Genomic DNA, 288,358 nt, shown 5'->3' with positions numbered 1-288,358 from the left:
TTCAAGAGCCAACAAAAGCGCACTGTAGTGACTAAATTAATTTAATTTTTATTTAAGGTATTTCTTAAACAATTTTTTAAATGTTAATAACAATATCAGAAATATAACACACATTGTTTTAAAATAATAATTATAATAATTTAAAATTACACAAAAAATTATCAGAAAAAGTTTGCATACAGGTACAAATTAAAGAGATATTAGCAAACTAATCATTTTTCAGCCTCCATGAACTTGTATGAAATGAAATATCGTCTGCGTTTATTTTTTGCTATTCATTCATTTTAACTCTGGTGGCAATACAACAAATAGAAGAAAAATACATAGTTTTGTTGATATGATATACACTTGAAAACAAGTATTTAGTTTTGTTAAGTAAATTTAAAATTGCATTTTGAAAATTTTTGAAAAATAGTATGTATTGTGCTTGTTTTAAAATGGATTCTAAAGGAAAAGAGATTACTCCGACGAAAGGAAAATCATCTTAAGACTAAGGAATGAAGATAAAGCTCTTCAAGCAATTGGCAAGATAGTTGGAAGAACTCATTCTTCTATCCAAAGAGTAATCAATAACTATAAGTCACGAAATCTGCTATCTCAAAACCACGTAGTGGCAGTCCATCTAAGCTGACTTTACGAGAAAAGAGACACAACTCGAAATCCTTAAGTTTAAATCCAAAGATTTCTGTATCTCAAATAGTAATTGATATTAGAAAAATATTTAAAAAAATCTCTTCATGAAGACACTATACAGAAAATACTGAAAAAGTATATATTTTTAAAATTTCATCCTTAAATACCGAAGAAGTAACTTGAAGAGTTTCGCTGGATACCGTTAAACTATTGTTTGAAATTTCGTCCTGCAAGTATAAGAGCACTGATGTGAACACGAACCGCTAGAAGAATTTAATAGGATTAAAATGAAAAAAAAAATAACGAAAACTTTCAAGAAGAAAATACTAACGTAAAAATTCCAATCTCAGACGAAAGAAAACAAGCTTTAATGTTTCGAATTCATCTGAATCTAGTCAATATACTAGCCACATCTTCATCCATGCGCATTATGGTGATTGCAAGAAAACAAAGTAAAATTTCTATGGTGGATCCTTTAAAAAGTTGTCAACTGATATAAGGAAGAGATTTATAAAGTTTAATATCTGTTGGGTAACATTAAAACCTGCATCATCATCCCTAAAGTATTAAGAAACAGCTATTTGCTGGCGTCCTGGCATTCGGGTAGCGCAATTTCACCGTGATCTGGGCGTCCCGGGTTCGAGTCCCGGTTTGGGCACGGTTGTTCTTCCTGCTCTATCTGTGAGATGTGTGAATGCGCCCTTCTTTCAAAAGGGGTTTGTGCAAGCGAATGAATGATGCGTGAGTAGTCAAGTCGTACTCTTGGCCCAAGTTGGCTCTACGATAAAAACAAGAGGCGCTCCCCCTCAGGCTTAAATCGGCTGTCTTTGAACAGCGGGCTTGTCCGTGGCAAGTGCCATAAGAAACAACAAACAGCTATTTTCTTCAAATAACTTGGGATTTTCTGCTAAAAAATTTGAAAGGATTTTCAGAGGAACGTGTTTTTATTTTAGTTTTGTAAAGACTGCTTCTAGCTTTAATTTTTCATTTCTACAACTTATATGACAAACGTACAAATCGGAAATTATGCAGGTTTTTTTTTTTTTTTCTTTTTCTTTTTGTGAACTGGACATGCAAACACCAACATCATAGTCCCTCCTCCCCATTGAAAATTTTTTTTAACTTTCCGTACCACTTTTCATTTATTTAGCATTAAATAGATGTAAGATGCTTTTTAACCAATAAATTTTAAATAACTAGGTGAAAAGTGGGATAGATGGACCTGAGAAAAAAAGTACTGACTTGCGAATACCTTATTTATTCAAATCGAATTTCGCACACTCAACTCAATGAATAATCAAAACAGAAATAAAAAGTACTAATATTCTAAGAGATTTCCAATTCAATAGGTCGATCGAATGGGTCAGATGGGCCCAATAGAATCAAGAAAGTGGGAAAAGATTCCTCAATTGTGCTTATTATTAATTAGTGGTTCACTTCATTTCCATTGGCAGGAAAACTTGGCGAACAGTTAGTGGGAATATCTATTTCTCGTTCTGATAAGAGATGGACGAGGAATCTTTTTTTAACCATTGTTTGTCCCACAGCAATAAATAACCAATTTTAACGCCTACACTTTCTTTTCTGAAAATGCATTACAACTTTTTGAATTATTTAAAGAAATTTCAGATTCCTTCTATGAAGTAAATAAGTTTTTAAATGGATTTTTTATTAATATATTTTCATCAAAAATGTGAGAAATTTTTGATATAATTTAACACTCCGATAATGAAAATAGAATTTTCCCTTCAGTTCAGTTATATATATATAAATGACAAACATCTAGAATATATATTTTAAGTTGCAGAAAATATAATGAAAAATAAACAATAGAATCTCCATTCACGAATATTGATGTACAAAGGAATTTCTCTAAAAATTTATTATATTTGTAAGAATAAATGGTTTAGTTTCAAAAAAGTTTATCTCTGTTTTTTAAACTTTTTATATATTGATTCATTATTTCTATCTCTGAACAAAACACAACATTAATACTTTTTTGGAATTTTTTTTAATGAATGACAAATAATTAAAGCATGGAAATTGTCACTGGATAGATCCGTCACTAAAATGTCATTGTCACTTTTATGAATAAAATTAAAATGGACGTTAGCCTACGAAATTAATTGTGCGTTTTAATTATGTGCATATTAAAAGAACGTGTTTACACCGTTTTGTTTTTCTAATTTGCCTTGATTCTTTAATGATTTACATTAAGTGCAGCAAAACATAATTACTTAATGCTGCTCCATGTATGATTTATAAATTAAAATCATGGATCCATTTTTTTAAAAAATCGCTGAAAAAGAAGTCTTGTGTCTAACATTTTTGTGTTATTTTTATATATATATATATATATATATATATATATATATATATATATATATATATATATATATATATATATATATATATATATATATATATATATATATATATATATATATATATATATATATATATATATTTCAATACCACATTGTGAAATTAAAAAAAAATATTTGCTATGAACCAAAAGCTAAGACAGCTGTTGAATAGATCAGAGATCACTTTTTGATTTGATCATTGTTCAACAGATCAGAGATCATTTTTTGATTTGATCATTATATGGAACTGATAAATGCAGAAATGCATTCTAAAAAAAATATTTTTTAAATAATAAACACCGAAAAATAGTTTTTAAGATTATAATCAGCTGTTTGCAATGTAAAAATTTAACCGATTATTGATTTCGATCTTTTTTTTTTTTTAACTTTGAAATTCTGTTGTAGGTTGTATGTGGCGTATATTTACAAGAAACTTTTGGTACATTGTTTATCAAAGGAAATATACTTTACGAATTCAGTAATTTATTTTAATCGGAATTACTGAAATTTTTCAAAAAGAAAGAAAAAAAAAACAGTGAAAATAATTTAGTATCTGAATATCATAATTATTTCTAAGATTTTTAAAAAAAGTGAGAATACAACGAACACTCATTTTTTACTTTTTATGTTAAGTAGTAATTATAAAGAATTTTATTGAAAAGGCCTTAAAGAATGAACATTTTTTTAATTAAATGTATACAGCGAAATTTTCAAGCTACCTTTTATTTAATGACATTATATATGTCGGTTTTAAATTTTTATATATTTGAAAATATTAGGAACTCTTCGGAAATGTGCATGATTTTTTTTCCTTCGAGTTTATTGAGTTTATGTAATTTTAGCGAAGTAACTCCATCAAGTATTTACTGTCAAATATTGCCCAGCATTATAATGATGCATTAAATAAAATTTTTATCTTATTGTCTTTATTACTCCACGGAAGTAGATTTTTAAAAAAAATTAAATAAAGAAAGCGTTACACTTTTTTTTTATGTAATCAGACCAAAAAAAAAAAAAAAAAAAAAATCAGTCAAGACTTTTCTCTTTACTTTCTGCAGTTTGACGAGTCTCGAAAAGATTGTCTTCCCAAATATATTGGGCCACAGTGGCCTGGCGCAGTATAGCCAAACCTGGCTCTTGCGCCATAAACATCAAACTCAAACTGAGCCACAGTGGCCTGGTGGTAAGGTTTCGGCGTCGCAACCGGAGGGCTTCAGGCTCGAGACCCGATTTCACCGAAGAAACCTCGTGTAAGTGGGTCTGCTGCACGTTAAATCCGTCGGTGCCAAACGTTCTTCCGCTGGTGTGGTGTAGAAGTTCGGAGAGGGGGTGCCGGCTCAGGTGTCGTCCTCGTCATCTGACCACGATTCAAAAATGCGAAGCCCGTCCCAAAATAGCCCTGGTGTTGCTTTAAAACGGGACGTTAATATAACTAAACTAAACCCAGATATAAGAATTCAGCTTCATAAATTAAAGCGAGCTAGAAGCGTTTCAGTCTTTAAGGTGATTTTTTTTTCTCTTCAAACTTCAAAATGATTTTTTCGCTTGATTCCATATGGACATAGAAATAGAATAATAACGAATACGTCACTGATAAGGAAAAATAAATGGAGTTTTGTATTCTTCATTTGAAACATTTTAATAATCCAGTAAGGGTTGTCTGTTTAAATTAAAAGCTGTTTTTTGGAGTTCCAAAATACATTTTAGGTCGGATCTAATTGTTTAAGAAGTCACGTTTTGCAGATTCTCCACCTTTGTTTAGACCCTGTACCGTTATACAGTATGCATTACATACACACGCCACTGTGATAAGAAATAATTCATTTATACATTAATGCTTAATATCATCAACATTTCTATATGTAGATAGTATAAAAAAAACAGACCAAAATGTTAAGTGACTTTTGAACTTCTACGTCCCAATGTTTTGGTATCTGGAGAATCATTGCAAGGGATTTCATAATGACAATAATAAGCTTATGAAACTGTTGTTATTTAATTCGACATAATATTTAGAGCATTCATACCTGTATCGTCTCCTCTCATCGGGAACCAGGCATAATATAACACGAAATTGAACCAACAATTCCATGCTATAACTCCAGCAACGACTGGTTGTCTTGGGAAAAGGAATCTGTTTAAAAATAAATCAATCTTTAAAACATTTGTAATCAAAAAGACCATTGTGTAAAACAAAATCTATTTCTGATCAATTACCTGATTAAGTAAAAAAACATCAAGGAGTAAAGACACGCACACAAGGTGAGCCCAACTCTCGTATACAGCATGGCAACCCAGAATTTATCATCTAATGAAGAAAGAATGGAGGTTACATTTTTTTTTTCTATTGAGCTGTATTATGATTTAAACATGGATATTTATGAAATGAAAAGTGTAATAAAAAACTGTGTTGATTAGGGCATTGGATTAAAGAAGGTACGTGAAACACTGGTAATGTTTTGGCTCTATATTGAGTGTAATCTTTACCAGCAAACACGATAAGCAGATTTGTTTTCATTGCTGTCAGGTTGGTTGTTGGAAATTTTCCTCAAACATGGACCAGTTTTCTTTGAAAAGCAGCCAAAGTCACACTTAGGTACTTCAAGATCATTTTGGTCATTGGTTTATGGGCTTGTTACTTTGGAACGATTTAGAATATGTTCTGTGTATGGGCTTTTTAACTGCGAGTCGCATGAGTGTGCCTAGAGCAGCACAAGGTCGAGCGAGCTTTTCAACACATGTAAAGAAAAATCATTTTAAAATATAACATGTAAAGGAGTAAAATTAAATTTCCTCCTTTTATAAATAATTAATTCTTTAATAGTCTTATGAAATTTTATAAATAGAATTTTATATTATTAATTATGCAAATCGTTGCATTACGTAAACATAATTTAAGGGTACATATCGAGTTTATTTAGTTGCCTCCTTTTGAAACTTCACAATGGCGATATTTTGTTTTCAGATGACTTCCAAATTGTCTCCCGGCCAGTGACTTCTCTTAAATATTGAAATTTTTGAAAGTAGAGTTGAATCAAAGATATAATAAAAAAGGTTTTAATTCAAAGAGCATTATTATTTATCATTCAATATCATATTATCACATATATATAAATTATATAATATATGTAATGGCATTTCTTAATTTAATTACATCCTACTTTATTTTTATCTTAATTTAGCCCATATTAACTTCATTCTAAAATTTATTTCCTGATCCAAGTCCCACTTTTTATTTAATTAATTCTACACGTGCTCTATAAAAATGCTAGTCTCAGCATTTTTTTACGCTCCAAGTGAAGAAATAAAAAGTCTTAATGCTTACAACATTCTTTTAAAGATACCTAAAATTCCCTATCCTAAATCTATACATAGCAAAGAAATTCCTATTAAAATTTCATAATAAAAGCACTGAAGGGAAAAATTTTGGTATCTTCTGCTCTTGTGTCGCGATGCAGACTGACGTATTTCGTACCACTTATTCTTTGTTCATAAATTATGCCACTCGTGATAAAATAAATGGAAGTTTTAAAATTTCAGAAGTTTCCTCTATTCGGCCAAGCTATTGCTAAAATATGTTTAACATATATATTACATACATATACAGTCGCTCCAAGTCAAACTCGATCATCAAAGAAAAGGCACTAATACAATCAAAATTTGTAAACTAAAAATGATAAGAAACACAGTTAAATGAATTTCCAATTGTATATTTATTGGAATTATAAAGATAAATAACTAAAAATTATAAATAAATTCATTTTAACCAGAAACTGTAACAAAAAAAAAAAAAAAAAAACAAAAAAAAAAAAATGCGCAATCCAAATTCGGACGGATAAGAAGATTTTACAAACTAGTCATTATTTCAAATGAATTATTATTTTGTATGTAATCTCTTGTTTTATATAACCATTTTAAGACGTTAAAGATAGATTGCACCAATTTTTCACAAAAATTAAATTTTATATTTTCTCTTTTTTGCAGCAATACTCTTTTCAATTCATCTTTACTGGAAATGACGGATTTCTGGATTTCCCGGATTTCCAATAAATCTTCAATGGGATTCATATAGGGGCTTTGGGATGGAGAATGTGAATGTGATGACAATTATATAGAATTCAGGAAGACACTCGATAAACTTTATGTTTCGGATCATCATCCTGATAAAATTAGTAGTTGTTGCCAAGAGAAAGTTTCTGCACACATTGTGGCAAATTTTTCTTTAAAATATCGAGGTCTGATCTTCTATCAATAAAATGGAAGGTTTCTGGGCCAGTAGCTGAAAACAAGTCCCAGACTAGCACTAATCCAATACCATGCTTCAAGTTGCTTTGAAATGTTTTGTGCGCAATTCTTCGTCCAATTTTCTTCAGACGTAAAGCTTGGCATCGGATCTAAAATGTCAAATTTTCTCTCATCAGTAAACAAAACATTTTTTTCAAGGAAAAAAAAAATGTTTTCATGCTTCTTGGAAATTTATGTCCTTATTTTCCGGATTTAAGTCTAATGGTCAGATTTCGCTTACTTATGAAAGGCTTTTGTCCAACTTTCATCCATTGAGATCTATCTGCCTTATAAAGCACGTTTCTTATTGTTGACGGGATAATTTTTTTCCCATAATTCTTATTCAGCGATGATAGCTAACTTTGGTGCACTAAGGAACAGATTTGCTTTTACTTTTCTTTTTAAATATCACTCATCTGCTCCATCGAAAATCTTATTGTGGGTTGTCTTAGGCTCTTATTTTGCACCTGATTATTGGTTTTGAAGCGTTTTATGGTGTCATGAACCATTGAATGACTTCTTTGGACAATCTTCGATATTTCTAGCACATTATTTCCATCTTCAGCATGCGTAATAATCAATTTCTTAACTCAATGTTCGTTTGGCTCCTTTGCCTTGACATTTTAATTAAATTAATATTTACTTCCACAGCAAATGAAAATAACATAATTGGGAATTCCCCCTCAGCAAATGTAAAGTTACTCATAAAAATATCAGTAATTTTGACCTAGGGTTGCAATTATTTGGTGCTTAATTGTGAGATGTCTGAGTTTGGCGCAAGGACTCTTTTTCACTGATTTTAATTTTATGCCAAAAATTTTAATTAGGATTCATGAACTGGCGATGTTTGGTTTTGTTTTTAGCTCCACAATACATTCACTGTTTAAAAAAACTTTTCGCGTTTTTTTCTAATCAATTTCAGTTAAAATATTTTGGCACAGCAAACTTTTTTTCCTATGGTATCCGAGTTTGATTTGTAGCGACTGTATATTAAGTATTTATTTTATCATTGATTGACAAACATTTATTACAGCTAACATTAATTTTTATTTTATTTCAAAATAGCTACTTACCTGGAGCCATCTGGGGCAAAATTTTTTCAGTGTCATATAACGTGAAACCTGCTGGATGTACAAGGACCTGGGTTTGTTTATAAATAGGAAACTTCCCTAAGAAATGAATAAATAAGTAGAGCTAATTCTGCACATTAGTTTCAAGTGAGTAATACATTTTTTTTTAATTGAAGTGCGCTAAAGCTTAAGAGTGCTAATAAAGAATGTATACTGTGAAATTATGAGTGTTTCATTTAAAAATAAATTTAATAATGGAATCAAAAAATGTTAATTATTGAAAATTTGAATTAAATAATTATTGAATGAAAATTAGATTAATAATTAAGAATCTTCGGTATATTTCTAATAACTCTTTTCTTATTTCTAATAACTCTACTCTCTTATTTCTAATAATCTTCAGAAGTAGAAACTTCTTCTGTGAGGATAAAATCTGAAAAATTTTCGTTACGCACCTCATTAATTAAAAATTAATAACTTCATTAATTAAAAATTGAAGTTACTTCAAATAAAAATAACTTAATTGGAAATGGTTTTTTTTTCCGAATCTTTTTCTTATCGACATAACCGAATTAATTAAACACCACTTCAAACGAGGGATTGAAAAAAAAAAGAATGTACCACCGATTATAATAATGTTGACAATTGATTCAAAATAAAATAGCACGATCAGGATTCTCTTAAACAACACGCTTTATAATTTGCAAATATATATGAATAAGTATAAAGACTCTATGGAAATATTTTTAGAAACTGAATTTTAGTCTTAATATGGTGTTCTTAATTTTCTAATAATTTTTATTAAGGGAATTTAAGTGAAAAATATAAAAAAGAAGAAAAAACGTGATAAAAGATAAAAATGGCAGTGAAGCAAATATAAAACAACAGCTAAAATAAATATCAAAAATCAATATTTTCTTCATCATCATGAAGCTAATAATTACTAAAAAATATTCATACTTTGCAAGAAATTCTTTTATTTTTCACTCATTGTTCAGTAACGTTTGGTAATTTAATTAAATTACAAATTTAATTAATTTCTTCTTTATTCATATGAAATGGTTTTCTTTTATTATGATTCTTTCTTATCAGAATGACACCTGTCGCCCTAAATCGTGCGATGTTCTTGTTCTTTAACGGATTTTTTTTCGGATGCTTTAACGGTTTTGATTCCTTATTCTTATTCGTTCTGAATTCGTACGCATCTGTTATTGTTTTCTCATTGTAAAATAGTTTGTATTCATTAAATTATCTGCCTTATAGCTTCCTAAATGTCGGATGACTAATTCCGCCAAACGCTCTGAATAATTATAAGCTAGAAAAAATTTATTTAAAAAAATATACACATAAATTAAAATTTTTTCGATATCTTCAAATTAATTTATAAAAATTACATTTTAATTTTTAGAAATCAAAAAAAAAATCTCCTAATGCGTGGTGTTCTTGCGTTTAGTGACATTAAAAAAGTAGTAATATTAAATAAATAAAATTAATAATTTAAAGTATGCATTTATATAAAATTCACAACTTTTGCTTCTTACTTGGACATGTTTTAGTGGAATCATTTTGAATGGAATATTTTGAAATGGAAATTTCTTGAACATTATCTTCTTCCAAAAAACTTTCAGTAGAAAGATCCTCTTCAAATATGTATTCTTGATTCGGATCTTCAAAACTATTATTACCTATGTCTTCATACCAAACTTTAATGCCCCCCAAATGACCTGTAAAAATTGGTTAATTAGTTGAAAAACTGTGTAATGCATTTTTTATGGAACAGAGAAATAAACAAAGCAATTTTTCAGCTAAATTTTAAACTCAATCTAATACAAATAACACATTAGATTAGCTACTTAAATAGATGCCGATTCAAATGAATTTTGAAAGGAAAGATTTGCTGAAAGCTAAGATTGCTGGGAGCAGAGCGAAGACCTAATATCCACTGAATAAATGTGCCTGGGTTACATAATTTGCTGTATGCTATATTGATAAATTAGTTGAAAGACATCTTGTATTTAATCATGAGAGCTTCATCTTCATTGGTCCTCAAAAAGATAAAACTTCCAAATTATCCTGGCAAATGGCTGCTTCAATATTTGTTTTTTTCAGAATTTTGTTTCTTTAGACATTCTCCAAACCATAACAGTGTAAAAGCAACTATCTCAAAGTCAATTAATTTTAAAATATTCAAGTAAAGTTGTGAATATGATACATTGTTTCTGGTCCTTTTTCAATTGGTCTGAAAATGTGCCAGATATATTAAAACGTTAGGAAAAATCTACCATGCTGTCTTACATTTCACACTGCCTCGCCGCAATTTTGATTGATAAAAGCAATAATGAGAGATATATGGCCTTCTGGGATAGCGACAGAAATTTAAACCTGGCGTTATTCAAGCATTCTAACTTTCTGCTCGATTTTAAAATCAAACGCATTTTTACACATTACTTTCCGTCAATGCTTTAAATTATATACTGTACATTATGTACAAGACTTCGCGCTTTTGACATCATTTCTTTCAAGCTAATATCTTAAAATTTCGTTTCATAAATAATTCTTCCAGAATTTTGTATTATTTTTCTGTCATATGTTGATTTTCATTTATTTAGTTTCTTAATGTTATTCTTAAAGTTTCTAAAATATAAGAATAAATATGTAATAGTCCACTATTATCCTTTGATATAGAATTTTACAACTTTTTACGTATGTATGCATTTTTAAATATTACTATTATCTCTCCCCCCCCCCCCATACTCATGAATCTATTTTTGTTTCTTGGACCCTGCTAAGAAGTGCCGCGTTTTTAAATAATTTACTCTTTTTTTATGTTTATTAACCTATATTTTTTATTCTGAATTTTGATTTCCATTTCTTTTAAGTCACTTTATCTAGAAAATATATTTAACTAGGGAGTGAAACTTCTATATTTGTCTATACTCCCCCCTCCCCTTATAATGTACTTAAAACTTTGTGTATAAGATTACATCTGAAAATTCAGTGATTTCCATCTATTAAATAGGGGGGAAAAAGATATGGCGTGAATTGCTAACCCAGCAAAAAATTTTCGGTTAAAAATTTCTCTCTTTCAAATTTTACTTCATACAATGTTAAATATTTCTTCTTTCATTTTGTACTCATAAATATTAAAAAACAAACAATAACCACTTGAGACTTTTTCTTGTCATCTATATCCATTCCAAGCTGATTACAATGCAGCGGAATAGCAAATTCCAATTAGTTTTTACATTTCTGCATAACATATCAGCGAATTCAGTCTGCTTATAAGCTTTTATTATTTTTTTTCTATGTGAACCATTTGCATTTAAAAAAAAACAATTTTTTATATATATAAATCTTTTATATATATATATAAAAACAATTTAGAATTTCTTACTTCCTCGGGCAGTTACTAATGAGCCATGAAATTGATCATCTGTAAAGAATAATTGCATTGTTAGAAATTTCCTTTAATTTAAAATTAAATAAGAAATGAATAATATAAAATAATAATAATAAAAAATAATAATATAAAATAATAATGCAATAATAAAATAAATAATATAAAATTAAATAAAAATAAATTTCTAAAATAAAATTAAATAAGATTTTAAAATTAAATAAGAAAGCTAGGGAAGTCTTTTCTAAGGAAAATGAGCAATCTATGCTAATGCTCTCGTCTTCACACCATTTCAATAATAATAATTAAGAAAAAAATCTCAAACGTTGTGATGTTTGATCAACCATTGAGTATTCATTTAAAATCATTTTTTATGCAATTTGCAAGAATCAAATACTGAACATCTTTACATTTCATCCTCGTACCCTAATCTGCCTAATCTAATCCCCTAAAAACAGCGCGGATATTCGGAAGATATAAAGCATTTTTTTTAATCACAAATTTTCCCACGTATTGTAGATGTAGATTTTTTTTAACTAAATGACATGAAATTTATAGAGTACATAACAATGTGCTTCTGAAGTATTGAATAAAAGCTCGAAATAAATATTTGGCATATTCAAAGAAATAAGAGTATTTATAGTAAAATAATAATAATAATAATAAACTGCACATGTATGAAACATAACACACATGCACATGCATTTTTTTGTAATTTTAAAACCAGATATATATATTAGTTTACATAAAAATTCGTTGAATATTGTTAAGATTCAAAAAGATATCGGCAATGCAATGAGCAGAATTTCAGTTGTTCTCGAAGAAAAATTAAATAATAAGAATTCCTGCACAAAAAAATATATATTATTAGTTTGACTCTAAGAATAGTATATTGAATTGTATAAATATGCTAAATACCCTTATAAGTTATACAAATAGCTTAAATTGCAGTCAGACAGGCATTATAATTACTAATAAATTTTGTTATATATTCACATTATTTGTGTATATAATACTATGAAATTTGATTTCACCAAATAATTAAAAGCTTCCGGATGCCTTTATATTTTGCTTATTACGACATCCTAAATCAAGTGCGCTATCCGTTTACAGCAGCTACTCAGTAAAGGTAGCTAGCTATACACTGAATTTCTGCTGGAATGCATTCATTTTTGTAAAAGAAAAATGGCAAAGCTCTCACTAGTTTTCAGATCTAGTACGAATTCCACCTTTAAGGACTTAGATTTACACTCCGAACAGTCAATTCATCAATATCCATGTCAGTAAACCATTTTGCAAAGATCATGCTTTGTGCACAGAAGCCGTTGAGCATGTTTGCTAAGCATGTAAACTGTTCTCAACATTCCGGTAAAAGTTTGTGGAAAATGCATTTTTATTTGTAGCTGACTGAATTTAATACAGGTTCAAGTTTCAAAATTATCAATTTGTAGAAAACTTCGTCATTCAATTTCTTTTTGAAAGCTGCTGAGACTCAAATCACTGCAATGCCGATGTATTTCTGAATTTGAACGATACTCAACTGAAATTCATAAAATCTGCTTTATATACTTGGATTAAAATCACACAAAAGAAAATTTACGATATGTTTACACATGATTGGGTAGAAATAATTTATTAAAAATGCTCATTTGCTAAAATATTCAAAGTATTTATCTCGAATTTTATTGTTATTATTCGTTGGCATATAGTGACGTATTTTACTATGAAATGTCAGTTTAACCGTAAATTTACATGCTAGTACTCAACCTTTAAAAAAAAAAAAAAAAAAAAAAAAAACTTGTGTAAATCTAAAAATCTGGAAAAGACTTTCACGCTACCTAATTTAAAAGGTGAAAGTTCAACTGTAAATGAAAATTATATTGCATTGCCTAAGTATTTTTTTATTGTTTGACTTCTATGGAAGAAAGAACATTCTTCTCACAATTTAAATAAAAGAATCCAATGTAACAAGAAAAACGTTTTTATGCTATCTAAGAAGTTCCACAATTTTTCTAAAATCTCATATTTAGGAAACAATAAAATGTCAATTCAAGCATTTTGATGTACATTTTTATACAATATTTATATTTTTCAATTTTAAGGAAAGAAAATATTTAACATGTTTGATAAAATAATTGCTGGCAATCCAAGAAAAAATCTGGCGCACAAATGTCCAAAATAGAATGCGGTGGAACAGAATTCACAGGAAGGCACTGGCCCACCCTGGGCTGTCTAGCTAAATATAATGATGATGATAAAATAACATTTCCATAAAATAGTTTACACTTAAATATGTCAAATAAATGGCACCTCTTGAATAGATCCTAAATGTTTTACGTTTTGTTTTTGATAATTTAAAACTGGAAATGATATTCTTAAACTATCAGATTGAGATTTATTACATAATTTAGTTTATTTGCATACAAGGGGAAAAAAGTTTTTCACAACATGACCTGAATTATAAAAATTTTTGTTTAAAAATATCCACAGATTAAAATATTATCAACTTATGATTCAAGTGGCGTAAAATTCTACAATATATAAATGAATTAATAATTTTATTTATTTCATTTCATAAATTATATAATTCATATGCAAAACTAAATTTATGAATAAAAAAAATTTAAACAGAAGAGGCACCAACATTTAAGAACCAAAATAATGGGGAAAAAAAAACTTTTTGTATTCCAAATAATTGAGCTGTTAACAAAAATATTCCACTGAAACAGAAGTCAAAATATTATCAATTTATGATTCAAGTGGCTTAAAATTCTATAATAAATGACTTATATAATTTATGAAATGAAATATATAAATTATTAATTCATATGCAAAACTTAATTTATGAACAAAATAAACATTTAAACAGAAGATGCACCATCATTTGAGAACCAAAAAAATGAGAAAAAACTTTTTGTATTCTTATTAATTGAGCTATTAACAATAATATTCCACTGAAACACAAGTCAAAATATTATCAATTTATGATTCAAGTGGCTTAAAATTCTATAATATATTAAATGAATTAATAATTTTATATATTTCATTTCATAAATTATATAATTCATATACAAAATTTAATTTATGAATAAAATAAACATTGAAATAGAAGATGCACCATCATTTGAGAACCAAAATTATTATATATATATATATATATATATATATATATATATATAAGAACCTTTTGTATTCTTAGTAATTGAGCTATTTGTTAAAAATTCATATAATTGTTCTCATTTTGTTGTTAAATTTTTAAGTAAATAAAAATGCAATGCTTGGCTCAATTCCTATAACATTCAGATTTAAAAATAAAATTCTAAAAATAATAAGAACTAATGCACTTCAGACATATAAAAACATTAAAAATTCTATAATATATTAAATGAATGAATAATTTTATATATTTCATTTCATAATTAATATAATTCATATGAAAAACTTAATTTATGAATAAAATAAACACTGAAATAGAAGATGCACCATCATTTGAGAACCAAAATTATGAAGAAAAAAAAAAAACTTGTATTCCATTTAATTAAGCTATTAACAATAACATTGCACTGAAACACAAGTCAAAATATAATCAATTTTTGATTCAAGTGGCTTAAAATTCAATAATATATTAAATGAATTAATAATTTTATATATTTCATATTATAAATTATATAATTCATATGCAAAATTTAATTTATGAATAAAATAAACATTGAAATAGAAAATGCAAGATCATTTGAGAACCAAAATTATATATATATAAAACCTTTTAGTATTCCAATTAATTGAGCTATTAACAATAATATTCCACTGAAACCAAAATTCATTTTGAGAGTTTGTTAAAAATTATAATTGTTCTGATTTTGTTGCTAAGTAATAAAAGTAATTGCTTTAAGTAAATAAAAATGCAATGTTTGGTCCAATTATTATAACATTCAGATTTAAAAATGAAATTCTAAAATTAAAAAAAAACTAATGCATTTCAAACATATAAAAACACTGAACTTTCTATAATATTAAATTAATTAATAATTTCATGTATTTCATTTCATAAATTATATAATTCATATGAAAAACTTAATTTATGAATAAAATAAACACTGAAATAGAAGATGCACCATCATTTGAGAACCAAAATTATGAAGAAAAAAAACTTGTATTCCATTTAATTAAGCTATTAACAATAACATTGCACTGAAACACAAGTCAAAATATAATCAATTTTTGATCCAAGTGGCTTAAAATTCAATAATATATTAAATGAATTAATATTTTTATATATTTCACTTCAGACATACAAAAACATTGAATTATGGAAAACTATTTTTTCTTTTGAATATTATGACTCATTTCCGTTGGTGTTCAGTAGAATATCACCAAAATAAAATTATTGTCTTCTGCATAAATAACACTCTTAAAAATAGCACTCTACCTTTATTTACATAACTGAACATAATGAAATAACACTGAGCAAAACGAGAAGGCAACATATTTATTGGAAATTGTAAACAAAAAGAAATAGAGATTTTATTTTCTTATGGGGAAAATATAAAACATTACAATATAAAAACAAAAGTAACGTAAAAAGTATTTCCTTCATTGCATGAAAACATGTTTAACATTTAATAAGAAGTATTTACCAAAACTGATTCCTGTCATATTATAAATAAGTCATACATCATACTCAATATGACATCGGATGATAATTTTCGCGAAAATTCATTTTGATAATTTGTTAATAATATGCATAATTTTGATTAATTTTAATTCTTAACTTTGGCTAAAAACAAAATTTAAGGTTTTATTCTGGAAAATTACAAAAATATTCAATATATTTTGAGAATCAAGAATTAAGGTGAGAAGCAAAAATTAAGGCTATGTGAGTTAACGCTCTTTATACGCCATAGTTATCAGATGATCATTCCTTTCAAATTAATATATTTAACTAAAATATTCTGCATTAAAAGAATTGCTTGAAAAATCTACTTACTCTCATTAACATAAGGCAGCGAAATTAAACAAATTAATATCTTAAGAGGCCGCAACTGAAGAGACATGTTGATGGGAACAAGCCAATCGCTACTTCAACAACTCTCAGTACCGTTATGATTGAAATGGGTAGCTTTCTCAAAACGAATCAGAATGTCTTTTTGTGTTCTGATCAAATTCTATAGAAAAAAAATTAAGCAGCTGGTGAAAGAACATTATTCTTACAAAGAAAAATACATTACGAACAAAATCTGAATAGCTTGATATTGCTTTTCTTTTAATTAATTGTTATTTATAATATTCTTATAAGAAATTTGTAACGAATTTTAATTTAAATTAAAAAGTTAAGGATATTCTTAGTCTGAAAGATTTTTTTTTAATTTTCCTCCAGAGGGGAAAAAAATCTTCATATTAAGACAATATTCTGGAATTTTTGACAGTTGAATAAAAAGGAATTCGCTCTAAGCTTCTGCGAATCTATTATTGTTATTTAAAGTTAGTATTAAAGTATTTTAATTCTTATTGCTATTTTAAAATGTCATATTATTATCGTAATTGTTACAGATATATCCTCTAAATATAAAATTGTTAAGATTATTATGAATTGTTAAAATTAGGAAATGACAACAAAGCTGGAGTCTTTAAAAGGATCTTTTTTAGATTATAGAAGTTGTTCACCACGCAGTTTTCGCTATTAGATTTGGAGCGAATATTTGCTATGTAAGTGAAATCAGTTAATAATGAAATACTATTAAAACATATTTCGAGAATTTTCTGTATTAATATATCATAAATTAAATTGATGTCAATCCAATTAAATAAGTAAATTGATTACTAAATAGATATTACGCTGTTTTGTTTGTAATTTGAATAAATATTACAGTCTCTAATACTAAGATTAAAGTCTGCCTGCTTATTGGTAATCTACTGAACAGGTCTTAGACTCAAGGGCCCAAATTTGAAACAGATATATTTTGCAGGATGGAAATGTAAATCTTGGAGTTATTTTTTTTATTTTAAAATTTATTCAAATTTTAAATATTTAGAAATTCAGTCAAATTTCAACTTTATCGTCCTTTGTCTTTCGCCAATAGCTTCCGAAAAAATTACTGCCAAAAAAGGCGATATATATATATATGTATGTATATATATATATATATATATATATATATATATATATATATATATATATATATATATATATATATATATATATATATATATATATATATATATATATATATATATATATATATATATATATATATATGTGTGTGTGTGTGTGTGTGTGTGTGTGTATGCATATATATATATATGAATGTAGAATGCAATATAGATTCCTCACTGATAACTTCATAATTCATTCTTTCTGCTGCGTATTTTGATATGTAGGATCTTAGAGACCCTGTATCATATAGACATCGAATTAACTTAGTTTCACCGTTCCCACGAATTTTAACTACTATTGTTTGCAAATAAATTTGACTTAATGATGTTTTATTAATTAAAGAGCTGTCTGTAACAATTTTTTCTTCCGAACTTTTTTCTTTATTTTTATTACTTGTGCATTCATCATTAGCATTACACATGATAGGAAAATGTTTCCCATTGCATTTAGAACAATTAATTGTTTGTTTACAGAAACGAGCAATATGTCTGGGTTTAGAATTTAAGCATCGAAAACAAATTCCGCGATTTAAAAGAATTTCCTTCTTTTTTTCGTTATGTAAACTCTTCGCAAATCCGCAATCTTGTCATATGTGATTTATCGCAAAAAGCGCATTCTGCTGTAATTAATTCAGTTTGATTTCGTTCGTAAGCTCGCAATAAATCGCTTGGTAAACATGACTCAACAAGAGGATATAGCAATATACTCGAAAAGATATCTTCTGCAACACCTAATGATTTTAATGCTCTGAGCTGCCCTTCTAAAGTATCGTACAGTTTAACTAGAGAATACTTTTGACCTTGCGGATTCACGTTATTTATTACCACCAAAAGAAGCTCTCTAATGTAAAATTCGATCAGCAAAACATCTCTTCCGAAGTTCTGCTTTAAACATTTGACAGCTTCCTCATAATTTTTTCCTGTTGGCGAGAAAGATTCTACTAATTGCTTAGCTGGCGAACCCTTTTGTGTTGATTGCAACAAATATTGAAATTTGTCATTCTTCTTCTTACAGTAACTTTCATTACAGTAACATCTTGTTTAGGTTTTTCTAAAACATTTAATCTTCTCTGTAGTTTCGTTTTCGTTTCTAAAAACTTGTCTTCATAAGTAGTAATAGCTTCATACTCCAAATTAAAATTATCTTGAGTGCACGTTGTATCGCTTTGCAAAATAGCTAAAATCTTTGTATCTAAATCATTTACTCTTTAAATTTCTGTTCCAACAGAACTATCTGTGCCGCCAAGATATCTGTGTCCTCTGCTTTGTTTTCTAAAATTTCACAAGCTTTATTTAATGATCTCGCAAAATTACTCCTTGTAGGCGTTCTTAACTTTTTAATACTTTCGGCATACTTCTTAACTTTTTAATACTTTTAAACAATAGTGGTTTTTATGTGAAATAAAAATCCAGCCGTGATAAAAAATAAATAAATAAAAAACTCGAACTGTCACACCTTAACAAAATTTCGAGAAAACTTTTCGATTAAACAAGCATTTAAAAAACTGACTGAAATGGTATTTTTTTTTTTTTTTTTTCTCTTTCGTGTGGATTTAAAGTACTGAAATTGCTTTAAAAATTCCTAACCAATTCATATTGGACTGCCGCAGTGGACTGATGGTAAGGTTTCAGTTTCCAAAACAGGAGGATCTTAGGTTCGAGACCCGTTTCCACCGAATAACCGTTAACATTAGTGTAAACTTCAACTGACAAAATAAAGTGGGGCCGAATCGAAAATTTTCAAAAGCACAATTACACTGATATCCTCGAAACTGAACATTGGGGCCATGTAATAAATATTTTGAATTGAATCATTCGCTTGTCTCATTTCTTCCTCTAAAGTAGGGTATTCACCTTTTGCAGATTTCCGCGGTTTCCTGGTGGTAAAGTTTCACTTCGGAACTGGAGAGTTTCAAATCCGATATTCGATTCCACCGAAGAACCGTCGTGTGAACGGGACTGGTGCACGTTAAATCCGCCGGGGCCAAACGCTCTCCCGCTAGTGTGGTGCTGAAGTTTGGAGAGGGGGTTGCCAGCTAAGATGTCGTTCTCGTCATCTGACCGTAGTTCAAAATTACGAGTTCCGTCCCAAAATAGCCCCATTGTTGCTTTATAAACGGGACGTTAATATAACTAAAACTAAAAACTAATCACTTTTGGAGAAAGCAGGAATCTCAGTCTTGTTTGCGATTTAAAACCTTTTAGATGAAGGAAGTCCTTAAGTCATCATGAATTCCCCTCCCTTCTCTTTGTTGTTTCCTTTGACAGAAAGTAAATCAATGATGTCTGAAAGGTTGGAAAAATAAAGGAAAATAAATCCTTAGAGATAAAAAAAAAAAAAAAAGATTATTTCTTAATATATTTTGAGCTGAATTCTTTTTTTAAGTAGCAATATATTCTTTTAAATTTATTTCATTCGTCAAAGATTTAAAGATTTGAATAAATTACTTGAAATGGATTTTTCAAACCTGGTATATTGTTCGTAATTGCGGTAGCCTTGTGGCAAAATTTCGGAATCATAGGGTTCTCAACTATATCTTACTTAAGTTCAAACGTGCATTTGTGCCACATTAAATTTGAAAGTGAGAGTCATGTGCATTCCCAATGGCGAGGTACGAAGGGGTGATGCCGATTAAAGTATTCTCCTCGTCATCTGACCATAGTCCATAATTAGAAGGTCCGACTCAAAACAGTCCTCCTGTCACGTCAAAATGGGAGGTTAATGTAATTAAGCTAACCTATAACACGTCTGAAAATATTATTATTAAATTATTTCATTTTTTGAAATTCATTGAAAAATTCATTCATTCTGAAGATATTACTTCATTTTTTGAAAGAAAGAAATTGCATTCTAGTCTTTTCCTTTTAATAAAGTAATTTCTTTTTTAACAGATTTTAAATCGTTAAAAATAATTAATGGTTAAAAGTAATTTAAATAATATTTTTCGAAAAGCATTTTTTTAAAACTTTTTTATTTACAAGGTATAGCATGTTAGAAAAGCTATTAAGCTTTTCCGGTAATGGCTATTATGATTTGCGGATACAAAAACTTAGTAATTTATTTGAAAAATTTTAATAAAACAAAAATTATTTCAGATGCTTTCTTGTTAGTTTGAGATTGGGAAAGAGGTAGACTGTTTTGATGCTTCTGTTATATTGAGACATGACTTTTTTTAGTGATTATGTTTGGATAAAGGAGAATTTCTTTAGAACATTAGCTGGAAATGAGCGTTGACAATCTTTTAAACATTTTCAAAGTTTTCACATCTCGTGTGAATGAATATCACATCCCTGAAATTATGAAACATAGTAAGATTGGACTACCTATTTTAAAGCATCATAAATGGATTTTGAGCGACAATTTTCCTCAGATACTGTTTGCCGTTCAACTGTATTCGAAACTTTGTGAAATAATTCATCAACTGATAACATCTGAATTACTGTTTGACAACAGATTGTAAAACCCTCCGCGCTTTTACGCATGCGTTAGGATGGATTTAATTCGACAAAATAAGGGTGAAAGGAAAGATGAAAGGAGGAGATGTTTACATTTAACAATGAAGACTCACAGTTTTATGAGACCTAAACATTACAGATAATTAATAATACAGAAGAAGAAAAAAATGATACTAATGTACAGTAAAATATTTCAGAGCAATTTTTATTTAACCCTTTCTAGGGCCGGGAGAAGTATGCTTCCTACCAAATTTATCAATCTTTGTATGAAATTATGTAGGTTGGTATAAGTTCTGACCAATTTTTTTAGTAGGTCAGAAACTTAGATGCTTCAGTTCTTTATCTCAGACAAAATGATGTGTCTTGATTTGTGACTTAATTATTAATTAACCAAATTAATTAATGAATCAAATTAAATTTATCTAATAAGCTAAATGAATCCCTTTTCTTATTCTAATTTCAAGCCTAAAAATATTTTTACATAATATGACTAGAAAAAAATGGTCCTTTAAAGGGTTAATGTAAGGGGCATAAACATTAAATTATGAAGAATAAATAAAAAATTTCCGTTCTTAAAATTTGGTAATTACATTTTAACAAAATAATAATGATCTTTTTTATAATAAAATGCTTCATTTTTATATGTTATTAAATTTTTTCGGCAATATTTCAATTCCAATTTTCTGCTTCTTAGACACAATAATTAATGATATTATGTAAAATTTTCTTCGTACCACTCTTGAAAACTTTTTTATCACTTGAACTAGCCATATCGATACGAAATTTTGCGTTAAAATAAAATGTGATCAGAAATAACAAAACACTCACATACGCGTGAAAAAAAAATTGAGCTAAAAAGTATCTAATGGGGAAATCCGAGGTCAAAGGTGAATACCGGAAATGCGCTCATCGTTCCGCTCTCACCCCTTAATGAGATGGAATCGTCGAAATATTTTTTTTTTGTATACCTTCTGAAACTTGGAAAGAGAGAGAGAAAAAAATCAAGTGTTTATTCATTTTTGAAATACTAGTGCCGAGGTAAAATAAAATCAATTGCAATTGAGTTAAACATCTCTGCTGTAGATTCAGATGGAGAGATTTTTTTAATTTTTATTTTTATTGCCCCTTTTTATTTAATTTGCGCACATCTTGAAACAAAGGGAAGTAAATAATTTTTGAATGGGATTTTAGTAAAAACTAAATTTGTAGTAAACTTGAAACAAATCTCATCATTTTGAAAAACGAAGCGTAAATGGATAGGAATTTAAGATACACTTTGTTAAAAAAATTAAATTTTTCAGTTTTTTTTTGTGATTACTTCTCATATTACATTAAAAAGCAAAATATTTAAAATAAATTATTATTGCTTTACAATATAAGATGCTCTAAAGTGATGTATTGTAATAAAATCATAATACTTCCTGTTTGAAGATTAAACAATGTTACACAGGGTTAACTTATACTAAACAAATTAACTGATCTAGACTGATTCTAGATCAGAATTCTCAGATCCTAATTCTACTGGAAATGCTTCCAGTAGAATTCGGATTCTCATATAAGATATCAATACATAGACCATTTATAACTGTTTTCAGCTTAGCGATTTTGATTTTGAGGCTATAAAATAAATATGGTATGGGGGTTAACAGTAAACAAAAAAGGGGAATTAGTAAATAGAATCATTAATTTTTAATTCAGGAACGGAACAGCATTTATTTATATCCAAATGGTAATACTTAAATTTTAATACATTAATACTGTTGGGATTCCTGGCATAACCCTAATTACATGTAACCCTTTAGCTCATGCGCGCTGGTGACGTCAGGGAAAAACTTCCCATTATCCCACCGAGTAACAGTTGTAAGTTAAGATTTAAGTTTGGGGTTGATGAAGTGTATGATGGGACCAAAGATGGTTTTGTGCTGTGTAAAGAATTCGTGCATGTAAAATGAAATATATGTAAATATTCTGTATATAATTATCTGTGCATGTGTCCTCATCCTGCAAATAAAAAAGATGACAAAAATGAGAACACTTGGATTAATGATTTCGATGTTTGTGATCTAATTCACCTTGGAATACCTCGTTTCTATTTCTTTTAGAAGATCCCGGAATGACAAGGTAAGAGAGAAATTTTTCTTACATTCGGATAAAATTGAATTTGGGGCCTAGAAATCCCAAAAAATACAATTATAGAGAAAAAGTAACTGACACACTTCGAAAAACCCTTTCTTTCTTTTATTTTTTAACATTTATCCAATCACATACTCCCCTTTCATTTACAAACAGAACTACCGGAAAATTTTTATTACATGGCCCCAATGTTCAGTTTCGAGGATATCAGTGTAATTGTGCTTTTGAAAATTTTCGATTCGGCCCCACTTTATTTTGTCAGTTGAAGTTTACACTACTTTTAATGGTTATTCGGTGGAATCGGGTCTCGAACCTAAGATCCTCCTGTTTTGGAAACTGAAACCTTACCATCAGGCCACTGCGACACGCAAATATGAAGGGGTTAGGAATTTTTAAAGCAATTTCAGTACTTTAAATCCACACGAAAGAGAAAAAAAAAAAAAATACCATTTCAGTCAGTTTTTTAAATGCTTGTTTAATCGAAAAGTTTTCTCGAAATTTTGTTAAGGGATGACAGTTCGGGTTTTTTATTTATTTATGTTTTATCACGGCTGGATTTTTATTTTACATAAAAACCACTATTATTTAAAAGTTATTTCATTGATTCGGAGTAAATAAGCAATGAGTTGATGTATTACAAATGATTGCTTTAAATACTGCTTATACAGGGATATACTGAAACGCAGAATGAACACAAATCTCTTGCAGTCATGGTTGAATTTTTCACAAATATTATTCACTTTATACAGAGTTTATTGAAAAAATATATTTTGTACATATTTTTAATGTGAAAGTTCGTAACTTAATAAGTGTATGAGAAGGGAAAAACGTTAATTAATTTTGAAATAATTAACTATGTTATATTTTTTATATTTTCAAAAATTAAATACAATTACGTTGGAGAATAAGTCCATCTTTTTTTATCATATTTCCTTTAGCAGTATATATATTATATCGTACTCCAATGCAGATTATATGGTGGCCAAGATTAAATTGTGAAATGCATATTATACAAAAAAAAAAAAAAAAAAAAAATTTAAAAAATTTAAAAAAAAAAACCTTTTAAGGGGGGGGGGAATGTAAATAATTTAGAAAATATTGAAAAACCGTATGTGATAATATCAAGATTTAAAATATCGCTTCCGCTTTCGTACACTGGCTGTACAGATAGGGAAAAAAGGTAAAAGATACCTTTATTATAGAATTTTGATGGAAATAATTAAAATTGATTTGAAAATATTATTTTGATTGTTAGAAATAGAGATAGACATAGAAATTGATATTGTTGATGTGATGAAACCGTTGAGACTGATTGAATTGATTATAGAATTTCTAGAGAATTTAGATTACTACTTTTTGATAAAAATTTCTTTGATTTGAAATATTGCTTTTGTTTTGAAATTACTTTTGATATTGTACTGTTATATTTAGTTATTTAGTTACTTAAACATTATAAGAATGGATGAAAAAAAGAAATTGAAAAAGTCTAGAACTCTCATTCGTACAGCAGTAACTAAACTTATAAATAAATTAGAAAACGAATTTGATGAGCAATCTTTTGATAACTTACGAGGGCATTTAGAATATTTAAATGAGATATTTAGATAATTATGAGAATTAGATACTAAAATTCAAGAAATTATTTAAGAAAACAATTTCGATACGGATTGGATTTGGATTTCTGGCGCAAGATCCTGATACAAAATATGCTGCGGCGAAACAGTTTAAAATTTTCCCAGCAAGATAAAAAAAAAGGTAATTTAACATTGCAGAAAGTATACCTGACTGTGTTCAAACTAGTCAAAAGTTGAAAAGGAAGGAAAGTATTAAAACTAGAAGTTCAATTTCACGGATGATACCTACACCTTTAATATACAAGAAAAAGTTTGGATGATCGTCTCACCCAATAAAAAATCTAAGGTAGAATTGTTGGAATTAAAGTGCTTACAACGACGATCAGTAAAACTTGCAAATTCTATTAAAATGTGACGAACTGTTAAAATAACTCCACAATTACCACATACTGGAGAAGAATCGGCAAAAAGTAAAAACCAACTCAAGTGTTGTCCCCGTCATCTGACCGCGGTTCAAAATTAGAGGTCCGTCCTAAAATATCCCTAGTGTTGCTTTAAAAAGGGATATTAATTTAACTAAAACTAAACCAGTCTATAAAAGAGGCGAACGTTTACCATTTTTTCGCAAACCTTACACAAACAGCTGGTCAGGGCTATTGGTCTATAGTTAGATGGCACCACCCACCAGGGAGGAACCCAACAAGGAATGGCGGCCACCGGCTCTGGATTTTTCCAGACTCGGCGGAGCTAATCGAAACCATGGTGCTAGTCGAAACTATATGCTCGGAATCACCCCCGAGGACAGTGAACACCTTTAACGCCAAGTCCAAGAAGTGGCCCCTTCGTTTGATCCCCTTGAGCAGCCCAGTCAAGTGCATAGGATATCAGCGGATTGATACACCGGAGACCGAAATGTACCACCCATCTTATGTGTCTCCACGCACGGCCAACACGTGGAGTTTTTGGCTGTCCATGAGAAGCAAGAAGCAAACAGAGCGGCGACAGCTTCTCAAGGAAACTCCCTCGCTTACCGTCGGGGGAAGGAAGGAAAAAAAAAAGTCAAAAGCAGAAGATTGAGGGGAGGGTAAATTGAAAGGAGGCCAGAGCACTGGGGTACCTCGGGTGCATGAAGCCCGTCACACCTGAAGAAGATGTGCCCCCGAGGGGAATTCGATGCCGAAATAGAACTTACTTTTCAATAGAATGAAAAGATTACTTTATTAAGTTCTAGAATTTCCATAAAAATTAACAAACTGTCAAAAATTGATTCTAGTATTTCATCACAGTTGAACCCATTTGGCGTTGATTACTCAGAGTGGTTCGCTAAATAATTCGGTTATTGAATTCTGCAGTTAATTCTAACAGAACTGTTAATTTTGTACGTCTGCCTATCGACAAATATTTCGGTGATCCATGCTTATGGTTAGAATTTTGGAAGAAATTCCAAAAATCGATTGACGAAAATGAAACTTTAACAAAAATAGATAAATTTGCGCATCTAAAATCCTTGCTAGGAGGATCTTCAGGTAATGCAGTGAATGGTTTCGCATTTCCGACGAAAATTATGATGAAGTTTTAATGTTATTAAAAGAAAGACTTGGTAGAGATGAGCTTGTTATAAATGCTCATATGAAACGATTGAATCTTTATCCTATAAAGGATTCAAATAATATAGTTGGACTGAGGAAGTTATTTGTCATTCGTAGAATTGAAAACGGAAGCTTAGAGTCACTTAACGTTACATCTGGAATGTATGGTCACTTGCTACAGCCGATTCTCCTTAATACCAGAATATCTCGTTTTAGATTTTAATAGAAAACACTTGGAAAGAACGGAAGAAAGTAAATTCAATGTTATGGAATTGTTACATTTTTGGAAAATTGAAATCGAATGTCGAGAATCATTTAATTTGCTAAATGGCTCGAAAGGTGAAGGAAAAAAATCTGTCGCTCAAAATGTTGATTTTAAATATTCTAGATATAGTCAAAATAATTCATACGATAAACAAAACTTTACAAATGACAGACAATATAAAAAAAAATCGGATTCCGTGGAATAATAATTCGTCAAAAATTCATGAATATTTAACACCTGTTGTTGAGACAAAATGTATGTATTGTAATGGTAAACATATTTCAGAACTTTGTGAGGTTTTAGCAATAAATGAAAAAAAGGATATTTAAAAAAAAACAGCGTCGCTGTTTCTTATGTCTAGAACAAAATCATCGAATTAAAGACTGTAAAAAGAGGGATATGTGTGAAAATTGTAACAAGAAGCACAACCAATCACTCTGTTATCAAGTAGAAAACAAAATTAATAACAGTAACGCAGAGAATAATATTGTATCCACAGTTTCCCAATGTAACTATAATATAAAGAATAAAGAACCGGAAGTATGAGTAAACACTCAGTGTTCCGTACTATTACAAACATATACTGCTATATTCGCTCTCCATTTGATGATGACAGACTTGAAAAACTTCGCATTTTGCTAAACAATGGTAGCATCAGAAGTTTCATTTCTCGAGAAATTTCTCAACAACTTAAATTTCCTATTGTTAGAAGGGAAAACTCTATCAGAGTAGGGTTTCGATGCTAAAGCAGCAACTGAACGAACGTACAATGTTATCAAGATTAAACTAGAGAATCGTAACGAACCGACTTTAAACATTGAAATTGCAGCATTAGAAAATGAACAAATAACTGCAACTAATTTACTTGCTCCTCATGGCAATACTTCGAAGTTAAATAAGCAGTTACTGATTGCTATGAATTTATAAATAACAAAATTGTGATTTTAGGGGTGCTGATTACTATTATGATATAGTAATTAGTTTTAATGATAAACTTGTAGCTATTGAAACTTTATTTTGTTGGTGCCTCCAAGGGAAAATTGAGATGACAAATCAAATATTGGAAATGAAAATTGTAGTAAAGGAAAAAGTGATATCGGATCAATTAACAAAATTTTGGGAATTAGAGAACTTACGCGTTAGAGGCTGATACTGTAGAAAATATTTTTGACGATGCAGTAATGAAGGAATTTGAATCAGGAATTACTTTCCCCAATAACAGATACAGTGTTAAACTCCCATGGAAACCTGGTATGAAAGAACAGTTACAAGATAATCGTGAAGTAGCTCTAAAAAGGTTTTTAGGTTTAAAAACAAAATTGCTGAATGACCCCTTGCTTTTCACTGAATACAAAGCTGCTTAAGATGAGTATGTAAAGGAGAACATTATTGAACAAGTTACGTGTGCCCTGAATAAAAAGACGAACGAACCAACATTTTATTTGCCTCATAGAGAAGTGATTCGTAAGGATAAGACGACAAATAGATTACGTATCGTCTTCCCATGATAAAGGAGAGCTATCCTTAAATGATTGTTTACATATTGGATTAAATTTAAAACATGATATTTTTATTCTTTTGATTAGATTTAGAGAAAATCCTATAGCATTCACAGCTGACATAAAGCAGGCATTCCTCCAAAGAGAAATTAATGAAGAGGATCGAGATGCGACCAGATTTATTTTTTGGAAGCAGGAACCAGATGGCTCTGAAGAAGGACGCAATTTTATGATATATAGAATAACCCGTGTTTTATTCGGGGTAAGTTCAAGTCCATTCCTTCCTTTTTTTATCTGTTAAAGCCCCTTATTTAATTATTCAATATAATTGAGGTGCTCACACTCAATTTTTGAAGTAACGAAAAGAAAATGTAATTTTCAACAATTTAAAAATAATTATTCAGCAGAATCCTATTTTTAAAACTTATTTGCAAACTTTTTCCCAATTTATTACAGTTAATTTCTTTTTAATTGTAAATTTTTATTTAATTAAATGTTAAAACAGTTTTATTCCTGTTAAGATGATGCAGTAGAAGCATTGCGATTAATATCTTTATTAGTAGTTATTATAGATATTTTTTATTTTGGAATTTGAAATATCAATGTCTTTTAGTGCTTAATTTTCAAAGACTATTTCATATTATCTCTAACAGCATTTCAATCAGTAAAGAAATCAAGTGATTTTTTTTAATTATTTAATATAAATTACATTTCCAAATGGATAGACGGACGTGGTGGACAATATCCAGGCAGGCTTCAAGGCTAATTGTTGTAGAAGCGAGTTATAACACACTTTACGTAAGAAATTTCTAAATTTTTAATCTGAAATAAATTTTTTCTCTAAATATTTTTGTTATGACAGGTACTATTACATCAGCACAGTCTGGGCGCAATTGAAACTAGTAGAGAGAGGTTGTGAACATGTAAATAAATGGGAGAAAAATATTTCCTAAACATTGATTTAAAATAACTGATTTTTTTCAAAAATATTTTTATTTATTTATTTTGCCTATCTATTAAGTTTTAAAAAACTGCCTTCATTTTTTTTTCTAATTGCAATACTTTTTTTTATTTATCAACTATACCTAAAACTATGCGATGGGATATGTTGTAACAAATCCTCGGGGAGAACTGTAAAATATTACAGCCAGCAAAATTTATTTGATTTGTGTTGATTCATGCAGTTAGACTTTCTACTTTAAATATTTACATACACGATCAAAGATCATATCCCTTCATAAGGATTTACCTTGGGAAAAATATTGAAGACCCATATAATAAATAAATAAAAACGCTTTTTCAATGAATCCACCAAAAAAAGATGAGCATGGATCCATGGAAAAAGAAAACGGTGGCATAATTAAGAAGAAATGAAAAAAAAAAAAAAAAGAATAAGAGAAAATGAAGGTTTATGAAAAAAAATCAAATGAGAAAACAAAGGATGAATAAGAGATTTTGATCTAATATAAAAATTTTGGAAAAGGAAACAATGTTACCCTAGTTTGTGTGGAGATACTTGCAGCAACACGTGCAATATACATTATGTCGTAGTATGCTACCCAAACACCTCATTTTAAAGCAACGTTTGGGGACAGATCACATAATTTTGAACAGCGTTCTGATAGCGAGGATGATACCTGAGCTGGAAGCACCTTTTTAAACTAGCTCGTCACACGAGCGGGAAAATTTCTATTTTCCTCATCAAAGCATTAATTATATCAAAATTTCTGAGCATTCTTGAGGGAAATATATTGATAAAAAATAAATGTTAAAAAGTATTTGCTTCAAACGCAGATTTGAATTTTTTTAATATGTTAACTAACTAAAAAAAGGTGCAATCATTTTCAGAAAAGGAAGTTTAAACATTAAAATTTCGTATTTATTATAGCTTTTTTACCATGGGAAAAGGGATGATTATTCCATAAAAAATAATCCTCATTCAACAATCATTATCTTATCAGAATGAAAAATGTGCATTCTCTGTGACCCATCTAGTTCTTTAACAAGTTTTCATGTAAAAATAACTAATCTCCAGTAAATCTAGAAGAAAGTAAATTTTAGCGCAAATGACACTAATTAATGCTGAGAGCAAATGCCATGCAACTAAGGAGCCAGCGTACTTACTTCATGACACTCTAGCCGTTAGGTGCCCAATGTTTATGACATGCATTTCGCTATTACATGATTATTGACTTTTTAGAAACAAGAACCTCAAACCTACTTTTGTCCAAGACACACTCTTATTACCACAGATTCTTTTTAAAGCGACACATGATTATAAAGATTACAGAACACTAAAATACATGGTGGTTATAATTAAACTTTTCCTATCGTACAACGCAAACGGGTGAGCGAATTGCAACGAAATTTGGTATATTGACTACACATGGAATACGCTCGCGGAATTTCGAAAAAAATTTTTTAGCTCCAAAATGTTCACTAGAAGGCGCCTTTTCCGGGAAAACATTAAATTTAACACAATAAACGCCCAAAACGGAATACAAAAACAATAATAACATTTATTGACTAGTTTCTGATCACCTTGTCATCGAACCATATTAAGTAAAGGTAAGGACAAAATAACAGTACGCTGTTTGAGGAAAACAGTTCAGTTTGCAGAAACAAGAACAGATGAGGATGAAATTGCACAAGAGAAGCAATTGTTAATCATGTCCAGGATGATGTAGGAAAGGGTACTCCATGTGACTATCCTCATTCACCTGCAAAATTTCAAGTCGATGGACAGTGTTTTCAACACCAGATCGTAATTGATCAGTTGTGATACTGCGCACATGAGCGTTATGGAGTTCTTTAAGTCATTCAATGTCGCAATACCGTCGCAACAAGACACTATCATCATTACAGCCGGAAACATCGGCATAAAATATGACAATGACTGCAAACGTTTCTTATCCTAACCTGTTTTGCATAAAGCTTCCTCTTCTTCCCAAGCATGCAAATCTCGACATTTTTTATTTCTAGAATTAACAGCTTTTCCCGGTTTTACATTTTATTACTCATAATTCTTGTTCTGTATTGTTAATATTGCTTCTGTCTTCCGTTTTGGGCGTTTGTTGCGTTAAATTTAATGTTTTTCCGGAAAAAGGGCCCTTTGGTGGATATTTTGGATTTTTTTTCCGAAATTTCATTAGCGCATTTCGTGTATAGCCTATATACCAAATTTCGCTCATCTGTTCGTGTTGTAGGATGCTGTTTATAGGGGAAGTTTATTTATAACCACCCTGCATATATGTATCAAACAAGACTGATAATAAAAGAAAACAGCTGAAAATTCCTTACCTTTCTGGAATCAAATTCATATAAAGGCCGATATCTTTTTCTGAATTCTTTAGAAGCAAATTTTCTTAAATTTAAACCATGGAGTGTCGTCAGCTTCAGGAATAAAAAAAAGAATTCTGTTTAATTGCTGGCATTATATTAAAGCATTCAATGTTTCTTCAAAATTGGAAAACAAAGATATTTTTGTTCATGAAAATTTAATTTAATTTCAGTTTTTTTTTATGTATATGCATTCGCTATTTGTACGTTTTTAAATAGAACAGCTTTTATTTGATCTGAAATGCATTAAAGAAAAACAAAGGGTATTATTTATGGCAGTAACAAATTGTCAGGTATAAAGTAATGAGAATAACAGTTATTTTCTGAACGATATATTTTTTAAAAATTGATTCCATGTACAATTTAGCAAACTAAGATGAAAGGAAGATTGGAAACATAGTTCTGTGATATATATTATCAGGCAGATACCAAGTAAACCCAGAGTGGGTGAAACTAATAATAATAAAAAAAGGATTCGACAGTGATAGTTTAATCAGGCGGCTGAAAAAAAAATTGCATCACGAATGAACAAAGGTATTTTGTCCTTGCAATTAAATTCCCATACTGATTTTCGCCTGTTAAAAAAAGTCCATACGTGTTTAGAAAAAATGGCATCAAATGTTTCGATAAACTTTTCAAAATTGTATTCACAAATTTTCTTCATTTGTTAAATTTTTTAGGAACACCAAATATCAGGAAGGAATGTAAGAATATCTTTAAAAAGGATATCTGAAAATCTCCTCATATATTCTTTTTAAGAAATCAAACATTTCTTGTCAATCTTATAGAATTATTTAAATTTTTAATGACGGTATTTATTCAGGGTATCATTGTTTGTAGGGATTGACTCGATTTAATAGCTTACAGTTTCTATTCTCTTGCATTGTTGAAGTAAAGTGCCATGCCGTCATAAATTGTATGTTGTACTGTAAATAAATTCTATTATTTACTAAATATCATGATGGAAAGGAGATTAACCCTTTTGAATAAAGTAAAAGCTACTTGTGTCTGGATTGCAATGGGAATGGTGCACAATAATTTTGATTTTACAATTTGCTTCACTTTCTTTAAGAGGGGGGGGGGTGCAATTTGTTTTAACAGGTCATAAAAACAAACTTTACTTGTATATTTCACATTGCCAATATTTTCTATAAAAAGCAGTTATACTTTGGAATTTATTTGTAGACTACCTATGAATTGTAAAGAAGGCTGGAAAATTGTTTTGTTCAAATGCAGCTGAAATACTTTGTTGCCTGCTAAAAGAGACGGTTTTCTTTTGCTCAAATGAATGTGATTCAGGCCTGAAGACACCACCCATCATCAAGGAGCCAAACAGAGTAAGGCAGTCACCAGGACATGTCTAGTCTCAGCATTTCCTATTGGAGACAGAAGATACGCTCAGATCACGGGGAGAAGTAACCATCTATAACGCCAAGTCCCTAGTTTGATCATTTGTAAACCATATAAGTAGCTAACTATCAATGTAATTGGATCACAATGTAGTCGCCATTCCGGGTCTCCTAATTTGCCATTAAAAAAAAGACAAAGGCAAGAACTACAGTATATATTAAGATTGAAGAAAAAGAAGAGATTCTTGTAGATCGGGAAAGTTTCATAATGATAATGAGTCCTTGATAAGTTGAATCGGACAGCAGATAAGATCTGTGGGTATCAAAGTATCATTACCCACTATGCAATCTGGTCGGCAAGAACTTAATATTTCTTTCTCAACTCGGGCGCGAGCTACTTCAACTTCTTCTGTTAATCTTTTTTTTTTTTGTATAAATAAATATACTCTTTGATTTTGATAATCCATCACAAGCTAAGAATTCGTTTAGTTCGCCGGAAAACAAACCGCTATTCTTTCCTTCCTTTACTCTTGTTCCTTGTTAAAAATGCGTTGCGTCGTTTCTTGAAGCTTTTAATATTTTAAGTGGAGAAATTATCCCATACCCCCACAGACGTATAGTGAAAGAGTAGAACTGTATGACAGCAGATGTGTTCTGGGTTTGTTTATTTCACATTGATGAATCATATGATTTGGTAATAAAATTGTCAGTTTCTTAAATTCTGAGGAAGAAAGAAAGTGCTTTCTTAATGAATTTGTATTATTTCCAAATATAAATGCAGATTTTTTTTTATTTTCGATCAAGAGTAAATACTGTACATACGAAATAACTTTGTAACTGGAAAGTAAGCTTCTGGAAAAACTACTTGCATTCCTTTTTGCGTTTAACAAATCTGATGTATCTGGTCAATTTTATTGATTAAATATTGAGGGTTAGATGTAACAGAATACCTTTTAATATATACTTGTGATTAATTTACAGATGCTGGGAAAAGTCCCTGCACATTTAACAAGAAAAGCCACAATACCCCTTCCCGAAAACTATTGCACTCTAGTCATATGTCCATCGAAATGTCAAATAATAAATACTTTCATTCATAGTAAAAATTACAATCTTTTTTTATTTTAATAAAGATTAGAAAAAACAGAAAAAGTCAACTCCTTTAAAATTTTCATCATAGGCAAGATAACAGAACATATAATACAGATATAAACAGAAGGAGGACCAAAACATTAGATCATCACATATGCCTTTTGCCCTGAATGCAATAATCTCTGAAACAAAGAAAAACTGAATTTTATCTACTGAAATTTATTTTCAAATGACGAACATCCACTTTTTGTTGTCCTCTTGCTGCACTTCCTAGAAAAAAAGAAAAAAGAATTACTAATTGTATCTAGAGCATTGAACCTGCTTTAAACGTTGCACAATGTTAAATTGTCACCAAGAATAACTTTGTTTCAGAATTTGCTATAACCAAGAATTGTAAAATTTAGAACTCTTCAAGCACCAACAGGAATTATTGACTTCTCATCCATTTGACACACTAATTACTTTCAAGACGGATTTTTGTCAGAAATGTTAAAAGGCAGAAAAAAGAGTCTCACTGTATTTCTTTTCTTAAAATTAATTAGCGTTTATGTCTCGTTTTTCATATTGGAGTTTTATATAAACATTAATCAAAAGGATTTTTAACTGGAAAATGTTCATTTATGGAATCATTATTCTGGAATAACTTTATACAAAAACAAGAAATCATCTGCTCTTGAATTCAAATTGAATTAAATTCATCTTTCAAATGTGCATGTGTGTACGAGGAGAGGGGGGAGTTAATTTTAAAAACTTTTTTCTTAGAACTATCGTGAGCTTGAATGCTCTAAAAAAAAATATTTTTTTGCTCAATTTAAATTTTTTTTTCAGTGTGGTAGATATGAATCTTCTATTAATATATATATATTATTAATCAGCATTTTAACAAGACACATTTATCTGTAAATCATTAAAAGAAACATTTGGAATAATATAGTTTTTGCTATAAAGTAGTTTTTCAGAAGGAAAAAAAAAATCACATTCTTATTTTTTAAAATAATGAATCTTCAAATAAACTCATTCAACCTATTGTGTTCTTGTGTAAATTCGTTAATTATGAATAATAGCCTATATCATATATTCTTACTTTTTATCAACAAATTACAAGTGATAATATTTTATTAGTAAAATTATTGTAATATAGCAAATTAAATCATAAAAAGCAGATATTTTATAACTAAGCAAATCTAATTTCCATTTATACATTTTACATATACCACTGGTTTATATTGAATCCATATTAGAAGCTGCCTAAAAGCGGATTTTTGAAATTTTAATTTGGAAGTTTACTAAAAGAATAAAAACCAAATTTTAACCTGTTTTCACCATAACATCAAAGCATGTTATTGCACAAAAATTATCTTAATACCATTTTAAAAGTTAAAAAAAAAAAAAACTTTTGTTTTTAAGAAGCCTTTTGAAGGCTCTTCTTCAAAATCTCCTCTTTTTTTTTTTTTTTTTTTTTTTTTAATGATAAAAATTTGTTTGAATGAATGCATTGTTTCTTTTGTTTTAGGAATTTTCGAAAAATTAGTTTTCAGACACAATTTTTAACAATTATTTATATTATAATGAAATTCAAAACAATATCATTGCTTCTTCGAATCGTCACGTTGCATTATTTTGCCGCTGTTAGTCACGATAAAAGGAATATATATATATATATTGCCGCTGTTAGTCACGATAAAAGAAATATATATATGTATATTCTCCATTTTTATTTAAAATTGAAAATTTTTTAATCAGTTCATTTAATAGGATTCGTTATTTGATGAGTTTTGTTAAATTTTGAAGCAATGTGATGTAGTAACTGGCAGTAGTTTAAAAAAGATATATATTTTTTTAAAATGCTACAACTAGTATTTTTTTATTTTCATCTTGCTTCTATCAACAAAGCTGACTTTTTTTTTTTTAATTACAGGAGTTTGTTTCCATTATTTTTGAAAACAAAGACTTTTTAATAAGAATTTTTCATTTTAGATTAAAAAGCAGATTTTTATTAAATTTTCGAAATGTTAACTTTAAAAAAAAGAGAGACTTTACTAAGCTTCAGAAGTAAGAATTGATGAAACAATTTTTTTTATAGCCATTTCTGAATGCTGCCATCCTTTAATATTATAAAAATGACCTAAAAAATTCTTGCCAGTTTTATGATGATAGCTATTTCAGAATGCTTTTGTTCTTAATTGTATACAAATAAAATTACTATATAGAGTTAGTTGAGGAAATTTACTCATTCTATCCCAGCGATGTAGAATTTTTATTTTTTGATGTGTATATAAAAATTAAGTACAAAATTTTTGGTCATGCTATGCTTCTACATCTTATCAACATTTTCAGAAATGATGTACTCATCCAAATAAACTGCTAATTTGTCAATTTTGAGAAAAATTGAAAAAGATCACAGGTCTTATTATTAAACTTATAAAAGTTGACCTAACTTTTTGGTATTGATAGTTTGATCATTTTTATGTTTTGACAAAACAAAAAGACAAGCTGTTTTACATTAAAAAATGTTGTTCAAATACAGAAACATTAAAATTTAAAGAATATATATTTAAAATTAATTTTTTTAATAATTTTTAAAAAAACTGTACATTATTATAAAACAGAAAACATTCTATGCTCAGAAAATAGGCAATTTATGTATGCATACATATACAAAGGTGTTTAATTTTTTTGACTAAGAAAGTTCTTTATTTTTGCACCAATTTCTCACTATGCATCCTGATAGAACTTTTTACTGCCTTCTTTAAAACTAAATTAAATATATTTTAAACACAATATTTGATTAAATTTTTTTAATTAAATTCAAATTTTATACAGAGAGATGTAATTGTGGTAGCTTTAATAAACTTCTAAACACTTCAAACAAGTTTACCATTTAAAGACAAGGGAATACAAATTCACTAACCTTTCAAAAACCAGAAACTTCTGGATTGGCATAAATCAGTATTCAAAGAAGAAAATAGAAATGTTAATGTCCTAAAAGACTAGAGCTCAAGTAAAAGCCAGATATACCTGGTCTATCACTTAAGCTAGACCATTGGGACAACATTCCTTAGAACAGCATATAACATATGCAAAGCAGAATATGTAACTGCAACTATCTTCAGCATAAAAAAAAAAAAAAATTACACATAAGCTGCACTGTAATGACTTACTTGATAGCCTTGTCTTCTGCTTATGAAATGCAGTATGCGTCAAGAGTTCACAGTCATGAGATTGTTATGCCAGGAATTCTAAAAAGTTTTACTTAAAAGAAAGCCATTGAAACTATGGACAGTTTCCTATACCATTGAGAATTAAAATTCCCTTACTGTGATTTTAAAACTAAATTCTAAAATTTAGCATTACTATTAAGCTAAGCAAATCAAACTGAAATTCCTTTTATATTACAATTCTTAATAATTTAATAGATAAAAATTATTTTAGAGTTTGAAGTTCACAGTTTGTTTCCTAGGTTGATTTTTTCCCTTACAATAATTATTAAAAAATATATTTGTGGATGACCATAATAATATTTTAAGATTTTTTTTCATCTCTATGTTTATTATCACAATATTCAAATAAGTTTTCAGATGGTTTCCAGGCAATTTCACTTGGATTTTCAGATGCAATAAAATTATCCTCAAAATCAAAACAAAATTTAATAATATAACAGGGTGGTAACAGAAGCTATGATAAAAATTTTCCTGACATATAGCTACTAATCATATTAATTTTCTAACTTTCTCCCAACTGTAAATCATTATATGTATACAGCATATTTTATAAAACATACTTACAGCATACTTAAAAAACATTTTATGAGTTAATAAATATAAAAAATACATATTCAAGAAATTTAATTTTTAAAAAATGAAAGGAGCATCCCCAAAAAAACTAATAAAACAGAACATTACATTTCTATATATAAAAAATACTTTACTTCTAAAAATTCATTAGAATTCTAGGAAACATAAGTACTCCTTATAGCACAAATTGTATCAACAATAAAGTTCACTATAATTTTTGCTCAAACAAATCAATAATTAATTAGTGCTCTTTGCCAGAATTGTATGTTGTAGTATAAATTAAATTAAGATAGTATGATTATACACACCTTGATCTTACACACTAATAATATACCTTGCTAATAACTTTTAACAAAGATTTAAATAAAAGAAACTGCCAAAATATTACTTTGTATCTTTTTTTATTTAATAATTCATAAGTAATTACTTTTTCAAACCAAAAACTTATGTTTTTATAATGAGCAAAAGATGTTTTAATTCCATGCATTATTACAAATAATGCTAGATATAAGTTACTAATTTAATTATAATAACTCAAGTAAAAAAAATAATTACTCAACTATTACAATTAAAATGCTAAAAATTAAAAATAATAATCAATTTCAAAATTGAAAGATCAATTATTAGAGTAATAATAAAAAAAAATAGTTGGTTTAAAACAACCAGTCCTGCTTTAGATGAATTAAAAAAAGGTTATTTTTTATTTATTTATTTTGCAAAATTTTAAGCTTTGTAGTTTCTTTCTCAACTCTTAAATTCTCTCTTTGAGCTGCCTCAAGAATTTATTTTTTATTCCTTTTAATTCTTTGAGCTAATATTCTGCTTGCTTTTTTTCCTTTCCAAATTTTTATTTAATTCCTTTTCTTCTTCTATTTCTTTTCTTTATATTTGATTCATGAATTCCTTACACTTGAATCTAGTCAATACTTTTAGGAATTTCTTTGACTTTTCCAGATTGATACAATTCTTCGATTTCCCAGTTTTGTCACTACCCTGTATAATTATACACAATAGCATTAATTGCATTTGAAGGAGGGTAAAAAAGCTTCTCCTGTCGAATTAAAAATAGGTCTATAACATTCATTAATTTCATTTGTCTTTTCTACTGTTAAAAATTATTTTTGCAGACATGACATATTAATTCCTTAACAGCAATAAACACAATATTCTTTACAAATGTTAATAAACCCCAAAACTTTCTAACTTCTATATCTTTATCATCAACTTGAATATTTGACCAAAATGAAAGAAACACATTATCTTCATCCACATCAATAAAATCTTATAAATCATTATTTGTAATTAAAACCTGCCAAAAAGTCTTGGTAGATGTACCCAATTTTAATAAAGAATGTAAATCCAATTTTCTTCACGGTTTCAGAGAGCTGCTTTATGGATATATAATAATTGCTGTCTGAAATTTGTCGATACATACCAAACTTATTTTCTAAGTTGTACATTTGGAATTTTTATGATAAAATTTAATCCAAACTCCTCTTTACAGTACATGGCTGTTACTGTAACAGCATTGATGGTCATTTTCAAGGCAGTAAGTTTTAGCTTCTATAATCTACCAACCTATTTATTCAAATCTGTTAAACCAACTTAAGAATTTTTTAAAAATTTGAGCATTTTCATCATTACCCACATATGATAGAGACTGCTTAAACTTATCATTTTTCCTTAAACTTACTCTAGATGATTTTACATTCAAAATTTCCTTCCAAATTGTGGTGGTAACATTATAAGCCAGATAACAACTTCCGGAGAAGAGAGTACTCTTTTGTCTAGTGGTTATGTTACTCGGCTATGAACTCTAACGTTGCGAGTTCGAACCTCAACCCGCACAAAATCAATATTATTTCAATAAACTCAACTGCATTTGTAAAATATTGAGTTTTATATCCATTAACAATTTTTTTCTATGTCCCAGTTGTATTATCATTAAAAACCTGTAAAGCAAGATTGATATTTTACCTCTCAGTAGTAGAAGGAGATAAAGCTTTTGATGTTAACTGACAGCTATGTTTTATTAAATGTCAACATCACAACTAAGCAATGCAAATGAAGCTCGATGAAAATTTTTTCTTCAGAGATTGGTGAAAAAAGAGTGACCATTATTTTTTTGGTTCATTGGTTTGGTTTTCCAATCACATAATACAAAAGTCTTTTTTATCACATGTATGAAGACAAATCAGTTTTTTTTCAATCTACCTGAATATTGAATTGGGACATCACATTTCTGTTAACTGAATTGTTATCACTAACAGCAGCAAAGGCAAAAAGAAAAAAAAAAGAGAGAGAAATCACACTTGAAATCAATATCATTGCTAAATACCAATCAATAATTCCAACTCACCATTATTTTTTTTATAAGAACAACAATGTAGAGCAATTTATAATCAGCATACAGTTTTATGTTAATCTCAAACTATAATACAAACTTGTTTTGTTTTTCAAAAAAAAAAAAATTAAATCAGAAAAATAAGTAATCTTCTGATTTAAATCATTTAAAAATATTTTCATTTCGCTTCAACAAAGGATTAATGCATAATGATGAGAATAAATTTTGAATTGTTGTGGGATGGGACAAAGTAAGTTTACCACTTTTTCTCATGAACTAATAAGCATTCAGAGACAACCATACACAAGTGTGCAAAACGCCAACAACTCTGGGGAAAAAACCACATTCTGCATTTTTTATTTTAAAAATAAATGCTCACATATGAACTGGAAAAAAGAATCATCAATGTGCATCAAGCTATGAAGCACATTATTAATAGATTTTCATTCATTATCTTTTGGCTGTTTTTCAAAGACTTTACAACAAGTAGAAAGAATATTGAAAAGTAAATTAATACTACAGCACTGCAGAGGAAAAGAATATGATCCAATTTTTAATTGTTTGATATTCATAAAAATCATATTTACCTCTATTACTTTGTTTATTTCTACAGGATACTTTATTTAAGAGCAGGGAGAATCAATCAAATTTTCAAAAAGTAATAAGAATTCTTTTGAATAATAGTTCACAAGCTATATAATTCCATGTTACTTATGTTCAAATCCAAAGAGTCAAACAACCTGAACATTACAACAATGGTTGCAGGTATGCAAGCTGCATTCAGAACCAAATGCAGCTCAAATACCTGTAACGTAAAACTTTTTATTTTAGTTACAATTTATAATTTCATTAAATGCAAAATTAGTCTTTTAACTGTAATAAAACATTTTACAACAACTACAAATTCAAAACACTGATTAAATGTTTACTTTTGTTTTACTTTACAAACAAAATAAACAGAAATCAGGCAAAATGGTGTTTAGTAAATAAAATATATTGTAATTGCTAAGAAATGAATTTCTTATTATCCTCATCCTAATATCATAACTGAAGTAAATGAGGATTCTTACACTAATTACAAAATTTACAGAAATTATGCAAAATGAATTGTAGTAAATAAAATTGTAATAATAGAGAAATAAATTTCCTACTATCCTTATAAAGAGAAATGAAATATGAATATTATTGTTCTGGTGCAAAGAAAAAGGGACTATTTCGATTAATAATGTGCTCGAACACTTTATTTGTAAAACATAAAAGTAACCTTAATTCCGTATTATTACTATTTCAAACTTATATCACTAACTTCAATAGAAAATTCACTGTGATGTTTAGGTTTCGCTTCACCCCCCCCCCCCCGAACAAAGCATGAATTATAGTTTCCCCTCTGAGTGGAGTGGCCTTCAAAATACTCGTAGCACTTTCGCTGATATGGCTATTTTCACACGCGGAATCAATGAGAATCCCCTTTTCTCAACCTTTGATCCGAATGAAAACGCAGAGTTAGAAAGTAAATAATTTCGTTTCTGTTGCAATTAGATAGAGAATTCTCCATTTTATGGAACACTTTTTATCATAATTTTTATCCAATTTCTGGCACATAATTTCAGAATGAGAATAATTACATTTAGAACAATTAATATTATTTTTAACATCACAGTTTTTACTTAAATGACCTTTTTATTTAAACATATAAAACATACATCTTTTCTTAATTATAACTGTGGCTTTGCAATTAGACATTTATTTGGCAGTATAACATTTTTTTTTCACAACATACACCCCCCCCCCTTTGAGATTTGGGGAGAGTCTCAAACCTATAACAATTATAATTCAAAAGTTCTAGTCTCTTTGGTTCCTTAACTAATCTTCCTGAAGAAGTATATTTTTTAAAATTACATCATTAGTATTCAAGACATTTTCAGGTTTCGTACATTTAACAAAAATCGATTTATCTTTCAACTTCCTATCGTTATTTGCAATCGCTTGTATTCTCAAAGGGAAGATACGTTGTACATGCATATTACTGTTTCTCGTTGAGTTTTAGTCCGAACTGTGCACATCTCCCCATCTCGATCAGGAATTAATTCTATAATTAAGCTATAGGCCAAAACAAATGCTTCTTATTGTCGTCACCAATTAAAACCGTTTCCCCAAAGCTGGGTCACGCACCCAATTGTCATTCTGTTTTTGTATTAACTCATCTAGACGTTCTTTTCTGAAACGTTACCTTAAATTACTTAAAAGTTTAACCCTCTGAGCGTTTTCATTCTACGTCTGAAACCTGTAAAAAGGGAAGGAAACTTGACTAGTATTCTCTCTCACAATCGTTTCGGTTTTACTAAAGAAATGTACAGAAAGCGCGAGCAGGATTTTTCTTTCCCCTCTCTTCTTCACGGGTGGTCGACACACCCTAGGGTATGCGCAAATTACGCTCATTCATGTCAAATCTTATTGCTTTCGTTTATTTTGTATGGCTAGAAAAGTCGGATGGTTTCTGGAATAGTGTATGGGGAGACAGTTTTGTTGCTTTTTAACCCCGATAGTAGATAATACCGCTTTGTAAAAAGTTGTACAGAGCAAATATAAACAGAAAGGTTTTCTCTTAATTTTTACAAGGTATTTTAAGCACAGAAACTTTCATCGGTCTCACTATATATATATATATATATATATATATATATATATATATATATATATATATATATATATATATATATATATATATATATATATATATATATATATATATATTAAATAACTAATTAATGAGGATTCAAATTCCATTCATATTCCTTTATTATTCTTTCAAATAAATCATTGTAATATTTTTGTACTGAATAATCAATATTTGAATAGCATTTGTCTAAAATTAGGACTAATCACAAATAGTTCTGTCAATCAGATGTGTATAAATAACAATATATAACCGATTTATCATTAAAATAGCATTATCTTCTATTATAATAAAATATGCAAATCATCAAATTGATTGAGTAGCTTAAAAAATATTCAAATCTAGAGCCATATGATTTGCTACTTATGTATTAATGACCCAGGCTCTAAAATATATCACAGCAATTTTTTAAAGTTCAATACTTTTTTTAATCATTTTTTTATTGAAAAATAATGGCATATTCGTTTTTAAATGTTTCAAAATAATGAAAATTTCAAGTTAAAATCTCATCAAATATATCAGGGTAAATGCAGATTAAATGACCTTATTTAAATTTATTTTTGAAATTATAGACTGTTCTATTGATTTTAAAAATTTTTAGAAATTTATTAAAATTATCGACTTTTTTGCTTTTTTTTTCTCCACCTTTTTTCACTATTTTGTGTGCATATTCAAAGAAATTGCTATCTTCAAAAATATTCAAAGGAACAAACAAATGATTCTTTTAAAATATTATACAGGAGTATTTCATTCCTCGTAAATTTCGATACATTTATGATATTCTTTAAAAAAATACAATGTACGTAATAATTTTCTAATTTTCGTTCATTCTAAAAAAGAAAACACTATTTATTTATTGCTATTTCTGCTAGTTTTATCAAAAAAAAAAAAAAAAAAAAAGCAATTGACAAAAGTTTCAATTGTGCTTACATATTTTTATAAAATTTACTGTGGAAAAGTAATTGATGATTTAAATATGTAAAATTAAACTTGTAAAGCATATGTTGCATTAACGTATCTTTGCAACATTCCATTTTCTTTCTTTTTCTAATGATCGCTAGGAGTGAAGATAACAATCACCGAAAACATTTTATTTTTAACAATAATTCATGGCGATGGATTCAATAAAAGAATAAGCGTCTTGCTTTGGTAGGAACCGCAACAATTCCACAAATGAATTAAGAAATTTTATGTCTAAGAACTGTGTTTGAAACAAAGTTTGGAAGTTTCAATTGCTTACTCGAAAAGTTTCACTTTTGTTGATTACCTCCATAGACATAGTAAAAATATCAAACTATATAAGTAAATGGATTTAGCGAAGAAATAGTGATATTCGTATTTCAGTGTAATTGGGATGTATAAATTGTACAAATATTTGGCAGCATAGTTTGAAAACTCTCGAAAACAAGCGTAAGAGGTAACTGGCTCCTTATTTAGAAGTAATTACCTGTGTAAACAATTACTTTCATTTATGAAAGTAGCCCTGTTGTATCCAGAATCATTGACATTAGTCTTGAATCGGTTTTGAAATACACAAAAATAAAGTTTTTTTCTTTTCTTTTTTTTTTAATTAGTGAAAAAAGGTTTAGTAGTTGCGCGTAGGACGTAAACACTTCTTATTTTGATTATAACTTAATAAACTGTATTCTAAATTATATTACGACAATTAACATATCTGAAAATCATAAATAACATTTATATCTCCTGTTCTTTTCTCTAAATAAATCAATTTTATGATATTTGTTTTGAAATCTGTTTTATGATGATTTATGTCACGAGTGCTATGGTGATTTATGATATGATTATTCAGAGCAATTCAAAATAAATCTGAAGATCGCATTTAGTAAATAAACACATTCAATCTTAGAAGGAATATATTAATCGCATACCTTAGTTCATTAAGTATGAAGTTATCTTTTACCATAACTAAATAATCACTCTTTGTATTTCGTAATTGAAAAGAATAATTCACAGATTCTCGAAATTTGATACTTACATAATATGTCCAGTCTTAGAACATCACGTCATATTATTATCAAAGTTGATAGAAAGTAAAGGAGTAAGGATGGATGTAAAGGAGTAAGGAAAGAAAGTAAGGATGCTGATGCTACCATTGATCTTTACCTTGATTGTAAACCTTCGATTGCTTTTAATAATAATAATAATAATTGTTTTCCTGTTTGGGCCCAACAACCTTTAAGGTGAATCCTGCATTAGTGTGCAGTTTATGAAGTTTTCTTCCATAAGTAACACCAGCATCAGTAACAAAATCTGAATAAAGTAATGCAAAGTCATTTATTTGGTACGAATAAATAGCAGGTTGTGATTTCAAGGCATAACTATGAATGCTACGCTTTTGAATATTCAAAAATAATTTATTATCCATGCACCATTCAGGAATTTATCTGCACTATTTTGTATTAGAACGTCCTAAAAACGTATAGTTAAAACTCATTCTGTACTTCGCACAAGATTCAACAAAATTTATCTCATTTATCCACTCAGATTTTATTCTATATTGAAGAATGCTCATTAACTTATCTACATATATATATATATATATATATATATATATATATATATATATATATATATATATATATATATATATATATATATATATATATATATATATATATATATATATATATATATATATATATATATATATATATACTGCTTCAAAGAACTGTAAAATAAGAACAGAATTTTTGAACTACCTACTTATTTTTTTAGTTAGAGCTACCTACTTAGTGTTTTAGAGAACTATAATTTTATCTAAGAAATATATCTTCTTTGATAAACTATTGAAAAAATATCTTCAGATAGTTTACGATGTTAAGACTTTTACAATGTGATTCGTTTCTTAATATTCCTAACAAAATAAATCAAACCCTGAATTAAATTTATTTTACTATTTGCTTTCATCTACATCAAGGTATATTAAGACTAAATATTAATAATTTTCTGAATCGACACAATTCTTTAAAAATGTTTTTATTGTTTCTTTTATGAATTTGAAAGAAATTATTCTATTCAGTTCTTTAAAAAAACTTTGAAAAGGAGTCGCATTATAAAAAACGACACATTATTCCAAATTTTTACAAGATAAGAGAAACAATGTAATAATATATTTTATTATATTCTTTGAAATTTAGACTGCTTTAAAACGCAAAATTCATTTGCATCTGTTTACTTTGTGAAAAATAATTGGAGGTATAGATTAGCATAAAAATATAAATTTGAATCATAATAATAGTTGAACTAAGAATGAAAAATATATTTAATATTTTAACTATATATTGATGGCAATTTTTCAAATATATCCCTTTCGAGTTGCTAGTACTTCAATGTGATGCTTAATCACAAATAAGCATAAAACTGCATTAAGAAAAAATAACTCAATGGAACTTTGAGGCAACGCTTAGATCAAAGAAATCCTATCCCTATCGATATCAAACAAAAACTATTGAAACAAAATTTAATTTAAATTTAAGTCCACATAGAGCCATTATGGGAGACATAATTGGGGGAAAATTCCTTTTCCTCTTTTCTTGGGCGAGCCCTTTCCTTTCTCACCCCTCATTCCTCCATAACGCCGGCACCATCACAATGCCCTATGCCTAAAGGAATCTTCGGGCTCTCAGATCCTGTGACATCCTTAAATGGCCGTAAAACTTCATTGTGTTGTCTCCCCTCCAATTCACCAAGATGTCGAAACTTGTAGGGGGAAAGAAATACGTTAAAATACGTCGACACCATCTGCGGTGCAGTAAAACCCCTACTTGATTTTCAGTGCAAACCGAATTTGCATCGTTCGTTACCCTACGTTAAAATGTGTGCAGTGCACTTTAAAGACATCTATGGGGCATACTTCGAAATGCGTGTGGAACCCTTAGAGGGTTAATTTATATTTCATTTTTTTTTAAGTCTCGCGAATTTAATTCGTCAATATCGGTAGTATTGGAACAGCGATTCTCTATTCAAAATATTGCGGGAGTAAGAGGATCATTTCACGTGGATTTTTTAAAATATGTTGAAGGTCTACTATAATTAAAAATTCACAATCACAAATTGCCGGAGACAATTCTTCATAGGTCAATATTGATTTTCCAAGAGTGCGATATACAGAGAAAGAAATCCGATGTCGACGAAAGCGCCCCCTAGTGATGGGAGTCTAAGACGTTGACCAAATTACCGAAAGAAGAGGCTTAAAAGTTTTGATTGACAAGCCGAATAACACCTAATAAAAAAAGAATTCCTAGTCCCCAGGAGATATTCCTGTGAGGGAGAATGACATTGGGCGGGCAACCGACCCACTAAACAGCCCATGATAAAACTTCCCTTATTCTTTGAAGAGGTCTTTCCCAAAACCGACAATGTCTTTGTACATCAAGAGAGGGGTGGGGCACGACCTTCGTAATGCAAGGCCTCACAACTCCCAACACTTTCAGCCCGTGACGTCATGAGGTTGGATGAATTCTCTAGAAATTCTGAATCCAAGTGGTGTAAAAGACTGCGGTTAGTCGTTGGCGAGTGAAGAACGGGAAATGTGTTTTTGGCTTTGTTTGAAAGTTTTCTGATCTTTTTTGCATATTAATTTTAATTTATCGTAATAAAGATGCCTAGCGCGTGCTGTGTTCCCAATTGTAAAAGTAATTATACAAAAAATAGATCCAATGTTTCTGTAGTTTCGTTTCCAAGCGATGAAAACACTAGAAGAACATGGATCTCTGCAATAGAGCGGGACAATTTCCTGCCAACTAAATGTAGTAAGGTAAGTTTGATTTTTTTTGTACAATTTTTAGTTAATTAATTCTTTTGAATTGCGAAACATTTAAAACTATGTATAACTTCTATTTATCTTCTGTCATTTTTGTTATCTCTACATTTAGTTGCTTATGCTTCTAATTACTTTGGTATTGTTTGCTTGAGCTAAATACAAAATTTCTTTGTTTTATTGTTACTTCTCATAGTATTTTTTAAATTTGTTCCTAATATTTTAAATGTTTCGTTTCTGTATCTTTTTAATTATACTTCATATATATTTTTTAAAATCAGATTTAGGCCTAATGTTTGTTTCATATTTGAAGGTCTGTGCTAAACATTTTCAAGAAAATCAATTTTTAACAATTAGAGAAGCGTTTAATACTAGTACAGGAGAACTTATTCAAGTACCACTGGAGTGTAAAAGCCAATTTTTTTAGAAATTTTTAATAATTATCACCAAAATCTTACAAAGTACTTAAGTGATTTATTGTTATGCTCTTATAAAAAAAAGTTTAAAATCACCTAATGAATAATAAAACTTAATTTTTAATTATATACATCATGTGTATAGATTGTAGCAGATTAAATTTATATTTTATTCTAAAATATTATGTAAAAAAGCTATAGTTGTAAGGACAGTATGAATTGCATGCTCATATAGGTTTAGAAAATGTAGTTTTTATTTTTTTTATCTATAAATCATCAGATTATATATAAAACAATTAATATTTATTATTATTTTTAAATATCATTAGTTATACACAATTAGTTATATACAATATGAATACAATTTTTACAACATATCTGAAACTTTTTTTTAAAAAAAAAGTAATGAAATGTTACTGTTCTTAAATCAATTTTTCATACTGTATAAAATGAATTGATTAATTCATGTAGAATATTATATTACTTGAATGGTAGTATAAATAATTACTTTAGATATTCCAACATAATATTGAACTAGGTATTTATTTTGGATGAATGAATGTTTCTGTTGATTTTAAATTTTATTATTTAATACTGTCCAACATATGTTAGCTTTTAGTTTATGTATTAAGAAAATATCTAATATGTTTTTAATTTTAAGTTTTAATAAATTACTAATTTTTTTATCTAAAGAATTGCACTTTTTTTCTAGGCTTGTACCAGGTGCTGTACCTTCAATTTTCCTTAATTTACTGTCACACTTTTCCTCAGAATCAAAAACAAGAAGAGAAACTCCAATGGATAGGACAACACGTAAAGAAATTGGAAAATTTAAAAGCAGCTTTAAACAGCAGTCTCCAGGGCATAGCAAAAAGAGAGGAGATAGAAAAAATCAACACTTTTTCTGATTTAATTTTAAAATTTAAAAACTTTAAATCAAATACATGGAGTATAATTCAAAAAGCAAACAAAATCATTTTTATTTGTCTAGGCACTTCTCAAGCTCCTAAGGAAAGTCATTCTTCATTAATTTCTTCCAAATTAGAAGTAATTTGTAAGTTTGTATTTTAACTTCATTTAATATTACAATTATTTTCCTTTATCCGTGTGAAATTTATATTAAAGTTGGAAAACAAAATGTATTTTGTTATTGTCTCTCTGAAAATAAAATGTTACAATTCAAATAGTGTGATTTTTTTTACTGTTTCTACAGATTGAATTGAAATTAATTATAAATGCATTGAAATGTAAAATCAGATATAATAAAAACTAGTTTATTAAATTGTATGAATTACTAATATATTAAATGAAAACAATTCTTAATGTGAAAAAACAAGCTGTGAAAGTAATTCTTTTTTATCAACAGAATTAGTTGGTGTAAAATTTAAATTTTATATTAAATACATTAATATTTTTTTTTAAGTTCATAATAATTTGAGAAGAAAACAATTATATGTTAACTTATGAAATACTTGTATTACCTGTCACTATAATAAAAAAATTCATCAAAAACTTTAAAAAGTATTAGATTAATTTAATTTTAAGCTTTTAAAAATATTTTCAGGGAAAAAACCAAAACGATTTTTAACAATTTTTAATAAAATAAAAAAAATCTCCATTAAAACACGAAAAACTAACAATAATACCCTAATGTATATATCTAATAAATTTACATTGTGATTTAAATCTTAGAAAGTTTGAATGTTATTAAATGGTCAATAAGCTACAGAAGACCTTAAGATTTTCTACCATGCCGTTTCTTTTATTCACAGGGGAAAAATAAATAATTTTGAATTTTATGCAAGATTAATGTCTTAATATTAGTAAGTTATTTTTAAACTAGCCGCCTTTGGCGACCAGCCGGTTCACCAATATTATGTTCGTTTAAATTTTAATAATTAAATAGGTTGAACCGGAATACTCCGGTCGTACCATTAAATATTTTACGCAATTCCAACTTTAATAGATTCTTCAGCAAAATATTTTAAAACTTCAAATTTTGATAGTCATATAATTCACTCATAATATTATAAAGGCCTTCAGTAATAGCGTGGTATGTATCTCTCTAATTTTCTGTTAGTTCTCGTAGAAATTATGCTTTAAATTAAAGTGTAAATGATTAATCTGCAATTAATATAATAATATTTTTTACTGAAACAAAGCATTTTTTTTAATAATATGATTACTGATAATAGAGTCACTGAGCGTTTAAACTTTATGTGCACTAAAGAATATCTTTCTTAATTTATATAATATCTCAAGAATTTGTCAACAAAAATTTCTCAGATTCATCATGAACAGATCGATTCATTAACAATGTTTCATTTTAAATGTATCAAACACTAAGAAAATAAAATGAATCGTTTAAAATAATCGGTCAAAAACAGGTTTAAAAAAAAAACGATGTACTGAAAGCTATAAGCATATACAAAAAAATATATAACCAACATAAATACAATTTACTTACAAAAGCATGCAACTAACCTAAAAATAATTTAAATCATCCGTTGGTTGTCATGTCAACAGTCAGAACAAACTGCGCATGCGTGAATTTTCTTCGCCAGTTACGTTAACGCAAATGCGTGAATTTTTCTACGCCAGTTGGGGTAACGCTATGCTGATTATACATTTTTAATTTCCTTTATTCTGTGTTATTTTAATTCAAAAGTACTTCAGAATGAATCTGAAACATGGATTAATTAACAATGTTTAATTTTAAATGCATAAAACATTAAGAAAATAAACAGAATCGTTTAAAATAATCCGCCGAAAAATGTTAAACCTAGTCTCAGTACTGTTGGGAGAAAAAAAGCCTTACTCATTTGGCGGTGGAGAAAATGGAAGATTTTTTTGGCGGAAAAGTTGGCGGTGGGGAAAATGGAAGATTTTTTTGGCGGGAAAGTTAGTTTTTAATTAATAATTAAAATCTCAAAAAAAGGGACCCCAGGTGCACATTCCCGACCTCTAAGGTATACATGTACCAAGTTTGATAGCTGTATGTCAAATGACCTGGCCTGTAGAGCACCAACACACACACACACACACATTGAGCTTTATAATAAGTATAGATATAGATGAATTTAAAATATACCTAAACATAAAGGCAGAAAGCGGGATACTGCTTACGGCAGCCAGTCATCCTACTCGTGTGACGTCACAAACAAGTTGTGAGGCCTTGTTTTACGGAGGTCGTGGGTGGGGTGGGAGTAATGAGCCAACCAAACTTGTTTAGAAAAGATACTCTTTCACTTAGTTATTTTAGATTTTCTCTGCTTGCACAGAAAAGCATACTGGGCGTCGCGTGAACATTAGGACTCTTAGAATATAGAACTTATCAGTGATTAATTATTGAAGCACTTTGATTTTTGAACATTTAATTGCTCCTCATAATTCTGTTAATTTATATTAGAGAATCCTGTAATTTAGAGGGAGTAATTGAATAATTCAGTATTTATAATATTTCGTTTGACAAACTTTAATTTTTAACAATAATTGCGCTTACTAATATTTTATTCCAAGAGGATTGGGTAAGGTCTATGTGTCTTTGAAATTGTAAGAACTCGGATTCATCCCCAAAGAATGGGCTCAATCCTTTATCTCAATAGTTTTAGTACTAACAACAATTGTAATAAAATTCTCTGATTTTTTGGACTTTTATAAGTAAATCATTTATTTCAAAAATATTAAATAGGTTTAAATGAGAAGAAAATGAACAAAATTAAGTAGAATTTTTCAACTTTTGCTATGTATTTGATATGTGTAAAATGACCTAATGTTTCTGCATAGCTGGGATGTTCCTAATTTCTGCCGATTTTGGGGGGAAAAAAAGAGAATATCTTAAATTTTAATTAAATGACTCATCTGTACCATATTAAAAAGAAAAGAAAAATATAGTTATTTTGAAAATAATGTTAAAACAAATTCTACTCCTCGGTTTTTCTAAACGTGGAATATAGCCAACTTAATACGATAATGTGCATAAATTGGAAGAAAAAATAATGAATTAATTGTAAAATGTACGCATTGGATTAAATGTCTCCTGGTTTTTGAAAATTTTAAACCATTAATTGATTGATTAGTTCTAAATTTATTTTGTTTTATTAATTTATTGAATTTTGCCAGTACTATCATTCGTCTGCTTAGCCAGGATTTCGTATCTGAGTTCTGGAATGTTTCAAACTGAAAAGTCATCTTAGATTTGTAATAATTTTTACTTATATATAGAAAAAATAATAAAAAGGAGTTACAATTTTTTAAAAAAAATTCAATCTAATTTCTATAGAATTCTTTTTCAATATTTCATAATATGTAAAATATAGTCATCTGTATTTAACAAAGAAAAGTGTAAACTGACTCACACCTTTTCTCTCTGACATGCAGGATAAGTCAAAACTGTTCCGCATTTCTGCAGAATTATCAGCTATTTTTGCTTATTTGTATGTAACTAAAATTCAAAAAAAAAAAAAAATGCTTAGCGAGATTTAATTAAATAACTTGGTAGGAATGTTGCTTCGTTTAAAATAGAAATTATGATTACTCATATATAACCATGAATTAAGAAAAAAATAGTTGTAAAATATATTGTAACACAAATGCTAATACACATTTAAAAACATTATTTTTTAGTCATACAAGAAAAAGTTTTTATGAAAGCGGTAACCAACTTAGTTTTAGTTAATTTTTATAATCAATATTTATGGTTGCTAAAATTTACTTATGTTGCTCTTGATCGCTTACTCACAAGAGAATATTTAACTTCAAATTCGATAGACATGTAACATTTACTATTATTTGAAAAACCTTATACCATTCCGCATTTTATACCATTCACACCCTTCAGTGTATATATGTGCGAAATTTGGTGGCTCTAGATTAAACGGTCTGGTCTGTACCTTGACGGCTTGCAAGAAATCAAAAAATAAATGAAGAAACAGAAACTTTAAATTGCAGCAACATGTAAAAATTGATCAGAAAATTCCTGAAGTTGCACGTGCTTTAGTACTTTTAACATATTTATTTATTTTTAAATCCTGGAAACGCCATTGTGAGTAAATCTTTTTGTTTTTCTTCTTTTCACTAAAAATAAATAAAATGTGTAAAATGTTTTATTTAACATATTTATTACTCATGTATCTACATTGGTAATATTTGGGTAATTGTTTTCTGATTACCCAAATATTACCAATGTAGATACATGAATAGAAGGAAAGATCATTAGTAAAATTTATTGGTACAGAAATGATAATATAGATTTTTAAAAAACGCATTACTTCGTTGTTATGTTGTTGCTGAAATTTTAATTTAATAATAGCAATGAGTGAAAATCTCTCTGAAAGCGTTCTTTAAGATTTCTAAAATAGCTTCCAAACCACTAATATAGGTTACTATTAGCAGTACTTGTACGGAATTATCCGTAACTTGATGAATATTAGCAAATTCAGAACCATAAACGTAAAATAACGTGTTCTGCTCCTTCACCGTCCACACTGAAAATAAACAAAAGCATTTTTGTGTTATATGCAGCAGATGTAGCTAAATATGCACAATTTGAGTTTACGAATAAACAGCAACATTAGACTTTCAAATTTTTTTTTTTTTTTTTTTTTTTTTTTTTTTTTTACAAAAGTTTATTATATTTGTTTCCATGGATGCGGTAGCATTCTCAGAAACAAGTGCGGATGTGAAGGCACAGATGACCACAGCTGTGATAGTAAACTAACTTAAAAAAAAAAAAAAAAAAAAAAAAGGGCAGCTGCGGGGGAGTTTTTAGGACGTAAAGACTAGATAATTAAAGTCATGATCAATCAAAGGATAAAGGGAGGGTTTATAGTGTATTCCTCCGTGAATGGGAGGAGTTAAAAGGAGCCTTTGGGGGGGGGTGCAAATCATTTTTCCAATTATAGGTCTAAAATACTGTTTTTACACATTTTAAAAAAAATTAAAATATGCATCGGAAAGAAGATACCAAAACGAATGTTTCTAATTTGCTACTTTTATTTTATTAATGATAATTTTTTTCTAAAATTGTTTAAATGGTGAAGTTGAAATTTTGTGAACTTTTAATAAATATTTAAAAATACTTTGAGAAGTCCAAAAAAACTCTTGCTTTCACAGAAACCTGTGTTTTTATTTCTTCTATCGATTGCTGTTGATTTCATAAGAAAGAAACCGCAATAGCAAACGAAACAAGACCCCAATTTTTCTCCATAGGATAGCATTACGTTTGAAAATTGTAGGTGGCATGTATACGGCACCAGCCTTCCCACCATGTGGCGGTGGGTGGTATAAATTTCCAAACAATTTTTTGAGTTGATGTTTCTCTCGATATTTTATATCATTCCAATTTTGAAAGGTCGTTAAATCAGTTCCGTTGTCACAGTATATTATTCTGGGCATCTCACGCCTGGCAATGAAACGCCTATGGGCAAGCAAAAAGGCATCAGAAGACAGAGAGTTTACAGATTCAAGATGGAGAACGAGCTAGACTGCGCAAGTCAATAATGTGACCCATACCTTTTAATCAATTTTTAAAAATAGAGGTCCAGGAAGATCAATTCCTACAACTTCAAATATCGCACAATCAGTTACTCGGTTAGGTAGTCAAGGTGATGGTCCACTTGACAATGATTTAACTTTAAACCGAGCAGATATAACAAATTTATTTAAAATGCTCTTTTTTTCTAGCTCTGATAATCCAGAACCTTTCTCTAATTAATGATTGCATTATTTGAATTCCAGTATCAGTTCTTTTTGTGTATAGATCTGATCAAAAGTTTTGTAAATTCATATTTATCAGATAACAATATAGGATACAAAAAAGAATTACTTTCAGTTATTATTACAATTAGATAGCGAATTCTCCGTTTTTATGCAACACTTTTGATCATAATTTTAACCAATTTCGGGTACATAATTTTAAAATGAGAATAATTACATTTAGAACAATTAATAATATTTTTAACATCACAATTTTTACTTAAATGACCTATTTTATTTAAACATATAAAACAAGCACCTTTTCTTAATAATAACTGTCGCTCTGCAATAATAGACATTTTTTCTAGCAGTATCACATTTTTCACTTGAATGAAATTTATCACAAAAAATACATTGTTGCTTTACTTACCTGCAGAATTTTCGGAGCTAACTAGGGGTGATACAGTCATTAATTCATTAGGTTTAATCCTCTCAGTTGGGGGATATCTCTTTCGAATATTAATTCCGAAACCGGATATAACCAGTTGCACCATCTCATCCCCTAGGACTTCTAGGCGAAGGAAAGTCATTAGACGTTCTAATGAACGTGATCCTTTGGCGTCCGTCTCATTACTATGTTTTCTCTCCCAGGCAATCAGGACTTCCTCGGGTAAACAGGATTCCAACAAAGGTGTCAAAAAGTCTCCATACTTTTCTTGAGTTCATCCAAGGCTCCCCAGTGACAGCAATTTACCTTCAAGTCCGTCGCACAAGGAAGGCAAACCGTTTTCATTTTTCCAGAAACAGCATTCTTCATGACTAAATTTAAAAGTTCTCGTACATAAATCTGTACAAGCAAGTCTTTACAGCCGTATCTCTCCTTTAGCTGTTGAATGACCTTAGGATAGTTATCTGCCGTTGCAGGAAAACTTAAAACTAATCGTTCAACTTTCGATTTAGGTTCTACGGACTGCAATAAGTATTGCATCTTATCTACATCAGTAATATTTCTATCATTATGAATTTTCTGGAATTGACTCCAGAAGGTCAGATAGTCTTTAGCTTCGCCGCTGAATTTCTTTAATTTGATTTTCGGCAATTTAAAACTTATCCTTTCAGTTTCGATCGGGATAGCAGCTTTTTGTAATTTCAAATTCAATTGGGAACAAATTTCACGGTAGTTTTCTGTTTCTTCCATATCATCCAAATACAGTTGCTTGGCTTTTATCATTTCCAAGAATTGTTCAGAAACTTGATTCTGACATGTGTCGAGTCTCTGAAATTTATCCGTAATTTGTATTTTTAAAATCGAAAGTAGGTTCAAATCCATCTGTTATTTCATAAGTCCGATTTAAATCTTTTTTAGGCTAAGCGAAAATGCTGTTCTCAGCCGTTTTCTTTGAGCTTTCAACGCACACATCCATTATACTGTTCAAAGAATTCAGAATCTAGTAGATCAGAGTTGAACAGTTTCGGTTTTAGTTTCACCTCCAACTAAACAACCCGATCCTGCCGAGGGTACCACAATTATGTAAAGAACAAAAGCAAATCTAAATTTTGGGAGCTGCATCTATCAGATCCCAGGCGCTGTTGAAAATGATTGTCTTCAACCAGCAAATTAAAGCATATTTAGTCAGAACATATACAAGGAAGAAGGTTTGTGGTGCCAGCGCCATCCGCGATCGACAGGATTTTGAAACCAGATTGGAATGGTTCAACCTTTAGTCGCTTTCTCTGAACTAGTCAGAACACGACTGCTTCACTAGTTATATCTAGAACATAATGATGTCACATATCAACGTCACAGTTCCAGTTACACAAACGAGGCGTATGCAGCGCCACTCATTTACAAAAAACATTTTTCTTCACAACTTGGGTAAATATATGTGGTTATAAAACATACATATTCACCAATGAACCGTATCAAAGTGTCAATAAACAAACAGGCAAAAAATTATTTGTAAAAATATAACTTATTTGCACTAGATTCTGTAAAGTCCTTATCAGAGGAACACTTTCGTAGACAGTTTTCCGTTTATGCCAGCAGTATAGGCAACCGGACAAGCAAGTGAAATTCAACCAATCGTGTATGGCTTTGGTAGTGACGTAATTGCCAAGAATCACGCGAGTGACCTAATTTGTAAACATTTTTCCGAATCACTCTTTCTCTGTAAAAAGACGGCAAAAAAGTTGTATGGTTGTGTGATAAAAAGTCGGTTTAGATTAGCTTTATTCATGAAAAGTCCGCTGTTTGGAATCCACTGAATATTCATTATTTTAAAAAAATGTTATACGAAGAAATTCGTACAAAAATTATCAGAAGATGAAGAGTACCCATATTTAGTCATCAAAACCAAGAAAATATATTTTCAGAATTAAAAAAGCATATTAATGTTTATGTGAACTGTCTTCATTTTGTGAAATGTATTTAATCAGATTAAATCTTTAATTTTTAAAAATAATGATAGAATTTTCGATTATATACTTTGAATTTCTAAAATATGTAATTAACATCTTCCCACAATTAAAAAATTATTTAATTCCTATGCTGATGTGAAAGTTAATAATGATCAATTCATCTTGTTACCACTGAAATATTGCTCAGAAAATTATATAGTCACATTTGAGGGAATTCTAAAATATGAAAGATTCTGTTATTGTTTAATGCTTTAATGAAAAAAATATTAGTGGTTTTTATTTCTAAAATTAATTGCACATCCAACCACAAAATCGCTTTTTAGCATATTTCTGTGTTAAATTTGATATTCACAATTTAATCTATAAAATATCTTTGCTTTTTACCCTATTTTTTATAATATAAATTCCTAAGATTCCGCTAACCACCCAGCTGATCATACAGAATTTCAACGAATCCTAACTTCCACTTGTTTCCTTACAAGATCCAGAAGTCTGACTATTTAAAATATCTGAGGAAATAAAATTTTGAATCGATTATAAAATAATTTTTTACGGTTCTGAAACATTAGATCTTATTCAACCCAACTTTTATAGCAGCCTTACAAGTATTGTATAATTGAATAGAAATTAACACTAAAATGGAGAGTTTTATATAAAAAGACTCATCCTATCCAATTAAGATTGAAAAATAATATCCACCTTTATTAATATATCAAGCAGGGCTAAACTGTTTAGTTAGCCTGTAATTCAAATATTAAGGAGTCTATTGAACTATTTCGTTACCGCAGGCGCTAAGAGTTGTGTCGCATTGTTTGGGAGTATCATTCATATGACACAAGAAAGTTATTGGGGCTAGAATTAACTCTTGGGGACCACCAGCATTAATTTTCTTTGAGGAGGAGCCTGTGTGTTGTATATAATTGAATAGGAACTGCCACTATAATAAAATGAAAGTACTATTTAAATTTACCGACTCAAGCATTCATAAGCATTGCTTGTACAAATATATAATATTTTCAGGACCGCTGTTTCATTAAACAGCGAGTATAATAATAATAATAACAATAAAAAGTTGCTGGGGTGTGTTAGTTGAAAGAGAGGTGGTACCATCGTATTTTCAGAACATTGCAGTCGGGTTCTAATAATATTAATAGGATGTTGCTCGGTGATAAATAATAATTTGGAATCTATATAATAAATGTTATATATACTATCATATATTGCGGAAACACAAGCGTGGGTTCTTGTTTAAATGTATGTTCATTAATGAAAACTGCTCCAATCTAACAAACATCTGTTATGATGGTATTTGCTAACTGATAAAAATTTCAGTAAAGTTCAGTTGAAAGTTGCAGTTATGTTAAACTCTAAGCATTCCTTTCCTCAATTTGTGAAATATATGCTAAGAATGTTTTTTTGTTATCGTAGTTTGAGTTGAGCAAGATTTTTTTTTGTTTTTGTTTATTAACATCCAAAGCTATATAACTCAAATGAAAAAAACAGAAGTTCTACCATAAAATTTGGTAAGTGATCGCAGCGCCGCATGACGGGAAATATGTGTAACACTACAATTTTTGTGCAATAGGAAAATATCAGATATACTATTTATATAATTTATATATAAATATATATTTATAAGATATAGATAAATATCAGATATCAGCTCTAGTATTATAATTAATGCAAGCAAATTATTCAAAATTGTTTCAAATTAGGAAAAAGTAGTTCCGTTTATAAAATATCGCTTGTTCAAGTATATTAAATGTTTTTGTTTTACAATTCAATTATTCTTTTGAAAACTATCATTATATGGTGTGGTGTGTGTGTGTGTGGGGGGGGGGAATCTGCCATCTCACATTATCTCAAACAATTTTTTTTTTTGTAGATTTTCCTCTCAATAAGCATTTTGAAGCAGTTTGATTCAGATGTAAAATCATTTCAAACGGTTACACTTTTAGCTATTGATATGCTTTTTTGAATGCAATATATATATATATATATATTTACTTTAATACGAATTATTATTTGCCTATTTCTTAACAATGCAAAATTTCTTATTTCAAATAATGTGAGCTTTTATGGATCTGTGTTTAATTAACAAATTAAATGAAATTTAGAGTTAAAGTTGGTTTGACGTTAAATATCCGTTAATTAATTCGCAAGTTTCTTATGAGAAAGTAATGGTACAGAAGACAGGCATCTGAACTTTATATTTCTAAACCCCATTTATTTTAAAAAAGAATTCCTATGGGTATCTACAGCTTTTTCAAATACATTAGTGAAATTTTTTCTACAATACTAATCAAAAAAATAATTGGGGAGCTTTTACTTAATGGTTGTAGATATATTGATGATTTACTTTTGTTAAACACAAATAACTCTACTATTATAATTAATTCTTATCCAAAAGATTTTAATTTAACTGAAATAACGAAAATCAATGAAAAGCTACTTATTTGGATTTAAAAACAGAAATTTTGAATGGAAAAGTTTTGTTAGGTATTTATGATAAAAGTGATGAGTTTGACTTCTATGCTATTGCAATATAAAAGTTTTAATAAGGAGGATTTATCTATATCCTACTATTTTCAAAATTGAGGATACAGTTTCTGGTTTATTCTCTTTAGATTTTATTTGTCTAGTTCTGAGACAGTTCAGTTTAATTCATATGATGAAGAAGTATTTTAACCAAACGTTGTGAGCAAGTTTAGCCTTAAGCGCCGGTAAGTTTAATTTAATAGCTCTACATGTCTTCAGGAATAAGTTTAGTTTTTTTCTTTGTAATTTAGTGCAAATCCTATTGTAGGATGTCTTCATTCACCTGCTATGTTTCCATTGCATTTTTTCTCGATTTTCAAACTTATTGATGTTTATGATTTGATGCTAATGTCGGGTCTTTTTTTTTTTCTTATAGTATTTTGCTGTGGTTATATTCAACTTTGAATGTTCAGATTTGGATTTAAATTTTTGAAATAATTTGTTTATTAGATTAGTATTCTTATGCGATCCATGTTACTATGATTAAAAACTAGCAAAAACAATTTATACGATGTTGCTTCGTTTATATAGGTTTAGGACAATCTATTATAAAGTAACGATTTAAATTGCCGAATTATTACTGTTTACTAAAAATTAATAAGAACAATTTATAAGATGCCATTCCATTCCATAGGTTTAGTAAAGTCGATAAAGTAACGATTTAATTTATAGGCGGCGCTGTGATAGATTAAAAAATGGGGCGCTGTGATCGCTTAAGAAATTCCAACTAGCCTCTCAATCGCAATAGGAATCACCGTATGGAAAGGACAAATCCGTCGCAAACACAACATGAATTCACTTATTAAAAATTCTGTTCAATCTTGTAATAATTGTCACCGTTCTAAAATTCAAAAACATACAAAATTTACTATAGGCACTCGTTTTGCCAGATGCTCGATTTGCCCATATAAATATCAATTTCATAGGAACACTCCCACTATCTGATGGTTATACATATTGTAGTTCATACAATAGTTCACCGTTTTACCAGGTGGCCAGAAGCTATTACTACTTCAGATATAACTGCTGAAACAACATGTAAAGCCCTAATTCATAATTGGATATCTCGTTTCGGTTGTCCAGTAACTATAACAACAGATCAAGTTAAAAATTTTGATTCACATCTATTTAGTCATTTGAATAATATTTTGGTTACAAATCGAATCTTTACAACGTCCTACCGTCTCCAATCCAATGGACTCGTAGAACATTTCCAAGGGAATCTTAAGAATTCTATTATAGCCCATTGTCAACCAAACTGAACTGAAACTATTCCCATAGTTTTACTCGGAATTCGATCCGCCATTAAACCGGACATAAATGCACCATGTACTGAATTAGTCTATGGTACAACCCTCAGATTGCCTTCTGACATTTTAACCTCAAAAGTAGATCTATCAATGCCAACAGATACTTATGTATCAAAATTCAAAGCACTAATGCAATCTATAAATCTTATCTCTACATCTAGACACTCGGTTAAGCCTATTTATATCCATCCATCTTTAAGTACTTGCTCTCATGTATTTTTGCGAGTGGACAATGTTAAACCTCCTCTTTCACCTCCTTACACTGGTCCATACCTTGTAATCAGCAGGAAAGATAAAACCTTTGTATTAAAAATTAATAATAAAAATGTCACAGTTTCCATATATCGTGTCAAACTTGCATATGTATTGACAGGATCTAATAACTCGTTACCTTCTATACCTGCATCTATTCATAAAACTCAATGAACTTTCTTCTAAAAATCTTGTAATTACCGATAAAACCAACTATCACTCGTAGTGAACGTCATGTCCATTTTCCAATGAGATTAAGTACTGAGATATATATATATATATATAGTAACTGTAAATTTTTGTACGTCATATATTATTGCATCTATTTACATCAATTTCTATTTTTCATTTGATGCCATTATCCTATATTATACTTATTGTATTATGTGGTTTTATTTTTATGTGCGTATATTTATCGCGAGTTCGCAAATTGTACAGACTAACTCTATGGCAAAGGATACCGACGTGCTCTGATTGGTCGATTTCTTTCGCACAGACTTTCTATGCTGTAGCTGTTGCAACCCTGTTGCATTGTTTGGTTTCTACGTATTTTTTTGCCTGCCGTTTTCAAAATGGAGGAATTAAATCTTCCAGAGAAATACAATTATAAAATAATTGAGATTGATGAGAATAGAGCTATTTTTCGTATTTCAGATCTTGTAAATAAAGAATTTGCACAGGTAGCAATTTTTTTGTGCAGTATTATTAAAATAAGACTTGAAAATTAAGCTTTCATTTTACGGGAAATGATCGGCCAATTTTTTTGTTAAATTTTCACGTTAAAATCATTACCATAAAATATTTATCTGCATATATACTATATTTATTAAGATATTTAGACGACATTAAACGGAATAGAAATCATTGTAATTCTTATTTAATATTCATGCAAAATAAAATAAGGAGATATTTATTTATTAATTTCGTATTCAAATGATTACCATTAGATGTATCTGCAAATGTGCTATATTTACAGTTATTAACAATCTAATTATTAATCTTGATATTTGTTATTAACTTAATATTAAGATTTATAAATATATAAATAGTTTATACATTTCTTTTGAATACTTATATCTTGCATTTCTGTAACACATATTTTAGGAATGGATTCAAGAATATCAATCAAGAATATCAATATCGGAAATAGTTTGGCACAGTTTTGCAAGGTTTGAGCCAAATAAGCGATAACTATACTATAATGAGTGCAAAACATTGCCAAAAAGATGCCAAGGTTTAAACCAATCAGAGCACGTCGGTATCCTTTGCCATAGAGTTAGTCTGTACAATTTGCGAACTCGCATATTTATCTTGTATTATCACTTTTTGTCGTTCTCCTTGTTCACTAGGGGGATACTCATGAAATGATCGTAGTGCCATCTTTCATTCATGTCATTCTAAAGTGCCACCTATCTACTTTCCCTAATACAATCCTTTTGTATGTATGCGTGCGCTAAGTAGGGAAGTTCCGATGGTTGTTAGTGAAACAAAGAGTATTTTTCTATTAGCGATGAAATGCACAACACTCTACATGAACATCACCACAAGTCGAAATATTTGTTGATTGGCTTTCCATAATCAGAAGAAAAAATTCTAACAGACACATTCATGATAAAGTGAGGTTGCGATTTGTCAGAGCTCTTTAATATTTTGAACAAAACATTGCAACTGACATTTTTTTAGTAACCGAAATACTACAAATTAAAGTACTTAGCTTTGTTTTACTGTGAAGCTTAGAAAGTAAGAAGTACTCAGATTATTCTTGCTTGAAAAAAGAAGATTGCATTCAATCAATATTCTCAAACATGATAACATAGCTGTAACAACAAACAAACAAACAAAAAAAAGCAATGAAAATATAAAAATTAATAGCTAAGTATAATTTAACAACATATTTCAGCAAAATAGTCTTGGAAAAATTTGTGGTTTTTGGATAATTTAAAGAGAGACAAAATGATTACTGCTGGGCTTTCTAGGTATAAAGATTATACTGCCTTTCTAGTGTTGAATTTTGTTTTATTCCTTGTTTTTATATTTATCTAAAATAATTTTTTTCTGGAGCTTTAAAATGAGACATCTTGCTATTTCTGTTTATTGTAGAATCATCCTTAAAAATGTTAACTTCTTCCATACTCTTAAATAATTCCTCTGTACAATGCTGACAAATTGCAGGTACTCTGTTCTAACCATACATCAATCTCTTACAAATGTGTAATCCATTATGCATGTTTATTGTCAAAAGTTTCTGACAGCTGAAATTTCTTTTGCAGGTCTATATGGTGAAAATCTGATTTTGAGATTTGTTTCCTTCCTTTTAAACTAAGAAGAATTTCCTTTTATCTCTTGGCATTGTGTGTTGTGGCTCGATTAAATTGCAATATAAAGTTACTGAATAATGCTCACAAAATCATATACAGCCCCTTGCGTTACTACAAGTACTACAGCCGTTACCATACTGTTTGTTTCTAATCTATGAATTTGGTTTTTGACTCAGTATTTTTAAACAAATGGTACTGTTTAAACTCTACAAAACACAGGTTTTAACTGGACTTTAAGTTTGAATTTTATTCCAAAATTAGTTATTTCACAACTTTATCACGACAATATCTTTATATTCCTCTAAAAGTTCATTTAAGCTTCTCTTGATTTTGGTTCTAACTGCCTTAATTGTATACCATTCGAAATTGGTTTTTATAGAGCCTTGAATTATATCCTGATTTTTCCTTAAAATTGTACAGATTCAAATTAAAAATTTATTCTTACATTCAGTACGGACACCTACTCTACAGACTTTTATGAGTCTTCCTTAAAATTCTTAAAAATTATATTGGTAGGTGGAATATTTTATTTAAAATTTTTCTGTAAGAAGTAGGATGCTAAGTGGTTATAGTACTATGCAGTAGTAGTATTTTAAGTGTTTTCCTTGTGTTCTAATTTCACATAGTATGTTCGAATAAAAAAAATAAAAGGCTGGAGTTACTCTCTTTCCTTGCTTAGGACCTCCCCACCCCCTTTTAGAGCATAATAATTCCATGAATCTGAAATTTTGGTTCTTTTTTTTTCCGCTAATGAAATGTGATATTTTAATGCTCTTTTTCCTACTAAACAGTGATTGAGGAAAGAAAATTGTGTCTACTTATCATCTGCTATTCTTTTTGATTTCTGAGAATTTATTCATATTTAAATAATGGTCACAGAAAGGCAATGTTGTAATGTAAACTGTTGAATTTGCTGAAATTTTCATTCCTGTTATTGGTTTCCTGTGTATTATTTTAAAGTAGCATACTTTATATTTTGTATTAACTTTCTCTTCTTATTTGATCTGATATTTGTTTTTCACCTTCATACAATGTTTGTATTCAACAATTTTAAATTTTTGTTAAATGTATTATGATGTATCTGAAATTTGTTGATAGAATTTTCTCTATTGAATAATGTAAAATTTTTAAATCCAGTTTTATGTTTTGTTTTCATAATTCTATATTTCTTTTACCCTAAAATTTTTTTCACATTAACTTTATTTTCATGAATATATGGCAAAAAAATTTCATTTTCTTCCATTCTTTTTTTTTAGACTGAAATCAAAATTCTAAAGTTGATCCGAGAATGAAAAATCTACCAGTAGTAAGATTTTTGAAATTATCTTATACATGTTGTATTTTTTGGTTTCCATTTAACTTCTGGTATTAGTAACAGTAAAATAAATTAATTCTATTGCTTACTTTCTGAAATATTTTCATATTTTACTATTATTTAGTTCTTTCTTTCATTGGTTGTAAAAATAACTACTGTTTCTAATCTTGCTATTGTTTTAATTTTGTCATTGATCTTGACTAAAATTGTTATAAAAAAACCCTCTATTTTCCTCTCTTCTTATAATGAAAGTAAATAAATGGTTTTCTAATTTATGAAAATAAAAGCTATCTATGCTATCTATAGTAACCTTTTAAATTTTAAGGTATATGAAGAACAATGATTAATTTATTATACAGTAATATTATTTAAAGTATTTCCTTTTATGCTCTAATTTTTTCATTTTTGTTGTTTTTGAATAAGAGGCTTGAAATTAATAGAAAATGAGCCACAGAAGTTGCTTTGTTAGCCCACTTGGAAATTATTTTTTAAAATGATAGTTGTCGAAATGTGAAAATTTTATAAACTTTTTTAATGTTTTTTGAATATTTTTCTATTCAGTTATCCATTAAAAATGTAATTATTAAAAGATATGGATTTTATGTTGTTACCTTATTCATACTAAGTTGCTCACAGGAAAATACTAAATTTCATTCAATAGTTAAATTTAGAATTTTCTTAAAATTTAAATAATACCACTAATTTTCCACATCATTTTTTAAATGCAGTATATTTTATATTCTGCAAAAGCTTTATCTTCTTACTTAGTCAACTTGTGATTAACTTTAGCTATTCAAGTAATGTTCATATTCAATGTCAATAAAAGTTATTAAGTTTATTACTATAAAACTCAACTTTATTTATTGATTTTGATATGAGTATTGTTAATTTTTATCCTATTGGTTTGGATACCTATATTTGTCTTTATTGAAAGCATTTTATGCTGTGATTTTCTAAAAATAACCGTAGGAAAACAAATAATATTTCAAGACGGTAAGTTTTTATTGCTTGTTATATAATAGTTTATGTGATTTCAGCAAATTCACAATATGGCAGACTGAAGCTATTTGCATACATGTATTAAATCAAACTAGAATGGGCTGATCTAGATCTCAGATTTATAATGCATTATAGCAAACATTTTTGTGACATCCTAAGACATAATTTTATCCAACAAATGTCCATTCATTCATAGGATTCATTTTTATGTTACATTTCATAAAGAATTTTAATATTTTTAATCTTGCTGATTATATTACTTTACTAAGGACTTTGAAATCATGCATAGAATTAGGCATTAACAAGAAACTTTTACGTGTGCTTAAAACATATCAGCAGGGTCTTGAATTCCAAATCTGTTTTTCCCTATCTTTCTACTTATATAACTATTAAATATATCATACAAGCTACCATGCCTAATTTGATGCGAAGTCAAATACTGCACTAAATATCATTTTCGCATTTTCCTGAAACAATAGATTCAAACACACATCTATAACATAATAAACATATAAACTATCAAATTATTTACCTTTCCAAATTTTTATATATTACATAATAATTTATAATGCAGCTAATAGTTAAAAAACACTACTATTGTGGAATGGCTTTTTCTAGTCTTATGTTCTAAAATCACACTTTAAATATTTACAGCAGGCAATTTTGACTGGAGATTTAGAATATACCATTGCTGCTTAGTTTATTTGCTTTAACTTTCATTTTGAGGGGATGCTTCAGTTAGAAAGCCGATGCTTTAAAAATCCTATTAAAGTCCTTTAATTTCACAAGATGATTTTTATAATTTTTGTAAAAATTTGAAACCTTGTAGACTTGTTTTTCTTTTCTTTTAGGGAATAAATAACTTGCAGAATTGTCCTTATAAAGATGTAAAGAAAGATTATAAGCCTTCTTTTGCCACTTCCTTGAGAGTCTTAGTATCTTATTTATTTATTTTGGAAGTTGAGAATTGTGTACTCTTTAGCAAAGTCTTCATGTGGAGAAAAATTTTATGAGATTAGATAAAGGGAATGAATAAATTGGGGAAGTACTGGAATATGGCATTTTAACTGTTAATTTTTTTTTATCAGGAGGGGCCTGTGAACTGGAGTGTTATTGTTATGGAGAAATCATGACCTTTTTGCTTCTGCTACAGGAATTGTAAGGTATATGCATAAGCTATATATATTTTAACTAAGTGAGACCTTCCCTAAGTAGCCAATTCACCATACTATTTACTTTCTCTGTCAGGTATGTCTTAATTACAATTGGGAAGCAATTTTAATATTCTAGATCTTTTTCAATGTGGAATGATGGCTTTCATTATGCTTCCTTTTTTTATTCTTGCATTTTAGCATACATTCTATAACTCATTACTAATTTTTGAAATTCATATTACAATATATTTTCTTAACCTGAAAAAACCATAGCATCAGAGTTTTATTCCACTCTGTCTAGAAGTGTCACAATGTCCTTTATTTAATAGCTGCTGAGGTGGCTGTTGATATTTATCAGTATAATTTTAACCTTTATGTTTATGAACCTAAATATATTATAAAATGTTTCTATTTCAGATTGTTCTTTTGGATGTGACTTGAGAAATTTTTAATGTATTTTTAATATTGGAACAGAGGTAGGTAATAAAATTTTGCTTGAAAGACTAGATGGTAGCTTGCATTAAATGTGCTGTTTCTCTATAATTTGTTAAAACCCAAAGAATGTATGTAAATTCTTGCTGTCTTAATTCTTAAATATCTTCCTTCATTCTGTCATATTTTATAGGCTACACATAAATTATTTCTTTTATACTCACTTTGAATGGAATTAGTGAATTATATTTTAAAATATATCAAAATAGCTATCTTCAGAAATGTCCAATATCTTTTGTTTCTTATTTGATACATACTTAATTTTTTGTACTTTAATAATAATAGTGTCTAATAAATATATTTTTATGAAGGTCAAATTAAAATATTGCACTTTTAATGGATTCCCTTTATGATGATATAAAAATTCTGGTATTTATTTTATGGTGAGATATTGAGTGCAAATTGAACTTTTTTGTTGATAATCTCTCAAATTAAATAAATGCCTTCTTTATAGAGATGCAAATGAGGATTGCAAGCCAACATAGAAGCTTTCAGTGTAGTTTTTATTGATTATATTCTTCTTCCATGTTCTTTTAAAACCAAAATATTGTATATAAATTCTTAATGGGCAATAAGTTTAGAATGCTCTGTATGGTATTTCATAATTTTGTGTATATTTGCATTAAGTATTCACAATGAGAAAATTAAGAAAGAAATTGTTAGATTTCAATTTCTTGAAATCTGTGCATTTTTTTAATTATCTCACACATGCACTTATTAAAATCATTATGAGATTGAAATGATTTTTTCTATGTTGATGTATATGTATAATCTGTTTTCAATATTTGATAAATATTTTTACATTAATAAGTTCTTCTAGGATGTGTTTTAATATCACTTTTAATGACATGCTTGGGACACTAAGCAACTAATCTAAATACTTAATGCTGTAAAGTTTTTGCGATTCTTGTTGGCAGTATTGATTTCAAACAAATATCTGGTTAAATCCTAGTTGTTGATTTTAATAATACTGTATTTTAACTGTTTCAGATTTATCTCGTATTCAGACTTTGCAGATATTATTGGCATTTTTAAGTTGAGGAGAAATGTCATTTATTAAACATTTATTATCTTTCATAAAAAGTAGCTAAGCATTGAGAAAATTGGTTTCATAATTTATTGTTCTATTTGTTTCAGTATTATTTTTCTTTATTGAGAAACTCATGTATGCTTGAATATTTGCAAATGAGGTTTGCATTCTTGAGATTTTGCAGAATTCATCTTTTTTACTATTAATCATATTATTTGCTTTTTCAGACACTCGAATTTGGTGGACTAAACATGTAATGTTTGATTGCAAGTTTGTATGAAGAATTGTTTACATAGTTCCATTTTTTCCTTTCTCAAAATATGAAATTTTGTAGTCATGCCTTTGATTATTAATTTGTGATTATTTTGATGAATTATAAATCAGATAGAATAAAATAAAAAAAACTGTAAATGTATTTTTTAAATTTCAACATGTTTATGCATATCAAGACATTATTACAAGAATAATTATTCATTTAGAAATGAAGATACTTTACAAAATTGTTCATCGTCCATTGCTTATCCAAGATGAAACAAAAATATGAAATAATATTAACTGTTGAGTAGCTTTATATTTTTGATCTAATGGCATTGTGGAGAAATGATTAAAAATTAAATTATTGTTAGAAGGTGCCTGTATAAATTGAAGTCCTTGTGTGATTGGTATTATTGTTCCATATTGTCTATTACTTTTTCTTATTTTTAGCATTATGAAGCTTAATAAAAAAGAAATAATGTATTGAGGATTAGTTTCCTTCATAAAACGTGTATGAAATTAAAAAAAATATTTTCTGTGCTTTGCATATAAATAATATCATTGCACTTCTCTTTCTATGATGGAATAAAAATTAGTTTTCATTGAAAAATTTTCCTGACATTAAGAATTTGTGTTATTTTTAAAAATCTACATGATGATAAATTTGATAGCACTTTTGATAAATACAGAGAAAAAAATTCATTTCACATGAATTGTGAACAATTTAATATTTTTTACATATAGGCTTAATAAATCTGCTTTCCAACTTTTAAAATTAGTAATGCAAAATAACGTTGTTAACATGTAAAACATTTCTCAATGGTGTATCAGAAAGGAACTTTTCATGTATTTATATTACTTCTGTTTTTTAATTTAACCCTTTGCATTCCTATATCAAGTGTAACTTACCATATACTGAAAAATACATCGTTTACATATTCTTGTTAGTTAATCATTAATATACAAGTTTTTTAATGGCAAAAAACTCTTACATTACTTTTTTGGAATCATAACAAAGATATAACTGTATTTTTCAATAAAAGGAATTCTTACATTCTTATGCGCATAATTATGCACCTAGTTACTTTTTGGCCTGAGAAGGCTCTTTTCTGACAACATTTGGTGCATCAGAATTTTCATTTCACATTAAAAAGCTAGTCACATGCTAGTGAAAACTGATATTTAATTTTTATCAATATTTTTATTTTTAAATATTAGTCAAATGTTATTTGTGATGCATTCTTAATCATTGTGATCATATTTGAATTGAGAGGTCTATTATTTTGATGAATGTTGGTTAACTTGCATTGAAATTTAAATATTTAATTTGTGTTTATTATCAGAGTGAGTGCATGTCATTTTATTAATGCATCAAAATTTAGACCAAATAAAGGAAGATGTTATACTTTGGGATAGTTTATTTATTAACTTGGCTATGCTTTAAAGTTTTGCCTTTGAAACTATATTAAACTTAATCATTTAAGAAAAGCAATTTATTATTCAGGGGCATAATGAAGTTTTTTAATTTACATTTTTGGAAGTGTAACCCAGCACAATACTATGTACCTTGCTGCTAAGGAGGGATATTAAATTAAACACTTTAAAAAGAAAAATTAGGAGAAAATATTTATTTTACAACTTTGTTAACAACTAAATATCATAATTATTATTATCTGCAGTTTGGTCATTTTTGACAATCTGAAGAATATATTACCTTTTTTTTTTAATTTTAAACAAAATTATTTCAGAATATATGTATGTGCCTGCATGTAATAAAGTGGATCAACTTATCTACTTTATATTTTATTTTATATTTATTTATTTTTTTTTTTATTTATTATTATATTATATATTTTTATATTATTATGCTCATCCATCAGGACTTCAAAATCCCTTGAAATGAAAACTATTTTAAAATCTTTATTGTTTTTTAAACCTATTTGATTCGTTTTTTCTCATTGAAAGTTTGGTGAATTATGCAAAAAGTTAATAATAAATTCTTGATACCGGTTTGACATTTCAAAAATTATTTTTGTAATGATACCAATTTATTTAGTGTGTGTATGTGTGTATGTTTTCATTTCAAAAATACTTTAGAACGTTTTTTTTTTTCTTTTGTATCTTTTCAATGACATATTTCTTTGTTGCAGTTAAATTCAAACCGTTTCATTGCTTCATCAAATATTTAATCATGAAATTTGTTCATTTTTGCAAAGCGAAGAAAGATGCTGTTGAATATCTTTATTTATAATTTACCTAATTAACAAGAAAGTGAAGCTACGATATCGCAAAAGTTAGAAGACTGGTGCACTGAGCCAGGCAATTAAAATAGCGCATTTCTAATGTATATCTTAACCTAATGCTTAAAAATACTTTTTTGAGGAAATCATGAACAACAGATAAACATAAGAGATTTAATGGAATTTAAACATAACGAATATTTCAGTCGAACCAGTTGATTGCCAATGAGGTTAGTAATATTGATAATGATAGAGAGACAAAAAGAGTCTATAGATGAGAGATGTGCTTGCTCAGAAGACATCAAAATTCGCTCTATTCACACCAGCATAAGGCGTAAACCAAAGGTTCCTCCTTTTGAGTTGGCGATGACTGAGCCTTCTCTGTGGGCTGGGCTACAATGGTTGCTAATTTGTATCTAAGTAAAGGTAAAGAAGGCAAGTAGATGCAGAAGAGTAAATGTCACTTAATACTAATTTTTAATCCTGTATTCAACAACAAAAAAGAAAGATAAAAAATGAATCAATAGAAGAGACAGAAAACGAGCTGATAATTCTTGAAAGAATCAAAATTCGCTCAATCGACCTGGCTGAGCAATGCATCACTAAAAGAAAAATTCGACCAGCCAGCTGATTTTCTGATTCTCCCACGCACATTCAAAGAAAACATTCGCCATCACTCTCTCAATTTCTCATTTGACTCTTTTTGGGTTTCATTTTCGCTTTCTTGTTGCCCTGGAGGAACGTAATTTAGATTAAATATATACTAATAGTTTTGTTCGCTTTCTTGCTGTCCTGGAGGAACGTAATTTAGATTAAATATATACTAATAGTTTTGTTTTGTTAGAAATCATTCATAAAAAAAGATACATCAGTAAATTTTAAAAATATAATACAGTTAATTATCGTATATTTGTTAAAGAAACTAAATCGTTTTTTAAGAGTTCTTAAACAGAATTCATTGATAGGAAACTGTAGACAGAATAACAAATAACCGCAAAAAAAATAATCACTGAAAAGAAAATTTTCGAAGCTTGGAATATAAAAAATCAAGACAGAAATAATTAGTCCTTTTTGACTTATCATTTCTGTCTTGATTTTTTATACAACTTAAAATTTGCAGAAAATTTATTATTAAAAAAATCTTTTATAAACAAACTAAGTGAAAAAAATATTCAAATGTAACCAAATTATACAAGGTGCAAAAAAAAAAAAAAAAAAAAAAAAAAAAAAAACGTGGAACAAGTTTTAACTTCGAAAAATATTTCACCTAAATATATACTTAAGATTATATAGTGTTTTTCAATAAGGTGGGCAACTTTATAAAAACATTTTGGTTTCGATGGAGGTTGATAGTAAAACGGTTAAAAAAGTAAAATAAAAAATATATCAATTTTTATACGTATTGATAGTGTAAAAGAGTCAATTAGTAAAACATTTTTCTCGCATTCATCTATGCATGCATAACGTTTCACAATTCTGTCTACAAAATTTGCAGAGATATGCTGATTGTTAAATTTTGAAGGGGCAATTAAAAATTTAGATGAAAAGCTTTATTTCAGAAATGCAAATTTATTCAATACAAAAGCAATGTTATACGTAAATACACATATTGGATGGTGCAATAATGTACAATTGCGGGAAAAAAAAAAAAAAAAAGGAGCTATCCAGTATTATTCTGGCATCGTTCATCATATAATCATAGAAAAGTTATCAATCGAAAGGAGTCAATAAACTTTTAATATTTTCGAATAAAAAAATTTCCTAAACTGCCATCTTTATGTTGACATATGAAAAAACTTCAGAATTCCGCACCTACCTGTACTCTCTATATATATGCGATATAGGGATGAGATCCTAGGTGTTGTTGTGGTCTTTTACGCTGTCCCAAACGGGAATGAATTCATTCTCGTGAATAATAACGCCAGGCCACATCGTGATTAACTGGTGGACAATTTCCTTTGCGACGAAGTTCTTCGAATGGATTGGCCAGCGTATGGACCCGACAGAACACATTTGGGACATTCTGGAGAGAAGGGTTGCTTGTCGTTCATCACTTCCAGAAACAATACAACAGCTGGAAAACTCTCTTCTACAGGAGTGAAAGAGAATACCCCAGTCCCTTATTAATAACCTCATTGAATCGATGCTTCGTAGGTGTGCGACATTGTTTTTGGTCAGGGGAAACCGTACCCTTTATTAAAACTCATTTCTATCCAAGAAATCACTTGTTTGCATATTATGCATTTTTTTTTTTTTTAATTTTTACGCTAAATATCATCAATAAAATTGAATTATTCCTTGTTGGTGGATCCTTTCCCTTTTGTCATACTTTACAACATCTACACATAATAAATTAGTCACAAAAACTTTTCCTAATCCGCAGTTTGTCCAAAATCATAAAATGCCCTAATTGTTTTGAGCAGTGTATTTCTCGTATGAAATATTATTTTCTGTCTTGTTGTAATATAAGGGCATATAAAAAATTTCAGCGGTTGCCAAAATTATAAAATAAAAGTAAAAGATGTTTTCCAGTGCCATAATATTTTATTAATAATCGTTACTTTAAAATCTGGTGGTGAGTCTCTGTTCTTGTGGCAAGCTAGATTTTTATTCGTTGGCTTATTGAATGTCACTTACAGAATATGAAATGTCATTGAAACAAGGGATTTTTTTTTTTCCTAACAAATTACATGTAAGATTGTAACTGTTTAATTTTACAAACATACTGATTAAGTTATTTTTGTTTGTAATTATTGTAGAACGAACTATACATTTTGTGAGAAGAAAAAAAAAAGCAATTTTATTAATTTAATATTTATTGTTTGCTTCTTGCATTCAGTATTTCTTACAAAAAATTCAAATTTCATAAAATCAAATGTGAATTGGAACCTTTCATTTTGATGTTTTCAGCGCAATGACAATTCAACCTCAGATGTGATTTTAAAAAAATTTCAAGACTTTTGAAGGTTTTTTATGGAAAAGAATCAAATTCCTACAACAGATTTTCATTGTAAATACTTTATCATACATCAAGTAGCAATCGATTGTAACTTTAAAGATGCTTTTAAAATATTACAAAAATAAAAATGCTATTATTGATGTCAAGAGAATATCTAAATCTAATACATCAAAGTATGGAAATGGCCCCTTAAAAAATGTCAAATATTTCCCGATGTAGTTGTGATATATTAACTAACATCTGAACTCCGGGTAATTTTTCTATGAAAAATCTATTCGTTACATCAAAAAAGGTGTTGCCATTGGAAATTTCAAAGTTCACACAATTTTAAATATGCAAATAATTCCTTTTTGAACATTTTAGGCACAGCTTCTTTTAGTATACTTTGCTACACTTGAAATGGTATTTTTACAGTGAACGACTGCAGAATAAAGCTGAGAGTTACTTTTTTCCCCCCGCGATTGTATACCATTCAATTTTCATAACTTCAAAGGAATTTGCCAATCCTACATAATGGTATTCATTTTGATTGGTCAACAGTGGCAACATGGAATTAATAAAGAAGGTACGAGAAGCTTGAGAAATTGAAAATTTAAGTTAGAGAAATACAGGAATGCTGAGTGAGAAAATAAAATTCTTTGCTCACACTTTTATGATTTCTAAACGAATGGCATATTTCAGTAATAAGGAACGCTTGGATATACTAATTGTATATGCTTCATCTAATCGTAATGACGTCCTAGATGTAAAAGAATACAAACGTCGTTTTTCGAATTCCCGCACAATTCTAAAAAATGTATTTACAAGATAGTTTAGTGATTAAAAACTTCAGGATCCTTTCTTTTCAGATGAGGAACAGGGAGGATGGGGCGTTATACATGTGACTCAGAAATTGACATTTTGAATTATTTTACACAATTTACTCTCATGCAAGTATAATTACAGTAAGTTCAGAACTCAACATTACAAAGCTGACAGTATAGAAAATATTTCAATTTAATAACTGGCATCCACATGATATTCGGGGAGTCCTTGGTTGATACTTGGACAGCAACACAATAGACGTTTTGAATTTTACAATTGTGTCCTCGTTAGTTAAAATCAAATCCGCCTTATCTGAATATAAATTTGGACAGACGAATGTTTCTTTAATCGATACAGAAACATTACTCTGCAAAGCTGTTAATTTCGGAAAGGTAAAAATCTATTCTTCGTACAAGAAGCTCATCATAAGTGGCGATTTTCTATTAATGTGTAGTGTGGCATTTTTAAAAATTATTTGGTAGATTCAACTTTGTACAATAGCAGTGGCGGAATTCCCAAAAGGCAGATCAGGGGACTAACTGCCTAGAACCACTAGCCTGAGAGAGGGCCGCAAGCAGGTCGATTAAAAAACTTTTATTTTTATAGTTGTCATATAAACAAATATGTAAAAAGTACAAATTCTATGAATGATAAGATATTAGGATAGTGCTAACAGTTTATCAAGAATAATTGATTGGGTTACTATATATTCCTATTATGTTTCATTATTAAAATATTTATAAAACAGAACATTTGTTTTAATAATATTGTGCACAGAAGTGGATGTCGGGCATTCTGAAGTCACAGTAAATAAAAACAAATATATATCACAAAGTTAACTTAAAAAATCATTAAAATGTTTTAAAAATGTGCTGAAATGGGCAATTAAATTCACCATCTTATTAAAAGAGCGTCTTCACAATTTGAACTGTCTAAGGCCCCAAAATACCTATATCCGCCACTGTACAACATAATGCTGAATGGTGACCGATTATTCAGTCAGTTTTGAGAGGTATTATGTCTAGACGAAGGGATGAATTAGTTTTGGCGACGAATTCAAAAGAGTTGTCTCTAAATCATAAACGATGAACTTGAACGCATATGCGATTTTTTTTATTTATATTATTTTTAAAAGAATAAAGAAAATACCTTTAAATACTTTGAAAAAGTATTTTTTTTTTAAATGAAATTTTGTAGAGGTATCAAAGGCATTCATTTTGAACAAGTTTTTAAGCACTTTATTACCTGTTTCTTGAAATTTAATAAAAGTTAATTAATGCACTATTATTTTTGATTCCGCCATTTTAATAACATTATTAGAAAAAAATTACAAAGAAAGTCTCGCTCAAACATCAGTCAGATGCATGGAAAAATTGTCGAAGTAAGTAAATTTGCCTTTTAATACTTCAACAAAATTTACAGATAGAATCATAAAGCTTTGTATCCTAATAGATGAGTGCGAGAAAAACATTTTACACGCTATTTTTTTCGCTATTAGAAACTACATAAAAATGTAATTAAATTTTTTTTTATTATTTCCCTTTACAGAAATCAAACTATTTTCATATATTTGGGTATCTTATTTGATGAAAGTTTGCTATTGGAAGTATATGTCAAGCTAATCTAAGCTATGGAAATAAATGCTAGTTCCACTTTCCTGTGATAAACTGTTACAAAAATTTTCTACAAATATCACCAATCAATCGTTATAACGCAGCGCATTTAATCGCTAGTTCAGCAGCTTACTTGCTGTCTAATCCTCTAATATCTGTTACTTGTCGGCGACTCCGACTACTTTCACATACCACTTCTGACAATACACGCGACTTCTTTGCAGCTATAATGATATGTTTGACGGAGCGCCTAGCCCCGAGGGTTGGGGCATAATCTCCGGTAGATGGAAAAACTTTTATGAGACTTGGCTTTCAGTATTTAACGTGATCATCTTCGCAAAAAAGTCCGATGAACTGGGTTACAGGAACAGACAGGAGATGAGGAGTGAGGTGCATGACGAAGCAAAGGTAACAAATGTCTGACAGGATGTGATAAGAAGTGCAACATGGATTGGGTAAACGCTGCCGAGCAATTTATTAAGTTTATGAAAAATAAAGTTATGTAAAATTAATAAGTAATTATAATGGAAAAAACAAAAGATTAGGGAGGGCTAAATCAAAATATTACGAGGTCTTTTAATACGGAGATTAGGAACATATTTAGGAATATCAAGAACTGCTTTGTTATCATGATTGTCAAAATTTTTGAAGAATTTTTCAGCAAGTTTTTTAATAAATTTTTTAAGTGGAGGGTAATCAAGTGCTTTATACATATTGGTGTTTGGCATATACCAGTAGCAATTACAAAATCTTCTGATAAGGTTGTTTTGTTGAATTTCTATTATTCTTAGATTAGATTTAGCAGCGTATCCCCAAACCGGACATGCATATGTTAAAACTGGACGCAAATAGGCAGTGTAAATAAGCATTTTGTTGGCCCTGCTCATTTTGGAGTTTCGAGAAATTAAGGGAAAGAATTTACGAGTTAGGTCTCGAAACTTCTTTTTAACATAAATAAAATGGTGTTTCCATGTTAGTTTATTGTCAAGAATGACACCTAAATATTTGCATTCCTTAGACCACGGGATGTTTTGATTTTTAATTTTAATTGGGCGGAATTCTTTAAATACATGATTTTTTGTGAACATGATAGCTTCAGTTTTGCTAGGATTAATTTCGATTTTCCATTTATTGAACCAGTCTTCAAGAGTTTTGAAATGCCTAGTGAGTGCTATTGAGATGAAGTTTGGATTTTTATTTCTGGCTAGTATTGCAGTGTCGTCGGCATACATGCAGAGCATGGTATTAAATTGTCTTGGTATATCGTTAATGTAGAGTGAAAAAAGAATAGGACCAATTTTGGAGCCTTGGGCAACACCTGCTTTTATAGGTTTAATGTCTGAGAGAATATTATTAACGCGAACACAAAAGAATCTGTTGTGTAAATATGATATGACAATTTTTATAATATAATGTGGTAACTTGTAGGTAATGAGCTTGTAAATAAGGCCATCTTGCCAAACTCTGTCAAAGGCTTTCTGAATGTCAAGGAAAACAGCAGCATATTTTTGATTATTTGCGAAACCCTCTTCAACATATTCGACTACCCTAACAAGTTGATGAGTTGTTGAGAGGTTATTTCTGAAACCAAATTGTTCAGGGCTAAGGATGTTATTTTCATCAAGGAATTTGTTTAACCTATTTAAAATTATATGTTCAGCAATTTTGCTAATGGAGGGAAGTAGTGAAATGGGTCTATAACTGGACGGTTCAGTGGGATCTTTGCCCGGTTTAAGAATAGGCGCTACAACAGCTGTTTTCCATTTTGTAGGAAAGTGACCAATGGCCATAATTTTAAATATGATAATTTGAAGCAATGTAATTAGGTTTGGGGGGAGATTACGTAGGACTTTGTTATTGATACCATCTAAGCCAGGGGCTTTATTGATTTTGAGATTTTTGATGCAATCAGTAATTTCAGTTGTAGATGGTGGAGTAACATCATGGAAGTATTTGGGGAGTGAGTTCTGAAAGTCTTTGACTGTATTATTTACAAGCAGCTCTGTTTCAACATGATTAAGGTTATTTAATTGAAATTGAGTCTCAAGGCTATTTGCCAAGCAGTTTGCTTTATCGATGTCAGTATTGACAATACTAGCCGGGCCTTTAAGGGCGGAAATTTTTTGAGTTTTCTTTTTAAATGATGAAACAAAATTCCAAAAGGTGCCATCTTCAGTATTTGCATTAACCAATTTATTGATGAATTCATTTTGTTCAGTTTTTTCATTTAAAGTTTGTATGGTTTTATTAAGTTTATTCATAATTTTCTTGAAGACTGGATTACGAGTATTTTGAAAGATCTTTCTGGCATAATTTCTTTCTTTACGAAGAAACCTGATTTTTGGATCAATGTAGTTTTATACTCTGTTTCACCCTAACTTGGCAGTATTGTAAAAGGTAGAAAATGTGACGCTCCGAGTTGGGAAAGAGTTCCCCATCAATTCCGACTTTAAAATAGTTAAAATGCGCAGAAATTTATCAAATAATATCATAAATTACAGAAATCCTTTTTCTATCAATATGTATTTAAAATTATTCTCAAGTTGGAAGTGCTTATATGTTAAGTATTTTGTAAATAAAGCGAACGAATAAAAGATTGTCATAATGAATTCCACTTTGGCTAGAACCGGTCTTCAAGGTCAAATATTTGGCGCGCTTTTTTTTATGTTTCCGACAACTTAACTTCATTCAGTTCGCAACCATTATCATCTTTCGTACTTTTTTATTCTCGCTTTTTTAGCAGCTGATATTCTTGATACTATTAATCGCATTAGTAGTTATTAGTTTTGTTTGGTGAATATTTATTCGATTCGTCATTTCTATTAACTTCTAAAATGTTTGAAAAAGAGAAAGTGTTATCACCGACTATGCTGTGCACACCTTCAAGATGAGTGAAACCAACAAAAAGTGTAGCACGCAGAAACATATTAAATGTTTATTCTCGACTCCGAGAAAACCCTTAAGATTCTATCAATCAAATCGTCGATAAAGTTTCGCAATGAACAGTTTTCCTTTTGAAAAAAGAAATAAAGGCATCCTTTAAGTACCCCTGGAAAGAAGCGACCAGGCTCAGTAGATAAACATTAAGGTCTTGTAAAATACGATGACATTCTGTTTTTGACGAAAAAATCCATGCATTTTTTTGCAGAAATGAGATCCCAACATTAGATAAAGTTTTATAAGATGTGAACGATAATACAGATATCTTTTCGAAAAACATTAGCCGAACTACGCTTTACAGAATATTAAAAGATATATTGTTTTCTTTTGAGAAACGGTGAAATGAAATGAAATAACTTTAATGATTTATTAAAATAATGTGTCAATAATATTGAAAAAATAATGAAAATAAGGAAACAATTAATTCTTCGATAAAGTGATAATATGATCACTAATATGATATATTGATGACCTACTTTTGATTAACTTCGACAATACTAATATTATTACTAATTGCTATCCAAAAGATTTAATTCTAAAAGATACAAATATAAATCAACTTGAGGCTACCTTTCTGGATTTAAAAATCGAAATTGCTAATGATAAAACAATAGTTGGTATATACGATAAAAGGGATGATTTCAACTTTAAAATAACAAAACTTTGTAACTACCATTCCAATCTAAACTCTAAAATTTTCAAAAATTTAATTTTCTCACAAGTTAACAGGATCAAAAGGGTTTGCAATAATAAAAATTCTTATATTGAAGCATCAAATATCCTCCTTAAAAATTTAATTAAAAATGATTTTCCTAGAAATTACTGTAATGTCAATTTTTTAATTAAACAAGGTATGGTTTGGGATTAATCTTTTGGCTTAAATAAAAATAGAAATTTACTTGCATATTGGATCACTCAATAGATGGCGCTGGGTGCCTACCTCTGTTTACATAATTTACCGTTAACTTTCAAAAACAGGAAATCACAATCGATTGTTTAAAGTTTCCTTCACTGTTGGATGGTATGTGCTGGCCTTTTCGTTTTTAATTTTAATTTTAATTTTAATGCTGTTTTTGTTTTTATTGTTATTGTTTTTATTGTATTTTTACTTTGTGGTTTTTTTTTTCTAATTTGTTATTTTGTATTTCCTTTCTGTTAAAATGGTATATCTCTTGAGCATAATTTCGGGGGATTTTCGGGTCACGAGGAATCATTATTAGACTTAATGTCTGTATGTCCTCACAGAAAAAATCCCTTTATTTGAATCCCTGCCTGAGGGTGACCCTTGAAAAAGTCTTCAGGCCGGATTCTTTTTTAAAATTTTTAATAATTTTTTTTGGTTTAATTTTTATTTGGTTTTTGTTTTTCCTATTAACTTGATTCTAATACTTTTGTATATATATATATATATATATATATATATATATATATATATATATATATATATATATATATATATATATATATATATATATACATATATATATATATATATATATATATATATATATATATATATATATATATATATATATATATATATATATATATATATATATATATATATATAAACAGCATAAAAAGAAACAATGTGTATGAAATATTTATGTGTAATGCCATTCATAATACCTGTTTTTGGCATTTATAATGTATTCTTCATATTAGAACCTTTGGATTTGAGCCTTTTTCCAGATTTAACACGTAAAATGTAGATATCTATCACATTCGGAACCAAATCAGTAAAGGGATTGACCGTTTGTTAGAAATAGAGTTTTCACAAGCATATAAATTTTATTTGCTCTATGAATTTGTGACTGCAATTGTAGTTTTGTATCAAATTTTGTTTTCAATGGATTGGAAAAAAAACAAAACAAAAAAAACTTGTCTGAAACACAATTTCGATTTTTGTTATCCGCGCTGGTAATAAAATAGGAAGTTTAATCGATGCTTGTAGTTTGTAGAGTTTTACATGTTATTGCTTGCGTCTCCATCGTATTATTTATACCTATGGGATGGGCGAATCAACCGCAATCCTTTTTCACAGGTAGGAATATTTGAGCGAGAAGAGCACCAGGGATATACATGTTGTAGCTCCACACTTTTCCTAGTACAATCGTTTTTCGCTGAGCACGAGGGAAAACGTTGCCATTTTTATACGTAAATGCAGATATCTTTTTTTTTTTTTTTTTTTTTTTTGCAGAAACACTGCACATTAGATGTTAATAAAAAAATACGTTTCCATATTATTCAGAAGTTTTTCTGTAAAGGAATATAAGTTAAGACATCACTATTATTTTTTTTTCTTTTCACCAGTTTTGAAGATATATTAATGGAAACATTCCTCAGGCAAAAAGCACTTTTAAATAATTTCAAGATTTATTAATATTAGGAAATTAAAAAGCCTGTAAAAAACAGCAATAGAAATTATAAAAAAACAGAAAAAATTAAAAGTCACCTGACGAAAATAAATAGCCTGACATTTTTTGTCTGCACTGAAAGAGTCTACTAAAACGAGGCGGTGCGATAGTATACTTAATCCGAAATAAAAGTATTTTATTCCTATTAATTAATTTAGATGAAAACAAATACTTTTCAATCGTTTTTATGTGATAAATTTTAGATAAATAAAGTTTCTACCCTTTATTTTTTGTTCTATTTTTATAATATAAAAGGAGAAAGTGACAGTGATTTCTTTTTGTCTCTGTTTATTTTCTAAATAGGTTTCACCTTACAGAGCCCAAGCATTCAAATTTCAATTTGAAATGGAATAAAAATTGAAAAATTATTCTTGAGTCAACATTTTGCATGGCGCTGCAACATTAAAGAATTCATCTTAAATTTCATATGATACATTTTACACATTAATCTATCTACTACTAAAAGTAATTAAAATATCTGTATAAATAATTTTACCAAAATGTTGATGGTACTGGTTCATTTCTCCTGCTAGCTACCGTCATGAGCGGTAGTGATTCGGAGGAAGAAAGCGCTGAGCGCATACGTGCAGAGGAAATGGATATGGATGGTGAGAATACTCAGCAACACTGCCATTGCAGTGAACGGCTCTTTTTAGAGCGAAAAATTGAGATAGAAAAAATAAAAGCAGAAGGATTATTTAAAGCAATCCAATACTATTTGGAAAACGGTCTACAGACTGAAAGCCAGGAATACCTCACAATGAGACAAAACCACCAGCATATGCTAGCACAGAAAAAAGCACTAGAGGGTGAGTTGGACCTTCTTCCTAATTGTTGTGGTACTGATAGAGCAAAATCGACAAGCCAAGAGAAATTTACCTATTCCCCAAAAAGAAAAAATGCCCGCCCAGCCCAAAATAGCCAAGCTAACGTTATCGAAACATCAAATAAATTCCAACCACTGGAAAATATCAGTTCTCAAACTGACAATGTTACTATCCCAGCTAACCCCCCCCCCTCCCAATAATGCTCAGGTATAACGAGGATTATGTGGAAATTTTAACACAAATTAGGAGAGTCTGTGGTAACACAGAAAATAAGCTAGCATCTGGTTACGTAAAAATTTTTCCTAACGACACTGAACAGCACAGGAAAATTACCAATTTCTGCAAAACGCAAGGGTATGATTTCTATATAATAAAACCAAGAGACGAGAGACCATTAAAAGTCGTGATCAAAGGTTTACCCCACGACCACAGCACTAACGAGTTAAAAGAAGTACTCCTAATTGAACATGACCTACTCGTTAACAAAGTGACACAGTTAACCCAGCTAAAAACCAAACGCCCTCTCCCTTTTTACCTCATAGAATTAAAAAGAAACAATGAGGCTCAACGCATCTTTAATATTAATCACATAAACTACCTAAAAGTCACGGTGGAACCCTTTAGAGGCAGAAGAACTGTAAATCAGTGCTATAAATGTAATCGATTTCACCACACCGCAGAGTGCTGTGAAATGAAACCTAGATGTTTGAAGTGTAATCAGGCTCACTTAACAAACCAATGTAAATAACGGAAAAAATTCCTGATCCTATATGCATTAATTGCAACAAAACTGGACACGTAGCTTCCTATAGAGGATGCGAAGCATTCCCTAAACTACCCACCAACAACATTATTCGAGACAATTACTATTCACAAACCAGAAAAAACATTAACTCAAGGCAGGCTTTAATTCAATAAAACAAATCTTTCGCCGATCTCTTTAATGACAACGCTCCTCAACAGAGGGCGCCACGAGAGCAACCATCCGTCACTGTCAGCAATTTTAGTAACTCAGATGATATCAATCTCACAGCCACGCTAGGCGACAGCTTTATCAGAGATATCGCTGAAGCAACCCACGAATTGAGAAAGCTTGTCAAAACCTACCCAAATTTATTTACAGCACTGAAAAAGCTTAAATATGCTAATTCATTAGAAGACAAATTACAACTGCTAATGATGGCTTTTGAAAGCCATGACACAACTTCATCTGTATGAATTAATTCAATCTAAATAGTTTAAGCATTGTGTACTGGAACGCAAACGGGATCAAGAATAAAATAAAAGAATTCAGCCTGTTTGTAAATAAGTATAACCCCGACATCATTCTATTACAGGAAACACACCTGAGACCACAAAAGAAAATCTTTCTAGCTAATTACGTTTCTTACTACAGCTATCGCCAAATTATAAATCCTAACCAAAACGTCGCAGGAGGTACAGCTATATTAATTAAAAATTGCATCCTCCATTATGAACTTAAAACCCCAACCCTTTATCATGTAGAAGCAAATGTAATAGTAATTAATTTTAAAAATAAAGAACCTATAACACTTACCTCTATTTACATCCCCCCCCCATCTGATACTTCATTATTTACGTTCGACTTAGAAACTTTAATCCCAAATTAGTCCTAATCAAATTATTGCCGGAGACTTTAATGCCCACCATAAGAATTGGGGATGTAATTATAACTCAGCAAGAGAAATATCACTTAATACTTTCTGTAATAGAGCTGGAATTGATATTATTGCTCCTGCCACCCCCACAAGATTTGGAAATCATTCAACTAGTACAATAGACCTCACACTAGTAAAAGATTTTATTTACCCTTATGAAATAAATTCTATACCTGAATTAAGCTCGGATCACAATCCCATAGTGATAAATTTTTTTATTCAATACACCTTACCAGACAACATAGGAAAAATTAAAACTAATTGGACCCTTTTTAAAAATAACTTAACTAAAATAGATTATCTTAATATCATTAGTATAGACACTGAAGATAAATTAGAAAATGCAGTCAACACTCTTGAGCAACTAATTAACCAAAATAAGATCACCGCGTCTAAACCCATCACCTCATCCAAAATTCACTTCGATCCAAAATTAAAACAACTTAATAAAGAACGTAATTGTGCTAGAAAGATGTTTCAGCAAACTAGAGATCCAACCTTCAAGAAAATCACAAATAAATTAAATAAAGAAATTGCCAAAATTAATAAAACAATAGAACAAAACAACTACATTGACAAAATAGTAAACGCAAATGCAACAGATAACACAATCTGGGAACTAGTCAAACCTTTTAAAAAGAAATTCAAAAATATTCCACCACTAACAGTCACATACACTCTTGCTCTTACAGACGAGGATAAAGCAGAATGCATAGCAAATAGTTTAGAAACACAATTTCAAAATAATGATACAATAGATATTGAAACTGATAATATAGTAAATGAAACAGTAGCCCATTTTAAATTTAATAATAACACATTAAAAGAAATCAGAACACCACCCACCCCTAATGAAATTAAACTAGCAATCAAAAAACTTAAAAATAATAAAGCCCCAGGACATGACGGAATTAACAATAAAATGCTTAAAAATCTCCCTGACAACATCATTTTCGAATTAACAATATTAATTTATAAAATTTTAACTATTGGATATTTCCCCAAAAGATGGAAAACAGCAACTGTTGTACCTATACACAAACCCGGTAAAGACCCAACCAACCCCTCAAATTACAGACCCATCTCCCTGCTACACTCAATTAGTAAACTAACTGAACAAATAATTCTTAATAGACTAAATATCTTCCTCGAAGAGAATAATATCCTCATCCCAGAGCAATTTGGATTTAGGAAAAACCTTTCAACAACTCACCAACTACACCGTGTTACCGAATTCATCGAAGAAGCCTTTAATAATAAAGAAAAATCTGCAGCAGTCTTTTTAGATATACAAAAAGCATTCGATAGAGTTTGGCAACACGGTCTAATCTATAAATTAATTAATTACAAAACCCCCAACTACCTCATACAAATAATTCATTCATACCTATCAAATCGTAAATTTAAAGTCAAAATAAAAAACGCAATCTCCTCTGAAAAATATATTCAAGCTGGCGTAGCCCAAGGATCCAAAATTGGCTCAGTGCTGTTTTCCATATTTATCAATGATATACCCAAACAATTCAATACTATGCTATGCATTTTTGCGGACGATACAGCAATACTTGCTAAAAACAAAAATCCAAAGTACATACAGCTAGCTTTAAATAGACACCTCAAAAAACTTGAAGGTTGGTTCGATAAATGGAAAATCTCTATTAACGTAACGAAAACAGAAGCCATTATTTTCCATAAATCCCCTGCAAATAAATCCTACACCCAACTTAAAATTAATGAGAAACTTATACCGGGGTCTCAGAACTGTAAATATCTTGGAGCCATCATATATAGAAAATTAACCTGGAAACCTCACTTTTTATACATCAAAAATAAATTCCGTGATCTAACGCGAAAATTCTACCCCTTACTTTCATGGAATTCAAAAATGAATAGGGATAATAAATTACTTATTTACACAGCCTATTTGCGTCCAGTACTCACTTATGACTGCCCAGTGTGGGGGTATGCTGCCAAAAGTAACTTAAAACTATTAATTCAACAACAAAATCAAATTATAAAAAGTAGAAGATAAGTTGGAAGATAAGTTATGACTTGGAATGCTATGTACATAATATTTATAGTAATGGTTAGCTAAAAAAATAATGGTGTTTTGTTGCATAAATGCGTTTTTATAAATTTAACTCCTAACAGTTCTCTGTTCTATACTACTATCTGCCGGATTACAGGACTCTTTCTTAAATTTTCATAGTAATATACGGCAATTAGCAAAATATATAATAATTCATAATAGATTTTTTTTTTATGTCAAAGAACGCTATTTTGTCAGTTCAAAGCTTGAATAAATAGAATTTGGAGAGCAGACGCGGTGAGGTGAAATTTGGGTAATGCTGATGCTTTATATAGCAAAAAAAAAAAAAAAAAAAAAAATATCTACCTTTTCAATACCAACAATTTTTTCAAATAAAAAAAGGGGACTCATTTTTCCCCCCCACTTCATCTTATGTTAGCAGAGAATTGCTGACTTGTGAGCTGAATTGCTGACCAACAAAAAGAGAAACTGGATGTCACAGATCTGCAAACAAATTTGAAATAAATAATCAGAGAAATATACTGAAATTTGACAGAGTTCATTTTAATTATAATGCATTCGTGTACACTATCCTTGTAAATCAACTAAATAAAACACAATTGTTCATTTGTTTCAGAAAAAAAAAAAAGCATTTTGATCATCCCGGTATGCCATATCTCCCTCTGTTGTTAATAATATTCAAATCATATGATTTTGCTAATCATATTGCAATTTATTTGGAACAAATGGTTTTGATATTTCAGGGTTTTTTTTTCAATATTTTATAGTTTTTTATATCCTAAAAATATCCCGAACATCACTACTTTTGAAATTATTTATTTATTTTTGATTTTTTTCGTTCATGGGGTTATTTCCCCCTATGTTTCGTTTGACTCTTCATTTTCATTGAGAAAAGAAAATTGTGTGCAAGTCTACAATGAAAAAAATTACTGCCATTTCAGCAACTACGGTAAGGTTTTTTTTTTATTTTTTAAAACTTTTCTAGCATTGATATTTCCATTAATTTAAATATGTACTGACATTCGAATATTTTTATTCTGACAATCTGAGGCGGAAATAAAAATAAAAATTATTATGTATTATTACTTTTTACATGTTAAAACTAGTTAACTTTTGTGAAATGAGCTCTTTGTTTTGATTTTTCAGTTCATTTTAAAATGTTATTAATACATTTAGCTCTTAATTTATAATTAATTCATTATAATAAATATAATGGTCTTCTGAAATTAATTTTCTTGAATAATTTGTCACTTAGTTTGACGTGTAAGAATCACAATTAAAAAATTATTTTAATAAAGCGCTATCAATATTAAAATTTTCTCAAATATACAAAATTTAAAAAAAACTTAGTTAAAAAATGTTTCACATTTTTTTTCAGATCACGAAAATGAAAATAGGTCACATAAAATTGTTAAAAAATGAAATAAACCTTCTCTCTATATATATTTCACATATTTGAAACATTTTACAGATTTTTTATTTCTACATTAATTGCAATTTGGTTTTTTTTTTAAGTTTGTTTTGCAAAATTTTACTAAACGATACATTAATGTGACAGCCTAGAAAAAGAAAGTGTGGTAAAAAGTTGAGTCCAAGTAAAGAAAATCACAATATTTGCTTTAATACTTTTATTTTCTCTTTACTTCTGTTTCTCAAAATCAATATAAAAATCTTACACATCAGCTATTCAGGCGTATATTGATAGGTTATTTTTTGTTTGTTTCTCTTGATTTTTCACTTTTGTATATTTAATCAGAAATCTTTCAAACACATGTTATATAAATATTAATCACCTTATATCCAATTAAATTTTTTAATAATATGCTAATTAATTTTTCATAATAGGCAACAGGTTAAATGTAAACTTCTAAAAATAATCGTACAATGGATAATCTAATTGTACTAAAAATATTGTAATATTGCATACATAGTTGCTATTTTAAAATGCATTAAGTGTTCAAAAATTGATTATTTAAAATCTATTGCAGTATTGGCAATTTGAATCATAAACAATTTTATAATTATAAAAAGTAACGCACTGTTTGATTTATGGGAAGATATATTAATGCTCAAACTACTTAGGTAAATAATTCCATTTTGAGCTTTCCTTATTTCCTTTTTATGCTGTTCTCAAATCTCGCAATGACTGCCAATGCCCAATACATTTAAATGGCGATATTTTTTATACTATGAACTGTCTTATTCTGCAGAAAATATGCAAATCATGCTTACCATTTTATATGTAGTTTGTACATTTAATATTGTTTGTACATTTAACCCATTTGATAGTGTTAATTAAAATTTTATACTGTCAGTTATAGCAAAATATAAAAATCCAATAGATAAAAACTTTTTATATAATTATTTTAATTTAGTTACATGCTGAACATTTTACTTTATTATTTGATTTTTGAAAATTACACTCATGTCCAAAATTAAGGTCACAAACATAGAATCTGAGAAAAATGAAAAAACTGTTCACTGTGTTGCCACGAAATTTGGTACAGAAGTACACTACAATGGAAGAAAGAATATAGACACATAACAACGTGGAAAATATTTTAATTAGGATTTAAGAAACAAGGTATATTAAAAAGTGTTACATTATGAATCAGAGAAAAAGCATTTATCTCGGGAAAAGCCTGTCTAATATGGAGTGTGACCACCGTGCACTGCTATACAGGCTTCAGAACGAGCTTTCATACTGTTTATGAGGGTGTGAATAAATGCTTGGGGCAACAAAGCCCATTCTTCCAAAAGCGCGGCTTTTAACTCTTGGAGGGTATTAGGAGGGGGGTTACGCAGTGCAATGGCTCTTCCGAGACCATCCCAAACATGTTCAATAGGATTGTGATTCGGAGACCTCGAGAGCCAGTCCCTATGTCGAATATCCTCTTCCTCAGGAAAATCATCAACGATCTGGGCTTTGTGTGGACGCGCGTTTTCGTCCATAAATATGAAGTCTGGGCCAAAAGCACTCTGGAACAACCTTACATAGGCTTCAAGGATCTCATCGCTATAGAGATGTGCATTGACAGTACCCGCATCGAAGACGTGCAGTGGTGTACGACTATCCAACATTATGCCACCCCAGACAAGGATTCCTCTGCCATCAAATCTGTCGATTTCTTTTACGTAGGAGGGATGATAGCGAGCTCCTTGCTCTCTCCAGATGAAGATTCGACGAGTGTCACTCTGTGTGGTAAATCTCGACTCATCATTGAAAAGAACACGCCACCATTCTTGCTGTGCCCAAGACTGTTGTGTTAGGCACCACAAGAACCGGGCTTTTCTCCTGGATGCAGTCAAAGGGACGCACTCAACTGGTCGCCGGGTATAAAGGGCCCTCTCTGCTAGACGTCTGTATACTGTTTGTCTGGAAATTCTTATTCCAGACGCAGCAGCAAGGCCAAGAGCAAGTTGAGGAGCCGTTGTCAGCCTATGTCGTCGTGCGTTTAATGCCAAATAAGGATCCTGTGCAGGCGTCTTTGTTCTGTGACGGCCTTGGTCGGCCTTTCTGGTTACTGTACCACTTGTATCCACAACCTGGATACCACTTTCGGTGGCACTTGTAATCATCTAGCTACCACAGATTGAGACTGCCCAGCTTCAAGCCTGCCAACGGCTCTCCCTCTCAATTAATCGTCTAAACGATTATGAGAACTCGTTCTCATTGGAAACATGTTAAATTTTTTGTTTTAATTCAATATTCACAAAATTGCAGACAAAAATCCCAGATGCCTAAACGGTCTAATTTCAGTAATTCCTCAAAAACTAATGCTAAATAACATTTTTTCCCACAACAAAGGTTAATATCATGTTGCCGGTCCTTTATAATATATAATATATAATTTGTTTAAATTTTACTGGTAGCTATTTAGAATTACTTTGAAAAACACTTTTGTGACCTTAATTTTGGACATGAGTGTATATAGCAAATTATTCTACTTCCATTGCCTCTCATGTTTTTTAGACTGATTCAATCAAATATTTATATGTAAATGTTTTTCATTATAATAAATTGTGAAACGATTACATATATAATTCAGTAAATAAAATTCAGACTATAGATGCTATAATTTTATGACATTCCTAGTATTCCAATCTGTAAATATTTTTATTTGATGCTTCGACACTGTAAGTAATATCCTTATAATTTATGTAGATAAATATTTATCCTATAGTTGAGTATGTACAATGGTTTCCATGGTAATTGAGAGTATATTACAAATCCTATGTTCAGCAGCCATTCAAACCTTAGTTTCCTTAATGATTGAAAATTATAATGAAAACAAACATATCATTTACTTAACCACCTTACAAAAATGAGCTGGTATGTAAATATTTGAAACAAGTTTTAGTCGAATTACTTTCATTCATGCTTACTTTATTTCTTTGACTTTTTCAATTTGCTACAACTTTGTTACTAGAGTGTATTAAGAGTTTATTATTATATATTTTTTTTTTTGTCTCGCAGTATATAAAATTACCAAAATATAATTTTCTTTTAATAGAAAAGAACATATTTTCTATAAATACAAATAAAAAAAAAGGAAAATAAACTATTTTTATTACATTCTTATAATATATTGTATTATACAAGCTTATTTCGCCTTTTAGTCAAACAACACAAACGAAGTTTTTGAAATGATGAAATATACTATACAGTTTTACAAAATGCCTTGTTTTTAAGAAGGCTATAATGCTACATCTGTTAATAATTAAGTACAACATACCAATGGAGAAACTGAATTACTTTTCAGATAAAAAAAATTGTTGCCCTGAAAAATTACAATTTGTTTGTAAATTAAGTTCAAAAAGTTGTTTCCTTTGGTAAGCTATTTTCAGTAACGATACTAAAAAACAGTTGATTGCAATATATATTTTATAGAACGTTATTATTATTAAAGTTAATAAAATATCCTTTAACTGTCATTGAGCTATCAGCAAATTCATGATTCTTCAAATTCAGTTCTACAAATTCAGTAGATTATCTAATATATAAAAATGAATTTTTGTTTGTTCGTACCTTATGTGTTGCAGTACCGTTCAACCGATTGCGATGAAACTTTGCCAACTTATTGCTTCCACTTGTGCGAAGGTTATAATTTAAAATTGATAAAAAAAAACAATAAACGGCAAACGGCACATATATATAAAATAATAATAACAATAAAATTATTATGATTGATTACAATCAATGTCAGTGGAATGAAATCGAAAATATTTAGTGCAAACACTAATTTTCTTCTTCTGATTAAGGAATAGTCATTTACACACAGTGTTGTCTTTCAGCTTGGACAATATTTTGTCTGCTGCAAACCGCACATATTCCGAGTTTATCTCACATATACAAAATTATCGATACTGAACGATATACAAAATTATCGATCGGCATCGATATTATTATTATCGATGCCGATCAAGTTAAGTTATACATAATGAAAATTTTCCAATGCAAACAATAATTTTTCTATTTATTCAGTGATTCGACAAATGATATTTCGGTTATACAAGCGTATATTGTGTTGATTGCTTCGACAAAAAATATGTCCCCAAACGTTCGTCGCTTAGTAGATCTACCAGCGCAGCACGTAGAAATTAGCCAATTAGAGCTTTTCTAACAAACGAGGAACGACAAGCGAACAATAAAGCAGACCGTTTAAGAATTGCAAATTCATGTGCTTCAGAATCTCAAGATCAACATGCGGCAAGAATCGAAAGACAACGGTTATATGCTTCCTGGTCACGCGCATCAGAATCAAAAGACCAATATGCGGCAAAAAGTAAGGCAACTGTTCTTAATGGAAAGCCGATTGAAGAAGATGTGCTCATTCCCCGCGTTCCCACCGACATGTTTTTTTGATTTCAAACGACTGCAGTTCCCCATTCTCGATGACCATCAACACGGCGCAAGGTCAGTAACTTCAAGCGTGCGAATTGAACCTAGAATCCATGCTTTTCACATGGTCATTTGTATGCTGGATGCTTACAAGGCGGACAACCCAGAATTTTGTTTGTTTCTGCTGAAGGCGGAAAAGCAAAAGATATTGTCTACCCTTAAGCACTTGAAAAATAAAGTTAAAAAAAAAATAGAATAAATATTATTTGCACTTCTCCTTTACATATCATTAAATTTCAATGAATGTATTCATTGCCGATAAGAAAATAAATATCATTCTTTTATCATTTCTAATTAAACAAGACAGCTATTTCAAATTTCAAACGATATTTCCAAAATTATTTCTTCTGCGGCAGCGACGCGCCGGGTACCAGCTAGTTTAGTATAATTATAATATATGAACAAAAAAATATATATATGGGACATTTAATCAAATAATGCACAGAATCTTGACTCATTTGTATTAATTAAGTCAATATCTTTGTTTGCATTTATTTATCCGTAAAAAGAAATATAAAGAACTCATTTGTTACATTAAAAAAATTATAAGTACTACTGTCTTTAATTGAAACCCAAATTTAAATAAGTAACATAAACCTAAATAGAAAATTTCTTTCACTCATTTCAGAAATTGCATTTATATTCCTCTGACAGGCAAACTCTCCCTCTTTTCCCTGAAGAATAAATTACTTTTATACAAAATAAATTTTAATACCTATTCTAGATTATGCTTCTCAAATATGGGGATTTGGGCCTAAAACTAACCTGAACAAAATACTTCGTATTATCATCAATTCTCATCATTGGTTTATTCAGAACAATGAAACTCAAGGCTTGATGATTTCACCAAAGGACTCTAACGAAAATTTTTTAATCAAATCAACACTCACGAAAATCAAATAATGAAAGAGCTTATCAACTATGCTAATTGCAAAGGCAAAATATGCATTCCCTTATTCTACTGTTAAATGGACATTGCAATTAAAATCATCCTAACCTCTTCACAAATTAATTGTTTCAGTTTCAACCGTTTCTCTTCTCATTTTAAACGCCAATCAGAAATCATTTTACTTTTTCTATTTGATGCATTACTGAAACATTTCAAACTATTTTTTCCTCTGCTACTATCAGTCTCAAGATCAGTAAAAGTCTTAATACACTATGGCTTTTCGTATAACTAATGCAAGCAGTTTGTTTTAAAATTAGAAAAAAAAAAAAAAAAAAAAAAAAAAAAAACATTGTAAGAGCATAATATATTTTATAAGATCATTTTAAGATTCGAGAAATCAAAGGATAGAGGTAGCATGTTTTTGGAAAACTATTTTTCTATAGGAGATAGCTTAAAGAATATGTCAAGTGTATGTAACATTATTTCTATTTTTGTGATGCTAATTTCATTCTGTCTTTGAGAATTAAAAACCTTCCAAGTGATTCTACTATAAACATGTCCGCCATCACAATTTCAAATTATGTTAAAATAACAAAATACTATAATTTCAAGTTCAAGTATAATTGTCTGTTAATATTTTATCACAGAATTGTAAAACCAAAAGTAATACAGAATAAAGCAATGTACTTAGAGGCGCTCTTGTCGTCTTCTCGTTGGACAGATGCTGCAGCGCCTCTCAATTTAAGCAGTTCATTCTAAATAATTTCCTGAAGATATGTATCGATTAATGCATTATATATACCTTATTATATATTAATGCATTATATATACAAATATACCTTATCAAAATAAACTTAAAATAAGCCTTATATTAAAAATATCAAGATAAACACCTCAAAATAAATCTTATACTAAAGCTTCTCAATAACTTTACATGCTCTCGAATTCTTGATTAAGTTCAGTCAGAAAAATGGACTAAATAGATTCGCATCGTATTAGACGCAGTTTAAGGTTAATAAATTTAAGAGAAAATAAAAGCTATTTAATATTTAACAATTTTTTAATAAATGTTTTTGGTATAGCCATACAAATCGATTACAGTATTCATTCTTTTGGTAAATAAAAGTAGGGAAATGTCCGAACCGTTAGTTACAGTATTTTAAAATATTTAAACTAGAAATTCTTCTGTAACTTCAAGATATTTTATCAATATCTTCTATCTGCAAACAAATATACCGCTACCAGACAAACAAATATAGCATCACAAACACACCACTATTTTTATACGAAATAAAGCTATATTATTCATTCAAGCAACTACCTGTTGAAATTCTTGAATTCGATAATGATGGTGCAAACCATCACCATCAAATTCCAGATTTTCTAATAAAGGAAAGGAAAGGAAGTTAGGAGCAGAACGGCACTCGTGATAAGTGTTGTCATTTAATTATTGAGTAGTAGCGTAACGCTTTTCCCTGCTGAATTGAATAGCTGAGCACGCGGGAAAGCGTTGTCGTTGTTTTTATATGTGAACATCATTGTTTTGTTAGAAAAAGTTTTAATATCTAGTGAGAAAAATTATTTTTAATTTTACCTTTATTAATGTCTATTTTTAAATCGCTATTTCTTATCTTTGTAAATGTTTTGCAGTTTACAAATTAGCTCTCATGATGCATTTTATTAACAGCTTAGGAACATTTTTAGAAATTTATAAATTACATTATGAATGTAAAGTTAATGTGATATTGATATTTAACAATAAAATTTATTTTCACAATATGTTCCTTATGGATTTTCTGTATTGCAGCTATGATTTCCTAATATGCTGAAAAGAAAAACACCGCAAACATTGTTTTTATATATTCAGAAAAAAAATATTTATGTGATAAAATACCTTGTATATATCATTATACCGAGAATTTATTAAAGATAAATCTTACTTTATTTTTTTGAAGGGATGCTATGTTGGTGATTGTTAATAGATTTCCATCATATCATGTAATAAAAGCTTATTTGTTTTTACATATAATGAGTCATGTTCCACAATTAAAACTTGAATTCACATATTTTTGTGTGTGATTGATTTAATTCAAATACGAACTATTCTTATACAATGAAATTATTAAAAAGGCCAGTTAAATATCTTTAATAGGGAATCTGCGTGAGATGAATAATTTCAAATATTTCTGTTTGTCAATCATAAACACATTTATTTATATTTTATAGCTGTATAGAACTTGCAGTTGATGCATTTTATTTTTCAATTTTCAAATTTTTACATTTTTTCCCCTACATACAATAAGTTACATATTTGTATCAAATATTTAATCATTTGACTTTCCACATTGTTGAAAGCTAAGTAAGAAGGATTGTGTTTAATATCTGAAGAAATTACAATGCTGCAAATTTAGAAGATAGATAAAGGGTAATTTATATTTTTTTAACAGCATTATTATGTTATGGGAACAATCTCCATTTGAAAAGTTCATGAACATAATACACAGAGTAAATAAGAATATTTAAGATTATTAAAATAAACTTTGTCAGACAATTGGCTTTAATGTTGAACAATTTGACAGAACCATAGACATGAAATTATATCTAAATAATTTATCTGGAAATAAATACAACCAATACTCCTAGTGAAACAATTGGTCGCCTGAGGTGACAATTTTGAAATATAAAAAATAATAAAACAGAATAATAAATATGAAAACAAAGAATATCATGTTTTAATATTGCATGGCATTCCCTCCATATTTATTACTCCATTGTTTTTTGTTTATGTTTGATCATGAAATGTTTTCATAATAAATATATATCACAATTTTCTTTTTCTATTATATTTAATTTTATTAATATTAAAAAATTTCATCAGTTGTGAGCAGTGTCTATTAAGCAGATTACATCCCCCCCCAAAAAAAGTTTGCTAGTGTAGGCCTTTCTAAATTTAGCTTTCAGTTTCCTTGTAGTGATTCAAATAGACTTGCTAGAATCATTACTTAATTCTTTTTATCATGATTTCATATTTGATAAGGATATCTTTGTGCTTTATTTCATAAACATTGACATAAAGAATTTCATTTTGTCTATTTCTAAAATAGTAGAAACTTTAGTAATGTATAAACTAGCATTATCATTTCAATATGATAAGCATTAAGATTTAGGTGTGAAAATTTTTAAGAAAGCAATTAAAACCTGTTTTCATGATAAGGAAATATTCCTTTTATTTATACGACTAATGCAAGGAAACCACCCCAAATTCTTCAAATGAATTAATAAATATACTAATTATTATCTACAGTTGATGCATTTTATTTTTTACTACTCTGACTTACCTAATTATGATATGGACTTATTAAAGTCTAGTAAAAAAATTGTGAAGTAATGGAGTATCATCTACTATTTATTATCTTTATTATTTATTTCATATGTTGATTAATTTGTTCACTATTTAATTGTTTGTATTATACTGTCAAACTAATACAAATTTGGCTGTTGATATTTGGCTACATTTCTATTCTACCAAGTGTTATTGCTTCATTCCAAATTCAGTATTAGTTTGTTATTTAATTATAGATTTTTCTGACTATTATGTTCATACTGCTTAACATGAAAAAAGCAACTGCCACATGATTTGGAAAGAAAAATTAGTTCTTTCCAAACTATAAATTATCTACAAGCTATTTGCTCCAGTATTTATATTTCTTGTATGAATTCTTAAAACTAGTTTTTTTAAATAGCATTTCGTCACATTTCAAAAAATTTATATAATGCAACTACAGGATGATCATAAAATAACTTTCCCTATTTGAAGGTATCGGCTAGTAAAACTAACAAATAGAATGAAGCAAATTCCGTAAGCACTCTTAGAAACCAAAGGGAAATCGATTCCGCAAAAAAAAAAAAAAAAAAAAAAATACAATAACAGAAATTTTCACATGGAGACAAAGTAGTGCTACCGGAACCAAAACATTGGGGTCCCAAGGCTCATGTGAAACATTTTCTATATGCTGTCCTTTCCTTTGCACAGTTTATTGTAGTGGCAATTTTGTGTGCAGAATTTAGTTCTCTGTCCCTTTCATAGTTTATATGCAATTTGGTTTCATTAATTCACAGTTGTCTCCAAACAGGGCACCTTATTTTATTGTCTTTCTGTATTTCAATTAATTGTCGATAAACTGACATATGGATAATCTAAAAAAACTTTACTGTTTGATTGCGATCAATTATTTGGAATTAATTGGTGCAACAGCCATGTTTGGTATGTTGGCCCAAGTATATTATTCAAATGAAAAATGGCAGTTTATATGTATTGAAACTATGACATGCTGAACATCCAAGCTTTTTATATTTGTACAATATATTGGTTCTAAGTACCTCTACGATTTTATTTTTACCAACATTACTTTTGTTTAAATTATTAATCTAAAAATGCATGTAAGTTCCGGTTTTCTAAAGCAGAGGTTTATTCCTTCACTATTTTTAGAGGGTCAAGAACAGGAATATAATATGATCAATGAAGGAATATAATCAAGGAACTATGAATATTCTTGGTAATGCTTAATCAATAAGACTATTGTTATTAATATTTCAAGATTATATATATATATATATATATATATATATTGAAATATGCTGAGGAAGCCTCAAGTATAGACTTGAAAGTCTTCATAATATGACTTTACAGCTGGAAACACAAAACTTGATTTAGAATGAAACAGTATTAAAAAAACTTATATCCTCTGACATATTAGCTGAAAATTACATTTAAACAATCTTACGTAAGTGAATATAACTTTGTACAACTTGTCCTAAGAATACGGCCTTATTGATGTTCCTATTATAATTTCCGATACGAGTTCAATTTGGAGGCCAGCATGAAGTACTTTCCTTCTAATGTACTAGGCCGCATTAACAATGTTCATCAGATGCTTATTTTGAAGAACTTGTAACTTTTTAATGTCTTGGGCGGAAATGACTCCCCAAATTTCAGAACCATACATCAACTGGTCTTAAAATTGCTTTATAGAGCAGAAGCTTGAGTCTAATCGATAGCTTACTCCATCGAGCAATTAAGTTGTCAATGGAAAGAAGAAACTCAATGAAAATGAGGAGTCAAAGGAAACACAAGGGGAAATAACTGTATGAAAAAATAAAATATAAATGAATAATTTCAAAAATAGTGATATTCGAGAAATTTCTACAATATAAAAAACTATAAAATATTTAAAAAAAAAACCCTCGAAATATCAAAAACATTAGTTCCAAATAAATTACATTGTAGACAGTAGTGGTTTTCCGCACGGGTAGTGGAGGCGGTCGCATTGTACCTCGAGATCTATAGGAGCCTCAAAATATATTTAGACATATTTCGTAGTGCTATACCAACTGCAAATTTTCTTGTTCACTGTCTCCCCTTCTAACTGGTTAACAGCAAAAAACAAAAACAAAAAATCACTAAATAATTTTGAAAGACATGTCATTCAAGGAATTTCTAAGATAAAAACATGACAAAAACGATATTATTAAATCATTCTATATATTAAAAAAAATGAGGAATCAAACTAACCAATCATCCAGTCTCACCGCTGGCTCAATTTTGCTAATTTTTTTTCCACATGAAATTTCATGATCCCCAGATAAGTTATCAATAATTGTCTGTCCACCCCATACCCTATTTTGAGAGTTACTGCGAAATGAAACTATTGCGTCTCAGTTAGATTACGTCAGTTTTTCTCACCAATTTCACCACTTTCCAAGCATAATTACTCAGGTCAATATTTATTGTGCAAGAACGCTTTAAAATGTTATTTTTATTTACTATGGTAAAATGCAATTGACAAAAGTTTGGTCGCATGATAAATTATTACTATTAAGAAGGTGGACAAGAAGCTAATTGTTGAAGGTGAATAGCATCTTATAAGCTAAAAGCATAAAAAGAATATTTCTCAGTCTTTTGTTTATCCCAATAAAGGGATTAATTTTGAGTAGTAAGCATTTACATCAATTCTTGAATTATGGTGCCATAGTACAATTTTTCTTTTCCGTTAGAATCAGAGTTGCTAGGATTAGTGAGATTCTTTTTTTTTTTTTTTTTTTTCCCGAAGCGTGTCATTATCGCTCTAGCCGGATACTTCTGTTTTCAATAAAGTGAGATCACTTAAATTAATGAGAATGACATCGCAACATTATTTTTTCCAAATTAGTGGACTTAAAAGAATGAAATTTGTTACTACAGTTTTAATATCAATATATGCGACAGTGACATTAAAACTGTAGTTTAGCGTCAAATAACATTCGATTGAGAAAAAAGGAATCAACAATACAAATTTGGTTTTCTTCACTATACTACAAAGCAGAAAACTCTCATAAGCAAGTATCTGAAAATAAAAATCTGAGCACGTGTGAACCTTGGGCAAGGCCGGGAATGCCATGAATTTCTGTGGGGGAGGGGGTGATGCCTTTATTAGAAAATGAGACCACTCCCGCTGTTTAAATTGAATAAGTTTCCTTTTATTTAAAATCTAAATAAAGAAAAACAAAAATAATATTTAAAAAAAAATTTGCTCCTGTTTAATTTAAAATTCGAACGTTTGGTACATTGTTCCGCCCATTCTATCTAGGAAGATGCAATGATCGAAAAAAATCATTCCCTTCATCATTTTGAATTATTTCTTTAAAGTTTAGTGTCAAAAATAAAAGTGAGAGGCAACAAAGTATATATAATTGATTATATACATATGTATAGAAAACAAAGAAATCTGATCAATCCATAGTGAATAAATAGATATATTACTTGTACCGAGCTTCACTTGGCTTTTTTTTTTTTTTTTTTTTTTTTTTTGTAAAATCGTGTTTTTTTGGAGAAAATATTTAGATATGAACTACGTACTGATTACATATGAATATTTTTTAATCTTACCTCATTTCACATCCATCAGCGTCATTTCACTGCACTTGAGGTACCAGTAGGTTATCATCCTGTGGCAACAATGCAAGTATCACAAAAATTTACGAGATCGCACTATATGATATTTTCAGCAAAAGAGCAGATAGAAAAAAGCCCTAATAGTTATTAAAAAAAACGTTTTCTTTGCATATGTGTATGTGTGTAAAATCGCATTTTTTCAGGAAAAACGCCTATATATGTAAACTTAAAATGCAAAACCTCTTCTAAATAAATAAAAAAAATGATCCAAATCGCTAGAGCTGTTTTCGAGGTACACGAAATACATTATATATATATATACATACAAGAATTGTTCGTTTAAAGTTATAGTAACATATATATAGACCTAATTTAAGTCTTAATTTCCTCATTTTTATCCTAATTTAGCACATATTAATCTCATTCTAAAATGTTCTTTCATTTTCAGATCCAATTTTCACTTTAATTTAATTAATTTGGCACGTGCTCATTAAAACTGCTCATTTTCTCACGCTGCAAGTGAAGAGGTCAAAATTCTTAATGCTTACCACATTCTTTATAACATACCTAATTTTCTCTTTCCTAAGACTACACTTGTCAAAGAAATCCCAGTCAAAATCTCATTGTAAAACCACTGAAGTGAAAAATTTTGATCTCTTCTGCTCTTGTGTGGCGAAGTAGACTGACCTATTTCTTACGGCTTGTTCTAAATTATGCCTCCCATGGTGAAATAAATCAGAGTTCCACAATTTCAAAAGTAAGTTTCTTCATCTCGGCCAAGCATTTGCTAAAAACATGTTTATACACACGCACGCACTCACGCACACACACACACACGTCTGTGTTTGTAAACATGTTTTTAGCAAATGCTTCGCCGAGATGAAGAGACTTTTAAAATTTCAACTTCGATTTACTTCACGGGAGGCATAATTTTCATACAAAGATTAAGCGATGAGTTAGTCTACATCGCGACACAAGAGCAATAGAGACTGAAATTTTTCCCTTCAATGATTTTATTATAAGATTTCAAAAGGGATTTCTTTGACACTATAGACTTAGAAAAGAGAATCTTAGGTATCTTTAAAAGAATGTTGTAAGCATTAGGGATGCTTATCACTTCAGTCTGAGCTTGAGAAAATGCCGAAGTCTTCAATTTTCTAGAGCGCGTGTTAAGAATAATTAAATAAAAAGTGGGAACCAGATCAGAAAATAAGAGAACATTTTAGAATGAAGTAACATGGGCTAAATTAAGATAAAAATTAGTAAATTAATTACGATTTAAATTAAATTAAAAACATCATAACATTACATATATATAAAATGTATGTAATAATTTCTTCTTCATCTATGCTCTGAAAATAATTTCCTAATCGGTCGTGCTCTGACTTCACTGTATCTTTAACTTCAGACGTCAGGAGGCTCTTATTTTTACCATGGAATCAAAATGTTGTATCGGCATTTTTTTTTTTTTCTAAAACTACATAAATTCATAATATTTTATCATAGCCTTTCGTACTTTCTGCCTTCCTATTCATACGCTACAACGTGCTTACCAGGCCTTGGATAAAGGATCATGATAATATATACAAAATGAAATATTTCTTTGAAATTATGAAAAACAAAAATCGTTAAAAAAAACTCCAAGACTTGCTTATATTAAAGCATTTATAGTAAATTTCAATGACGTAGAGCCATTTAAAAAATGACATAGTATATAAATTATGCCTAAAAGGTATATTCTCTGTCCAAATGAGAAGAAATAAAATCTATATATGCTTTAAAAAGCTTATAGGTACTGGCTTCAAATTATATAACGATATTAGAACAAAGGCATGAAGCTAAAGTTGAAAACTCAAATAAATATAATTCGTATTACTTTCTTGTCATTAGTGGAGTTTACCAAGGATAGGTCCGAAAATACTTCAGCGCCTGTAGTCTCATATTGTCAAAATCCGTTGTTGCTTGAAGGAACATGAAAAAATAGGGTCATTAACTGCAAGAGAGGGCTGTTGGATTTTGGCGAATGTGAAGCTTGAGCAGAAAGAATATAATCAGATATAGAAAATAAATCTTCTTTAATATGAGGATAAACAAATTTTATTAAACTACACCTTATTGTACTAGTGAAATAAAAATTAAAAAAAAAAAATGTTTGTGACACACTTTAGTATTTCTCAAGACATACTGCAAGTTCTCTGGTACCACATTTCACTTTAATGCTGAAAACTACGTATTATATCTAGAAAATATTATTTTTACAAAATATATATGCAAAAAGAAAAAAGTTATACATTCAGATGCAGTGAGCCTTATCACTCCAGCAAAATTACAATATAGGAATGTTAACTTTCGCCCACTGCATCTTATTTAAAGCATTTGACGGCGCAATTCAGATGGCGCTGTAATCGTTTAGTAAACTTCAGAATGAAAAACAGCTAGAAGTATTACTTTATACGACTAAAATTATAAAACGTGACTGTAATTTAACAACACAAGCGGAAGTTTAAAATGCTCTCTAAATAAGTTAATTCTAATTTTTTGTAAAGTTCAAATTAAACTTTAGAAAAATTTCAAAACACTTAGTAAGCATACCTGCACTCATTAAAGAATCTTGAATAACAATAATATGGGTGTTTCATGCGGATTTCCGAAACACACACAGCATCTCAATTTGTTTAGTATTTTTTCCAGAGTTTCTGCGTTCGCTTCTATTCTAAAAATATGCAAAAAAAGAAAAGAAAAAGAGTGTACAGAAAAAAGGAAATCTTAATATATAAAAAAAGAGAATATGCAATTCTAAATATAAATCAGTAAAGAATTGTTTCGGCCTGCAGCAACAGCAGGCAGTACACAAAGTCGCTCAAAATTTCGATAAATTTCAATTGCATTTGAAAATTTGCAGCTTTTGCTTAGCTCTTGTGCATGCGAAACAATTCAGATGGCGCTGTAATCGTTTAGTAAACTTCAGAATGAAACGTTTTGATTCCTTTTCTCTGTGTTGAAAACATGCTACTCTAACCAATGAGAGTTTCAATTTTGGTGGGAGTTACGGCTTTAGAAGTTGAAAAGCTATGCAGAAAATATTGCAATGGGAAAAAGTTTAGTGAATTCAGAGCATAATGTTAATTTAATTGCAAAGATATTTTTCAAATTTATTTTCTTATATGAAATAGAAAATGATTCCTACAACGTGTGGAATAGACGTTTGTGCATTTGTACAGTAAGTTGCTTTTGCAATATAACTTTTATTTAATTTAGTTTTATAAGACATTTAACGATATTTTTAAAGATATTCTTTTGAAGACATTAAAGATATTCTTTTAAAAATATAAATAAAGTCTAAAGAACAAATAATGTCAATTTTTCTTTGTTATTGTTATGGAAACAAGTATTGCTTTCAAAAACGTAGGTTAAAAATAGTATAATAGATGATTTTTAATTAATAAACACTTTTATTGAGATAAATTTGTCAATAAGTGATCAAGAAACTTTTAAGAATCAATGATCAAGTTGTTTATTCTTAACTTAAAAGGAAATCTTTTTTAAAGGAAATCTGGATGTACCTGTGAGGATTCTACTTTTCCACAGCTTGTATTATCTTCCGATAATGAAATTGCTATTTTTCAAGATGAAGTTTCTTTGAAAACTTTTAAGTATGATAACATTTGCGATATGGATTCTCAGGTATGTGTGTAGTTATTTTATATTCTAAAATTACTTTGAATAAACATGTTAGTTATCAGGAAATTTATTTATTATAAGGCATTGCTGTGTTAAATTAAAACAGATTTTCATAAAACCGGGAATTAGTATATTAATAATAAAATTTAACTTGTTGAATTGCAAAACTTATAATAATCATAGATATTTTTTGAGTGGTATGTGTTTCTTCCTGTTAGTACAAGATGCTCTAAAATATTGCTATAACATCTTCAAGATATTGCACCACATTAAGAGTATTGAACAACATCATAGATATATCATACTATTTGTTTTTGTATTAATTGGGTTGTGTAATAATGACTTTGATTTCTAATCAGTATTATCCAACCTTGACAGTAGCTTATACATTAAGGTTACAAAGCTGCAATACTCCCTGAAATTGTGTCAAATATTTATTTTTTCAATGGTTAGACATAAATAGAAGTTCAATGATCTTATGTAATTATAGATTAAAAGAAATTCTTAATTATATCCTGCAATAGCAGTTTGAGTGTGAAAACCTTTTGTTATTTTGTAAAACAATGAAATGGGAACTTCCTTTGCACTTATTCTGCAAATAGCAATACACTAGTAAATTGCATGAAATTGTATTTAAAATCATTTATTATGATAATAAAAAAAGACATAAATGAAGGAAATATGTCACTTCTGTGTTCATGTCGCTCAAATTTCATTTTCATCTGGAATATTGTAAACTGGCACTCTTCAAACTTTTTACTATTTCCATTTTGACTGTTTTCCTTGACTTTATTTTTGTAATAATTTATTTTTAGCATGTTGGCAAAGTAGTTGTCTCTCTAAATTTTGTAAAATTTTCTTTTATTTTAAATCCATTTATTTAAATTAAAATAGTTCCTGAGGATAAACCAATTTCTAATTATGCTATTGAATCAGGAAGTCTTCTACTTTTATGATTTTCTCTTATATTAGCCCTTTAACTATTTTATTTTCTATCTAATTAGATGATACATTCTATTTTAAGAATGTTTTGTCATTCTGATTCATCTGATAGTATATAGAATATTTGAGATATTTACAACTCCCAGCATTGTTTTTTTTTTTTTATTATTTTTTTTTAGATTATAACATTTATGAATGAATCAATTTTGTTTAAATGTTTAAAAATATAATACTATGTATGTAATGTATCTGTATTTATTAGTTAAATGATTAACAAGAATATAAAAGGAATGTATTTGCGTGAATATATTTTTACTCTGCATATGCCAATATGACTACTAAAAAATCTGGCCTGTTTTTTTATAATTGTAGCAGTGGTTAATATTAGGTTTTCTTATTTAATGCATTTTTTTAATATAAACATTTATAATTTGTGTTATGTTGATACTTTTGCATTATTCTGCAAATAACAAATTGGTGATGAACTTTTTCTCAATTTTAAATAGGAGAGGGGGAATACGAATGGAAAAAATTGAAACATTCTTTAGACATTAAGTTACTTTTCTTTAAAATTTTTGGGAAGTGTGTAAAAAATCGGATTTTTTTCAAATAAAAAATTTAAAGGATCTGTGAATTTACTATTATGTTAGTAATTATTTAAAAATCATTTTAAATATATTAACTGTTTTTTGATAAACTTTTCTAATGAAGCAAAATGTTATACATGGAAAATCATTTTAAAACTAATGGAATTAAGGTTGAATTTTGGATAAATTTTTTATTTGTGTTCATATATTATTTTTGTTGATCTAAATCATATCATTAAATTTTTATTGGAAGAAGGGGGTAAATAATGGCTGTTAAAAATAGCTTACTATAGTTCTGTATTCTTGAACCTTTATATTTTTTTACCTTTTTCTAAATTATTTTTCCACATTTGTCCTGAAAATTAAAATTTAAACCTTTATATAGCTGTAATGCATTTTGTATTTCATCTTGGAAATGTGGATATAAATTTATATACAGTGAGTACTTGCACATTAGAGTAGGTTGACTTTAAAAGGCATGATACAGTAGTAAAATTCTTTTCCAATATATTTAGCCTTTTTTTACACATTGGTTTGAATTTCTTTATTTCTACTAAATTAAAAAAAAAATACACAAATGTTGAAAAAAGTAAAAGAATCAGTAATTGACGTTTAATCTTCAGTTAACTGTTTTACATGACAGTAATTAGCACTAATATAAAATAGATATTCGGAATTAATAATGCTTATTTAATTTTAGCACTTATAACCAAGAGATTGCAACTAACAACACTTATTATCTTTGCGAGTTTCTATAATTGTATTTATTAAGTTAAAAAGATTTTGTTAGGAAGTAATTTTATTTTAATAATGTAGATTTTTTCATTATATATTTATATTTATTTGTTTTTAGGATGAGGTTTTGGAGTTAACAGCTAAATCAATTACTAAGGATGTGGTTGAAAGTATCAATCGGATTATGTTTGTGTTAGTAATTTTTATGTTTATATTCTTTTTTAATTAAAATATTCCCTACATTTTATAATTTTAATTAATAACACTTTTATTCAATTTTTCTACAGTTTTTTTTACATTTAAAAAATGTATTCGATTGCTAGTTTTTGAATTTTATCACAATTAGAGTATAGATTTGCTGAAAGGCTTATTTATCAACATAATATAATTGCTTAACAAGTAGCTTTTGACTCTGATATTTATTTTTGAGAAAATCTTGTTTATAAAAAAGACCCTTTAAACCATTGAGAAACACAGGGGGAAGTTAAAAACTAACATGTTAAATAATCCCCGTGTTTATATGTTGCCTGTTTTGAAGTGCATATAACTAATCATTTCAGCTTTAATTTGTTTCAGATGATTAAAAGTTTGATTTCATATACTCTGTTTATTATTTCAGATAATTTTTTGCTCTGTATGTATTCAAAATTTATTCTGTAAGCAATTTATTTTCATTTTTTAGTTTGCTGTGTTGGTTTTGTACTGTTTGATGCTGGTGCACACCCTTATTAGCACAATATACCTACAATTGCTACTGTATCTTTATAATATTATAATAGCATTCAGAATATCAAATAACATCATGGAGATTATATACAAAATCTTTTGTCAGTAGGTGAATAGCTGACCTTGGAAAACTAATGTAAAAATAAGTTTAAGCATCATAATTATTATGAATGTAATTTTTTCCTTGTTAAATTTAAAATGAATAACTTGTTATTTATCCTCGTTTATGAATTATTTGTGCACTTAAAATTGAGCAATATCTTTTTTAATAAATTAACTAGGCAAAATTTTTTAGAACCTTATCAAGGGTATTCATTCACTGGTATTATATGCCACTTTTGTATGGAGAGGATAGTGTTGACTTGGATGTTATCCTCATCATATTAACACAATAAAAATTATAAATTCTCCCTAAAACAGCTTTCTGTAACTTCAGAATGGAATGTTAACTGCATTAAATTCAAATTTTACCTTTCATGCTTGAATACTGTTGAACTAAAGACTTGTTTGGCTACATAACTTATTATTTCAAATACATCCAGTTTATTTCAGAAAATAATGAAGTGCAAGGTGGGATTAATTCAAATGAAAGCTAACTATTAGTTTTAACCAATATCATTCATTCATAAATTTTTTTGTATATTCTTCCTTTAGTATACCAGATGAGCTTTTTCTCTCTCTGTATATATATATATATATATATATATATATATATATATATATATATATATATATATATATATAATCAAATTTATAAAAAAATTCTACTGGAATCTTCAGAGAACTGATTAAAAACATTTTTACAGATATGAAAACGACCAGTTCAATTTTTACAATTCTTGATCTGATTGAACTTTTCATATTTTTGACATTCAGCGAATATAAAGTTTTATACTTTTCCATCTTAATTCATTCTACCCCTAGCTGCATTTTATGCTATTTTCAATGTTCACTTCATAAATTAATGCCAATATTGATTTTCATTTTTTCTAAATGATTAGTTTAGGATTATTCTCTATTTACTTACTGTGTAATTTATTATAAGGATATTTGCATTTTAAATGAAGATAAAATCAAGGATTTCAAAATCTATTAATAGTAATATAATTAACTTTGAAATTTTTCATCTGTTCTGAACTTTCTCTATCAAATATTATTTTATTTAATGAACTGTAAGTTGTGAATATCAAAACTGCATTATGCCCCCTCTCCCTTTCTTGAATTTTTGTTAAACATTTTTTTCTTGGTTGTTTTTTTTTTGTATAAAGAGCTGTAACAATTTAAAAAAATCTAATTGCTAGAAAAATTTTACATAAGTACCAAAGGACAAATTGCTATTAGTATAATAACAATATTCTATATCATAATGTAATTGTTACATCTGATTTCGTTTCAGAAGTGTTTCGATATATCAGGCCCTTTAAATCTACCCGATTTCTACTTTAATTCGGTGAATTACTCAAAAAGGTGATAAAATCTATCAGCAAATACAGTCACTTGCATTTTAGAATATTTATTTGATTTAGACGCAACATATTTTTATCAATTCACACTCAATACACGGTTATGTAGAATACTTATATACAATCAGTTACGAAACATATTTTATATTCATGGAACAAGAGCAGGCACGTGAACAGTCCGTTCAGTTCAGTTTGCTTTTAAACGTGGACGGTCTTCTTCACATTCTCCCCACTTTTTGAGTGATTACTACTACAAAAACATACATAATTTGGTTGAATGAATCGAGCATATTGGGAGCTTTGATACATCTGCCAGATCGTGTAAATTTACATTCGGTAGCTTCAAGGGTGGAGGAAGTGAGAAAAATCGCCCTTACATATAGTTTCATTTTGAATACTTTTATTCTCACTCTTTGTGAGAAAATCTATTTCATTAATGTTAAATTCTAGTGGAAAAATTCGCTGCACAGGTCTCAGAGAAACTCAAGACTGTGTTTTTACTTCCGTCGCGACCTGGCAACACATCTACCATTATCGCCAAAGGCCAATTCAATCGTTTTTTAATGTTGTCTCCTATTAATACAACTTCACCAATCTTGGGTTCATGAATGTTTTTTTTTTCTTATTTTGTTTTTGAATTAATAAACTCAAATATTCTTTTCGGAAACGAAGTCTTAAATCTTTCAGCAACTTAATTCTATATCTTATTCTTTTTCTTAAACGTTAGGTCTCGACTATGTCTGTCATTAGTACTAAAATTTCGATTCTCAATTAAAAACATAGGAGTTAAAGGAATAAGATCATCTGAATTTTCAGAGATAAAAGTTAGGGGACGCGAATTTATAACAGACCCACAGTCACATAACACAGTCCTCAAAAGACAAGATCGATTTTCCGGGAGAGCGTCTTAACATTTCTTTGAGAACTCGAACCAACCGTTCCCAAAAGCCTCCCCACCATTCCCCCCATTCTCCTATCTGGTAAGTCAAGGGCATTACGAACAGAATTCGCCAACCTTGCCCCAATGCAACATGCCATCAGTTCGAGGCGCGGTATGCTCAAAGTTTTCAAGGGAGCAACTCTAGATTTCGTCCGTACAAGAGTAACATTTACTCCATCCGAATCAACAGATCGTACAAAAATACAGGCTGCATATACTTTTTTACTGGCATCTACAAAAACATGAAATTCAGAAGTTTCTAGAATTAGCATATAACGCGGAATTTTTACATTTTTCAATAAAGATATATCAGTTAGCCATTTACAAAACTATTCAATAAAATAACTTGGGAGTATTTCGTCCCAAGAAATTTTACTCTTCCAAATTTCCTGTAACAGAAGTTTGGGGAGCAAAGTGGCTAGGACTAAAATACCAATGGGTCAAATATTTGCTGTACAAGGGACAAAATTAATCTTTTAGTAACTCTAGTTTCACAAGTTAAAGTTTTGAAATTAATATTACACATTAGAGAATCATTATCAAGATCCCATAGCATACCTAAAACACAAATTACACCAGAAGATTTGCACATATATTCACATGGGAAATTACTTTCCCATCCTCGGAGATTGAAACAAGCTCTCGACATCACCTTTTGCGCTGTTTCAATAAAATGTTTTTCTTCAGTAACATTATTCACACTTATAAGACCGTTATCAACATAAAATGAATGTCTTAATTTCTGCACCACGTCAGAAAAGTCATGAGGAGCGTGATCAAGGAGATTTTCAATTGATGCACTTAAAATAACAGAGCTAGAAGTAACCCCGAATACAACCCTAGAATCAGAGGCGGCGTTAGTAGGGGGGCAATTGCCTTCCTGTCGGCAACCGCTTGCCCCCCCCCTCCCGTCGGCGAGAGATTGAGAGTTTCGTCGGCAAAATTTTTCACTACTTCAAAATGGTTGTGGAAAAGCACACATTCTCGAATATGAAAATGTAAAAACCATCTTAAAATTAATGTTGTAAGCAATTAAGTAGCTGTTAAAGCGGTTTGATTATGTTTGGTAAAATAACCAATAGGGTAGCAGGTCAATAAAATGCCTCATTTTGCGCACGATTTTTGATCGCTCGACTAGGAACGCAATTTGATAGATGTAGAAGTTAAATTCACAGATTTGCAGGCTTTTGATTGAAATGTCGTTCATTAAGCTTCTAATTAGCATTACTTTTGGCAGTATATCCGACAGTGTGAATAAGTTATCTCATTCTGCCGACTCTGAACTGAATACGATGGAAGTTCGCTAATTTTCAGACATATTATGTAAATTTTCATTCGGCTAATAATTTGCATTACTTTTGGCAGAATAACCGACAACGTGTCAAGTGAGTAAGAAGTCACATTTTTGCCAATTTATATTTGTCTTTCGGCTAAGAAGTGATCATAAGTTATGAGAAAAAATTTTTTATCGAGTACTTCGATTATTTGCAAGTGGAATTTTTAGGGTAAATACTTTTATATTTCACAAGATATAGGCGTCCTGGCATAGGAGTAGCGCGTCTTCCCCGTGACCTGGGCGTCCTGGGTTCGAGTCCCGGATCGGGCATGGTTGTTCATCTGTTCTACCTGTGAGATGTGTGAATGTCCCCACCTCTAAAAAGGGGTTGTACAAGCGAATGTGATGCGTGAGTAGCTAAGACATACTCTTGGCCCTAGTTAGCGCTACTAAAACAAGAGACGCTCCCTTGGCTTAAAATCGCTGACTTCGTCAGCGAGCTTGTCCATGGCAAGTGCCATTATAAACACGAATAGGGCGATAGTTTTCCTTAATTCGGAATTCAATGAATCATTTTATGAGATTTTAGATTATAAAATGAATCATTTTTTTAAAAATCTAATTGTTATTTCTTCGGTGATGAATTGGTAAATTTATTTTATTTTACTTCACTGAGAATTCTCTGATTAAAATCTAGTTTATGGTTAAACTAAATTTAATAAACACTCTTTTCTCTCGATACTCTTGTGTTTTATGCATGCTAGGAAGAGTTAGGTTGCTGTAGCCAGGTTATGTGAATTCATTATAAATTACTGGAATAAGTAAATTGTATTATAGTAAATTATTTAACAGTAAAATATCTTTTTTATGCAATCTAATTTACTGGCTACAATTATTAAAGAAATATTACCGACTGAAAATGACGACAAAAAATAAATATATATGTTATGGTAGCTTTTTAGCTACGCTAAGAGCTTATCCAAGTATGTACTAAATTTGTTAAATAAATTACTACCTAAATTCTTAAGATTCTGCATTCAGTATTATAACTATGTAATCGGAAAAAGTATTTTTAAAAAAAACTTTCATTTTTTTATAAATACTCTTTACAGTAAAATCTATATAATTTCTGGTGCTTCTAAATTTTTAATAGACTTTACATAAAGATATCTTGATAAAATGATAATGTCTTGATTAAAATATTTGTTCATAGAATATTCATATATGATACATTACTACCTAGACATACGAATTTACTTAACTGGTCCATCTTATTAAGGACAATTATTATTATTTTTATTCCTAAAATAATATAAAGTCATTTGAGGCACTGATGAGTTTTCAAGTGATTTTTGCATTTTAAATTACTCAATACTTTCACTTAATTGTAGATTAAAAATTTAGTAATTCGATGCCCGATCCAGACTCGTCATTGTATACGAAGTGGTTAAGAAAAACCAGTGCATGCAACTGAGGGGATAAAAATAATTTTTTTAGAGGAATATTAGCTTGCAATAGCTTCGAGGGAAACAAGTACTTAACCACAAGAACACGTGCTTAAAAATGAAGATGGGGCAGTTTATATTCCAGATCTAAATGTTTAATAAAACGCTTTGTCTTTTTAAGTCTGATAGCTTTTTAGCATATAAATAATACATGCGAAACCTAATGCTTAAGCCGCTCATTTTTCACACTTTCATTTTTCAATCTTGCATAAAATAGTTAAGTTTGTACATATCTTTACAAAATATCTTACCGAAGAAACATCATTGTATCTTTACAGCATTCTATATCGTTCGTGTCCCAATTATATTAAATTTTTGTTGTATGCGCTCGCTTATTCGCCTCGGTTTCGAAATACATCTGAATTCCCTCTCGTTGTTGCAATTCTTATAAAAATTATTTTAGGTAGGAGACTATACAAAGGAGGGGGAAAAAAATCGGTTTTTGGCTAAAACACTGAATATTCCTTTTTATTTATCATTCTGGATTTCTAAAAAATTTCTTTTATAAAACTTTTTGAATATAATTTCTACATTCATTTTAAATAGCTTCCATATGAGAACATGTATTTGTTTAATTTACAATGATACCGCATTCTACCTTAGCCTGTGTTTCTATCTATATACTACAATCTAGAATAAATAAAATTGTATTTTTTTCTAAAATTAGATCTTAGTGCAAGTAAATCTCAAGAATCTCATAAAAATATAGATTCAAATATTGACAATTTTTTAAAGGTCAGTAAAAAAAACAACTGAGAACATTTTTTTGCAAATATCTTTGTAAATTTTTATCAATGAAAGAAAGGTCAGTATTTCAATAAAAAAAGAAGCTAAAAATACTTAATTTCATTTAATTAAATGTAAAAATTAATTATTATGAGTTATTTTTTAACCAAATTAGGGAAATTGTGATTGCCCCCCCTGTCGGATGTGTCTTACCCCCCGTCGGCAAGATTCTACCGTCGCCTCTGCCTAGAATGCCTATAAATTTCTCCTTCCTTACTAGGATAGAAAAAAACGAAATTCCCTATAATGTGGAGCAATCCCAATTTGAAGAAAAGCCTTTTCTATGTCTGCACTTAAACCTATCGGGAATATTCTAAATCTATCAAGAATATCAGGTAATAAATCGATTAAATTAGGTTCAGTAAATAAATATTAGTTTAAGGACGGTTTTCCCTTTTCTCGTGCCGACGCGTAAAAACTGGTCTTATCTTAGGGTTTTGGCTACTATTTTTAGTAAAAGGTCTATGCGGAAGATAATGGCATTTTTTTTGTTTAATTCTAAATCTGGGACTCTTTCAATCATTTTTAAATTTTCCCATTCATTGAATATTTTTTGATATTCGTGAAGATAACCATTATTTCGCGGTTTCGTTAAAGTTTTCTCATGTCGTTTCGAAGCTAATTCTTTATTATCTGGCAAGTTCGAAGAATCTGATTTCCATGGTAATTCCACCTCGTACCTGCCATCGGGAAGAACAATTAATTTTTCATGAAACTCTTTTAACTGCTCGTCAAATAATTTCCTTTTTGAAACATTTTCAATGGGATCACGAATACCTAAAGAATCAATTTCCCACAATTTTTTTAAGGAAATATCATTAACATACAAAGACAGAACTGTTTGCACAGAAGAATCTACAGCTATTTCATCATTACTGGAACCGAGTCCAGTTTCTTTGCCAATAACAGTCCATCCTAATTTTGTATGAATTGCAGCTAAGCCAAAATTTAACTGAACGCACTTTCCCGTTAATAATTTCCCAATTAGATCTGCTCCTAATAAAACGTCAATTTCATCTTCGTTACAAAAAGCATCAGATAATTCGATCTTATTTATTCTTAAATCTCTAATATATGCTGGTTTTCTATTTTAGGAACAAAGCCACAAATCTTACGTTCAGAAAAAACTCCACTGCACAATTTGAACGAGCCATTTAAATCATTAATTTCTATCGCATATATATACCATGCTCTAATGGAGCAGTTTCTTTCTCTCCAAGTAGGCCATGAATTACCTTTTCACGTCTGAGATATTTTAGTTTCAAGTACTTAATAACTCTATCACTAACGTATGAACGGGAAGACGCACTGTCTAAGAGTCCCCGAACTCGAATTTTATTTCCCTGACCTACAATTTCTACACAGATAGTCTGAAAATATACTTTATCATTATAATTATTATTCGACAGATTATTTGGGACTTCACTACTTTCATTAGCTTTAAATGAATGAATTTCTTTTTTATCAGAACACATTAAAGTTACATGCTGCTTATTACATTTTAAACATTTCAGTTTAACTCTGCATTTTCTACTTGTATGGCCGTAATTCAAACATTTAAAACAAATTCCCATTTTAAACAATATTTGCTTCTTTTCATCATAAGACATTTTTTGAGCCAAAAGACAATCGGAACTCAAATGAGATTTCTCACAAAATGCACAATTTGGCTTACCTTTGGGTATCCCGTCATGAGAAGCATTTGTACTTACTAACATGGCTGTCGTTGCTACATCCGCGACATCTGCAACTATAATTTTACTATTTCGTTTAACTACTCCATTATTTTTACCAAATCCCTCTCTAGCTAAACTTATCTCCTCCGGTTCGACTTCATGACGCAAAAAACACATTAATTTTTCGAGAGATCTTTGACTTGTAGAGTCATTATTATCTTCCGAAACTCGGCTCCTTTCCCAGGCACGTACATAGAACACTTTCAGGCAAACATAATTCGACAAGAGGCTCCAGAAAGTCCGCAAATTTTTCTTTCGTGCATCCCAAGCTCTCCAAAGCTCTTAGCTTCGTTTCCAACATGTCGTAGAGGCTCACTAAATCAGGAGAACTCCTTCCGGCAGTAGCATTCTTTATAACAAGAGAAAGAAAATCTCGAACATAGATCTGTACTAAAAGATCCTCCCTATTAAATTTTATTTTCAACTGTTGAACCGCTTTAGAATAATTTTCAGATGTCATTGGAAAACTGGAAATCAATCTTGCAGCTTTGGATTCAGGCACCATCGCTTGCTATAAATACTGGAATTTATCGATTTCAGATAACTCATCCGATTCATGAATTTTAGAAAAAATACTCCAAAATGTGAGGAATTCTTTCGAATCATCAGAAAATTTCTTTAATTCAAATTTCGGTAGTTTCAATTTCGCAGCATTGTTTTTTGAAGAACATTCTGAAACACATCTGGAATTTTTATTTAAGAATGTCGTCATTTTCGATTTCAGTTCGAGACACCCATCTCGGTAATTTTAAGCAGCTTCAAAATCTGTTTCGTATTCGGCTGTGTTCTCTTCTAAAAGTATTGAGGATATTTCGTTTTGAATCTCATCCAAACGAGAAAATTTATCCTCCAGTTGTGAATTTAATACGTGAAGTTTATCAATATCCTTAGCGTCAATTTCAAGTATCGCCAAGAATTGCGCCAAATTTCTCTCTGCATTGGTAAAGGAAGTTCTTAACGACTTTCGCTTCATTTTAAGAGCATCCAGGATTTCAAATGCAAATAATATTCTATAAATCCCTCACAAGATTAAAGTATCCTGTCGCGGACGCCACAAATGTTGCATCTGATTTCGTTTCAGAAGTGTTTCGATATATCAGGTCCTTTAAATCTACTCGATTTCTTCTTTAATTCGTTGAATTACTCAAAGGTGATAAAATCCATCAGCAAATACAGTCACTTGCATTTTAAAATATTTATTTGATTTCAACGCAGCATATTTTTATCAATTCACACTCAAAACACAGCTATGTACAATGTTTATATACAATCAGTTACGAAACATATTTTATATTGATGGAACATGAGCACGCAGGCTTGTGAACAGTCCTTTCACTTCAGTTTGTTTTTGAACGTGGACGGTCTTCTTCACAGTAATTGTCTACCATTTGACTAAAATTTATTTTTATTATATTGGAAAAAATATAAAATGTGGAATGATTTGTTTAAAAAAAAAGTCTTATTATTTAGATTTGAATTATTTGAAGATCTTAGAAACATTTATAAAATATCGCTGTTAAATAACATGAAATATGTAGTTACATTAAATTTAAATCTGGATAATCCTCAGCGTATTTTGAATCTGTTTTCTTTTGAATAGCTACAAGCCTTTTGGAAATGATATAACTCATGCTGTAGATATGGTATGAATCTGCTTTTTATTTATTAATGTTTGTTTGCGATTTTCGCCCCCAGAAAGGAATTAAAATGTTTCTCATTTCTTTGAATAGATGACCTTTAGTTCAGTTATTCTGAATAATATATATACAGCTGTGAGCTCTGAAGAAAACTGTGATATCTCTCTCCATGTATGCTGCATTGAAGTAAATAATAAAGGAATAATTGATTTATTACATAACTTTTATACTGCTACAAATGATGTAAAAGTAGTTGAATTAGCAAATCAAGTAAGTTAATTTACTATAAAATATGGAATAATAAAATTATAAATAGTTTATTTTGTAACTGGACTAATAATTTAAATAAGAATGAAATAGCCATTAAAATTCTTTGGGAACACCATTCGAAAAAAAGTTTTAAATGCAGTCACTTAAAAGCGTTTATTTTTTGAATTTCATTTTTTCCCATAATTTTTTATAATATATGTAATATTTTGTTATAAGTCCATTTTTTTCTGAGAAACTTGTGAATACTTATTTTGTACAATAAGGTCAACAGTCATAAAATATTAAATCTTGAAGGCATTTCTTTGTTAATATTAAAGAAATTTATTATATTTTATATTAATAAAATTTCAGGTGGTATTTATTAATACCTTATTTCTAATTTTCGGTTTCTATTAGTTGCATGTGTGAATTGTTAAATGGTTGTAAAAAGATAAGTAGGGTCCCCCCCCTCCCAAATTTTCAGAAACCTTACTGATTAGAACATTACATACTGATTAGAACATTAATAAAATGTGCAATTGATTCTTTAAATAGATAGCTTACGACATTTTAAGAAGCTTACATGAATTACCATTCTTAAATTTAAAGATATTTGGATTGAGGCCTTATTTGAAATTTTATTTGAATGAAAAATTTTAAGTTCCTTTTTTTATTGGATTTCTGAGACTTGAATGTTCTTTCAATTTAAATTTTTATTGAAATGTATTTATCAATTTTAATTTGACTTTCTCTTTCCATTTAATGTTTAATTGATATTTAATGAATTCAATGTTAGCAATTGTTGTACTGCCATCAGTAATTATTTCTTTCTGTAATTTTAAGTGAAAAATATTTTTTCAGCTTGAATAGCTGTATTAATTTTGTCATGATGAAATGAATGAATGCTTTGATTTTTTTTCCTTTAGGCATAATTCGCTTTAGCGTTGTTGCTAGATATATTTCCTTTGAATTTTAATCCTTACAAACCATAAGTTAAATAATAGCTCTCTTCCTTTCCAGGTGGGAAGTAATTTGACCGAAGGAATTGTCACAAATACAAGAGATATTGATAAAATTCTAGAAACTGTTTTTCAAAAAACCATTCCAAATGTTTGCGTTGACTGCCGCCATATGATTGTATTTTCGATAATTGTTCTAAAAAACCGAAATGTTGATGGTTTTGAAGTTATGAAAACCGGTCGTTTTATTTTGGTAAGAGATCATTGATTTTTTTTTGTTTTTGTTTGAAGTTTACAAAGAAAATGTGTAGTAATTACTTTGTGATTTTAATGAATTTCTATGTTTTAGACCTCTTCCCGAACTTAAAAAAATATTTATAATTCTATCTGTGAACACGATAACAACTATAGCCCCGCCAAGTCTAATCGGCGGCGTCATGCAAGTGAGTGGTTTTATGCAGAGACGTTATTTGGGAAAAGGGCTCAAAGTTAACCCTTGAACTGAAGTTTTGTTGGTATAAAAGTAATGTGAAAAGTTAATTATTTTAGCTTTTAAAATGTGCAAACGTTTGTACTTCATTAAAACATACTCTCAAACACATTTATTGAAAAATATATGAAGCAAAATTTATTGAAAGAAGGAAAATATATTAAAAAAAATAAACGCATTGCAAGCGAAGGGGACTAATAAACATATCTAGCAGCAAATATATTGTTTAAAATTAGCAGCTTACAATTAGAAAAAAATTAATTTAAATATGTAATATGTTAAATATTTGAAAAATATATAGCTAAAGAGAGATGTAATTTAGAATTGTAGACAAAGAAATATTTAATTTTAATGATTTTATTGACATAAAATTATACCAACACATTAAATCTATTTTCATTTAAACTATGCTCGATCATGTTAACAAAAACATGTAACATACAATAAACAAATAAATGGAGACAATTTTAAGCAAAATAATTACAACATTTGGTAGGAGTTTAATTATGAAAATTAATAATATTAGGCAATATATCTTAAAATTGTTTTCGACTTTGTTTTTCCGCAAATCTGTTGATATTTAAATCTATATCTAGTTTTTATAGAATATCACTCTCAATAGAAATAACTGCAAGATTTACCAATTTATTGACCTACAGTAAATATTGGGTAATTTAGTCTCAGTTAAAAAAATAATCTCTGCTCTTGCCATTGATTACAAATTGTTAATGAAAGTGTAAAGCAATGTAATTGTTAAAAAAGAAATGATTTAAAGGGTTGCCAACAATATAGCTTGCAGTTCCAACAGGAGATGTTATAATTTTTATAAAATATTGCAAAAACTTTAATTTATGCTCTATTCCTGTCACTTTGATTTTTATTAGTTAATGTTTCTTCCAGTTTTTGATTATAAATTCAGCTGGTTTTTTTAAGAGTTTTAAAGTCAGAAATATTCCACTAAGATTTAGGCTTCTGATTGAGGCAATCAAACTTTTCAAATTAATATGACATAGCAATATTTAACATTCCAAAGAAATATTTACTTGAAAGTTCATTTGTATAGGCTAATCTTCACTTTCGCAAGTTTCTTGGCTTCTAAAACTATTATCAACATCTAAAGAAGATGCTAGTTCTTTATTATCTGTGAGCATATTATTGAATTCTAGGCCTGGATTAAGACCAATAGTGGCCCATAGACAAATTAGTCTTCGGCATCTCCATTTTTCAATACCCAATATATTTTATTTACTTTAATTTCATATTGATATTCTAATTTTTTAATAAAAATGCATATTATGAATCATTAAATTACTATTATTATCTTACTTAAATTAAAAATACATATTTTAAATTTATAATTGAAAATAAGTTTTAAATTATTTGAAATTTACTTAACGTTATTTTAAATTATTGACAAATATTTTTAAGAGAAAGAATTATTTTATGAAGAAAATGTTGTAACAAACTGAAATAAAAAATATTTAATTTTAAACAAAATTTTAAAAATGTGTCAAATTTTTTGTTCCATTTTCTGCAAATTCACATAGTGTTTGACTTGGTTTATCTTGATAATGTAAACTAGAAGACGTTTAACAAATAGACGGATTTGAGGTATTGTCATAGATATGACCCTTCATATTTCTTACATCAATGTTGTATTTTTCAAGAAATTTAAAATAGTAATGGTTAATGATTAGTAATTTTCAATTTTTATGAATGTAAGGAAATGTTCTCTCTCTCTCTCTCGTCACAATCGAATATTCCAAAATACTTCTTACTACTACAGTCTGTTGATCCATATGATATAATGAATGTATTTAGTGAAAAGTAGTTAGCATCGAGATTTCTTTAACAATGTTTATGAATACCTTATTTCAAGATAAATATAATGGTTTTCCTCTACTTTCTTTTACATATTTGGCTAAATGAGCAGCTGCGGATTTTGACAAGATGAGGCCACAGGCACTGAAGTATTTTGAGGCCTAACCTTGGCAAACTCAACTGATGACATAAAAGGAACACGAACTTAATTCATTTGAGTTTTTAGCTTTAGCTTCATGCCTATATTCTAATATTGTTACATAATTTGAAGACAATACCTATATGCTTTTTAAAACATTTATAGATTTTGTCTTCTCATGTGGACAGAGAATATACTTTTTTGGGCATAATTTATGTATGTCATTTTTTAAATGGCTCTACGCCATTGAATTTTGATATAAATGCTTTAATATAAGCACCAGTCTTGGAGTTTCTTAGCGATTTTTGTTATTCCTAATTTCAATTTCTATATATTATCATGATCCTTTATCCAAGCCCTGATGAGCGCATTGTAGCGTACGAACAGGAAGACAGATAGGTATCGTTTGTTTTGGCCAACGAATGAACCAGATTACAGTAGGATTAAACTCTTGATATTATTTGAGTTCAAGCGAAAATATTTGTCAGCGTATTAAGTGATTGCAAGTAAATTGTTCTTATTGTTTTATATCATTCAGTAAGCTTATTAAACGTAATTAAATGATAGAAATGGCACAAACAGTTGACTGGTCAGTTACAACAGTTGACTGATGTAAAATAATGCTCTTAAGTGATCAAGGCTACAGTTATGGAGAAATTGGAAAAAATATTGGTGGAAACGTAACTAAAGGTAGCATTTCTAAATTTTTGAAGGGAAATTTACTGAAGAATTATTTTGAAATAAAAATAAGGAGACTCAATCTCTACAAAACTGGCAAAGAAAAAAGATGCACAACATCAACTGATAAGAAAATTGAAAGACTAAGCTTACGTGACAAAAGAAAATCATGTGTCAGTATGCAAGAAGAAATGGCACAATGTAATGTAAAGGTTAGTTCAAGGTCTGTTCGACTCAGTCTGAAAATATTTGGTTTAAATACTAGAAATGCACCAAAAAAGCCATTTTTATCTCTGAAACAAAGGTTGAAATGATTAAATTGGGCTAAAACCCATGTTAATCGGAAAAGGGAAGAATGGCACTGTGTTATTTGGAGTGATGATGTCAAAATCTTCCTATTGATAGCAGTGGCCTAAAATACGTAAGATGAAGAATTGGCAAAGATATGCATCCAGAAAGCATTACACTTAAAGTGAAACATCCAATCTAATTAGTGCCATGGTATGGGGTTTCATGACATCAAAAATTGTGGGTAGTATTTCTGTGATAAATGGAAATATATATGCCCAAAAATACTTAAATGAAATATTTGAAGCCAAAGTGAAGCCTCTCTATCACGTTCTCTTCCAAGACAATCAAGCATTTATATTTCAACAAGATTTAGCTCCACGCCATGTCGCTAATTTGTGCAAAAAAAAAAAAAAAAAGTTTTTAAAATAATCGCATTTTTTTACTGAAGTTGCCTCTAAATAGTCCAGATCTTAACTCAATCGAAAATTTATGGAAGCGGCTAAAGAAACTTGTGTGTGAGAAACAACCCAGCAATAAAACCCAGTGAGTCGAATCAATAATTACATCATGGTTTCATACTGCAACAGCTGATTAACTTAAAAAGTTGGTTTACTCCATGGGAAGGCGTTGTAAGGCCTTACTGAAAGCTTAAGGTTACCCAACTAAATATTAAGTGGCATTATCAGATTGTTTTTATATCACCATTTTTTCTATGTGTTTCACTTTTCTTTTTTATAACATGTCGTAATAAAATTTCCTGCATAAAAGCTATTCCAGTAATATAGGGTGTTCATTAATTATTGTCGGGGTTTTCGTACCTCATAACTTTCTAATAAAAAATATTACGCAAAAACCGATTACATATTCGTAAATTACAACTCAAAGAATTTTATTAATGATATTAAAATGTAAAGCTTGCACAATTTGCACTTTGTAGGCATTCAGTTGAAGGCGGTTATGGAGAACATTCCATATCGCCGTATGTGCTCGGTCTTCCCGCTCCCTTTCGGTGTAGAACGCTACCAGTTTCCTGAAATTGTGCTAACCAGCGTTTGATAGAATTTTCCGAAGGAGGATCTTTCTTGTACGTGGTCCTGAAGCGACGTTGAGTAGTTATGACTGATTTAGTTTCGAAAAACCACAATACACACATTGCTTTTCTTGCACGGTCGCCATTTTTATTTATGACGTCATAATTACCCAGACTGCAAATGCGCTAAGATCGCATTGTTGCCACGTAAAATTCTTTGAGTTGTAATTTACGAATACGTAATCGGTTTTTGTGTAATATTTTTTATTTGAAAGTTATGAGGTACGGAAACCCCGACAATAATTAATGAACACCCTATATATTGAATAATTATATTTTCTGTCGTATATAATTTTATGGTATTACTTAAAAAAAAAAAATTAGTGTTCTGAGCCCTTAAGCATCGGAAAATGATTTTTTTCTTAAAGGGTGCCACAATTTTGACCACCACTGTATATCAGTTTTGGGCTTTTATCGGGATGTAAACAGGCATTTTTTATCATCGCCGATGTACAAATTATGACACTAGTGCAATAAATTGAAATTAAAATTTCAAAGGTTTCTTCTTTTCGACAATGCGTCTGCAAAATTATATATACGTAATGATATCTTTTTATATAATTTAAATCGTAATTAATTTCCTGATTTTTATCTTAATTTATCCTACAGTAACTTCAATCTAAAATGTTTTCTTATTTCCTGATTCAGTTCCCTCTTTTCAATTATTTTTAACACGCGCTCTAGAAAACTGACGACTTCAGCATTTTCTTACAATCCGAGTAAAGGGATAAACATCCCCAATGCTTACAACATTCTTTTAAAGATATCTAAGATTCCATTTTCTAAGCCTATAGTGTCAAAGAAATCCCTTTTAAAATCTTATAGTAAAATCATTGGAAAGAAAGGAAAAAAAAAAAAAAAATCGATATCTTTTGCTCTTGTGTCGCGTTGTAGACTGACTCATCGTTTAATCTTTGTATGAAAATTATACCTCCCATGATGAATAAATCGAAGTTAAAATTTCAAGTCTCTTTTCCTCGGCCAAGCATCTGCTGAAACATGTTACATATAATACACCCATATACTCACGGTAGATTGATCAGGCTTCTTTGTCTTGAATGCATATCTAGATAACTCCAATGCTTTCCTCTTTTTAATAAACTTTGAAATTCCGAATTAACAGTTTTATCCTTTTTTAATCTAAGAAATCGGACGGAAGGTAAGAAATCTGTCCACCTCTAATACCATTTCATGAGCAGCGGCATCACGTGTTTTCTTTCATATTCAGAAACAACAGAACAAAATTTTTTTCTGTTCAGTTACGCAGCGATGTGGACAGCTTGTTTTAATGAATATTAATTAGAATTTCACCATCATGGATACAATGAAAAGTTAATTTTCTTAAAGGGAAGTTTTTTTTTTGTGGTTTGAGCTTTTTTAAAAGGTAGAGCTCGGCGCCTTCGTGTGCCTCAAGATCTTGCTCATATGGACTGCACAGGCCTGAAAATAACTGTTTTTATTCCAAAATTGTAGATTTCTGTGAGGTTTTGGATGAAATCCTTCTACGGGAAGTCTATTCATTCTTATGCAAACATATCGATCGTTCTGAATCGTTCTCCCCCCCCCACCCTAGTTCTGAATCGTTATGTAAACATAACGATTCAGAACTAGGGTGGGGATTGAAGTTTAGCTTATAGTTTTATTACTAGAACTGTAGATTTTTAACAGATCTTGGGCCACGTCCATCAGCAGGATGATCGTACATCATTCTGAATATTCATGAGTATATAAATGCTATAGCTCAAAAATACAATGACTTAAAAATAAGAAATTTAGACAAATAATTTACTATTAATATTGTAGGTTTGTATGAGATTTTGGATAAGTTTGGTGATTGAGAAAACATTCAATAGGCATACAGTTTACCACTATTCCAGAATCATTTTGACAAATCTTTTATCTTTTGAATGCTTTAGATCTCAATATGATTATTTTGGACAAATAGAGAAATGGCATTTAGTCTGACGCATTACAGCTAACTGAAAGTTGTTTATCAATAAACTAAATTAAACCATTCAAAAGGCATACTTGATTTTTGTCATTATATATTTAAATGCAAAATGTACATTTTTAATCATTCTAGTAGAAAAGAGAACACTTTGTTTAGTTTCATATAGTATTGTGCCACTATTTCTGTTTTAATAAAAAACAACAGCGATTCCTACTTCTATTTTGTCTATTATGGCATTTTTATTAAGCTCCATAATTAAATTTATTTACAGATGCAGCGTTAAGCGTGCAGTTTCTCTAAAAAAAAGAAAATAGTTTTAAAGCTTAGACACAATAAGAACTTAATCCAAAAAGTCGTTGAGCAGGAGAAAGTAATTATACATGTGGATTATTTCGCCGATTCAAGAGAGCGCATCTGTGATCAGTTCTTTGGATTTTGCATCACTTTAAAATTAATATGGCTGTTTGTACATAGCGTTCAGCTAATCCATTCGATTTAGCATATTATGGGCTTAAAATTTCCTGGATCTTCCACTCGCGTACAAAATTATGAAACGCACGTGATCTATACTGTGGACCATTATCCGACTCCAAGATATCTGGTAAGCTATCTTTCAAATAAATAATTACAGCTTCAGAGGTAGGATATTGGAACCGTTTAAAGCCAAAATATCCAGAATAGCTATCAATAATAGCTATTACTAGCTAGAGGTTTCTGTAGACAAAAAATTAGAATCTGAAAGTTCTTCTTGGGATACTTTAGCTATTAAAATCTAAGCTAAAAAACACGATGAAAGCATATTTCTCCTACTACTAAAAGTAGGCTTTTCTAAGAATATCGATAATATCTATCACTAATATCAGTAAGTTCAATATTTTCTTCTTGTTTCCTGAAGCATGAACCATTACAGACAGATCTTATATTCACACAAATGATTGTTTATATGGGCTAAAATCTTAATTGCATTAAAATTTTTCTTTCATTTCATAACAGATATGCTTCAACTTTTTAATAGTGAGTTCTCCAAACAATTCGTCTTCGTTTTATTTTTGTAGTATGAACAAATATCGTAGTATTTTGTAGTATATTAAAGGAACACATTTCTTTGAACATATTAAACACCTTTAAAACACTCGGCGTTTTATTGTGTGGCTAGGAGATAAACAAAGCAAAAATGTTTATCGTTTGCTATTTTTTCTTCCTTCTGAGCTAAGCTCTTTTCCTGCGGAAAAAAAGAATTGGAATGTTTTCTATCGTATAACTTCTTAGCATCTGTATTCGCAAGTGTTGTTAATAAGCCTACCACTGTGAATGATATTCTCATTCCCTTCAAATTCTCTTTTCAGGAATTGCGTTAGATTATTCATTCTTTTTGCATCAGTATTAGAGATGCTGCTGTTATTCCATGCTTTGAAAAAGTAACCAGGAAAAAGGATTTAACCATAAGATATAAAATTAAATCACATAGTCGTACCTTACGTTTCCGGCATTCGTAAATATGATTCAAGTTTATCACACGAAGAGGTCAATATAGTCAATTTCAGTAGTTCTTTCACATAAAGTTTTTATAAAAGCGTTCATTCCTGCCCAAACGAGATTTCAATCTTCAACAGCTTCATAATAATTGGTGCCATTTTGCTGGAAATTCTCAACAACTTTCCTGGCACGAAACCAGCTTGCCAGATGGCAGAAACCAGCTTGAAACCAGATGCTTGCAGATACTGGAATTTTTCTGGTACGATTTCATCATCATTGCGAATCTGTTTAAATGGACTTCAAATTGACTCTTATTGTTTCCATTCTAATCTAGACAAAGAAAATTTTCGTTTTTTTGTATTGTTTAATCAGAATTAGCTAAAAAGGACTCAATATGAGATTGAGCTTAAAGCCTTGTTACCTCTAATTTAAGATCCTGTTTTGCTTGTTCTCTTTCATGCTATTGTAATTTTCGTTCGTCGATAGCATTCGCTAAAACGTCTGGAACAAGTTATGGCTCTTTCTTGTATTCTTTCACTATACAGTATACTATTCTTTAAGCCTATTATCGTAACGCTCACTTGGACACATTTACTATTTCCTCCGCAACGAACTTCAAACCGTCTTTCTTAAAACCTTTCTCACATAACTGTTAAAGTTACTTCATAAGTCTTGTCATGTGAGTATCTTTAATAGTCTCATTTTCCTACTCTTAAATCCTGCCATTCGAATGTTGTAAATGTTAAAGCAGGCACAAGAAAAATACTCGATATTTTTAGCTTTCAAAATAAATAAATAGAAATAGCGAACACTAGTAAATGTGTGCCCAAATATTTGTTACTTGCATTTCTTAAATTAATCTTAAATCATTACTGTGCTTATGGTGGGTAACATTTAAAACAAAAATTTTAAACATCAATAAATGGACGACTGACAACACTCATCGTCGTCAGCTTTAAGTTAATAAATAAATACGAACATTAAAATGCATCATGAGCAAGTACAAAGCCATCCGTAATTCTGAGTATTACGTATAAGTCATTACTGAACGTCACTATTAGTACTGTTGGCGTTTTTTTGCAATCCGAATTGATGATATTGTATTAATATAAAAAAATAATGAAATGTACAAAATAGTGAAATTAAATTTTCCTCACTGATAATTTTTTTTCCGTAAACGTTTTTCCTCTTGTCTTATTTTTGGATTTTGTATTGCAAACTGAATAACTTTTGCTTCTATGATATTTTACAGACTTTTAATCTTATGAAATGCTTTCAATGTAACTATGTAGATATAATTCATGGTTAAATTATTATCTATCTATCTATATATATTAAATTTCAGGTAGATATAGAAGGTTGCATAAATTTTTTGAAAGAAGTTCCGAATTATATGTGTAATAGACGTAAGTATAATTCGAAATCAAAAATTAACAGGCGTTTAATTTTTCTTACTAATATTTCTTATATGATACTGTAATTAATTTTTATGAAATTCCCCGAGTTTTACTTTTTACAATGTAGGTTATTTTTATAAGCTGTATAGATAAAATTCTTAATTTTTGTCATGTCGGTAACTTAAATAGTCTAAATATTAACATATTTTAATAAAATTGGGGGTTCTTATGCGTAAACTACATCTTAAGTGAAGAGATTATATTAATGCTGTGTTCATCTACTTAATTCTGTTTGTTATTTTGTTTTAACTATTTTTCTCTCAATCTAGGAGAATCATTTGGTTTGATTCCTGATGCATCATCAGTTAAAAAAAATCCTGAATTCTGGTAATAAAAGTTTTTTTTTTTCAGAAAATAATTTTATATGTAGATCTTGTCATTAATTATTGTTTGTGTTGGAAACAGGAACTGCAGTCTCAGTGGCGTTCTCAAGAATTTCCTTGCTATATCAAAAATTTCCGTAATGATGTCTCTTCCATCTACTTTATTGAATATGGAACAGGTGCATGCTTTAGAAATAGTATCTGAAATGCGGAGTTTTAGACTAAAACCTGTAATTAATGAGAAATTGCTATTACGAGAGTCATTAAAGGTGAGATTTTCCTTAATTTCGTTTGATTGTCTGTTATATACACACATGCATATAATATAAAACAATTTTTGTGAATATCATCATTATAACTAGACAGAGGCGGCAGTAGGGGGGGAAAGGGGAGTGATTGGCCCACTGTCAGCAACTGTTTGACTCATTCGACTTCAAAAATCAACTAAAAAAAAGTGTCGAATTTAGGCTGATTGTTCTTTGTCGTTTGGCTGAGATATCACGATTTATCAAAGATTAAGCAATTATACATGAATGGGGAAATAAGATTATTTTTCCCGATTCAGAAAAATTCATTGGATATTTCGGAAAAGAATCGTCATTTTATTCCAGTTGTTACTTTTTCAGTAATGAATTTGCAAGTTTTTCCAGTCTGTTATACTTATTTCACTAGGATAATTCTCTGACTAAAATCTGGCTAATCATTAAAGTAAATTGGATAAAACATAGGCACTTAAGCAATTATTGCTGACATTCTTTTGTAATATACATACTAAGCAGAGTTTCTTCGCCGTTGCCAAATTATAAATCACTGAGATAAGAAAATTGTGTAATTGTGAGTTTGATTTATTTAACGATAAAATATCGAATTTGCGCAATCAAATTTACTAAGCTTTCATTGAAATTTTACCTGCTGTAATTCACGACAAAATAAATATATAGGATAGAGTAGCTTTTTAGCTACACTAAAAGAACTTTTCCATGCATTCACAAAACTTTTTTAATAAATTAGTGCTTAAATTTTTCAGAATTTATATTCAGTATTATAACTATGCATTTAAGAAATATAATTTTTTTTCCTTCTTCAGCTTTTCGTTCAGTTACTCGTTGCGGCAAAAACTATGATTAATTGCTAATGCATTAAAATTTTGAATAGGTTTTGAATAAAGATGTCTTAATAAAAGGATGATTAAAATAGTTATTCATAGAATATTCATATTTTCTATAAATAATATTTCTATAAGAAAAATCAATGCATGCAATTGAGGGGGAAAAACAACCATTTTTTCGGAGGGGGGCGTGGAGAATATTAGCCTGCAATAGCTCTGAGGGGGAAAGTACTGAACAATTAGAACATGTGCTTAAAAATGAAAATAGGGGAGTTAAAATTCAACTTATTGTTTTACAAGAATATGCACTGGATTTTAAATCTAAATATATACATAAATAAATGAGGAATTTAAGGAGTTCATTTTTCACATGTGCATTTTTCATACCTTACTAAGCATTGAATAAATAAATAAATTTGTACATATATTTACAAAATATATTCTCGAGCCTTCTTAAAAATAAACAGCATCGTATCTTTTCCGCTATCTATATTGTACATGACCGAACAGTTGTACATTTTTATTCGTGCACTCGAGCTTACTCACCTCAGACTCGAAACACATTTGAATTCCTACTCGTTGCTGCAATCTTTACTTAAAAATTCTCTTAGATAGGTGACTATGCTAAAAAAAAAAAAAAAACGATGTTTAGCGAAAATATCGAATTTTTAAAAAAAATTTATTATTTCGTAATCTTAAAATGTTTCCTTTATAAAACTGTTTGAATTTAGTTTCTACATTCATTTTATATAGCTTCCATTATAACAGCATGCATTCGTTCATTTAGTATTACACGTCATCCAAGCGCAATAGATGCAAAATTGAATGCGTTGTTTATCGCGAATGCTTTCACAGTGATTATGTTAAAAAACACACGAGTGTGAAGCATCCCAAATTAATACAACAAAATCGGGTAGCTCCAGTTTTAGAAGCAAGAGTGACAAGAAGGAAGAATCCATGGGAAATGATTTTATTGAAAATTCCTCGCTTGAAAACTATGGAAGCTTCAATATTCTTCAGGGTATCGCTGTCAGACCCCCCCCCCCTCTTCTTTCTGAATTAGAAGGTGTTTATCAAAATAAAATACGATTTATCTTTTCCATGTTTTATCTTGCGTCGAGAGTGACTTACGCACTAATTCTTTTCGTATAATTGTATATTGTAGAAGTAATTTTACTTCCAAGAAAAATAATAAAGAAAAATTTTTTATGAATTTTTAACTTTAGTTATTTTTTTATTAAGAATTATTTTGCATATGTTATCGTTATCCAAGATAGAAGATTTATAAATTTACTATAGCCCTGTCCGATTAATTCATTTTTGTTATCTTTGAAATATTTCATAAGTATTAAAAAGGGTCCAAAAGATTAAGCATGTTGTTAAATTCGAACCAAATTCAAAGTAGTAAAAAACATTCTTCGTTCAAGTCCGATTAAATATTTCCTTGATTTCATTTAAGGGGATTTATTACCATAACATGTTTGAATACATACTAAAATCTAGAATGTAATATAACCATATCTTTTTCAAGAATTAAATCTCCGTGCAAATTTAGATTTTTATTACAAAGCAATTAAATAATGAAATAAACTAGCCATTTTTTATATTACTTCTACTTCCAATTTATTTTCTTAGATTAGATAGTTAAAAATTTCATATGAAATTGAATGATATGAATTTTTACAGAAATATTAATACGGAAGTATTTGAGTGAATGAAGATTGATGCTGTCAGTGAAAGCTCCTAAGTTAATGATTCAGAATTTCGTATATGAAAGTCTTCAGATAATTTAGCATAGTAAAAAAAATGTTATGATATATACTTAAAATATTTTATAATATCTCCCATAATGTTGACTGTAGACTACTTAATATAATTCTGTGAAATCTTTCTATATTTGTCCAATTTATCATTTTGTTAAATGTGTTTAAAAACAGTTAATTTATGTGCTAGTGAATCTGAATGTTATCCCTTTTTTTTTCTTATAGGATTACGCCGACGAAATTAAAGCATTAGAAAAAGATTTAGAAGTTTTAAAGAATAATAATGGAATCTTAACAAATCATCAAAAGTACAGGTATTTTAAGTCTTCATTTAAAAAAAGTTTGTTTAAAAAAATTGGTGTTACCAAATCTATTACATGTGCAATTAAGTTTTTAAAATTGTGTTTGTAAAATATCATTAATGAAGTGAAAGACTGATAATCAACACTTTGGTTTCTTGTTTATGTTTTAGGTCTCTGAAAAACAGACTTCTCTTAAGTGAATCACAGCTTGAAGGTTTCCGCGAAGAAAGAAATGCTTTCAGCAGTAGTGTAAGCAATGTAAGTGACATGATGAAAAGTGAGATTGAGTTCTCTATAAAATCACTCTTATAACGCAGCTGTAGTAATGTTATAATTAGGGTGATGATTTATATTTTTAATCGGTATAACCTTTATATGAATTGTGATATACATGTTGTTATTTCAGATTAAAATCCTTTCATGTTTAATATTTTAAATATGGAAAATACTTTTAGTATAAAATATTATAATATATACTCATTTTATCCTGCTGTCACCATGCTTCCTGTTGTTTTCTAATTGAGACACTAATTGTGGGCTCTTTAAAACAAATCCAAGAATTACTCTTCTAAAGGTTAACAACCCGGTTTATTGTCAGTAAACTTCGGTTACATAAAACAGTAACTATATAACATTTAGAATTAGGTACAAACTAGTTACAGTTAATGAGTGTTCTACTATGCTACAGGCACCAGATCCGAAATCCCTAGTTGCATTTCTCGTCCGTGCAGTGAAGTGCACGTGCTTTCACTACAACAACTTTTCTTATAGTCTACAACTTTTTAACCTGATTATACTTTAACCTGGTTGTTATGATCATATTAACCTGATTTCAACCTGATTATACTTTATAATCAGGTTCATTCGAGATGCTCTGGGTGTCAAAGGGAATATTAACTTTATCGACCATTACAGATTAATTCTATACAAATTGGAGTTCTGACTTTATCAAAATTCCAACTTTTTATTCCAATATCTTAACTTCTCTTAAATATACTACCAACTTTTGTTCATAATATAAAAAATTATTTTAACAAACAATTTTTGCTTACTTTGGAACAGTTCAATTGCGACCGGGCACCCACTTATATATGAGCAATATAATCGTACGATGTAAGAATATTGACATAGTAGTAGCTTAATACATGCAATTCTTTTAATATCAATCCAAAGCTTAAGAATTCTTAAACAGTTGTCTTTTAATCAAATCAGGTTCCGCCAATTCAAGATTCATATGGAATGATACATAAATTTCGAATAATGTTACTACTTTGCATATTTAAATTCTTTAAAAAAATCCTTCAAATATATTAAGGGGAGATGGAGAATTATAGACTGGCTTTTCAGTTCAATTTTTTATAACTAATTTTTATGAAATTATAAATGTAATAGTTGAATATATTCTTTGTAAATAATGGATAGCTTCTACATTTTACTTTGCTTATGTTATTCTAATTTTAGAATTGTTTCTAAACATCATGATATTTTGTGCTTTTTAAAGAGTAGAATAAATGCCAAAAAGTAAAAAAAAAAAGTGATATTTGTTTTAATTTTTTTATATGTGCATCTAAAATTGTGTATATTGGTAATACAACTCTATTATGGAGAACATTTTCTTTTTGACTTTAGAAACATTTCTTTGAAAATAAATTTTTAAATTCTGTAAATAAAAAAAGAGCTGAGGCTTCATTAATAGTGATTGAAAATTTTAATTTTTCTATATGTTTTTAAAATTAAATAAGGGATATTTTTTTCAGAAAAAAGAAACTTTAACAAGGCTTCAACAAGAAATTAAGTTTATAAGTATTAAGATTGAAGAAGAAAAGAAAAAATTGATGGTTTCAGAAGTCGCAATAGAAGAAGCTGAACAAAAGAAATATGCTTTAAATCTGGTAATAAACTCAAAAAGATTAAACCTTTTTTTTCTCTCTAATTAACAAATTACTTATTTTTCCAAAATTTTGCATTTTTATATAATATTTTTCTATCTAAATCCCAAAAAGTTTGATCAAATTTTTGAAGGTAACAACTTTTAGTTTCATAAATAATTCACTGGCGATTAATTTTGACCTGTTTTGATTTTATGATTATATTCTTATATTAAGTACATATTTTTTTTCTTCAAAATCTTAATATTGAACTGGTACTGAACTAACAATTAATAAATATTTTTCTTATTTAAAATAACCAGCTTTAGTTCAAAAATGTTTATGGGTTTTTTTCGTTTGAATGAATTAATAAAAATTTAGTATCTGTTATTTATATTTATCATGTAAAGAATCAATTATTTAGTTAACCCGTAACTGGAGGCATGAATTTCTTCACCCGACCCGACCCGACCAGCGACATAGAGACAAAATGACACCATTGTTATTTTTCTTTTTTGTCTTTTGTAAACAACATTGAAATTTATTTTCAAAACACAATAATTCTGAAAATCATGTAGTTATCAAAAATATAAAAATATTAAAAAACGTTAAAGGTTATGATATTAAATGTTGGAAAGATGTTAAGATCTTTAATGAGTATTATTAATCCTAAACAATCTTTTAATGAGTATTTACTTCGTTTAGATATTACGGAATTGCACTAATGTTAAAAACTGTTAGAATTTAACTAAAAAAAGTGGAGAATTCAGTATTTTAAATTATTTTTAAGAACATTTCTTTATGCTTTTTGCATTATTTAAAATAAAAGCAGTTTCAGAGACCTGGTGTCAATGACTCCATAAATAACAACAAAACCTTTGAAAAAGAATAACTCGGTTATACGCACGTGTTCATATTTAAGCTTTTGCCAACATACTGATAAAAGAACAACTTGGAGATACTGAGGAGATAATAGTATTCAAGCACCAAATACTATGTGATAATAAGAGCTAATGAACAACGCGGAGTCATTTTGACTCCCGTCTCCAGTTCCGGATTAATATAACTTGTAAAAATTCAGAATAGTATATTAAATTTTTGTTATTGATTAAAAAGAATTTGAATTCCTTTTATTGGTGAAATCTTACTGTATTTATGGAAACTTAGTTTTGAAGGTCATTTTATCTATTTGCATTTATTTGAATTTTTATTGCATATTTGTTCAGGATTGCCACGGCACTGGGAAAATACAAGGGATTTAAAAATGATCTAAATAACTGGGAAAATGCAGGGAAATTAGAAGATTTCCATAAAAAGAAAGTACAGGAAATTTTAAGTTTCTGCGGCATTTTTTTAAATAAAGAAAAAGGAGTGGGGAGGGGGTCTCTAAACAATGCAAGAATAAAAGATCGTAGTCATAGCTCCAACACTCTTCACGACTGTATAATCGAACTTTTCTGTTCGATCCTTTAATTTTTCCTCCCTATATTAATCAATCGAATTTCGAACTGAAAGAGTTATTTTTTCCATGAGATTTCCAGTTTGCAGCCAATGAGCATGCACACAAGCCTCCTATAAACAGCGGGAGATAACGGCGTTCCCACCAGAAAATAAATTTCTCTGGTGGGAAGAGTAACATTTAATCTGCAGAAGCTGTTACTGTATTATTTAGTCACTCACGCTTGGATTCATTGAATGGTTTATTATTTGAAAAAATGAGGTTATTCAGAATTTATTAAAAAAATGTTTTAAACAATGAGTTTTTTAGAATCCTTGTTTAATACTGAATGGATGGATAAAGATATCAATCTTGACTGTGCTCATTAGATTAGAGAAATTCCGCAAAATCCGTTTCCTGCGTACTGCTTAAAAAAAAAAAAAAAAAAAAAAAAAGTAATATGGGAAACAAGCATTTACTGGTCATATCAAAAGAGGCCAACATATTGAAGTCCAAAAAATTTCCTGATTTTCGGGAAGTTCTAAAAATTCTTGTGTAGTCGCATGGCAATGCGGATGTAAAAAATAGATTTAGTATCAATAAGGATATACTTGTTAAAAATCTCACGGAAGATTCTTTAATTGGTCTAAGAACTGTGTATGATATCACAAACTTTTATGTAGGTATTTTAAATGTTACGATTTCAAAAGATTTGATTCAGTATCCTAAATGAACTCGTGCTGAGTATTGTAAAGCATTAGAAGAGCCAAAAAAATTTCAGGGAAAAGAAAAGGAGTTCAACATACGCAAAGCAGTATTGCAAATGAAATTGTTTCAAAAGAAAAAAAAAAAAATTAAACCCATGACTGGAAAAATCTACAGAATTTGAAAAAATCGATATCCAGATATATGAATTGGCAGAAATAAAAAAAGTAATTTTACTTTGTAATGTTTTTTGTTAAGTAATCATTAAATGGTTTGTATCATGATAATGAAAATGTTATTTTGTGTGACTTACAATTAAAACTATTAGAGGTGACCTATATCTCTCCCCTCTTAATATGTTAATTTTGTCCTGCTAAATTCTAGACAATAAATAAAGAGAAATTGTTTTTTCTGTATCTAAATATAAACATTCTTTTTATCTGGTTTTATTTTGCGTAGTGATAAATTGTTGCTTCCTTTCTTTGCTTTTTCCACTCATTAAAGCTATGGAGTACCTATAGTTATTCCATGATAACTAGTACATAAGTGCTGTTCGCGCATTTCCTGCTACGTTGCATATACGTACAGAGAAAATACAGGGATTTCATTTATCAGATTTGAGTTCAAACCCTGTTTATGTACATGTCATTTAAAAATTATTAAAAATCTTCTTGTATCATTTGCAACCTAGGCGAAGGTCAATAAATTATCGACATCCTGGCTCCCATTCTTTTAATGAATTAAGTTGTATTAATTTTGTGACTGGTTAGTTATTATTTGTAATGCATTTTATGCTTGAAATATAAAAAAGCTTTTTAATGCGGAAAATAATCTTACCACTGATATTTAAATTTTTTTTCAAATCATAAGCGTCGTTCAAAAATTTCAACAGTAACCATGGATATAATCGAGTAAACATTGAAACATTTAATTAAAAAAGGATTTAAATACTTCTGTGACCTTAAAAGTTTCTGGAATATTGCATTATTACTTATGATGAAGTGTTATGTTTTTTTTGTCTCTCTCCCTCTTTTTTTCTCCCTCTCTTTCTCTCCCCCTCTCTCTCTCCCTCCCTCTGTGTGTGTGTGTGTGTGTGTTTGGTACATATATACTTTGGAGGGTAGGAATATGCGCCTTGCAGCGAGTTTTTTTTAAAAAAAAAACTAATTAAATTTTAATTATTTAAAAAGGGGACGAAATGTTGTCTGCTTTCTATTAGCATCCGAAAATATTACATTACAAAAGTAATTTTAAAAATTCAAAGAATTATCTTTTCAATGATACCAATGTTTTTATTGTATAAATATTTCTTCTATACTTAATCGATTTTTTAAAAAAATATCTTAAGTATGTTTTCTTACAAGAAGTGTAAAAATTCTGAATGAATATTAAGTGTGTCACAAGAAGTTTAAGCAGAATTCTGGAAGAAAACCAATGTTATTGATAAAAAAAAAATCTATTAAAATTTAAAGTATTTTTGTTTTCGTTTTTCAATAAGAAATATTATCCTGTTCTTAACACAAATCAGTATTACAAAGTAGATTTCAGGAAAGCAAATGGTATACTTACTTACATCTGGGAAGAATCTGTAAATAAGATTTAAATTTATTGTTAAAGTACTATCAACATAAAGAAAATAGGCGAAATTTTACGTTAGATTAAAAATTAGGTTACAATTTTAAAGTGTATAATACATTTTACGAATTTTAATGCGATTCAACTGGTCAATCAATCTTCTGCTTTTGGTATCATTTGGCCTTGGAATCAACTGATATGTCTTAAGCCTTCCTGTGTTGAAGACATGGATAAATCCGAAACATGTTTAAGAAAACATCTACAATTACAATAATTTTAGTCTTGGGTGTTTTCAGCTTTTGATGATGAAAAAAGATATATAAAACTAGAGTTTTAATATTTTGTAATGGCACCAAAAAAATGTTATTAAAAGTCAAATTTAGTCAAAAGTCAAGAAATTTACTTTATTCATCGATTTCATTCCAAAATATTTTTGTAATTACAGAAGTTGCTGTTCTAAAGGTATACTTCTGTGTTTATAAAATCGGGTCAGAATTTGGATAATTAGGTAACATATACACACAAAAATTGAAAATTTTATTGAACTATTTAGTATTTAAATTTTATAAAGTAAAAGAATTTTTGCATATTAGTTTACAAAATTCAAATATATTTACTTAACATTCATTATTATTATTATTTGCATGAAATGAAAATGCAATTTAAATTTCAATTGAGTAATGGTATTTATTATATTTGTAATTTTCAAAGTTTATATAATTACTTTTCAGATGGATTTCCAACTTTTTTTTTTCTAAAGAACCTGTTTTGTTTTAGAAACTTACATTATTTTTTCACATATACTCTTTTCTAGAAAAAGATGGCAGAAGTAGACGATTGTGTATCAATGAATAATTTGATAAATTCTATTGTCAGTTGTATGAAAAATCAGAACTCTCATTTGCTGAAGGTATTTATATTTTCATATTATGATGATTATTGAAATGAAATAATTTTTTTGTTTGATGAATGAAATGATCTAATTTTTGTCGATTGTCATGCTATCTTGTAATGAATGTTTCAGTGAAAATGGTAGATATGTAGGGGGGGAGATGACACAATATGTCTCCAAATTTTATAATTTTCAATCGTTTTTGAAAAAAAAAATTGAAAATTATAAAATTCTTTCTTTTTTTGATAGAATATAGAATTAAGATGTGTGTTATTATTTCTATAAAATGATTTTTTTAATTTCAGGTAAAATATGCTTATGAGAAGTCATTTTCAAGTGCGAGACAACTTAATGAAGATATAAATAATCACACCATTAATGCAATTGAAGAACAGAATAGGTTGAAAGTTAGAGTTAATTCAATGCTGTTGCATTTAAAAGAAGTTCTTCTTAATTCATCTATACAGCAAAATAATTTTATACTAAATACAAATGAAGTTCATCTAAAATTTGGTAAGTATTTATTAATATTAATCGATTATGTATCATAAAATTCGTAAAATTTTCTTATCATATTAAAAGGTAGTACTTTTCTTTTCAGAAGAAATGCTAAACTTTTGGAAGCAGCATAGCACAAGACTTATCATTGATTTTCACAGCTTCACAGAAGGAATTATTCAAAGTTGTTTCTCTCTGAGAAATAATTTATGTTCGGAATTAGTATCTCTAAATTTTGCCGATGGTGTGATTATTGAAGTTATAAAAAGAAGCAAGGTAAAATAAACAAATATTACTGCAAAATGTTTTTTTACTCCATTCTGTTTACTCTTTTGGTTGCTATAATCTTGAATTCTCAGCCTGGTGTGGAGCAAAAATGTCCACACCAGTGGTCATAGCTGCAAAAATTTTAACGGCAAGTTAATCTTAACTGAAAAATAAAGTCTCTTGTGATAAAATAACTTATTCATTTATTTATTGTTTAATATCTTTCGGTTGATTATTCTGATTCCCAATAAGCTGATGACTTAAACAATAAACTAATAAAAATATTGATGTCAAATTGAAAAATTTTGCAAGAGGGGTAGCACTTTTAAATATATATCAGTAACTGAAAAAATGTCAAGCTTTTTTATTTTCAGCCTAATATTTTTATATGCTAACTGCAATGAAACAATATTGGAAACTGCACTGTTATCAGTCAAACAACCTGGGTTTGTCTTGGTTTATTTTAATATTGCTGCCAATAAATCGCTTTTCTGTTATTGCCTTCTCTCCTTTGTATGCTTTTTGATTGCTCTTTTGTTTTTGTTCCTTGTTTTTTTTTCTTTTTTTGCAAATGTCAGTGATTACTAGCACTATTCCTTTGAAAGACTGAGGCAAAACTTTTGAAAAAAGTTGTGTGAACATAAAACGTGTTATTCAAATTGCATGAGCACAGGGAGTTAGAATGATGTGCTCATACAAAGAACATCATTTAAATCCACATCATCACTCAAAATTTCAGCCACATATAAAAGGTGAAATATGAAAAATACCAAGATGCAAGTGGGTAACTGAGCCGTACAAATTTTTTAATAAGCCAATATAAATACAGTATTTCAGTTAGCAACTGCGTGCTTTTTTTTTTTTTTAAAAAAATTAGTCTAAAGATATACAGTTCCATTATAATAAGCCTTAAGATTTTGGTCTGATTAAAAATGTAAAATTTCCAATTTGCTAAATAACAGACAATAAACCAGTTTTTTTCAAATACTTTATGATGTGCATAAATAAAGACATTAAACAATAAAAAAAAAATATGCAACTTTAAAAAATTTGGTGGAATATCAAATTGAAATTTTAAATGTAGTTTCAAATCCTGTCAAGATGGTCTTAGAACTGTTTTAGAAAAACATTGAACTTTGTTCCATTATATTTTAAGTCCAAATGCGACTGTTTTAATTCTTTCAAATCATTTTGAGATATGGCGTTTCTTTTAAATAGTATTCTGAATTATATTTTTAAAAATGCAGACAAAATGTGAATCGAAAATAAGTTCCATGGCATAAAGCGCCATATATTGAAATATGAATTAGAAATTAGAAATATATTCTTATTAAAACCTACTTTGGCAGCTTTTTTTTTTCATTTTATATATATAAACCTTTTTAAAATTACAAATTGCTTTTCACAATATTGTTTTAACATTTTCTTGTTTTATTGAATTCCATGACATTTTAGTGAGACGTTTGTAATGTTTTTAAAAATTCATATAAAATAATGAACACTCCTTCAGATGACGATTTGATGAAAGATTATCAAATCTGATAAAGAAGCCAAATGAATTTCTTTTTCATGAACCGAGAACAAAATGAAACGTCTTTTAATACAGTTTTAGTTCCAAGAGCCGAAAATTTAACGTTGAACATGACTGTATAAAACTTCTATTTGATCTTCATTTTACCATGAAAGATTACAGTTACATTCTATCATAATATATTTATTACTTTCACTATAATTTTATAATTACTTTCATGGTTATAAAAAGTTATGAAAGTGCACAAATTCTCTTTAATTTCAGGTTGAGACTTTAAGTACAGTAACTTCTTGCTCTAGCAAAATTCACCTGTCTGTTGAGAATTCAATTAAATTATTGTATGAAGTTTTGTGCCTTTTAGAAATTAGTCAGGGAAAAGTAAAGGAACAGGTATATATATATTTTCTTTGTAATTTTTATGTTTGAATTTATTCTTCTGTTTTGGTGAAAAACGTTTCTAAACTTTTTTCTTTGAATTTACAGCTAAAAAAATTGGAATCTGCTATATGTTGCCACAGTAATGAACGCATGAAATTTTTGAGTTCCACGAATTCAACCATGGCATCAGTGCAGCACTATTTCAATGTACAATTGGAGTTATCTTCGAAAATCAATTCAGATATTTTCATTCACCACCAAGAATTGAAACTGGTAGTAATTTTTAGCCATGACTTCAATTTTTGCTAAATTTATATATTTAGACTATTCTTTATGTCGCTAAAAATCGACATCACATACATTGCTATTTTAAGGTTATCCCTCAAATGTGGAAAAAAAAATCCCTGTATTTTCCCTGCAACTGTATGCGATATAAGAAGAAATGCGCGAGTTGCATTTATGTGTTAGTTATAAAGGAATATCAATGTTCCTTAGTTTTAATGAGTGAAAAAGGCAAGGAAAGGAAGCATCAATTAAACATTACTCAAAACAATAATATATAAAAGGAATGTTTATATTTAGATGCAGAAAAAATAATTTTTCTTTATTTATTGTCTAGAATTTCGCAGGACAAAATTAACATATTAAGAGGGGGTGAGGAGATAGAGCATCTCTAATACTCCTTTAATTGTAAGTCACACAAAATAACATTTTTACTATCATGATACAAACCATTTAATGATTACTTAACAAAAAACATTACGAAGTAAAGTTACTTTTTTTTTCTGTCAATTTATATATTTGGATATCAATTTTTGCAACTTCTGTAGATTTTCCAGTGATGGGTTTAATTTTTTTTCTTTTGAAATAATTTCATTTGCAATACTGCTTTACGTTTGTTGAACTCCTTTTCTTTTCCCCGAACTTTTTCGGCTCTTCTAAAGCTTTATAATACATCGCACGAGCTCATTTAGGATACTGAATCAAATCTTTTGAAATCGTAACATTTAAAACACCTCCATAAAAGTTATGATATCATGCAGATCTAGTTAAATGAAATAATCTCCTTTCAGATTTTAAACAAACATATCTTTGCTGAACTAAATTCATTTTCCACGGCCATATTTCCATGTGACAACACAAGAATTATTTTTAGAACTTCCCAAAAATTAGACAATTACTTAGACATCAGAATATTAGAACAGAATCGCCTAAAGGAATTTTTTCATAAAAATTCATTAATGAAATCAGTATACAAGCTGTTCTTTGCTTACGTTTTTTAGTTTTTTCAAGCAAAATCTCAAAATTGGATCTTTGCACATTCTGACCAAGCCGGGGAAATTTGTACTTCGAATGAAGAAGAGGAATCAAATTAACCATTCATTTTTCACATAATAATACATTGTTCTTCAATAAATGTGGATTTAAAATCGATGTAGGTTTTAAAACAGCAAAATTTGGACATGCATTCAGATATTTTTTACAGTAATACTCCACTAATAAACTTATAATCACTTTTCCAATATCGGTATTTTTTTTCTCAGTTTCAGAGTTTTACCATCATCAAGCTACATCAAAAATAAGCTAATATTTTTGGTTTTTTTCGATTATGCTTTTTTTTCACATTTTTTTTCATTGACTGTTTAACAAGCATAAAAAGATTTTCTTAAGAAAAGCGCTATTGGTTTTAGATGTATGAAATGTTTTAAGAAATGGGTGAGGAATATTAGCAATATGAGCGAAGCTAACTTTAGCCAGAATCAGTTTATCCTGACAAGCATTTATCAAATTATCACTTGTGACAAACCCAGGTAAAAATTTTTAATAAAATCTATGCATTTTTTCATGTTGTCAAAATCCTTTAGGGCACGTTTGCAAATGTTGACATTTTCTATCTAATTGATAGAATAAAGCTTCAATGGAATTGCAGAAGAACCTGTAACTTCCAGGAAAGCGGCATGTCCCGCTGGATTATTTTTAAAAATTCTATAGATTGTTATTAGAGTAACATCCACTTTTCATCGAGTAGATGTCTATATTTAAAGCGCTCCATGGATCATGTGTTGTCCACAAGTACCTAGATCTAAAATTTTATAATTTTTTTTTTTTTCGCACGAAAGTTTTTTTTTTTTTTTTTTTTTGACATGCTTTTAAAATTTACATTTGGTCCATTCTTACTAATATGTAAAAATAACTATATATCCAAATTTGATATAACTTCTTTAAAGTTCTCGGATAGTTCTTGACCAATGGTATGCTTTAAAATTACTGAATTTCAATATCTCGTGGAAACTATTAGTTGATTCGCACTCAAATCTTATAATAACATCCATTTGACATTTTTATAAAATGTGGTTGAAAGTTTCATCATAGAATATTAAATAGAATATAGAATATTTATTGTTTAAAGATTTCTTTAAGAAATTGTTACAAAAATGGAGCAATTTGTAACATTTTTTGTTACAAATCTGTAACAAAAATTAAACCCTATTTTTGTATGACCTAACGTATATTTTTTTGGCTGTTCCATTACAAATGAACATATGTGAAAATATTTCCGATTTATCATTTAATGTATTAAAGGACGAATGTGATGCGGTAAGTTTTAATGACCATAAAAATTCAGCTTTAAATAATTGTTCTTGAACTTAAATTTCGAAATGGGCTTATTTTCGGACATCAAATTTGACCTTTTCGGACTTGACATGTCAGCTTCTGCTGTGTTGCTTTCAGATACTAAGTCGAATATCAGTGAAGACTTTTTTTGAACTGGACACAATTTTATACGTTTGCCTCTTTTGACATGACTAATAAGTGCTTGTTTTCCCATATTACTTAAGCTTATTACCTCCTTACAAAGCGAGCGGAAGAAAAGGGGCGAGTTTCCGCGATTACACAGTTGCTCCATTTTTGGTGCTATGGTTACGATATTTTAATCTTGCAGTGCTCAGCGATCAACATTTTTTAGATGGGATAAAAAAAAAAAAAAAAAAAAAAGGGAATGAAGGAACTTAAAATTCCCTGTATTTTCCCGGCTCTCTCGGTGCCATTGCAACCCTGTATTTTGAATATATTCTTATATAAATTTTATCCTAATGTAACTAAATTGCAATGTGAAGTTAATTCTTCTTAGTATATGTATTAGCTTTACCTAGCTTATTTTTATATTTTGATCGCTTGTGATATTTACGAAGTTCTTTGTATAAATATTATTACAAATATATTTTCTGTTATCATATTTTGAGAGACTGGAGATCAACTTACCTTATTTACTTAAAATGTTTTGTTTCGTATTTTACCTTTTGTGTCATATATAAAGATATTTCTCTTTTCTTTATATGTTAAGAATTTCGTATTTTTTAGTTAGCTAACTACAGAAATGTATTTGTCAAGTAAATAAATAAATGAATGAAATGAATTATTCATATTTTCAAAGAAAAGAATGCATCTAGTATGTTTTTTTCAATTAGAGATAATTTTTTTATTTTGTCTTTTTATTAGTAATAGTTTGGCTAGGATCATGGAAAAGATAATAAATTCATATAAATAGTACTTAATATTTGTTAAAATGTTAACACTATTTAATGTCTATTATTTAATAAAGTGTGCCTAATTATTTTCTGTAGTTATGCTAATCAGTATTAGTTTCATAAAATTGTAAAAGTTTTCAAAAACCCTAACTAAATTAATATATTTGTCTACCATTTTAGAAATAGATATGACTGTAATGAGCTTATGCATTTACTTTGATTTTTTTTTATTTATGCTTAGAGTATCAATCAAGAATTAATGAAAATCAAAGAAGGTCTTAATTCATTAAAAAAGTTATTCTGCACTGAACAAAAGTTTGTGACTGACAAATGGCGACAAGTATGTTTGATGCTCTATGAAGTCCTTTATTCTTCTATCAATAAAGCTACAATAAATTAAATAATAATGAAAGAGTTCTTAATTGAATGTTAATGTATTTTATTAACATCTGCAAACTTTACTTACAAAAGTTATAAAATCTTTTGAAATGCTACTTATATTTAAGAGATGATATTCAAGATTAAATTTGGCATTTTATTTAAATTACTCGGATTTATTTTGAAAGCATAAGGAAATAAAAAAAAGTTTTAATATCAGAAAATCATAAATATTTAACATTGGTGCATTTTACATGAACAAATGATTGGAATTTCAAGGGTCTTATATATATAAAAAATACCAATAAGTTTTGTATAGATAAATTAAAAATTTATGCTTGCTACGATGAATTGATTAATAAAATTATTACTACAACTAAAGTTACTTGTATCGTGAACTTTTTCTTGAAGTTCTGCTTAGTTAAAAAATATATTTTGGATTTTAAGATCAATCAGAACAATTTTGATAAATTTAACTTGTTTCTATGTGATTTTAATTGGAGAAAAAAATGTTTCTTATCTAATAAGCAATAAGTCAAACAATCACAAGGATAATAACTCATAATCAGCATAGATGCGCTATAGAAAAATTCTCATGTTTCTGTTTATCAATCTTGTATAATTTTATATTAGTATTTATCAACGAATTATGCATTTGTTTTACAGAGACAAACCTATCTGTTTAACATAAAAGAAATTGGTGGAATTTTTCAGTCATTACAACTGTGAGTTTTTAATATTCTTTTCAATGTTATAATTTAATTTTTAATCCTTTTTTCAATGCAATAATCCTTGAAAGTTTTAAATGGAGATGGTATTATTAATGTCTTTAATTTACATGTAGATATTGTTATAAGAATAGAAACAAAATATTTATAACCCCTACATATTTATAATTTTTTTAGAGTAAAAATCTAAAGGTGATTTATATAGTGATTTCCTGCTATTAATTTTCTTTAAGGAAAAATTGTGCGTTCCATTAAAATGGTTTGCAAATGTCAAAAAAAAAAAAAAAAGACGTGTAATTAAGGAAAATGTTTTTAAGCATATTCTGACTGCTGCAAAAAAAAAAAAAAATGTAATTGAACTTATTTAAAACAATATCGGGTATCAGTTTATTTTAAGATAATTAAATTGAGGATTTTTTTATTTTTTGAATTCGTTGTTAACATATGTGATTCTTTTTTTTTTTACAACTTATGAATGTGCAAAAAAGAGGAGTAAAACCACATCATTTAGTCACCTCTGACAAGGGCTGCCATTCTCTGAACAAAAAAGATAGTTCCCTTTTAACTTTGGCGCAGTTCACAGACACCATGAAAAATAAGCCTGAATGGTCGTTTTAGTTGAACCTTGCAATGAAGAGATTGTTTATAAATCTGTTTGTTTACAAATTTACATCTGTTTGAGAAAGAGCATGGAAACTTGTAGCAAAAGCAAGTTCTCTCTTCCTATCGTATCTTGGGGGTGGGGGGGTCTCATAGTCTCATATTGCTTTATGTGTAAAATGATCCTCTTGAAACTTGTCAATAGGTTTGTGCAAGTTTGAGGTTCGAACTCGCAACGTTAGGGTTCATAGCCGAGTAACAAAGCCACTAGACAAAAGTGTACAATCCTTTCCGGAGGTTGTTATCTGGCTTATGAAGTTACACCACAGGTTATTCAACTGCATTCCGTCGATGTAATTCGATGTCTTCGGATTAGAACTTTTTTGCAAAAGGGATTCGAAGTAGGCAGGCCATAATAGATTTATGACCGAACAGGGTAACTTACTTAATTTGAGTGCTTTAATTTTCGATTAGTTCGCAGTTCGATTTTTTTTCTAGGTCCCTGAATTTCTTATTTACATGTTAAATTATCTTCACGAATTTATTTTGTTTAATTTCAAATCAAGCCTGCAAATTATTTTTTTAATCTGAGTTATTTCTATTAATTAAATGCAGCTTGTGTTATGTCCACAGCGATCCTGAATAAATGACTTTTTATGACTTAATTCCTTCGCACACTTGATTGTTATTCAGTGTATCCCATAAAAAGCAAATTTCCTTAATTTTGATTTTTGTTTTTTTTTCAAAATAGTGTTTAATTTATAAAAATTTTTTTATCAACAAATATTTCATATTCTTTAACACATCATTGTTTATTTATCCATTGTATATTATTTATTGAAACTTATAAAATGAATAAATTACTTTTTGGTTGTATTAAAATTCATCATTTTCTCTTAGTAGAAATTTTTCTTACTTCAAAGATTTGGGTAAATCGAGATTTCATGGCAACTCCGAATTAGTGAAATTCTGCTGTTTTCATTATTTTGCATTATTCTCTTATAAAACGTGATTTGTTTTTATAGATATGTACATGTATACAGATATAAATTTCTATTGAGTTTTCATCATTTTGATTTAAATACGGAAAATATTTATTTTTATAAAGCATGCATTTAATATACTTATTTCTTTCATATATGATTTGTAATGAATTATCAATATGTGTAATTAGTGGAATGTTTTTCTTTGCAGTGTAATTTTCACTCACTTATTGATGTGATAGATTTTTGAAATTTTACACATGTTTTTATTTTATATTAATATTCACAATTTTAGTTTTTTCAGAATTTGCTATGAATGGATTTATCAGTTTTCTTCTATTTTATTTTGATGGTTATAAAACTACTTGATAGTAAATAAATCTTAAAATTCTTTTTTAGATTCTGCAATGAATATATGTATATAATTAATGATTACACAATTAAAAAAATTAAAATTATTAAGCTAGTTACTTCTTGATGACATCAAAAGAAATAATTATTCCAATATATAATTAGAATAATATATAATTTTTCTTACACTTATATATAATTATTTTTATAATTATACTTTCTTTCATATTTCTATTCATATAAGAACCAGCAAAATGTGTGATTAATAGCTTAAAAAAGTGCTACTTTAATAGAAGTTAAAGATATGAATGAACATTTAGAGTGATGTTCTGCAATTTGCGTTTCATGTCTGTAACATGCATATATTTTGTATAGATGATTTCATACAGTATTTTTGCCCATAAAGCAAGGAAAAAAAATTGACATTTATCAATGAATGAAATGCACTGCTTTTTTTAATGTTGTAAAATAAAGTGGTGTCTCATTGCTTACTTCTCATAAAACAGGCATGAAATGATGATAGGAGTAGTATATACTGATAAAGAATTGCAGAAATAAAGCACAAAGGAATAAAAAATAGAATCGGTAAGATTCTAATTTCAACATTAAAGTTGACATTTCTTTTAAATAATAATAATTATTATTATATATATTTATTTTATTTTTTACTCAATCAGCAAAACTTGACATTTTAATGCTTTCAGCATAATGAAAAAATCAGGCCTAGGTGCAATTTGAACAAAACTTTCTATGCTATTTAAGATTTCTTTACAGAAAATAATCATAATTCTTCCAAAATTTTGCACTATGGATATTTTGACATGAATGAAATAGCAATCGATTTTAACATGTAGTTGTAGCTTTTAGTTGTAGGAAACCTGTTCACGATACCAAAAAAATGAAAAAAAAAAATTGTTGTTATAACAAATTTCATAGTTTGTAAAGTTTTAAATATGTAGACAACCCACTATGAAAAATTTTGGGCACTGCATTTTTTAGTATTCATTATTGCCTTTAAAATGGTACTTTTAGTTTTTACATAGAATGATCGATTGCAAAATAAATTTCGGTGGCATTTTTTTCCCGCTGATGTACATCTGATTTTTTTTTTTTTTTTTTTTTTAGATGTACTGAAGAACATCCTGTTTTGTTGGACAAATTAAGGAAGCTATGTGTATCAAGCATTGATGAACTGTATTCTATTTTCAGAGATCAAACATTAATTGTAAGTTAAATAAATTACCGACTAAGATTGAAATTAGTATTTTAAAGATATTATATTGAATTTGACTGATAATTTACGCAATGCTGAAAAAAAAAATCATAAAATATAGGAAACAGCAGAGGCGGCGATATTGGGGAAAAAAATTGTCCTGCTGTCGATGGCAAAATATCAATCTCACCGGAATAGTTAGAGATGCGGCGACAAAAATCTTTACCATTCTTGAAGGAAGATTTGGAAAGTTGGACATTAAAGAATCTGATAATTAAAATCCTTATCAAAGTTATTATATAGTAATCAGTCAAAATCGGCTATTTTTGTATAATGGGGCGATCAAATAATAGTTGACAGAATAAACGACTTCCGATTCATTCATCAGTTTGTAGTTTGACCTTATATGACGGGTGAAAAGAAAATAAGCTGTCTCATTTTGCCTACTGTTTTTGGTCGGTCGGTTAGGACATCAACATGATGGATGAAATTTGTATGAGTTGTTACTTCTCTCGATCACTTGTCAGTGGAATTATTAGAGAATGTTAGATAAAATGTACGGGAATGGTGCGATAGAATAGTGCAACAATGCAGGGTTTCTCCCATTTAAATTTTACTGAACGTCTTATTTGTCCAGTTTTTATTTCAGTTTTTTCAAATTATCAACCTGGAGTTTTATCATTAATTCTTAATCTTTCTATTGAAAATATATTCAGCTGCTCTTTTGCATTGTAAAACAGTTCAAAGGGGCTACTTTTCTTTTGTAACCAAATGATGTGAATACAACATAAATCAAGATAAGAGATAAAATTTGTTGATGGAAATTAGATTTATTTAATTCCAAAATAATTTTTCCTCTGTTTAATTCATTAAACTACGTTATTTTATTTATAAAATATTACTGACTTTAATTTATCGACAAAAGATAAATGACAAAGTAGCTTATTATCCATAGTGAAAGAGTTTAGCATGTACTAAACTTGATGAATGAATTCCCGGCTATATTATTCACATTATGCATTTAGTATTATAAATATGAAATCAAAATATAAAATTTTTTGTCTTTTCTTCTACCAATTACCTTACAATATAAATTACATATCTCAAATGCTGTTTTTTAATGGCCTTTATATGAAGATGTTCTAGTAAATTCTGATTAATTAAAAATATTATTAATAGAATATTCATATCTATCACATTGAGAAAAACTAGTGCATAAAATCATTAGCTGATTAAGGCCTTTTGTGGCCTTAGACAGAGAACATTACGAACTTTGCTAAGAAGTTAGTTTAGTTTAACAAATTACTCCAGTTTTAATTTAATAAGCAAGTTAATGATATTTTAATTTCATTTACTTTGTGAAAATATGTATCTTATAAGTCATAATAAATAAATAACATCTGTCAGGCACCTACATTTGTACGCAATATTATTTCAATATATTTTTATATTTATAAATTCTGTAATAACTATATAATCATTATAAAAAGAAAAGGATCCAGGATATCTGGTACCATTAAGTCTTTAAAAACTGTGTATTTTTAATGGTCCTTATATAAAGGCATTAAAAGCGCTTAACAAAAACAGATGCCTATTTTTCTTTTTGAAGAAATAAACAGAATTTTCCCACGTTAGATTTGCCTGATTGTATGAAATATGCCTGCTATATATTTCTTTGTGATGATGTATGTCAGTGTTCTTTGTGAAGGATGAGATTTTCTTTGTGATGTCTGATTTCTCAACGGATAGTGCTTCCGGAGGAAGTGTGAAAGGTATTCCCACAATTTAGGAAAATACTGATAATGTGGAGAAAACTCTTCTTTCATCTCCTTTTGCATGTTTAGGTGGGAAAAAAAATTTTTTTAGGGACAATTGTATGTATTCTCAGTAAATTACACGAGTTTGTTTATCAGACAGCTCGTTGTTGCTTTTTTGTACATGGTTATTACTTTATTGAAAATTTAATTTTATTTATTAACAGTATTAATAGTGAATTGTTTATTTTTATTGCAAATAATTTTAGTACAAATTTTTTGAACTACTTTACAGTGTGCTGGGACAACAAAAGGCCAAGATGAAATATTAGTAGCTACAAAGGAAACGATTTGAATTTCATCTCAAAAAGAAAAATATTGTTGTAAAATATGCTTAAAATATTGATTAAAATTATGCAAAAAATTGGAATGATTGAAAAGATTTTTTAAAAATTTTAAAATGAATGCAAAAGTAACTTTTGTTCTATCCATTGGAAGTTATGATGAAAAAAACATCAAACTTCCGCTTCATAAAAAATAAAATAAAATAAAAACTGTAATTGAAGTTTTAAAAAATCCCTCCAGGGTGCACATTCCCATCCTCAGAAGTACATATATATCAAGTATCGTAATTCTAGTTCAATCAATTTTGTCTGCAGTGCGCCGACATACACACATTCATCTTTATTAGCAATTTTAATAGAAATTATTCTATGTGCGACTTTTTTTATATCAGTGTTTGAACGTAGGTATTATTATTAAAATACATTTTATTTATGAACTTCTATTAATCCGGCATTTTCGGTAATGCTTGATTAGCAAGAGTCTGTTGTATTATTTTACTGCACAAATTCTATACAAGTTCCTTCCATGTAGTACATCATTAAAAAAATTGTGGTGGATAACTTGAACACAGTTCAGACGGATAAACTCAGGTTTGTTCTATCCTTAACGATAACGATGCTTTGTTGATTGTTACTAACGTCCTGTAGGGTAAACTTCTCAGTATCCCGAATTCGCTATTCTTATCCCAATTTAGCTCCCTTGAAATTCTGAGACTCTTGGCTTTTTTTTCCCTTCCATAAAAATAATTTTGTTTTGTATTCTTAACTTAAATGCTTTGTTTAGAATTCATAACATGCATGTTCTGGAAGTTCCATCTTGTTGTATATCATTTCATTTCGTAAGATAGAAGAGGAACATGATCATGAAATGATCTTATGATCATTCAAATACTGGGGAATTTTCAAGAAAATAGTGCTAAAAGTGGTGCTTTTTTAAAAAAAATTTATATTAAAAGAGCATTTTTAAATTGCTTATGCAAAAGTAGACGAAATGCTTAAATGAGCATAGATTCAGATTGAAATACAACATCAGTAATCAATGCTTAAATATATTAATTACAGTAATTAAATAACTATTTGCCGTCATGTTTAATGACACACCATAAAAAGAATTATCCAGTAGTTATGTAAATCGTATCGATGGCAAATGGGATGCAAAAGTTTTCATGTGATTCAACTGAATATTAAATTTGAATATCAAGTGTTGGACATAAATTGCAAGCATTAAAGATTTTGCCATTCGTATGTCTGTTTTCCATTAATAATTCACAAAAATTATTTTATAAAAAGACATTTCATACTTTACCTAAAGATGTAAGACATATAGAAAGCTTGTATTTAATATTTTGTAGGTAAAATACTTGTAAATTCTGTCATAATTTAGAATTCTAAACTATGATTTATGAACTTGCTTTTTTGTACAACAGGTTGAAAATGTAGGCAGTCACATTAAGAAGATGTTTAATGAAATTGAATGCAACATTAAGGATTGCTCAGAAGGAAATAAAGAGGTATCGAATTTTGTTATTGAATTCTGAGACTTTATTTTTATTTATAATATATTAAAGTGAATATTTGTACTCTTAGAGAATTAGTCAGCAAAAAAATGACATCAGAGCTAATCTTGAAATTCAAAATGGAGCAATTATAAAGTGCATTAACACGACTAGATCACTTACTGAGGTAAGTGGATCTAAACCATTTATTGCATATTTATTATTTGTATATTTATTATAAAACTTTTGATGCTAGTTATTTATTTTTACTGTAATTAATTAACAGGGCGTCATAGAATCTATAATCGGAGGACTGCAAAACACCAGAAATTCTCTTTTTAATGTCCAGGATTTAAAGGAAAATAATAATGCCCATCATATTATTTTTGAGCTAAGGAATAATCTTAATGATTATATTGAAAAGTATGCCACTATCTTAGGATTAAGTGAATTTACTCTGCAAAAACTTTCTGAAACAGTATCCAAACAAACAGGTAAGTAAAGAATTTGAAATATTATTACGAAGCTCAGAACTTTAAAATTTCAAAGGCCTTTTGATAAATTATTGTTGGAAAAAATACTCCCCCCCCCCCCTTTCATTTGAAAATCAAAATTTGTTGATGTACTCTTCAGTCCCAAGAGATTTGCTGCTTATAAATAATGAACAATTTTATGCTTATTATAAAATTTTTCACAAATGTAAACTAATAAATCGAGTTTAAATATGATCTGTAAGTTTTATAACCAGGATAATAATCAAACTGAAATGATAGAGTAATATTGAATAATCCAAGCAGGACAGATTGCTCAAAAACGTGTATTTTTATGTGTTTTAAACGTGTATTTTTACGTTATTTAAACATGTAATGATTACATACATTTAGAGAAAAGGATAAAACATAACCATAAGATTCATTTATACTCACCAAATTCAATTACAACTCATTTCGGATTGTCTGCTATTGATGTCGGATCTTCCTTAAGGATTCTCGACTCCTCACTTTGCTATTAAATTTTGAAGTGTTTAGAATTTCTGCATATCATTGTATTATTATAAAGACATAGTGTAAAAATTTTGAAATAAATGAAAGATGGGAAATAAACCTTGATAACTTGAATTCAGCAATTCTTGAGAATTTCAGCAACCATTATAGTGTATAATTTTATATTCAAAAATTTTAATCATAGAAATTATATTTTATGAATTTTTAATTATTATATCGAAAAAATATATAAATCCAAAGCTAAAAATATACTTTTATGAATTACTTTGTGTGTGTAAACTCATTAATAGACCTACAGCATCCATTTTTGTTATTTTAAGGTTATAAAATTCAATATTATAGAAAAGGAATTTATTAGGAAGCCATTAAGATGAATAATCAACACATACTAGAATAGAACAACTTAGTAACAGACGAAATAGATGAATGCAAGTGACGTACAAAAGTATTTAGTTACACTTATCCATTACAACCGTTAAATATGCAATTGAAAGAGAATTTTTCTTTATTTAATATTACCCCATAAACAAAATTGTTCCATTTTTTTTAGTCCCAATTCGCTATTCTGAAATTGCAAATATACCAAAGGTTTTTCAGGATGTCATCCATTTGATTTTTACCCTCCACATACTCAGTATTGAACTTTAATTCCTGAAAATTCTTTCTAGTGAAGTTAAATTTCACATCAATTTCCTTTGACTTCTTATGGTATTTTTAGTTTTCACTAATTTTAAAGCACTTACGTTATCAACATGTAACGCAGTGCAACATTTGTTGGGCCATTTGTTGAACAATATATTCAACCAAATACATTCTATTACACCTTCACATGCAGCAGCATACTCAACTTCGATAGTAAAGAGGTCAGTATTCTTTTGTTTTTGACTTGTCCAAGATATCGCATCGTACGCAAATTTACTATTCACAGCAGTTTTTGAACACCTGGTTTTGCTGTCACCTGCGTAGTCAGCATCTCTGTAAATTTTCAGCTGCCTAGTTGAATGTTTATTCATATATAATAATCCATAGTCTGAAGCCTCCTTCAAAGTTTCATAATTTATTTTACTGAGTTCCAATTTTGATATTTTTGACAATCTAATATTTTAGACGCAATGCTTACCAAATAAGCAATATCAGATCAGTTTGTTATAGCCAAATACATTAACTACCACTTCTCGATTGGGCATTTTCTCACCAATATCAGCCTCATTTTCTTTTATATGAAACAGCTACAGCGATTGATTCGTTCGTATGGAACAATTGATAATTCTTTCTTCATACGCCGATTGCTCAACAAATTTGGAGCCCTTCTTCAGTTGTTTCACATTCATTTCAAAAAGTCAGTAGAGTGGGCCAACCATTACTAGAAATTTATCATTGAATTTATGAACAAACTATATATATATATATATATATATATATATATATAATATTGCTTCCAACAACAAGACATCCACATAAATTACTACTAGAAGCTTGCTTTTTTTAGTTTATTTGCATAAACAAATATGAATCAGAAACAGAAGATTTCATACTTTAATTTTAGATAAATTCCACAAACCTTTTGCCCCAGCAGAGTGGAGCTTGTTTTAAGCCGCATTGATTCTACTAAATTCATCATTGTAGTCCTTTGGAGCCCTCCTCCTGTAGTTATCCGTATAAGAATGCCGTTTTTACATTAAATTGGAAATAGTGAAGATTTTCACTTGCAGCAATGCTTATAAGCATTTTGACTGTGTCAAATCTAGATACAGGATTATACATCTCGCTATAATCAATACTTTGTGAGAACGTCCTTTTGCTATTAGTCTGGCCTTATACCTATCTACAGAACAGTCATCTTTTGTTTTGATTTGCAGGACCCAGAAGTTTGTTATGGCTCATTTTTACATTGAGGTAGTTTCCGAAAACAATTCGAAAGTTAGTGATTCATTTGCAAAAAGATAGATTATCTATGAAAAGAATTAAAATGAAAGATATCACTAATAGATCAAAGTCTGCAGTGCAGTATATCATTAAAAGATACAGTGAGCTGCAAACATTTGAGGATAGGAATCAATCCGGAAGACCTCCGAAGTAAAATCGCTTACTTCGGAAATAACATGCATAAGGTGCAAGATAATCCGCGGATTAGTGCACCTCACCTGGCAACTGATTTAATGATATTGATTACAATAGTAAAGTCACACCTCAAACAGTGAGAAATGTCATTAAGAAAAAGGTTATAATGAACGCGCGGTGCGTAAGAAGCCTTTTATAAGTCTCTGCAACAAAAAAAAAGCGCCTCGAATTTATAAAGAAGCATGTAAGCAAACCTCAATCTTTTTTGAGGAAATTGGTCTTTTTTAGTGATGAATCAAAATTTAATATCCATGGGTCAGATGGTCGAATTAGGTTCTAGAGGAAACCAAAGCAGCAGATGTTAATTAAAAATTTATGTGGAACAGTGAAGCGCAGTGGTGGCGGGATCATGGTGTATGAATGCTGCTGGTATCGGAAATTTGTTTTATAAAAGGAAATCTGGATAGGTGCATGTATCGAAAACAAAGTTTTAAATAGTACTGAAGCTAGTTCCTTAAAGAATTTACAGACGAAAAAAGTTAGTAAAATATGTATTTAGATGAAGTTAATGGTCTAAACCGATATTGAATTCAATTCACTAGCACAGTTTGAAAACTTCTGAACCCGTAGCTTGATATCTTAAGGTAATAAAATTCAATATTATTAAAAAAGAGTTAATTAGAAAGCCATTATGGTCAATAATCAACGCACATTAGAACAGAAAAGATTAATGAGTTAATAGTTTAATTAGTGTCAGACGAAAAACTGATTTATTGATGTACAAGTTCAAAAATAGCTATTCTTATCCATTTAAATATGCAATTGCAATAAAAAAAATTTTGTTTGTATTATTTAATAATTTTTAATTTGATATAAAATTACATGGCTGCTATAACATTCAAATTTTTAAGCCACATTTAACTTAAAAATAAATGGCCTGTCTATTTTTATAGCTAATTAAATTTTTTGTCTGCTAATTTATTATTATACCAACTCATAAATATAAATTACTGCTTTATTGACGTAAAGTATATGTTTCATAGAAAATCTTGAAGAATCTGTAGAGTTCAATCATGAAGAATTGCTATCATCTACTCCAAGTTCCTATCATGAAAGACCTAAAAATTTGATAAAGGACAAAATATTTTTAAAGAAACTTAGAAAGGTTGGTTTTCAAAACATTTTTCATATTTTTATGTATAAAATTAGTTAGAATTCTTAGCCAGACTGCTTATTTCAATAAAAGTTTTTATCGTAGAATCTTTAATGACTAATTTATAATTAATTTTATATTTCATAATAATTTATTATTCATTATTTTATAATTCATTTATTGTTATTTAAGGTTGATACATTCAAAATAATCTAAGTTCATAGAAATCTGAAAGACAATTATCAAGTTTTTAATTCTTTACATAAGTTTAATTTAAAATATCGAATGACAACTGAAAAATTATTAATAAGTTTGTTCAAGAAATATTAACTGCACTTCGCCCATCTTTAGATAGCAACAATACAAGTAAATCCTGAATGTCAAAATCTTAGTTTGGACCAGGAAAGCATAATGAATGCAACAATCATGTCGCTTCAAAGCATGAGCAATTGAATTAAGGTACATCTATTTTTATTATTTTAATTTTATATTTCTGCTATTAGGAATGCAATGAATTTATTAGTTTTAAATTAATGAAGAAGCAAATAAAGAATGAAGAAATTAATGAAGCTATCATCAAAATGCTTCAGAATTTAATGAAATATTGTGTCAATTTTTATGCATCTATTAAACAATCTTAATTTTTCTTGGTGACTGTTTGGATTGCTTGCAGTAGCTTAACTGTGGATAAAATAGTATGAGACCCTGGGTTTCAGTTCTTTGAAAAGCCGTAAATTAAACACTTTTGAGTTTCTTTTCTGTTTGTTTCAACAGTGCACTTGATTCTTATTAAAAATTTTTTACACTCATTTCTTTTGCATTGTACTGTAAAATTTAATTAATGCTTATTTATTGTGCAATGAGAAAAGATTACAAAGAAAAATTTTAAAGATACAGTGAGTTTGATAAATTATCACAAAATGTAATTGTCAGTGTTACAAGGATTGTGATAAGTTATAATTTTACCATTTATGAATCTATCCAACTATCCATAAAAAGGATATAATTTAAAAACTATTAGAATTTTAAAATCAAAATTATTACATTATTTTTTATAAAATTAAATCTTTACTGAACTTTTTATATTTCATAAAATTGTAACTTCTAATGAATGGGATTATGCGTAATAAAATAATATTTAACAAAATAGCAAAATCACCACTACTGAGTGATATAACAACATATGCTACTTTATAGGTAACATTTATTAAAATAACAGAATGAATTATCCTTCAAAGCTTCTATATTTAAATTAATTAAAATAGAACATTTCAACCACATAATACGTATTTTAAAAATTAAATAAATATTATATAAGTATCATATTTTCTTTTCATCTTAATATCTGTTGAAGATATACAAGATATTTTTATTACAAAATTTTTTGTTCATGGGAGGGAATTCTGATACTTTGATTTTGCTACCTGACAAAAGTTATCGGTGTTTAGATCTTAGTTTTTACATAGTAACTTGCCCATATTGTGAATATGGTATATCCTACTGTAGCACTTAGTATGTTGAAGTTCGGGTTTGAAAAAAATAAATGACTGATTACATGGATTGAATTTTTTAAATTTCACGCTAAGAATTTTTAAAGTGAAAGAAAGTTTAAATCTTTACGGGGGAAAAAAATCTTAATTTAAACTTTCCCATCACATGATGGGAAAGTTTCAAATTCACAAGCTTCAAATCTCAAAATTAGTTGAGGAATTAAAATAGTTTTTGAATCGTGTGATTCAAAAGCTATTTTAATTCCTCAACTAACTTTGAGATTTCAAGCTTGTATATGAAACCACAATGTTTATTTTACTTTCTTTTTACTTGCGAACAAAATATGTTTGGAAAATACAGTTAATATAAACGCCTTATTTTTTTAATTCGTTTCTATGATTTATGATACTGATTAAAATTTGTTTTAGGTGGGAATTCATACCAATAGAAGCCTTATGTGTCAAAAAGTTGTAAAATGAAAGTCTTTGAAAAGAATTCTTGTTTATTTGCTATTTAGATTTTTAAATGTTTTTAATAAACTTTTCAGTATTTTAATTTCATATTTTGTGTGATTATTGAATAGTGTTTAATAGTTTACATCTTGTATTGTGAAGTAAAAATAATTTCATTTCAAATACGCAATTTTGTTGTTGGGTGTATATTTTTTTATTCAGTGAGCTCGCATTGATTGTATTTCACTAAATTCTTAAAATTCAAAATCACACACAAATGTGGGAAAAGAACACAAAGCATTTATATTATATAACAAATTTAAATTCTAGCATGTTTACATTTTAAAGACTGCTACTAACAACGAGCAAGCTATGCCTAATTGCACAAGTTGCGGGGGGGGGTCACACTGAAGAAGCAAATGACTCGAAATTCACATTCCAACTATATATACTTAGAAAGTACATAAAGAACGTCAACTGTAGACAACATTTAATTAAGATATTTAGGTATGAATAATTATATTAGGTACTTGCATGTATTTTGATTATTTTTTACACTTTAAAAAGGCATTTATTGAGCAAAATTGGTTGAATATATATTAATCGAAATATTTTCCATCCTTTTCTACAACTTCTTCCCATTTTTGTCCCATAAGTCTTGCAATTGATTGTTTTCAAATTTTTTTGGTAATCTGGGCCGTTTTTTGTCATTGGCATCGAAATCACCACTCTTAAATTGTTGAAACAAAAACCGGCACTTACGATATGACGGAGCAGCATCGCCATAAGTTTCTAAAGTGTCTGATGGGCTTCGGCAGCAGATTTCTTTAAATCAAAAAAAAAAAAAAAAAAAAAACAATGAATGTCGAAAATGCAATTTGGAGCGTTCCGTGATTGGGGTCTTTATATATGAATAACTCAATAATATTAAATGAAAAACTTTCAAAATGATGACAAAGTAATAGTAAAATTTAAATTTGAGCCCCCTGAAAGTAAAGGAAAATATTCTGACTTTCTAAAGAAATTCTAGGAATGCTATTCGCCACTACAGAATGTCGTATATAAAAAGTAAAATTTTTTTTCCCTTGCGTCCAGCAAGACGGACAGACAATTGAATATTACATAACCCAGCTAAAAACTCAGAAACTTTTTGAACTTGATGATTGATTAGCAATCGCATCGTTCTAGGAATTAGAAACAGCAGAGTAAAACGAACGATTTCTAGAATCTGGTTTTGGATTAGAAAAGGCCATCGAAATAGTTCGTGCAGCTGAAACGAGTTGAAAACAGCACCGCAGCATGAAAGAAGAAATTTCAGGAACAGTATTAAGAAAATTACACGGAGCATTAACTTATAAAAGGCATCACAAGAGTATGAGTGCAAAACATGCGAGAGAAGACACCGTCTTCGCGAATGCCCAGCTTTTGGAAAGGTTTACGCCAAGTGTAATAAAGGAAAAAAAAAAAAAATCTTGCAGCCAAATGCTTCCAGAACTTAAAGAAATAAAGGTACCAGAAAATGAATTGGGCATTTTCATCCATTACTCAGGTACAGGAAAATGAATAAAGTAAAAATATCACTTTTAATGACATTAACTTCACAAATGGTAAGTGAAACATGGTATAAAAATGTTACCTTAAATGTAAATGATAATATTTTGAAGTTGATTCTAAACTTGATACAGTGCTGTATCAAGTACAATCATGTATCATGTACAATATTGTACCATTGAATATTGTTAAAATTAAACCAAAGTTTAATGAAACTAATCTCTTTAGCTGCATTTGGTAATTTTAAAATGTATTTAAAGTAACTACATCACTAAGAGAATCGTTCATGAAAATGTAAATTATATTTTTGGAAAGGAACACGAAGTGTCATTAAAAAAAAAGTGAACTAAAGCACCAGTTTTGAAAATTTTCAGCGCTAATGATACAATTTGATAGTTGAGATGGGATCTTGTTCAATTCAAAAAAGTTAACCTACATCATTTGTTTCACACAATTTTTTTACAAACGGAGAAAAAAAATCATACTTTAACTGAAAAAAAATTATAAGCAATAGTTTTTTCCCCCCTATTTGAGAAGTATGATTTTGCTTAGAAACGTAGTCATTGTACAAAGTGACCATTAAGCTTTAATGGCAATTGTTAAACATATACATAAAATATTTTCTAGAATACAAAAAAGGATTCTTAAATAACTGAAGTATAATTTTGAAATTATGTACCAGGTAATAAAACATTTCTCGCTGATACTTTATCATGCTCATTTCCTGTTAATGAAACATTAAGTGATTATCCTGAAATTTTAAATATTAAGCATACAGTTGCAAAATATTTACCCATGAATGAAAAGAAAAGAAATTTTAAAAAAGAAACTGAATTAGAACCAGAATTGCAAGAAGTTGTAAAATATATTAAAGAGGACTGGTCTAAATCTTATAAAGATGTAGTTAGTAGAGCAAAGTTAAGTTAAAAATGGTCTTTACATTAATGAAGGACTGTTATTTATAAATGCAAATTTAATTGTTCCTCATAATTTGTGAAAATATGTTACGATTCATAAAGCTCATTTGGGGGGGGGGAGTGTAAGAGAAGGGCTATAGAAATAATGTATTGGCTAGGAATGAATTCGGGTATAGAGAAAATACCTAGAGAGAGTACCTCAGTATGAAATATGTGGAAATTGAAAAGGGCATATAGTAAAAAAGCTATTCAAATCTTACACTGTTTTATACAGACCCCTTGAACAAGTAGGAAGCGATATAATGGACTTTGGTAATATAAGTAGTAACTGTAATGGTTTATTACTCAAAATGGACAGAAAATATTGAACTTGCAGATGAGGTACTAATGAAACAAATAAGTTTTATCTAGATTTAGCATTCCCAATATTGTAATCTCCGATAACATATTTAATAATTATATTTATAAGATTTTTGAAAATAAGTGGGACAATTATGCTCTTAACAGTCACTACTCCTAAAGTAATGAGGTGGTTGAAAGAGCAGTAGGAATTGCAAAAAAGTATTATTAGAAAGATAAGAGAAGATTGGAAAAATTATTTTGTAGGGTTGATGGAGTATGGAAATACCCCAATATCAGGTCAGGTAAAAGACAGAACATTCTAAAATTCTATAATAATAAAACTGCCCATCCATTATCTGAATTTAAGCCAAAAGAAAATGTCAGATATTGAACTTTAAAAGCAAAACATGAGAACCTGTTGAAACTGCTGTCCCAGATCTTATTTTGTTAAAGACCAGTCTGTTAAAATTCTAAGACACAATAGAAGGCATATAAGAAAATCAAATACACACACTAACATGGAAACAGATTCTAATGATGAAATAATAAATACTTTCTAAATTGATTCACAATTACTTTCTAACTCTCAAAATTCACAGAATTGAAACAGGTCAGATTATAATACCAAAGAATTCGCTATTTTCATAAACCACTATCTTATTTAAATGATTATGTTGTATAATTAATCAATAAACAGGAAAGATGTTATGATAACTGTGCATTGTATATGGTATTCTAGAAAAATATTCATGCTATGCATACTATGTTTACTGTTTATCCTGTTAATAAAAATGAATGGAAATGATTGTTTCAAGATTGGTAGAGCACTATGCAATAACTAAGTAATATCCCTCAACTCGGTTTTCTATCTTGATGGAACAATCAGTACACTTGAATTAACAAACATTTACTTAAAAACGCAATATGTATTACAAAACTTAATATACTATTTCATACGGTTTAACTAAAATTATTATATCAACCTTCAAAACGAAATGTGATGATTTTGAATTCACATAACATTCGATCCTCGAAAATGGAAAGTGACTTCAGAATTACACATGAAACATAAAAGGATTTTCAACAAGGATATTTTAATGATAAAAAAAAATTGTTACTTTACATTCCTAAAATTTTCTTTATGGAAAAAAAAAATCAAAATTAACACATATCGAATTAAATACAATTATAGCAATCATTTCCTTTCTTTCTATAATTTCGATTTCGATCCAGTATCTTCTGTAAATGGAGGAAGCTTATTATGATCTGAAAAAGTAAAACATTTACACAAATCAAAATATATATTAATATAAGCTTTACATTAAAATTTAATATATGATTCAGTGTAATTTAATATTACGTATGAACTAAGTCTTTTTAATAATTACTGCAAACAATACTTAAATATTTATTTCTGCAACTAACAAAAAATATCTAATATATATTTTGCTGGTGCATTATTATTATATTCTATAAAAATCCAACCGAGTACTGTGAGAAATAATTATGCTTCATTAATAATTAGCAATTTAAAGATCTACATTTTCAGCCTAGCAAGGGATGAACACCTCCCTTCCCCTACTTAAACAAACACAACAACTTTACAAATATTGCATACATTATTTAGAGGAAACAATATTTACTTTTAAAAAATTCAAGACTTTAATAAGAAAGCTGTAAATCTACTACCACCCTTTTTGCAACAATTAAATTAGAATTTAAGTCGTAGTCTAAGTGAATATTGGATATCCTTTGTTTCATCCATTATATTCTCTACTTCCAACAAAACATTCTTAAATAAGGTCAAAGCAACTAATGGGATTCATCATGCATCATCCTTTCCAATTTTAAATGTAGGAAATGCGATGCATCCCTCCTCATTAGACGTAGCCAATATTCTCGGTCAAACATTCGCACAGATGTCCGCAGTAGATTCTTATACTCTTGAATTCTCGGGAATTAAGAATCGCACGGAACGGCTGCCTCAGCGTTTTAATGTCAAAAGAACTATTTCCATACAACTGTAAATTTAGAATGTCGAAACTGGAAACGATTTGGTCTCAAGCCCATGATACCAGCGCTGAACTCGATGGAATCCCATATAACATACTTCGCCATTTAAGCACAACTTCCCTTTCCAATCTATTATTGTTGTACAACAGAATCCGGACTGAGCAGAAGCCTTCCACAATGGCGGAAGCTTCTTCTTCTTCTTGCGTACAGCCGACCACCCCGCCACCACTGAACGTAGCAGTATCGACAGGATTTGTTGTGGCCGACTGCTATCTTGAGTATTGTCCATCCTTTCATTGACCGATTTGTCAAACTGACATTCTCCTCTAGATAATTGGCCACAAAGTGGTCAATTATTGTCCTTCTGCCTTATCTACAAACTCTCAAATAGTTGGTAAAAAACTGACAATTTTTGACATCATGTCCTTCAGAGTTTTAAGATTACCTGGTACCATCAGTACTGTACTTAAGTCATTATTTATAATTTTCAGATTTTTTCTTAACTCCGAAATTTCAATACATTCCTTTAAATAGTGGTAAACAGTACCGATTCCTCCACAAATGCATTTATTGTCCTGCATTCTTCCAAATCTTTGGAAATATGCAGGAAATCTCCCATGTCCTGATATAATTTGAATTATCAGTGGATGGTATCTTCTTATTTTTATTTCTGGATTAGGAATAAAATCGAAAGTTACTCTTCCGTTCTTGGACATATACCATCTGTCAAACCATTGCAGCTTTATTTCTTCTCTTATTTCCCATTTTAAGACACCATTTGATTTGGGGACAACCATATCAACACCCTCTTTCTGTGCCGCCAACTTTGCATATTGATCCGCCTTTTCATTACCATAGATCCCAATATGGGCCTTAACCCAATTCAACTCTATCCACTTGTTAGTTTTTACACTTTTTATCTTTTCTTTTATCGTCCATATTTCCTTATTACAATTGTGAGAAGATTGTATGGCTTGTAGGACTGAGAGAGAATCTGAAAAAATTGAGCACTTCTGTCCGTCCTCCACCCTTTCACAATATTCAATCGCCATCTTTAAAGCTTGCACTCTGCCTGGAAACTTGTGGCATGGTTCGATAATTTCACAAGACTTTTATCGATCTCTTTCCCATAGTAGTATACTACTATTGCAGCTCCTACTTTATTTTCATCTTTTGAACCATCTGTAAAAATTTCTATTCCATCCATATCTGGGATTTTAACTTGAAAACCGTGAATAAACCATTCTGCAGGATGTTGTTCGAATTTGTCAAAATACATCTCATAATCATTTTTGCTGAAGCATTTGTTTCCTATTTTAACTTTATTACTAGAAGTTCTTATTTGAAATTTAGTGAAAATTTCCGTTGCTCTGAGGTCCATTGGCAAAATTCCCGTTATCACTTGAAGGGCTTCTGTAGAAATGGTTCTATAAGCCCCAGACATAATGATGAGAGGGCGCCGTTGGATTGAATTTAATGTTTCTCTGATTTTCTTTAGATTTAGCCGATGTCCCCATGCTCCGTGCCCGAAAAGAACAAATGGCTCAATGGCCCCAGTGTAGATTCTTCTTAGATGGTATTTCCTTTTTCCATAAAATTTATCCGCAACTGTCACTAGTTTATATGTTAATACATCCACTTTTTTCTTGACCTTATTAAAATGTGACGTAAATGTTAATTTACTGTCCCATGTAACTCCCAAGTACTTAATTTGATTTGACACATTTATGTTGTTATTGCCTATTTTTATGTTAGGCGGATCTGTTAATTTTAAACGTTCTCCAAATGTAATAGGCATTTGAATTGTTTTCCTTTCATTAAACTCAAGTTTATGAATTTTGCCCCATTTTACTAGCCTATGAATTATTTGTTTTCCTTTAATTTCCAGTTCATCTTTTGTTCTTCCCGAGATTATTAGTAGCACATCATCGGCATACGCCTGCATAAAGCAGTTCACTGGAAGATTGATTTTAAATGCAGAATTCATAACCAAGTTCCAGAATAACGGTCCGCTGCACGAGCCCTGTGGCACTCCTCTATCCATTATAAATTCCCAATTATTCTCTCCATCTTGGTAAATACATTTCCTTTCATTTAAGTAATCTTTAATCAATTCAAAAAGATTGCTCGGGCAATTCATTTTTATAAGGGCATATAAAATGCTTTTCCTCCATACGGAATCAAATGCTCCAGCTACATCCAAAGATATAGCTGTTGTTTTTAGTTTTTGATTCATCGCACCTTTTATTTTACTCCATAGTGCATTTTGTGCTGTTTCACAAGAGTGGTTATATCTAAAACCATGTTGATCATGATGCAGTCTATTTTGTGCCGTTAATAAGTGCTGTACTCTTTGAGTTATCAGTTTATCCAAGATTTTACTTGCTGTGGTTAGCAAACAAATTGGTCTATAGGATTTAGGATCCTCTAAGTCTCTATTAGTTTTAGGAATTAAAATCAGTTTTGCTACCTTCCACTGATTAGGGAACGCACCTAATTCTAGGCACTTGTTGTATAACTCTAAAAGTATGAATGGATTCTTTCTGTTAATTTCAGCAAGCATCTCCATTGGGATGTTGTCTAATCCAGGTGTTTTCTTTTTGGCCATTTTATTAATCGTTGTTCTTATTTCATTTATTGTAAATATTTTATCTTTTTCTTTTGTTTTATATAACTCAATACTTTTCCTCATTTTCTTCTGCTTTTTACTTTCTTGTTGGGATTGTTCCTCTTTGAAAAGGCATCTCACAATAGATTCTATAGTTTCTTTTGTATTATTGGTTTTTGTACCATCCTGTTTTTTGACACCGTGCAAAACTGTTTTCCTTTTCATTTTATCTGCCGCTAATTTATAAGGTAGCTCAAAAGGGTTCATTCTCGTTATTTCGCTACATAACTTTTCAAAGCATTCAATACTTTTCTTTCTTAACATCCCTCTGTATATTGATTCATTCTTTTTATAAATTTGTCTTCTCTTCATTCTCTCTTCAGTGTTTTTACATCGTTGGTATCTATGCCGCAAGGCTCTTGTCAGTTTTCTTTGTTTCTCCAGTTCAGTGTCCCACCAGGGGACCCTGAGGTGATTTGTCTCTTTACTGTTCGATCTTTGGCTAATTCCTTGAATGAATTCTGTAAATTCTTCTACCCATACTTCTAAATCTTTTTTAGTCTTTATCCTTTGCATTGTTTCTCTAAAATCAGCATATTTTTCAGCCACTTAAAAACTAATTTTTCGAATTTTCCACTTGCTTAATTTAAATCTTTCTGCTGAAATAACTTTGTCACCCATATTAATTTGAAAATCCAAAAAGCCATGGTCACTCAAAGTACTTTGGATTACCTTCCAGCCCATCACTTTGTCATGCAGGTCTTTAGTTGATAAGGTGACATCAATCCAGCTTCTTCCACGTGCAGATTGGAACGTTGGCAATGAGTTTGGATCATTCCAAATAACAAGGTTCTTCTTAAAAATGAATTCTATAAACGAGCCGGCTTCATCTTGTGGTCTATGATCGGGAATTTCATTTCCCCACAGTCGACTATGAAGATTGAAATCTCCTCCAATAAGTATGGATGATGTCCCCAACTGTTCAAACAGATTTCCAAATTCTCTGCAGATTTCTTCTTTATTGTGAGTCGGTGGGAAGTATGCCGATACCATAGTAATTTCACTATTTCCCACTGATAAATTGGCTGCTACTATGTTTTCGCTAGTAAATCTTGTCAAAACAGAAATATCTTGGTTTCTTACTGCTATAATCGCCTTCCCGTAAGGGTGAGAAATTATTCTCCATCCTAGGGGAAGTCCTATTATTTTTCCTTTCATTGTATATGGTTCTTGTAACAAGTAAACATCTGGAATATTGTCCCCAAACAAATTTGGGAGTTCCTTTGTTGCATATTTACCCCGACCTATATTATGTTGAATAACACGCCAAGAGTAATCATTGAAAGGCTTATTATACATAGTTCGTCTGTTTAATCAACTGATCTCTCTCCCTGATAAATACAGGGCAATGCTCCGATGTTGCAATATGATCCGTTCGAATCATAATTTTTGTTCTTTTGCGATATTCTTTACAGTTTCTGCATTCTGGATTTTGCTTTGTGCAATTTTTATAGTTATGCATTTCCAAGCACTTGGAGCAGCTATCTTCTTTTTGCATACATTTAGATCGAACATGCCCAAATTTGAGACATTTGAAACATCTAAGGGGTTCCACAAATTCTCTAAATCTATACGATCCGAAACCACACTGTAATCTTGCTTTATCTTTAATTATTCGGAACGCTCTGGGGTCCAAACTTATAACCCAGTGAGACGAGCTGCCTCTTCCTTTTTTCCTAAATAGAACCCGCATATTCCCTACTATGTCATTGCTTAGCTTGATTTGATTGAGAAAATCCAATTCCTCCTCCTCCCTGGGTCTCTCACTCTTTTCCACATCATATATAATGATTTGAGGCATTCTTATCTGTGGAGTAGTAGCCTTGCATACATTTTGCAAATTTGTATGACTGTTAATAGCATCTTTTAACTTTGTTACCATTTCCGGTGTTTCAACTTGAATCAGAACTCCATTTCCCATTGCTGGCTTCAAACCCATAATTTTAATTTCCATCCCCTTTGGGCTGATATTCGCTTCTAACGTCTTTCTCATTTTAATCGATGTGTCAATTTCCTCTGTAATTGGTCTAACCACCAGTGTAGGCAGGTTTGCTTTAGGTCTTAGCAATGGTGTTGTTTTATTATCGTTTTCATTCGCGTTAATTATTTTTTGTTGAATTTGATTCCTTTCTTCCCCCAACAGCTTTTTAGAGGCTTGGATCCTTCTAATAAACGTTAAACCTGGTTTTAATGGAATTTTTTTTCCCGCTATACCATCACTGTTAAGATTTTTCACCACATTTGCGAATGTTGGTCCATGATTATCATCTGTTGAATTCATTTTGGTTGCTGAAGAATTTGACAAAACTTTCAAAAATAAGTCTCTCAATTCTTCAGCCGCGTTACCTTCAATCCTATATTTACTGATAATATTTTCAAATGTTTCCAATATTCCCAGTGGTCCAAAGGGTTGCTTATTTTCCTCTGGTATTTCGTTTTCACTTGCATCTACATTCTTTGCTTTTTTAGCATTTGCAATACCATCATTTCTTTCTTTCTCTTTGGCTTTAAGAGGAATGCACGGTCTTTTATCTTTAGGGAGATTTTCCCCTGTTTTCATTTTTACATTTTTCTTTTTCCGTTTTGTGGCCATTTGCATTTTGCTGTCCGTCTGCATTGACGGTTCAATTATCTCATTTGAATCAGAATCCGATGATTTTTTAAAGTCTTTATATGTCAATCCTTTAAATCCTTTAATTGGAGTTGGTGTATCGGGGATTATCATTCCCGCTCCTTTTGGCGAGTAAAATAAATTCTCATCATCAGTTAGAATATCGCTATCATCAGCAAAGTGTTCCCTATCCGTCTTGTTTATGTCTGATTCCATTTTTTTCCCCACAAAGTCTAAATTTCTAGTGCAACAGAGAGAAAAGCTTAAGCAAGCTTTTAACGAAATGTTTGGGAAGCTTTCCCAATTTTAAATTTGAATTATAAGAAAAGAATGCAAAAAAACTGTCCAAATAAAATCAATAATTTTTTTTTTTGCACCAAAAAACTATCAAAAGTGTAACAAGAATTTCTTCAAATTAGATGCACTAAAGAGAACTGATATTTTCCAAACAATTTTGTTGTCAACTAATAATCAACACATTTATGGACACTTTCCATAAATTGGAATTTAAAATGGGTAAAAATCACAAAATAAGAGTCTGCACAATAAAGAAATCTTTCGATACAGAAGAACAATATCCGAGTCCTGCAAATAGTTCATGCACTGAACGCAGATATCGATAGCAGTTTCTAAAATGGTAAACAAACAACAAAATGGCTACCCAAACAAGTGGGCGTTTCGGCCACAACTACACTTCAGAAAGTCAAAACTTCTAAGATGCTAAAGAATTTTGGAATAAAATTCAAAAACCTGTTACTCCAGGGTTTCAGCTACACTTGATCATCACATTCAACAGAAATTATCCATCATTTTTCCTTTTATAGCCATATTTTGAAGAGCACAAGAAAATATCAACCACGCCGATCACTGCGGATCCGAATTCCACAATGGCGGAAGCTATTGTGATTCTAGTCTTAAAATCTGACGAAGAATCATCAAATCCTCGGAACTACAGGCCCATTGCTCTAATGAGTGTCCTTTTTAAAACCTTTCAAAGCATGATAAATGCTCGATCAATGTACGAATTGCAAAAACAAGGATGCATCTCCCCGTTGCAGAGTAGTTTCCGTAAAAGTCACTCTATTTTGACAATCTCATTTTATTGGAAACCCAGAACCGCAATGCATTTGTTAAGAGGAACCACCTTGTTTCCATCTTCTTTGATTTAGAGAAAACATATGACCGTGCAAGGCGCTACAACACACTTTCAAAAAATTTTTAACTTTGGTTTTAAATGAAATTTGCTCCTATTTTTAAGAACCTTTCAAAATTTAAGAACTCATCGAACTTTACGAGTTCGTACACGCAATTTTTCTTCTAGTTATTTTATTCAAGCTGAAAGAGTTCCGCAAGGAAGTGTCCTCCATGTCACACTCTTTATGTTGTTGTTGTTTCTTATGGCACTTGCCACGGACAAACCCGCTGTTACGAAGATAGCGATTTAAGCCGGAGGGGGAGCGTCTCTTGTTTTTATAGTAGCGCCAACTAGGACCAAGAGTATGACTTTGCAACTCACGCATCACTCATTCTCTTGCACAACCCCTTTTTACAGGAGGGCACATTCACGCATCTCACAGATAGAACAACGGAAGAACAACCATGCCCAAACCGGGACTCGAATACGGGACGCCTAGATCATGGCGAAGACGCGCTACCCCTATGCCAGGACGCCGGCACACTCTTTATTGTTCATCTTAGTCAAATTTTATTTGCCATCATATGTTAATGGAACACTTTATGTTGAATATCTGCATATCTCATACCAAGGGAGCAACAAGAATCTTATAGAGCGGCAATTAAAAAAACGCCGTGAACAAATAGGTAGTTTGGTGTGATAACAACGAACAAGCTATCTCCCCGCAAAAGAGTCCATGCGTTCACTCTTGACGGAAAAAAAAAAAAAAATCTCCATATAAAATCCTCCGAATATTTATATTAGGAAAATTCCAATACATGTGGTGAAAGAAATACGGTTCATTGGAGTCATACTCTATTTTAAGCTCACCTTCCTTCAGTACATCTGAAACTCGGGGAAGGAGTGTGAAAAATCATTGTGTATTTTAAAGGTGCTCTCAAAAACATCTTGGAGTACTGGTCGAACCTTCCTACTCCGTATTTACCAAGGAATCATCCTCTCCTGCATTTCCCTCAGAGTCACATCTCCTTTAGGTGTGACGGGCTTCACGACCCTGAGGTACTCTTGTGATCTGGGCTGCGTTCCAGATTCTCCTCTTTGCCTGCTACTTTTTGCTGTCTTTTTTTCCTTCCCTTGACTGCAAGTGAGAGAGCTCTGCATGAGAAGGTCTCGCCGTTTTTTTTACTTCCTGTTTCTCGTGGACAGCTAAAACCCCAGTGTTGGCCGTGCGTGGCGACTCATTAGATGGATGGTGTACTATGGTCCCAATTGTATCAATCGGCCGATAGCTGCCAACCGGAGTTGTTAGTCTATTAGGGATCAAGCGTCAGAGTCATTCTCTGGGGCTTGGCGTTAAGGGTGGCCAACACGTTCCTGGAGGTGACTCCGAGCGAATAAATCTCGGCTAGCACCAAGGTAAGTGCCAAGACTAGGGATGTGCAGAATCGGTAACTGTCTTCTTTTGTTGGGCTCGGTGGTAGAAGGTGCCATTGGGATTGGAATTTTTTTTTTTTTTTTTTTTTTTTTTCTCCTTTTTTGCATGGGTCGCTCTGGAAATAGTTCCTTCAGTGGGCAACGGAAAGTACAAACACAATCTGCTGAAAATTCATTTGACTATTTTTTGATGTCCAGCATGGTTCTGACACAAAAGAAAATTTCCACTCAGTGTCTCCTTTTCTTGTTGAAAGGGCTTTCGTTGGAATGATTGGTGATGTCTCATCCATTTGCAAATTTCGCCCTCGTGATTTGCTGGTGGAGTTTAATTCTCGCCAGTAAGAGCAGAAAATTATCCAACAAAATCTAATCAACCTCCAAATCTTGGTAATACAAGTGAAGAACGAGTGAACGATCTCGTTAGGACAAAAAGACGTGGAAGATCGATACTAAGGCAGATGATATGCCTATATAAAGGCAGATTAGTAATGGAATTTACACAGACTATAAACAAAGTTCATTAATGAATATCAAATAAAAAACTTTTGAAGTGGAATTAAATAATCTTTGAATTTAATTTGATCTTCTCGTTTCTAATTTTTAACTGATGGCAAATTTATAGAAATGTTGCAGTATTTTTTAATTAATTGAAATGATTTATAAATATTTATTAAAGAAAAGTTTTATTTAAAATTTTAATAAAATTCCTACATTAAAATATATGTTGGTTTATGTAATCACTAACATTAAATACAATACTACTATAAACATTATTAGAACGTCTTCGAAGAATTTGAATATTAAAACTCAAAAGAATAGGATTTTCCTTATTTTTTTTGTATAAAAAAATGTCAAAATATGATGAGAATTCATAATTAAATATTAATTCTGCCATATCCTACAAACCATTGGTCTAATTGTTCAAAAACAGAATATGAATGAAATAATAAAATTCATATTGTGTATTTTTCTGGATTCTTTATACTCCCCAAAAAACAAAGTGATTATTAAATAGCTATCTCTGTTTGAGGCTTCTGAAGCTTTGTCTAATGAAAAGGATGAAATTAAATTTTGTACTAATACTTTTAAAGGAATTCCGCTGGAAAAAAATTCACAAGTAAGGAAAATTTTAGAGTCAGAAACAGCCAAATATTTACATCCAATATTAGTAAAATGAACTATGCAAATTGTTTTGAGGCATACATGATAACAGTAACCTCAACTTCATTTGAATTTTTTTTTTTTTTTTTTGAAGAGGTTAGACGAAAGCCTTCAAATTACTGACAAACTGTTAGCTCTGACATTCTTTATTTTAATATAATTCTTTATTTTAATTAATATTTTATTTCTAGCTCTGACATTCTTTATTTCTAAAGTATTTTATGTCCAAGAAAATTTTCCTAGTTTTTATGTCCTAGCAAATTTTTATGTGTTTAGAAAACATGATAACCGGTGTTCAGTCCTATATAACATATTATGTCGGTAGTAACACTGAAAGTAATTACGAAGAAATTTGAAGAGTATCATCAGCGGTTAGATTAGACAAAGGAAAGAAACTAAAGCAAAAAAGACAATGACTCAAGTTGCTATAGTTATGTTCGAAATTTCAGCATATAAAAAAAAAAAAAATACTTGGTGTGATTCAAGAGACTTAAAACTATTATTTCCAGGTAAACTAAATCATTAAATTCATTTGAGTCATGTATATTTCAAACAAAAATCATTATAATTATAATAAAGCACATATTCAGTAGTAATGCCGACTTTTCTGTACGGATTGCAAAATTTTAGTAATACATTTGGCAAACGTTAATTTTTTTTACACCAAGAATTCTTTATTTTATAGACTAATTTCAGCTTCAGATGCCTGCAAGAAGGGAAAGTTATTTACTAACCACCATATATTTTAAAATGTTTCAATATTTTAAAGAAACTAGAATAAAATGATTAGACACACAACTTCAAACTGCATAGTCTTTACATTATTTTGAAGTCTTTAGTCTTTTAGTCATAGTCTTTACATTATTTTTCTTTTACATTATTTATTTTTCTTATTTAACTTCCTTTCAGCTTTGGTAATTTTGCCTAATGCATCTAGCTCTTACCAGGTATTTCCACCATTAACGGCGAGTATAATCGTCCTCCAGCATCTACATGCAATGTTTCTCCACTTATAAAGGATGCTCCAGGTGATAATAAGAAACAGACAGCTGATGATACCTAAACAAATGTTATTTAAGAAAAGATATTTTATCTTATTGTATAGTACAATATTTAAAAATGAATAATAACATTTAAACAGCATAAATTAGGGTGAGAACATTAATTTTAAGGGTTTTTTTTTAAACTAAAAATAAAGCTTTGATGTGAAAAAATGGTCACAAAATGTTTATTCAAAATATTACCCATTACTAGATACTCAGAATTGTCATTCAAATCTGGAAACAATGCCTTGTGTATTCTCTGTGCACATATGCAATATAAGAAAATTAACACTTATGTGCTAGTTATAATGGGGTAATAACACTCCACAGTTTTAATGAGTAGAAAAATCAAGAAAAGAAAGCAACAATTTAACATTACTCGAAATAATAATATATTAAAATAATGTTTATATTTCTATACAGGTAAAACAATTTCTCATTATTTATTGCCTAGAATTTAGAAAGACAAAATTTAGGTATTAAGAGGGGGGATTGATTACCACTAATGCTTTTTAATTGTAAGTCACACAAAATTAAGAATTCAGATGAAATAATACATGGGGTGTTCAAATAAAAAGGTACGAAACGATACTGTGGATATAAATGAAGACTTTATCCAAAGTATACATAGGTTTAAGCACAACGATCCCATTGATTAACGAGTATAAGCATTCCTTGTTCTCAGAATTCCTGTGGCCGTGACGAGTCACAGCGTCCTTGAGTTCGCCGTCCGAGTTGAAACGCTTCCCTTTCAGATGTTTTTTCAGAACCATAAACTCCGATGTATACTGTGAGACACTCCGAAGACTATGCTGGTCCATCAAGAACAAAAGACCAGGGCTACTCACGGAGGGTGTGATTCTGCTCCATGATAACGCTCGTCCACATGTCTCCAGAGTCACACACGCGGAACTGGTTAAGTTCAAGTGGGAGCAGCTCGATCATCCGCCCGACACCCCGGACATGCAGCCCTGCAATTTTCATGTGTTTTGTCCCCTGAAAAAAACTCTGAAAGGGAAACGCTTCAACTCGGACGGCCGACTCAAGAACGCTGTGAAGGACTGGGTCTCGTCACGGCCACAGGAATTCTGGGAACAAGGAATCCTTTGGCTCGTTAATCAATGAGATAGTTTCGCTCAGACCCATGGTGTATACTTTGAGTAAAGTCTTCATTTATACCCACAGTGTCGTTTCGTAGCTATTCATTTGAACACCCCTTGTATTTCAGAACGTTACACTTAAACATCTGTGACTTGGTAGGAGAAAATCCCCACACGAACATTTTTAAATTTTTAAAAGAAACTGGGTTTTTATATCTTATCTAATTTTATAGTTTTTATATACAATGTTTAATTATATTGTTTGAACATTTTATTTCTTTATAATACTTGACATTTCTATTGCCACGCCTTTTTTAGATGTAATTTAAAATCTTTTTCTTTTTTATCTCGTTTTTACCATATGTTTGGTACAGTATGGCGAAACCTGGTTCTTGTGCCATAAACCTGAAACTCAAACAGATGAAATAAAATACGAAATAACATTTTTACTCTCATGATGCAAACACTTTAATGACTTTTAAAAAAGTATTACAAAACAAGATTACTATTTTTATTAATTTATTTTTGCCAATTCATATATTTGGATATCAATGTTTGCAACTTCTACAGATTTTCCAGTTATCAGTTTAATTTTTTTTTTTTCTCTTGCAACAAATTCATTTGTAATGCTGCTTTGCGCTTGTTGAACTGTTTAAAAGAAAGAAAAGTTTTATGCTTTTGAGAATGTTTAAAGTTAAGAAACCCAGAGACCCAAGGTTGGGCTGGGCGGTGCCGTTGAACCCAAATTGAAAATTCTCCTTTCAGTGGGCAACAAAGAAATTCCAAACTTGTTTGAAAAACTATTTGATAATTTTTTTATTATAAAACGCATTTATAGAAATAATGAAATCTTTAATAATGTATCACCATTTCTTGTGGGAAAAGGAATGACTGGAACACTTGGAGAAGTCGCATCAACTCGCAAAATTCGCTCTAGAGATCTGCTTGAGGAGGTCAATACCGGAAGCAAGCCCAACAAATATTTAAATTAAAAACTCTAGCTATGATAACTGTAAATGTAAGCTCTCATACAACACTTAATTCTCCAAAGGGCGTTGTAACGTAGTGAGTTACTTAAGTTCTAGTTAACAATTCCCTGGAAAAAATTACAGAATTAAATCCTGAAAGAGTGACGCATGTACGTCGCATAACCTCCTTTCTATAAAGCACTTTATTCTAACCTTTAATAGACCAAAATTGTAAGAATCCCCCAAAGTTGGCTACATGAAATTAGCTGTCAGGCCATACATTCCGAATGCTCGCCGTTTTTTAATTGCCAACGTTTTGGACATTCAAAATCTAATTGGCGCGGGACCCTCACTTGTGCCTGCTGTGGGGAGAAAGGTCACAATAGCCAGCAATGTTCTGCACTAGAAAATTGCGTGAACTTCAATGACAATCACACTTCCTTTTCTCAATCTTGTCCACGTTGTTTAATCTCTCGTTGAAAGCCTCTACGTTATTTGCCATCAGCTACCCCTTATTTAAGGTGTAAGAAATATTCAGCCCTATTTTATTTCCGAGCAAATTCTGTTTTCAAACCGAATCTTACTACCAGTTGGTCTTCGTTGAATGTATAATGTCCGTCTTTCGCACATTCATCCCTTTTGTGAGAGAGCCAAAATGTTTCTTCATAACTCGGACCTTAACGAGATTTGTGTTAAAGCTGTGGATTTTCTTAGTTTCCTATCCTTTGATATCCGGCACTATTCTTATTTGAATCCTTTCATTGGATTCGATAAGTCCTCAATAGCTTCTGTTGTTCTCAAACAGCTCCTTATATATATATATATAATCGCTATCGTTATTCTACTTTTGTCCCTGTTTTCACGGATGGCTCTAAATCAGATGGTCAAGTAGGTAGTGGAATCATACTTCCATCTGATATACTGAGCCACTGTCTTCATAATTGCTGCTCCGTTTTTACTGCTGAGTTTTTGCGAAATCGTAACTCAGAATTTGAGAACCCATAACCCAATGAAAACGCCTCAGAATTTGAGAACCCATAACCCAATGAAAACGCCTATCTAATAATAAGACAAGTAACGATAATCAGTGGTTATCTGATAGAAACTGTAGACTTTTGTGATGATAAACTTTAATGTCACATTATTTAAAAAGTATTTTTATATGCTACTCTATATATTTAAATTAAAAATACAATTATAAATCTAATATTCAAATTTATATAACACATCATATGCAAACATTTTATATTTTATAAGCTTTTATTTAATTGATATAAAATATGCGTTTTAATTTTTAAGACAGGAAGAGTATTACTAAAATAAATAAATTTTATATGTTTAGATAATATAAATTAATATAACAATATAGTTCATATTAATTTATTTGGATGATAAATATTTTGCAGCAATTATCTGTGGCAAATTCATCAGATTTTTATTTTATTAATATTTTCTTAAATACCATATTCTATGGGTAAAATAACTTAAATCATTCAATCTAAATTATTCTAACGAAACCATTAAATAATTATTTATCCTTTTTAATGTCGAAATTATCACTGTCTAGTTACAAGCCCTTATCATATGTTCATTTTAAAAACATCAAAAATTATAATGAAATCAATTTTTTGGTTCAAAATTAAAATAAAGCTGTAGAGTTTAAGATCAGGGACTCCCATGTGTAGCAGCTCAATTATTTAATTAGATAAGACCCCCCCCCAATCCTTTATTACAGTGGAGCATATCTGCACCACTTATATTTCTGCATTTTAAAAATTAATATAATAATTTTAATTAAAAACTTTCGTACTCTAAACTTATTTATATTGACTTATACAATTTATATAACAATAGTTGAGGAACTAATAAATAATTTTTATAAAAGTTAAATGAATGTGAAACAAGTTTCTATGTTATACAGATTAAAATTCTGCACTGCAACAATATGAAAAAAAAGACAGAAATGTTTAGTTTAACCTCTTCAGGAAGGCCAAGACGTTTAGCAGGAACCCTATCTTTCGCCATATCAAACACATTGATAGGATAATTTTTGGCAGCTGTTTCAGAATATATTGAATGGCCCTAAAAATAAATTGTTTTAATTATGAGAAAAATAATACCAGGAATTAAAAACAACACAGATTCACATAAAGGGGATGACAATAAGCTTACAGGTGCCACTGCATTGATTCTAATACCATCTGCCGCCCATTCCACAGCTAAAGATTTTGTCAAGTTATCTAATCCACTTCGAGCAGCCCCAGAATGTCTGTAGAAAAAAGTAAAATTTCAAAAGAATATTTTAATTACACCATTTTTCTGTCAGCAACGAACTTATAAAGTTTTATAATCATGCAAATTATATGATCATAAGTATCCTAACTATTGAGTAGGTACAGAAACTTTCTCTGGCGTATGACAAAATGAAATAAATCGAATCTGTGCTCGCTGCAACCGCATTCTCCACCATCCATTACATTTTCATAGTAGATTGTTTACTGCTTTTAAATGTGAAATTTTAAAGCTTATTATAATCGTATTGGATGTAAAAAAAAAAGCTTCTAAGGATAGCCTGATATAGTTTCACAGATGTATACAATAAATATATTCTTTTTATGCCCATTTGAAATCAATTTAAAATTTTAAAACTGGGATCATTTGGCGATTTTGAAGTCAGAACTGAATAATATTTCATAATAAAACTCCATAATTTGTTTTAGTTAATGTATTTAATTTGTTTTTAAACTTCATTTGAACCATACAATAACATTATATTTCCCCACTTGCTTTATTTGAATCTCGAATATGTTGCATGTGCTGGGTTGCAATCTTGGCATGATTTTATTACCGCCAATGGAAGTGTAAATATAAACATTACTGATTACACAATGATTAGAATTTAATACTAAATCCTTATTATTTCCAATATTTAGTCCCTTTTTATCATAAATATTCAAATTAAACTATTCTATAAACGACATGGCAAAGATTTCTAATTTTGATTGATAGATTATTCACTTCGTTTATACTCACATTGTTTAGCCACTGTACAGTTCGCAGAATTCTTTTGTTTTGAACTCTCTAAATATATTAAAATTTTATATAGTTATCATACTTTTTACCTTGATAATGAGCAGCCAAAATATCATACCATATTATTTTACATTGCAATCAGTCTCAAAATATTGAAAATCATTTTTTGTACGTCATGTTTAGCATATAAGACAGTTTCCCTCAACAAAGCCCCATGAAAAGAAGAGAAGTGATTCACAATAAAAGTTTCAGTATTTAATAACATTATAATTGAAAGGAGTTTATAAAAATAAAAAAAATGATTTATTATTTTTTTCTTGGTTTACCTGCGTTGATAGTGTCTTATATGTTAATTTCTTTCATATAATTATATATTGCAGAAGCATTGCCCACTCTCAAGAAAATTAACTAACCAAGAAAACTTTTTATGAATTTTTAGATTTAGCCATTTCATTTTATAAAGCACTATTTTGCTTACTTTATCATTAACCAATATTATGCATTTATAAATTACTGTAGTCCTGTTTGGTTAATTCATTTTCGTTGCAATTGAAAAATTTTATAAATAACAAAAGAAAATCTAGAAGATTAAGAACAGTGTTAAATTCAAACCAAATTTAAAGTAGCTAAAAAAGTATTCCTCATTAAATTTCCATTAAATATTTCCATGATCATGCTGCAACAAATTTCGATAATTTAGCGTTACAACCTGTATTTCTATCTATACATTACAATCTAGAATGAAATATAATCATATTTTTTTTAGAATTGAAATTAAATCTCAAAAGTCTCACAAAAAATAAACTCGGAACATTTGTATGTATGTGTGTGTGTGTGTGTGTTTTTTTTTTTTTTCTGTATCTTTGTAAATTTTTAACAATGAGAAAAAGATCAGTATCTGAATAAAACAAAACTAAATAATGCCTAACTCTCCTTAAGTAAATGCAAAATGAATTATTATGAATCATTTTGAAACCAAATTAGAGAAATTGTGCTTGCCCCCCTATCAACGTCTCCGATGCAGAAAGTAAAAAACTATTAAATTCAATTAGTTTTTTTTTATTACCAAAGTAAAAGAGATTTCGCATAATACACAACAGATTCGAAATTTGTATCATCCCAATTCATTTTACATTTATCAAGGGATCATGAATCAACTTTATTTTATGAAAAATAACAAAAAAATTGCATTCTTTTTATGAGCTCAGTTGCGCGAATTACGATGATTTCAGCCCAAATGCAAATATTTTTCCCTTTTTAAAAAAATGGCATGCCTCAGTGTGAAAATACAGAAACTTTGCACATGCATTGTGAGTCTGTGCATAAATCTCAAGATTTTGTTTTGTAACTTATCACTTTCATTCCAGTTCTTAAGATACCTCTATAATGTACTCAATGCAAGACCTTCATAATTTTCAATTAAGCATAACTCAATCAATTATAAAGACACATGTACAAAGTTTAGAATGTAGCTGCAATAAAAATATTTTTTTAATTCCCTAATTGTATTAAGGGACATCAAACAGAAATTTAACATGCAATTTTTTGAAGTAGTGAAATAGCACGGCTCTTGTGCCAAAATAAACAAATTTATTACCTTATTTGAATATTTTTTAAATTTGCAGTGCTTAATTATCTCCAATAGATAAATAAATAAAACACATTTCAACCTTTTTGCAACACTGAATATATAGATCTATATGTATATCTTCCACCCAAGCTGTTCAGAATTTTAGTTGAGTTTTCTATAATTTTTTAATAGTTTTGACAAAGAACGAACTCGTCTAGCTCAATTTTCCTTATACATTTCTCCAGCATACTAAATCAGTAAATTATGCTAAATACTATATTCCATTTTAATTCAACATCTTTTTTTTTTTTTTTTTTCATTTCGATTTAGTTGCTTTTAGGTCAGCTTTTCGCTCTCTGTCCTATGTTTATGGATGGATGTGGAAACTAAATTATAAAAAAAAATAAGGGAAAATTCTCGATTAAGGAGATTGTCAAATGAAAACTGCCTTAAACTAAGAAATTCCCATCATTATATATCTCAATAACAGATAGTAGTTATTTAACATGTGACTTCATGAACAACGTTTTTATACATTATTTTTTTCATACAAATCAGAAATTTCTCTATGAGAAAAATAAATTTGAAGAATAGTGGACAAAATTATTTCTACATTAAATAAAGGTAAGTAAAAACGTTCAGTGAATTATCACTGTTCATACACTTGATGAATCACTAAAATATGTTATTTGCCTTCTCTGTCTTATATATAAGAATCATGATTAACACTTGTACTTAAAGCCAATACTTCATTTTTATAAAACTGATATAAACTAAAAAGCAAATGTTAATTTAATAAAAAATATATATATAAAATATGGTGCATTTTCACTTACGCCATTAATGGCACACCTCTTTCAAAATCCATCAAAATGTTGACTATAGAACCACCATGATCTTTCATCCATTTACAATATACTGTAAATACATAAAATAATTTTAAATAATACATTGGGTGGCATATCAATAAACAGAGCTACTCTATTTAAAAGTGATAAAATCTATTTTATTTTAAAATATAAGATGAAAGGAATGCTATTTCATCAACATACATTTAATTTGAAAGATATTCATTTTTAAGAAGAATGATTTATGGTGAAATTGAGATGTAGTTCTTTTTTATTTATAACACTAGTAAACATAAACTGATGGAAAAGTTTTTCAATTCATTAAATACCCCTTTTTTTTCAATTATGTTACCCAGTTAATGAAGACTAAAATAAAAAAAAAATCAAACATTTACAAGATAGAAAAATGCATATTTTTTAAAAAATTATTATTAATAAGCTATAAGCTTTCTTTCACCTTTAACTGAGCCACACAAAGAAAGTTTCATATAATCCATTCATTTCGAAATTTTCTAATATTATCTAACTGTTGTAATAGCTATAATAACTATAGTAATGAAAAATTTAAAAATCTATGATATATATCTATATGATATCAGAAAAAAATCATTATGATGACAGATAATTTCCTAATTAGTCATATAATCAAAAGATTGAATGTTCACAAAAATTACATAGAATAGAAAATTATTCCATATAAAAATTGTCCATATTATTAGTAAAATTGATAAAAACTTTAGATTGCAAATTCAATTATTTTAAGAATGCAAATAAGTGCTTGGTTGAAACTAATCAGATTAATAAAGAAAGGGGGGAAAAACAATTTGCTTATAATTTCCATGAATAACATTTATTCTCAAAGTATTAATAGCAGGGAATAATCCTCACATTAGTAGGCCAACCAGTAAGGCTGAATAAATGGATTTTTGTAGATAATAAAATGGGTACTATGAAACACACAATGTCCCATTATGAACATCACATGTACACAAGTTAGCAGTTCCATTGCTAACAACAGAACTGCTAACTTGCTCACTTTTATGGGAATTTTTCACCCCTATATACAAGGATGCTCTCCATCCCCTCCCCTCGCCCACTTCTGAGGACTTAACATTAATCATTTATATAAAATTTACAGGAAAATCATGAAGACTGTTTAGCACACATGCAAAAATCAAAAACTATTTAACACATATGCAAAGATCAAAAACTATTTAACACATATGAAATCAAATCAACAATAAATTAAATTTAAGATGAATTGTAAATAGCAATTAGCTTACAGACAAAAAACCAATATGTCTCTTTGCTCAAATTTTCCTTCAATCAAATGTTAAGAAATGCTGCATTTGTTGCCTTAAATCTTCAAAATTCAACTGATATTTTATCTTTTTGAGTCCCACATAACAAATGGATAATAATACCTTATAAAATTAGCCGAATAATAATTCAATGCAAAAGCAGTACGCTTTTTCAATATATTTATTCTAAAAACGGACTTTATCATAAACAGAATAAGATAAAATGAATACCAGTTTAAATTCCAAAAGAAAGGATAAGAATCAGAAAACTGATCCCTCAGAATTAATGCACATTAAAAGTGATATTACAGGGTGGCCAGCAGACCGGGAATCGTTGGGGAATACCGGGAAGTCAAGAAAAATCAAGGAAAAGGACTGGAATTTTTTTTAAAAAGCGCTAATTCTTATAGAACATGATAATTCTCTGGTATTATTTCATAAGTAGAATGGAACATCAATGGAGGGAAATTTCTTAAATAACCTGGAAATGTCAAGGAAATTCAAACAGCAGAAAAGCTGTCCACCCTGTATTAGCTAGGAAAAAATCTTATCATAAAACCATGTCAAATATATCAGCACATTTGATAGATTTAAAGAAATCTGTAATCCTTTAATCTTAAACTTTAATTCTACAATTTCAAATGAATTTACTTTCAAATAAGTTCAGTTTGATAACAAAGCAATAGCAAGCTGATAGTTGTGATGACAGTGGGCTATATAATTCCCACAGCAAAGTCGAACGAATAGAACTGCATGAACAAACCGCTACAATTAAAGACAACATTTCATACCCAGACCTATAGAGAAGCAAATGATAATTGCATGCATGAAAGGTATCGGATTTCAGAGTAACGACGACAGTAACAGGCGACAGGGGAGAGTGGTCCTACGATGGGTCGAATGGCAAATTTACGACCATATCTGTAAGGTAGCGGGCCATAGGAACGTATCTTTAGACATACCTTATTTCCATTTTGGTGAAATAAATGTCTGCAAAAGCGTGGAGGGTTTCCGTCTCTGACAGCGAAATTGCCCCACACAGAGCAATTTTTGTTTGTGAGCAATTCGCATCTTTTGCGTGCACACTACCATCTCCCCACATATAAAAAAAATATATTAATGAAATTTGCATCTCAAAAATGATAAATTTCGATTTAAAAAAAAAAAAAAAAAAAAACGAAAATTCCCATTTTCGAGAAAAAGTGTCATGTCTGATAACATGCAAGATTAGTTATCATATTAAAAGAATTAACTCCAGAAATGGTAAAATTCACGGAAATTGAATAAATGATAATGGTGCTTAACAAAAAACTAAACGAAAACCGACTAGTTAATAAATTAACTTAAACACGTTTTTATCATGAAATATTAAATGTAAGTAATAAAAATTAAGGACATTTAGGAGCACACACACAGAGAGAGAGAATTACCTTCTTTAGATAAAAGAAAAGGTCCTTTTAAATTTGTTTCCACAACTGCATCCCATCCTCTACTAGTAATGTCAGCAGCAGGAGAAAGAAATTGACCTCCTCCATTGTTGACTAAAAAATCTATTTTGCCATATCTTTTTAAAGTTTCTGCTACTAAATTTTGCACCTACAATTAAAAAAGTAATTACCAGTTCACTAACAATTACAAAAAGCACAAAAAATAGTCAATAAGCTGATTTTTTTTTTAAATGTTACCTTAAAAATTAGCATTTCCGACGTATCAAATACTCACAGATGAAAAAATAAATTATCTACTACAAAAACTCATATCCGTTTGCAGCACTTGTGCTTCGTAACAATTTCTAAATGGATGATGCATAAGGCGGAGCATCATTGTTAGAGGAAGGGAAAAAAACTGAGACAACAGCTTATTTCTATACTGCAAAAATCAGGAATGTAGCTGCACAAGTGGTGTGTTAATCATCCAGATTTAGTCTAGGAGAAAACTATAACTTTTCAAATCCAACCGAAACTAAAGCATTGGAAGTTGCCTGGAAACCTTCAGAGAATAGTTTTTCCTTTACCATCGTGACGTTTAGTACCTCTTACACCGTGAGAAATATACTTTCAACAATTGATTCGTTAAATCTATTAGGCCCGGTAATAGCAAAAGCTAAAATGTTCATGCAAACCCTATGGTATTTAAAGATTGATTGGAAAGATCCTCTTCCAGAATGACATAAGTTTTTAGTTTAACTCGAAAATATTAACAAAAGATCGATAGGCTGTAATCGTAGAGACAAATACCATCAAAATTCACAAGTTTGTAGATGCATCCTGAATGCTGTTTCCCCCCTTTCTTTCTTTTTTTTTTCTTTCCGTATGCAGTTTATTGCAAATCTCAAAATACAGCAAGAGAAACTCTTCTGATATTGGGGGCCAGCAAATCAAGAGTAACTCTACTTAAGAGTCTTACAACACGAAAGCTTGAGCTGTGTTTCACCATCTTACTATCAAAGTTAGCTAAAAGAGTGCTGGAAGCCCTTAAACTAGTTGCTATCTGTGGAGCAATTCAACTGTTGTCTTATCCTGAATTCAGAAAGATTTGATTGATCAGAAATGCTTTTGGCAAACAGACATTCGACTATTCAAGAGTTTATCAAATATTAATCAATACCATCACGTTCCATCTGATACCAAGAGGACTAGATCCAGAGAAAATTCTAAATTATTGATTTTTGTGGTTGGTCTGTCTTTTCTCCAAAGCTGCAGTGAATAATAATGAAACGTAATAACAAGAATTACAGGGCAATTCAGCAGAGGCGGCATTAGCAGGAGAGCGATTGACCCCCTGTCACCCCCCCCCACGACGAGAAATTAAGAGTTTTGTCGGCAAAAGTTTTCACCACTTCAGGACAGTTGTGATGAGCTGGGCATTAACTAATATGATAATTTAAAAACCATCTTAAAGTTAATATACTTTAAGGACTGTTCTAGATGACCCATCTCTGTCACATATCCGTAAATACATAGGTAGTGTTCGTTTTAAGGATGATAATTTTACCGTTGACTCAACCAAAATAAGCAGAAAGAATATATATATATATATATATATATATATATATATATATATATATTTTAATTTCAATTTAATTAATTTCCAAGATTTTATCTTAATTTAGCCCAGAGTAACTTCATTCTAAAATATTCTCTTATTTCGTGATCCAATTCCATTTTCGGTTTAATTAATCCCTTTGTAAAAATAATGCGCCATCAGTACTACGTATCAAATGAAAGCGATACTTTTGCCCTTGTCTAAGGTCACTCCAGCGGAGCGTGGCCGGAAATCCTATGTTATATAAGGCAAGTCATCATCTGTTCGTCCCCTTTTTTTTCCCCCTTTTCTTACTTCTGTGTGTGCCGCGCTGCGTTTTCTTGTATATAATCATGTCTGCCACTCGGAATAGAATAAAACGAATTTAAAAATACCAGGTCTCTTCACTGTTTCGAACCTGCATTCTACTTCAATCAAAATATGTTACATTATATATATATATATATATATATATATATATATATATATATATATATATATATATATATATATATATATATATATATAATACTTTTCGGAATCCTGTCGGCTCTTTAATATGTAACATTATTTTATGTGAAGCAGAATGCAGTTTGAAGACAGTGAAGATACTTTTTACATTTTTAAAATACTTTTTAATATCCATCGGGAAAGCATAATTATTTACAAGCAGGGACGCGGACAAGACGTCCGCCACAGCGCAGACAAAAGCCGAAGTGGGGAAAAAGGCCGAAATAAATTATCCCTCGCCTTATATAACCTTAGATATTGATAGGGAAAATATTTCTTCATTGTGTTAATATATTAATAAGATTCTGATAGGGATTTCTGACACATGTCAATCACATGTAAGGGAAACACAGGGAACTTTTAAGAAAGAATGTGCTTACTGGACATTTTTACCCCTTCACGCCGAGCGTGTGAAAATATCGGCGTTTAGCTGACTAAGCAATTTTATAAAGCTTCTCTTGAATTAATTAAGTAGAGAAAGTGGAATTGGATCACGAAATAAGAGAATATTTTAGAATGAAGTTACTACGGGCTAAATTAAGATAAAATCTTGGAAATTAACTAAGTTGAAATTAAAGTTTAAAATATCATTACATATATATATATATATATATATATATATATATATATATACACACACACAGTGGTTTCTGTGGATGATTTTGGTTTAAGAGATGATGATTTCTTTGATAATACTGTTCTCGGTCCTTAATATTAAGTTTCCTGTCATCTTTAATTACTTTATGTAAAATTCCTTGCATTGTTCCAATGGCGTTCTACCATTCCATTTGACAGTGGATATGTGGGAGAGAAGATTGCATGTTCAATATCATATGTTTTAGCAAACTTGACAAATTATTTGCTGTCAAAAGGAGTACTATTGTTTGAATGCAATCTGCATGGAATATCATGTGTTAGAAATATTTGCCTCAGTGCATTTATTACCGGCACAGCTGACTTCAGCGTCAGCTTTTTAATTTCAATGAATTTCTAATGATAATCAGTACAAAATAGATAGTCTGTTTTCTATAGATACATAAAATGAATAGAAATTTCTTCCCATGGAAGTGAAGATACTTTATACGGTATGAGGGTTCTCCTTCACATTGAGTCACTGACATTGTTGACATATTGAAAAAGAATTAAAAAGCTTCTGGTTGTCCTCACAAAAGGCCAATATACATTTGTAAACGCTATATTAATACAGGATGTTATACCTTCAGATGCAAATGTATATTCTGCAAAATATCGGCTTTCATTAGAGCTCTGGCAGCTAATCTTTTCCCAGAAAAATCAAATCATTGCAGTAATGTAATTCTGTTTTTTAATCCCACAAATGTTAAGCTTTTTCTAAAATTTCTTTAAAATTTTCCGGCCAAACGTTTTCTATATATTTTTTCATTAGAATCAGCACAGTATCTTCTTTAGTGGCTTTCTTCAAAATTTTTGTCTTCTGAACAGAATTTAAAATTGTTTCAGCCTCCAAGAAGCCTGTGTCTTCACTGCATTCTAATGGACTTTTGATAAAGCTTCTACAATACATAGTTTTTCACCCAGTTTATGTTTCAACTGAAAAGTTTATTTATATAATTCTAGTGCCATTCGTGGCATTTCTTCCCTGTATGGTAATCAAACTTGGTTCATTTTTCCCCCCCTCATTTCTTTCAAATTACAGCAAGAGGAAATTATCTCTCTCTTATCAGCACTATTTTTCTGTTGGTAGAATTCTCATTGCAAACCAATAGTCCAGTTGAATTATTAAACAAAGTTCAAAAAGATTTAAGTTCTTGAGTTGCTATCCAAAACAGGCCTCTAGAACTCAAATATGTTACCAGATTAAGAGTGGAGTGCAGTGGAGCAGGAAAAATGCAACATCGGTTTTTTACAATCACATAAAAGATTATGAATGTGACAGGAAAATTTTAAATTGAAAAGGCATCGATAATAAAAATATTTATACAATGAGCTGTTGAATTTTAAGGTTGGTTAATCATATAAAGAATAAATTTTCGAAAAGATAAATTTGGAAAAAAAAATTACTTTTGTTTAAATTTGAGAGAAAATTTTGTTATTTCATTTAAAGATGTGTTAAACGAAAGATCTGCATTCGTTTTCGAAAAAATCAACTCTGTCGAAAAAAAAAAAAAAAAAAACAGATGAAAAATGACTATAAGTCCTTTAATATCTATCCAAACTCGCAGATCGAAGGGGAAAAATTCTGTTCAGAATATGCTATTCTACGAATTCAGATAGTATAATACTAGTCAATTGTCAGAAAAATGTGTGAAAATGAAACTTTGAAAAGAAAAAAAAAAACTTACTTAGTGGTAATTGGTTTTCGAAAATTGTTAAATAGTAATGATCCCATGCGTAACTGTCATGGGAAAATGTGTTCAGACAAAATAATTCAGACGAAATGTTCAAATTTAATTTTCACTTCCTTTTTCTGAAAACTATTATAATGACATCTGATATTGTAGGACAACATTTTAGGAATAGGATTTTTTTTTTTTTTTTTTTAATTTCTGTCCACGAATTGAAAAATGTATAAATATTTAGCTTATTTTTCAGAGTTTTCAAGGACCTAATGAAAAAGCAAGCTTTTTTCCCGGCCTTGAATACGGAATTCAATTCAAAGAGTTTTTAAGAGCTGTGGGAATCTTGTGTGGGAAGAAGCCACAGGTATCGAACATATGAATTATACTACACTGCAATTTGCTGCCACTACTGCGGTAAGGAAATAACTAATGGAAAAGCACAGGAAAGTTACCCATCTTCATACGAATTATTGAGAATAAAAGTCAAGCGTCAAATTGGAAGAAACCGAGATGAAACATTTTAATGAATTCTGATGAGCAAGATAAGATTTCAAACAAATTTTAACTTGTGCAAACAGGGAAATGCCTCTAGATAATTTTTGTTAAAGTTATCTTATATTCTCTGAAGAAGCAGATTCCGCAATTTTGCAGTTTCATGAGAAAAGACTAATCCCTTCCATGTACTTCCATAGTAAATCTAACTGGGAAAAGGGCTCATAAAAAGAACAGTCAGAAATGTCATTTTCTTTGCATGTCACATAAGACGAATATGGTAATATGTTGAAGGTCATTGTAAATCAAGAGGCACAATTGTTAGCCAATCCCACCAAGACTTATTAAATACAATCGACGAGTAGATATTAGTTTAAAAAATTTATTTTTACCCTAATAACTTATTAATATTAATATATATACTCTTTTATTATTTAAAAGCATTATTAATAAGTTATGTCTTTTAAATTTTATAATAAACATGTAACTATTGTTTAATTTTAAGAATTTCATTACATATTTAAAATTTAAATTTAAAAATATAAATATTTTCTTTTGGTGTACATATTTTAAATTATTATATTTTTAAAATTCTATTTATGTTTAATATTTAATTCATAATTGTGTTCTAATTATTTTTCTAATAATAATTCTATTATTTCAGTTAATTAACTGTTCCAAATTTAAAAAAAAAATTGCTACAGCAAAACACATTTTATCTATTTTAAATCCTCTCAATATTTTATACTTAATAAATATAACAAGGAAAGGTAAACAAAAAACATTAGAAATACTTTTATTCCAGATAAAGGTAAGAAATAATATACATAGATAGTTAAAAACATACAATGCATGCTAACAGCATTACCAAGGCAGAACGGTGGGCTAGGATTGGATGGCACTATATTGACCTGAAACTGTATATCAAGTCAATACAATATCACCTGATCTAACATAGTCAAGGATATAATCTGTTGATATCAATTGAGTCCGTTAACTGATGCCAAGTGTCTGATATTTTTGGTCTGTATTAGTCTTGTGTACTTGATGCAGTACCAAATTGCCACTTTATAATTAAAAGCTACTTTTGGAAATGATTAATTTCATTTCCCAAAAAACTGTTGAGATATTTCCTCAGAAAGTCATTCTAATTCTTAAAGAACCTGCATCTATTATAAATTAGAGACTACAAATCTACTATAAATTTACATTCTTTTACTGATATTTCAGAAGATTCTTTTCTTTATATTTTTTTATTGAGAAGATTAATTTTAGTACTAATGATAGACTTAGTAGAGATGCAACATTTAAGAAAAAGAATATGATAAGGTAGGGTATTTTAAGGTTTAAGTTTTTGGAAAGAATATTTTAGCCTAATTTCAAAATAAAGTAAAAATAAAAAAGCACGTGGGCTCAAAATTGGTGAAGCAGTGTTGATAAGAGACAATGGTAGAAAAAAAAATGCAATGAAAAAAACTTGCACCACCAGATTAAAAACATAGAGTGAAATTCCCTTGAAACTATTGCAGTATATTTAGTCTTTGGAAATATATATGCTAATGAAACTAATTTTCTTATAAAATGCAAGATGAAAAGTACTGTAAACGAAACTGCAAAGTAAAGACAATTTCTCCAACACTTCTTCCAATACTAAAATCATTGGATGTAAATTTATAAATCCTGAGCAATATATTCAAGCTCTTTATAAACTTGATTTATTTAATCAGATTGCATAGGTTTTTGAGTTGTAGTACCTTTTCAGAAACAGAGGAGGGTGTGAGAAATCTGCCCCTCCAGAAAAACAAATTGAAGAAGCCAGACAGTCCTTGGAGTCTACACAGTCATGCTCCATTATTATTCAAATAAAAAACAAAACTCTGATGTATACAAATGTAATTGCATGTTCTCTTGGTATCTGTGATGTGAAAATTATATATTTAAAATGTGTTGTGCCAAAATTAAATATAATTTCAAAAATGTAAATGATTGTGTTGCTGCTTGACTAATTATTTCAAGTAATTCACCAGATAAAAGGAGAATCGAGTAAATTTAATGGCCCTGCTTAATTGAGATTTCTGAAAGAAAATATTTAATACACATAAGTAACAAACTCTGCTCTTTCAAGTGGAAAAAATTCAAAACATTTTGCAATGGTCTATCTATTAACCAATTTAAGACTTTTAACTCCATTTATCCAGAAATTTGACTATAACAGTGAAGTTTACATACAAATGGCTACAAATCAACAATAAGAGTAAATCCGTTGAAAAGAAAAATTATTAAGAGGAATAATTCAAAGAAAAAAACTGCTTCAATAAGATGACTAAAAATTCCAATTATATTAACCATAATATGAAATAATAACAAAAGTAATTTCATAAAACAAAGAACAATAAATCTAGCATACCTCATTTTCTTTCCTGATATCACAAACAATGCTGCACACATCTGGAGCTCTATCTTTCAAAAGAACACACATTTTATCAACAGCTTTTGAAAGAATTTCCTTTTTTCTGGATGCTATAATCACTTTACAGCCTATAAGAAATAAATAAATAAAAAAAAATTAGAAATAATTTTATAGTAAAACTTTTCCAAAGTTTCAAACCTCAGATCAATAATTCTTTGTTGCAATGTAGAGATTTTTTTTAAAAATCAGATTATATCTATAAATTAATGAAGGAAGAATTTGTAAAACTTTTAAAAATGAAAATTTCATTCCTAGCATTAAAAAGATATTGCTGAAGGGATCTATAAATACTAATACTTTTTCCTATAATTCATATCAAGCCCTGATTAAAGTTTCAAAAATATAATAATATGTATGCATATTCCGTGCTAAAGTAAATGCATAATGAACTACCAAGGGCAACATCATTGAAGTAATAATGCTCTAAAAAGTTATACAAAACGCTGACTAAAAATGTACTGAATAGTTTGAGCACAAGTCTTGTGCTTACATGGCAAAAGTCATGTTTCATTACGCTGTTCCAAGCATTTGATGGGTCCACAGGATCATGGTGACATGCAAAATGATAGTTACAAACTTAAGATATTTGCAAGCATCTCACAGTGATTAAAAAAAAATACTTAAAAGATGTTTAAAAAAAACAAGCAGTTTAAAAGTGAAACACAAGATAAAATTGTAAAAGGCAAGGCTAAAGAGATTATATCAAGAATGAATTAATACACAAAAAAGCAAAATGATACTATCTATAACTGAAATGATTAAAAGAAAGATAAATGCTCTCTTAATGGGAATTATAATGCAGAATTAATTTCCTTCTCTCTCCTAAATAAACAAAGGATAGAAAGGAAAAAAGGCATTTCTCTATAACTCTATTCACAAAAATATCTTGAAAAAACTCTTTTTACAAAATTATTTTTTTATTACCACCTTAAAATTCTTTGATTATTAATATAATTAGACCAAAACTTTGCATAATGGATTCTATCTAGCATAAATATATAAATTTATCTTTCATGTATAAACTGAATACTTTCTGCTTCAAATCAATAACCGAAATGTATGCCTTTAAGAAATTTCATAAAGAAAGATTCACTTGAGCTTTGCACCAAAAACTGTTCCTTATCATGATCTCCTAATTTAAGAATGAAAGTTTCTATATGCTAAATGAAATGAATTCTTTAATTTGAATGTTTAACTTTTAAATCAAGTAAACAAAACATTTTCAATGTTCTGATAATATCCTATCAATAGAAAGATTTAATATTAATCTTCAATAACAATGCATATTCCTTTTTCAAACCAATCCATTAATTCATAAATGTTTTATCAATGATCAAAAAAAGCAATAAAAATATTTCAGAAAATTTAAAGTTTAATTATTAACAAGTAAATATAAATTTGAACATTCCAATTAACCAAATTTGAGACAATTATTTAAAAATTGGTCAAATAAAAAAGAAAATCAAATTATATATCATTGACTATCCATTACCATATATAATCTTAGGACTTCCAGATTGTAGTTTATATAAATTAGTTATAGATTGTGATAAAAATAAAATATATTAAATGAAAAAAAAATTACAAACCTGCATACCAAAAATAATCCATTGTTTTTGCATACTGTTGAAAATAATAACACTGGTGATAATAAGGTCAAGGTAGTGAATACCTCAGAGGAAATTTTTCCACCTCTAATTGTAAACAAACTATCTGAACCTGTGTTATATCTTCTGTTACAATATTCTCATATGTTTGCAAAAAATAAATATGATGTTGGCAAAATAAGAATGGAACTCTCTAAAATAATTTTAACATCTGATTTACCAGTTTCAGAAAGGGCTTATAGAACCTCTGCTACTGATGAAATAGAAATAAATAAGCAAATCAAAAATTTGTTAACTGCCAGTTTAATAAAAGAAACTACCCGCAATTATTCCTCTCCTGTAACTTTAGCACATAAAAGAGACGAAAATAGAAAAAGTCATCTATGTATTGATTAAAGTAAAATTAATTCCCTTTGCAAATCTGCCTAAAATAGATACTTTATTAGATAAATTAAGTACTGCCAAAGTTTTTTTCAACTTTGGATCTTGCATCTGGCTATTGGCACATATCCTTACATGAACAAGATAAATATAAATTGGCATTTGCAACTATTGAAGGTTTATACGAATTTCAAGTACTAACTTTTGGCTTTAAAAATTCACCTGCAATATTTAATAGTAATAATAATTCATAAAATTTCAAACAAACATAAATTTTCAAATTTTGCATGTCACTATTTTGATGATGTAGTAGTTTTCTCTAATTCATAAGAAGAATGCTATGATCATTTAAAACAGATTTTCCAAATATGTGAAGAAGAAAACATTAAATTAAAATTTTCTAAATGTGCATTTGCTCAAAATAAAATTAATTTCTTAAGGTATGAAGTCAAAGCAGGATGCATTTCTTCTGATTATCATAATATTGAAAGTATAAAATAGTTACAATCACCAAAACATGTTAAACAACTTCAAGGTTTCCTTGGTTCTGTAAATGTTTATCAGTGTACTGATTCTTATGCTAAAATTAGAGAATCCTTAAATAATCTTCTTAAAAAAAGATACACCATGGCAGTGGACTGAAGAATGTCAAAAAGTTTTTGAAGTGTTAGAAAATAAATTGGTAACTAAACCAGTGTTACAGCTATATAACCTTAATTAACTTCTTCATGTTTCTTGCGACACATCTCAAGTAATCATTGGAGCTTCTTAACAGCCTGAAGGTTCTAAAACAGTCTGACTGTTCTGGTAAATTACATCCTGTATCTCATCATTCAAGAATTTTATGCCCTTATGAAAAAATTATTGTATAACTGAATTGGAATGTTTAGTAATAGTAGATGCTCTTGATAAATTTTATAACTATTTACATAAAAAAAAAAATTCATAATTCATACCGATAATGCTGCTCTTGTTTGGCTTAAAAATTTAAAGGGAAGATTATTTTGTTGGTCTTTAAAATTCTGCATGTTTGATTATGGTTAAATATTTAAAGGAAACATCTAATGTTGAAACTGATATGTTATCAAGGCATCCTACTGCTCAATATCTCCAGCATTCTGTATATTTTTTGAAATTGGACAAGATAAAACACTATCAAGATTTAGAGACTTTGCATAATACTAAATATAAAAATTAATGATATACTTGTGGTTAAAAAGAAAAATTTGTTTAAAATAATTGTACCTTTTTCTCTTAGGAGAAAAGTTTTACAAAATGTGCATGTACCATTTGGGCATCCAGGCATTCAAAAAATGATAAATCTAATTACTCCTCAATATTATTGGCCTCATATTACTCAAGATATAGCACTTGTCAAACATTGTGATGTTTGTCAACTAAATAGAAAAGAAAAGGCTAAAAAGATTTGGCCTTTTACAGGCTGTGCCCCTCGCAGATTGTACTTTTGAATGTCTTTCTGTCAATACTGTTGGTGGATTTAATTATTATACCTCAATTAAAAAATTTCCTCACATGGTAACTAATCATACAACTATATATGTTTCGGTTTTTGTTTCCAAATTTGAAAATTCTGAAACTTATATTAATATATTAAAACAGATTTTCCAAATTGTTAACTGATAGAAATAGTGCTTTTACCTTACTTAAATTCAAGTATTTCCTCAGAAATTACAGTGTCAAACACCTGTTAACCTCCTCACATCAGCCACAAACTAATGGGAAATGTGAAAGAGTTCACCAGTCAATAATAACTAAATTAAAAGGCAAGGTCAATTCTTCTACTAAAATACCTTGGACAAGACTTTTAGAACAAGTAATCAATGAATGTAATTTAACACTCCATTCTGTTACAAAATTTTCTCCTGCATGTTTATTATTTGGCACTTTACCTTATTCTCCTTCCTTAAATCAATTCTACCCTCGAAGAAGCTAGAAAATTAGCAAAAGATAATATCCAAAAATATCATGATAAAAATAAAATATGATGCTAGATTCATAGATTCTCCTTTCAAACCTGGTGACATTGTAACATATGAGGAATTGTAGAAAATTATCTCCAGTTTTATCAGGTTCATATGAAATAGTAAATAAACTTTCAGATGTAAATTATGAAATATCTAAACCAAATGCATTAACAAACAAAGCTACTGATATTGTCCATGTGTCAAAATTAAGAACCTATTACCCACCTGAAAAATTAAAAATTAAGTCATGAATAATAATTAAAAAAAAAAACTTTTTATTACCCTATTTTTTTTTTTTTTTTTTTTTTTTCATTTTACACAAACCCCAACTGAGGTTAGCCCATTGTCTCTGCTCATAACAGTTTTTCTTTTTCTTCATGATGATTTTGTTATTGTGATAGATACAATCACAGAAAGTATTCAAAAATAATAGTCTTATTGAGATACCAGTATAGGGCCCACCTTTCAATTAATTTCTATCTCTTTTTATTTTTATTCCAGATATTTTTTTCTCTTTGATTATGAATATTCCTGAATGAGAGTAGAAAGAGAATAAGAATTACATTCCCCTTCTTGATGTCCTAACTTTTAGGTTATTGAGTGTCACCCACTATTAGAAATGCTAATTAGCTAACTAGTGGAGCAAATTCTCTTCTTTTCAAACTTACACATTTTTATACCATTTATTTCAGTATTAATGTTTATAAGAGTCTTTTGAATCTCATGTTTATTATTTTCAAATTTATTTGTTTTATATAAAATCATAACTATGTTAATATTATATTATTATATGAGTTCAATTTATTATTCCATTATTTTATGCCCTAATTGATAATTTTGTTGAGCCTTTTACTATTAAAGGACACTATGTGCAAGCATTCCCTAGAGACATTCCTCACCAAATTGAGACAATCAGCTGAGTTTCTGAAAATCCTGCAGAAAATCATTTTTACATTACACATTTTATTATTATTTTGTTAGTATTGTTGATTATTTGAGTTTACCTAATATTTTCACAAATCTATTACATGTTTACATCTAATTTCTTTATTGAAATGGTTTTTTATATTAATATAAAGGTAACGGAAACTTAGGTATTACTATTAATATGCATTTAAATTTTAATCTTCTACTTAGACAACACTGTAAGGTATAGTTTTATGTCAAAGGGGTCAACACACTTCCTCATCTTGTAGTGGTGGTAATGGTGTGTGGGGGGAGGGTGGTAATTATAATGATAATTTAATTAATTTCCAAATTTTTATCTTAATTTAACCCATATTGACTTCATTCTAAAATGGTCTCTTATTTCCTGATCTAATTCTACCTTTTTTATTTAACTAATGCTACAAAACTGTAAATTCAGCAAGTTCTCATGCTCCAAGTGAAGGGATAAAAATCCTTAAAGTTTGCAACATTCTTTTAATGGTATCTATATTTCCCTTTTCTAAGTCTACATGTGTCAAAGAAATCTCTATCAAAATTTCATTATAAAATCATCAAGGAAAAATTTTCTGTCTCCTTTGCTCTTGTCTTGTATAGTGATGCAGACTGTCATATCTTGTCGCTTCTTTCTTATACATAAATTCTACCTCCCGGGATGGAATAAATCAAGTTTAAAAATTCAAAAGTATCCATGCTTTGGCCATGCAATTGCTAAAAAATATGTTTTACTAAAAAAATATAAAAATATGTTATACTTGTAGATAAATGAAATTAACATGATTGAAAGTTTCATACTAATTAATATATTTAGTAAAAATCAGAAATTTATACACACATTATTATTGTTGTTTTTCTGATTACATAAATTGTTATTACTATTACATATTCTGTTACATGTGTTGTTTTTTATAATGCACATGGATATATAATGTTTTTGGTGATTCTATTTGTATATATACAAGCAAATCTCTTGCCCTTCCAACATAGGAACATGCAACATATAATTATCCACAAGAAAAACATAAATTCTCCAAACTCAATCTACATACTTCCAATGATTGAACTTGTGATTTGTTTATTGTTACTGTAAAAGCCAGTTTGATTGAAAATTGCAATAGTTTAAATTAGAATGGCATATCTATTGATATCCTTGGTATACATGGTTTTAGCACATCCTCTCCTCTGAATTTGTCAATTGTTGTATCAATAACATTATTAAATTATTTTTCAACTGCTAATGTAGTATTTACCATTGCAAAAACTTAATGGGTTAATGTTTTAAAAAAGAATGATAGGAACACCAAGCTTCAGATAAATAATATGGTGTAGCAATCCAGATAAATTAAGTGAATTTAAGAATTCAATTAGATAATTTATTGCTTCATCTTGATCTATAATATTATTTCATACATTATTTTAACAAAAATACTCAAGTTGTAGTACAAGCAATCTATGAGGAAAAATAGCTCAAGTGACACCTTCAATAGTAGCAATTTAATTTTACCATTTTAATAATATGCCCCAATGCATCATTTTTTAATTTTAATGCATTACAGTTTATATAAACTTTATTCATACTTTCCACATGATTTTGTCACATTTTAAATTTTTTTTAAATCAGATGCAAGATCACTTTGGTCTGTTTTCCCCATAATTCAATAATCCTGACACACTTTGTATTAAAATATTTAGAATGTGAAGGACATGGAATTTTTAAAATCATTTTGTTAAAAAATGCTTTCAACAATTTTTTTATACCTGATATATAAGTCATTTGAAGGTGAATAATGAAGCATTTTTCTATTTCAGTTCGTAATAATATTTACTACTTAAAAACTGTTTACTTAGATATTAAAATCAATTATTATGTTTTCAAAATTTAGTATAAGGCTCCAAATTATGTATTGCCTAAGGGCCCTTGCAGGGCTTAATCCAACCTTAATTATTATATACTATCAGCTAATACATTAAATTTTTTCCAGAATTTTAGAAAGTATCCATGTTTATCCTAATATACAATAGATATAATAAGAAAATAAAATAATTTTATTAGTACTATCTTTTGCTATGAGCAAAAAAGAAAGAAAATGTACTACAAATGCTTTAAAGTTAATAATCAAAAGTACCAGAAATTACTAATTCTTCAATATCTATAATCAATATACTTATATTCTTCATTTTTATTTCTCTTATAACAGAAATAAAAAAACATGGCCAATATTTAAAGTTTAATTTAAATATTTTACACAATTTTAAAAGTTCTTTGTTCCTGGAAAGCTTGAAGAAGTTTTAAAATCTTATGCATGATAATCTGCTGACAGTTTTCAATGATTGAAACTTGAATTTATTTAGAATTTTAATAATATTTAGAATGGATCAAACAATCTATGAATGAAGACAAGTTTGAATTTTATGCATTAAAGAAATTAATGTTCCCAATATGTCTTTTTAATATTAAAATTGAACATTCAAGACAGAAAAAGATATTTTGAGCAATATTCATTTTTTGTTATTTTATTTTTTAAAATTATTACAAAATAACTTAATTTTTTTTTACAAAAATTATCATATTAGAATTTTCTAGACATACATCAACAAAGATTTCCAACCTTTTTATAGAAATTCAGAATTAGTTTTAAATATGACCATCGATTAATTATTAAAAGATTTGTTTCATTTATGATTAAAGCAGATTCATTAGAAATTTCGCACTTACAGTATCCATTTTAATCAAAAGGAAAATAAATTTCCTCACCTAAATAAAGAAGCTCAATACTAATAGCTTTTCCGATTCCAGTACCTCCTCCAGTAACAATTGCGACTTTATCTTTAAACAAACCAGGTCTAAAAATACTCTGAATTTTAGATGAAGCCATATTAAAAACCTAATTCAAATTCAGCTAATGAAGCTTAAATAGGAGTTTTGAGTACAGCAAATTTCAAACGGAAATTATCACCAATTGCAGAAAATTTGAAAAACTTTCCTACATTATCGCTTGTTTTCCTTTTATAATCTCTGCTTTTCCCTCTCTCATTAGCAATTTAGGGATGAATCGTTTAGGGTTAAAGGTTGCTTTTTGTATTCAGTTGTATCAGAATCCTTTTTCCGACGTGTTTGTATTGCGTTGTACGTGAACACTTTTCTCGACATCGTCTTTGTGATATTCGTGTTTTGATTTTGTTAATCCGGCACAAGTTCCGGCACAAGTTTGTTAGTTCAGGAGCATACGCCGGAAAACAAACCTCCATTCCTTCCTCGACATCGATCATCAGCACTGAAGCAGTATTTGTATTTAAAATCAATGCTTACAAATTAGCTAAAAGCACGTGTTCAGGATTCTTTCATCTTCTGATTACTTAATATAAATCCCTTCTGTTAAATAGTTTCATGTTTTATAAACTTTCCTTTGTATGCATATTATTTCAGAGATACTTCCGTTAATGTACATAAGAGATGGTCGTTCGCGAGATGAACGAACTGAACCAGTTCGCCATTTTTTGTAAATGTCGTTCGTTCGCGAATGACTGTGTGTAACTTGTTATTTTCGATTGAAAACCATTCAGAATTGAGGTTTGTGCACAGGATGATCTTGCATTGTCGCTCGGCAAAAGAAGGGCAGTTGATAAATAAATCGACATGGTTAGAAGGTTTTTCTCTGTGATTTATGTTTCTTTCCGTCATTTAATAGATTAATTGGAGGGTTGAATGGGGGAGGGGATTTCATTGAGGTTAAAGCATTTTTGCTTTGAAATTATCGTTTCTTAGTAAGGTACTTCAGAGTGTTTTGACTGAAAGGCGCTATATTGAACTGGGGCCGAGGAATACGTGCACATATCATATATTCTGAAAATCCATTTTCAGACTATATGATTGCAGAGTAAAAATAATGTTTGTAGGAAATGAGAGATTATAGAAAAAAGTAATTTAAAAGAACTCGAATTTTGCTTATAAATCTATTGTATGCTTTAGGAATATTTCATCTAATAGTGTTATAATAAAATATATTAAATCAGAATTTTCTTTCTTTAGTTTTATCTGTTCTTTGATTTTTAAGAAAATACGTCGATTGATTTTTTTAAAGTTACAAGCATTGTTAGCAGAATATATTATTTATTTTGGAAGTAAAAATTAGTTATATCATTTTTTTTAGAACAGAAAGTGGTATGGATTTATTCGTTCGTTTTAATAAAATATTGGGAAACTTACTTAACACTAAAATAATAATATTCAAGCACTGCCAATTTACTCCCAAATGAGTAACATATATATTTTTCCTAACATTGAGTTATTTTTCATTTCAATAAAAAATATTTCCGAATAAAGAGTATTAGAATGTGGTTTCTCCGTAATTTGAAAAATTTATTCTACCATTTGCTACTAATTAAAAAGACGTGGCAATTTGTTCTTAGATGCAATGTAAGTATTATATTGGAAGAATTTTTAAAATATATATATATTTTTTACAATCAACTATTTTTACAATACGCTGTTTAAAAAAAATTATTTATTTAAACATGCAAGTAAGTTTTATTTGGTATTCAATTGTTTCGTATTTTCTTCTGATTTACAATTTAACAAAGAAGCATTTACATTAAGAGGGAAATGTTATGCTTTCTATAAAAAGCGTATATATTTAATTGTACAAATATAACGAAATAGATCAGAATTTCTTTCAAGTAATTATCTTTTTGACATATCTATTTTTTTGGTATGCAAATGTTATATGAAATTATAGACTTAGAAGCAGATGCTCAATATTTTTATTATTTCACAGTAAAAAGGAAAAACAGAATGACAAATATTGATTAAATTTCATTTTCATAGAGGGCATATAATGTTCTAATATTTGACTGGAAATGTCTAATAGCGGTTAATGTCTGTGTTACCGCCTTGTTGGCGCCTTTTGTAAGGAATGTGGCAAACCTACGCTGACTTGGCTTCAGCGATAAAATTATTGTAACCCTGCTGACATGGGGTCAGTTTGAAAAACAGTTTCGTACTGTGGAGTTCGTTGCGGGGTCGTTGCACCTCGATGAAATAAAAAGTTGGCTTTCGAATTGTCGTTTGATTTTTAAAAGAATACAGTCCACTTATTAAAAAATTGAATGAACCAGCTTAACTTATGGTAAATTCGTACCATAAAATTTGGTCCGCTCGCGGAGATTGAATTTTAATTAAATTTCGATTTGAATAGTAAATAATAATGGAGAAAGACATTACTTCGTTAAATAGGACTCGTGGTGGAATCAAGGCGCAAATAACTAGACTATTAACGTCAATAAAGGATCAGCAGTTTGAGGATGTTGAAATAGAAGAAATTGAAGTCAAGTTGGATAAAGTGCGTAAATTAAATCAACAGTTTGAACTTTTAAGACAAGACTACTATAAAGTTGTGAAAAGAGATGAAGATTTAGTGGAAATTGAAAATAGCTTCGAGGATATCGACTCGGATCTCCTAAAATTGGAGGTAAGCTTGAAAAAACTTTTTAATAATTGCATGCATGAAAATGGGAATGCAAAAATTAATAAATCTAATGATGTTAATATCAAGCTGCCAGAAATCCCATTACCAAAATTCTCGGGTAATTTTGAGGAATGGAACATTTTTAAAGCTCAATTTGATTCGTTAATTTCTTCTAACAAACAACTTTCAGAGTCGCAAAAGCTTTATTATTTACAATCATGCTTAGTTGGAAGTGCGGCTCGAATGATATCGAATGACGATACATTTCATTCCTTATTAAAAGCTTTGGAAGATAGATTTGATAATAAAAGACTTATTGTTAATACTCACATTAATGAAATATTTTCGATTGAAAAGTTGCACAATGAAAGTGCCAAAGATTTAAGATCATTAGTTGATCAATTACATAAACATTTAAGAGCTCTAAAATTATTGGATTTAGATTTGGATAAACTAAGTGAAGCTATGTTGATTAATATTATTATGCAGAAATTGGATAAAGAATCGCGTAAACAATTTGAAATGACTTTGACGTCAAATGAGCTAACTGATTGGGAAACCTTCATAAAATTTATTGAAAAAAGATGTCAAATTTTAGAAAATTTGCAAAGTAATATCGTTCAACCACCAAAATCGAAATTTATTTCCCAAAGTTCTAAACCACGTACTTTAGTAACAAAGGTAAATGACACTTCATCAAAGTGTCCTGTTTGTCGTCTACCAGCAAATCATCCTATCTATAAATGCAAAGGTTTTCTTGATTTAAATGCTGTGGAACGTTTTAATATGGTTAAAAAACTCTCCCTCTGTGTGTTGTGCTTAAAATCAGGGCACAAATTAGCTTTTTGTCGCCAATCTAAGTACTTGTGTAACATCTGCAATGGTAATCATAATTATCTCTTGCATAGACATAACAAACCTTCGATCGGAGGAGAAAATGTTACTCATTCCGAAGCAATTCCTTCGGAGCCGAGGGCTGATTTATCCCTCACAGATGTGACCTTGGCCGATTCACAGCATACTTCCTCTGCCTGCTTACTCATAAAAAATAAAAGCGTTCTACTTCCAACTGCAATAGTACTTATTCAGAATATTTATGGCCACTTCTCGAGGGCTAGAGTAATACTAGATAGTGCTTCTCAGGCAAATTTTGTAACAAAGCAGTTTGCTGACAGCGCGAATTTGCGAAAACAAAAAATAAATACATCGGTTTCTGGATTGGGAGGAATTTCTACTTCGATTGAATATGAGGCTGTTGCAAATATAGCCAACTGTAATGGATCTTTCTTTTTATCACAAACCTTTTTTGTAATAGATAAAATTACGGATATGGTTCCGGCAACAAATGTTAATTTAGAGAATTTAGAAATTCCACAGGTTATGCTTGGTGATCCGGAATTTACACGGAGTTCCAAAATTGATGCTCTTTTGGGTGCTGAAGCCTTCTTTGAAATTATCAAGGGTGAACAAATACGTTCATCTCTAAATTCATTAATATTTCAAAATACTGTATTTGGTTATGTCGCTGGTGGCTATGTAAATACAAATAATCAGGAGCCATGTACTAATTTATGTACTTTAGTTTCCCGAAATGAAAATATTGAAAAAGTAATAGAAAAATTCTGGTTAGTGGAAAATATTAGTGAAGAAAATACTATTCTTAGTAGTGAAGAAGAGTTTTGCGAGGCGCATTTTAAAGAAACCCACACCAGAAATAAGGATGGTCGATTCGTAGTTAAAATGCCGATGAAAGAAAGTTTCTTAGGTGATTCTAAAGCCTTAGCCAACGTTAGACTTAACCAAACAGTTAAGCGATTGCATAAGAATCCCATGATGAAAAATTTATATAAGGAGTTTATTGCAGAATATGAAAGTTTAGGTCATATGGAAAAAGTGAATAATGACATGTGTGAAGGATCGTATTATTTGCCGCATCATGGAGTTTACAAACCTGAAAACTCAACCACAAAATTAAGGGTTGTATTTAATGCCAGTGCCCCTAGTACATCGGGACAAAGTTTAAATGATTTGCTTCTTGCCGGTGCAGTGAAAGAAAATATTTTTGAAATAATGACTAGATTTAGGACTTATAAATACGCATTTACGGCAGATATTAAGAAGATGTACCGTCAAATATTAATTGATGAATCACAGAGAAATCTGCTAAAAATATTATGGAAGGATAATATGAATCAGTCTCCAACTACTTATCGCCTTAACACTGTCACTTACGGCACAAAATCGGCTCCATTTTTGGCCATTCGTTGTTTGAAGCAACTTGCTTTGGATGAAGCGAAAAAATTTCCGTTAGCTTCGCAAGTTACACTAACAGACGTGTATATGGACGATTTCGTCTCGGGTGCTGCTACTTTAGAAGCAGCCCAGGAATTACAAAGGCAGTTGATACAAATGCTGCAAACTTGTGGCATGGAGCTTCATAAATGGACTTCAAATTCCTCTGAACTCATAAATAATCGCTCTGAGGAAACTAACCAACAATATTTTCTCGTTGATCGACATTCTTCAGTAAAAGCTTTGGGTCTGAATTGGCAACCAAAAGAAGATTATTTTCTCTTTAAGGTAGACTTAAAGATCAAGCCTTTCTACACTAAAAGAGACGTATTATCTGTTATCGCTCGTTTATACGATCCATTAGGTCTCGTTGGTCCTGTTATCACAAAGGCCAAAATTTTTATGCAAAAATTATAGATCTAACAATTGAACTGGGAAGATACTCTCCCCCAGTCAATTCAGCCAGAATGGTCGAATTTTGTGACATCTTTGAAAGTCATCGAAAATCTCAAAATTCCTAGACATATCTTGACAGAATCTTATGAAAGAACTGTTATAGTAGGTTATGCTGATGCTTCTGAAGCTGCTTTCGGAGCGGTAGTTTACATGAAATCTATTATGGAAGATGGCACAGCTGTCAATAAACTTATTGCCAGTAAATCAAGAGTCGCTCCCATTAAAGTAATTTCGATCCCTCGTTTGGAGTTGTCAGCGTGTCTCCTTCTGTCGCAGTTGATAAAAAGAATTCGTCCTTCTCTTCAGATGCTAATCAGTGAAACAATCTGTTACACCGATTCAACAATTGCACTTGCCTGGATAAAGACACCTCCATATAAACTAAAAACTTTTGTCGCTACTCGAGTATCAAAGATACAAACTCTCGCAGAAAACTTCCAGTGGAAACATATTTCTTCCCAACTGAATCCTGCTGATGTAATATCTAGAGGTTTGAACCCTCGTGAACTCTTAACCAACGACTTATGGTGGTGTGGTCCTGACTATTTACCGGACTCTAAAAATTATTCTAGTGTTGAACTTGATGAGTCTGCAATTTCAGATGAACAATATCTGACTGAACTTAAATCACAGTCAAACATTAGTTTATCTTCTGTAAACAACATTTCATTTCTTGAGGATTTTTTAGCCATAAGTAATGACTATGTAAAATTAATTCGTGTATTTAGTTTTATTTGCAGGTTTTTATTCAATATTAAGAATAAAACAAAAATTACCGGTCCAATCACAAATAGTGAATTGGAAAGAGCAAAAAGGAAATTAATGGAGATTATTCAGGTAAGTGAATTTTATAAAGAGATAAAGGCCCTAAAAAACGGAGTAACTTTGAAGAAGGGTACTATAAGTCATTTAAATGCTTTTTTAGATGCAGACAATTTGTTAAGAGTAGGTGGTAGATTGGTTCATGCAGATGTAAGTTATAATTATAAACATCAGATAATACTGCCTAAAAAGCACAAAATTACCACTCTAATTTTCCAGTATTATCACTTAAAGAACTTTCACGCAGGACCTCAATCATTATTACATTTTGTTCGACAAGAATTTTGGCCCATTGGAGGCAAAAATATCGCAAGAAAGGTTGTGCATAACTGTATAACTTGTTTTAGGTGCAAACCTACTCCCTTAGACCAATTAATGGGGAATTTACCTCCAGAGCGAGTAAATCCCAACCCTGTATTTTCTAACACAGGTGTAGACTTTGCGGTCCATTTTTCATAAGGTACAAAAATCAAAGAAAGGGTAATTTACATAAGGTGTATGTAGCTATTTTCGTTTGCCTAGTTACTAAGGCTATACATCTTGAAATAGTTTTTGACTTGACATCACAAGCATTTATTGCTTGCTTGAAAAGATTCTTCTCACGTCGAGGGAAATGCTCAACTTTATTTAGTGATAATAGTAAAACCTTTATAGGAGCCAACAAAGAATTGAAAAAACTCGCTTCACTTGTTAATTTTCCTGATGAAAATTTATCAAGGTTTTTGGCAATGGAAAATATCTCCTGGAAATTTCTTCCCCCTCGGGCCCCTAATTTCGGAGGACTCTGGGAGTCTGGAGTTAAGTCCTTCAAGCATCATCTAAAAAGAACTGTTGCTGATGCAAAATTATTTTATGAGGAATTTTTAACTGTTATTACTCAAATAGAAGGCATCCTAAACTCAAGACCTATCTCACCTTTATCTTCCGATGCTTCGGATTTAGAACCATTAACTCCAGGCCATTTTTTAATAGGCAGGCCCATAAATTCTATCCCAGAGCCTTCAGTAATAAATGAACTAGACAGCAAATTAACCCGTTGGCAAAGACTAACAAAAATAGTAGAACAAATCTGGAAACGCTGGTCGATTGACTATCTAAATCATTTGCAAGACCGAAAAAAAATGGCGATTTTCAAAAAATAATATTAAGGAAAATGATATGGTTATACTAAAGGAGGATAACCTTCCACCTTTTAAATGGTGTCTTGGAAGAATAAGTCAAGTTATTCCCGGACAGGACGGCAAAATTCGTGTGGTAATTGTCAAAACTAAAAATGGTCATTTTAAAAGACCAATATCTAAAATTTGCCTCCTACCCATTCAGACTTGATTTTCTAATCTGTACATAAAAAAAAACTGTATATTATTCTGAACATATTCAAATGTTTATTTTCTATTTTTACATATTTAATTGTACATTTATGCTTTATACTTATTTATTTTTCTATGTCTTTTTTTATATATATTTTCATGTTTGAACTCGAAAAAAAATTTTTTGTTGTATATTGTGGATTATAACTTTGAATCTTGTATTGTAACTTGTGTTGCATAAACACGCAACGCGGGGCGGAATGTTACCGCCTTGTTGGCGCCTTTTGTAAGGAATGTGGCAAACCTACGCTGACTTGGCTTCAGCGATAAAATTATTGTAACCCTGCTGACATGGGGTCAGTTTGAAAAACAGTTTCGTACTGTGGAGTTCGTTGCGGGGTCGTTGCACCTCGATGAAATAAAAAGTTGGCTTTCGAATTGTCGTTTGATTTTTAAAAGAATACAGTCCACTTATTAAAAAATTAAATGAACCAGCTTAACTTATGGTAAATTCGTACCAGTCTGTATAAATGTTCTCAATCTGTTTATAGATCTGTCAGGAAACGAAAAATTTTTTGATGTTATTGTTAAATAAGCTGAGCAATATCAAGGAAAAAAAGCTCAAAGAGTTTTTTTTTTTTTTTTCCCGAAAGAAACTTAAAAAGAACGTGGAAAATGCTATAATTAGTATTTTCTCACATACCAAATTTTGAAAGAAAAAAAAATTGCAATTGCCAAAAAATTCAACTTTGTCACATTTTTTGACAGTTGAATTCCCCCCCCCCTTATTTTTAACCTTTGAAGAGTTTACGGAATCCCTTCATTTTATACTTTCCCAAATCCCTCCACCAAAAAAAAAAAAAAAAAAAAAAAAAAAAAAAACTTTTAAAATTATTTTTGACTTTCTTTCCACATGCATAATTGCTATAAGAGAAAGAGTTAGATGAATGAAATTTCGCACGCATTTTTAACACTAAGAAGACACAAAATTTGCTTGTAAATTACGACACTTTTGGTATATTATTTAATAAATTATGTCATGGTATTAACAATTTATGGTATTTTATAATATTATTTGAATTTTAAAGTGGTATAGAATAATTTTTTGGAATAATATGCACCGTTATTATTTAGTAAAAATTATAAAATTACGATTAGTTTTATTTCATTAAAAATTTAAATTTTGAAAAATCGGGTTCTTAGCTTCAATTGCTGAAGAATAACTACGTCTACCTTCATACATCTGTCTATGCAAATGAAGGTGGTCTGCCTTTAATGTTTTGAATAATTTTTTGTATCACACAATTTATAGATTACCTTTTTATAAACATTGATACGTTAGAATGTTTATAAAGATGTATATTCGATCATGCGTTCAAATAAAATATATATATATATGCTCTTAATCTCCATGCTGTTTGTCTTCAAACGATATGCAACGAACAGTTCCAAATAAAAAAAAACGATTTGAATTGGAACTTTCAACTGATCGGTATTTCCCATCTTTACTTGACATTACGACACCGTGGATAGTCGCCAAGTAGTGAACAAAGGAAGCGATAACTCACCAACACCGGTTACCCACTAGTATCTTCCGTGTGAATGATCCGTTCATCTATTAGGTGTGAAGCAGTTATTGCAACCGATTTAGCAAATAGTTTTTAATTTTTTCCCCCGCTCGTTGTCAGTGGCGGATTTTGACAGGCGCGGAAATATTTTGGTACTCTTCCTGGAAACACTATAGTAATGATAAGAAAGTAACAGAAATTAAACTTATTGGAGACTAAGTTAAAATCTTCTTGGTTGTTTTATGTTATCGTTTTATAATTTGACGGCTATTCCTGTATATTATTTAACGCATCTACAGCTTTTATTTCTACTCATAATCGTATGTACAGTGAATATATTTTTTATCGATATATATAATTATGTATGTAAAACGTGATTTTATGAACAACATTTGATTTGAAGCAAGACTGGTGGAGTTCCTTATCAATTTTTATTCTTTATAATTTCAAGGAAATAGTAAAAGTTTTATGCATTATCAAGATCCTTTGTCCAAGCTCTGGTGAGTATGCTGTAGCGTAAGAATAGGTAAGCAGAAAGTATAATAGAAAGGCTGAAAAAATATTTCGAACTTATGAGTTTTAGAAAAGAATTAATTAGCGCGGCGTTCTGAGAATCAACGAGAAAAATACGATCCCGCGCTATTCAGAAGTTGAAAATAAAGGAAAATTTTTTTAGAGAATATATATTTGTGTGTGTGTGTATTATATATTCGCTTCGGATTGATCAAATTTTTTTATATTCAATATACATGCATATGATTAAATAGGTAAAAAGAAAAAGGTAAACATTTTGTTCGCCTTCATTTTTATTTTTTCCTCTACTTCTATTAAATAATGTAAAAGAATGAAGTGACAATGATTTCTTTTTATCTTTTAATTTGGATGGACATAACAGTGTTCAAGCAATCGAATTTTATATTAAATGGGATTAAAATTTTTAAATTGTACTTAATAAATATATCACTTTTTTTTCTCCAATTAAGTTTTAAAAAAAGAAGCTTATTCAATTTAACTAGCAAGAATGATCTCCCGCAACTTCCCAGTGTATTCTCTAATAAAGGTATCACCACCTTCCCCCTCCCCATAAAATTGTGGACATTGGGTAATACCATCAATTCCATAAGTTGACGATATTACCTTGCTTATGAATTTTGTGCTTCATAGAACGATGAAGAAAACTAAATATGCCTTGTGAATGCTTTTTTACCTAACCGATTGAAATCAAAATTTAATGCAGAATGCAGTTTAAATATCATGATCACATGTCAAATTTTTATTTATCTACGTCGTTGTGTTTTTTTAATTATCACGTTTACATGCTTGCAAAAGTAAAGACCAACAGACGGTCAACTCTTTGACTGATTTAATTCAAAGTTCAATAAGTATCTAACTTTAAGATTGGTGTATAAATTTAGCAGCTATTCATTGTTGTTGTTGCTAATCTCCATGGTCTGACTTAGTCAGACCAAATCCAAAAATCCGTTGACAAGAAGAAAGTCAAAAACGAGAAAGGGAGAAGAATAAATTTCTCCCCAATGAAATCCTAAACAGTCCAGAATATGTTCAGCAGAGGCCTGATGCTGGTAGCATTTCGGGCAAAGAGGGTAAAATTTTTCACCCTGAGAAAAGAAAAGACATTTAAGGTGGTCACTGGCAAGGCGCGACAGGCAAGTGTTGGTTTTTCTATCACAAGAAAGATTTAAGGACAGCCCCGGCTTATTGGCTCTATACCAATCATGAGTAGGGGGAACCATCCAATTCTTCTTATTTAGGAATTTCGCCTGAGAGAACAGTTCTAAGTATGTGAGCTCAGCAGAAGATGAAGTCGCTAGGCTGCTTCCTTTCTTTGCAAGCCTGTCTGCTATTTCGTTACCAAGTAGATCCACATGAGATGGGATCCACTGGAAATGAATATCATGTTGAAGTGAAATCAGCTTCAACTTCTGAAGAATAGACAAACTTGCTTTATCTCCAACATAGGTCCAATTGTTAAGGTGTTCCACTGAGCTGCGGCTATCAGTAAGAATCCAAAGGTTCTTATAATTATTTTCGTGTAAAATTTTCTTAAGTCCCTCATCGATTGCTAGAAGTTCGCTTCTAAAAATGGAACAGAAGTCTGGATTTCGCTGACATAGAGAAAAACTAGACTGAGGAGTTACAATATAGATGCCACTACCTGCAGAATTGGCGATTTTGCTGCCATCAGTATACAATTTAATGTCACATTTAGGGATTTTATTAATGACTTCCAAGGCCAATTGTCTAAGGTATTCTGACGCATTTTCCTTTTTATTAATGGGAACAGGAAGGTTGAAATGAAAGTGAACCCTGGTAAGTTCTTCAGTAGGATTCATACAGGAGTGAAGAGAATGTGGCTCTACATTTTTAGGAATTATATTCTGAGACAAGACTTGACTAAAGGGACTATTTTTCTTGAGTCTCTGGAGGTTAGTCCAATTTCTTAGGTATTTTGAGGTGTTGTTTTGAATGCCATAACTTGAAAGTTTGTTGTAATATTTGATAAGGTTAGCATGCCTTCTAACATGGAGAGGTTTAAGGTCGGCTTCATAAAGGACAATATCTAAGGGGCAACTTCGTTTCAGACCAGTTATTATACGAACTGCAGTCAGCTGAACCTGTTCAAGTTTCTTCAAGTTGGAAACGGAGGCACGGCAATAAATTGGGAATCCATATTCAAGTAAAGGTCTGATGATAGCTAGATAAGTAGTTCTAAGGGTAATCGCGCAGCTATTCATATAGCTATTTACTGTCTATCATGTTCACTTATATTCGAATAGATAAGCAGACAGACTCCAGGTCAATGGACTTCATTCAAAATTTGATAGAAATCTATAAATTTGCTGTAATTCAACCAAATTCCAATTTGTCTAACTCAAGATGTTTTTGAACTATTGTGTTCACAGCCTTAGAGACAAAAATAATTCTCAAAATGAGTTTTATGGATTCAGGGAAGCCTGAAAAGTTGAGATTTGTCAAAAACTTGCATGGAAATTCTTGAAAATTCTTTTGACTTTCTGTTTGTGTACTTCGTTATACTTGTAAGTAAAAACAGGCTTGAGTTCATAAATCACTAAAAAATTTATATAAATTACAAAAAATTTTATTGTAAACAGAAGACTATTGTGGAAAAATTTTACATTCTTTCTGAACTTTGAATTGAAATAAACATCGTCAGTTTTCTGTAACTCGAATGGTATCTATAATCTAACATATTTTCTGATAAAGAAATATCAATTCCAAATAATAAACAAAATTAAATTAAATTTTAGAGGGAGGTACGAAAGTAACATTATTGAGTAACATTAAATTTATACTTTTGATATTGTAATAAAAAGAAATTAAAAAAAAAAACATCTGAAAGAAAAATTTAAAATACATAGAATCAGATACAGAAAGGCATCAAAATATCATTCTTGCTTTTAATCGGGAAAACTTATCTATAATTCTTTGATAGAATAATTTTTAATAAATAAACGAGACAACTGACTCATACTGTTCCGCGAATAGATCTTGACTATTTTAGAACAGGGAAGAAAAAAAAAAGGCCTTTCTCAACTGGCATGACAATTCACTATGGCTCTCCATTATATTTCAGTTTGGAGAAAACTAAACAAAAAAACAATCAAAGAATTTTTACTTAAATAAATATTTAATCATCATTTATAACTTTATAACTTTTATAACTAACATCATTTATAACAACTTAGAATGGTTCCATTAATTTAGAAGAAATGTAGTGATGTTATTCTCATCAATTTAAGTGATCGGACATTACTAAAAATGGAAGGACTCGCCTTGAGCGACGATGACACTTTTGAGGGGGAGGGATAAAATTCCTTCATTATTGGCAACTCTGAATCAAGCAGAAAAGAAAAATCGCATTAAAGCATGAGAATCTGACGATCGATGTAAATTATTATTATTCAAAATGAATCATTTTCATTGGATAAACGAAAGATTGATAGGCATTCCTTTTCTATTTAAAAGGGGCTAATGGCCTTCGGCGACCAGCTGTTCACCCTTCATATTAAAAGTAATAATTTAGCCATTTGCCATTTAACCATTGATCTACTACATTTTACCAAGACAAATTAAATAATATTTTAAAGCATTCATGCACAATAAACATAAAGCGTATTGACTGATTAGCTATGCACGCAAAGAGGCGAAATTAATTGGCGAATAAAACTGACATAATCTGTCTTGTTGTTAAAAGAGAGGGCTGCGTTATAGCTTTATTTTATGATAATTCTCAAAATGAGGTGATAGGGTGGATAAAGGATCATTGATGATTTATCTAGAGATCATGTGCTTCCTGTGAATTAGAAGTTTGCGAAATCTAACTAGTGGTTGAGGTTGGGTGACTGGTCAATTTTTTCCATTATTATTTTAACTATAGATTTAATAATATAGTTTTTTTTGTCACATATATATATATATATGTGTGTGTGTGTGTGTGATCATCTTAAAATCTAATTTAAACTTAATTAACTTCCTAATTTTTAGCTTAATACAGCTCATATCAAAGTCGTTCTAAAATACTCTCTTATTTCCTGATCCCATTCCCCTTTTTCTACTTAACCCTTTAAAGGGCCATTTTTTTTCTAGTCCTATTATGTTAAAATATTTTTAGGCTTGAAATTAGAATAAGAAAAGGGATTCATTTAGCTTATTAGATAAATTTAATTTGATTAATTAATTAATTTGGTTAATTAATAATTAAGGTAGCAAATTAAGACACATCATTTTGTCTGAGATAAAGAACTGAAGCATCTAAATTTCTGTCTTTCTAAAAAAATTTGTCAGAACTTATGCCAAACTACATAATTTCATACAAAGATTGATAAATTTGGTGGGAAGCATACTTCTCACGGCCCTAGAAAGGGTTAATTAATTCAACTGAAGCTTTGTAAAATTGCTGAATCGGCTAAAAGCCGACAGGTTCCCACACTCCGAGTGAAGGGATTAAAAATTGTCTATCCAAGCACATTCTTTTAAAAGATCCCTGTGTTTTCCTTATCAGAATCGACACATGTGAGAAATCCGTATTAAAATCTCACAGTATATATTCACAGGGATAAAATTTTCATCAGTTTTTCCTCATTTCGCTCTGTGTTGTGTGTGTGTGCTCGTCGCTTCTTCTTGTTCATAAATCGTGCCTCCCGGGATGAAATAAAACGACGTCAAAATTTCAAAGTGTCTTCTCTGACTTCATCCATGCAACTGCCACAAAAATTATACTCCCTGAATGTCATGGCTTTCGAAATTATGCGGTAATTTTTTGTTATTCTAACCCTATTTTTACTCCCTTTAACATTTCATTTGGCTCGTTTTATATATTTCCTTTTTTAAAGGAAAAAAAAAAAAGGAGAAAATTCTGTGAATCAGGCCGAAGACACACTATGGAAAAAAAAACCCGATTGTTTAGCACGATGATATAGAAAGAAAAATATTTTGAGGCCCCTGTAGATCTCGAAGCACAAGGCAACCGCCTCCACCGCCTGTACGGAAAACCGATACTACTCATTGTAATGTGGTTTTGTGCTTCTGCTTTAATACGAAGTTCCATTTAGTAATGATATTATTAAAAAAATACTAACAAAATTGAAAAAAATTAAGTAATATGCAGCATTTGGAATAAAAAAAATATTTAGTTATAAATTTCATGTATTTCGCAGTTCCAAGTGTTTATTAATGATAGCTCAATTAAAAAAAACCACAAGTTACCTTTACAAATTTTAATTTTCACTTCAATATTCACAAACACATGAACTACACACCCAACACAACACCACTTACTTACAACACTTGAGAGTTGGGCACAAATGTGGTGCTCTCTGCGTACTTCAATATTCTTTGCACTGAATATTTCAGTCAGGTATTAATCGCATGGAACTAGAAGATCACAAGATTTTGGAACTCCTTTCGGCAATCAGATTCAAATTTAATGGCATATTAGAATTACTCATAACTTCTAATAGCATGAGAACTATTAGATTTTTAAAATTCATTAATTGAAAAAGTATTACCAAATTATCAGATTCCACGATATCATTTACTGGAAATGATTCACTTGCAGTTAAAACTGAATTTAGTACTTTCCATACTTCGCACTAAAATCACTAATGGATAGAAAAATTTTGATCAAGTTAACTATAAAGTCTTTTATTAATTTTCATAGTCATCCTTATCAAATTTTGACATTGAAAAATCATTCATTTTTTTTATTCAGTTTGCAAATGCTCGCGATCGTTTTAATCTTAGTTTCAACATTTTGGACAGACAGTTTTACATCAAAAAATTAGAAAATTTTGTCGATACATTTATAGTTCAAGAAGTTTCCATTCTCATACTACAGATTTACTTTGATTAGTTGAATTAATCGGAAGTGATATTTGATACAAGTAATTTGTATATCCGACTATTTCAACAACACTACACGATTTAGAGGGAGGAAGAAGGACACAAATACTGACTAGTTAGAAATATTTCTGCCTTGCAATGCGTGAGATCTGATCCAAAAAGTATGTTCAGCTTCTTATCCCATTCTTTTAAATCTATTTTTTTTTCCCATTTATATACACAATCAATAGATTTCCTGTAATGACTGAAGAATATCTGGAATATTGCCAAATCAAACTTTCTATGATATAGTATGTTTCGCCATGACGGAGGACGAGTAGTAGCAACGACCAAAAGACGATTAATACTAAAATTTTCCATTTCAAATCGCGGGAATAAAAGGATTAAGAAAATGGAAACGGACCGTAACAGTAAGTTCATTCAGACAATTTGAAAGGATAATTCAATCAAAATTTATTTCACGAATAAAGAAATTGTCACAATTTTAGATTTTAAGAAAAGATGAAGAGCTGAACTCTGATAGCCAATTTCAGATTATAATTTGGAATCTCAACGGTTGTAAATGGAATTGCACTCATAAAGCACGATTTATTCCCAAGAAAATATTAATTTTTAAATACCACTTATTGCGGATGAATAAATGCAATATTAAAAAGGAATAGTGCAAGATAAGAATTTTGCCAATCTTTTATGGGTTGTCAAACTAGAGCTTTCATACCCGACAAGATCGGAATCAATTTTGGAATACTACAGTAAATCTACTAATAAAATAAATTATTCAATAAACTAAATTTTGCATGTCTTTCAGCCATCGCGGTATTTGCGTTTCAAACAAGATTTCTAGTAAAATATTTTTAGAAGGAATCAAATTTATTACAATCGTTATTATTATAATTGTAACTTATAAATTAACTTTAGTCGACATTTCAAGGCATAATGGCTCCTTTCATTTAGAAAATGAACTGATTTTCCAAAACAATTCAACAGGCGACTTATTATTTAATTTCTACTTTAAAATCAATAATTATTAAATGTCATGTTATAGCTTCATTTATAGAAATCTAAATATTGTTAGTCTTTGATAAATCCAAGATGGTCATTTATGAAACAAAGTATCAACCAACATATTAACCCACGTTATCAACAAATTCTTTCATTAAGGCTTGATTTAATGCTGGTAACAGAATTTTCTGACAATTGGATATCGAGTTTTGACCAAATTTTCTGCTAATTGGTAGATTAAACGGCTAGGAAAACCTAAAACCTGGAAAGCGAAGCATTTCCAAGAGGCTTTTTAACTCTCAGGTCTGGTGTGATATCTGAAAACAATCTGGATGTCGATTTCCTCTGAACGAAAGCATTTTTACAAAATATTTTGAGGAAGTGAATTCCTTAAATGTTAATGGAAAACTTTAACCCTAAAGAATAATCTCTTTAATAAATGTAGGTAGTTAAAATTTGAACAATTTACCTTTCGAAAATAAAATAATTCTTTTATGTGAAGTCCCAAATTGTCCTTTGACATCTTGTATTTTCAAAATGATTATGGATTTATTATCTAATAGTTAATTGTTAAACGACTTGCAGCAAGAGGATGTATAGATGCCCGTATGATATTCCAAAGGATCTTCGATTATTGTCCTGTATTGAGATTACAAGAGAGAAATTTATGGAAATACTTATTAGACCGCAGTCAAATAAGGAGATCTAGGCTAGTCTCGCATTTCCAACAGATAAAATTTAAGATTAAATTGTTGCAAGAATGGAAAATCCTCAAACAATTCCGGCTTTCAACAAATGAAACTCTCTCTCGCCATGAGAAACTTTGATCTAAATTATTAAGACTTGTAAATGTAAATATATATTACAAAAATCAGTTTATCAATAAAATGCTGTTGCATATAAAAAAGGTTTTTGATTATAGCATATCAATATGCACCACCAAATTTCTCTCTACACACAAGACAATCAGATTTGACATTTCCATACTTAACCCATTCTTACCTTTCCAAGATTCATTCTCTAAGCATTATCCATGGCCACCATTTGCAATATGAAATTCACACATCATGCAACGTTTCACATGAACCACAATGCTCACTCCGACAACCACTTCCCACTCCGACAGACAATTCCCACTCCCCACATTACCCACTCCAACAGACAATTTCCACTCCCCACATTACCCACTCCGACAGACAATTCCTACTCCATACATTACCCACTCTGACAGACAATTCCTATTCCACACATTTATATATAAAACAAAGAGCGTTTCTTTTGATTACAGTACGCTAACAAGTATTTCAAAATTCCTTTGCACTCAATTACCCTTGAACACACTTCTATGAATTGCCACAATATTCAATTCATACATTTATCACAGCTGCTACCCCCATAGTTTCTCCATATACACCACCTTATGTCACGATATCCTCAGTCTTCACTTCTTTTGCAATCCACTACCACAACCTAATTCTCTCTTCCTCGCACATCTCATTTCCATATATTTTTCAGTTTTGACTCGCAAAATAACTACACATACACATGATTTATAAACTGCATACTCATCTTCCGACTGACACACTGCCCACCATTACAAATCTTTCAGTACACATACCATTAAGACAGTTCATTACGCTCTATGCATACATACCACGACCATTTAAAGCAATTTTAGATTTAAAATATTTTGTGAATGAAATGCAAATAAAGAACTTGGTCATATATTTTATTGAATGTTAAAACTTGGACTAATTATGCATCTGCTTTCTTTTCCCATGTTTAGTATAAAGTATGTCTTCAAGAAAGTATGTGCATGATAAACAACGCAAATTTTCAATTTTAAAATACATTTACATGTTGAACTTCATAACATTTCATCTGCATTAAAACAGCTTGCCATGTTATTATCGTTAGTATCGAAAATGGAATTCTTCTTCTTACTATATTAATTTAAAACACACAAAAATTTAACGTGAAAAGCAAGATCAACAATATTATGGACAAAAACTGAGACTTTACTCAGGAGAAAGTGCTCACTTCATGTAAAAACTTTTTAAATTTAACACTGTTAATAGAAAGAGATAGCTTTTAACCATTCATCGTTCTCTTCTTCCAAAATTTAATATATAAAAACGAATTTTTTCGCGAAGGTTATAGGCAAAGTACAGTTATCATATCTTATATTATATTTAAAAATGAATTTTTGTTTGTTCGTACCTTATGCGCTGCCGTACCGTTCAATCGATTGCGATGAATCTTGGACAACTTATTGCCTGCACTTGCTCAAAGGTTATGTTTTAAAACTGACAATTGACAAAAGACAAACAATAAAAGGCAAACAGTACATGTCATTCGAAGTTAATCGTACATATATAAAACAATATAAAATTATTATTATTGATGCCAATCAATGTGATTGAAATGAAATCGAAAATACGTAGTGTAAGCGCTAATTATTTTCTTCTCATTAATGAAAGTCATCTACACAAGATGTTGTAATGCAGCGTGCACAATATTTTGTCTCCGGCAAACCGCACATATTATTCAGAGTTTATCTCATACATATAAAATAAAATTATTATCGATGCTGATCAAGTAAAACTTATATATAAGGAAATTTTCCAGTGCAAATAGTAATTTTTCTATTTATCCAGTGAATCGGCAAACAATATTTCGGTTATACAAGTGTATATCGTGCTAATTGCTTCGACAAAAAGTATGTCCCCAAACGTTTGTCATTTCATAGATTTACTAGCGCAGAACATAGAAATAAGCCAATTCGAGCTTCTCAAACAAATGAAGAACGACAAGGGAGTAATAAAACAGATCGTTTACGAATTGCAAATTCACCTGCTTCAGAATTTCAAGATCAGCATGACGGAATCGAAAGACAACGTTTATGAGTAACCGATCACGCGCATCCGAATCATGAGACCAACATGCGGCAAGAATCGAGGCAACTATTCTTAACGGAGAATCGAGTGGAGAAGAATTCTCAGTCGGAGAGAACAGTTCTCAGGAATTTTATTTTTTAAAAAAGGAAGCTAATCAATAGTAAAAGATTTACACATAGAAAATAAAAATTGCTGTAAACAAAAAATTTGATTAGTAACATAATGAGATTATTCATTCCTTTTTTTTTTATGCTCTATATAAATATTGGATTTAAAATTTTTTACTAGAAATGTTTGTTTTAAAAAATATAGCAAATCTATGAGCTGTACTTGTATAAAGAAATAGCATATTTAAGTTAATAAATATGAACGAATTAAGAAATTATAAAATATGAACTAGAAGAAGACACATATTAGTAAACATTTATTTATTTCAACATAATAACAAGAAAAAAATACAATTATTCAGAACTCGTACATATACAAAATAGAAATACTATTAAAATGTGATTAATAAACAATTATTTTTATGTGCTATATAAAAAATAATATGTATAATAAACAATTATTTTTATGTACTATATAAAAAAATACAATTATTTAGAACACACATATACAAAATAGAAATATCACTTCAAATATGATTTCTAACAAAATAAAAATGACGATTGAAATTAAAATTGTAATATTCTTAAGCTGCACAGGTTATAATTTTAGTAATCTTAAACAATATAAATACATTTAATTTCACAGTTACATTCAATTAAATTTTTAAAAATAATTTCCACTTTATTAATTCAAAACAATTTTTTCCCTTCTATATTTATATTTTAACAGGTACTTTTTCCCTTTTCAATTGATCATTTTTTTTTTTTTTTTTTGCTAGATTCTTTTTTATCCATGGAAGAATTTTTAGAAAAGTTCCTAGTTTTCTTTTATTTTTAGAAGCAGCTTTATTATTAGATTTACCTTTCACTTTATCATTTTTTACTTTACGATAATTATTTAATAAACTGTTAGTTGCTGACCTCAGAATTACAAGTAAAGGCAATATGTCATGCAAATCTGCAATACCATCTGAAGAAAGAAACCTATTAAAATATTTTCCACAAGGTTAATGATCGAATTTCGTTGATTAGGAACTTCAATAAATTTATTCGCATATTTTTCACTAATTAATTTTTGAACAACTATATATGTATGGATAACAGCATTAAAAACTATTTTAATAGGATATAATAACCCACCCTTATCTTTTACATCTATCAGTTTAAAATTAGGAGGAATGGAATTTGCATCTGTTATTAATTTTTGGGGACAATGTAAACATTTGGGTTTTTTTTTTTTTTTTTTTTTTTTTTAAGCAGCACGAGAATAGTAACCAGCTAAATATGCTATTATTGTATGCTGTTCCTACTATGTTCCCTCCTTTGTAATCAAGAAATGGCTTAATGTGTACTTCATCAACCATCAGAATTACAGTATGATCATCATCTTTTAAGTTTTGAAATGCCTGTTTGGCATAAGCAAGAAAATTGTTGTATTCTTCTGTTTGAGGGGAATTTTTTAAATAGCACCAATTTTTCGAATAGTACCGAGATCTGGAAGAATCATGTAATGGGAGTTTCTGAGAAATTTGTAAGCTTGGGGAGAAATTTAAAATAATAAAGATGCAAATATGATAATATTTGGTGAATACCTGTAGCGTTCATGTTTACACTTTAGCAGATGCTCAAGAAAAAATTAAAAGAAAAACTTACATTTGGCAGTAAATGCATCTTCTGATTTTTTTGATGATAGATTCAATAATATTAATTTTGACTTCCAATGAACTTGAGAATCTACCACAGGGATCCTTTTCATAATAATCAAGAATATCAAATATTTGATTTATATTATTAACTTTAATTGGTAATGGGAATTGCTAGTGTTTCAAAATCCTTTCTCCCTTAAATGATGCATTTAAAGATAGATCATTGTTAATACTTACAGTATATGTTATGCTAGGAATGCCATCATTAACAGATAGGTGGACGAATAACATTTTCATTCTTTTCTCCAAAAGGAAGAAAATATATGGTCATAGTTCTGTTTGGAATTTAAGCTTTCAATTATGGAACTTTCAATTTGGACTTGTTCTAATCGTTGCCTCTTTTTTGAAGGACTCTCTCGAATTGAGGATGTTGATGATGACAAATATGTTGCGCAGCCAGGAAAAATACTTGACACAGCATTTTCTTTCAGCCTGGGCTTCTTCAGAGGAGCAGATAAGGTTTCCCCAATATTTTCATTGCAGAAAGTAGTTCTGTAAGCACTTCACCATCTTTAAAATGTCTTTCACATATCTGAAAGAAAAAGAGAAAAAAAATTGCTATCATGTAGAATAACTTTTTATATTTATAAACCTACAAATCAAGAGGATTTTTTTTAAGTTCTAAAAATGTTTTAAACTACTGCTTAAAAATCAGTTATTTTCATGCTTTATTTTTTTAAAAATAAATCTGAGTGGCCTATATTTTACATTAACAGAATAGTGAGGCTAGGATTGAACTAAAATTAATGCATCTTAAATAAATTTTAATTAATTAGAATGACATTAAATATTTTTACAAAATTAAGATTGTGACTAACACAAATTATAATATTTTACACCTAAAAATAATTGAAACTTTTTCAAAATATTAAAACGCATTAATTATCAATGCTAATTTTTGCTAACCCTGGAACTCTTTGTAATGGTAAAATTTTTTATTGGAATTGCAAGCAGCCATTTCTCTCTTAAAGCATCAGTGGGATCATCCACAAATAGCGACTTTATTTTCTTCTACATAATTTCCACGACAGGCTGAAACTGAGCATTTACAAGGCATCTTTAAAAAAAAAAAAAAGAAAGAAAGAAAGAAAAGAAAAAGTAAAGTTTATTTACCAAAAAATAAATGATTTAATTTAAATAAAAGTTCAAATAAAGTAATGTTAATTTCTTTGTTTATAGATATTCATAGTGATATTAATTTACATTGTAACTTTAAAAATAAAACTCACTGTCATGATTAAAAATACTTAAGAGATAATGGATGCAACTTTATAAATTGTATGTAACTAAATAGTAAATAAAAGGTTAGCTTGAGATTAATTGATGAAAAAATTTAATAAAGAGCTTATTTAAGCAGAATTTTTATACCAAAATTATGAATAAGAATCGAATAAGTAAGAACTCTGACAAGACTATCATAGATAAATAGATGATAGTTTAAAAATCGATTCGATTTTTGACATAAAGAAATAGAGAATTTGTATAAATAGATTACAGCTATTTATTCTTATTTCATTAAGTTCATTCTTAATCAACGCCACATCATTGAGGGAACAAATAATATTGAAAAACTAAATTGTAATTATAATTTGTTGTTAAAATTAAACGTGATGAACAAATAGGCTTAACAGTAACAGATTCAATAACACTTTAAGATTATATAGAGGATTATAAAAGAAATACACTTACCTTCAATAATTTGTATCCTAATCTTGCTTTTGCATCTCATCCATTTCAATATGACACCATCTCGGATCAAGAAATAAATATAAAAATTTTTAAAAAAAATGAAGGCTTATAAACGCTAGCCGTCGTTCACTTCGTGCAGAAAACGTGCAGAGTGACGATTGTTAACCAGCTTTTCGATCGCCCAACCGTGATGACTCATGCAGGAGAGAGTGGTAGAGCCATCAGGCCTTATCTCTCGGGGGTCAAGGGTGAATACGGAAGGAAGACCAGAGCACTAGGGAACCTCGGGGTCGTGAAGCCCGTCACACCTGGAGATGTGTCCCTGAGGAGACAGCATTCCTTGAATTGCATTTTTTGCATATTCCTATTTTCAGTATTTTATTTCCCCTCCTCATATTTGTATTCAGATACTTATCAGTTTTTTTCTTTACTCCGGTCTCATTTCGAATTTCATTTTGTTCACTTCGAAGAAATACTGTGAATTTCTTAAGAGTAGTTACATAGTAAGTGGGACTCAAAATATTTTCCAGAACACTGACACACACATAAGATCTACGTTGCGTCGTATAAAGGACTTCTTAAAAATTTCAATACAAATCTTGGATACATGCTACTGTCAATATTAAGTTTTCTTCTAAGTCATCATACATAAAAATTAAATAAACTAGTTCGTGCTACACTCTATAAAAAATTTATCCGACCATTTCTTGTTGCTCGCCATATATAAATTTTAAAATCAAACAAAATGTGTTACTGGATTTAACAACATGTCTTCTCTGAACATATAAATCGAATTTGCATGAGAGACCACTTTTCTATTTATTTTCATGTCATCTTTCTAATGGCAACTCTCAGTCTGTTTGTTTCTTCTTTTAAATGATTTCCCAGCCTAAGAACCTTTTGGGTACCCCGTCTGGGGAAACTACTGATTATTTTAAATTGCAGTTCATATGCAACGATTCCAGTGTCTAAATATTTTACAATGAAAACGAGTTGCTATTACATAAACTAATAACATAATTTGCCAAATTATATGGAATAATTAATAAAGGAGTTGTTACACTGATCGAAGCAAGATGCTATATATTTTCAGAACACTGGTATTAATGTTTCATGATTCTTTTAGCCGGAAGTGGAATTTACGAATTTGAGTATATAAATCTATTATCATAAGTTTTATACCATTCGAGCCACGGAAAGAGATATTCTAAGAATATTCATGAAGCCTTATTGAGAAACAAGATGCTTGCAAAAAATTCTGTTTTGGAGAAGAGAATTTTCAGAGCATATAATATCCTTAGGGAGAATGAGTAGAACTAAAATAAATAAATAAAACTCATTATCATGAGTATCAGCAGATCCTATTTGAATAAAACAAATCTTTTTCTTTCAGAACAAGAATTTTTTATTTGTGTTTCAAGATTTACCAATATAAATAAATGAAATGATGAAAAATTCGTTTAAAATCCTTTCATCAAATATAGGTCCACTACATTGTGTAAATTAAATTTCTGAGAAGAATTAAGAAAACATCGAATAATGATTAAGTGTGAAGCTAATAAAATTTCAACTCGAATTTAAGAGAAAAAAAAATAGGTTAGAAGTGCCTTTCAAACTTTTGCTCAATATATTTTGGAGCGAAACTTTAGATTACCTTTGTGTAGGTTTAATAACCTTTGTGTTGCAATGTTTTGCAACATATGTTTACGGCACATTTCATAACGGTTTCTATTTCCAACTGTACTGATAAAAAATTTTTTAGGAATTACCTCAATTGCAGAAAATTTAATAGATAATTTACGGTTACAGAAAATATTCGACATTCTATTTTTTCTCTCTCCGCGGTACATTATTAGCTTTTATAGTCGCTGCAAGAAGATGTGAGATTTTACAGCGCATGAGTCGAGATGACAACACTGCATCGAGTTACAAACGGAAAAGATCATAGCCATTGCTGAATGCGGGTCCTGGGAGTGTTGCATTTAACAATTAGATGGTGGAAATCCTCTTTTGAGTTCTTTTAAAAGCTTCTTCTGTATTCTTCTTACTCCTTTTCATAAATAAGTATCCTCAAGTAAATGTTTTTGGAATGAAAGAATGAAAAAAAAAATGAATATGATTTTTAGATTCTGGATCACAGTGATTGAAATAAAAGCCTAAATAAAGTAGACCTTTGCTTAGCAATTATATTAAAAACGCTTTTGGATATTTTATGGTTATATTATGATTTTAAACTCGTGTTACTGATGAATGTTAGAAAATTGGTTTACATGAAATTAAGCTATGAGTTTAAAAATTTACTTTTTCTTTTCTTTTTCCTCTAACAAAATGTTTTTGTTGGGAGAAAACGTTTTTCTAATTATACAAGGAGAAAGCTATAACGTTATTAATTTTGCAAAGGTACTTTCCTTGTAGGAAAGCGGCCAACTTTGCTGCTTTTTTTTTAGCTATTTTAAAGCCACCATTTCAGAATTTATAACCAAACCAAACCAAACTCACCAAATCTTAGACGAAGAAAATTTCTTTTTAACACTAAGGCGTGTATTATTATTTCTTACTCTTATTCAAGAACTTATTTAAATGTAAGATTTTTTATTAGTATCAACACAATGATAATTTCTTTATATACGTGAAACCACTTTATAAGATTTAAAATAAAAAATAATGTTCATTTCGAGGAGTAAAGCGGCTTGATATGGATTTTATAATGAATTTTAATGGCGCAAGAACCATGCCTGGCAATACTGCATCAAGAATTTGGTGGATTAACAGGACTACAGTGATAAACAATGGTATTATACATAAAAAGGTTAATAATTTAAAAATATTTTATAATTCCTCAAAATAAAATCTACAAACAATAAAATAGATTTTAGCAAAAAACGCCAAACGGGAATAATCACAGAAGATTCCAAATGCAAGTTGTATTATGTTTTTTGAACAGCATGTCTAAAATATCTGGTGGATAAGGAACAAGTAAAATATTGCAGACGTAGAAGATGTTGATAAAATGCTTAAAACACGACATAAAGGAACAAGTTAGAATTTTCTAAAATTTACATATAATCTTTCTGTTTAGGTTAGAAGCTGAAAAAAAAAAAAAAAAAAAAAAACATGCCAAGAAAGAAAAAACAAAAGGGGATACAAAAATGCTTTATATTTCGTGGGAATTATGTATTTCCTTTTATCTTTTTGCTGCTTTATTGAAGGTTCAGGACTAATTTCTGCTGAGTCTTCCAAGTCCTCTGACATGTTATATTCTAAAATATCGCCCTCCGATGCAGAAGAAGAGCTCATTTCATAATCGGCATCGGATTCTCGAGACTGTAAAAATTTTCGTCTTCTTGAATAGCAGACGTAGATTGTGGTGCAGATTCTACAGTAGGAGTTTTAAGAGTTATGTTGTACAAGAGAAGTGGAAACTAAACGAGGCGAAGTTTCATAACACTTTTTTCATAGATTGTATAATTTTGTTTTCATAGGTGAATCTTTTTTAAGCTTTTCCCAGATTTTTTGCAAATTGAAAATCAGGTAGTCAGAATCGGGAGCTTTTACAGAAATTGGTTTGCAGCATACAGAGGAATAATTCTGTAATAGAACGCAATGATATTATAGAGTTTGAAAGTTTTAAGCTGGTACCAGATGAAAAATCGACTAGATTCCACTGCTTGGATATTGCTGCTTTTAGTCCTTTTTTAAGCGCCAAAGCATACCCATTTCCATATTCAGGTGTTTCTGATTTTACAAAGTTCCTGATTTCAGTATAGGGAATGATATTTTTTTAAATAATTTTCTCCTCTTGCTTCCAGACAAAAGAGTTTCTGGAGAATGAAGTGTACCCCCTTTACAACTGACACACTTCTCTTTAGCAATGCAATCAGTGCTGTTATGGCCAACTTCCGCACAACGGGCGCATATCAGTGTCCCGCGGTACGAATATTTAGGATGCCCAAAACGCTGGCACTAGAAGCATCTCAAAGGATTCGGTATTTTTCTCTAGCACATATCCTGCTTTGATGTATTCGGGTAATTTTGAATCGATAAAAGTTAACACAAGGTGCTCTGTTTTCATCATCTGGCCAACCCTCCCTACTACAATAGATCGGACATGGGTCAACTCAGCTCACAAGGATTTCTCAGTTTTCAGTGATTTCATCAATGTGAGCATTAAACAATTAACTGCAGGATATAACTCCTTTGGTTGAGTTTAATGTTGGGTGAGAATAATAGAAATGGGTATAATTGACAATCAATTTAGGCTCACAACCTGTTTAGCTTATTTTGAGTATCCAACTTCTACCAGAAAATCCCCAAATTTTTTTAATCCTCTTCCACAAAAAACGGAAACGCATCATGAAAAGTTTCTTTCGAATACGAATTCTTGTGAATAATGAAGTACGTTGGGACGTTATTTTGAGAAATCGGTGCAATATGTTGCTCACTGAAGGGAGCACGTTTGGTTTTGTCCATATAACATTGATAGGAATTCAGGATATGATTCTCCATATGATTTGATAGGAATTCCGCCCTCATGGAATCTAATAAGGGATAACAATCACTGCCTCTGGAAATTACCAGTCTAGGCGTTTGCTATGGCGTTAACAGAAATCTATATGCTCAGAGTCATCCCCGGGAACCATACCCATCCTTAACGTCAGATCCAAGAAATGCCACCTTATCCCTATCAGACTAACCACTAACGTGGCTAGCTACCGGTCAATTAATACAAAGGGGACCACAGTGCACCACCCGTCTAATCAATCGCCACGCACGGCCAACACAAGTAAAATGCAAAAAGAGCGGTGACAGCTTCTCATGGACACCTCCCTGTCTTGCCATCGAGGGAAGGAAAAAGCGAAAAACAACAGGGAGGAAAATCTGGAAGGCAGACCAGATCACTGGAGTATTTCGGGGTCGTGAATCCCGTCACACCTGTAGATGTGCCCCTGAAGGGTTAGATGTGTTGGAAACATGTAAGAATAATATATTTCATTTCAAAGGAGCAAACATATTAACAACTCTCTAAGCTTTTTAACAGCTTCGGAAAAGATTGTGTTTTGGGAAATAATTTACTGCTACATTTAATGACTTAAATACTAAAAATCTAATAAACAAGCCAGATGGATTTTAAATTTTGAAACCCATTTACTACTTTATTTTTTAAGTTAAACTAGATAAAATAATTATTTATTTAAGTACATAAATAATTTTGAATAGGTTGCACATTTCCAAAATGAGATTTTTCTTTCAGAAATATTCTAAATAGACGTTAACTATTAAAAAGGAATAATTCTTTAATAGTTTTTAGATTCAATCCACACCAATACTGACTGCTTAAGATTTCTCAGAAAAGGGAGAAAGGAGAAAAAGAGCCGTCTAAACGAAGACTAAGGTGAAATGACTAATTGTTTTAATAAATAATGCCCATTTTCTTAAAAAATATAGATCACAAAATTATTTATTGGATTGTTCTTTAAGTTAACATTTAACTTTAAATGAATTGATAGAAAAGTTATTAGAAATTTTTTCGTCACTACTGAAAAAAGTTATTGAATCACTTTGAATCTACATTAATAACATGATTAAAAATCTTGCTTTTCCTATTTGGGAGACCTTGAAAAAACGAAAATTTTGATATATTTTTTTAACTACACATACCTTTAGAAACTTTCACTCTTTAAAAATAACCCAATTTGATAAATTCAGCTATTCTTTTATAGTAGTTAAAAAAAATTAAAATATGCACTAAAAATTAAAATATATCTCTAAATATCGGTTGCCAATGATGAACCTCCCAAAAATTGAGATATTTAAATCCAGATAAGCACATTCTGCAGATATATTAATCAAATACAATGTGAAGAATCATATTCAACTAAGTTTCTGACCTTATCATCAGATGAGGCGTGACAATGGATCATCCCCAAGACATGCACAAAGTCCGTTAGTTACTTCTTCCTCTATCAGGTGCAAAGTTCAGGGTGTGGAATTGCAAACACTATATATGCCGCGCAGGTGATACTCCTGTCTAGTTGTTAGATTGCCTCACCTGTCATTTAAAACGAAAATGGCTTACTGTGGACGTAAGTTTGATTTCTCATTATTACTCAGACTATTATTAAGGATATTCAGAGCAGAAAAATTTTGACTGTTCAAATTGCATTTATTGTTAGTCCATTCAAATGTGTCTTGAATTTTAAATGTTGAATATATTCGTGAATATACTTTCCTATGATACTTACATTAAAATTATTATTTCTCCGATTTTAAAATTTATATTCATCATATCGTTTTGTAGGTTAATTTGTTGCAAGAATAGTAGTTAAAACTTTAGACTGAACTGTATTTTTAGTCACGTAATTACAAATGTGTTACTTTTTTTAGTCTAAATTTTGCTTCAAAAATAGTGATAAATTCATTTTCTTTAAAAAACCATGCACATATTGTTTTTTGAAAAATTATAAATTTATAAAATGGCAAAACAATACATGAAAAATATTTTTAAAGCTAATTAATATCGATTTTTTTCGTTTATTCTTATAAAAGCTTTTATTTTCCTAAAAGAGAAACATGCATCATAATTATTAATAATCTTTATCATATGACATAGCCAAAACCTGTTTTTCCTCATATATCCACTAACTAACATTGTCATTCTGTTTCAACACATTTTTAATAATTAATTTCATGAATAGTCAGATTTTAATGATAGTTAAACTTTCTCTATGTTCAAACTGTGATGAAAGTTTAGTAGCTAATTTTCCTATCTTTTAGTATATTAGCTTAAAATAGTTATGATATCCTTGACAATTTGTATTCCGATCGGTTAAATCACAGAAGTAGAATCGTTTTTTCATCGATGATAAGGTGCAGTAACTTGTTCATACTCCAAAACAGAAATTTGTTAAGAAATTCGAACTCATTATAACTTATCTTTTAACATAACAATCAGGTAGTTTTGAATTCAGCTATACATAAAACTTTTTGAGGAAAAAAAAAAATATTTTAGAAATTTTGTTCAGAAATTTAGAAAAAATTTTTTCTATTCGATGGTATTCTGTACTACCAAAAATGTTGACTGTGTGTGAGTTGCTTTTTAAAAAAATGCGTGATCACAGTATATAAAATATTTCTTTTCCATTATCACTCTAAATGACATTCTTCCAAGTATGAAACATTTAAATAAATAATTTCAGCATTACGTTATTCGAGTAGTCCTGTTAATAAAATTTCAGCGACTAAATATTTTATTAATTGTATGTAGCTCATTTGAAATAGATCCTTCTCCTGTTTCACCGTTAAAAATTTAACTCATAATACTCAGACTAATATGCTTTTTATCTCAGAAAGAATTTGCCTTTGAGAGCAGCCTGAATTTTTTTGTATGCGTAGTAACAAGATTTTTTTCTATAATGTTTTTAAACTGAATTATGAAAAATTATTTTTCCAGAGGTGTTCCCACTATGAGCCTGAAATGTAAATAGGAAATGAGAAAAATAAAAAAAATAAAAATATGATAAATAAAAACTATTTAAATTTATAATATTTCAATTTGAATGCTGTTCTTAAATGGTTATCTCGATTGTTTTGATTTACAAATTTGGAGAACCTGAAAGATGGCTGTTTCAAGAATTTTTTAACCCTGGTTCTCTAAACGATTCTATTTAAGCTCACGACCCATAATTTGATTAAAAATAAAACGAGTATTTTCAAAGAACACAAAGAATATCAAAAGCAAAGATTTTAGTATCACATGTTGGAAAAAATACTAGTAGAAAAATAATTGAAAATATATATATATAATATCAAATTACATATTTTTTATTTTAACTAAGCTGAAAATTTTTCTTTCAAACAAATACAAAAATAATCTTTCCACTTGTATATTTATTTTAATAGTACATTTTATAATTTCTTTAAGTGTTCAACCTGAGGTGTGCAAATTTTAAAAACGAGAGTCAGAAGCGCAAAAAATATAATCAAAAATATCGATTTCGAAGCTGAATTTTTAATTATAATCAATTAAAATTTATTGATGGTCAGTAAAAATTTCTTTGTGAGATACTTACCTACATGAATAAAACCATCTTCTATTTTGTGTTGCGAAATGTATTACGAAACTTTCATTTTGTATTACAAAAAATTCATAAAATAAAGCAAAATTAAAAATACCCAAATAAAGAGGTGTTCGATTTAAGATAAGCACCCCCTTCCGCGTTCACTATGACAATCATGAAATTGTTAAAGATTTGAAATGCCAATTATGTAATTTTAAAATCTTTAATAAATAATGAATAATTTTAATGAATAAATTTAAAATAACAAACTCAATTTTACTAAAAAGAAATATTATTTTAAGTTCCTGAGTTTTAGTCTTTAATTTATAATTCATCATTATAAATATAATGGAAGCTTATAATAAATATATTTTCAAATTCATTACTACACCCATGGCACCAAGCGTATGGAATACAAATTAAAATAATCGCTGAACTGATAATTAATCGAAAATATTAATTTGGAAATAATAAAACATTGTATTACCAATAAGGCAATGAAATTAAAAGGGCGTGATAAAATTGTATATCTCTATATTTCATACATTTGAAGCAAAATCCATGAAATTTTGTACAAATTTGAGGACGAGATGCACTTTTTATTCGAAACTTTAATTTATCTAAATTATGTATGCAATTTTCCGATAAAAACCGAGACGCTTTTATAAGGCTAGATAATGCTTTCTAGCATTTAATTAACGCTTTTTTGTACAAAGTGGACATTTATTTCATTACTTAGCATTCTTTCAATACATTCTTTGAATGTCAGTACACAATTGTTAATAATTTATGTTTCATCCAGAACAATCTAAATTTTTACAATTGTGTTATAAATTATTTATTTTATGTTATGAAGTATTTGCTCTAGATTGTTACGAAGTATTTGCTCGGATGCACGTAGAACATCGTTATAACGTGGAAGCATAGCACAAAATGGAATTGTTGAATCTATTGTCCCTCAAACTTGACGCATTAAAATCTAAATTTAGAGAACCGAAGCTTTAATTATTTCGTGAGAATACACTCAAATTTTAAATTCTTAAAGAAAAATGTATTATTAATTCGGAATTTATTCAAGCGGTAATGACAGAATGGCGTTTTCGAATAAAATTAATTTTGTTTTATTCTTGCAATTAAATTCTGATGATAAAATCATTCAGTAAAATTCCTACAACAGCAGAATTCTCAGAAGAATTTTGTTATTTGTTTAAATATTTCTTCATCAAAAATTCTCTGGTTAAAGACACAAACGAGCAAAATCAAATTTAATTCGTTGTAACCAGTTTATCAATGTTTATAAAAGAATGTATTTTATGTTACCTATCTATATTTTTTAATTAAATAAATAATGCGCTTACAGCCCTACATGTAAAGATACTTTCTAATCTTAAATTGAACTTTGGAAGCATTTTTGCTAATATAACTAGAAAAAATATTACATGTATATTTATTACAATAATACATCTTATATATATTATTAATGAATGCAATCATATTTTTTAAATGTCATACCTAGTCTAAGGCTGATTAATATACTGTTTCATTCGATACAATAAGAACTAATACAGATTTTTTTGTTAGGTAAAGCAGCACTAAATTTATTATATAAATGGATTTTTTTTAAAAGAACTATTTTTGGCAAAGAGGGAAAACTATCAGTGTGGCCGATTTAATAGTCAAAATTTTATTAAAGATCAGAATGTGTGAATTAAGATTAGAAATTGAGAATTAATTTGAAATAATTTTTATACTCATTCACCTAGAAACCGTCTTTTGTTAACTTTTTTTCCCTTTAATACTCTATATCCCCTTGAATTGCACTTAACTCCGACAAATAAATTATCTAGCATATATTTATTAAAACTTTTCTAAAAATCTAATTAGCAAATATTAGAAATCATCTATCATTTGCTGTGAATAAAGAACAAATGATGCAGTAATATGCAAATATATATCAGTAATTTTCACAGCAGTTTCATCGTCTCCTTTCCTCATCTATATCTGAAATATATAGATTTCATATAGCATAAAGCCTTTATAATTGTCTTACTTAATATACAATAGTCAATAGTAATTTATAATAGTCAAACTTATCTGCATCTGAAAATGTACTATTAGGATTTAAAATTTTTTAATATTAAGTAATTTCTCCTTAATGAAGTCTTTAAATGTTATTATTTTATGTTTTAAACGGCAAAATTAATATATATCCCTCTTTCATCATTGATGCCAACTGCACAACTTTTCTTCCCCTTTTTTAAATATTAGCTAAATCGACTCGATTCACCAATTTAACTGGTTTCCATTTCTTTCTATTCAACAAACTTAAACTGGAAATTTATCGAATGTGCTTAAGTTGAAGCCAGCAAAGGAGATCAACGTTGGTATTTCAAAATATAAGGATTATTAAAGAATTATTCAAATATCTGAATATTTATTTGTATTCTCCTATTTGGATGAGTAACATGAAAACAAAATTGCAGAAAATCAAGCAAGTATGAAAATGAATGAAAATACTTTGAAAAATGATTTCAAGAGCTGCATACAATAGATGAAAAAAAACCGATAACAAACTTTTCTTTTGTCTATTTTTCTGGAACTATAACTTTAAATTGAAAGAACGTTCATTGTTTGTCTTATTTCTGTGCAAAAAAAATTATTATCAGTGCTTTGTTATCTATAATACAGGTTTGTCTGTTAGGAAGAATTCTACTGACATATTCTTTGATAAAAAAAAATGTATTTAAAAAAATCTTAAATGCTATCAGGTTACGTTTACTTGGCGGATAAAGTTTTATCGGTAAAAAGAGCTTGCGACAGATATGAGTAATATTGTTTCAGCGATACGAAAGGAAGCTTCCACTTCAGAAACAATTGTTTTGTAAGATTTCAGTTGGTTGCTTGAGTATGGGTTAATGGTGCAAAAGCCACATGCTATGCCAATCAAATGGTAAAAGTAGAATAGATTTAAACACACACCCACAATTTTTAAAACATGAAAGCAAATATAAAATTTCAGAGAAAGAATGACTTTAAATCAAAGACTGATTCTCTCCATGTGTAGAGAAATGTTAAGAAAAGGTATGGAAGAAAGTACATCAGTTTCAAAGATCGTTCCATATATCCTTAAATTATTATGTGTCCATGGGAACAATGCAGGTTAACAAAGATATTCTTCAAAATATAACGATTATGTAATTACTGCTCTAACTAACATATCTTTGTGGATCTTTGTTTTCAAGAATAAGAAATAAACAAAGAAAAATAAGAATCAACGAAAATGTAGTAAAGTAGAATATCATGGGATAGTAATAGCAATATTCCATGATATTTGATTGATTGAATCGCATTGTATTAAAATGATTAGGTGACATTCTTAATTCATTTAAATAATGCTATATATCCAGAATTGTTCAGTGAAGTTGGAACATTATAAAATTTTATTTTTTTTGCTCAAATTAATGATTAAAAAAACAACAATAAAGAATAGAGTTGGCAACGAAAAGTTAAAAAATTAATTTTTTTTTTATATTCTGCACCGTTAAGAGAAAATTCTAAATTAAATTAATCTCTAATCCAAATAATTCTGATTATTCCATATACTATTTTAAATTAATTAAACTCCCGGCGAAATCAATCAGATTACAGAAAGAATGTTGCTAGTCTTGGGAAAAGATGCGACTACGGGAAATCGTAAACATTATTTTGAGAGATTCATAAAAAAAATAGCACCAATTTGTAAAGGAAATATTTCTTATGGGCTATGGATATTTAGTCTCAACCCCAAGGAGGGAAAAGAGGGATCTATTTATTGTTATGAAAGAAGACATGATTTCTTTTTCTACTATTATTTTCAGCTTACTTTTCTAAATCAATTATTTGTTTTTAACGAAAGTTTTCCGTCTGAATGGCATTAATTCTTCTAACATTCGTTTGTTCATCACAAATATTATTAATTCTGTATTTCATTTTATCTCTTTCTTTAACAGTGTAAACATCAAACGAATCCTTTTGTCTTTTCCTTTCATGTTTCCATTTATTTCGAATGATGTGAAAACTTCTGCCGCTTATTTATTGAAATCCGATATTCATATTTTTGATTTGGAACAATTCATTTTTGTTTGTATTTTTTTATATTAATTAATGAAAAAAAATTATTTTTAGCTTGAGAATATTACATAAAGTTTCAAGAAGAGCAAGCTTTTCTTTATATAAACGTAATTTTGAATAAACAGGGTGTCCGACAATTGTTTGAAGCCATATATCACTACAAAATTTTGTTTCAAAGCACTGCATTTCCAAAATATGAGAGAGAGAGAGAGAGAATTTTTCCTGTTGGTGTTTTCACGTGACGTAATACAGAAAATTATGTTTATCAGATACCTTGCTGAAACTGAGGTAGTGTTCGACAGTCCATAAATTCTTAGAAGCTGACAAATACATACAGAGAATCACAAACTATCTCGTATCAAGATTTATTACTTTATGAGGTTCTATTGTAAGCTTGCAAAGTTATTTTAATTCTTAAAATTCTATTCTTTGTTTTGATAATTATGTAATGTTTTCAGTAATTCCCTTTTCTTTCGTCTCCCAAGAGAGATCATCAATTTTCTCCTTAGCTTAATGCAGTATTCAGTTGGGTTTTTAAAGAGCATAGGGGCAATAATATTTTTATAAACAATGTTTATTTTATGATAACTAATTCACGATTATTCTAATTGATAGGTAGGAATATAAATAAATATATTATTTTAATGTTTATTTGTTTTTACTTATGCTTATAGACTGTCAGCAAACTGCGGTGTTTTGTTCATTTTGTTAAAATTTATGTTTAGCTGTTTGAAGGGACAAAAATATAATCTCTCTTCAGTCAAATCTAAAGAACTATAAACTTTAAACTCGCATGATTCCTTTTTTTTTTTTCCAATTTAAGTGTGGCCCGATAGAATGCCTGCTTATTGAATTAAACTCTTTGTTTGCTGGATATTTTGCTGAAAAATATTTTTTTTTATTTTCTTTTATTTTTGACTAATTTAATTCATCTTTTGTTTCCGTAAAAAGGAAGCATTACTCTTAATTGAATAAAATCCCTTTGTACGCGGTAGTCTGTTTAATAATGCTTCCTTTCCTTTAATACAGAAAACTCATTAGATTTAGATATATTAGAAAGACGTCACGAAGAATTAATCTTATTGAGATTTAGATTCTTTTTTCTATACATAATTCAATATAATTCCCGTACTGAAAAATATTTTTCACCAAATTAATCAAACTGGTAACCAGTTCTTATATTCTAAATGATAATGGTGGATTCAACCTGATATAAAAGGACTCCCGCCCGCCTCCTTTGATTTTTTGTATACTAACTAGCCTTACTTTTATAAATATAAATCCTAAAACACCTTCATACTTACTAATAAGTATTATCCGTATTCCAAAGGTGACATTTTTTTTTTTTTTTTTTTTTTTTTGTAATCGTAAATTTCTTCGTTTTCGAGTTTCATTTTTTTTTTTTTTTTTTTTTTTTGAAGTTTTGATATTCCCCATTTTAAAAAAGGTTTTGAATCCAAAATTTAAACTGCATTTCTTGACTTCCAGCGACCTCTTACCGACCTGTGGCCGAATGGGTGCCAGCCTCCAATGGAAGTGTTCCACCCAATGCTATTGAAGTTGGTTATGACGGAGGCGATATCATCTATGTCGGACGAGCTCATCACCAAGGAGACAACATCCCTGGAAAGTTGGTCCCTTCGCATGGAAGCTGCTATGTTGCATGGGGTGGAGAAGAACATGCTTACCATCAATATGAAGTAAATATTTTTATAAATAGCACTCTTCACATCTAAAATGCTACTGAATATGACAAATCTGAGGCATTAGAATGTGAATTTTAGAATAAGTATCGATTAATCAACGGGGCTCTAGCTATTTCAGTAATAACCTAAAGCGAGAAATACATCGAAGTTGATGTTTATTATTTATTTAAAAAATAATATATTTTTATTATTATTGAAAATTAATTTTTGGAAATATTTCATTTTTACTTTATATGTAATGGATACTTATTATACATATCCACGATCCATTTATTGTTTAAATAATAGAATTTGTTTGTGCTTTCTAACATCTAAAAAAGGAACATCTAAAAATCCATTCCATTGATTGATTAATAGAATAACTTATTTGTAATATATCAAACATAACCATACTAATACAGTTAAAGAATTCATTTATAATCCTTCAACTTAATGGGAAAAAACACTTTAGAAAGATCATTCATCTTTTATACCTGACAGCCAGCAAATTTTTACTAGTATTTCCGCAAACAGCAACAAACTTTCATCAAAATTCTGATTATTTTCCAAGATAAAATTTGAAATGATTTTGATGAAGGTGGCATGTAGCTGCTCGAGTTTCTGACACTAAATAATTAATATATAGACAGGTGATGGGCTAATATAGATAGTAATAAATGTATATAGTGTAGACCATAATATGCCAATTATACGAATGAAAAAATGCATTAGAATGACGCCACGGTCCCTCAATATCGGGGTACAAAAGAAAGATAGTTATTAATTGAACAAAGTAATCATCTGCAAATTTTAGGTTTAAGATTTTTCTATTTCGCACAATAAATGATTTGACTATATAATAAATGACATGGGTAATGTCACTGATAATGAATGGGCAATATATTAGCTGGTCATTCCGTTGTATCCCGAGGATAAAATTTTGAGTTAAAATTAAGATGTAACAACTGAGATTAAAAGAAAGGAACGCTTTTAAAGTGTAATCATTTCGCATTTTCCAATAAGAAAAGAAAGAAGATGACTAAACATTAATATTAGACTAATAAATTTTAGAATAAAATGTACTAAAGTATTTGATAATAAATAAGAATTCAATTTAAAAATTAAAATACCACAATATGATGACGGAATAACTATTACATCAATATGAAAATATTCTTTACTTTAATATGAAAAATAATATATGTTATATTTCTCTTAAAATCTCTTATATTTAATATATTTTTACTAGGAAAGTAAATTCACTTTTTTTTATTTTATCGGTATGAAAACAGTTACAATTAACTAATATTTTTGGGGGAGGTATTATATATTATCCTCAAATATTCCACCGAAAAGAAAATCAAAATTCTGTATATTTCGATCTTACAAATATTTAGAAAGAATAATCCTATTTTATTTTATAATTTAGTTGTAATCAAGATAAATTTATCTTGATGAGTTTAATAATAAATTATTTCGACATTTATTATTGGAATTTGAAAAAAAACTATTGTTAATATTCTAAAATAAGTTTAATAAAAGAAATTGCCCAATTTTTATATTGATTAGTAGACAATATTTTTACAGAAGGTATTAGTAACAATTTATTGAGTAAAAGACGAATCCCATAAATTCACATAAGTTTTGATTTGTTTCCCCCAGAAGATTATAAATTCAATATCAGTTTATTGAATTAATGCAGAATATTGTTGCTTAAACGAAGAATAAAAGTTATTAATGTGCATTGCTCCCGTAAGTCGCGGGACAAAGTAGAGTCATGTGTTCTTCCTTTCAAACATCAAAGCAAATATCTGCAAACGGTAAATAATCGAGATTTAATGAGCAACAGCAATGTTACTTCATTCAGTAATTAGTAGGTAAAATGTTATTCCTACATGTCATCATTCTCCTCTGCTGTCATTCGATATCATTCCAGGTGATCATGATACTTCAAGCCATTTCGATTTGTCCACATAAACTCCTCTCCTTTTCAAAATGCGAATTCACTAATTCCTCGTTAAAGTATATTTTTCTTCGTTTCACATTCAAAGCTCCGCACCCTAAATACTCTCCCCGCATTTTCCACCCATTTGAAATGGGAATGGAAGGATGAAAGCTGGAATGAACTGGATATCCAGCCTTCCTCTACCTATCATAACAATTAAGACCTGCTTCCCCACTGATAATAGGTTATGGCTTGAATTGGACTGGATTGTGGGATTTAGTTGGCCATGCTACTCCAAACATACGGTTAAAAGGTGAAAAAGAATAATTGTAGTTAAAATTCTGCAAAAACTAGAATTTCGTTAATAATATAACATAGCAATGTCTTAACACTGAAAATAAATTTAAAATGACAAAAAGTGAGATGTTAAATAGAAATAGTAAATAAAAACTGCCTATAAAAAATGAAGAAAGTTTTTGTGGGGACGCTCCCCCACAAGATTTCGTATGCTCAGTCATGAGGAATTAAAAAAATGTAAACGATAAAGGCAAAAACCAGGATATTCAATTAAAACATTAAGGACTGTTAAAATCACTTGCCATCTCGAGAAGGAAGGAGCTCGATCACCGAATAAAAGACATTTGTGCCTTAAACGAGTGTGACTATTACGGAGTCAAGTCAGTTTGACATTGAGGTCACGCATTGGAAAACCAGGCCAGATTGTAATTGTGGGTCTGATAAAATGCAATTTATTATTGATCTGTTGAACCCACGATACTTGCCATATCGTGGGATCATCAGATCAATAATAAATTACACACAAATGAGTTCTTCGCATCGTAGGATGGTACTTCAAGCTGCATAAACAAAAACGCTGTTTTAGAAGCATTATCTGCTAGAACATTTCCAATTAACACACCATAACTCAGAATCTAGCAGAATGAAATTTCATAGTCCCTGTTTTTCAGAGTTGTAAAAGATCCAGGAGTTTCAGGCCGATGGGTGGAATTCGATTGTGAAAATGAGAAAGTGTTTTCAAAGATCTTATGCTATCAGTATAAATACAAAATTCGAGTTCAGAAGAGAGAGAAATTGCTTGTAGGACATAGAGAATTGCCCTTAACTCAGCGGATAAAACTGAAAAAGATGTATTCAGACGATAACGGATTCTCTGTGTATTAAAAATGATACCACAACCAACATGACCATCTGTGGAAATAGGTAAATACGATAAAAACTGACAGCGATGAGAACTAAAAGGTTTCTAGACGATAATAGTCGGTTGTCAAACAATAATGACGATAATGTTGGTAGTCATTATCGGTTTCTCAAACCCTTGAAAAGGATTTACAAAGGAAAAATGAGGAATACCACAAGAAGGAAATGAAAATAAATCATATATCTGAATACTCACTTCCTGGAGATCCGAAACGCTGAGGAGTAGTTTAACTCTCTCACAGAAAGGAAGAATGCGAGTGGATCGAGCCGTATAAAATTGTCGAAGGCGAAAGGAAGCATCAAAGAGTGCATAGGGGTTTTCAGGGCAAACAAAGCTTGGAGGTAGTACTGGACAGATATTTTTGGAGCCTTAAATTTAAGGGCAACAGGTGACAGACAACGTAAAGACTCTCAAATGGTGATATTCGAAATGCCCCTGAACAAATTTTTAAAGCAGTGGGGTGTATGGTATCCAGTCTACGTAAAACGGAAGATCTTACGCACCCATATACCATAAATCCATTATCAATGTGTGATAAAATAACTGCTTCGTGGATTCGAAGCAAGGATGTACGATCTGCTCCCCATGAGACTCATGAAAGTCCTTTGAGAATATTCAATGAGCTGTCACACTTCTTTCGCAGATGTAAAGTATGAGAAAGAAAAGTGAGCTTAAGGTCAAAAATTATTCCCCAAAATTTAATTTCATCAACCACACGAATGGTAGCATTCTGAATACGGATTGTAGGATCCAAATGAATGCCCCACTTCCTGCAAAAGTGTACAAATCGACTTTTTTCAGGAGTAATTGTATGACAATTTTCATCGCACCCGTATAGTTGCCTGCTCCCGGCAAATTGTAGCTGGCTCTCGATTAAGCTCATATTGCTCCTTTGGCAGGAGATCTGATGATCATGCGCATGTAAGATGCCATCGTCATATGGTGATAAAAATTTAAATGTTTGGCTAAAATGAGTAATAAAAAGCGTTTACAAAGACTTCTTCCTTGTGGAACCGCCTCAGCTTGAATAAAACAATTGGAATAAAAATTATAAATACGTAAACGAAAAGTTCGCAACGATAAATTTAAAAAAAAAAGTTAATTACCTTTAAAACCAAGATCTAAAAGAGTAGAATTTATGCCAAAGCGCCAAGTGTGATTGTATGCTTTTTCTACGTCAAAAAAAATGGAGACTAAATAATTCCGTCGAACAAATGCATTGAGAATTTTGTTCTCGAGCAGGACGACATTATCAAAAGTTGAACATCCTCTGCGAAAACCATTCTGAAACTGCGGAACGAATGCCTCTTTTCCAATTCATAAACATGCCTGTCATTGACCATATGCTCTAGTTGTTGTTGTTGTTTCTTATGGCACTTGCCATGGACAAGCCCGCTGTTCGAAGACAGCCGGTTTATGCCTCAGGGGGAGCGCCTCTTGTTTCTATAGTAGCGCCATCTAGGGCCAAGAGAACGACTTAGCTACACACACGCCACAACCCTTCTTACGGGGCGGACTTCATTCACTCATCCACAGATCGTAATTTAGACCTGAATCAGAGAACGATCACCCCTGATCCAGTACCCCCAGTGGTATTACTCTCGACATGGAGGACTTTGTGACCACGACAGATTTATACGCGCGTCAGTCACCAAGCACGCGGGGAATCTTCGGCCGGCGAGGTTCAAACTCGCAATCTAAGGGACGCGAATCCAACGCTCTACCAACCAGGCTATCCCGGCCTCTATATGTGCTCTAGTACCTTGAGCAAACAACTGGTGAATGCAGTGGGTTTGTAGTTCTGAAGGTTGGAAGGATTTTTACCAGGTTTCAAGATTGGAATCGCAATAGCTTCATGCCATTGTGAATTGAACTTCTGTTCAATCTAAATACAGTTAAATAAATACAGCAAATTGGATAGAGAATAGGTAGATAAATGGGGAAGTATATTATATGCGATTCCATCCGGGCCGAAGCTAGCTAGTATCATGTGCTTTAGTCAGAGCCGACAACAATTTGTACATCCTAAACTCAAATTTTTATGGAAGGGATCTTCGGGTATAAAACGCAAATTCTTTCATTCCGCGCGATTCTTCATAGCTTTGAAGGACAGTTTATATGAATCAGTAGCGGAAATTTATGCGAATGCATGCCCGAAAGTATTAGCAATACCTAGGGTTGAGGAAGTTATCCCAATACCAGTTTTATGAATACCGAAAGAAAAATCTTTATAGATCCCGTTTGCAACTTTAGCTCTTCCAAAACAATTTGCTGGAAATGGAGAATGTAATTGAAGATATGAAGCTAATATACGATTCCCTTTAACTAAGCCGACGAATGTGTCGTGCATTAGCTCTGGCAATCTTGAATACTATAAGACCTTCTGTTGAAGGGTACCAACGAAAAACGTTTCTTTTGTTCTTCGTACAACTGTCGCGGCAAGCGTCATTCCACCATGGTCTTCGATTGGATTGAATTGTTGGTTTTAATGGCACAAAAGACAACTACAGACATAGAAATTTTCATAGGTATGGGGAACATATTGGTATGGTATTAGCGGCATAAATAATGCAATCCGTAATTTTTGCACTGCTCTCATGATATCTGAAATTTTAACCATTGTCTCGGTGATCTCTGCTTGTTGCGTAAAAGCATTCCGATATGACCTCTGGAATAGGAAACGAGGACTACAAGGAGTCGCACCGTCTCTATAAGCATGGGAAACAATTAAAGGAAAGTGATCACTATTATGGAGATCACCTCCACCTGGGAAATTCAGAAATGGTAGAATATCAGGTGAGCAAATGGCCAGGTCAAGACTATGGGAGCTATGTGTGTGTTCATGGAAACACGTTTTCTCGTTATTATTATTAAACAGACAGGGACAATTATTGGTAATAAACTGTTCGATCTGTTGACCTCGAGAATTTTTACTATCCGAAGCCCATAAAGTATTGTGTCTATTGAAGTATCTGAGTATTAGGAAGGCAGAATTCTAGATGGTCACCTAGATTGTTAAGTTGTTGTTGATTAATCACACGTTTTGGCAAATATAAGAACAGACTATAACAAGAGCTCTTGTATGAACACTGCTACAACTGCTACAGCCTGTAAGGAAGTGTTATAACTTTAGAGGTGTACTAAGAAAAATATTAGAAGTTAAAATACAGGCACCTCCAGAATTATTTATTCCTGTGTTTGCATCCGTACGAGCAATATTGTAACCACGGAGTTTCAGGGAAATTATGCAGTTTAAGAAAGTTTCCTATGTTGCGAAACAAGAAGGATGGAAGTCCTTTATGTCGTCGATTTTGGACGCAAGACCAAGTCAGTTCCAGGAAATGTATGTACCCATCAAGAAGTGGATTGGGAAGTTTGTCATTAAAAACTCTGCGTGTGGGTGCGAAGCATCGTAAGGATAGAAAAATCCTCTGACAGATGGAGTGAAATATGATCTGGACTATTGTCCATGACAAATAAGGATTTTAAGTCCTTGTGAACTAAGCCCTCAGTCCCAAGTTCCAAAGTGACTGCATTCTTTACAGTGAAAGAAAGCAACTTTTACACATCTGTTTTAAATTTTTCTTCGAAAGTTTAATTGCGGAGATTTTCGAGAAGTCGATCTGAGTTTCTTTCTAATGCATTTGGTTTTCATTGGAACAAGATTAGGATTGTGATCCGATTCAGTATCTGCAATTGTAAATGAAATATCGGATTACCTGATCTCCTTGATTAGACCAGTCAAGTGACTAAGATATCGGTCGAATGATATACCGGAGACCGAAAGGTACTACATGTCTAAAGAGTCTCCACGCACGTTCAACAGTTGGAGTTTTTGGCTGTCCATGAGAGGCAAGAAGCAAAGAGAGCGGAGGCAGCTTCTCACGCAGAATTCCCTCTTGATGTCTAGGGAAGGAAGAAATAAAATGTGGAAAGCAGCTGGCTGAGGTGATATAAACCAGAAGGCAAATCAGATCACTTCGGTACCTCGTGATCTAGTCATGAAGACCGCCACACCTGAAGATGTGTCCCTGAGGAACCGTTTATGCAATGAAAGAAAATATAAAAGGAGATTTTGAAATTTGATGAATCTGTCATGATAAATGAGATTTATCGGAAATTAATAATAATAACAACCTTAGTTTTATTACTAATAATAACCGATTAAACATATTGACCATAGCATATCAATAATGTAGAGATAACCTGTTAACGATGGTTGTAATTTTTGTATTTTCAATTTGAAACCTTTTAATCATAAGAAGAAAAGTAAGGGGAATTATCCTGTTGGGATATAACGTCATTATCTGATATTCCTTCCCCAAACGAAGATACAAAGAAACCTGAATTTAACAGTGGAAGTGAATAAGAAGCAAGTTTGTCAACATTTCTCTGAAAGAGAAGTCAATGAATTGAAATTTTACCATCTATATGGAAGAAAAAATCGAATATCCGATGCAGATTTGAGAAGCAAGGAAGAAAAAAAATTCTTCCATACTTTAGCCAGTCAAGGTTTATTTCAAATAATGTTTTTAGCTTCTTTTTTTACACAGAAATAGAATATGAACGAGAGACTGAAAGTGCCTTAAACACAATTTCACAAGAACAGTGGTCGGTAAACTCATTAGTATACAGATCCAATTAACAGTTAACGATTGAAATCTCTTTTGAGAGCAACCTTTTTAAACTTAAATTATGTAGGTAGTATGTAAAATTTTTGTAATATCATTAGCAATAAAATCAATGTTGAGCAGTGTTACCAATTTAGTTACTTTGTTCAATTACAGCATTGATAAAAATGCTTCATTTGAGTTAATTTTATATTGTTATAATTCGTAAAAGTATTTTATTTATGAAAAATATAATTATTAAAATTAGTTATATACCATTAACACGTCTTCACTCGATAATAACATTGCATGAACTGGTTCGGTAAGCTATTGAAGATTTTTATGATTGTACAATCGTACCTAGTTGTGATTAGTACGATTATTATGCTTTATTTTGTTATGTATTTGATATCACATTAGCTTCAAATTCTCAAACTGTAGTAAAAAAAACAGTAGTAAAGTTTTTCGCCTTTCAGAAAATGGAGATTTGGAAAACAATAAAAGATATTGTAAATATGTCAAAAATATCTTTCCTCATACAACTGTGCCATTACGAGGTACATCCTGTCATCGGCGACAAGACAATTCACCACCCTCCCCAATGTTGATGCACAGTGGCGGAACTGAAACCTGGTTACTTTTGCTGCAGTTTCTAATTATTGTAGTGTGAATAACTTGGCTAAATATGCAAAAACCATCAGAAGAAGTATTTATCGTAAGGGAGGCTTACAGTTTGCTTGTATTTTTTGTAGGTGTTGGTTGCCCCTTACGGAGTGAGTTTGGAGTGGAGATTCGCTTCTGGATCAGACCTTCCACCTGGCGCCATCCAAGGTGGATCTACTGCTGATGGAGAGCCTTTGTTCATTGGACGAGTCAACCACGAGGGTGCCATGTGCAGTGGCAAAGTTCATCCCAGCCACGGAGTCTTGTACGTGCCTTATGGTGGAAATGAATGTCCTCATGATTCTTATGAAGTATTAGTTGCCAGAAGCATCAATTTCTAAACACATTCTTATGAAACAAATCTGAATTGATAATGATGATTTTATAAAGGAAATAAAATGTCTGCTTTCATTTTGTTATTTACTTTTAAAATTAAACACATGACAAAATTGAAAATAGAAAATTTTATCTTTTCTGTCTAAGCGAAAGAAATCAAGAATTATGTGTTTATTATAAGGGGCAGCTAAAATAAATTACTCAATGATTTTAACTGCTTAACTCAATCTTGTTTTGTCATTTAATTTTGGTAAAAATTCATTTCACCAAATTCAGTTTCAATACTATTAAAAAATAAACTAAGGTAATATTTGTAGTTTAATAACGTACTAAAATATAAATAAATTAAGGTAATATCGAAATTATAATTTTTCAAATAAGAAATTGTGAATAAAATGAAGGAGAATATTACAATTGCCATGAAATGGTATTTGCTGTCCCAACCATACCCAGAAATATATACTATCTACCAATAAGTATTTGAACACCTATGCAAATGAGGATAACTGCGGTCCTGATCTACGTCACACCTTCTGTACTTAAATATTGCATAGGAAACAGCATTAGCATTAGTGACATGCAAGATACTACGAAATTCAGAGCTGTCTGTCTAAGAGAAAGTGTAACTGTAGGATATCATAGAAATGACCGATCCTTAGGGGACATGTCAAGTGAGTTAAACATTCCAAAATCGACAGTAGCTATTGTGATTAAGAAGTGGAAAGTGAGTGAAGATTGTCGGAATGTGCCTAGATCCGGTAGACCCGCGAAATTAAGATATAGAGACCGGCTAGTGCTGTCGAAAGAAATTCGAAAAAAAAAAAAAAAAAACACGTCCCAAACATATTGTAGGAGTTCCAACAATTATCCGGGACTAATATTTCGATAAATACCCTCCTCAAGGAAGCACATTTGTTTGGTTTCCATGGTCGTGCCGCAGCCCGTAAGCCTTTGATTATAAGCTCTAATCGCACTGCTCGGTTGAGGTGGTGTAAGACACGTCGAAATTGGATCGTGGATGATTGGAAACAGGTTCTCTGGAGTGATGGATCAAGTTTCAATCTCTTCCAATCGGATGGCAGAGTCTGGTTTTGCGTATGTGGGAATAACGCCTTTTGCCAGAAAGCATTGTACCTACAGTAAAGTTTGGCGGGAATGAAATTATGGTCAGTGGATGTTTCTCGTGGTATGGACTGGGATCCTTGATAACAATTGATGATAAGCTCAGCGCCGACTCCCATTCCACAACTTTAGACAACAATGTACTTCCTAAGCTGTGGCAGTTTTACGGGTTGGATCATTGTTATTTCCAGAATAACAACGCCACTTGTCATGTTGCAAAGTCCACCATAGTTTGTTATGATAACAATGGGTTGAACCGACTGGACTGGAATGGCCTGGCCTGGCCTGGCCAGTGTCCAGGCTTGAATTCTATAGAAAATCTCTGGGAGGAGTGGGATCGCCGAATTAAAGGATGCAGCAACCGTCCAAAGTCGGTGAACAAAACTTACATGTCGTTTCCAAGCAGAGTGGGAAAAAATATCGTCCATCGTCCAAACACTTGAGAAAAGCATGCCCTAGAGGGTTAAGGCTGTAATTGCCTCAGGTGGAAACTCTACCAACTAGTGGATATAAATAAATTGTATTTATCTCTTATTACAGTTGCCCAATTACTTAATATTAGATAGTGTATATGTTACAATAATAAGGTAAGGGAATCTATACCAGAAAAAGAAATACTATCGAGGAACATGTGATAGTTTCTATGCTGTTCAAGGATTATACTTCAGGTTACATAAAGTAATAAAAGGAAAAAAAGTGGTTTAAGGAGCAGAAAAATGCATATCGCTCAGAGGTATACCATACATTTAACCATAGAGAACATACCATACTGAAGTAGCACATACTTGGGGGAGGGGGGGTGAGTAGAAATATTCCAAACAGTAAAGAAATTGTCACCGTGTGATTCCTAAAAATAAGGAACTCAGATAGATGAAAAAAAATTTGGCATGTCCATTATTAGTTTGGTTTAAGGCTTTAAGGTACAAGAAATAATATGAAGGTCATACTACGCCAAGTATGTATATTTCCAGTTCAAAGTTTAACAAAAACAGTTTCTATTAAAAATGATACAAAACTAACCATTGGTGAAATGATGACAAATTGCAAAAAGTCATAAAATTACGATAGTGAGTTCAAATTAAGGAATAAAATCTATTCAATTTTAAAAAGACAAAAACGTTCTCATGTGGGTCCCTGCCAAGCAACCATGAAAAAGTCACTGCTGTTGTTTTGAAGTAAAACAAGCTCTGAACATTAAAATATGGACATTTAATAAGGATATGATAAACTGTTACATCACAGATGAATGAACACATCGGCAATTGATCATTTGATAACGGATGTTTATGAATCTAGTGTGACCGATTCTGAGACGAGTTAAAACTGCGTCGTGTTTTCGATTATTTGCAGAGGGCCAATTTTCTGTGATAGGCTTGCAAGTATGAAATTTGTTTAGTTTCCAAATCCCATTGAGTTTGCCAGTTGATGTAAAGACAGTGTTTTGTTGTTTCTTCAAATCGCATGCAGGTATTGGGCTTTTAAAAAAAAAGTTGCAGATTTGGTACACTAATCAGTTTGCTGATTACCACATATTCCCAAATTGAATGATACCAGAGGAATAAAACTTAAGACTCGAGAAATGGAATCTTGTAATACGGCTAAAATCTTAGAGTCATTGGAAGAGTATGATTTTCAAATGATTTTAAAGACTGTAAAATGCTTAAAGAATCAGTGTAAATAATATAGCTTCCAATACGTCTATTTAAAATCTTCAATAAAGTATGCAAAACTGTAGTGGTCTCGGCAGTAAAAATGGGACAACAGGTATGATGTTGAAAACATGGAATTTTATCTAGAAAAATCACAGCAAATGAGAATTTTGGAGTGGGGAGATATCTTAAATCCTTCAGAGTAAACAGAGTCGGAATAATTGTTGATAAATAATATCTTCAGTGTCCAATTTGCTGAAATTTTCAAAAGAATTAAGAAAATAAAAGGCTTGGTTTTTTTTATGGAGGGTTACTGTTAAATGGGTGTGGGGATATTTCTAGAAGGTTCATGTTTAGTTCTGATAAGATAGTGCGCACTCTGGTAAACAAATATAAGTTCACAATGATTTAGCCTCTTTCTATGCCTTTCTTTAGCCTTTTTCTTTCACGAAATAGGTTCTAACCTCTTGCAAATGAAGCAGAAAAGGACGAAATTTAAAATTGTAATATGGATGGCTAGGTTGAGACTGAATTCTAAAATAATAATGTAAGAAAACATTTGTCTTCTAAGGTGTAAATCTGGCTCGTAGCATTCAACATATAAATATTTAACTAGAGAAGTCCGGGAAACTCCAGAACATATTTTAAGAGCAATTTGGAGAACAGGGTCAAATTTTTTTTAGTATTTTTTTCCTAGTTGAGCTATGGATTACGCAGCCATAATCTACTTTCGAAAGGATGTTATCTCTATAAATCCCCAGCAATGATGGTCGAGCAAAAAGATGTACAAGAAAACTTTCAGGATATCCAAGGCCCTCTCGCCTTTATTTTAATTTTTTTTCGTACAGAAGTTTGGTGTGATTGAAACATCAGCCTTTTGTCGAAAATAATTTCTAAGAAACGAATTTCACTAAAGAAAGGAATTTTTTGGTTGTCTAACATAATGTCAGGGTCTGGATGAAGATTTCTCTTCCCACAAAAATGCACTCCCCGCTGTTTTTGCCGTTGCGGAAGTAAAATCATTTAAATTTGACCATTGTTTAATTTTGTTCACTGCAGTTTTCAATTGACTTTCTATAAAACACATACGATTTCCCTTAAAGGAAGTATATAGATCGTCTGTACAAAGATATCCTTTGACAAGTTAAGAAGCTAGTTTAAAATATTTTTAATTTTTATAATGAAAGATGTGATACTAAAACACTACCCTGCGGGACATTTTCATACCAGAGAATTCATATCCCACTTTAAATTGTCCCAATGTTAAAAAAAATTTGAATAAAAATTGGCAAGTTTCTTAGCAGGTTCATTCAAGATTCCATATCCCCATGTGCGATTGTACGCTTTTTCGATATCGAATAAGATGTCCGCCAAATGTTTCTTTAGTATAAACAAAAAAAAAAAAAAAATACTTTCTTGAAGAAGCCATAAAGAATACACCACATAAAGTATTCAATCGGAAATTTTAACTACCATAAATTCCAGTGAACCAGCTGATCGTCTAAGGCAGTTTTACAATATACTAAATTGTTGAATCTAAACTCAAATCCTTTCATCATTGCTAATAGTATTTCAGTCTGGTTTTTTTACTCTACCGTTAATAATCAAGATATTCCATATTCGTTTTCAACTATGGTTAGTAGATTTCTGTATAAGGTACACTTTTAATGTTTCAAAATGTGTTGTACGTATAATTCAGATTTAATTTCAGAACAAAGCAACTGCGACAATTTTTAAATGCGACTATTTTGAAATGATAATGCTATTTTTTGCGATATTATTGGGTGAATAGAAATATGGACAGAAAGTTAACAAAAAGCATAGCGAAATCAACAGAATAGTGTAAGACTTCTAAAATATTATGAGTATACGTCTATTAAGATTTGATGAGAAAATATTTTATAAATAAACCATCGATACCAAGAAACTCAAAGTATTTATTTGAAATTTTCAGCAGCCTTTAATCCCAGCCAACCACTTTTTAAATATAAAAATGAATGTAAAGGAAAGAAAACGCGCTCCTGAAAAACAAACATATTATTATTATTAATAGAACAATTAAGAATATTCGAAAAAGTGATGCTTACTTAGAACTGCCTGAGAACAGTCAAGTGCACCCTCCTCTTATCCAGGCTCCTACGGTGCTGTGGCTCGTGTTCTGTAAAATAAAAACAAAATTGAGTGACGCTGCAGAAAATGCTACAGTTTGGATATCACTTGTTAAATGCTATCAATTTCTAAAGAATACCGCTAGAGAAGCATGGATAAACTGTAGTGAAAATATTAGTCCCACTGTTCAACCATCATATCTGAATATAACTGCATTATATAATTTTCAAATTAATAAAAATAAGACATTTATCTATACAAGGTGATTGGTAAATTCTTTTTAAGACTTCTAAATTCAGAACGGCGTACAGTATAACCAGGGAAGTAAGTACCTATAGTAAAGTAACTATAGGGTTTCGACTATAGGCTGGATTTTTCGAAACATGTTATACAACCCCTAATAGCAAAATATGTTGCAAAAAGTTAAAAAAATAAAGGATATGACCCATAAAGTCCACTTAGAAAAGTGTGCGCTTTATTATAATAAAAACACAAGAATCGTCTAAAATTAGCGCGGAAATTTTCAAATAAAATTATGAACATTTGGACAAAAGATTCATCCTAAAAGTGAAACAATTTAAGACAGTTCACGAGAATTCATTTTCTACTTTTAGCATGAACCGTTTTTGAAGTCACCGAAAGCTCATAATTTTAATCCATGAAATTTTTTCTTGTGTTTTTATTATGATATAGCTACCTTTATCTGACAGGATAAGATATTCGTTAATTTTTTAGCTTTTATATTAATATATTTTTATTATAACTCAAAAGAATATTATTAGTTTCATTAAAATTGTTAAAATAAAAGTCTTGACCGAATCTCGATGGCTTCTGAACTACTCAAATCAAGAAAGTATCCAAGACAAATAACTTTCTAGGTTGTATTCTCTTAAAATTTCTAATCTCTGTGTTTAAATTGAATTTCAAAGTTGACGACACCAACCTAGAAACTTCTCCTAAGCAAATAATTGTTGCCACATTCTAAAACTGTAATTATAAGCAAATTTTACACGTACTTGCAACGGTGAAACAACGTGAGTTTATGCAAATTGTTAATTTGGATGTTAATTACCATTTAATTAGAGTTGACTTTCTAAAACTTCTCAAGAGGTTTAATATAAAAATTTGGAAAATTTTACAGCGTAAAATTATATTTTTCTTACTTAGATACATAGAGAATAAACGCAGGCGCAGTTCGGGTTATAGCGGCAAGTGTATATTATAATTAGATATAAAAATCAAAAGGATGTAAAAGTATCAAGGTGCACTAATTCAGAGAAATCAGACAATTATACGAAATACTCCTCATAATCTTATAAAACTTCTAAACAGCTAAAGCACCTTTGGCTTCAAAAGAGCATTAAAATACTGTTAAATAAATTAAAATGAATGTATTTTTATTTATTTTCTATCAAATGATAAAAATATTAACAAGCCTTAATCATTGGGAAATGCTCGTAACATTGGAAATAGTCAAAAACTTGATTATGTCTGCTATCAAATGTGTAGATAAGGAATTTTGACTAAAAGGCGGAAATCAGAAAGATTACCCACATTCACAATTACGCAGTAATTGCACTGTAACAAAAGTTATAGAATAGCATTAAGCAAATATAAAGATAGCGGTAGCATCGCGTACAAAATGTATAAATGGGCAGTGCCTTCCAGGGCTTTCAAATGTATTCATATGAAATGGTTTGTGATGTGATTATAATCGCACAATGAGAATTAGCAGACTTTGAACACAGAATAGAAGTTGAAATTAGACGCGTGGGGCATTAGAACTCATTAAAAAATGCGACACTTTGATATCCACAGTGTCAAGAGAAAGTGCCAATATCTAATTTCAGGGGTAACCTCACATCATAGGCAACGCAGTGGTTGAAATCTGCACTTAATGACCAAGACCAGTTCATAAATTATTTTAATTTTGAAGTGATATTACTAATTTTTCTGAGCGTAGCGATTTGTAGTTGATTTGTCATTCAATTTGCCATTAAAAAAAAGAAATACTTTAAGAAAAAACAAATGTTTTTCAACTGCTTAATTAAAATAAATCATTCGTTCTATGTTTCCTAAATTTTCTATCGGATAGTAATATTTGCTGTTGAAAAAGATATTTCCCGTGGCATTTCGACCATTTTCATTGTTAAGAATTTCCCGGTTTCCAGAAAAACGTAAATGTGCCGTTCATCTATCTTTTAAATTTCACGGTATTGTAAACTGCACAGATATTAAGCAGAATCCTTTTTCCTTAACTTCAAATAATAAAAGAAAATCGCACTTTAAATATTTGAAAATACAATGAAATTAGTTTGAATTTCTGGGTAATTATATAACCTTTTGTTTTAAATTAGGCAAAGAAATTTTTTAAAAATTGTCAAAATTCAAAAAGAAATTATATAAATATTAAAAAAATGAAACATTTAATTTTTGTAATATAATGTAATCATTTGTGTACAATAATATTTTTAGAAGTTATTATACCATTTTAATTAAAATTTTTAGACATTGGTTCTGATGCTCAATTTCAAAAACTTCCAAGGTAAATCAAACAATATGACTTGTAGAGCAACATCCACGTCCACATTCATTTTTATTATTAATAGATATATGTTGCAAATCCGTAAACCAGTTCCCCTGTTATATCTAATTCACTAATTTTTGCGTCATATGAAGTAATGACACCTATACACGTCATCAATAGTCGCTTGTCCCCTACGAATTCAATTTTTAGGAGAAAATCTAAATATTTCACTCTCACTCTATCACGTTTAATGGGGGGAAAACATGAGTGAATCAACCATTTTATTGGCTTCTATAATTTTATTTCAAATGAAAGTTCATCTTTCAATACATTATAAAAGGTTCTCTGTCCGATCCATCTTCATTTTTCAGAGATAACGCGAAACAAAAGATCGAGCCTCCAATTCTACAACTGGGTTGATACCACCATATAATTTTACCACATAGCAATTTTAAATAACATAGGGAGCTCTATCATTATTACACTTTCTCGCAACTTAAAATAGTACTTTCCTTTGTTTTGATAAGAGGTCTTTTATCAAAATTGGCTGACACAATAACAAGAGTGGGCATTAAGTCGATCGCGATTGACCAGTAGACCACCAAGACATTTTGGGGTGACCGACTTTACTAAGACCTAAGACACGCCTACTAAAAGAAACATTTATGAAATACCGACGCCAGCTAAACTGAAGAATCAACTTTTCACAGTCGATGCGACTGTATTTACTTAAGCAAATGATTCGCTGAATGTGTAGACGACACATGTACTTTGAATGGATGAGAACAAGACGCTTTAGTACATACATCGGTTACAAATTCGTCGGTTTACGTATGTTCGCTGCTCGTTGCATTGAATACGCCTACGTTCTAGCAGTCGCTCTTTGTGGTTTAAATATTTAACTTGGAATTTTGTGTTACTTGTGCTTTTGTAGTAAAAATAGTAATCTGTCATATTTTAAAAGAAAAATACAATGTCGAAAACAAGCGTTGAGAAAAGAAAAACAATTTTAATACAGAATGGGAAGAACAGTTTTTCTTTACAATGGTGAATGCAAAATATATGTGCTGTATGTCATGCAAGTGTAGCACTTAAAAAAAAAAAAAAAAAAAAAAAAAGGAACCGTTAAAAGTCATTTTAAAAGCATGCATGGAAGTTTTAAAACAGATTTTCCGTTAAAAAGCGAATTGTTTAAACAAAAGTTAAAAGAATTTAAATTGCACTTAATCAGACAACAATCAGTTTATTAAACTGACTCAATACTATATCGAAAGCTGCAACAGTTGCATCTTTTCGTGTGGGTTAGCAATACATAAGAAACATTTCGCAGATGGAAAAAATGATTTTTAAAAAAAAAGCGCTTCTGGAAGAAAGCCATTCATTATTTTCATTCAAGAACAAAAATGAAATTAATTCCGCAATTAAAGATGTATAACTTTCACATAGAACTGCCAGGCGCCTTAACAAAATGATGTATTCTGATTTGATTGATCAGTTCACCCAAGATATAACTAACTGCATTTTCTTTTCCTTGCAGCTTAGCGAATATACAGACATGGCTGATATTTCTCAACTTTGCATTTTTATAAGAATGGTTTCAAGGATATTAGTGTGAAAAAAAAAAAGAATTATTGACAACATTACCTCTAAAGAAGAAAATACGAGGTGAAGATGTTTACTGCGCCTTCAAAAAATACTTAAAGGAGAAAAAAAAAATCCAATTTATAAAGTTGTATCGATGACAACTGATGGGGCCCGTCAATGACTATCATAGTCAATGGATTTTTGGCTATGTGTATCAGAGACGATGTCTTACTACAATTCCTTTCTTAACATTGCAGTATTCACCAACAGGTCCTCTGTTGTAAAATATTAAATATACGTTATGTTATGGGAATAAATATGCGTATGTTAATGCTCTCTAAATATGCGTTATGTTATGGGAATAAATATGCGTATGTTAATGCTCTCTAAATATGCGTTATGTTATGGGAATAAATATGCGTATGTTAATGCTCTCTAAATATGCGTTATGTTATGGGAATCTGCATGAAAATGGTGAATTCAATTTGAGAAAGAAGTCTTCGCAGAGAAGAATGTTCCGGGCCCAACTAGAAGAAAACGTATCTAATATTGTTACATCATGTAGATGCTCGTTGGTTAAGTTGGAGTATATTTTTACAGAGATTCAGGGACCTACTACAAAAGGTAAAAGATTTTTTGGAATCAAAAGAAGTGTATGTTTAACTTGCGTGATGACATTTGGTTGATGTATTTAGCTTTTCTTGTTGGTATAACAAGCCATCTTAACGAATTGACCTAACAATTGCAAAGAAAAAATCAAACAATAGTAGAATTGATTGGATTTGTTAGTACTTTCAAAAACAAATTAAAGCCAATATCTTCCCAGTTGATGAAGAATAAACTAAAAAATTTCAAAAATATTTCTGACGAGTTATTTAAAAACGTAGGTATATTAAACAAAGAAAAATATTATGATGAAATAATAAACTTCGCTCCGAATTTGAGAGACATGTTCAAGAATTTACTAGACAAAAATAAATTGTTACTCATTTGGTAATGTTGATGTGAAAGAAATAACTGAAAATAAAAATTATATATTCTCTATCTCTTGAAAAAAAACAAAAAAAACGGAGTTTTTCTCCTTCAAAATGACAATTTTAAAAGCACGTAGTTCGGAGCCAAGAAGTAACTTTTGGAATTTAATGAAGGAAGTAAAGTATCCTAATTATAAAAAGTTGCATATCATTCAACATCGTTCTTTGGCTTTACCTACCTTTGTGAATCTGCATTTTCAACGATGAATCTAATTGAGACAACATATCGTTCCCATCTCACAGACGACTACTTAGAATCTAGTCCAAGATTAGCAATTATATACCGAGATATTCAAGATTGGCGGACAGTATGCAGACTACGAGTCTTTTACTAACTATAATTACGAGAACCAACTTTAAATGAAAAGGATTTATTTTTAATGTATTTTGAATTGTTTGATATTAAGTGCATCATTTGATATTATATTTGCGACTATTATGTTTGTAGTTGTGTAGGTAAGTACATAATCCGTATTTATTATTAAGTTATAATAAATATTGTATGCCTTTTTTCTTAGCTCACCACACCTACGCCATTGGGTGGACCGCAATACATTGAAAAAATTAGAAGTAGCCCGTAACCTGGAAAAGTCTGTCCCTCCCTGTTAAAAAAAATATGATAGTCAAAGTCGACAAGTATTAAAATTAATTTGGTCATTTCAATCAACATAGAAGAACTACATATTATCACAAAAACGATTCTATAATATTAAATTATATCCAAGCAATAATGATAGCGCCATCTAATTGGCTAGCTGTACTTTAAAGTGGAGATGAAAATTGGCGAAACTTGTTTAATTATTAAAATTAAGGGATGTTTTAATGTTTTATTTTTCAGTATCTCTCCAAATAGGGAGAAAAGCCATTCTTCCCGTAGACAATGTACATTGAAGCAGTATTTTCAATTTCTATCAAATATGGTGGATCAGAGGGCAGCTGACCATTGACGATATATCTAAAGGAATATCAGATGACATTATGATTTTCATAATGATTCTTTATGATTTCTTTCATTCGACACAAGAATTTGCAAAATCGGTCTTGTACTTGGGGCTCAGGTGATTGGTTTACTGTTTTTACTTATTTTTTAATCGTTTAATCGCTCATCGTTTGGAGCAAAATTTCTATTATAATTATCTCGCACATTTTTTAGAGAGTTTTCATTCAGTTTCTCCAATTTTTTTCATTATAAATTACAAAACTATACTATTATGCGGAAAATATAATCTTAAACCATAATTATTTCATTATGTTTTTCTGGTTTCGATTTTTGTACTATTTCTATTGTCACAGGAAGACCGTGCGAATATTGTTGTTTCCAATATTAAGAAAAGAGGATTTTTCCCCTCTATAATTGAAATCACAAACGATGAATTCTCGAATTTTATCAAATTTTATTCTCTAAATTTAAATAAAAGAATAAGGTAAAACCTATTTTTGTGAGATAGTTAAAAAGCGTATAAAAGAAATCACAAAAAAGATTTCAAAACTTAATAGTTATAACAAATACTTTTTTACAGCATATTAAAGAAAAATTTTATGCGCTGAATGGGGACCGCATATCGCTTAAAAAAAGGACCGCACAAAAATAGGTTTGACTATACATAAATTTTTATCCCACCCCTAGCTGCTATAATCTTTTGGTATTTTTAAATGTCCAAAGCGTTTCAAATTTTTACAATAAGCGTTTTTCCATGAGATTTTACATAATGTACAGATTCTATGCCAGCTTATAAATATTTAAATAGTCAATATTCAAAAATATCATGCACTCCAACAATTTTCTGCCAGCTCCGCTATTTACGATTTCCCCTTATATTGTCAAAATACGTCTGTTAAGCCTTCTCGTTTAAAAAAGAAAATCTTTATCTTATAGACAAAACTCATTTAAGGAGACACAGTTTTGACTATTGAAACTGCATAGGTTGAATGTTATGTATCAATCATGCTGCATCCCTGTGCAATCGCGTTAAGATACATAGAAACATACTGTAGCCACTGACCCTCCGATGGACGAGATTTAAAATTTGCCACTGATGAATGTTTTAATCAGATATGCATGTAATCCTTTTTTGCCACTTACATCGATTTGGGCCGAAATACAGGCAACCTTTACCCGGGTTTCAACCATAGCTCAATTCAAAATTTGTTTATTAAGACAACATAACAAATTTCATCCTTTTGACTTGTTCTGTTTTCGTCCTCGCAAATCGAAGGATGCAATTCCAAATGTTTTTTCGGGAGATCTAAAGTGTGAAGATACGCTGAATTCTAGATCAATTTATTCGAAAATAACATTGCTTTGCCTTGTATAATCCATATAGGGAAATGTAAATGTGTATATTTCAAAAATTGTTTTATTACCATAAATAACCATACTCAGTTCTCATCAGATAAATTGTATTTTCTCTAGTAAATTATATTTTACTTAAGTAAAATTTCCGTAGTTTAAATTCTTATTACAGTTTCATAATAAAACTCTTTATATGATTTAATATTTATAATATGGAAATAATTAAAATATTGTCGAATTTTAATTAAAAATAAAATGTATAATATGTTTATAATTTAATAAAGTCTATTGTCTAGCAATCGTTTCCATCTAAAAATAAAAGCACCTTTTTAATAAAACCTGATGAATTGAAATGGCATTACGGCATTGGCGACCAGCCAATCAATGATTTCCTTTTGAAAATGGGTTAAACAACATATATCATTCACAATAAAATATGATTTCTTAGGGCAAGAGCTATTAAAAAAGCTGGGTTATAAATTGGTTTAATAAGTTATTTACGTAAAAGTTGAGGTATTTCCTTTTTTTATATAGTTTGAAAACTCATACTCATATGAATGTTAATCTGAATTGGATTATTTTTTCCAAAATTTCAGTAAAGCTAAACTTTTCTCTACCTCTTTTTTTACTATTAACAAACCTAGTTTTATTACATGATCTCTAGAAGTTGACTTTTTTCAGACGGAGTTCTTGGCAAATAAAATTGTCTCAAAAACTATTTAGAATTTGTAATTCTCTTCAAATAATACTCATTTCCTTCTGGTGAACACCATTTTATTTTCGGACACATTTTTTGTGCCTCTTCAGGTAGACTGTTACAGATTAGGACACCACTCACAATTGGATGCCACGTCTAGGTCACAGAATCGTTCTTACACACTCTACGTTCAGATACAAAAAAGAATTAACAGAAACTTTGTACTCGACAGATACGCCATCTATCGGCGTGAAGCTGTAACATTCTCCCCACCTTGAAACCCCAGGGTTTCAAGAGATTACAATGTTCAATAACATACACAATATTACAACTTTTACACAAATCTAGTAAAGAACACACAAGAAACATAATAATTAATATCTCTAAGAAATAACAAATCAAGACTTACAAATTAAAAAATTAAATATTACAAACTAATTATGTTCCAGAGGCAATACACAAATTTTAGAAATGGCTCTTTTACAAGTACTAGACTGTGTTTTAATCTTCACACGAATTTTCTTATCATCACCATAATAAATTTTAATTATCCTACCCATAGCCCATTTATAAAAAGGCACATTATCTTCGATTAATAACACTAAATCTCCTAATTTTACATTATTTTTGTCAAACATCCATTTAGATCTCTGTTGTAATTGACTTAAATAATTACGATGCCAAAATTTCCACATACATTGTACAAGTCTAGTTACCTTTTGCCATCTCTTGAGATGACTCTTAAATTTGTCCAATCAGGCTCATTCAAAGAGGTTAAAGACCTATTTACTAAGAAATGTGCAGGAGTAAGAACCTCAAAATCGTCCTCGTTAGCTGACAAGGGGCAAAGTGGTCGAGAATTCAAAATTCCCTCAATTTGCACAATTACCGTTAAGAACTCTTCATAAGTTTATTCCCTTAACAACTCTTTTTAGATGGTATTTAAATGACTTTATAGCTGCCTCCTAAAGACCGCCAAAGTGTGGAGCTCCTTTCAGGTCTTGACAAACCTGAAAATATAACTTAAAATACTAACAATTTTATTATAATTATTACTTATATCTAATAGACACTCAAAAAAACTAGGATTATTACAAATGGAACGATTAATCATAGGATCATTATTCAGTTCAGAGTTCTTTACAGTTCTTTTCACCTCAAGAAGATATTCACCATCTGAGACACCAGGATCGTCATTGAAGTTTGGCCAGCTACTAGATGAAAGAAAAGATGGTCCATTCCACCAAATGTCCAAATGTTGGATCTTTGAAGGAAAAAGCTCCTTGTGATATCAAGTCCGCAGGATTCTCAGCAGTATTTACATAATGCCATTGGAAGTTCTTAGTATACTCTTGAATCCTAGTGACTCGATTAGCAACAAACGTTTTCAACGATGTAGGTGGAGTTTTGATCCAAGCAAGCACCACGGTGGAGTCCGAGTACAAATGTACTCCATGAATGTTTAGTTGCAAGGATGACAGAACCTTAACGGTAAGTTTGGAAAGCAGATCCGCCGCACACAGCTCCAAACGTGGGATACTAATTTCTTTGATGGGAGCAACTCGAGATTTGCTGCATAAGAGTGCCACCTTCATCTTACCAGACCTTGACAAAGACCTGGTGTAGACGGCACAACCGTACGCATTTTTAGAAGCATCTCCGAAGCCTATCAGGTCTACTTTCAGAGCTTCAGAACATAACACATGACGATCTATGTTTAAATTTTTCAATTGACTCAGTTCAGAACTAAATTTTTCCCACTCTATTTAAGTGTAAGGGAACTTCATCGTCCCAATCAATTCTCAAAATCCACAATTTCTGCAAGAACATCTTCGCTGTGATTATCAAAGGTCCTAAGAGATCTAAAGGGTCAAACAATCTGGATATGTCCGATAGCATTGTTCTTTTTGTTGCAGGACTCACAATTTTTTGAACACTAAAACTAAATGTATCCTTTTCAGGATTGAATTGTAATCCCAAAGTTTTTAAAGTTGCTGAGTTAGGGTTATCGAAATCGTATTCTCGGTCCGACGTTGGAACTTTTTGTAACAAAACAGGATTATTTGAGCTCCACTTGTGAAGCTCCATACCAGCCGATTTTAACAAATGTATTAACTGGTCTTGTAGTTCAATGGCAGAAGATAAATCCTCGGTACCACTGAGTATATCGTCGACGTAAAAATCTTTGCCAGCAGCAGCGGCTAAAGGATAATTGTTCTGCTCATCACGGCATATTTTAGTATTCTGGTCGCCAAGCAAGAAGCGCATTTGGTTCCGTAGGTAACAGTGAGCAACTTAAATATGCGTAATTTCTCTTCCTCCAAATCCTTCCATAAAATACGCTGTAAATCACACTGATCTGGATGTATCCAAATTTGACGATACATCTTTTTTATATCGGCGGTGAAAACTATAGAATGTTTTCGAAACCTCAACAAAATAGCGAACAAATCATCTTGGACAACAGATCCTGAATACAAATTATCATTAAGCGATTGTCCAGATGACGTTGCCTCTGATGCGTTAAAAAGAACGCGTAGTTTTGTAGTACTACTTTCTGGCCTAAAAACGCCATGATGAGGCATAATATACCTTGGAGTTTCGCAAGTTGCCTGCATATGCCCCAAATTCTCATACTCAGTTAAAAATTCGCTGTATAGTTGCCTATACTCTGGTTCTCTCTTCAAACTTTGCCAAAGTGAATTAAATCTTTTAGTAGCAATGTGTTTTGACTCGCCTAAACATGGGGGGTGTATTTTAAACGGCATTTTAACAACATAGCTTCCATCGTCATTTCTGAAATGTGTTTTCATGAAATGATCTGCACATATTAAACTCTCATCATTTTGTAATTTATCACCCTCAACATCTTCAATTTCCCAAAATTTCCTTAAATTTGCATCCAAATCTTCTATTACCAACCCACAATGAACAGTAGTTTCGCTTTCGATTGGAACACTTCCGGTAGCAACAAACCCACACACAGTATTTTGAAAAACAATGCCTATTCCCTTAAACTTAATTTGACCCGATCTTAAAAGTTGATAGAATATTTGGACACCTAATAAAATATCCACCTCTCCAGGTTCATTGAAACTCACATCCGCTAAATTGAAACTATCTAATTCTAGCGTATCAATGTCAAATTGTTTGGAGGGGATACTACCAATAACTCAACTCCCTTTTTAAAGCTTCTGCTTACGTTGGAAATTTTCGTTTTTACGACCCAGTTAATAACAGAAGATGATTAAGTCCAGAAACCACGATGTTTCGTTATTCTTTTTTCAAATTCAGTTTATCGGCTAACCGTTTTGAAATGAAATGACTCATACTACCGACATCCAGTAATGCACATGCATTCGTAAACATTCCTACATTATTCTGAATCATCACATTTGCAGTACTTAATAAAACCATTTTTTTTAAATTTAAGTTGGTAGCAGTGAATGAATGCGTACTGTTCGCTGGTGACTCATTCGTCAGTTATGATGAATTATTGCTGGGATTCTCAATTCGCGGAACGAATACATTTGACCTTGGATTTAATCCCGCGTTAGCATTCTGCAACCGAGTTTTCGCTTTGTTTCAGTTTCGCTTTGAGTATTTCCCAAGTGCAAAAGAGTTATGTCTTTTTTTGCAAATGGAACAATTGGATTTTGAATAACAGTTAGCAATTTTATGGTGATTTAAACAATTAAAACATAATTGCTTATTTTTAACGACCTCAATTCTCTCATTAACAAGCATATTTTTGAATACAGGACATACATTCAGGGAATGATTTTCATTAGATTTACAAATTATACATTTCGGAGTTTTAACTTCCGCTACGAATGCTTTTTGTGGACTGTAGATCCATAGGTCGCTGGTTCGACTCCGGCTCGACGGACTACTTAATGTAATTCTCTTCAAATAATACTCATTTCCTTCTGGTGAACACCATTTTATTTTCGGACACATTTTTTGTGCCTCTTCAGGTAGACTGTTACAGATTAGGACACCACTCACAATTGGATGCCACGTCTAGGTCACAGAATCGTTCTTACACACTACGTTCAGATACAAAAAAAGAATTAACAGAAACTTTGTACTCGACAGATACGCCGTCTATCGGCGTGAAGCTGTAACAGAATTATAAAACGCAATTTGATATACATATAAAATGACATTCTGTATTGAATCATTGAATTAATATCGGTTATAGTAATGAAAAAATTTCGAGATAACAGTTAATTATATCGGTCAATCTGTTCATTTGCATAAATTTGCACCCTAATTTCATGGATACCGGTTTTTTTTGAAGATGCGTAATTATAAAAGTGTCAGATATATCCCCGTTTTTAAAGCAACACAATGTATTGTACGTCAAGTAAAACTCTATCTAAAGCATTACTCAACTTTTAAAGGAAACTATTCTAATAATAGGGGCAACATAGCACAGAGATAAAAATTGAATTTAAAAATCGAAAAAGAAACTCACCGTAGTCTCCAATGAACAAGATCTCTGAAAAAGAGAATCCGTTAGCACGTTTCATTTTTTCAATATAAATGACAATAGGAAAAATGTTCCACATTTAAATAAAAACAGAACATATTTCAGTAAATTTGAAGCATATAATAACTATTCAGAAAGATCTTATTCTAAAATGTTAACAGATACTAAGGCAATCGAATTTTCCAGATCAAAACAAAATTTTCCGAGATTGAAAAAGTAAAGCAGAAGAATGTCCCGTTTGAACAAAAATATCATAAAATTTTTACAAATTATCATTTGTGATAAATAGCTCTTAAGCGTTCAAATAAGGCTGTTGCTATTTCAAATAAAATTCCGCTTCAACGATTTTAGTGTTAGTTAATGATAGAAAAACACGACATGTCAAAGGATCAAAATAATCCCTTTCTGAAAATCGAAATGATGCATTGAGTGAAAATCTACTTTCAGCAGCAATGATTGCAATTTCCATCATGCTAAAGTAGTATCTTCAAATTTTCTCGCTTGCTCTAATAAATGCGTTATCTCCTTTCACACACAAAAAATTGCGCAACTTAGGTAACGTCGGGAATGCCTTGCAATGCATTAACAAATATTAGTCACAAAAATACTGATCTTTCTCTTATTTAGCATTTTCACTGAACCCATCGTGTAATTCTTGGGTATTTTCTTTGGCAATTCAAATGTAGCATTTAGCAATAAGTAAAAGAAAATCGAATGTATATTTTAGACTCGTTTTTTTGCAACCAATTAAAACTAAAACCTGATACTGAACTGCTATTGTAAATACAAAATCACAACATATTTTAACTCATTCTGTTTGATTTATCGCATTTGCATTCTTGAATAGATAGACAGAAAATTGACCACCCCCCTTGACGGATTTGATTCCAAATTTCACAATTATCTACACTTTAGATGTAGAATTTGCTCCAAAGTTTATTTATTTAGCTCTTTGTTTTGCAGCTATCGAGTTAAACTATATTTAGATAGACGGGCAGACAGACTTCCTCCGAATTAATTTTGCTTAAAATTTAATGCAAATTCGCTCACAAAGCCATACATCACATTTCATCCACCCAGCTGAAAGATTTTTCGAATTATGTTCACAGACAGCCATAATGTCAACATTACGTTTTCGAACACAGTAAATGTAACGTGGTTCTTCGTCAAATTAAGATCTTTCTAGTATTGAATAGTAAAATATATTCCAATATCTTTCGGATATAATTCATCTCGATTTGTTAATTAAAAAAATTGTAGTACTACTTTTTTCTAAATCATCATGTTGTATTAAATCGAAAATAGAAACTGTTGAAATTTCAATACATTAGAAATGCAAATGGAGTATTTTCTCAGTGGGAAGTTCTTGACTGTCATTAATAGAAGTTCAGAAAACAATTCAGCTTAAATCGCGCGGATTCTAATAAAATTCTGAATTCAGATTTAAGGAAATATGGATAAAGAAATTTTTTAAATTCCTACATTTATTCTGTTTGATAAAAAAATAATCTATTGTATTAATATTATATATAGTATAGTTATTATAGTATAGTAATAAGCTAAAATATTTTCTGAGAAGAAATTACTTCAGCAGTGTGTCACAAATTGTTAAGAACTAGAAAATTTACAATACGGAATTCTAACACTATACTGAGAGCGAAAGAGAGAGAGAACTAACACTCTACAGGCCAGACTTACAGCTACCAAATTTGACACATGTATACCTTGGAGGTCGGAAATTTATATCTCGGAGCGATTTTTTTTAATTTTTTAATTAGAATTTTAATTAAAAATTAAGCACAATTTTGGCATTTTTCTGTATTAATTGCCGAAAATATTACAGCAGAAAATTGATTTTCACATTATCTTAAAGCTCAAAAAATAATTTTTATAAAAATAAAAATATTTTAACTTATAAGTTTTTCCTATTCTTAATGATTTTTTTAAAAATATTTTAATTATATTTTTCAATTATTTAACCTGTACGAGCACGCTCTATTTATAAAAAAATTAGCTTTTATTAACGCGTTTCCGAAATTTGGCGAAATCAGGAGAATTAAGTTATAAATAAAGATTTATTTGAAATCAAATATGACCAGTATTCCCGACGATCCAGCTGGTCACCTGAGGCAACTAGTTAATAACGAAAATATTCTGTAGAAGGGTGCTCTACATGTCAGACCGTTTGATATATAGTTACCAAATTCAACACTTATGTACTTTTGAAGAAAGGAGTACGCATGCCGCAGCGATTTTTTTTTTTAGATTCTTATCTGTGTTTTAATTAAATTCAGCTAAAATTTCAAGTTTTTTTCGCGATAACTTCCAAACAATATTATAGTAGAAAATGATTTTTGCAGCATCTGAAAATTATATATCTTTTCAATAAAAAAATTTTTCCATATAATTTTCTAAATTTAATTTTTTTAAATATTTTAAGCTTATTTTATAACTATATTTCATTGAAATGAAGCTCAAAACATCCACATTACTACTACTATTTCATTCCTACCTTTTTTCCATTGTTCTAATCAAGATATGAAAAATCGACTTAATTTAATTGAAAAGGTTTTAGTATAAGGTATGCTTTTAATAATATATATATATATATATATATATATATATATATATATATATATTGTTATGCTGTTGTACTTAAAATTTAGGTTTAAGTTCAAAATAACCCAAAGATGGAGAAATGTTAAATTGCCTCCAATTAAAATACTGCTTTTTCCTGTAAAATTTCCTGGATGTATAGATTTTTAGCCAGAAAATTAAAATCAAAGCACAATAAACAGAACTGTGTAAGGTTTTTGAAAAGCAAGATGTATGTCGATCAAAATTTAAAAATTAAAAATATTTTTCTGAATAAACATTTGAATTTTTCAGCAACCAATAATTCCCTGCAAAACAACTGGTTGGCCAAAGGCGGTTAATATCAAATAAATGTTTTTTTTTTTTTTTTGTAATAATATGCATCCAAGTTCATGAGTTGAAACACTAAAATATCAATTAATTTTTTAAAAATCTAAAACCTTTTGTCCAGACCTACTACCTAAGAAGTAACTTAAACATTTCAGTTCATAGCTCGTGGCCAAAAGGTTTGCTCAGCGGAAAGTGTTGCATCGCGTGTTTCATAGATGGTTTTCCAGTCTTATCACAAAACAAAAAACATAAGCAAATTTTTTTAAATCTAACCCATATCTTTAAAGAAATATATTTAGAAATATTTAGAAGAAATATTAGAGAGGGGTAGAATTCTTTTCCTAAAGGAAATGTAAAAGTTAAACAGAAAAAAAAAAATGTGGTAAAAGTGTAGTTTAGTGTGCCCCTTGCTGCGCCAAGGATGCCAAGCCGCCAGTAAAGATGGCGGACAAAATAAGCAAACACTTCTGCAAAACAGTTACGATTACGACTTTCTTCATTAAAATTATGATCTTTACTGATAAATGTTGTTTTATCTGATATTTTTTTATTTACTTTTTATCCTTTGGGATCATTATAGCTGCTTATCTTAATTTTAAAATAAAGAAGTTTTTCAAACTGGGTGCGCCGGTCTGTTGTGTAGAGAGTAAAATTTAGAGCATGCGATGCATTCAGCATCTGAAGAAAGCGCCGGGCAGAATTTTTTAACTTAAAAAAACATCCTACAGCTTTGCTAGCAGCGGGAGCGGGATCCCAGTAACTTCGCTAGCTCATTGAACATAAGGACTTTGTGGATAAGAGGAACAGTACATAGTCAAAAGTAAAGAAAGAAAGCAATCAACCGTTCCCCATACAAAATTTCAAACAAGCATCCTTTCCCAACTTCATCAACTCGTAAAATTATATATATATTCCACTCACCCTTAATTCATTCTGCTGGTTCAAAATATTTCCTGCCATCCAATTCACCACACATCCGCTCTTGAACAATTAGCGACATAACGAATTATCAAGGAAACCGTCAGATTAGAAAAAGAATTATGAAAAGTGCAAGGAATTCCATTGCAGACGATTTCTTAAATTAATAATTCAGACAATTTCTAAAACGCATACCGACAGTTAAGTATTGCAAAAGAATAAATATTTTCGGTTCATATTCACAATAAATAAAACATTACAGTCTCTTATCAACAAAAATCTCAATTATAATACAAAACTAAATCTTTGATTTTTTTTTTATTTACATCTTTCATAAAATAGCTGTAATTCATGTACAACTCAACCACTGTAAAACGTGGTAAACAAAACAGCATTAGGGTTGCTCTAATACCGCTTCGTTGTGCTTACCATATTGGCGACAAACTCAGGGGCATACTAAACTACACTTCAACCAAACTTGTAACTATTTTGAATAATCATAAAATTATGCGATTTGTTATGAATTATCAACTGACGATAAATAATTTTTAAAGTAAATTAAAATACAGTAGACCATCATTATACAAGATTACTTTCTATACAAATTCTTACGACTTATAATTCTGCAGCTTATTTTTTGAAAACGAATATTCTTCCATTCATATACGCATTCTTTGAAATTCAAATTCTTGATCAAATGAATAGGCATGGAATGACAGAATAAATTCCATGACTGCGAATATTCATTCCTCAATATCTCCAAAAAGAATTGCGAATGGGACATATATATATGAAGACCACTAAATATACTATATATATAATAAACGCAGAGACCAATGTCAAACCAAAACTTTTATTAACGAAATAAAATTATTAGATAATTATAAAACGATTCTAAATGTACCAATGTATAAAAAAATTAATCTGCTCCAATTTATGCTTTATTTATTTATTTATTTATTGAGAAAAATGCGCGATTATGTGCATAGGTCTAGGTCCATATGCCTCTGGCTAAAACAAATGGGGGAAACACTCAATATTAATTTGAAATTATCACAACTTATTTCATATTCTTTTAAAATTCAGGAACATTTCAAATCTCGAAGGAGAAATTTAAAAAGAATCATTCCCAGCCCTCATGAACTGAGGAAGTCAATAAGTCAAAATTGATTCAGCGATATTTATTGAACTCGCTTATAGTAAAATTCCTTATATCCTGAATTCATACACAGCATCAAGTCTTCATTGTCTTATAACAAGCTATATTCAATTTAATCACTTAAATCTAACAGCAATAGTATTGGAATAACAACGAAAAATTTTAAAATATGGTATCGGAAACTCTAAAAATCCAACATATCAATAAAATTTAACTTCAAATAAATTTTGAAAAGTAATTAAAATAATTGAAAGTCATGTATGCAATTGCCCATTTTACTACATTTATCGCAAGAATTCAAATAACATTTTAATTATTTAATCATAAACATCTCGGGATATACATAAAAATAAGGGAAAATATTTTAAAATAAACAAAGATTGTGAAAATTCAAATATTATTGAATAAAATATAAACAATTTAATATTCTTAGAACGAAATTATCTAATGTTAAACATACAATGACAAAAAAAAAAAAAAGTATTCACTTTGAAGTTGGCCATAATTTCTAATTTTTTGACAAAGCGAACGATATGACAGCAAAGGAAAGATACATAGTAAATTGAAATGTTAAAAGATTTAACGCTTCGAAATAAGGTAATGCAACCCTACAGAAGTTATCGCCCTCTTTTCAGTAAAAACATGCTGTTTTTACACATAGATCTCTACTTGGCGAGTTTAATTGGCTGCTCTTGACTGGCTATTATACTTTTCATTGAACTATTAAGCCAAATTTATAAGAACACGATTACTTTACAACTGTCACCAGGTTGGCAAAATGGCAAGAGTAATGTAATTCTTTGCATTCGTATTCAGATTCTGAGAAAAGATTCAAATATATTAACCAGAAATATCCATTACCATGTTTTCTACTTTTTGTATTGCTCATAGAAATATGTGAGGAGATATTTTTAGTTAATGCTGATTAAGCAAAATGTTGATTCTTGAAAGTTACCCCTGGATGCGAAATAATGTTAAAAACGAAATAAGGAATTTACTGCTATCGCCTCGATGGCAGAGAAGAAAAAGAAAATCCTTCAGATTCGAATCTACGTGTGACAAAAGATGGGATATAACAAAAAGGTGAGAGGTGACAATCACTCTTATATTTTTCTAGAGTCGGTATTTCAGCCACATCTGGCAGCAAATTTTGAAAAAAATAATCGAATATGATATTTTATTCTATGCATTGATAATATTTGGTGAAATATTGGTATAATGTAGAAAAATCAATGAGAAACTTTATTTTCTCAATAAGCTTTTAAATACGCTTGCAGAACAATACTTTTTTTTTTAGCTGACTGTTTGCCTCAGAAACTAATTAACAGTACAGGATAGCGTTCGCTACAGTCATAAAAAAAATTAAGTTAAAATAGCAACAGCAACGTACATCATTAAGGTTAGCCTGTTTTCACAAGCTGAAAAAAAGTAATGCATTGTCAATCACTCATTATTCCTATACTAAGGAGATGACGCTGTTTTGCAGAAGGTGCTGGCTAATTTTTGTTCTTTTTCATTAGTTAACAGGAGAAGTCTCCATAAAACTTTCTCGTATGCTCGAATGAAAATGTTATCCCCCTCCCCCGCATTAAAAATGAAAATATTGAAGGCCTTGAATTCACATGTACTCAGATTTTTATTAGGAATATGAGATCGAACCAAGGCAGAAGGGTGATAACGCAAGTGGAGTACCCAGCTTATCCCTTCTGATCCCTACATACAATGGCTGTAAGAATTTTGCATTTCATAATAAGGAATTGTATAGGTTAGGAAACCGAATATGTATTTTCGATGTCATCTATTCAGTTTTACAATTTTAGTAAAAAAATTGCTTACCAAATTTCATTTATTTAAGAACTTGCGTTTTTTTTTATTTATAATTTTTACATAAACTTGAATATATAGATCAACATAAGGTCGATCCGTTGATTGATGCAGAAATTTAAACAACGGGGCAGCTTGAAATTCTGCTATGTACAGGATGAAAGCAAATCCCTTCATCTAGCGTCCAAAATATGGCTTTCGCGGTTGTTGAAACCTGAGTCAATCTCCGCGTTACAGTATTGTTTCACTTGTACTGGATATGTCATATTTTACTATACGTAGCGGTTTACAGTGGATTTTACATTTTGATCCCTATAAAATTGAGCCTGTGGACTTATTGTAGGACGGAGACTCAAAGGTTCATAAAATTTTTGCATTTCATTTCCTTGTTGGAATGATGGCAGGCATCTTCATAGAACATTCTGTGAGATGATCGAAGTTTACTTTTGCAATATAATATCTACAATTGTCGAACTTGGGCAGCAGCAAATCCCCACAGTATCCAGGAATAATCCAAGTCTCCTAAAAAAGTGACAGTATGCTGTAGTTTTATGGCTACTTTTATCATTGGACCACTTTTTAAAAAATAACTAGAAATGAAATACAAACTAATTCCATCACAGGACAATCGTACCGCGATCAGCTGAGGGATTTAGCAATACCACAATTTCAACAGCGTGGACGCCTTCAGGACATCATTTTAATGCAGAATGACGCACTTCCTCACTTTGATCATTATGTAAAGCAATTGCTTGGACATCCTTTCACAAATGCACGAGTAATCAGTCGTTATTTTCCCTTCGCCGGATCCTCTTTGTTGTTCTCTTTGTTCGTCCCCTGCCCTGCGACTTTTCCTTGCGTGGTTTCCTGAAGAACAATATCTACTGTCAAAGATTTGAACTGAATCAATGTCTACAGAAAAATAGCATTCGGTGCCATGTTTTTTTATATTCCGACAACCTTTCACCAATCAGCTATTAAAATATATGGTTCTGTGATTACAGCACATTGTTTAACATGAAGGGAGATATATTGAGAAGTTTTCATGCTACTTTTTATAATTTAACATTTATAAAGTATATTAATCATTTTATGTTAATTACAGCACCATCAATTGGTGGATTTCCGTACTAAAATTTTTTGCTCAATAATTATCAGTAGCATCGTTTCAATTATCTATAGTTCAAATTTTATTTCATTTGGACCAATAATGAAGAATTTATTTCTTGCTAATTCTGTATATCGGTCACCATTTAGCATATGGTACTAAATGGAATTAATCAAAAAGTTTCTAAACATTCCACACCACAGAAAAAAAAATTACTAATGAAATTAACTTTTGAGCAAAGAAGGATTTTTACCATTCCAAAGATGATTTTTTTGAAGATTAATGTTTTCACTTCGATTAAATCAATATTCATCTGTCCAAATTATATTTTTCAGAAAAAGATTTGATTTTGCCCAAAGCCCAACAATAAAATTTTACAAAGAGATCATGTAATTTATGCAATTCTTGTAATAAGCTATGGACTCTCTTGTTGTAACAATCCATACTATGCAGATACTAGATATTATATTGAAATATTCTCTGCAATGTCTGTTTTGAAATGCTGGATTATGAACAGAATGTTCGTTTACTAGCATGAAAGAAATTTGAGTAAAAAATTATAATCACATATACCTCAGCCTCTCCAGGATAGTAAGAATCCTGTAATTTGTAATCAATAAAACTTTCTATAAATAGATATCCTAAAAGGATGCAACAGTAAAGAAAACAATGTATTTATTCTTTTACAAATTAGGTCAGAATTATAATCACATCAATATCAATCGCCAGCTTTTCCAAACATTCTTTATTCTTAAAATATTAAATTCTTTTAGAAAAAACACAAATGAGTACATTTTATTATCTTGTTCGACATTCGGATGCTTCTCTGAGATATCCTAAATTGTCAATTTTCTTCCTTTAAATATAAAGTCGAAATTATTGCTCTTGGCCGATGAAAGTAAACAACAATATGAGTGATCAGCAAATTTCTTTCAAGTTATGAGGATTAAATGACGCAATACCAGGCAAATATTTTCATTTGACAATTTTCCGAATTGATTATATTTGCATTCCTTAAATAAATGTTTTAATCTAAATTTATGATAAGTCTCTTAATTTAAAGATGAGCATATCGCTGCAAATTTTGTAGATAGAAATGTGAAATTTTCTGCACGATTAGATGAAAGTAAGGGGGACATTTTATTAATTGATACTTTTTCTCCATAGAAAACGTATGAAAATGTAGTTTTTAAACTTTTTACTGTCAACCTCCGTAATGCCAAAATGTGTTCATAAAATTGCTTACATTATTTAATGAAACTTTGCAATTGGAATTATATGACTAGATGCAATATTTAGGAAAGTAAAAGCTTGTTTCATTCTTAGACACCCTTGTAACTATTGGCCAATCAAAGTGTGAGTGTGTGTGAGAGAGAAATATAAGAAAGGCTCATAGGTGTAGAACAATTCTTAAAAAATGATACAGTATATATACTCTTTGTTCAAATGAGGGGAAATAAATCCTATATTTTCAGTAAGTAATAATTTAAGATATTGTCATTAAATTATATAATAAATATTAGAAAATAAGCTTAAAGGTAAATTTAAAAGAACACATAATTTTTCACATTATTTTGACGTTAATAGACTTTATCTATAAGGGATCTCAAAATAAATTTGCGCTGTGGCATCATTTTCCTAAAATCCGCTACTGACTATGAATGGCTTCCTGTTCTCTGGAAATGAAAATATTTAAAATTATTTATAAAATTTATATGCCTGATGTGAATTCGATCATGTAATCAATTTATGTGCATTTCTTGAAATAGCAAAACGTCAAATCCGTTGCAATGGATGACTCAAATTCTAAAAGAAGCAAAAAAGTATTTTATTTCTTCATACAAGTACAAAAATAGTAGCAAAACTTGCAGGGATACATAAATCATTCTACATAATTGGAATGTAGCAGAAACATTTGGATATGTTAAGATGAGTTATTTACAACGATGGTAGGTGAATCACGTGTTTTTATTATCTATTTATAGATGACATCACAAAGATAATATTATAATTACACTTTGTAGAATACTATAAAGGAAACATATTTGTTATGAGTTTGTAGCACACATGCCAAAGCTATAGGATCATGAGTAATGCTAACAATTACAATTTTTTGAGGTTATCCATTTTTTAGAAAAACAGAATTCAGTTAGAAACTGAGTCTTTTTTCATAAGTCAACAATCAATTTTTTGTTAGATTTAAAACTAGAATACAACCGCCTAATTGAAGCTTATCAAACAATAACTTACGAAAAGTGTTATTAAATTTAATACAGGAAAATCAACGCTTTGGCGAAATTTTTTGAAAACTTTGCAATGAAGAAAAACCATGTGCTAAAATCTACCCCATTTTTTTTCAAATTAATAAATGTAAAGGCTTATTATTTTTTAGCTAAACGAAGATAAATCAATAATTAATACAGTAGAGATTGATTAATTTGAAAGTGATGAGAGGTAGATAAAAATCCAATTTAAGAAAATTTGGATTTAAGGAAAGAATACATGAAGATGAAACAATTATTATTAAACTAAAGATAGAATGAAGATTTATTTTTAATGTTTAATAGATTTAATAAATAATATAAAATAATGACCATTTTGTGATTTAAAATATAAAGAGACAAAAATCATAAATGAAAACAACTGATAGTTTCAACAATAATGTAAACGAATAATTAACTTAAATAAACAAACTTTTGCTTGAATACAATAAGTGTAGAGTAAATAAATGGAATGAATTCATAATTTTAATGGCACAGAGTATGATTAAAGTGGCAATTAAAATTTATTTTTATTATTTAATAATTTAATAGAAAATAATCACTGTATCCCTTCTAATAATATAGACAAATGCGCGCGCTTATATAAATGTTTGTGCTTTCTACATATTGAGTCTGATTAAGGCTAATGTATTTTTTTCTATCGTGTTCCATTTTAATTCTCAAATACTAACTTACTGTTTCTAAATCTTTCATTTCAAACCTCATTTTAAATTGTTCATTAAAAAAATTCGTGAGTTTAACAGAATTTCTAAAGATATGTAAATAATTATCATAAACAACTGCTATAACAAAATCTTTATTTTGATCATTTGTAATGTACACACAACAATCAAAAGAACTTTGTTTCAATCCCATTTGATAGCAAAATCTGCCGCTTTGTTTTAAAACCACCTAAAACTTTATGCATTTTAAGATCTTTGCCCTCCCTACATTAATTTCTTCATAGTATTCATTAAAATCCTTTAGTGTTTTCATGTAAATATCTTTATCCAATGTTCATAGTACAAAAGCCATGACTGCATCTATTTGTCAATCACAGATGGCCAGAAATACAAACAAAACTCCTAATGTAGCATAAAGAATTGATGGAGAATGCCTCATTACTATCGATTCTCTAGCCTGTTAGAAATTCTTTGATATTAAGTTTTTATAGCTTTCAATCTAATAATTAAGTTTACTTTTAAACAACCATTTACGGTTTTTATTTTTGGGTTCGTCACCATTATTTAATGCTTCATCAGTGGTTCTCGGTTCAAAGCAAACATAACTTTTCTTTGAAGGCAAAGCTTCTGCAAAACATAAATTATTTAAATTTGGCATTTGCTATTCCGGCGTATTATTCGTAGCAAAATCTGGATAACGGCTTATGCGTCTACTTTCTCTGTGTAGACGAGTCAAAACAGGCAGAGAATTGCAACCTACAGCATTTATATTTGTTTTAAACAGTAGAAGTAATTTCTAAAGAAGGAATTTCAAAATTTTTACTACCAACAATTATGGATCTTTATTTGAACTATAATTGCTCTCTTAATCTGGAGCATTTTTTATACTCTCATTGAACAGAGAGTCACCATAGAATTCAAGCTTATTAATATTTACTTGATGGTACATTAGATTTTCCAAAAAATGGACATCACATGCATTAATTATTTCGTACCTTTCGGAATCTATTAAACAGTCCTTTTCTATCCTTCCTTCATTCTTTGAACGTTATTTTATTTCCTTCTCTCTTGGAACAGGAACAAATGAATAATACCCAAAAACCTTTAAGTATTCCACTTTGGATAATATCCATTTTTCATAAACAGTCATACTTGGAAACTCTTACTGTAGGAGAAGTATTCTTACAGCGAATTGCAGTTTGGGCAGCTTCTGCCCAATAATTTCAATCAAGATGAACATCAGTTAACATTGATGTAGCCTGTTCAATAGGAAACCTATTATTTTGTTCTGCTAACCTCATTCGTTCCTCTGCATACAGAACAGATTCTTGATATTGATTTTTTATGCTAATATTTGATTATTTCATTAATTACATTCTCTGTTCCGTTGTCAACATGCAATATTTTTTATTGATCTGGCAGCTTGATTTTTTAATATGCAGTTAAAATGCTTTGAATTTTTTAAACTTCGATTTATGCTTTAGAAAATAAACTAAATAAAACATGACATAAGGAGAAAATAAACAAAATTGATTCATAAGAAAACATTAATGAAAGAAATAAAATGAAGAGAAAACCAACTGATGCGTCATTCACTGACCCCCATAAATCGGTATGTATAATGTTTAATAGTTCCCTAGCTCATTTAGCCTTACTCTTAGGAAACGGCTGCCTATGTAAAAGATGATGTACAATTTGAGAACTTTCAACATATCCATTAATTTTATTATTTTCTCTTCATTTTTGTGACCTTTATGCAATAAATCATTGAAATATTAAGGAGAAAATTAATGTCCATTTGTAAAATATATCGAATGAATTTGAACTGTCACTTTCCAATAACAATTAAATATTTATTTTCATACACAGAGCATCTTTCACTTGTGAATGTACTAATCATTTCAAGAAGCTTTTTTTTTCCAAATACAGATAAAATTAGATTACAGATAAAAATTTGGGGTTTATTTTCAAACAAAACACCATTAAAAAATCACATATACTTTTTTTTACTCCATTTCCAGCCAAAAAGAATTAAACCTTACATTCACCCTCAACTTCTTATAACTTCCCATTTTAATTTTTTTAACAATAGTTGTCCATCCTTTCAAGATTTGATTCCAAACCATTCTTTTTATTAAATTTATTTTCACTATTCCTAATATTTGGGCAAGAGGGTTTTGTACAATACAAATTTTATACTTCTATGCATAGCACTTAAAACATTTTTCCCTTAAAAAATATTTTATCTTTAAATATTTCATGGATAAAAACATGTTCCTTATTGTTATCAATTAGGGGGTTTACTTTTTAATAAACGATTTTTAACATTACCAACTGTCATTTTATTGCCACAGTTCTTTAATACCTTTTGTTCAAATCGATCAGGTAAATTTGTTAAAATTATTCCAGTAATAAATTATTCATCATTTTAATACCTGTACCTTTAACTGCTGAAATGACGGTGTGCAAATAAGCAATCATATCATTGCAATCTGCATAAAGAGTTAACTAATTGGAAATTTTCTTGTTAAGCCATTGTTTTTATAAGTTTTAGCCAACATTTAAATAATTAAAGATGGTTTCATTCACCCGCTCAATAAGGTAAGACAAGGCTTGCTTTAGTATCCCTCAATGGGTTTTTCATTTCTAACATATTTACATATGTAGTTTTTAATAAAATGCATTTTTGTGACAAATTTCCAGTTTATATAATTAACCCTACCAGTTAATTGTCTACAGCTAAATGAACTTCCTCATTCAGGTATGTTTACTTTTATTTTAATTCTAATCAACCAAACTACAACAAACTACAAATTGGCCTTTCAGGCCAATTTTAAGAAATTTTTTATTAAAATTAATTTGTTTTCAAATAAACTTTCGCAATTATTCAATTAATATGCAAGATTAAAAGTTAAAATACTGATTTACTTAAAAATTTATAAAACTTTGTTTTAGTATTCATTTTTTTAGAATTTCTTTCCATTTTTGGCTCGTATAATAGTGGCCACAAGTCGTATGTTAAAATTCTGAGTGCAAGTAACATTTTAGTTCAATATTCAATAAATTAAAGTTAGATGTGTAGTGACTGGAACAAGTCTAATGAGAAGGGAACAGCCCAAGAATCAAGGGCGAGAAAACCTTAGTGTGTCTGTGTCAATTTTTAAGTTAGATGCAATAAAGAGGTGCAAAAATAGAATACTCCAGACATTTATTATCTTCATTGTGCCATGGATTTGAGTACCTCTTCATCTTCATCCAGATTATAATGCATGAACCACCACTGGTCACAACCAATAATTTAAGAACCTAAATAACAAAAGGAAAGGGGGAAAAAAGTCCTCCAAAGCATAAAAATAATTTTTAATCATAAAACTTTGTGACTGACTCATTCTGTAAGGACTTTTCACTATCGTAAGAGTGGGATGTAAGTTTCTTGGTTTGGTTTCCCCTTATGAGGAGAAAGGGTGGCATGTCTTTGATAAGTTTCTGGCTAGAGCATATAGAGGACAACAGAGCAGTTGTTCTTACTTGGTGTTGGTAAAGTTCTGTAAAAGTTTGCATTAGAAAACATTTCCTATGCAAAGAATACAACATTGGTAAATCTTTCAACTAAAGGAAAATAATATGAGGAGGGAATTAAGCGTAACTGTATCAAGAACAAGAAAATTCGTAATATTGTTTAAAGATAAAAATATATTATAAAAGTTCGTATAAATTTAAATTAATGAAGAATTGAATTAATTAAAATATTAGTTAACTTAATGTTAATATCAGCAATTCATGATTTTGCTTTGACTTCCAAGCATGTTTGCAGATTTAAATCGAAAAATTAACGTTAATGGCAGAATTCAGTAATTTCATATTGGATGCTTACCACTGAATTTTAAAAAAGAATTATCTTTTCAGATATTTTTTTTTTAATTTAAATTTGAAAATGTAGTCGGAAACATCTTAGCAAGATAATGTTTTAAAGTTAATTCGTCTATCTATATTTAATTTTTAAAATGTACTCATAAACTATAATGCACTCACGAAAGATGCATTTAATATTGTTGCAAAGCGCATGGGTATAAAAAATGGGTATAAAATAAGCGCATGGGTTGTAAAATATACATGAAATATTTTTTTTTATTTACTGAGATTAGAAATTTTATAAGATTTTTTAATTTACTAAGTTATATGAAAATAAAATTGATAAAACTTATCTTTTTAATTTTAAAGAGTCATATAAAGGGTTTTGTATACTCATTTGCTCCAAATTATTGAGAAAAATAAACGCTAACATTTTGATTCATTTTTAATTAAAATCCTACTAACAATTTCGAAAAATCTTCTCTTAGTAATTATTTACTACTCAAGAAATAACTGTGTCCTAACTTTAGTATCTTCAGGTCCAGTGACTTAGATATTTTAAGATTTTTTAAAATAAAAATTTGGTAATAAGCGCTTTCCCCCCCCCCCCCCTCCAAAAAGTTTAAAAGAAAAAAAACTGAAATTTAGTAATTAAGAAATTATAATAAAATATTTTTTTAAAAAAACTATAATAAAAATCTATCATTAGAAAAGAAAGCAAAAAAGCAAAGGTTCATTATCACATTATAAAAAGTATTACATTTATTTAGTAATGCAAAGCTTATGAAATAAATAAAAACCCTTTCATTGAATGAATTTGAATTGAAAAAAATATCATAAAAAATGCGTAGCAACAAGCTATGAATAGATACAAAGCTAATTTTGGAGTTAATGTATAAAAAAAGCCAGCTTTTGTTATTCTTACCCAACCCCCTTTTTAGTATAAAAATAAGCTTTCCCAAAATATTTACATTATAAAACATCAAAGATAAAACATAAAAATTAAAAAACATAAAACTTTACCTTATGCGATATGAATAATCTGGAGAATAAAATCTTGTAGATGCATCAATACTGAAATTAGTTTTATTTTTCATTGAATGGATAGTTTTTTTGCAAATTATAAAAAAGGAACTCTTCAAAATTTCTTAAAATTAAGAGAAGGAATCATTCTACATTAAAAACGGCATAATTTGAAAAATAAGTTTTTTAAGACTTAAAATAACATAAAAATCATTTTTGTAAGATGTTATTTCAGAAAATATTTCAGAAAAATCTCAAACGCTTAGTTCTTAATGAACTGATATTTTAATCAATTTTGGATTGATTAAAATAATAATTGATAGTGATTTTTGTCTCGTATTGTAGAACAGTGCCAAACTTCATCAAGATTGGAACTGCAGATTTATGTAATGATCACACACACCAATAAATGTGTATATCGATCTGTCACGAATGAATAGCGAGTTGAGATGATTTGCTCATTATGTAAATTGTGGTAACTTTTGTTGCTTGTTTGAATTATTTTCTTAAATCATTCATTCAAAACCACAAGAATGTTTTCGACTTAAGCGATATAGCCTCGATTTATTTCAACATACTTAAAAGAATATAGCATAACTCTTTTTGGTTCTTCTTATAAGACTACATACCTCGAATAAATAGTATAAGGTAAGAAGGCAAACGGCAATGCCTCTGCAATTGCAGTTAAGTCTGCAAATGAAAGTACTCACACTTCCAATATTGAGTGATATGTTTTATAATAAAATGCAAAAAAATCTGAATATACATTTTGATTGCTTTATTTTTGATTAATTAGAACTATGATTTGATACATAAACAAAATTTTTGGTTAAAAGTCGCCAACCAAATCTCATTTAATTAAAGCACTTTTTACTAAAAAAACAAAAAACAAAACAAATCAAAAGCATACAGATGGATAGACGTAATTCAATAACTTTGACGAATTAGGTCCAAATTTTGATACAGTATCTACAGCTTTGATAATAGAGCTGTGAACCAAATTTTATTCATGTGTTTTTTTATTAGACGAGTTCTGAGACCACGATATGGTCAAAAATGTGTTTTTTGAACACAACATGAGAAACGAACAGATTCATGATCTCAAAATGGAATATTTTAATTATTATATTTTCTCTGTAGACTTTGCAAGAGAAACTAGAAATCATCCCATTAGTAAAGGCCAACAATATAGCTTTAAAAATATTCATGATAATAATTAATTATGCATTCAATGCATGTTATACAAATAAACCCCAGAAATATAAGATTTTCAAACAAATTGTAAAACAGTTTACATTACGGTGAGAGATGAATTTTTTTATGCACTTCTACAGCAGTTGTGACAATCGAATATGTTGGTTGATCCGAAATGAAAAGATAAGAAACAAAAGATTTTCAGACAAATTGTAAAACAGTTTGCATTACGATGAGAGATGATTTTTTTTTTTTTTTTTTCTTTTTCGTACACTTCTACAGCAGTTTTGACAATCGAATATGTGATCGATATGATTGATCTGAAATGAAAAGATAAGAGATAAAAGATAAGATAAGAAGTTAAAATATTTTATAGATATTTGCAAGAAATATAGCATATTGCAATGGTACATATTTCAAAACCATAGGAAAATTTCTGAAGAGTGATGCAGCACAAGAATTTCAAAATTAAAGTTATTATTACCTCTTCAACTGCTTGCTAAACTAATTTTTGGCATCTTATAGAAAACTTCACATTAGTTGTATTCTCTTCTATATTCTATCAATTGCCAAGTTCTACCTCTCAAAATTAGAGAAGGAAAGGCAGAAGAGCAAGATTCCTATTTCCAAGAAATGGAATCAACCTTAATTTTGCAACTTGTTGTCAGATACTTTTTTTCACATACAAGTAGTTTAAGGACATTTTGTTTCACACAAATTATAAAAAAATTAATGAATTTAGAAATTAATTATTCTTAATGTACTTTTCAAAAAAAGATCAAATCAATTATAAAGTTTAGAAATCAATACCGATTGATATGTGATTAATCAAACAAATTTTATCATAATTAATAAATGTTGGTCATTTAATTTTTTGATTATTTTTTAAATTACATTTTTTATATACATATACAAATAATTCACTTAATATTTTAATGTTATGGGAAAACTTTAAATTTTTTCCTAAGTTTTTATTTCATGCATACATGAAGGGAAAAAATGAAAGTTTAATTTCGTAAGGATTGAAAATAATAAAAAGAATTTTTTAAAAATCACAAGAAACAATTGAATTATAATTTCTTCTCAATAAACTAAAAGCATACTTGACAATGTAACAGAAAATGGCCAAATTTAAACTTCCAAGGAAAACAAAATAATTGTATTTTGAAATTTCTTTTGCTTCCAGATATTCATAAAAATGATTGAAAGAGTTTTATTTTCATACTTCATCCTTCAGTGTTGACTTCTATCATAAGCTAGTGTGAAATTATTTCAATGCTATTTTCTTTAATTAGAAATTTAAATCAATACTACTATTTAAAAAAAAATTAAAAATTAAAAACTACAAAAGCTGTAGGGTTAATTGGAATCATTTAATTCTGCAATTACCTTACTCTCTTATCATTATTGGAGTGCGCTGTAAATGACAAAAAAAAAAACTGTATTTTATGTTATTTGTTTACAAATGGAATGCTTAAAAAATAAAGAAAAATTTTTATACACACTCCTGGTTTTATTAATTATGTTTGATAAATTGTTTTTGCCCTACACTTGGAACAAAGAAAACCCCGCTTATCTACAACCAAAACTGTTGCGTCCTGAAACTTTGGGTGGAGTTAAAGAGCCTAAAATTGTCTAAAGCAGAGATAGTTAAAGCTTTAAAATTTTGTCAATTTCTGTCAAAGAAGAGTGGATCTTTTATTTATTTATTTTTGTTTAAAATGTTAGTGTGTCAAAAATATTTTACAAAATATGACTAATAAGATAAGGCAATCTTAAAAAAAAAATTAGACACCAATTTTTTCAACAATATATCTGTTGATTGACACACCAAAAAAAAAATATTATCTTTTATTTCATTTAGAACATTTTTCTAATTTAAAGTCTATGCCAGTTTTTAAAGATGTAAAAACAAGCTATTGCACAGTAAATAGTGGACATCCTATATATACATGTAACATAATTTTGTAGATGCAAAGCAAAAAAGAAGGAACTTTTGGAATAAAATTCAATTTATTTCACCACAGGAGGCATATTTTGTACACGGGGAGAGTAATGATAAAAAAGACTCGTCTGTTTACAGCAAAAAAACAAAAGCATTTGGAATTTTTCCTTTCAGTGATTTTACTAAGATATTCCAATAGAGATTTATTTCACACGTGTTGATTTAGAAAAGGGAATCTTAGGTATCTTTAAAAGAGTGTTGTAGGTGTTAGGGATTTTGATTAACTGCGCTCGGAGTCTGAGAACCGAAGACACAGCAATCTTTTAGACTGCATGTTCGAAATCATTCAATAAAAAAGTGGAACTTGGATCAAGATGTAAGACAAAAAAAAAAAAGAAACTAATTAAGATTGAAATTAAGAGATATTATTACATATCATATATATATATATATATATATAATGATGTCTCTTATTCTAATTTAAATCCTAGTTCATTTCCTAATTTTTATCTTAACACATTAACATATTAACTTCATGCCAAAATGTTCTCTTATTTCCTGGTGCAATTCCTACTTTTTTTATTTAATTAATCCATCAACCGTGCTCTGTAAATCTGTAAATTTAGCAGATTCTCACGCTTTGGGCGAAATGATAAATATCCTTAATGCTTAGCACATTCTTTTAAAGATACCCAGATTTCCCTAAATTGATAAGTGTCAAAGAAACCTCTATCAAAATCTGTTTGTAAAATCCATTGAAAGGAAAATTTCATTCTCTTTTGCTCTTGTATCGCGATATAAACGGATATCAGTTTCATCATCGCTCAAGTCATCAAGAAACGATCAATCACCAGCAATCGTTGTCATTAAGTGTCAAACCCAGGTGCACTTCAGCCGTTGTTAGCTGCGGTTGGCCACAAAGATGGATCTTTAACAGACACTCCCTCGATCGAGTGGAAACCACTGAGGAAGTATTGGTGAGCAGCTATTAGGTGATAGGGAACCTTAGTTCTCCAATGGGAAAAACTCGATGCGGATATCTGATGGAAATAAAATGTGGTGGGTTTTTTTTTTTCCTCAGGGGAGAGGAGAAAGAGGCTTCGAATTGGAATTCGAAGAGACTTCGGAAGGCGAAAAAGTTATTCCTGATTGTTTGAGAAGCTCCGTGTGATTCGGGCTTCTGTGTTAAAGTCCACCCGATAAAAATCAGCGAATTTCTGGAGGAGCCGTTTAAAGCTAAAGCCTATCAGCGGTTTTTTCGTGACATACTCTCCGATTTGATCGAGGAATTACTTCGTGATTTAACTGTTATTTGTTTATAAATAATATTTACCAAGATGAGAACAAGTTGTTCTTTGTAAATGTATAAGGTTGTAAATAAAAGAAGTATTTTGTTACACTATTCTCTTATTTGATCAGTCTTGATCAAGATATTACAAGCTGAAAATATTAAACCTTACCAAAATAAATAAGGATAATTAATAGAGCAGCAATTCATAATAACACATCAGATATATTACTATTATTACACAGTAGAGAGATATTACATTCAGAATATCATGAATATATTTCAATGTAAAGTATTTTATTTTAAAATTTCATTTACTAAAATACATTAGGGTACTGAAACACACAATTTAAAAACTGAACATTTTAGCTCGTTAATTTTTAGTATGTTTCACTGCGAAAAAAAATAATTTTCATTGTTCGTCTTTTAATCCAATTTTAAAGAATTTAAATTGAAAAAGGGCTTATATTTAGGGATGACGAATATTTTAAGAGTGGTTATTACGTAACCAATATCAAAAAGTCACAAATACAAGTGATCAATACTTTTCAAAGAGGGGTGTGATTCAAATCCTTGATACGATGTTACTGATGATATTTCGATTACAGGTTTTGAATCACGATAGAAAGTAACAATCGATACGATATCACTGAAATTTGCCGGGGCGGTGACTTCACTGGAAAGTAACAATCGATACGATCTGTCCAATGGAAGCTCTCGAAAGAAATCTGTGATTGGATTGAAAAGTGAATGGACCGGTTATTGGAATTAATCGTATCGTATCATTGAATTGCATATCACTGAAATTTATCGGAGCGGTGATTTCACTTGAAAGTGCGAAGTCACCGCTCCACTTTACGGGAGTGACCGATATTCGTATTTGATGATGCACTATTCCATACAGATCATTTTTAATTGCTCGTAACATGATTGACTTTGATTACATGTATTCTTTTTACTGCTGGCGCCATCTATTGGTAGAATATAGAACTAAAGTAAACATTTTAAAGAAATGACATATGTTTTTAACTTACCTTTTCCAGAAAATGGTTCACTCTAATAAATAAATTAAATAAATAGTTTTGAGAAAAAAAATAAAATTTAAGAAGTAAGCTGAAACAGATAAATTAATTCAATCACACGTTACTTAAATTAGTAAATTATTAATTACAATTAATAAATTTTATATTTAATATTAAGTAATAATTTTTAATTAATAATATGATTGAAATAACAGATATTTGGAACGCATATTTAAAAATAACAATAGCAATATTATTTGTTATTCAAAAAATCGTGGATTATGCATCTCTACTTATATTATGACAGAGAGGTTAAAAAGAAACATTTGGGGTAGTTCTAATTATAATAAGGTTGTAATTCTAACAACAATTCAAAGAACTATTTCATGAATGTAATGAAAAGTTTATTGTTATTTGGCAAACATTTTACTACCAGTAATTCACAGCTGTAAAATAAATAAAAAACTTACAAAATAATATCAAAGAAAGGCGAACAATCCTTCTTTGTACAGTTAATCTTTTTTTTTTTTTTTTTTTTTTTTTGAACAGTTCAAATATTCCTAACTTGTGGATCCACTCCAATGTGATCAAGTCAACAAAATATGAGGAACCAGCCTCATCAGTCCGGTGGCATGGAATTTTGAGATTCTCAATGAAATAATTAGATTAAATTTATTGTTTAGAATTAAACCAAGTTCCAAAAAAAATTAATGATTTTCAAAATATAATATCAAAATTCAAGATAATATAAGTATTTATGAAATGCTCTAAAATACTTTAGAAATAAGAGAGAACAGATAAGACTGAAAAAACAGGTAAATCATAATTTTTTCAGGTTCTAATTTTGAAAATAACAGAACCGTTTAAAATTTTAAATTTCGGTTAATGAATTGAACCCTTATATTAAAGCAAACGATTGGCTAGATAGATCTTGTAATTGCAAGCAACAGTTTTTCTGAAATATTGCATCAAATTTTGCTTTTTGAAATTTATTATTTAATTATCTCAATATTTTTTATAATATTCATAATTAATATATACAATTTAATAGAAACGATTTGTTAATTTTCATTTTCTTCTCAAAGGGTTTTGTGTGACAAATGAAGTATTTATTAATGATCATAGTTGCATGGAGAATTTTTTCTACTCACTATATTTCCTTTACACAATTATACTATTACAGAAAATTTAATTCGCCATAAGTTTTCTTCTATTTGAATTTAGTCAAGTTGCTTTTTTTTCTCTTTTCTTTATCTAATTAATATCTTAAATAAACTATTATGGTTATATTATTTCAAACCATCATTCAGAGCCCTAATTAAAAAAAATTATTACATTGACACAGATTGGTCTAATAAGAACTTAAGGAATAGATGATAAGGATAAATATTCAAATCATTTTTCTAAGTAGTCTATTTAAAAAAATTTCTTATAAAAATATATTTTTGGATTTTTGGACATTTAATCACATAAGTAATGATTAATGAATCAAATAAAGAAAATTGCTTGATAAACTTATTAAATGCATTATATTATTTTGCTATTTGTAACTGTCTGCATGTGAATTTCCAGAATAAGGTAAAAATATTGATTTTTGAAACATTTTTCAATTGGTTTTATATCAAATCCATACATAATATCTTTGTAATTTAGCTTTTTTTTTGTGGCTAATTTAGATCTGATAGTAAAACGAATAAGCAGGTAAATCGTTCTTCATTAACATTAGATCTCGAACAATTTTCTATTATTTTGTATCTTGAGAAAGGCCTTTATGTAAATGTATAGTAACTGGTAAATAATTTATATAAAAATTTTGAGCCAGAATCAAGACTAAGACATAATTTGTCAAGGTTATTTTTAAATAAGAATAATGATATTTCTTCAGTAAATATCATAATCTAAATCTGTTAATGGGGTCAATTCATGTGACGTAAAAGTCACATGTCATGTACCTCTTGCGCATGGCATTTAAGTTTCATCCGCACCGCTTTCGTCGAGCAGTCTGCCATTAACGTTCTCCGCCGAGTATGAAGCGGATTTTTTGTTTACATTTGAAGTTCTAATTTTTGAATCATTTTCTTTCCTCTTATTATGTGTTAACTGAGGAAATATTGGTGTGCTGATGGATGCATGCTTTAATGCGAAACACAAGAGTGACTGTCATGATAAAATGTTTTCTTATTTTCCTTTCAACAATCCTGACTTAGGTTGATAGCTTTGATATAGATTGTTTCAAGCCTTCGAAGTCGGTGATATGCTCCGATCATTTTGAAGAATTCATTTAGTGTGTGTCCATTTATTAAATAGAGCTGTTCCAGAAATTTGTTAGAAAAACTCTTCGAAGAAAAAGAAATCGGTAAGCGATTTGCCATCAAAAACAATCAAACAAAATCGTGAGTGCATTTCTAATTTACTTTATTCACATTTGTTGAAATTTCTGATAATTTTGAATATGCTTAGAAGGTTTTCAAATGTTTACATGAATATTACATTGCATTTTTCTACAAAATTTTATCTAAATTTAATTAACGTTAGTAAACAAATTCCTGTTGCAAAAATAACAACTGCTATAATGCTAAACTTAGGTGGAAGTGAATAAATTTCTTAAAGATTTATTTAGTAAGTGAATCCTTTACCAATTACTGAAAATCCAATTTTCTTATTGACTGTTATAATATATATATATATAATTGATGTATTTTATTAAAAGTGTTCTTAATTTGATAAATTGAATGCTATATATAAGAAATATATATATATATATATATTTAAGTTTTGAAAACACATGTCATTTAGTTAAGTATATAAATGCAAGAGAATTGATTACTAAGCAAAATTATATGAATTCTGATCTCAGTGGAATGTACTCTGCTTCTTCCCAGACTATTACTTTTTCTGCAATAATCGACAGGATCAGTAATTTGCAAAATGAGCTACAAGAACTTCAGGATTCTGTAAGAAAGAAAGAGATTCATTCCAGAAAATATTGGACTCTTTTTTTTTTTTTTTTTACTATTTTTTTAACATATCAATCTTGAATTATAAAATTCTGTAAAAGCATAAAAGTATTTCTTTCAACTACTGTTTACATCCTATTTTAATTCTCTCTCTCTCTCTCTCTCTCTCTATATATATATATATATATATTTATCATGACCTTATTCTTGTTTATTAAATTTACTGTATTATATGTTTTTGTTTTATTTTATGATATTCATTCAATGTAACTTTAGCATTAAAAAAAATTCATAAATATTCCGCTTTAAAAGTATATTGTTCAACATTATGTTTTTATTGGTGATAAAAAAAATGTTGTTCAGTATCTAGGATGTTTCTGTTGAATAAAACTGATTTCATCATTTACATTGACATTCTTGTAATACTGTGTTTATATAATTTCTAAATGTCTGGAAAAATAAATGTTGATAAATAGTAAATAGTTTTTATGAATTAGTGAGTGCATTAAAATATCCATTTGATCCTATTTTTCCAAATAATTATCATATATATATATATAGTTTTGTAATGTGTAAATTAAAATTATGAAAATGTGATTTTGTTTGTTTTCCTTTAATGATTTCTAGAAATTAAAATGAAATAACTGATTCATAAGTTGCATAGATTTAAAAAAAAGGTATATATGCCTTTTATATTTCATAATTTGAAATTGTAAACATAATTTATTCAATATATACTAATTTGAGTTTTATGTTCTTTCCTCTGAGCAAACTGAAAATATCAAAATCTCAATATTTATAAAAGTAATTACATAAGAAAAAAAATATAATAATTTTATTAGTAAGCTTTAAAATATTAACTTATCTAAGACTAATAATTATTTTTAAAAAGAACTAACTGGGGGAACTATATTCATAAGATTCAACATTCAATAATATTTAAATATGTAAAAAAGAACATATGTAATTTTTCAAAAAACACTGCCATAGTCATTTGTCAAAATGTATCCTTTGGATAAAAAAGGAAAGAATATAGCGGCACCAAACGAATTAAAAAGTGATGTTAATTAATTATGCAAAACAATATTTCCATTGAAAATACTAATTAAAATTTTAATATAAGAAATAAAATTACATAACAACGAAAATATGGATTAAATAATTCAAAATAATATCTTTTTTTAAAAAAATCAGAAGTTTTTAATAATTGATCGGCTAGCGTAATATTTACTAAACGATGGTTTCATCAACGTTATCGGCAGACATCATGACATGCGCAGAACGGTTGGAAAGTGAGCAGAAGTGGTTTGTTTGGTACATGACACGTGACCGTGAATTGACCCCATTGACATTTAGTAGACGATTCCTTTTCAGACATTTTATAACTGCTACTATTTTTATTTTGTTAAAATATTATTGAAAAGTAAAAGCAAACGATTTTTTCTTTGATAAACATATTTTGTTAACATTATTTCGTTTATTTTTTGTATATTAGCTGATGATCAATTGTAAACCTTCTGGAATCTGGCAATGTTTGTAAGATACGCTGTTAAGTTGAAAGAATAAACAAGCCGATGGAATTCTAAAATGCTTGGAGTATTATTTTAGTTTTTAATAATTTAAGATGCTCTGCAAGCTAGTTTGAAGCTTAAGAAAACGGATAATTTTCTTGAAAGCATGCAAAATTGTGGTGACCCGGATGTGAGTGCAGAAAAAGGTCAGTAAATTAAACTTTCGTTTTCCGTTGCTTTCGGTTTCGATTATGGAAGATCTGATGAAAAGACGTAGTCCAGTCAGGACGAATTTTACGAAACGTTATAATGCAGTAATAATGGCGTTGAATGAAGAAAATTTAAATCGCGATGATATTGAAATAAAACTTTGTTCTTTAGAAAGAGTTGCTACTAATTTGGAAAAATTTGATGACAACGTTGATAAAGCATTAGTAGCTGCTAAATCTGAAGAATATGAAGAAGAGTACGAAAAAATAGAAGAATATCGCGAAAAATTATATCCTGCACAGATTCGTGTAAAAACATGTTTAGAAAAACTTTCTTCTATATCCGAAGCGCCGGAATCAGTTAATGTAGAAAAAGCCGAATTAAAACTTCGCGAAATAGAATTAATTAAGTTTGGCGGTGAAGTTAAAGATTGGCTTAGCTTTTGGAGCCAATTTGGCTAAATTCACGAGGACGTTACCATCGAAGATGAAGTAAAATTTTAATATCTCATACAGAGTACAATAATAGGAAGTAGAGCGCTGGAAATAGTTGATAATTATCCGCCAACTGCAAAAAATTATGCTAAAGTTGTTGACAGCCTGAAGACTAGATTTGGCCGTGAATAACTTCTTGTTGAATACTATGTAAGAGAACTACTTTCATTGGTAGTAAAAAATGCTGTTAATATGAATTCAAAATTGAATATAATGCAACTCTATGATAAATTAGAATCATATTTAAAGTCACTGGAGTCTATTGACGTAACTACCGAAAAATATGCGGCTATGCTTTTCCCGCTAGTGGAATATTGCATTCCTGAAAATTTAGTGAGAGTTTGGCTACAAAATCCAGTGAAAAATAAAGTAGATGATACAAATTCTTATGGCGATAAATTGTCACAATTGCTATTATTTCTCCGAACGGAAGTTGAAGGGGAAGAGAGAATTTTGATGGCAAAATCAGGCTTCAGTTCCACAGAAACTCGGAGGCAGGGTAAAAAATACCGGGAATTCGAAACTCCTGTTCCCACGGCTTATGATTTGATTTATGAAGCAAAATCGTTGAAATCTTGTCTATTTTGTGGAAAAGTCCATGATTCTCAAGACTGTTTCAAAGCACAAAAAAATGTCTTTTGAGGAAAAACAAGATATTTTAAAGAAGAATAAGGCCTGCTTTGCCTGTTTAAAGGTTGGACACGTCTCTAGAAAATGTAAATCTAGTGTTCAATTTATGCTTTGTCAACGAAGATACTGGACAATTATGTGTCCTGAAAAGTTCAATAACGCCAAACCTAACGTCGCAGAATGTCCCAGCACTGAAGGAAATATAGTGTTATCAAACCAAAGCGAAGCAGAAATTCTTTTTCAAACACTTTATTAATTGAGACGGGTGGAAGAAGCAAAGTGGTAAGAGCATTACTTGATACAGAATCGCAAAGATCATATATTTTGAAGTCTACTGTAAATCAAATGAAAATAACCACAGAACGAAGCCAAAATTTAACGCATGTAGTATTTGTAACGGCTCTAGTTCCAAGAAGAAACATAATTGTTATGAACTGTCAGTGAGTAATTTGAAGAAAAATTATTCTTGTTAGATACAAGTTTTGGATCAAGATATTATTCGGGGTTATATTCCTAACATACAAAAGGGTCCATGGGTCAAGGAGTTACAGAATAAAGATATACAATTCACGGATGTTGGGAAAAGCTCGATGCCTATAGAGGTGTGGATAAGAGCTAATTATGCTGGAAATCTCTTCACAGGAAATATATACCCCTTCTCATCTGGTTTGATTGCTGTCGAAACCTATTTGGGTTGGAGAGTAATGGGAAAACCAAAAGCTGTTTTCAACAAAAAAACCCTTTATATCTCTTTTTATTCAAGGTAAGGACATTTCAGACCTGTGGAGACTAGAAACTTTAGGTATAATGAACCCATGTGAGACTGATAATTCAAAATACTTAGAAAGTAAAGCTTTTGATTATTTCTCCAGAAATGTAAAAATTGACGGGGATGGAAGATATGAGGTTAAGCTTCCCTGGATGAGCAGTCAAGATGAACTACCTACAAATAGAGACATTTCTGGGAAAAGGCTCGTTTCTACTAGCATGAAGTTGTTAAAGAGCAATCAATTCGAGTGTTATGATGCTGTCTTCGAAGAATGGAAGAAAGAAGG

General features: G+C 29.7%; 5 protein-coding genes and 1 long non-coding RNA gene across 8 annotated transcripts; 4 read left to right on the top strand and 2 right to left on the bottom strand.

The window, feature by feature from the left end:
• The first annotated feature begins 62,767 nt into the window (after positions 1–62,767).
• On the top strand, positions 62,768–69,379 carry LOC129959950 (uncharacterized). Of its 2 annotated transcripts, none has more exons than XR_008783486.1 (5): positions 62,768–63,164; positions 64,999–65,048; positions 67,145–67,219; positions 67,628–67,686; positions 68,960–69,379. It is a non-coding gene; the product is annotated as an uncharacterized LOC129959950 (long non-coding RNA). The 2 variants fall into 2 exon arrangements; XR_008783487.1 differs by lacking the exon at positions 62,768–63,164 and adding an exon at positions 63,178–63,400.
• Positions 69,380–103,207: 33,828 nt separating this feature from the next.
• Positions 103,208–157,140, top strand: LOC129959948 (uncharacterized). Of its 2 annotated transcripts, none has more exons than XM_056072865.1 (26): positions 103,208–103,458; positions 103,787–103,922; positions 106,302–106,375; positions 116,216–116,258; positions 116,346–116,522; positions 117,522–117,713; positions 126,742–126,802; positions 127,123–127,180; positions 127,259–127,445; positions 130,273–130,361; positions 130,520–130,607; positions 132,107–132,241; positions 136,750–136,845; positions 137,133–137,340; positions 137,432–137,601; positions 139,388–139,513; positions 139,607–139,774; positions 143,273–143,371; positions 144,076–144,134; positions 147,197–147,296; positions 150,810–150,893; positions 150,970–151,065; positions 151,165–151,372; positions 154,987–155,108; positions 155,448–155,555; positions 157,016–157,140. In XM_056072865.1, exons 1-25 carry the CDS (start codon positions 103,415–103,417, stop codon positions 155,547–155,549), a joined length of 2,922 nt encoding a protein of 973 aa, XP_055928840.1. In that variant the 5' UTR covers positions 103,208–103,414; the 3' UTR covers positions 155,550–155,555; positions 157,016–157,140. The 2 variants fall into 2 exon arrangements, with proteins under 2 accessions (XP_055928840.1, XP_055928839.1); XM_056072864.1 differs by having other exon boundaries at positions 137,429–137,601.
• A 3,783-nt stretch (positions 157,141–160,923) lies between these two features.
• Positions 160,924–197,948, bottom strand: LOC129959949 (peroxisomal trans-2-enoyl-CoA reductase-like). The gene is made up of 8 exons (XM_056072866.1): positions 197,222–197,948; positions 189,486–189,616; positions 182,165–182,330; positions 179,422–179,503; positions 176,155–176,251; positions 175,960–176,064; positions 171,816–171,930; positions 160,924–161,115 (listed from the first exon to the last, which is right to left on the bottom strand). The coding sequence occupies exons 1-8, from the start codon at positions 197,340–197,342 to the stop codon at positions 161,060–161,062; spliced, it is 873 nt and encodes a 290-aa protein (XP_055928841.1). The 5' UTR covers positions 197,343–197,948; the 3' UTR covers positions 160,924–161,059.
• Positions 197,949–199,670: 1,722 nt separating this feature from the next.
• On the top strand, positions 199,671–203,960 carry LOC129959785 (uncharacterized). Its single transcript, XM_056072677.1, has 5 exons — positions 199,671–199,934; positions 201,309–202,592; positions 202,677–202,904; positions 202,986–203,266; positions 203,849–203,960. Exons 1-5 carry the CDS (start codon positions 199,671–199,673, stop codon positions 203,958–203,960), a joined length of 2,169 nt encoding a protein of 722 aa, XP_055928652.1.
• Positions 203,961–226,087: 22,127 nt separating this feature from the next.
• On the top strand, positions 226,088–242,864 carry LOC129960524 (natterin-4-like). Its single transcript, XM_056074013.1, has 3 exons — positions 226,088–226,247; positions 233,820–234,031; positions 242,543–242,864. Exons 1-3 carry the CDS (start codon positions 226,232–226,234, stop codon positions 242,792–242,794), a joined length of 480 nt encoding a protein of 159 aa, XP_055929988.1. The 5' UTR covers positions 226,088–226,231; the 3' UTR covers positions 242,795–242,864.
• A 14,154-nt stretch (positions 242,865–257,018) lies between these two features.
• Positions 257,019–258,072, bottom strand: LOC129959783 (uncharacterized). Its single transcript, XM_056072676.1, has 2 exons — positions 257,895–258,072; positions 257,019–257,515 (listed from the first exon to the last, which is right to left on the bottom strand). The coding sequence occupies exons 1-2, from the start codon at positions 258,070–258,072 to the stop codon at positions 257,019–257,021; spliced, it is 675 nt and encodes a 224-aa protein (XP_055928651.1).
• Between the last annotated feature and the right edge of the window lie 30,286 nt (positions 258,073–288,358).

This window comes from Argiope bruennichi, chromosome X2 (genome assembly GCF_947563725.1).
Source record: "Argiope bruennichi chromosome X2, qqArgBrue1.1, whole genome shotgun sequence".
NCBI classification, from domain to species: Eukaryota; Metazoa; Arthropoda; class Arachnida; order Araneae; family Araneidae; genus Argiope; species Argiope bruennichi.
Note: the sequence above shows the minus strand (reverse complement) of the source record. Positions and strands in the feature narration are given on the sequence as shown.

Excerpts from the sequence above, each read along its gene's own strand:
- LOC129960524 (XM_056074013.1), top strand. Across the intron at positions 234,032-242,542 it reads ATGCTTACCATCAATATGAA|GTGTTGGTTGCCCCTTACGG; the intron begins GTAAATATTTTT and ends TATTTTTTGTAG.
- LOC129959948 (XM_056072864.1), top strand. The coding sequence starts at position 103,415 with ATGATTCCTACAACGTGTGGAATAGACGTTTGTGCATTTGTACA. Across the intron at positions 106,376-116,215 it reads ATCAATCGGATTATGTTTGT|CTACAAGCCTTTTGGAAATG; the intron begins GTTAGTAATTTT and ends TCTTTTGAATAG. Across the intron at positions 137,341-137,428 it reads TGAAGTTCATCTAAAATTTG|AAGAAATGCTAAACTTTTGG; the intron begins GTAAGTATTTAT and ends TTTTCTTTTCAG.
- LOC129959949 (XM_056072866.1), bottom strand. The coding sequence starts at position 197,342 with ATGGCTTCATCTAAAATTCAGAGTATTTTTAGACCTGGTTTGTTTAAA. Across the intron at positions 179,504-182,164 it reads TTTTCTTTTATCTAAAGAAG|TATATTGTAAATGGATGAAA; the intron begins GTAATTCTCTCT and ends ATGTATTTACAG. Across the intron at positions 176,252-179,421 it reads AGAGGTGTGCCATTAATGGC|ACATTCTGGGGCTGCTCGAA; the intron begins GTAAGTGAAAAT and ends TTTTTTCTACAG.
- LOC129959783 (XM_056072676.1), bottom strand. The coding sequence starts at position 258,072 with ATGCGCTTCTTGCTTGGCGACCAGAATACTAAAATATGCCGTGATGAG. Across the intron at positions 257,516-257,894 it reads ACATTTGTTAAAATCGGCTG|ATCGTCATGTGTTATGTTCT; the intron begins GTATGGAGCTTC and ends ATTTAAACATAG.
- LOC129959785 (XM_056072677.1), top strand. The coding sequence starts at position 199,671 with ATGGAGAAAGACATTACTTCGTTAAATAGGACTCGTGGTGGAATCAAG. Across the intron at positions 199,935-201,308 it reads CGGATCTCCTAAAATTGGAG|GTTATGCTTGGTGATCCGGA; the intron begins GTAAGCTTGAAA and ends GAAATTCCACAG. Across the intron at positions 202,905-202,985 it reads CAAGAGTCGCTCCCATTAAA|ATGCTAATCAGTGAAACAAT; the intron begins GTAATTTCGATC and ends CCTTCTCTTCAG.